General features: G+C 44.8%; 2 protein-coding genes and 2 long non-coding RNA genes across 8 annotated transcripts; 3 read left to right on the top strand and 1 right to left on the bottom strand.

Annotated features, from left to right (window-relative positions):
- The first annotated feature begins 58,017 nt into the window (after positions 1-58,017).
- Positions 58,018-148,428, top strand: B3GALT5 (beta-1,3-galactosyltransferase 5). 4 transcript variants are annotated; one of them, XM_040423081.1, is made up of 4 exons: positions 58,018-58,081; positions 58,187-58,308; positions 140,051-140,149; positions 147,176-148,428. In XM_040423081.1, the coding sequence occupies exon 4, from the start codon at positions 147,176-147,178 to the stop codon at positions 148,130-148,132; it is 957 nt and encodes a 318-aa protein (XP_040279015.1). In that variant the 5' UTR covers positions 58,018-58,081; positions 58,187-58,308; positions 140,051-140,149; the 3' UTR covers positions 148,133-148,428. The 4 variants fall into 4 exon arrangements, with proteins under 4 accessions (XP_040279015.1, XP_040279014.1, XP_040279013.1 ...); XM_040423080.1 differs by lacking the exon at positions 58,018-58,081 and having other exon boundaries at positions 58,109-58,308; XM_040423079.1 differs by lacking the exons at positions 58,018-58,081; positions 58,187-58,308 and adding an exon at positions 78,216-78,334.
- LOC120994476 lies at positions 131,143-152,393 on the top strand. The gene is made up of 3 exons (XR_005777420.1): positions 131,143-131,153; positions 134,767-134,770; positions 152,101-152,393. It is a non-coding gene; the product is annotated as an uncharacterized LOC120994476 (long non-coding RNA).
- LOC120994474 lies at positions 148,613-179,004 on the bottom strand. Its single transcript, XR_005777419.1, has 3 exons — positions 178,953-179,004; positions 172,630-172,631; positions 148,613-150,246 (listed from the first exon to the last, which is right to left on the bottom strand). It is a non-coding gene; the product is annotated as an uncharacterized LOC120994474 (long non-coding RNA).
- IGSF5 (immunoglobulin superfamily member 5) lies at positions 166,704-260,393 on the top strand. Of its 2 annotated transcripts, XM_040423077.1 has the most exons (9): positions 166,704-166,907; positions 194,121-194,201; positions 228,314-228,640; positions 231,060-231,368; positions 231,870-232,004; positions 241,735-241,759; positions 242,972-243,075; positions 243,426-243,499; positions 260,020-260,393. In XM_040423077.1, exons 2-9 carry the CDS (start codon positions 194,147-194,149, stop codon positions 260,080-260,082), a joined length of 1,092 nt encoding a protein of 363 aa, XP_040279011.1. In that variant the 5' UTR covers positions 166,704-166,907; positions 194,121-194,146; the 3' UTR covers positions 260,083-260,393. The 2 variants fall into 2 exon arrangements, with proteins under 2 accessions (XP_040279011.1, XP_040279012.1); XM_040423078.1 differs by lacking the exon at positions 228,314-228,640.
- The last annotated feature ends 27,965 nt before the right edge of the window (positions 260,394-288,358 follow it).

Raw genomic sequence — 288,358 nt, 5'->3', positions numbered from 1 at the left:
TTATGGTGGGTACTAGAGATGAGCGAATTTCATATTTTGAAATTCGTTCACACTTCATTTGGTGGTAAAAGGTGAATTGCGTTATGGATTCCGTTACCACGGACCATAACGCAATTCTATGACGGAATGCATAACGGAAACGGGACGGATCCGTTTTGCAGCCCATATTTATTTTTCCTATTTATTATTGCTATTGGTGGGACTTGGGAACATTATTACTGTGGGGGCACCTTGGCACAGTATCAGCTTACCACAGTTATTTTTGGGGAACGTTATGTTTACACCATTAGAGTCAGGGGCACTATTTGCTGGGCGCAGTTATTTTAGGGCAGTGTGTGCCAATAATTATTGATGGGCACTATCTGCATGGCACTAGTATTATCAGGGGGTTTATCTGTTTCTGCAGTATAGTATTGGGGAGCACAGCGGCACAGTATTGGGGGTGGTAGGAGGATGGGAGGATGATGGAAAAGTAGTAAACTAAGATTTTTTTTTGGTCAAAATGCAGAGACGAAAAATGGCTGAAAAATGTACTGAAGGTCTGAAAGGAGAAGATGAGGAAAGAGAACATCTACATCAAAGAGACGTCACTGGATGTAAGAGGTATGGGGCGCTGTATTACCCTGTATGTTCTGTAGTGATGGGAGGGTGGATATAGAATTGGGCCCACCCTGTAGCAGCCCGGCCCCAGACTTCAGGTCACATTGTGCGTGTTCTGAATTCTGGGGCCTCACACCCATCTACTACATTATCACTGTGTTATCTTTGGTTTTACATAGGACTGCAGGTGATATCTTCTACATTTTCTGTAAAAAGGGGCGTGGTCACAGGTCTGGGGGGGGGGGGGGCGCAATACTTGGCTTGCCCCGAGTGCTGGCAACCCACGCTACGCCACTGGGAACAGGGTATATGTCAGAGAACGGGCACAGTCCAGTTAGGACTGAACCTGGTTGTTCAGGTGGTGTGTAACCATTTGCTGATGTGCCAGGTTGGTGTGGCACTTGAAAAACTGTTTAATTATGTACAGCACTGTATTGGCTTCTGCTACTTGCCATAGCACAGACGGCCAGAGGTCGGTGACTCAGCGGGGGGGGGGGGGGGGGGGGGGCGTAGGGGCCTCCTAGTCAGACACGTAGGGCACTGTGGCAAGCTGTGGACACAATGCATCCTGGTAAAATAACAATTTTGCCTCCATTTCGGTATCAGAAAAGCATGGCTATCCAGAAGTCATCTCTTTGCTTGATGCTAAAGATACTCTTGTCAGCATGTAACCAACCAACCAAGCATGCAGTTTACCATGTTCACCAGCATGCACTAGGACCCAGTTCTTTCAGGTTCCACCCCACACTGTGATGGTTGGTCATGGTCAGTGTCATGGTCATCATCATCAGCAGGATGTCTGCCATAACAACTGTCAGCATCATGCCCTTGCTGTGCCTGGAAAAACGACATGTCCCCCTGCACCACCAACTCATTCTCCTCCAGTAGTAGCTCCTCATCCTCCACGTGACATTGTCCGTGTGGTTCCCCAACAGCCACAGGGCAATGAGCAAGCTGTTCTTCCACCATAACTTGTTGCATCAATATGTACATTAATATAAATATCCGGGGGATGACATCGCTGATGCTTCTGTTGTCCTTACTTTCAAATCTGGTGGCCTGAGTACACAACATGTGTCCCTGATGAGCTGCCACTGCCTGAGCTTAAAATAACACATGCCGCCTGCCTTAGTGGTCTGATGCGTGATTAAATTATTCACCACTTTATGCTCCAGAATGTGCAAGGTAGAATTCCAGCCAGTTTGAACCTCGCAGATCATCAAGTGGTGCAAAGGCAGACGATTCTGTCTCTGTCGCCAGGAATCTGTCTCTTAGCCTCAGAAAATTGTTGAAATGCAGAGACGTTTCCTGGAGGTGGGCAGCACCCTCTGCATGCAACAAAACTTTGATATGAGAGATGGGGAGTGAAAGCAACGCTCTGTCCTGCTTCTGTTTGGAGGATGACATGGAGGAGACGGAATACGTGAGTGCTGCAGGAACCAGACACAGAGGTATCAATGTAACCAGGCCTCGTTGCTGCGGTGCAGAGCAAAATATTGGTCCAGTGAGCCATGAAAGACATGAACTGTCCATCCCTTAACAGCTTCTCCATGTGTCGATAGTGGCATGCACATGGTTGCACAAGAACAATTCTAAGCAGTGGTCCACGTTCTCCACCACGTGAGAGTACAAATCCTCTTTTTTTGATAAATAATCTTCCCTTTAGGCGGAGCACATGCCATCAGTTCGTTAAAGGCAGTGGAATCCACTGAGGGCGGGTTTTTATTTGCGTTACGGAATTCCATTATAGGTTCCATTATAACAGAGTTATAACGGAATATAAGGGAATTTTAGGATGGAATGCAAAACGGAAGCCTATAGGAAGTTATACCCCTACTTGCGGCACATCCAGCAGTATTAAGAACAAAGTGCAATTTCTGGTACCTGGTGGTTATTCTAGATGATGGGTATCTGGGCCATAGTCCCTCACCTGCAGCAGGGTCTGTAAAGCTATGGTTTTTCTGATCACTCTGCTGGCTTTGCACACTGAAGTTCTTTTAAACCTGGTTCTTGCGTCTTTACTTTTCCAAGGTCTTACAGGTGAATTGATTATGGTCCCTTGGAGTAGGCGCTCTGAAATGTGTGTCCTTTCTCCACCCTGTCTGGACTCAAACTCTTCTTCCTGGTAGGAAGATGGACCAGCCCACTCCTACTAAGAGTGGAGGAACAGGATGGTTAGCCCTGTTCCAGCTAACCATTGCCAACCTCATCTCTCCTGCTGGAATGCTGGGCATAACATAACATTAGATAACATTAGATAATAAAACATTTGCAGATACCCCAGGTCTACTGGTGCAGCACATGCTGGTCCTTTAAAGGGGTTATCCCATCATAATGATCACTGTTAAATCTGTTAATGATTTGACAGTGATCATTTTTGTAAATATACTTTATTAACAAATTCCCACCGATTAGGAGAAAATTCATCCCCACTTACCTTATTGTTGTGACTCGGTCTCCCCTGGTTACGACCACCGCTCTTCCGCAAAATCCCGATGGTCGCGCTTGCCCAGAAGACTTCTTCTTTTCTCCCGGCCGGGCCACTCGCTGTCCTGAACGCGCACGCTGCCGCGCATGCGCGACGGTGACTTCTTCCTGGCCAGAATAGTACAGAGCTGCGAACGCGCACGCCGGCTCTGTACTATACTGGCCAGAAATAAGTCACATTGCGCATGCGCGGCAGCGTGCGCGTTCAGTCCAGCGAGCGGCCCGGCCAGGAGAAGACTTCAATCAAGATGAAGCCCGCCCCCAGCCAGAATCCAGGAAGTGAACGCGCGGTGGCAGCAGGTAAGTATGAAACTGCTAAGTGGGATAACCCCTTTAAGAGCCTGAGAGAGAGCATACGCAGCCTATGGGGAGGAGAAAGCCAGTCACTTAGGCTACATTCACACGACCACGCCGTGTTTTGTGGTCCCCAAATTGCAGAACAGAACGGGCCGCCCCTTTATAGAAATGCCTATTGTTGTCCGCAAAACAGATAAGAATAGGTCATGTTTTCTTTTATTTTTTGCGGGCCCACGGAACGGAGCAACAGGTGAATGGGTCTGCAACAAAGCCACAAAAAATGCGTACCCAAACAACGTTCGTGTGCATGAGCCCATAGAAGCAGGCATTAAGTGCCAACAGCAGGACCATCCCACTAGGTGGAGGGATGGAGACATTGGTGGGACTGCTGGCAAGGTGAATCAACAAGGTAAAAGAGGAGAGAATATTTAAAAGAAGAAAAACTGCTACAAGAGGACATAGTTTTAAATCAGAGGGGCAAAGGTTTAAAAGTAATATCAGGAAGTATTACTTTACTGAGAGAGTAGTGGATGCATGGAATAGCCTTCCTGCAGAAGTGGTAGCTGCAAATACAGTGAAGGAGGTTAACCACTTCCCATCTGGGCCCTTTGCCCCCTTCCTGACCAGGCCAAATTTTGCAAAACTGACATATCTCACTTTATGTGGTAATAACTTTGGAACGCCTTTATTTATCCAAGTCATTCAGAGATTGTTTTCTTGTGACACATTGTACTTCATGATAGTCATACATTTGAGTCAAAATATTTCACCTTTATTTATGAAAAAATCCCAAATTTACCCAAAAATTCGAAAAATTTGCAATTTTCTAAATTTCAATTTCTCTGCTTTTAAAACAGAAAGTGATACCTCATAAAATATTTATTATTTAACATTCCCCATATGTCTACTTTATGTTGGCATCATTTTGGAAATGTAATTTTATTTTTTTAGGACGTTAGAAGGCTTAGAAGTTTAGAAGCAATTCTTCAAATTTTTAAGAAAATTGCCAAAACCCACTTTATAAGGACCAGTTCAGGTCTGAAGTCACTTTGTGGGGCCTACATAGTGGATATGTAGTGTACGGGGACTGTAATGCCCGTCACTACAGAAGGGTCACTTGTGTGCTGTCGTCCCCCCCTTATTTATGGGGAAGTTGGTATAAGTCATCTTTATAAACTGTAATGCTATGTATTTCCCTGTTACTGTGAAACTTGCATGTACAGGCCTGCTAGGGGTGTCATTCCAGCTCTGAGTCACTAGAGGGAGCTAGGGAGCCCTAGGTTATATAAGGCCCAGTCAGGGAAGGGAAAGTCAGTCTAAGGTTGATAGTCTAGTCTAACCAGAGATTAGACCATGTCAGAGTCAAGTCCAGGCCTGAAGCCTGCAAACCAGGAGAGGGTATTGCAGTCCCTGTAACCGGGTTCCAGATTCAAAGAGAAGGTTCCCCTCCTGTGTTCAGAAATTTCTAGAGCCTGAGTAAGCTGAGAGAGAGACAGAGGCAAAGCTCAGAAAAGCAAGAGGTACTCAAGACAACAGAGGAGGTACTTGATAAAGATAAAACCAAGGATATACGCCAGAACTAGGGCATTGGGCCTTGGAGAAGATTTTCTATGTTCCAGGATCAGTCAGGAATAGAGTGCAAGCTGCCTGTACTGCAAGTCCTGTGTTTAACACTCTGAAGTCACCTTGCTATACATATATTGCCTGCTTCAACTGTATTGAAAATCAACTGTCTGCAAAGGAACTGCGTTTCCGTTAATGTCCCTATATGATGACTACTAAAGTTTGAGTTCTGCTTTAACATCACGTGGTTCCTCAGTTATTCCTGCTATCAGCAAACGGCGTGCCACCGTTTAATTGGCACTGGCGTCACGAACATTTCTCATCATCACCTGCCCTTGCAGAGAGTCAGCCGTCTCAGGTTAGTGTCTATTGCACTACAACACCCAGGAACATTTCTAAACCTAACTTGAGTACGCTGCAGATACCCCCATAAATGACCCCATTGTAGAAACTACACCCCTCAAGGTATTCAAAACCGATTTTACAAACTTTGTTAACCCTTTAGGCGTTCCACAAGAATTAAAGGAAAATGGAGATCAAATTTTTAAATTTCACTTTTTTGGCAGATTTTCCATTTGAATCAATTTTTTTCTTTAACACATCGATGGTTAACAGCCAAACAAAACTCAATATTTATTACCCAGATTCTGCGGTTTACAGAAACACCCCACATGTGGTCGTAAACTGCTGTATGGGCACACGGCAGGGCGCAGAAGGAAAGGAACTCCACATGGTTTTTAGATGCCATGTCCCATTTGAAGCCCCCTGATGCACCCTTACAGTAGAAACTCCCAAGAAGTGACCCCATTTTGGAAACTAGGGGATAAGGTGCCAGTTTTATTAGTACTATTTTTAGGTACATATTATTTTTTGATCATTCATTATAACACTTTATGGACAAGGTGACCAAAAAATTGGTTGTTTTAGCACAGTTTCTATTTATTTATTTTTACAGCGTTCACCTGAGGGGTTCAGTCAAGTGACATTTTTATAGAGCAGATTGTTACGGACGGGGCGATACCTAATATGTATACTTTTTCTCATTTATTAAAGTTTTTCACAATAATAGCATTTTTGAAACCAAAAAATTATGTTTTAATGTGTCCATGTTCTGAGAGCTATAGTTTTTTTATTTTTTGAGAGATTTTCTTATGTAGGGGCTCATTTTTTGCGGGAGGAGGTGACGGTTTTATTGGTACCATTTTGTGGGACATACGCGTTTTTGATCACTTGGTGTTGCACCTTTTGTGATGCAAGGTGACAAAAATTGCTTGTTTTGACACCGTTTTTTTTTTTTTTTTTACGGTGTTCACCCGAGAGGTTAGGTCATGTGATATTTTTATAGAGCTGGTTTTTACGGACGCGGCAATACCTAATATGTATACTTTTTTTGATTTGTTTCACTTTAACACAATAATAGCATTTTTGAAACCAAAAAAATGATGTTTTAGTGTCTCCATGTTCTAAGAGCTATAGTTTTTTTATTTTTTGAGAGATTTTCTTATGTAGGGGCTCATTTTTTGCGGGATGAGGTGACGGTTTTATTGGTACCATTTTGTGGGACATACGCGTTTTTGATCACTTGGTGTTGCACCTTTTGTGATGCAAGGTGACAAAAATTGCTTGTTTTGACACAGTTTTTTTAATTTATTTTTTACGGTGTTCACCCGAGGGGTTAGGTCATGTGATATTTTTATAGAGCTGGTTTTTACGGACGCGGCAATACTAAATATGTCTATTTTATTTTATTTTTTCTATTTTTAATTTTTTTTTTTATTCCTTACTTGGGATTTTTTTTTTTTTTACATGTGAAACTTTATTTTATTTTATTTTTTCAACCCTTTATTTTATTTTTATTTTATTTTACACTATTCGTCCCCTATAAGGTCATACAAGACCTCTGGGGGACATTTACTTCACTTTTTTTTTTTTTTTACACTGTTGATTTGCAGCGTACTCAAGTTGTGTGTAATAGAGTTTCTGGGCGTAGTAGTGCAATGACACTAACCTGAGACGGCTGACTCTCTGCATAGGCAGGTGATGATAGAAATTGTTCGTGACGCCAGTGCCAATTAAACGGTGGCACGCCGTTTGCGGATAGCAGGAATAAATTGAAGAACACGTGGTATTAAAACAGAACTCCAACTTTAGTAGTTTTCATGCAGAGACAATATTGGAATCGCAGTTCCTTGGCATACAGTCGATTTTGCAATACGGTTGATGCAGGCAATTACAGATTTAGCAAGGTGATTACAGAGTGTTGAACACAGGACTTGCAGTACAGGAGCTTGCACTCTATTTCTGTCTGATCCTGGAATATAGCAATTCTTCACCAAGGCCCAATAACCTAGTTCTGGCTTTATATCCTTGGCTATAGCTTTAGAAAGTACCTCCTCTGTTATTTTTAGTACCTCTTGCTTCTCTGCAGTTTGCCTCTGTCTCTCTCTGCTTCCTGAGGCTCTAGAAACTTCTGAGCTCTCCACTAGACTGACTTTCACTTCCCTGTCTGGGCCTTATATAAACTAGGGCTCTCTAGCTCCCTCTAGTGACTAGAAGCTGGAATGACACCCCTAGCAGGCCTGTACATGCAAGTGTCACAGCAACAGGGAAACACACAGCATTGCATTACATGACATTTTATAAAACTGACATATACCAACTTCTCCATAACTAAGGAGGGACGACAGCACACCAAGTGACACTTTGGTAGTGACGGGTATTACAGTCCCCGTACACTACATACCCTACTGCTTTAAGCTGAGTACGCCCTCGTACTCCATCAGGGGTCGCCCAACTGGAATCTCTACCTGAAATAGAAAATAGAGACATGCAGGCATACATACATGTAATTCATCTGCATTTACATTTACATCAGGTCCAATTGGCAAAGGTGAAGGGTAGTGACAAGGGGCGTCGTTCTCTTCTCTCAGGATAATGAATGGAACGGGGGCGCTGACCTGGCACAGCGTAACATTATAACCAGGATAGTCCATGACAATGAATAAGTCCATGATAGAACAGCAAAATAGATAAAACAGTATAACAACGGAACTACCCAGGAGTTTCCTGTGGGTGTATCACAGGCAAGGGCTCACGTGGAGGAGTCCATTCTTGCGCACAAATGTCAAGTAAGGTATTGCCAGTGGCAACTGTTTGGGAGGAGACACCACCAGAATAATCAAAGTCTCCTAAACGGACTGGCGGGCGTCCCCTGGTCATCCGGGTAGACCTTCTCAAAACAGGGGTCTCCTCTTCCCTTAGCAACGAGGTAGAAGAGAGAGGAGCAACAGGAGGGTCTCCATCAGGGAGATCTTGGTCAGGAACAACTGGAACAATTAGATCCACTAGAGGGGGAACTGAATCCGGGGCATCTTGAACCAGCTCTTCCGGAGGTGAAGTTACAATAGGTGCCGGAGCAGGCACCAGCAAGTTCAACCAAGGTGTCAGAAGCCAATGCATGGGATCAGCGTCATACCTCAGATTACTAACAGCTTGCATAGGATCCTCGGGCTGTATTGCTGATTCCGACACAGGATATTCAGGTCCAGAACTCTCGGCACTGGGTTCTGGTGTCAGGCAGAGCTTCAACCGATTTCGGTGTACAATTTGGGATCCCTTGTCTTCCCGGGTGATCTCATAAGTGTGAGTTCCAACATTTGGGATTGCAGTGATAACATAGGGACTTCGCTCCCATTTACTGTCCAGTTTACTGGTACGGCGGTTATTCTTTAACCATACCACGGCCCCTATTGTCAAGGGTTCTGCATGGGCTGCTTGATCATAGTCCCTCTGCTGTCGGTCCCTAGCATAGTCCATACGTTCCTGAACAATGGCGTTGGCTGTATTCAATCGCCTTTGATGTTCAGAAACCCAGTCGGTGTTAGGTAATGGGTTAATGCAATCAGGAACATGTATGTCCAATGAATGATCAGCAGGCAATGTCCCTTGGCGCCCAAACATTAAGTAAAAAGGGGTATACCCGGTGGAACAATGTATGGTATGATTGTATGTGAACATGAGCTGTGGCAACAGACTGGGCCAATCTCCTCTGTTCTCAGGAGGCACGGCCCTCAGCATCTCTATCAAGGTCTGATTCATTTTTTCACATAATCCATTACTTTGAGGATGGTAGGCCGTGGTCCGGATCTTCTTACAGTTGTGTAAGCAGCACAGTTCATGGAACGGATGGGACTCAAAAGCAGGTCCTTGATCGGTGAGGATCTTTTCTGGACATCCATAGGGCAGGAGGAAGTGCTTCCAGAACATTTCGGCTGTAGTCTTGGCTGTCTGGTCTCTCACAGGCACTGCTACAACAAACTTTGTGAAATGATCAATAATAGTCATGGCATAAGCATACCCTGAGCGACTAGGCTCCAGTTTTACATGGTCGATGGCGACAAGTTCAAGAGGACGGGTACTTACAATGGGTCTCAGTGGTGCCCTCTGATCATGGTGCTCACTTCGTTTCAAGGCACAGGCTACACACTCTCGACACCACTTCTCCATGTCTTCTCTCATGCCTACCCAGTAAAACCGCTGGCGGATAGTAGCCTCAGTTTTTTGGACCCCAAAGTGACCGGATTGATTGTGGTACATCTCCAACACCATACCTGCATCTCGTCGGGGTATGAGAATCTGGTGCACTCTCTCGTTGGACACTGGGTCTAGGCTTCTCCGTAGCAATAGGCCCTTTTGTATGAAGAGTTGATGGCGCTGTCTCCACAGTTTGATGAGCTCAGGATCTGCACTCTTACGCCGAATCCTCTCAGGGGCTCTGCCACTAGTAATGAAGTCCAACAACTCACCCAGCACTCTACTTTCAGACTGTAGTTTCACCCACCTCTCTTCTTTAGGATCAGGTCTACTGGAGGGTGAAGGAACTGCAGCTCTGTTATTGGTAGCTCGAGCCTGATCCTGTTGAGCAAATTTGTTATAGAAAGCCGGCATCTCTACATCTTCCCAAGCATCTCGCACATCATCAGGAGCTGTCTCTGTGGGAAGCCTGGATAAAGCATCAGCATTATCATTAGTGCGTCCAGCACGATACTTTACAGAGAAATTATAGTTGGCAAGGCGAGAAGCCCATCTCTGCTCCTAAGCCCCTAATTTAGCTGTATTTAGATGTGCTAGAGGGTTATTGTCCGTGAATGCAATGAACAGGGTGGCGGCTAGATAATCCTTGAATTTTTCTGTCACCGCCCACACTAATGCCAGGAACTCTAGTTTGAAGGAACTATAATTCTGGTCATTTTTCTCAGCTCCTTTCAGGGAGCGGCTTGCATATGCTATCACTCTCTCTTTTCCCTCTTGGATCTGGGCTAACACAGCTCCCAGGCCTCGCTTGCTAGCATCAGTATAGAGATGGAAGGGCTTGCTATAATCTGGATAACCTAACACTGGAGGCTCGGTCAGTTTCTTTTTTAGCAATTGGAACGCTATCTCTCTTTTCTCATTCCACTCAATGGGCACAGGAGTTCTAGGGCTTTTCTTGGGTTGCCCCCTCAAGAGTTCCTGGATAGGATCAGCTATTTGAGCAAAATGGGGGATAAAACGTCTATAGTAGCCGGCAAAACCAAGGAAACTCCTCACCTCTTTGACGGTAGTAGGAACCGGCCAATTACGGACAGCTGCTAATTTATCAGGGTCAGGTTGCACTCCCTCTCCGCTTACTACATGCCCCAGGTATCTTACTGCAGGTTTGAGCAGGTGACACTTAGATGGCTTTACCTTCAAGCCATATTTGATAAGGATTTCAAATACTTCTGCCAAATGTTTCAGATGGTCCTCATATGTTTTTGAGTACACAATGACGTCATCTAGATACAGCAGCACTGTTTCGAAGTTTTTGTGACCCAAACACCGCTCCATTAGTCTCTGGAAAGTTCCTGGGGCATTACATAGCCCGAACGGCATACAATTGAATTCGAACAGGCCCATGGGAGTAGTGAAAGCAGTCTTTTCTCTATCTGCAGGGGCCATGGGTACTTGCCAATAGCCACTGGTTAAGTCCAATGTGGAGAAATAGGCAGAGGAGCCCAGAGCGGTTAGTGACTCCTCAATGCGGGGCAGTGGGTATGCATCTTTGTGGGTTATTTGATTAATTTTCCTATAATCCACACAGAAACGGATACCACCATCCTTCTTCTTTACAAGGACCAGGGGTGCAGCCCACGGACTACGGCTGTCCCGGATTACATTAGAGTCCTTCATCTCTTGGATCATTTCCTTTACAGTCTGATATGAAGTAGGCGGTAAAGGTCTGTATCTCTCCTTGATAGGAGGATGAGAGCCAGTAGGTATGGTGTGTTGTATGGCACTCACCTCTCCATAATCAGTGGCATGCTTACTGAAGGCCTGGTGGTGCTCCTTGACAAGCTGTATAATCCCTTCTTGTTGCTGTTGGGGGGTAGTCTCGTCCCCGACATGGAGCTCCTCCCACCAGGGCACTTGTGGCTGGGTCACCGACGGACATCCGCTGACTGCAGCTGGCGGCTTTTCTGTCACTGGAAGACGAATGATGTCTTGGAAGGATACCTGAGAAAGCTGGGCAACACGGCTATGCTTATTAAGCGCCACAGGATGATCACTCAGGTTAATCAGACGGACAGGTACTTTACCTTGGGAGACATTCACCAGGGACTTGGCAGCTCTCACAAAAGGGTAATCCTCCATCTGGATTGGTTCCACCAGGGCTGGATAGTCTCGGCCTTGGACTCCCAGGACAGCACGACACCATAAGAGAGTTTGAGAATTAGGAGGCAAAGTCACAGGCTTAATATCACTAATCCTGGCAGTACAAATTTCTCCTTTCTCATTAGCAAACCTCTGCTGGGCACTTAACACAGTAATAGTCTTTTGAATCACCCTCCTGGATGCAGAGGAAGCTGTGGGCAAAGTCTGATGTAATACAGCAAGTATTTCTGAATAACAGTTTTTGAAGACATTGGTGCCTAGAATGACAGGATGTCCTCCTCTGTCACCGGCCTGTACTACTATCACTCCCTGTTGAGGCAGGGTTACTTCTCCCACCTGCAGGGTGGGTTCCCAGTATCCATGAACCTTTACTGGTTTGCCATTGCTGGCGATAATTTCCACCCAGGATTCAGGCGGTTGGGTCAACTGGTTGGTGTCCCAGAACTTTTCAAATGCAGGCAGCTGAATAGTAGTGACCTGAGACCCAGTATCTAATAGGGCTTCAAAGGGGACCCCGTTGATCTCTATATTGATTTTAGGATGGGATCCTACATAACGTGGCATCCAATTTGGATCCTCTGGACCTAGTGTTCTACCTCCCGAGGGGTGGTCCTCAGCCTCAGGGGTTGCCCGTTTTAACTGCCAGCACGTGGATTCTGTGTGTCCCAGCTTTTTGCAGTATGTACACACGGGCCGCTTGCGATCTCTATTACGCCTCCCAGGATCCCTGAGGTGAGTCTCTTGGTAAGGAGGTGGGAACGGCCTAGGAGATGACAGGAACTCTTCTTCTGTCATTATGGGTTTTTCCCATTCCTCTATTTTTCTGCACACTTTCTCTAGACTTTTAGTGAGGTGATTTACTTGCTCTGTCAGCATGGCAATAGTATCGGTAGCTGACACTTGAACAGCTTGGCCGGCCTCAGCTCGGTTAGTGATAAGCGGTTTTGGCCTGCAGGCTGATGACTCAGATAGGGCGCTCAACTCAGGAGATACTGTGGACCCCAGGATCTTTATAGCCAGTTCTTTAAAGTCTAGAAAGGCACTGTTAGGGTGCTGGGCAGACAGCATCTTTAACTGGGTCCTTATTTGTTCACTAGACACCCCGTTGATAAATTGTTCCCTCAGGGTCTGGTCTTGGTTATCAGCCTCTTTGGGATCTATCTGCATTACAGCCCCTAAAGCCTCCTGAAGTGATAGGGCAAAGTCACGGAGGGACTCACCGGACTTCTGTTTCTTGCCAAAGAAGTGCATCTTTATCTCTGAGGCAGTCCTAGTTTCAAAAGTGGCTCTAAGGCGGGTGAATATCTGCTCTAGAGTACTCCGCTCAGCAGCAGGCCAGGATAACACTTCTCTACGGGCAGCTCCCTCCAGTTGTGCCAGCAGGATTTCCATTTGCTGGTCGGCATTTATAGGGTACAATCGGAATAGTGCCAGCAACTTTTCTTTAAAGTCCCTTAGGGTATGGGTCTCTCCCCTGTAGCGAGGGAACCATGGGGCCCCGAAATAGTAAGGCATGGTAAAGGGCATCATGCTGGGGGCTGTAGGATGATTAGGAGCCGCAAGCTCTCCCGGGGCCGGCTGCTCAGGCACTCCTGGCTCTGACATGGTAGTCTATTTAGAGGTGGCCGCTGGCGACTAAAGGGGCCGGTACACTCCCCTTCCCTCCGGTTACAAGTGCTTACCGGTATCGCCGGGCTTGCGCAGGCCAAGTCTCGCGAGGTTCCAGACGTCCTGAGCACCCGATGACGCAGAAGAAGCAGGGCCGCGGCGGTGCGATGATGAAGAGGGGCGGGACTCTCTGTGTCTTTGCAGGGATCCGCCCACGAAGGTCCTCAGCGGCGCGGGAAACTTTACTCCAGGCAGCTGGTGGCCATCTTTAGCAAAAACGCTGTCCATTCACTGACAGCAAGCAGGAATGTAAAAAGTCCACAAAACCACACTCCAATGTGGCGATTTTCTTCCTCTTGGTAGCGCAACACTGCACAGCGCTTTTTAGAAGTTTTGGGTACACTTTGGGTACGATTTTCAGTCCACAAAGTCCACTTTCAATAAACAGGTAATTTGTCACTTTGGTCACAGGGCAACTGTATAAGGCACAAAGTTCACGCTTCTTGCACTGGAAAGCGTGCGTATCCTGTTCGTGACGCCAAAAGAGAGGTGCAGCGTACTCAAGTTGTGTGTAATAGAGTTTCTGGGCGTAGTAGTGCAATGACACTAACCTGAGACGGCTGACTCTCTGCATAGGCAGGTGATGATAGAAATTGTTCGTGACGCCAGTGCCAATTAAACGGTGGCACGCCGTTTGCGGATAGCAGGAATAAATTGAAGAACACGTGGTATTAAAACAGAACTCCAACTTTAGTAGTTTTCATGCAGAGACAATATTGGAATCGCAGTTCCTTGGCATACAGTCGATTTTGCAATACGGTTGATGCAGGCAATTACAGATTTAGCAAGGTGATTACAGAGTGTTGAACACAGGACTTGCAGTACAGGAGCTTGCACTCTATTTCTGTCTGATCCTGGAATATAGCAATTCTTCACCAAGGCCCAATAACCTAGTTCTGGCTTTATATCCTTGGCTATAGCTTTAGAAAGTACCTCCTCTGTTATTTTTAGTACCTCTTGCTTCTCTGCAGTTTGCCTCTTTCTCTCTCTGCTTCCTGAGGCTCTAGAAACTTCTGAGCTCTCCACTAGACTGACTTTCACTTCCCTGTCTGGGCCTTATATAAACTAGGGCTCTCTAGCTCCCTCTAGTGACTAGAAGCTGGAATGACACCCCTAGCAGGCCTGTACATGCAAGTGTCACAGCAACAGGGAAACACATAGCATTGCATTACATGACATTTTATAAAACTGACATATACCAACTTCTCCATAACTAAGGAGGGACGACAGCACACCAAGTGACACTTTGGTAGTGACGGGTATTACAGTCCCCGTACACTACAAATTTCTCCTGTAACTGGGGCTGACATAGTAGCCCCAGTTATAGGACAAATGCACCCCTATAGAGGCTGTACAGCAGCAATCCTGCGCTGTACAGCCTCACAGCAGGGCTGATCGAGGTCTCTGAGAGACCTCACACAGCTCCTGCACACTCCGGTCACGGCGGTCACATGACAGCGCTTCCTGCTCTGCAGACACAGCGCTCGGTGAGCGCTGTGTCTGCAGCGATCGTGAAGGCAGGGACACCTGGGAACTGTCCCTGCCTCCTCTCTGGGTTGCCCTGCTGTCACTGACAGCGGGCAACCCGATCAGCAGCTGCACGATTAGCGTGCAGCTGCTATTTCTGACAGGACGTTTTAAAACGTGCTGTCAGAAATAGACGTCCACCCATAGGACGTTTATATCCTATGGGCGGACGTGAGGCGGTTAAGCATGCATGGGATAGGCATAAGGCCATCCTTCATATAAGATAGGGCCAGGGGCTATCCATAGTACTCAGTATATTGGGCAGACTAGATGGGCCAAATGGTTCTTATCTGCCGACAGATTCTATGGGCCAGATTTATCATTAGCTCAAGTTAGAATAATGGAGTGAAAAAGTCGCAAATTTTTGTGCGACTTTTTTCTTCTCTGCACTATGCTCGCCATTTTTCTGAAAGTGGGCGTGTTTTCTTATGTAAATGAATCTCTAGACAGATTTACTATTGCGACTATTTAAAAAGTTGCAAAAAAGTTGCAAAAAAATTCGCAATTTCACTCCAGTGAGGACCATGCTTATCTTATGCGACTTTTTAATAGAACATGCGACTTTTTTGTAAAGACATGCGACTTTTGTAAAGCTGCTTACTGACGGATAAACTGCTCCCGTCAAACCACATAAATCTGACTTGGCTAAAACTGACTTTAGCCATATGTGAAAGTGAAGTGAGCTGTCAGAGTAATGATAAATCTGGCCCTATGTTTCTAAGGCAGGTGAGCAGAGTGGTACCTCTACTGCCTGGAGGAAGCGGAGCAGCATTGTCCATAGGATGCTGCCATAACATTTTTCTCATAGTATTGTCGAGAACATGGTGAAGCCTAGTAGGGCCTTTCTGTCACCATCCACCCAAACCTTCTAACTGAAGAAGTATCCCATATAGAATTGTATAGAATTGTACTGCGTAGTGTCTTTTATTGCCTGCAGATCTCTCATCTTCCACCTAACCCTACATAAAAGGTACAAAGTGGGAAAGTGCTGTTCTGACACCTTCAATGTATTATCCCCAAAGGCTAGACATGTGCAGAAAGGTCTGCAATAGAGTAACTTGAAGATCCCTCACCTCCCCTTCCGGCCCCAAACATGTTAAAGGAGTTGGCCACCTTCTGGTTATTGTTGACCAAGGTGTATGTGCGATGATTACATGACACTTACTAATATAGTCTTTGTGGTCATGGCTGCGGAGATGACGACCTGACCTGAAAGGTGAACAACAAACCTAAAAAGTCATGAACTAACTAAAGATGGCTAGCGGTGTGCCCATAGCCATGAGCGTGGGTAGGCCTATAAGGGGGCAAAAAAGCAAGAATAGGACGTTTGTTAATGATGATTTTTAATGTATATTGGTTTTTAATAAGCTAGATGGCGGAAGGCATTGGAGATCTCCACGTGAGGATTGGGAATGTAACGCACAAAGCAAGAGGAACGCCACCTACCCATCTTCTTGATGATATGCCCGGGTACTCCGTGATGGGAAGCTGAGGAAGCGGCTCCAATGTGAAAAGAATGTCCAGAAATGAGACTCGGGTCAAAACCTAGGTCGGAGATTAAAGTGTGGATATGCGAGATAAATTGGGACGAGGTGAGACAATGGTTGTTGAAGGGGAGCAAAGGACTATCCGAAGGAGCATCACCCAGTACTGACAAAAGCTTGTTTAAAACCTGAACCGGACACGTCATTGAAAGTCTGGTAGTATCGGATCACCACCGGAGGACCGGATTGGGAGGTTTTGGTGGATGGCAGTGATAGGGCGAAGTGCCCCTCGTGCCATGCTAGCTGGCCTTTGGTTAAGCCTCTATTCTTGCGTGAGGAACTGGTGAATTCCCCGGGCCTGAGAAAGCCGTAGAAGCTCAGGAACATGGCAGCTTTGATGGTGATGCTAATATAGGGCCCAAAAGGATTCCCGTCTAAAGAGCTGGATAGCTTTCTAAACAGGTCTCCTGAAACCGGCTGTCTGGTCGAGGTAGACTCTTTGCCACTCCTTTAAATGCCCCTGAGGGTTGCTTTGATCGTCTGGGAAGAGAAGAAAGATCCGCGATTGGGACTTGCAAGCATGAAAAAATGCTGGACCCCTGCTAGATACAACCTAATGGTGTTGTAGGACAGTTTGAGCTTCGTATGGCAGTAAGCTAGGAAAGCCGTCATGTATGTAGTTTTGTTGGTGTCATCTCTGGGATGCAAGTGCGTGAATTTATTGAAAGCGCTCCAGCCGGCTTTGTAGTTCCTGGCAGTGTTTGTGGACAAGGACTTACGAATGAGGGATTTGGCACCTGGAAGCGCACGTCAGTGGTGCAGGTACGCTGTGGGTTTTAAGGAGCCCTACGGCCCTCCAACAAATGCAGGCTGAGAATCTCAGCCTGCTGGATTTGTTGAAATTCTAGATTTAATAAGGTATTGCCACTTTGTTTACAATGTCTTTTGTACTGTCCACACAGAGGTCCTGTCCATAAGATGGCAGCTGATGGAGGGGTCATGTGACCAGACAAATCACCTCTATGTGATGTCTCCTCGATTCAAATACACTACACTTGTCATCTGCTCTTGTTCTGTTGGAGGTGATTTGCCTAGTCACATGACTGTCCATCAGCAGCCATTTTATGGACAGGACCTCTTTGTGGACAGCACAAAAGACTTTGTAAAAAAAAAAGGGAGAATACCTTATGAAATATAGAAAATACCACAGATTTTTAACTAAAACTATATTAGTAAGTGCCACATAATCATCTTACAAGCAGATTGGTCAACAATAAACAGAAAGTGGACAACCCCTTTAAGGCTGAGCTGACAGAAATGAGGAATTCCTAGGTGACCATCCATCTTGCTAGGCTTGAGAGTTTCCAATCTCATACGTGCAAAGCCCCTATGTCACATCAGCTCTCGAAAAAGTCTATAGAACTGATGAAAACATCTAAGAGGTGTCCACAATGGAGAGTTATGTAGCGGGTAAAGCAATTAAAGCATCTAAATCATCTTAATAAGATTGACACCTCCCACCATCGACAATGGCAGCTTAGACCAGGCGCTCGCTTTAAATCTACCAATAAAAGAAGACCGATTTAGCTTTTCGTAATCCGTAACGCTGGGTTCAGACCTGAGCGTACTGACCTGAGCGCTCTGTATGCGCGATTCTCCGGGCGTCACATACGCGTCTCCGGAAGTAAGCGAACGCCCATTGTCACGCGTTCCCGGAAGTCTATGTACGGGAACGCGCGACACTACGCCCCAAAGAAGCTCCTGTACTTCTTGGGGCGTAGGGCGTTTTACAGCGCGATCGTACGCGCTGTTAAACGCTCAGGTGAGAACCATTACCATAGGGAATCATTGGTTCTCGCCTGTTGAGCGTTTTACAGCGCGTAGGAACGCGCTGTAAAACGCTCAGGTGTGAACCCAGCGTAAAGTGACGAGACACTTTAGGCTACTTTCACACTGGCGTTTTGGCTTTCCATTTGTGAGATCAGTCATGGGCTCTCACAAGCGGTCCAAAACGGATCAGTTTTGCCCTAATGCATTCTAAAATGGAAAAGGATCCGGTCAGAATACATCAGTTTGCCTCCATTCAGTCACCATTACACTCTGGAGGCGGACACCAAAACGCTGCCTGCAGCATTCTGCTGTCCACCTGACAAAGCAGAGCCAAACGGATCCATCCTGACACACAGTGTAAGTCATGGCTATAGAAGACATAATACAACTGGATCCGTTCATTACTGATGCATGCAGTTGTATTATTGTAACGGAAGCGTTTTTGCAGATCCATGACGGATCCACAAAAAACGCTAATGTAAAAGTAGCCTAACTTCCAAGAAGGACCAAATCCACCTAAAGTTTGGTTCGTTTGGGAATCTAGTGTCCAATTTCCAAACCCAGTATGCTTCTCTATACCAAAGTTTTTTGCTCCAGCCCCCTCCTCTGACAGGTTGAGACAGGAGATAGCAAACACTACCTGCTTAGTATAACAATTCAGAAAGGTACTCATAGTGTGCATAGATTTCCCAAATGACCTAACCGTAACAGGGTATTTACAGATGTCTAGATATCTATTTTATGGGGGCAGTCCATGCCCACTGCCCCTCCTACTCTGCTCATGGGAAAAAACACTGCCTTGTTTACTTGCTCCACTGTCCCAGGGCTCTGGAAGTCTGGTGCTGCTGCAGTCTCCCTCTTCATGCCCGATCCCAGTGGCTGGAGTAGTGCTGCAAACCCTTTGACAGGCTAAGGCCTGCTTCTTGCCGGCATTGATTCTCACTGCCGGTAGAGTGCATGAGCTACCTCCAGCTCTTAAAGGCCAAGCGTGCATGCACCTTCTTCTTCTGTAACCTATGGTTGTCCATCTTAGGATATTTTAGGCATCTTCCCCTGTGAGAAGGTGCCTGAGCAATAGGTTCTAGTTCACTAATTTCCTGCTAAGGTGTGCCATGTGATTGTTTGGCAGTTCTGTGTACTGACTTCTGCCTGACTTCTGGATTTGGTCATACACTGCCTGTCCTGACTCTCCCCTGTTCTCCATTCTGACTCTGAGCATCTTCTTCTGTGGGAAAGTGCATGAGCAATAGGTTCTAGTTCACTAATTTCCTGCTACGGTGTGCCATATGATTGTTTGGCAGTTCTGTGTACTAGGGATAGACCGACATTGATTTTTCACTTTTAACTTATACCGATATTCTGTGCATTTTCATTTTTGAAAAAAATAATAATAAAAAATTCGGTTACGGCGTTCACCACATAGGAGATTTTTATTTTTATATTTAATTAGTTTGAACTTTTTCGGACGTGGCAATATGTGATATGTTTATTTATTTATTGTTTATATATTTTATATGTAAATTTGGGAAAGGGGGTGATTTATACTTAATATTTTGGTGTTTTTTTTAACTTTTATTTTATTTTATTTTATATTTTTAATAACTATTTTCCCCCTTAGGGGCTAGAACCTGGGATCTTTTAATCCCTTGTCCTATTCACCCTAATAGAGCTCTATCAGGGTGAATAGGACTTCACACTCTCCCTGCTGCCCTGTGCCTTGTGCACACAGCAGCAGGGAGATTACCATGGCAGCCAGGGATTCAGTAGCGTCCTGTCTGCCATGGTAACCGATTGGAGCCCCAGGATTACACTGCTGGGGCTCCGATCAGAAGCAGCCACTTCCACCAATGAAGAGGAGGGGACCCTGTGGCCACTGCCACCTATGGTTTTAATACTGGGGGGGAGGTTGGGGGGTGCACTATGCCACCAATGATTTTAATACTCGGGGGTGGGGGGGCACACTGCGCCACCAATGTTTTTAATACTGGGAGGTGGGGGGGGATCGCATACTGTGCCACCAATGTTTTTAATACTGGGGGTGGGGGGGATCGCGCACTGTGCCACCAATGGTTTTTGGTTTTAATACTGGGGGGGTGCACTACGCCACCAATGATATTAATACTCAGGGGTGGGGGGGCGCACTGCGCCACCAATATTTTTAATACTGGGGGGTGGGGGGGATCGCGCACTGCACTACCAATGTTTTTAATACTGGGGGTGGGGGGGATCGCGCACTGTGCCACCAATGTTTTTAATACTTGGTAGGGCGGACTGCACCAACAATGATAATTAACGTTTAATACAGAAGGCGGGTGTGTCGGCGCAGAATTACATAGCCAGCACACTGCCTCTGAGAGGGAGCTGTGCGATCAGCGGCAGCAGTTAACCCCCTCAGGTGCGGCAGCTTCCTGTCATATAGGCTGGGCACCGCCTCCTGTATTTATATTAGCCGTTAATTATCATTGGTGGCGCAGTGCGCCCGCCCCTCCTCCTCCCGTATCTCCTCATTGGCAGCGCGGCACAGGGGGTGGGAGAGAGTGACTCCTTCTCCCTTGTGCTGCTGAGGGAACATGAGCGCGCTGACAGCAGCGAGCTCATGTTCTGTGATAGCGCGCTGGACGCATTATCGGTGTTATCGGCAAGGTTAGATGAAAATCATGAATATCGGCCGATAATATCAGTATGCAGCGTACTCAAGTTAGGTGTAGAAATGTTCCTGGGTGTTGTAGTGCAATAGACACTAACCTGAGACGGCTGACTCTCTGCAAGGGCAGGTTATGAAGAAAAATGTTCGTGACGCCAGTGCCAATTAAACGGTGGCACGCCGTTTGCTGATAGCAGGAATAACTGAGGAACCACGTGATGTTAAAGCAGAACTCAAACTTTAGTAGTCATCATGCATGGACATAGATGGAAGCGCAGTTCCTTTGCAGACAGTTGGTTGCAGTACATTTGATGCAGGCAATATATATAGCAAGGTGACATTCAGAGTGTTAGACACAGGATTTGTAGTACAGGCGGCTTGCACTCTATTCCTGACTGATCCTGGAACATAGAAAATCTTCTCCAAGGCCCAATACCCTAGCTCTGGCGTATATCCTTGGTTTTATCCTTATCAAGTACCTCCTCTGTTGTCTTGAGTACCTCTTGCTTTTCTGAGCTTTACCTCTGTCTCTCTCTCAGCTTCCTCAGGCTCTTTAATTGAGGGGTTCCTGCTTCTGCATAGGTGAACTCAGGAGGGGAACCTTCTCTTGGAATCTGGAACCCGGTTACAGGGACTGCAAAACCCTCTCCTGGTTTGCAGGCTTCAGGCCTGGACTTGACTCTGACATGGTCTAATCTCTGGTTAGACTAGACTATCAACCTTAGACTGACTTTCCCTTCCCTGACTGGGCCTTATATAACCTAGGGCTCCCTAGCTCCCTCTAGTGACTAAGAGCTGGAATGACACCCCTAGCAGGCCTGTACATGCAAGTTTCACAGTAACAGGGAAATACATAGCATTACATTACATTACATTTTATAAAGATGACTTATACCAACTTCCCCATAAATAAGGGGGACGACAGCACACAAGTGACCCTTCTGTAGTGACGGGCATTACAGTCCCCGTACACTACATACCCCACTGCTTTAAGCTGAGTACGACCTCGTACTCCATCAGGGCTCGCCCAACTGGAATCTCTACCTGAAACAGAAAAAGAGACATGCAGGCATACATATATGTAATTCATCTGCATTTACATTCATATCAGGTCCAATTGGCAAAGGTGAAGGTTGGTGACAAGGGGCGTCGTTCTCTTCTTCTCAGGATAGTGAATGGAACTGGGGCGCTGACCTGGCACAGCGTAACATTATAACCAGGATAGTCCATGACAATGAATAAGTCCATAATAGAACAGCAAAATAGATAAAACAGTATAAAAGTTCTTGGAGGCTCAAAGAACAAACATGAGTCCGTACCCAGGTTATTTTCCTATTAAATCACAGAGGCTCTCGTGCGGTGGAGTCCATCTCTGGGCACATTTCCTTTAAAAAGAGTAAGAATCTCAGAGGCTCAGGTTCTTTTGAGTCTGTCTCCGGGCACGGTTCCTTAGTATCAAGTTGCACAATATAAAACAAGTGCTGTAATACCCCTGATCAACCTGAAAAGGGGGGTAAGGGTAAAAGGTGCAACAAAGGAACAGGCACAACTTGGCGTGGGATAGCAAAAGCAGGCAGGAGATCCTGGAAACAAACTTGGCTTTGTTGACCTTGTGATTTCAGTGGTTAACACCTTCCACTGAGCCGTGGATGAACTGGCAGCAGCAACAAACGACCAGGAAACATAGGACTCCTGTCCTGGAAGGGTTAATAACATCATTCTTTGGTGAAATAAATCAAAGGCCTAGCAGGCTGATTCACAGGGGTATGTCATCATTACCCGGCTCTGCTGGCAAATACGGCCTGTAGTAGTCCTCTACAGGAGGATGGGCCCACATAACGGTGTTAGGGGGCAGCTGCAAGGTAAAGGGGCCCCTAATAGGTATTGGCCCCATGGGCCTAGGGGTAAACCCTTGGGTGGACCGTACTGGTCCCGGCATGATAATTGTGGGATGTAAGACAGTTGGTACCGCCGCCGCAAGCGGTCCGGTGGGCTCGGTGTAGCAACTCACAGGAATAACGGGTCTTCCTTGGGGCCTTGACGGAGCAACATTAGCAGACGGTGGTTTACGGGTGGTGACAGGCACCCTTACCTCGTCCTTCTTTGGCGGCGTCTGGATCCTGGCGGTCGCGATCTTGCGCAGCTCCCGCAACTTCTCCTCCAGCCGGACAATCTGTTCACCGATGCTCTCCGTGTCAGAGTCGCTGTCATCTGCTGGCGCGGACTCGGCCTCTGCAGGTTCTGGTGATGCATCGGGTCTCCGACCCGTCCGGATGTTCTCAAAGGTATTGCGAAGTCCTTTTAAGTTTTCCATATCTTGTATGGTCTTCTCCCGACGAGGCAGCTCGGGGGAAGGATAGGGGCTCACCCATTTTTCCAACACGGTTGGCTGCCAGAAGACGTTAGGCCCAAAGAAGGAGCTCCGCTCCTGGAAGGCGTGATGGGCCGGCTCTGGAGAGCGTTCCGGTTCCCGCTCGCAGCCAGAGTAGTCTTCTTCTCCTGCCTCCCAGTCCTCAGGTTCTCGCTTGGGACGGGTCACAGCAGTTGCATAAGGGCCTCTCAGGCTCTCGGCAGGGGTGAACTCCACTTCCTCTCCCTCGCGGAGGCTGTGCTGATAGGAAGGGAGGTAGTCTCTCTTGACAGATCTTCTGTTAACATATAGGTCTCTGCCAGTCAGGTAATCTTGTATGAACCCGTAGCCACGCGCTTTGTCAAAGGACACCACCAACCCCTTTCTCCTTTCCAGGCGGGGTTGGGTGTTGGTGTGTCGTTCATGGATAGTCTTGGTCAATTCCTCATAATAGATTTTAGTCTTTGTATTCCGCTTTATAGCGGCCTCCCGGATCTCTGCCATTAGTGAAGACCACTTGAAAGAGGGCTGAAAGAAGTCTCTCCAGGAGCCATAGCAGGGCTCCGGTTCTTTCTCCCGTGGCGGGCAGGCGGGTTTCTCCGGTCCCGGAGAGTAGGCCGGTGGAGCCTCCTCTGGCTCGACACCAACATTATTCATTTTTGATATTTCAGGCGCGGACGTTGCAGCAACGCAGTGCTCACTCTCCAACATGCTCGATCCTTCTCCGGAGAGCGATAGGGTGGCGCCCACAAGTTCAGCCAGCTCCTCCCATTGCACTGGGAGGCCGCCCCCCAGGTATTCCAGTATATGGAAGGCGGAGTCCATGCTGGCAGACATGCAAATGTCCAGATAAGCGGTGGCGCCTAACCTTGAACTCCTTCCCGCTATTTCCTCAAAAAGGCGCCAATTTTTCCTGCCTTTTCGGGATGAAGATGACGCAGCAGCTATTTCAGTAGACTCAGCGGCCATCTTTAGTAGAAACGCTGTCTATTCACTGACAGCAAGCACGATGATGAAAAGTCCATAAAACCACACTCCGATGTGGCGATTTCTTTCCTCTGGATAGCGCAACACTGCACAGCGCTTTTTTGGAGGTTTTTGGCACACTTTGGGTATGTTTTTCAGTCCACAAAGTCCACTTTAATAAAACAGGCAATATGTCACTTTGGTCACAGGGCAACTGTATAAGGCACAAAGTTCACGCTTCTTGCACTAGAAAGCGTGCGTATCCTGTTCGTGACGCCAAAAGAGAGGTGCAGCGTACTCAAGTTAGGTGTAGAAATGTTCCTGGGTGTTGTAGTGCAATAGACACTAACCTGAGACGGCTGACTCTCTGCAAGGGCAGGTTATGAAGAAAAATGTTCGTGACGCCAGTGCCAATTAAACGGTGGCACGCCGTTTGCTGATAGCAGGAATAACTGAGGAACCACGTGATGTTAAAGCAGAACTCAAACTTTAGTAGTCATCATGCATGGACATAGATGGAAGCGCAGTTCCTTTGCAGACAGTTGGTTGCAGTACATTTGATGCAGGCAATATATATAGCAAGGTGACATTCAGAGTGTTAGACACAGGATTTGTAGTACAGGCGGCTTGCACTCTATTCCTGACTGATCCTGGAACATAGAAAATCTTCTCCAAGGCCCAATACCCTAGCTCTGGCGTATATCCTTGGTTTTATCCTTATCAAGTACCTCCTCTGTTGTCTTGAGTACCTCTTGCTTTTCTGAGCTTTACCTCTGTCTCTCTCTCAGCTTCCTCAGGCTCTTTAATTGAGGGGTTCCTGCTTCTGCATAGGTGAACTCAGGAGGGGAACCTTCTCTTGGAATCTGGAACCCGGTTACAGGGACTGCAAAACCCTCTCCTGGTTTGCAGGCTTCAGGCCTGGACTTGACTCTGACATGGTCTAATCTCTGGTTAGACTAGACTATCAACCTTAGACTGACTTTCCCTTCCCTGACTGGGCCTTATATAACCTAGGGCTCCCTAGCTCCCTCTAGTGACTAAGAGCTGGAATGACACCCCTAGCAGGCCTGTACATGCAAGTTTCACAGTAACAGGGAAATACATAGCATTACATTACATTACATTTTATAAAGATGACTTATACCAACTTCCCCATAAATAAGGGGGACGACAGCACACAAGTGACCCTTCTGTAGTGACGGGCATTACAGTCCCCGTACACTACAAGTAACTCCGATAATTGGTCGATCCCTACTGTCTACTGACTTCTTTCTGACTTCTGGATTTGGTCATTTACTGCCTGTCCTGACTTCCCCCTTTTCTCCATTCTGACTCTGATCTGCCTGCTCATGATCTTGGACTGTTTACCTGATGTCACATACTGTGCCTGCCCTGACCTCGGACTGTCCCTGACTACGCACCGCAGCGGTGTCTCCTGATCCTTGTAGTTCAGCAGTCAACTGTACAGAGACTATCCTAGGAGGCAGCGGCCTGGTGGTTCCTCTGCAGATCCCTTTTCAGAGGTTAAAGGGAGAAGACCAGGGGGCCACCTATATACCGAGTACCCCCAAATCTAATCTGTTCTAGTTGCACAGTGGATCCATTTCCACTTCATTATATTCTACCCCCCCCCCCCCCCACCATTTGTAGAAAGCTTTTTGAGAAAGTCTAGTGTGAAGCCTCATTCACACGTCCGTGTCCAACTCCGTGAGAAGGTGGTCAGTGATGCATCCATGAAGCTGTCCGTGAAGAATCCGTGGGTCCGTTTTTTGCTGTCCGTGTGCCTTCCGTGTTTCACTGACACTGAACAGCTGAAAAATAATTTTCAAAACATCTCTTCCTAATGATCCATGAAACACGGATGCAGCACGGATGGCATCCGTGTTTTTCACGGACTCATAGACTATAATAGGCGTGACGGATAAAATAGAGCATGCATCCGTTCTAAAAACACGGACCCACGGACCGTGCTAAAACACTGATGTCTGAATACACACATTAAAATGAATGGGGACGTGTTCTGTCTGTGGAGAACACGTACAGCACACGTCCGTGAAACACTGACGTTTGAATGAGGCTTTAGCATTAGACGTCCTTTGTTGGAATAAGCTAGGAGATTAAATGGGGAGGGAGGGATTGCCACCTCTTCGCAACACATCTGCACCCCGTTTTTAAAATGTCTGTATCCTCATTCTATATTGGTAAGTATTTTTGGATAATGTTTTAATTTGTATTATACATACTGATAGCTGTGTAACGCCCCGAGTGGCATTACCACTCCTATGCCCTGCTTCTATCTCTATATGCTAATATCATTTCATCTATGCATTTATTCCAAGTCCTCCACATTATGCATTTTCTATTTCTATGCAACGGTATATGTTCATGTAATGTATCTGGTTCACCAGTAGGTGGAAGCAAGCATGGCAGAGCTACCGTTAGAGAGAATGGAACCCTTCTTTCCATTCTAACCCTCTCTCTAAGGAAGGGAGGAGACTAGTTGTTAGAGGTCAGTCCTAGCTTACCCCAATCTAGGTGAAGGTGTGCAGGACCACGTCTCTTCGGGATGTACCCAAGCCAAAACCAAGCCACCCAGAGCAACCTAAGCTCAGCTGGACATGGAGGCAGAAGCTTGAAGCCTCAGAAGCCAGGAAGAAAGTTCCCTGGTATAACATAAGAGACAGACTACAGAAGGAAACTGCAGCATACAGAAAAAGCTGAGTTATATAGCCAGCCTGTCAGTACAGCAGAGCCAGAGAGCAACAGATGTAGCAGAGACGAGTTTGCCTGCCAGTTTTAATGCTAAAGCCTGCTGGAACCAAGACAAAGTTTGAAGACTGTTTCTGATGAACATTTATTCAAGTAAAGCTGCTGTTCAACTATATACAAGGTCTGGACTGAATTTATTCTTCATCCCACAATTCAGCTATCCCTTATGTCTTCTTCAGAGCCAACGCCTGGGGTTCCAGCATATCCAGGTAGGAACACCGTGACACGTGCACAAAACATTAAGGGACATTATAGGCCACCCTATAGCACTCGGCCATTCCTACACCTGGGTACCAACACCATTCCTTAAGGGGACTCTGTCCCATTGTTGCTTCATTGCAACTGGCATCACGAAACACTTATCTCATCTTAAAGGGACCCCAGTGCACACCGCGCCTCTGTTGCATTTGGCGTCATTCGAACAGGATTTATGTGTGTCCTTGTACCACAAAGCCTATAGGACAGGATCTACTTTTGCGCCTGGAAGGCCCCCTCTATCTTTAACCCCTTAGGGACACATGACATACCGGTACGGCATGTTTCCCGAGTCCTTAAGGACACATGACGTACCGGTACGTCATGTGTTGTTCCGATCACCGCCACCCGGCGGGCGGTGATCGGAACAAGGTGCCTGCTCAAATCATTGAGCAGGCACCTCGGCCAAATGCGCGGGGGGGTCCCGTGACCCCCCGTGTCGGCGATCGCCGCAAACCGCAGGTCAATTCAGACCTGCGGTTTGCGGCTTTTTATGGTGCGGCGGCGGTGCCATCGGGTCCCCATGGGGCTGTGGGGGGGACCCGATGGCATGGAAGGCAGCGCGATGCCTTCCTGAGGCATCTGCGCTGCCTTCCGGTGAAGAGCCTGTGAGATCCAGCCCCATGGATCTCACAGGCCCCGGAAGCTGTATGAGTAATACACACAGTATTACTCATACAGCCAATGCATTCCAATACAGAAGTATTGGAATGCATTGTAAAGGAATATACCCCCAAAAGTTCAAGTCCCAAAGTTTGTAAAATCAGTTTTGAATACCTTGAGGGGTGTAGTTTCTTAGATGGGGTCACTTTTATGGAGTTTCTACTCTAGGTTTGCATAAGGGGGGCTTCAAATGGGACATAGTGTCAAAAAAAAGTCTAGGAAAATCTGCCTTCCAAAAACCGTATGGCATTCCTTTCCTTCTGCGCCCTGCCGTGTGCCCGTACAGTAGTTTACAACCACATATGGGGTGTTTCTGTAAACTACAGAATCAGGGCCATAAATATTGAGTTTGGTTTGGCTGTTAACCCTTGCTTTGTAACTGGAAAAAAATTATTAAAATGGAAAATCTGTCAAAAAAGTGAAATTTTGAAATTGTATCTCTATTTTCCATTAATTCTTGTGGAACACCTAAAGGTTTAACAAAGTTAGTAAAATCCGTTTTGAATACCTTGAGGGGTGTAGTTTATAGAATGGGGTCATTTTTGGGTGGTTTCTATTATGTAAGCCTCGCAAAGTGACTTCAGACCTGAACTGGTCCCTAAAAATTGGGTTTTTGAAAATTTCTGAAAAATTTCAAGATTTGCTTCTAAACTTCTAAGCCTTGTAACATCCCCAAAAAATAAAATCATTCCCAAAATGATCCAAACATGAAGTAGACATATGGGGAATGTAAGGTAATAACTATTTTTGGAGGTATTACTATGTATTATCGAAGTAGAGAAATTGAAACTTGGAAATTTGCAAATTTTTCAAAATTTGGTATTTTTTTATGCAAAAAATTTTACATTTTTGACCCAATTTTAGCAGTTTCATGAAGTACAATATGTGACGAAAAAACAATCTCAGAACGGCCTGGTTAAGTAAAAGCGTTTTAAAGTTATCAGCACTTAAAGTGACACTGGTCAGATTTGCAAAAAATGGCCAAGTCCATAAGGTGAAATAGGGCTGAGTCCTTAAGGGGTTAAAGAAAAGCCTACTGACCGCACCCTGTGTAACTCAATGTGTCATAAACGAGACCATCCAGGTGCTAGCTGCCCAACAAAAATCAACCGGCAAGGTGAAATCTGCCATGTTTGCATCAAGGATGCTCTGCCTATTAGACTCCAGCCTGGAGCAGAGACCCTAATATGGAGGAAGGCTTGCATCGGTGTCCGAGGTCAGGATTACCCGGCCCTCATGGAACCCCTGCATCTACAAAATCATCCCCTTGTCCTAGTCGCTAGAAGCTTGGTCACTGTGTCGCATGGAAATGTACCCATTTGCTTGGTTAATCTAAGTGGCGAAGCAGTAGAATTAAAAAAGTACTATCCAGTGGCGAGTCTATATCACGTCTGTCAGCAGGATATCTTGGATCCCCCTACTGCTGCGGCCCAACAATTGCTCCAAACAGCGGATGCAGCCAAAGACCCGCCTGAGCAGCCCTGGTGAGCTGAACTACATATTGGAGATGCCACAACCTCTGCCAAACAAATCAAAGGTGTGCTGGACTTAGCCAAGGAACACCACCAAGTCTTCAGCAAGCACCCCTTGCACTATGGTTAAACTAGCCTAATAAAGCACACTATTCCAACCGGCACTCATCCTCCCATCAAAGAGAGATATAGGCCAGTGCCTCCAGCCCTATACCAGCAGGTGAATAAGATGGTTCACGATTAGGGATGAGCGAACCCGAACTGTATAGTTCGGGTTCGTACCGAATTTTGGGGTGTCCGTGACACGGACCCGAACCTGAACATTTTCGTAAAAGTCTGGGTTCGGGTTCGGTGTTCTGCGCTTTCTTGGCGCTTTTTGAAAGGCTGCAACAAGCGTCATACTACTTGCCCCAAGAGGCCATCACAGCCTTGCCTACTATTGGCATGGCTGTGATTGGCCAGTGCAGCATGTGACCCAGCCTCTATATAAGCTTGGGTCACGTAGCGCTGCACGTCACTCTGCTGATTCAAGCATAGGGAGAGGTTGCTGCTGCGACGTTAGGGCGAGATTAGGCAGATTAACTCCTCCAAAAGACTTAATTCAGTGATCGATCTCCAGCTGTGGATCATTGAAGTGCTAATATTGAATTGCTCACTTTTTTTAGGCTGCCCAGAGCGTTTTTATATCACTTTTTTCTGGGGTGATCGGCGGCCATTTTGTGGCTTGTGGTGCGCCAGCACAAGCTACCACCAAGTGCTTTTAACCATCAATAGTGTGGTTATTTTTTGCTATATCCTACATCAGCTGCAGGCTGAGCCTGTGTCACCCAAGTGCATTTAACCATCAACAGTCTGGTTATTTTTTGGCTATATCCTACATCAGCTGCAGGCTGAGCCTGTGTCACCCAAGTGCATTTAACCATCAACAGTGTGGTTATTTTTTGGCCATATACTACATCAGGTGCAGGCTGAGCCTGTGTCACCCAAGTGCATTTAACCATCAATAGTGTGGTTATTTTTTGGCCATATACTACATCAGGGGCAAGTTGAGCCTGTCACCCAGCACCTAAAAAATAGACCTGACATTTATATTCCTCCAAATCAGTACTGTTTTAGCTGGTCAAGTTATTTGTAGTGACCGTAAAAGCACAGTTTTTGTTCTGGGTTGAAAAAGTATTCCCAAATTTGCCATTCTCAAAATTAGTAGTTTCTGCTATATCAGGCCTACTTTAAATCTATCCCAAAAAGGATATCTTAGATTGAAGGTGCTGATAGTGTCATTCTGAAAAACTTAACACACACGCTACCGTGCAGATACAAGTCTAATTCTGTGATTAAAGGTATATCTGTCACACAGCGCGTAAAAAAATAGGCCTCACATTTCTATTCAACCAAATCTGTACTGTTTTAGCTGGTCAAATTATTTGTAGTGACCGTAAAAGCACAGTTTTTGTTCTGGGTTGAAAAACTATTCCCAAATTTGCCATTTTCAAAATTGTGGTGAACGGGAACAATGAGGAAAACATCTAATAAGGGACGCGGACGTGGACATGGTCGTGGTGGTGTTAGTGGACCCTCTGGTGCTGGGAGAGGACGTGGCCATTCTGCCACAGCCACACGTCCTAGTGTACCAACTACCTCAGGTCCCAGTAGCCGCCAGAATTTACAGGGATATTTGGTGGGGCCCAATGCCGTTCTAAGGATGGTAAGGCCTGAGCAGGTACAGGCATTAGTCAATTGGGTGGCCGACAGTGCATCCAGCACGTTCACATTATCTCCCACCCAGTCTTCTGCAGAAAGCGCACAGATGGCGCATGAAAACCAAGCCCATCAGTCTGTCACATCACCCCCATGCATATCAGGGAAACTGTCTGAGCCTCAAGTTATGCAGCAGTCTCTTATGCCGTTTGAAGACTCTGCTGCCAGGGTTTCCCAAGGGCATCCACCTAGCCCTTCCCCAGGGGTGGAAGAGATAGAATGCACTAACGCACAACCACTTATGTTTCCTGATGATGATGACATGGGAATACCACCTCAGCACGTCTCTGATGATGACGAAACACAGGTGCTAACTGCTGCGTCTTTCTGCAGTGTGCAGACTGAACAGGAGGTCAGGGATCAAGATTGGGTGGAAGACGATGCAGGGGACGATGAGGTCCTAGACCCCACATGGAATGAAGGTCGTGCCACTGACTTTCAGAATTCGGAGGAAGAGGCAGTGGTGAGACCGAGCCAACAGCGTAGCAAAAGACAAAGAGGGAGCAGTGGGCAAAATCAGAACACCCGCCGCCAAGAAACTCCGCCTGCTACTGACCGCCGCCATCTGGGATCGAGCACCCCAAAGGCAGCTTCAAGGAGTTCCCTGGAATGGCACTTCTTTAAACAATGTGCTGACGACAAGACCCGAGTGGTTTGCACGCTGTGCCATCAGAGCCTGAAGCGAAGCATTAACGTTCTGAACCTTAGCACAACCTGCATGACCAGGCACCTGCATGCAAAGCATGAACTGCAGTGGAGTAAACACCTTAAAAACAAAGAAGTCATTCAGGCTCCCCCTGCTACCTCTTCTGCTGCTGCCGCCTCGGCCTCTTCTGCTGCTGCCGCCGCCTCGGCCTCTTCCTCCGCCTCTGGAGGAACGTTGGCACCTGCCGCCCAGCAAACATGGGATGTACCACCAACACCACCACCTGCGTCACCAAGCATCTCAACCATGTCACACGGCAGCGTTCAGCTCTCCATCTCACAAACATTTGAGAGAAAGCGTAAATTCCCACCTAGCCACCCTCGATCCCTGGCCCTGAATGCCAGCATTTCTAAACTACTGGCCTATGAAATGCTGTCATTTAGGCTGGTGGACACAGACAGCTTCAAACAGCTCATGTCGCTTGCTGTCCCACAGTATGTTGTTCCCAGCCGCCACTACTTCTCCAAGAGAGCCGTGCCTTCCCTGCACAACCAAGTGTCTGATAAAATCAAGTGTGCACTGCGCAACGCCATCTGTGGCAAGGTCCACCTAACCACAAAAACGTGGACCAGTAAGCACGGCCAGGGACGCTATATCTCCCTAACTGCACACTGGGTAAATGTAGTGGCGGCTGGGCCCCAGGCGGAGAGCTGTTTGGCGCATGTCCTTCCGCCGCCAAGGATCGCAGGGCAACATTCTTTGCCTCCTGTCTCCTCCTCCTCCTACTCAGCTTCCTCCTCCTCTTCTTCCACCTGCTCATCCAGTCAGCCACACACCTTCACCACCAACTTCAGCACAGCCCGGGGTAAACGTCAGCAGGCCGTTCTGAAACTCATATGTTTGGGGGACAGGCCCCACCGCGCACAGGAGTTGTGGCGGGGTATAGAACAACAGACCGACGAGTGGTTGCTGCCGGTGAGCCTCAAGCCCGGCCTGGTGGTGTGCGATAATGGGCGAAATCTCGTTGCAGCTCTGGGACTAGCCGGTTTGACGCACATCCCTTGCCTGGCGCATGTGCTGAATTTGGTGGTGCAGAAGTTCATTCGCAACTACCCCGACATGTCAGAGCTGCTGCATAAAGTGCGGGCCGTCTGTTCGCGCTTCCGGCGTTCACACCCTGCCGCAGCTCGCCTGTCTGCGCTACAGCGTAACTTCGGCCTTCCCGCTCGCCGCCTCATATGCGATGTGCCCACCAGGTGGAACTCCACCTTGCACATGCTGGACAGACTGTGCGAGCAGCAGCAGGCCATAGTGGAGTTTCAGCTGCAGCACGCACGGGTCAGTCGCACTGCGGAACAGCACCACTTCACCACCAATGACTGGGCCTCCATGCGAGACCTGTGTGCCCTGTTGCGCTGTTTCGAGTACTCCACCAACATGGCCAGTGGCGATGACGCCGTTATCAGCGTTACAATACCACTTCTATGTCTCCTTGAGAAAACACTTAGGGCGATGATGGAAGAGGAGGTGGCCCAGGAGGAAGAGGAGGAAGAGGGGTCATTTTTAGCACTTTCAGGCCAGTCTCTTCGAAGTGACTCAGAGGGAGGTTTTTTGCAACACCAGAGGCCAGGTACAAATATGGCCAGACAGGGCCCACTACTGGAGGACGAGGATGAGGAGGAGGTGGAGGAGGATGAGGATGAAGCATGTTCACAGCGGGGTGGCACCCAAAGCAGCTCGGGTCCATCACTGGTGCGTGGCTGGGGGGAAACACAGGACGATGACGATACGCCTCCCACAGAGGACAGCTTGTCCTTACCTCTGAGCAGCCTGGCACACATGAGCGACTACATGCTGCAGTGCCTGCGCAACGACAGCAGAGTTGCCCACATTTTAACATGTGCGGACTACTGGGTTGCCACCCTGCTGGATCCCCGGTACAAAGACAATGTGCCCACCTTACTTCCTACACTGGAGCGTGATAGGAAGATGCCCGAGTACAAGTGCACGTTGGTAGACGCGCTACTGAGAGCATTCCCAAATGTCACAGGGGAACCAGTGGAAGCCCAAGGCGAAGGCAGAGGAGGAGCAAGAGGTCGCCAACGCAGCTGTGTCACGGCCAGCTCCTCTGAGGGCAGGGTTAGCATGGCAGAGATGTGGAAAAGTTTTGTCACCACGCCACAGCTAACTGCACCACCACCTGATACGGAACGTGTTAGCAGGAGGCAACATTTCACTAACATGGTGGAACAGTACCTGTGCACACCCCTCCACGTACTGACTGATAGTTCGGCCCCATTCAACTTCTGGGTCTCCAAATTGTCCACGTGGCCAGAGCTAGCCTTTTATGCCTTGGAGGTGCTGGCCTGCCCGGCGGCCAGCGTTTTGTCTGAACGTGTATTCAGCACGGCAGGGGGCGTCATTACAGACAAACGCAGCCGCCTGTCTACAGCCAATGTGGACAAGCTGACGTTCATAAAAATGAACCAGGCATGGATCCCACAGGACCTGTCCATCCCTTGTGCAGATTAGACATTAACTACCTCCCCTTAACAATATATTATTGTACTCCAGGGCACTTCCTCATTCAATCCTATTTTTATTTTCATTTTACCATTATATTGCGGGGCAACCCAAAGTTGAATGAACCTCTCCTCTGTCTGGGTGCCGGGGCCTAAATGTGTGACAGTGGCCTGTTCCAGTGGTGGGTGACGTGAAGCCTGATTCTCTGCTATGACATGAAGACTGATTCTCTGCTGACATGAAGCCTGAATCTCTGTTATGGGACCTCTCTCCTCTGCCTGGGTGCCTGGGCCTAAATATGTGACAGTGGCCTGTTCCAGTGGTGGGTGACGTGAAGCCTGATTCTCTGCTATGACATGAAGACTGATTCTCTGCTGACATGAAGCCTGAATCTCTGTTATGGGACCTCTCTTTTCTGCCTGGGTGCCTGGGCCTAAATATGTCACAGTGGCCTGTTACAGTGGTGGGTGACGTGAAGCCAGATTCTCTGCTATGGCATGAAGACTGATTCTCTGCTGACGTGAAGCCAGATTCTCTGCTATGGGACCTCTCTCCAATTGATATTGGTTTATTTTTATATATTTTATTTTAATTTTAATTAATTTCCCTATCCATATTTGTTTGCAAGGGATTTACCTACATGTTGCTGCCTTTTGCAGCCCTCTAGCTCTTTCCTGGGCTGTTTTACAGCCTTTTTAGTGCCGAAAAGTTCGGGTCCCCATTGACTTCAATGGGGTTCGGGTTCGGGACGAAGTTCGGGTCGGGTTCGGATCCCGAACCCGAACATTTCCGGGAAGTTCGGCCGAACTTCTCGAACCCGAACATCCAGGTGTTCGCTCAACTCTATTCACGATATGAAGACAGCTAACGTCATCCAGGATAGTCACAGCCCCTGGGCTGCCCCTCTGGTCCTGGTAAAAAAGAAGGATGGAACCATCTGTTTCTGTGTGGATTACCGCAAGATCAGCAACATTACGCACAAGGGCGCGTACCTCCTGCCACAAATTGAGGAGTCTCTAGCAGCCCTGGCATCTGCTGCTTTTTTCTCAACCCTACGTAGATCTAACCAGTGGCTATTGGCAAGTCCCCATGGCACTGGAAGATAAAGAGAAAACAGCTTTCACTACCCCAATGGGTCTGTTCAAGTTCAACTACATGCCATTCGGGCTGTGCAATGCCCCTGGGACATTTCAGAGACTCATGGAGAGATGTCTGGGACACAAAAACTTTGAAACCGTATTGCTGTACTTGGATGATGTAATTGTCTACTACAAGACCTATGAAGAGCATTTACAGCACTTGGAGGAAGTGTTCCAGACTCTGGCCCAATATGGATTAAAAGTAAGTGCCACTTACTGAAGCCCCAAGTCAAAAAGCTCGGACATGTGAGTGCGGAGGCCGATAAGATATCTGCAGTACAAAGCTGGCCAGCTCCTAAGAAGTCAAGAGCTTTCTTGGATTTGCAAGTTACTACCGGAGATTTATCCCACACTTGGCTCAAATTGCGGAGCCTATCCAGGAGCTTGTGAAAGGTCATCTCAAAGGCTGTCAGAATGCTAAGATACCAAAAGAGTGGGATGAAGAGCGAGAGACTGCTTTCCAACTGTTAAAATAAAAACTTACAAAACCACCGGTCCTGGGCTATCCTGACTATGGCCTGCCATTCTGCCTCTATACTGACGCAAGTAAGAAAGGTTTAGGAGCCGTACTATCTCAGACACAAGCCGGAACTGAAAGAGTCATCGCCTATGCCAGCAGGTCTTTACGAGAGCTGGAGTGAAATGACCATAATTATAGCTTGCTTTCTTTTTTTTTAAATCTTTTTTTTTTCATTTGCAATAGGAAAGACAGGTTAAACAGGTACATATGCAGGAAAACAGCAAAAAGATACAACTATATAAGCAGTTAACAGCAACTGGATCAATTATAAGCGGATAAGCATGCAAGAACAGGTGTACTGCGGATAGTCGATAAGAAATTAGATAATTACAGAATAATGAGAGAGGAGAATGGGTGGGGGAGGGAGGACAGACACAGGGAAGTATAGAGGGGGAAAAAAAGGGGGGACGGGGAGGTAAGGAGGGGGGGGGGGGGCAGGGGGGTGGCTCCGACAAGCTGCAAAGCAACAATTGCTAACAGTGTAGCGGTGATGGAAGGGGATGGGGGGGGGGGTTGCGGTCCACGATGGGGCAAATAATGTATCGCCATTTGGCATAAATTGGGTAGGTAGCTATGATTCCCTGTACAGTGAGTGTACACAAGTGGATTCATATGTGGGGGGAGGGCGGGCGGCAGTCGTATGGGAGACCATAATGAAATTTGGTAATCAAACCCTCACTTTTTTGCTGGCCCTCCATACCACTCAGGGTAACTAGATGTTACCGTACTTGTGGTGGGATCTCTTCTCCCAATGGGAGAGTTCCTACAGTCTGGAAAGAGATTCAGACTTGCCAATCCAGAGAGGAATGGAGGGACGGGTACTAGACTTCCAGTTGAGGGCTATTAATTTTGCTGCTGCCAAAAGGATTCTCAACAGGGATTTTTTCTGGTTTGTGAGAGAGCAATTTTTTGGCAAGTAGGTAACTGAGTGTTAGTTAGATTGAAGATGGCCTTGATATTTTCAAAAACCTCTCTCCAAAATGTGTTAAGCAGGGGGCATGACCACCATATGTGTAGAAAGGTGTCTCTGTCGGACTGGCATCTCCAGCATAATTCTGAAGTGGAGCCGTACATTATGCTTAACTTGTCTGCTGTCAAATACCACCTAGTTAGTACCTTATAAGCATTTCCTTGTATAGTGATGCATCTGGAGGTGAGTTTAGGTGACATTAAGATGTTGTGTAGATCTCTGTCTGATAATTTCACATCCAAGTCTCTCCCCCACTCTCGTATGAAGTAAAGAGAGGTTGGGGTCTCCAGTTCCAGTAGATTCTGGCATATGATAGAGATTAATCTGGTTGGATGTTGTGTCTGGGACAGGGGCCTCTCAAACCATGTAAGTGAGGGTATCTGTCTATCTGGTGATACAGCACTCCTAATGGAGGATCTAATGTAAGCATATTGCAGGTCATTCAGTCCCGTTAGTTGGAATTTTTATATTATGGTGGGTGAATCTATGATTGTTCCATCTTGATCTAAAAACTCTGTTATTAAAGCCTTTGAGTTATGGATTCGTGATGGTAGGGAAGAATAGCCACTCCTGGAGGAAAGTAGGCAGTCCCCTATGGTCAGTAAAGGGGAGGGAAACGTAGAGCATAGCTCCCTGGTTTCTGTGTTTTTCCATATCGTTAGTGTTGCTGAAACTAGAGTGTTACCTTTTGGGATTGGTGGGGTATCTGCAGGGTCGGAAAAAATCACGGCCCTTAGCAGATGGGCGACCAAACACTCTTCTAGTAAAATCCAGTGTTTGTGGGTTGGTCTCCTTATACAGTCAATCAGTCTATTAAGGTGGATAGCCTTGTGGTATCTTATTATAGAGGGCAAACCAATCCCACCCCTATGTAGTGGGAGTAGAAGGATCTTATTGGAAACCCTGGGTTTTTTATTACCCCACACATAAGAGGAGCAAAGTCTGCAGAAAGAGTCGAAGAAGCTGCAGGGAAGTTTTATAGGTAATACTTGTAGTAGGTATGGAACTTTTGGTACTATTTGTGCGTTAAATATGTTTCTTCGCCCCAGCCATGAAATAATTGTTGGAGATGTTGGAGCAAACCTTATGGGGGATGCAAAAAGGGGGACATGAACTCTCAATTTGCATGTGCAATTACTTATGTGTTGGATTACTTGATTACTTGTACTTGAGTTACAGATGCAGTTGGAGCAGTCTGCGATCCTCGAGGTGCTGAAGAGGATTTTGATTGGGGAATCTATCAACTGGCAGTGCGAGATGCCTGTAAAAAAAAAGTAGCGGTTACTTGCTGTGCATTCAAGTACGGCACAGTGAAGAATCCCCATCCCCCCCACCCCTTTGTATGTCACGGTGTTTGTATGGGGTAATAGTCGCTCTACGAGCGGACTAAGTATTGAATTATTAATTTGTTGTTGGTAAAGTGATGGGTAGTTGTGAAGTTAATGGTATACATTAAAAATTGTTGGATTGACATTAGTTTATGGTAACATAAAAACACTGTGGCCAAATATTACCAATAAATAATAAAAGATTTTAATGATTAAGGTGTGGTCTTCCTTTATTCAATTATTAAGGTATTTAAATATGGGTATTTATGACACCATGGATTTCAATAGAGGAAGGTAGTTGAGGTTCTGGGGAGATATTTATTCCTAGAAACTTAAGTGATGTGCAGTGGCGTAGCTAGAAATGTTGATGTGGTTGTCCATTCAAAAGGTGAATTCAATGGGATTTGTAGATATTAATCTTAAAGTTGGAAAGATATCCAAAGGAAATCAAAGATTTCAATAATGGCTGGGAAGGCTTGTGAAGGACTGGTCTCCAGTCTCCATTAGTAACAGGTCGTCAGCATAGGCAGCCTGTTTGAGCTCCAAAGCTCCACAAGCCAGGCCTTTTATCTCTGGGGATTGTCTGATATGCTGTAACATGAATAAAATTGGGGATAAGGGGCCCCCCTGTCTGGTCCCGTTGTTTATGTTTAAAGCCAGGGAAATTTGGTAATTTACCTTTAATGTAAGCTTTAGGGGATTCATACATAGTGAATGTTCCTTCAATAAAGGAAGGCGGGAAGCCCATTCTGGACAGAGTGCACGGAATGAAAGGCCAAGCCACTCTATCGAAGGCCTTTTCTGCATCTGTTCCTAACATAACAATAGATTGGTGTCTTCTTTTCATTAAAGGAATGGAGTTTAATACTTTGTATGTGTTGTCTTTACCTTCTCGGCCGAGTATAAATCCTGTCTGATCAGGATGTATCAAATCTTACATAGTTGCATAGTTAATACGGTTGAAAAAAGACAAACGTCCATCAAGTTGAACCAAGGGATAAGTGGGGACGCGAATCCCAGAAGGAAGTGAGACTCAGATTTCTACACGTTTTCATAAGCATTTATGTTTTTTACTTTTAAAGAATTTGTCTAAACCCTTTTTGAAACTGTCCACTGTTCGTTCTGCGACCACGTCCTGAGGAAGTCTATTCCACAGATTCACAGTTCTTACAGTAAAGAAGCTTTGACGCTTCTGGAGGCTGAACTTTTTCTTCTTCAGTCGGAGGCAGTGCCCCCTTGACTTTTGAGCACATTTTACATGGAACAGCTTTTTGCCGTATTTTTTGTATGGCCCATTTATATACTTGTATAGGTTAATCATGTGCCCCCTTAGACGTCTCTTCTCAAGACTAAATAAATTCAATTATTTTAATCTTTCTTCATAACTAAGACCCTCCATGCCCCTTATCATTTTAGTCGCTCTCCTCTGTACTTTTTCCAGCTGCAGTGGATCCTTTCTATGGACTGGTGCCCAGAACTGGACTGCGTATTCCAGATGAGGCCGCACCAGCGCTTTGTAAAGTGGTAGTATTACATCCCTGCCCCGCGAGTCCATGCCTCGTTTAATGCATGACAATATCCTGGTGGTCTTAGAAGCAGCTGATTGACATTGTATGCTGTCATTTAATCTACCATCTACAAGGACACCGAAATCCCTCTCTATAAGTGACTCTCCCAGTGCTACATCACCTAGGACATATGAAGCACAGAGATTATTACTACCAAGAAGCAGAACTTTACATTTGTCCACATTGAACCTCATTTGCCAAGTTGATGCCCAATCACTCAGTGTGTTCAAGTCAGTTTGTAGTTTGTGGACATCTTCCATAGACCGTACAGTTCTACACAGCTTAGTGTTATCTGCAAAAATAGAAATGGTGCTATTAATCCCGTCCTCGGTATCATTAATAAATAAATTAAATAATAAAGGACCCAGCACTGAACCTTGGGGTACACCACTTATAACCTGGGACCATTCTGAATAGAAATCATTGACCACAACTCTCTGGACACGGTCCTTCAGCCAGTTTTCAATCCAGTTACAAACTATACTTTCCAAGCCTATAGACCTTACTTTACTTATTAAGCGTCTCAAAAGCCTTTGCAAAATCCAATAACACTACATCCACAGCCGCCCCTCTGTCCAGGCTACTACTCACCTCCTCATAAAACCAAATCAGGTTAGACTGACAACTTCTGTCCTTGGTAAACCCATGCTGGTTATCACTTATAATATTATTTATAGTCACATACTCCTGTATATAGTCCCTTAAGATTCCTTCAAACATTTTTCCCACAACAGAAGTTAAACTAACTGGTCTATAGTTACCTGTGGAGGACTTTGATCCTTTTTTTGAATATGGGCACCACATTTGCCTTGCGCCAACCACTTGGCACTGTACCAGTCCCTAGAGAATCCTTAAAAATTATAAACAGCAGCACAGCAATGACTGAACAGAGCTCTTTAAGCACTCTTGGGTGTAATCCATCTGGACCCGGAGTTTTGTTCACATTTACCCTATTTAACTTCTCTTGGACCATATCTACAGTTAGCCAATTGAGTATATCATTGGATGTACGGTACTAACAACCCCGGCGCAACAGATATCAGCTCCTTTCTCTTCTTTTGTATATATAGAGCTAAAAGAAAAAAAATTGTAACTCTGCCTTTTTCTTATCTTCAGTGACTACCCCCCCATTTACAATTTTTTAGGGGTCCTACCTGCTCAGCATTTATATATTTAAAAAATGTTTTGGGATTTGTTTTGCTTTCTTTTGCTACCTGCTGTTCATTTTGTATCTTTGCTAATTTTATCTCCTTTGCAGATTTTATAAAGTGCTTTGTAATCTTCAAACGCTACAACTGACACCCTCAAATTTGCATTTTTTAAATGACCTCTTTTTGCCCTTTATTGCTCTTTTTACAGTAACTGTAAGCCATGGGGGTTTATTTTTAGCCGTTTATACCTGTTACCTAAAGGGATAAATTTTGGAGTGCAATTACTCAATGTGGATTTGAAGCTCTCCCATTTATCCTCTGTATTATTATGTGACAGTAGCTGCTCCCAGTCTATGCCCTGAAATGCTGCCCTCAACCCAGGGAAATTAGCCTTTTTGAAATTCAGTGTCTTTGCTCTGCCTGACAGAGTTTGCTTTTTATAGTTTAGGGGGAATATAATTATATTGTGGTCACTATTACCTAGTGTTTCTCGAACAGTAACATTACCAACAAGCTCTGCATCATTAGAAATTTCCAGATCCAACAGAGCATCGGCCCTAGTGGGAGCTTCTACAAACTGGCCCATAAAGTGGTCCTGCAGCAAGATGAGGAATTTTCTCCCCTTTGCAGTTGAGGCAGAACGTCTGGGAAGTTAAAATCTCCCATTATGACCACTGTACCAGCCTGTGCCGTCCGCTCTTTTTGGTTATACAGTTGCGTTTCTATCTCTTCTGTGATGTTAGGGGGTCTATAGATTACACCAAGTATTATTTTTTCAGTGTTTATATCCCTTTGAACTTCTACCCATAAGGTTTCCACATCCTTACCATCCTCACGCACAATTGCCTCTTTTTACACGTGTCTTCAGATCACTCCTCACATACAGGCACACACCACCACCTTTTCTATTGACCCGGTCTTTCCTAAATAGTGTAAAACCCTCGATATTAACAGCCCAGTCATGCGAAGAGTCCAACCATGTCTCAGCCACTCCAACTACATCTATGTATTCCTCTAGTACCATAGCCTCCAGCTCCCCCATTTTGCTAGCTAGACTTCTGGCATTTGTGAAAATACAGAAAATACATTTTAAATTACTATTACCTGTAAAGTGATTATCCAGGATTTTTGGTTACCTTGGTTAATTTTTGTATGTATAAGGTTCTTGTTACCAACAGTTCTATTTTTTATAAATGTAGAGGTATGCCCAGTCTTCTCCCTAAATCCCTACTCCCACTAAATCCCTACTGTCCCCTCCTATATCCCACTCTCTATCTACACTATCTACCCCCTTATTAGTATGCCCCCCCTCCCAGATCCTAGTTTAAAAGCTTCTCCAGCCGTCTAACTATTTTTCCCCCCAGGGCAGTTGCACTTTCCCCATTGAGGTGCAGCCCGTCCCTACTGTAGAGCCTGTAACCGACAGAGAAGTCGGCCCAGTTCTCCATGAACCCAAACCCTTCCTTCCTGCACCAGCTTCTGAGCCACTTATTTAACTCCCTAAGCTCCCGTTGTCTCTCTAGTGACGCTCGTGGCACTGGTAGTATTTCTGAAAACACTACCTTGGAGGTCCTGGACTTGAGCTTCTCACCTAGCTCCCTAAAATCATTTTTAAGGACCTTCCATCTCCCACTGACTTTGTCATTGATGCCAATGTGTACCATGACCGCCGGGTCTTCCCCAGCCCCACCCAGCAATCTGTCAATCGGATCCGCACTATGCCGAACACAAGCACCCGGCAGACAACACACTGTTCGGCATTCACTGTCTCGGCTACAGATGACCCTGTCTGTCCGCCTAATAATAGAGTCCCCTACCACCAGCATCTGTCTGACCTTTGCTGGTCTTCTTTTCCAATCCTTCCTGCAGCGGTCATCCTCCTAGTTGCTAGGAGAAACAACCTGCTGCAGTGTTGCTGGCCCTGGGCTTTCATCCCTAATATCAGCCAAACAGACATATTTACTAGGGCGTGCCAGCTTAGGACTAGCCTCCCTGGCACTTTTCCCTCTACCCCTTCTTTCTACATTAACCCAACTGCTGATCTGATAGTCCTGATCTTGCTCTCCTCCACCCCCACCCATTTCACTGACCCCAGTCAGCGCCTGCACAGTGAGGTCTAAGCCTCTCTCCGGTTTTGCAATGCCCCCAAGTATTTCAAGCTGCTTATTTAGATCCAAGATCTGGGCTTCCAAATATGCAACATGATTGCATCTAGTGCAAATGTATTCACCCTCGAACGGCTCTTCAAGGCATGCCTACATTGCACAGGACACACACTTGGTGGCATTGTCCATGGAGCACATGTTTAATGGGGATGAACAAAAAATCTTTTAAAAGGGGTTTTATTCTTGAGGACAGTATTCTGGCATAAAGTTTTAGGTCCAGATTTAGCAATGAAATAGGTCTATAGCTAGAACATAGGGTTAGATCCTTTTGAGGCTTATGAATCAAGGTGATATGGGCATTAAGAGTTTGTGGGGGAAAGGGGCTCCTAGATAGTGCTGCATTAAAGGTCTGGAGCATGAGGGTATCTTTGAAAGTGTTATAGTATAGCATAGGAAGGCCGTCCGGGCCTGGGGACTTCCCTTTAGCTATTTGTTTCAAGGTTTTAGATAATTCGTCTAAGGTGATGGGATCGCATAAGCTTTGAGCTTGTTCTGTGATTATAGTTTGCAGGTGCAATTTCTTTAGCTAGGCGTTTGTTAGCTCTAGTTTTTTAGACTTAATGGTCTCTGAATCTGTTGCATTGAAAATATAGAGATTGGAATGGAAGCTTTGATAAGCCGCTGCTATGCTAGTATCATCTTTCAGGAGCGATTTATGTTCTTTTTGGATGGTGTGGATTCTTGCTTTGTGCTTACTCAAGATTGCTAACATGAACTTTGTGGGTTTGTTCTCATGTGCATGTGCAAAGAAATTTAGTTTGATAGATAAGTGAGGTGAGGGAGCCAAAGTGAATTGTGAGGAGCTGGTTCAGTGACCCCAGTGTTCTCAAAGTGCAGGTCCGTGACCTTCTTGGCCCAGGGGCTTGTAATGTAAGTTGGTGAGCTATTCACTTATCTGGAGTATATTGCCGGCGGGTTCCCGTGTCTGGACGGCGGCCTTGTTGCGGAGCAGGTAAGTCACTGGGTCATGTCCACAGACATTCCGTTGCTCTTCTAAAAGTGGCCTGGGGGGTAGCGAGTCGGTCCGATGAGTGGTGAGTTGGTTTGGTCTGGCTCAGCGGGAAGGGCTGGCCTTATGTGTTCAGGCGCCCTGTGCGAACTAATCTTGTGCCCCCCCCCCCTTCCCCGGTTCACCTAAACTTAAACAAAGAGGAAAACAATCTTTGTAACAAACATTCTTTTTTAATTACAGATAATTTCCCCTGCCCCCCTTAATCATACCCTTTCACCTTTACCCAGTCCCCTGCCCTTCTTAATCATACCCAGTGTCACCCTTACCCAGTCCCCTGCCCCCTCAATTAGACCCTGCCCCCCTTAAATTAAGGATGACAGACACTGGGTATGATTAAGGGGGCAGCGGACTGGATAAGGATGACACTGGGTATGATTAAGGGGCAGGGGACTGGCTTTGGTTGACACTGGGTATGATTAAGGGGGGCAGGGGACTGGCTAAAGGTGACAGGGTATGATTAAGGGGGGCAGGGGACTGGCTCTGGGTGACACTGGGTATGATTAAGGGGGGCAGGGTCTAATTGAGCGTGCAGGGGACTGGGTAAGGGTGACAATGGGTATGATTAAGAAGGGCAGGGGACTGTGTAAAGGTGAAAGGGTATGATTAAGGGGGGGCAGGAGACTGGCTATGGGTGACACTGGATATGATTAAGGGCCTTATAATGTGCCAGTAAAAAAGGACCCCCATAATGCCCCCCAATAATGTGCCAGTAAGTGTCCCCATAGATGCCCCCCCATCATGTGTCTGTATCAAGTGCCTCTTCCTCCCCCCCACATGTCCCAGTATCATAGTGCCAAACCCCCCCATGTGCCAGTATCAAGCGCCTCTCTCCCCCCCATGTCCCAGTATCACAGTGCTGAGCTGGGTATGCTGGGGCAGCTATCATATATAGAGATATAGCATTGTTGAGTGTGCTGGGGAAGCTGTCATATAGAGATATAGCAGTGCTGGGTGTGTTGGGGCAGCTGTCACGTGTATAGATGTCTACAGTAGAAGTCTCATATTTTTTCAGTCAGTGGCTATGCTATGCAGCTCTTATAGCTGTGTGGGTAAGTGCTTTGCCTCTGATATAGAAGGTCGTGGGTTCAAATCCCAGCAGACACATCTCTCCCTCTCCTGAGGATGGCAATACAGATGACTATGTTGTTGGATTTGAATCTTGTAAATGAGAAGCGTGCAAGTTGTGACACAGGCAGGGCGTCTATAAAGTAGTAAGGGTGCTGCTGGGAGGTGAGAGACGGCTGCTGTCCTGCATGTTGTTACAGTGTGTGGTGTTTGTGGCAGTCACTAAACTGGCCTCCTCGCTGTTGGCACAGTCTGACCCCGGGTGCCCCTGTTTCCATGGGCTGCACATCTCGCACACCCCAAAGGCTGGCCGTGGGGAACATGCGGCACCTCAAGGCAAACGGCGCCTTCACTGTGTTTCGGAGCTTACTTCCTGCGGTAGCCCGGAGCTGCAGCTTGGCGCTTTCTCCTGTCCACCTCCCAGAGTGGTCCGTTGGGTCTTCTTACGGCTGTAGGGATATTTTGGGCTGGGCGCACGCCCCAACTGTAGAAAGATGGTGCTGCATTATTAGGGTATAGATGCCGATGGATTGAATGATCCTATACAAAGCTATGTTTAAGGATTATCTAGCGGCCACGCCTTTCACTGTCTACACTTGAACATTGCACGTCTGGGAGCTCTGGAGCAAAGATGGGCCTCTAGACTGGTGAACTTCGACTTACCGGACTGGTAAAACTAATGACAGTGTCCAGGCTACCTGCCTAGAAGGAACTAATTTCTAAAGATGATCAGTGGGAAGATGTGGAAATGCCAATTTTCTACTCCCGACTTGCCCGTCAGGAAGCTCTACACAGTAGGAATCAGGCCTCCAAAGCCCTGTGGTCCCTCACTGCCAGTTGAGAAAGAACTCTGGCTCAAACTACAAGCAGAGAGTAGAGTCATCGGAAAACTGTTGGATTATTTGTCCAATGGGCGCGTACCAGAGAGAATCTGGCAGCGGAAAGCCGACTTGGAGCTGGTTCGCCTCTGGCGATAATGAAAACAACTCTTCCTACAAAGAGATCTGCTCCTCAGAAGAACGCTCGATCCAGTCACCTGTGAGCGCCTCCATAAGATAGTAGTGTCCCGAAGAGATGCTAAGATGGTAACGAACATGTACCATAACAGGTCTGGTCATTTTGGAACCCCAAAAACGCAAGCCACCATCAGGCGGCGTTTCTACTGGACTGACATGAGAAGTGATATTGAAACCTGGTGCTGTGGCCAGGAGAGAAAGACATGATCAGCAAGCCCCCCTTCATCCAACAGTAAGTAGGAGTCCTCTAGAAATCGTGGCTGTGGACCACGTGAAACTGGAACCCAGCAGATACACCTATGCTATGACAATCATAGACTACTACACCAAGTTCGTCATGGCTGTACCTGTAAAGGACTTAACTGCTAAAACTAAAGCAGCTGCCATGTGTAAGAGCTTCATTTTGCCGTATGGGTGTCCTGGCAAGATACTCACTGATGAAGAATCTGCATTCTATTCTCAGTTGTTCTATGAACTTTGTGCACTGTACAACTGCAAAAAACTGAGGACCACCACATATCACCCTCAAGGGAATGGACTGTGCGAAAATATGAACCAAACACTGATCAATATGCTCAAGCCTGTGCCACCTCACAAGAGGGCCGAGTGGCCTTTGCTTCTCCCTGAATTAGTGTACCTGTACAATAACACCACTCATTGCTCCACCGGGTACACCCCATACTACCTCTTGTTTGGAAGACAGGGCCGTTTACCTGCAGACCACACCCTTGATGGCCCTGTGCCAGACTCTGAACCCCTCCTTCCCCAATCTGAATGGGTCAAATAGCATCAGAAGTGCCTAGAGGATGCCAGAAAAATAGTGGATTTCAAAATAGATGCTGGGATCACGAGCCATATACAGTAGTGGCTGTCCCCTCATCGGAGGTCTATGAGATCCCAAGTACACCGCAACCGGCTCAAGAAATGCCTGCAGGAACCTGTTCAGGAGCAGTCAAGAGAAGTGGATGAGTCACCTGAACTGCCATTGTCTTCAGAAAATGAGACTCCCACAGAGTTGCCGTCCATGCTTGACCCCCTTTAGTGTTTTTTTCAGCCTCAAATCCGAGTCTTGATGCCAGTTGCTGGGATTACTACGTCTACAGAATCAAGTCAGGCGGCTGATCCTCCTTCGCAAGTCCCGGACTCTACCTCCACCCACGGAGACTCTGAACTGTCCTTTTTGAGTATCAGCAAAGGTAATCCACCTGCCCATTATCGGGAATTCTTTGAAATTAAAATTTAGCTACAGAGAATATAGGAGCCAAGCCATGGACACATTTTGACTAGTGAGAAACATTACCCTCCCTTTTGTGGTTATATTTTGGCCTTTTTCATCCACCCCTTTTGTGCCTGGACTTCATAGACTCCAACCATCAGCCAGTAACAATCTCCAGGTGGCGCACGTTGGCGTACTACCTCTTGTTGATTATAGATTACATTTTTTTTCTTTTTGCATTATATGTTACAGTTTTGCAACGTTACAAGCCTGCACCTAAAGAAAGGACTCAAACGTGTACCTGAGCTCTTTGTGATTTCTATTATCATTTTTTTGCACTACTTTTGCCGTAAAGTTTTACAGGTTCTGCAACGTTTAAGCACGTTAGCCCATTGTCTGGACTCTTATATGGGTACAAAAATCTATACAGTGATCCATCCACTTTTTGTATGGACTTTGGACTTTATACCGTTAGCTATGTAGTTAGCATCCTTGCTTCTTTGCTCATATGGACTGCCTCTGAGGACTCAAAAATACTAATGGTCCTATTTTGCCTTGTATTAGTTTAGAAAACTTAGGTATTATATTGTCTAATTTGCATATGCCCTTAACCTTTTTCTCTCCACAGACTTGGGAGGGGAAGGAGCCAGTATGTCCTGTGTCTTTGGGTTCATGTGCTGTTGCTACACAGGGAGGACCAAGTGGTAAAGTCACAAGCAGTCTAAACATCTTTAAAGGGTAACCCCACTGCTAAACTGTGAGTTAAGAGGGGACCCTCATGGGAGCTATGGAAGGTAGGCTGGTTCCTCCTCCTAGTTCTAGGTGCCTTAAGGCACTGTGCACTGTCTTAGGAAAAATGTGTGAAAAGCTACCAGTTCAGACATCAAGGTGACAAAGCATAAAACATGATTAGACCTTGGTGCTGGAAGGGAATACAGGATGAAGCCACCCTTCTGTTTGCAGGATTTCATTGCATTGTGGTGGGATTACAGAGTGAAGACACCCGCATGCTTTCTTTGGTATTAGTGGCCACGATACTTAAAAGGAAGCCAGGAATGAGTGCTTGGTGCAGACTTTTTGGTTCTCTGGTTTATACCAAGAGGGAAAACTGTGAATAGACACCCTACTCATACGGCCAGAGACCTAGTGGTAGTCGTTGCTATATCAGTTAGAAATAGAAAAATAGTCTCATGCATCACTGTAACCCTCCTTGGGTACTCTTAGAGCACATCCTAAGCACAAGCTGAGGACAGCTTGGTTTTAAGTCCGGGGCAATGTAATGCCCCTGAGTGGCATTACCACTCCTACACCCTGCTTCAATCTGTGTATGCTAATATCATTTCATCTATGCATTTATTCCAAGTCCTATTTCTATGCAACGGTATATGTTCATGTAATGTACCCAGTTCACCAGTAGGTGGCAGCAAGCATGGCAGAACTACTGTTAGAGAGAATGGAACACTTCTTTCCATTCTGACCCTCTCTCTAAGGATGGGAGGAGTATAGTTAGTTAGAGGTCAGTCCTAGCTTACCCCAAGCTAGCTGAAGGTGTGCAGGGCCACTTCTCTTTGGGACGTACCCAAGCACAAACCAAGCCAGCCAGAGCACCCTAAGCTCAGCTGGACATGGAGGCAGAAACTTGAAGCCTCAGAAGCCAGGAAGAAAGTTCCCTGGTATAACTTAAGAGACAGACTAGAGAAGGAAAGTGCAGCATATAGCAAAAGCTGAGTTTTATAGCCAGCCTGTCAGTACAGCAGAGCCAGAGAGCAACAGATGTAGTAGAGACGAGTTTGCCTGCCAGTTTTAATGCTAAAGCCTGCTGGAACCAAGACAAAGTTTGAAGACTGTTTCTGATGAACGTTTATTCAGGTAAAGCTGCTGTTCAACTATATTCAAGGTCTGGACTCAATTTATTCTTCATCCCACAATTCAACTATCCCCTTTGTATGCTTCAGAGCCAACGCCTGGGGTTCCAGCATATCCAGGTAGGACCACTGTGACACATGCACAAAACATTAAGGGACATTATAGGCCACCCTATACCACTCGGCCATTCCTACACCTGGGTACCAACACCAGTCCTTAAAGGGACTCTGTCCCATTGTTGCTTCATTGCAACTGGCGTCACAAAACACTTATCTCATCTTAAAGGGACCCCAGTGCGCACCGCGCCTATGTTGTAGCTATAAGATTAAAACTCTGAGTCATATGTTAACGGATGCATTTTGCATTATTAGGAAAATTACTGACTGTTGCGGGCTGTTAACAAACATCCTGTCTGTGCAGTAATTTCTGACATTCAATTTGTAATTTATGGTGTTACATTACCACAATACATCAATTTCTTAAAGTTTTGTAAGGTGGATAAAAACGGTATTACTGGTTAAAAGAAACAGGAGTGCTATAAAGAGGTAAAACCGGAGGCGCAATGGTGTCCTTGATGTAACCACTGCTGTAGCTATTTTACTATACAAATGAATATCCTGCCGTATACCTGTACATGTAGGTATGTAAATAGAGATGAGCGAAGTTTTAAAAAATTTGATTTGGCCGATTCGCCGGACTTCAACAAGAAATTTGATTAGTGACGAATGAATTGGTCACGAATCACTATAAGTCAGATATTCCCAGGCCTCTCAGTGTGAAGGCTTGGAGGTCAACCCTTTCCCGACCGCCGACAGTATATTTACGTTGACGGCCGGGCATTTAATAATGGCCACCGGGTGTCTGCTGTTTTAAAGAGCAGACACCTGGCACCAATCTCCGTGACCAGTGGTAATGGCGGTCGCAGACTTTTAACCCTTCAGATGCCGTTACCCCAAATCAGCATCAGGAGAGACGCTATGTAACGCAACAGCTAACAGAAGCCATTCGCTATGGTAAATTTCGCTCTGCTGCACGAACAGGACTAAATATTTCACCATCCTGGAATAAGGACGCAACGTAACTGTTTCGCTAACAGAATGGATTAACTCTGAATCGGGGTGCCGTAGAACGTGCTGCACACAATTCCACCTTTCATTTTCTAAAGGAGCTTTGCAAAATGAAAATTAGAATCTGCTTGGTTTCTATGGGCAACTAAGCTGTTTTTCCTTTACACCAGTTTAGATAAATCTCCCCCACTAACTGTATGAGTAAAATAACAGATTAAGGCCTCATGCACACCACCATTCCGTTTTTTTGCAGATCCGCAAAAAACAGAAGCCGCCCATGTGCCTTCCGCAATTTGCGGAACGCAACGGGCGGCCTATTGTAGACATGCCTATTCTTGTCCGCAAAACGGACAGGAATAGGACATGTTATATGTTTTTTGCGGGGCCACGGAACGGAGAAATGGATGCGGACAGCACACGGAGTGCTGTCCTCATCTTTTGCGGCCCCATTGAAGTGAATGGGTCCGCACCCGAGCCGCAAAAACTGCGGCTCGGATGCGGACCCGAACAGTCGTGTGCATGAGGCCTAACTCAATGTGGGTGCAGTAGAACGTCGTGCACACAGCAATACACTCAACCTGTAGTTGTCACGACGGACGTGCGCTCAGACTAACAAATAAACCACCAACCAGGCTCTAGGCGAGAGGCAGGGGAAGGGTCACCTCCTAGCTAATCCCTGACCTCTCTCCCTGCACTGCTCAGCCCACATGCAGACCTTGGTGGTAGGTATGATGTGTCCCTGTGCCTGGGCTGAAACACCCTAAATTCCCTGAGATGGTGAAGAGGGGAAATAGGAGCAGCCTACTCGCACAGAACCTGGATGGGAGAGATGACACAAAACAATCAAACTAGAAACCACACTTATCTTTCTGAGCTGGAACAGCCAACCTTCCCTCCTAGCTTCCAAGACCAAAGTGATTCCTATAATCCGCTCAGAGCACTGGGCTGGAGTGCTATTTAAACTAATGACCCCACCCAGTGCACCTGATGGGAGGTGGATCCAGCACGGCTCCAAAACAAAACACTAAACTTGTGCTGCTATTCTGGCTGACCTCCGCACATAGTCAGGGCGGGGCATGACAGTACCCCCCCTTCTACGGGTGACCTCCGGACACCCCGGACCAACCTTATCCGGATGGGACCTATGAAAAGCCCTCACCAGTCGGCTGGCGTTGACATCTAGTCCTCTCCTCGGGGCCGTATCCCCTCCAGTGCACCAGGTACTGAAGGGAACCCCGAAGAATTCTAGAGTCGAGAATCCTGGAGATCTCGAACTCCAAGTTTCCCTCGACTAGAAGAGGAGGAGGAGGCAATGGCGATGGTTCCACCGGTTTCACGTATTTTTTTAGTAACGACCTGTGGAACACATCATGGATCCTCCAAGTCTGCGGAAGATCCAGCCGAAACGCTACAGGATTGATCACCGCAGAAATTTTATACGGACCAATAAATCTTGGACCCAGTTTCCAAGATGGCACTCTTAATTTGATATTTTTAGTGGACAACCACACCAGATCACCCACACACAGGTCCGGACCAGTCACACGTCTCCTGTCAGCCATTCGTTTATACCTCTCACATATCCTCTCCAAATTCCCTTGAATCCTCCGCCAGATGGAGGATAAGGCAGAAGAGAATCTCTCCTCCTCTGGCATCCCAGAAGAACCAGTCCCAGAAAAGGTACCAAACTGAGGATGGAAACCGTATGCGCCAAAAAATGGCGACTTACCCGTGGACTCCTGCCTACGGTTATTCAACGCAAATTCTGCTAAGGACAAGAATGAGGACCAGTCCTCCTGATTCTCAGCCACAAAGCACCTCAAGTAGGTCTCCAGGTTTTGATTAGTACGCTCCGTCTGTCCATTCGACTGCGGATGAAAAGCCGAAGAGAACGAAAGTTGAATGCCAAGCCGAGAGCAGAACGCCCTCCAAAACCTGGAAACAAACTGCGTGCCCCTATCAGAGACCACATCCGAAGGAATACCATGCAATTTCACAATATTATCCACAAAAATCTGCGCAAGAGTCTTAGCGTTAGGCAGACTAGTTAGCGATATAAAGTGAGCCGTTTTACTGAAACGGTCAACTACCACCAAAATCACTGTTCTCCCAGAGGAACTTGGCAGATCCGTAATAAAGTCCATAGACCAATGCGTCCAAGGACGAAATAGACAATGGAAGAAGTGAACCAGCCGGTCGAGTATGAGCAACCTTTGACCGAGCGCTGGTTTCACAGGCTGTCACGTAATTCTCAATGCTCTTACGTAACCCTGGCCACCAGAACCTCCGGGACACCAGATCACAGGTGGACTTACCACCAGGATGTCCAGCAAGGACAGTATCATGATGTTCCTTGAACACCTTGTATCGCAGGCCCTCAGGAACAAACAACCTCCCTGGGGGACAAGAACCAGGAGCCCCCTCCTGAGCTCCCAACACCTCCATCTCCAATTCAGGGTATAGAGCGGAGACCACAACCCCATCCGCTAAAATCGGCGCAGGGTCCTCTGAATCACCTCCCCCAGGAAAGCTGCGAGACAAGGCATCTGCCTTGACGTTCTTGACCCCTGGGCGAAAGGTAACCACAAAATTGAACCTGGTAAAAAACAGTGACCATCTGGCCTGCCTAGGGTTCAGACGCTTGGCAGATTGCAGGTAAGCCAAATTCTTATGGTCTGTATATACCGTAACGGGGTGGGACGCCCCCTCCAACCAGTGACGCCATTCCTCAAAGGCCAACTTGATAGCCAACAACTCTCTATCTCCAACATCATAATTCCTCTCGGCGACCGAGAGCTTCTTGGAGAAAAAGGCACACGGGACCCACTTGCCAGGGGATGAACCCTGTGACAACACCGCACCAAACCCCACCTCTGATGCATCAACCTCCACTACAAATGGCTGACACACATCCGGCTGCACCAGAATGGGAGCAGACGCAAAACGCTCCTTAATAGCCGAAGAGGCCTGCAATGCCTCATCCGACCAGACAGAGACGTCGGCGCCCTTCTTGGTCATATCAGTGAGAGGTTTTACTATGGTCGAGTAGTTCGAAATAAATTTTCTATAATAATTCGTAAACCCCAAGAACCGCATCAAGGCTTTCTGATTCTCTGGTCGGTCCCATTCCAGAACCGCCCGGACCTTCTCGGGGTCCATACGAAAACCAGAATCAGAAAGCAAGTATCCCAAGAACGGAAGCTCTTGCACCGCAAACAAACATTTCTCCAATTTAGCATATCATTTATTCTCCCGAAGGATCGTCAAAACCTGTCTCACATGATCCTGATGGGTCTTCAGATCAGGAGAATAAATTAAAATATCATCCAGGTAAACTACTACGAACCTCCCCACCAAATGATGAAAAATGTCATTGACGAATCGCTGAAATACTGCTGGCGCGTTCGTCAACCCAAAAGGCATAACCAGGTTCTCAAAATGACCCTCGTGCGTATTGAAGGCCGTTTTCCACTCATCCCCCTCCTTGATTCTGATCAGATTGTAGGCCCCTCTCAAATCCAACTTGGAGAACACCTTGGCTCCCACAATCTGATCAAAAAGATCAGAGATCAAAGGCAGGGGATATGGATCCCGGACTGTAATACGGTTCAATTCCCGGAAATCCAAACACGGTCTCAGTGATCCATCCTTTTTCTTCACAAAGAACAAACCCACTGCCACTGGAGACTTAGATGGCCTAATATGACCTTTTGCCAAACTCTCGGCGATATACTTTCGCATGACCTTTCTTTCGGGTTGAGAAAGGTTGTAAAGCCGAGACTTTGGCAACTTAGCCCCTGGGATGAGATTAACTGGACAATCATAGTCACAATGAAGGGGCAATTCCTGAGCCTCACCCTCTGAAAATACATCCACAAAATCTGAGAGATACTGAGGTAAAGCCGTAATGGACACACCAGAGATAGATGTGCCAAGACAATTATCCGAACAAAACTCACTCCATCCGATGATTTGTCTTGCTTGCCAGTCTATAATTGGGTTATGTTTAGTCAACCATGGCAACCCCAAAACTATAGGAGCTGGAAAATCCTTCAAGACAAAACAAGAAATAATTTCAACATGTGAATCACCCACCCTTAAGTGAATACCATGAACAATGTGAGTAAGGCTCTTTTGAGAAAGAGGGGAAGAATCAATTGCAAAAACACGAATCTCGTTCTCTAAAGTGCAAGTACTTAGTCCTAGATTTTGAAGGAAAAGAAAGTCAATTAGGTTTACCCCAGCACCACAATCAAGGAACACCTAAAAAAAAAACATTTCTTGACTCCAGCGCCACCATAGCTGGAAGGAGAAAACTGGAACTGCAGGGAGCTTGCATACCTGCCTGCTCCACCACACCATTCATGCTACCAAGTGTCAGGGAAGTTTTTTTTTTCTTTTTCTCTACCACCTGCGGTTTAACATAAGGACAAGCAAAAACAAAGTGACCACTCTTTCCACAATAGTAACATAGTTTGTGTAATTTCCTAAAGTCTCTACTATCAGAATGGCAAGAAATCTGACCCAATTGCATGGGTTCCTCCGCTACCCCCGCATTACCTGTAACTGTCACAGCTGAGGATGGGGGAAATCCTCAGCCGTGCGGTGTGGGAAGATGTCCAGTCGCTACTCGCCAGGAACACAGAATCAGGGAGCAGGTCACCTCCTGTTGCGTCCCTAACGCTGACCCTGTCTCCTACCTGCATGGGCCGACCTTGATGGTAGGAGGACCCATGTGCAGGAACCTCGGATCCCTGACTTACCCTCTGACCGGTCCCTGGGCTAAGGAGCAGGGTAAGACAACCCACTCCTCCTAGGCACGGAGGAGCAGGAGTCTCACTGGCCAAGCAGCATGAAGAAGGGGGTACATAAACAGGACTATGGATAAGACAGGTGAACCAAACAGTTCCACACAAACCTGTCTCAGCCTTGCTGACTGGAACCCATGCTAAGGAAAGGCTGTCCACACAGACAAAGGTAAACAGCACACACATGAAGACACACAAGGACCAGGACATCCATAGCTGCACAAAAACCAAAGACACAAGACATCAACAACACATCACGGTATTAGAACTTATGACCGGAAGGGTGGCCCTTACAAGAAGATGGAAATGACAGGAGGCTGCAACAGCAAAGCATGACTGAAGCAACCTACTGAGCCATGCCAAAGTGAGAGGCTTTATAGGCCTAAGAGGCCACGCCCAACGGTCAGACACACCCAGTGACATCACACACACTGGGAAGGGAGTTAACCCTTCCAGCACCACAGGAAAGGGAAAACACCAACTTAAAGGGAAAGTGTCCAACACAACAAACACACTGTGGTTGTTGCCGCAGGCAACGACATGGGTGGCAACCGTGTCCTGGGAGTCAGCCCCAAGGCCGGGACACTGCCACCACATGTACACAACGACAAACGTTGCCACGGGCAACCACAGTGCAGGAAAGGTGTCTATGCACACCACACACTACACAGAGTGCACACAGACAAACGACAGTGCATACATACATGCACACAAACTCCAAAGGGACCGCACACATACCTGTTGTCCGCGGCAACCGCACTTGAGGCAAACAACATCAAGCCTCAAGCTGCGGTTGAAACAACAACCCAAACCGCGGGCAACTGTATGCGGCTCCCAAGGAGTCACGGCCAAAACCGTGGCCGTGACACTAACATCACCCGGGGAGGCAGTAGAGATTAAACCACTCACAGAAGGGATACCTTGCGCAGGGGGAGCCCTATACCTCTCTCTGATACGTCTGTCTAGCCGTACTGCTAAAGACATGGCGTTCTCCAAAGAGTCTGGGTATTCATGAAAAGCAAGGGCATCCTTCAATCTTTCAGATTACCCCTGACAAAACTGGCTACGTAACGCGGGATCATTCCACTCTGATTCAGTAGCCCATCTCCTAAATTCAACACAGTAAGCCTCTGCAGTATGTTCCCCCTGAAACAAATTACGTAATCGCGACTCTGCCATTGAGACCCGATCTGGGTCATTGTAGATTAATCCCAGAGCCTTAAAAAATTCCTCCACCGACCAGAGCGCCCGAGAACCAGGTGGCAGAGAAAAGGCCCAGGATTGCGCGTCCCCTTTAAGCAGAGAAATAATTATACCTATCCTCTGACTCTCATCACCTGACGACGATGGACGCAGCCGAAAGTACAATTTGCAGGACTCTCTAAAATGGACAAAGTCATCCGTACCCCCCTGAAAATCGATCAGGAAGAGCCACTTTAGGCTCCACACAACCTTGACCTCCTCTGACACCGTGCGACCGAACCACGCAGCTCCGCAACCTCTAGGGATAGCCCATGCATGCGGTCAACTAATGCTTCAATTGCCGTCATCACAAATCCACTGAGTAATGACAGTCAAAGTTTTGGGCGGATTATAATGTCACGACGGACGTGCACTCAGACTAACAAATAAACCACCAACCAGGCTCTAGGCGAGAGGCAGGGGAAGGGTCACCTCCTAGCTAATCCCTGACCTCTCTCCCTGCACTGCTCAGCCCACATGCAGACCTTGGTGGTAGGTATGATTTGTCCCCATGCCTGGGCTGAAACACCCTAAATTCCCTGAGATAGTGAAGAGGGGAAATAGGAGCAGCCTACTCGCACAGAACCTGGATGGGAGAGATGACACAAAACAATCAAACTAGAAACCACACTTATCTTTCTGAGCTGGAACAGCCAACCTTCCCTCCTAGCTTCCAAGACCAAAGTGATTTCTATAATCCGCTCAGAGCACTGGGCTGGAGTGCTATTTAAACTAATGACCCCACCCATTGCACCTGATGGGAGGAACACTAAACTCGTGCTGCTATTCTGGCCGACCTCCGCACATAGTCAGGGCGGGGCATGACAGTAGTCTCCCTACTGTCTCAGTACAGTCTCCCTACTGTCTCAGTACAGTCTCCCTGCTGTCTCAGTACAGTCTCCCTGCTGTCTCAGTACAGTCTCCCTACTGTCTCAGTACAGTCTCCCTGCTGTCTCAGTACAGTCTCCCTGCTGTCTCAGTACAGTCTCCCTGCTGTCTCAGTACAGTCTCCCTACTTAATATATATATTATTTTTTAAACAGTTTTCAGCAACACTGTCCCTAGCGCGTGAGCGCTTGCCACGTCTCTCCCTTTGCTCAGCTGACAGGACAATGGCGGACACCGTGCGGGATGAGGGTTTTATAGGGCATGTGACATCACAGGGGATGGCTACCTGCATATTGGCTGGCTGCACGGCATTGTGGCAGATCTCTCATTCCCGGGCTTCTTACTTTCACCTTTTAACACATGCAGTCGCTATTTTAGGAAAAACTGATTCATTACCAGGAAGCGTGAGGAAATTCGGATTTGTGGCGAATCAAATTTTTCCTAAACTTTGGTTGCTTCGATTTGCTAAACAATATATATAATAATTGCACGTGAGGTTAGCTGCTGCACACATCAGATCCAAGAAGCCATTATGAATACAGTGACAAAAACATTTATAAATCCCAATTTTTGTAAAATTTCCTTTTCTCCAATCCAGATACTGTATTTGCTTTTGCAGCTGCAGCTTGGCATTGAGCAATATTGAGTAACATATCTTAGCAGGGAAAACTGGGTGATAATCTGTTCTCACGTCTGTATTGATGCAGGAAAGAACAGGTATCAAACTGTGCCCTCCAGCATTTCCACCTCTCTGAAACTGGGTTAATGGATGACGCCCCATAGACATTCAGGAAGGCTTTGTGAAGATATGTGGATAGGATTACGTTCTAGCTCATTGGTCCAATATAACAATGACTCATGATAGGTAAACCTAGGAGCCTACCGAGGGGATGCTCTGCACAATGTGAAGGCTGAGCACTTGTTTTGCAGGTTTTTTGCCCATTATTGTGTTCTTTTTTTCTTCTTAAAGGTATAGGCTGCGTCCTCCCTTTGATGCATCTACATGTTATAACCTGATAGAGCCGGAAGCTCAGTTTCAGAAGGCCTGCAGTGATTTCCTCTGCTGTTGGTGTTTCCCATCTTTATCAAAAGGTAAGTCGATGATTATAGATGTGGATTAGCTGCGGATATTAGGCATCTACTACCTACTGTCACACCTTGCCAAGGATCCCAGTGGTTGCCATGCAGCAGCCGGCAGTAGGTCCATGACCTTCAGGGAGAAGATGCCTGTAATTCCCTTGTTGTCGTCTTGCTTCCAAAGACTGAGATTCATATGCAATACACTACACTACATGGTATGTCTAGTTTTCAGGGGGTTTGGACCTCTGCATCAGAAAAAAAGAGTATTCTGCTTTTGAGTAGGAAAATTCTGGATGGAATCCTAAGGACTCATGCACACTAAGGGCTCATGCACACGACCGTGGTCGGCCAGTGCGGCCTGCAAACAGCGGGTCTGTAATATACCGTCCGCTAGTGCACCACATCACGGATTCACTTCAATGGGTCCACAATCCAGAAGGCGAGGCACGGAACCCCACGGAAGTATTCCTGTCCATGCACTACTTTTTTTTGCGGTGCGGACCGTCGGATGCGGATCGCGGACCCCATTCAAGTGAATGGATTCTATGTCTGCCTATGGTGGCCGTGCATTGCGGACCAAAATTTGTGGCCCGTAGCACGGGTCCGGCCGGCACATGTTCATGAGCCCTAAGAATGCGTTTGCTACAATTGTATCCGGCCTTGAGTGATACATTTTTACCTCTAGGTTACATTGTAACAAATGATTTAGCCGCTTGTCAGACAGTAGAAAGGTTGATGAACGAACGCATCCTCCATTTGCGACTGTCCGTTTATTAGTGAGATGTGTTTCTGGAAAAGCTGGGTGCTGTATCCAAAGGCAATTATAATTAGAGATGAGCGGAGTTACTTTGTAAGTAGTGGGTACAATGACAGGAAACTGCGATTACGCCGCCCCCCCCCACCCCCCCGTCATTGTACCCCTTAGATGCCGCATTCCTTGCTGATCGCAGCATCTGAGATCAACATTAAAGCATTTTAGTGTTTGCAATTTAAAAAACAAAAAGGAAATTGCACTTACCTCATCCATTTGAATGCGAAGAGGCCGCTGTGGCCATCTTGCTTGAAGATCCAAAATGACGCAAAAATGACGTCATCACGTCGGCCGCTGTGGTGACGTCAGACGTCACCACGAACGAGATTTTGCGTGGGATCTTCAAACAAGATGGCCGCGGCAGCTTCAGTGTGATCAAATGGTAAGTATGATTGATTTTTTTTTAATTTTTACCGAAATTCAGCTTTGCGGAGAATCAAATTTTTCCTGAAATACGGATCGAAGTCCACATTGTGAACTTCGATTCGCTCAACCCTAATTATAATATTAGGCTGCCACGGTTGCTCCATCTGGGATTTATACCCAGTTTTCCCAGACTCCTGAGTGGCATGGGTATAAACTATGGTGCCCAGTGGGTACGGGGGCTCATCTGCACTCTGGGTAATTGTGGATTATGAAAGGAGACAGTGGAAAAATTGAAAGTAGGTCTTCATAAAGTGATGGCATTTGGCTTGATGATAGCAGGAGATCTAACCTCTGGGACCTCACTGACCCTGAGAATGAAGGGGTCACAATGCTGCACAGCAGCCATGACATTTAAATAAACGGGGCTCCTTCTTTCTTAAGATCCTAGAGGACAGACCTCCACCAATCAAAAAGTGGTGTATACTAGCTTTTGTCCTCTATTCACATGGTGGCCATTGGTTCTGTGATGCTGTGCCTGTGGGTGGTGTGACCCAGATCCATGGGGGCTTAGCCCGACAGCAGGGGTGCTGTTGGGCTGCTTGGTGGCTGCGCCAAATTAGGGATGCAATAAAAGCGGTCAGCATGTGGGCCTGTACAGTTAAAGGGGTTGTCCGAGGATAGGTCATCAATATGTGATTGGAGGGGGTCCAACACCCGGCACCTCCGCCAGTCTGCTGTTTGAAGAGGCCTTGACGCTCTCCTCGCAAGTTTACCAAGCACAGCGCAGTCCATTGTACACTGGCTGTTGCTTGGTACTGCAGCTCAGACCCATTGACTTGAATGGGACTTAGCCGCGACCAGTCCATGTGACTGATGAAGGTGACGTAACATGGCCTGCAGTGCTCGATGAGCGCCGTGGTCACTTCAAACAATAGATCAGTGGAGGTGCCGGGATTTGGACCCCACCGATCAGATTTCTGATGACCTAACCTGAGGATAGGTCATCAGAACTAAACACTCGGAGAACCCCTTTAATGTAGACCTCATATTCATTTTTTACACTTTGTTTAGACGCACTAGATGACAGTACAATGTGGATGAGCATCCATGTCTCTTTGTCTACAATTTTGTATATCTTAGCAGCATCTCTTTCATAAGCCCTTTAATACCATATTTGCCATCAGTCTATTTCATCTCATGAGACGGAGCACAAACGATGCAAAAATAATACAAATTAGCATTTTACAGCACGAGAGAGACTTCAACCCCCGCCCCCAGATTAAAGCGGCTCTGTCACCCAGATCAGCCCTCTACAACCAGGGATATAGCCTGGGAGGGTTGCTGACACTGATTAAAACGATGCCTATCTATTATGTGTAGATAGTAGCGCTATGGAGAAATGTGAACTTTTATAAATATGTTAAGGAGCACCAGGAGGCAGGTTTTGCGGTTCAAGCACTGCTCCAGCAACCAGGGGTGGATTGGCCATAGACCCTACAAGAAAATTACCCGTTGGGTCGATGGGCCGCCTGAGCCCTCCTCACGGCCGGCCAATTGAAGTCGTTGGGGATGTATTTTGTGCTGCTGGCAGTATTTTGTGATGGACTGCGGTATTTGGCTGTTGGGGTGGTATAATGTGCCACAATATGGTATTTTTGCCCCTGCCTTCCATCATTTTGGATCCCGGGGCCACTTTTAGTAATTTTTCAAGGGCCACTTTAAGTTCCCAATCCGCCCCTGCCAGGGACACCCCTGGTGCTCCATACTGAAGCCCCTCTCCGTCAAATCACACCCCTCTCCCTTTATATTGACGGCACTAGACCTCTGGTCTAGCGCTGAGATCTCGCACCTGCACACCCGCTGTGTAGAATGACTTGAAGTCGACCGTGCCACCATTTCTGGGTTCAGTGACATTAACAGCGCATGCGCAGTGTACATCTTCGCTCATCAGGATGTGCGCACGCGCCGTTCTAGGCAGCGAGTGTGTAGGCTGTCAACCTAAAGGGGGCGGGGGGGGTGTGATTTGAAGCAAAGGGGCATCAGTATGGAGCACCAGGGGTGTCGCTGGAGTGGTGCTAGAACCGCATAAGCCCGCCTCCTGGTGCTCCAATAGCTCATTAGCATATTTTAAAAGTTCAAATTCCTCTACAACACTACTACCTACAGATAAAAGATAGGTATCGGTTTAATCAGCAACCCTACCAGGCTCTATGCCAGGTTGTATAGGGTTGATCCAGGTGACGGAGTCGCTTTAAGGATTAAACATGTCTCAAAGAGGCAAAACTCTTGTCTGGTATTTCCTTTAACAAAACTGTAATACCAGAGAGTGGCAACACACAAGACGTAATGCAGATCCCTTATTTGACCCCTTTGCACTGAGTTTTTAATTGTTCGTTGCCTACCCTTTTGCTTCTGCAGAGTTTGTGTAATTCCTTCACCTAGCTGCTGGTGCTGCAGAACCCATCGATCCATTAGAAGTCTGCTCCTGTTTCCAATGGACCTCTCTGCTTTCACCTTCCCTTGCCTCAGTGTTACAGATAGCAGCTGTGGAGGGGGAGGAGGTTGTGCGTAACAGATGTGTTTGGAGAGAGAAACCCTCAAGGAACTCACACAGGCTGTAGATGGGGAGGAAAGCCTACACAAGGCAGCATGGGGAGGTCAGAAGCATCCTGGACACACAGATACTGGGAGGGACATGGCCACATGCTTGAAACTAGGGTCTGAAAAGGAATGAAAGAATGAAAAATGCATCCTGAAACTTACTGCAACTTTTAAAATTTTTATTTAAAGTAACCATATAAAAATGATTTTTTTCATGGCCAAGGTGTCCACAGCTTTTAAAGGGAACCTCCTAAAAACATCCCAAGCTGGCAGCAGTACCTTGGAGTAGCCAGCAGCATGTTTGTAACGATCCTTATCTTCCTGCAGGTAGTTATGGTTCAATAAGATTTTATTATCTTTTTTAAACATAAAAGAAACATCACAAATGTCAAGAATCTTTAATCCCCTGCCCGGCGCGCTTCTCTAGTCAGGCTTGAAGTCACGGAGGCAGCGGCCTCCTTGCTTCAAGTCACGGTAACTACGCCCCGTCGCTGTGACTGACAGCCGGCAGTTCGGCAAAGCCAGCCGAACTGTCTTGCATAAGCGCTGTCAATCACAGCGAAGGGGACGTGGTTACCGTGACTTGAAGCAAGGAGGCCGCTGCCCCCGTGACTTCAAGCCTGACTAGAGAAGCGCGCCGGGCAGGGGATTAAAGATCTATCCAGATCCCTCTGTAGCAGTATACTGTCCTCTTCAGTGTTAATTACTTTACACAGTTTAGTGTCATCTGCGAAAATTGATATTTTACTATGCAAGCTTTGAATGACCAGCACAGTACCCATGGTGTAACGTAACACAGAAAGTTATTTCTACTTCCTGATCCAAATAAAATAATGACAATGTGGCAAATATACCGTATGTGTGGAATAATAAGAGAAGGGTTTTGTTTTTCTTTTCTTTTTTCGTGGCAGACGTGGAGCCAGAACAAAACCAGCATCTTGACATTTTTTTTACTTTTATATGGAGGAAAAATATTAAAATAGCAAATATCATTTTTTTTTTTTTTCAAATGCAAGTATGCACTTTGCCCAACATACATGGTTAATGTGCTGCCTGAGACCAAAGGTCTGCAAACTGGTTCTGTCAACATTAGCTGATATTTGTGGTATGTAAATGGGTGTCAAGTGCCTGTTTGCAAAAAAACTTTAAAATCGTTTGGTCACGCATAAAAAACTGACTTCGGGATAGACAGACAGAAACTCATTTTTATAATATAAGAGACCAGCAGAAGGACCCGGCATCGCACAGGTATATTTCATTTTTTGTTTGTGTAGTGGCCCTATAAGAATTGCCCAGTGTTGCACTGGTCTATTTTGTATGTCGTTTGTGTGTGTGTGGTTAAAAAATGTGCTACGGGTTTGAGGACATCATTTTCCTTAAAGTAAACCTTTTACTACAAAATAGAAGTAATTCTACTCCTATATATTTATTTAATCATACAGGAAACAAATGAAACATTTCAACAATGTCGATAAGTGTGTAACAGTGGGAAACAATTCTAATTAAGACTACTTTCACACTGGCGTTTTGGCTTTCCGTTTGTGAGATCCGTTCAGGGCTCTCACAAGCGGTCCAAAACGGATCAGATTTGCCCTAATGCATTCTGAATGGAAAAGGATCCGCTCAGAATACATCAGTTTGCCTCCGATCCATCTCCATTCCGCTCTGGAGGCGGACACAAACGCTGCCTTGACAAAACTGAGCCAAACGGATCCGTCCTGGCACACAATGTAAGTCAATGGGGACAAGTCAATCTGGCACAATAGTAAAACGGATCTGTCTCCCATTGACTTTCAATGGAGTTCATGACGGATCCGTCTTGGCTACGTTACAGATAATACAAACTGATCCGTTCATGACGGATGCATGCGGTTGTATTATTACAATGGATCCGTTTTTGCAGATCCATGACGGATCTGCCCAAAATGCGAGTGTGAAAGTAGCCTTAGTAGAAATCTAAGACAGCACTCTTGGCTAAACAACATTGGCTGTCTTGTTCTCCGGTGCAAGTATGTAAAGATTTATTGCACATCAGATAATAAAAATACTATAAACATAATAAAAAATATTGGCGGCAGTCAATAGCAATAAAACAATATTAATAAAACATTAAAACAAGAAGATAGGTTATATCACCAATTGATGATGTGCAGTGGCACAAGCAAATCATACATATACAGTACAGACCAAAAGTTTGGACACACCTTCTCATTCAAAGGGTTTTCTTTATTTTCATGACTATGAAGGCATCAAAACTATGAATTAACACATGTGGAATTATATACATAACAAACAAGTGTGAAACAACTGAAAATATGTCATATTCTAGGTTCTTCAAAGTAGCCACCTTTTGCTTTGATTACTGCTTTGCACACTCTTGGCATTCTCTTGATGAGCTTCAAGAGGTAGTCCCCTGAAATGGTCTTCCAACAGTCTTGAAGGAGTTCCCAGAGATGCTCAGCTCTTGTTGGCCCTTTTGCCTTCACTCTGCGGTCCAGCTCACCCCAAACCATCTCGATTGGGTTCAGGTCCGGTGACTGTGGAGGCCAGGTCATCTGGTGCAGCACCCCATCACTCTCCTTCATGGTCAAATAGCCCTTACTTTCAAAGTTTTCCCAATTTTTCGGCTGACTGACTGACTGACCTTCATTTCTTAAAGTAAAGATGGCCACTCGTTTTTCTTTACTTAGCTGCTTTTTTCTTGCCATAATACCAATTCTAACAGTCTATTCAGTAGGACTATCAGCTGTGTATCCACCTGACTTCTCCTCAACGCAACTGATGGTCCTAACCCCATTTATAAGGCAAGAAATCCCACTTATTAAACCTGACAGGGCACACCTGTGAAGTGAAAACCATTTCAGGGGACTACCTCTTAAAGCTCATCAAGAGAATGACAAGAGTGTGCAAAGCAGTAATCAAAGCAAAAGGTGGCTACTTTGAAGAACCTAAAATATGACATATTTTCAGTTGTTTCACACTTGTCTGTTATGTATATAATTCCATATGTGTTAATTCATAGTTTTGATGCCTTCAGTGTGAATCTACAATTTTCATAGTCATGAAAATAAAGAAAACTCTTTGAATTTGAAGGTGTGTCCAAACTTTTGGTCTGTACTGTATATGTATGATTTGCTTGTGCCACTGCACATCATCAATTGGTGATATAACCTATCTCCTTGTTTTAGTGTTTTATTAATATTCTTTTATTGCTATTGACTGCCGCAAATATTTTTTATTATGTTTATAGTATTTTTATTATCTGATGTGCAATAAATATATTGTTATTCCAAGTGAACCAAATATTCTGGTTGTGCCTATCTCCAATTGCTATACTTATTATTCATTGATAGGGGGGATCTATTGATAGTAGCACCCATACATCTTACCTATTGTGTAGAGCCACCCGTTTCCAATACCCATTTATCACTACATGTAAAGATTTCTGCCTGAGCCAACTCTAGAGCAGACGACACATAGTTGTCCATGAGAGAAGCATGGTAGTTCCAAGTTGACACCAGCAATTTTCAGGGACTGACCTTGTTACTTTTGTAATTGTCATTGCAAAAGAAAGTCGAACAGGAAACTGTAGTCACTTAAAATGCAATGGTGAATGCTTGTCATTGTGGATTAGAGGGATGCGAGGAATAAAGACCTCTTCGTTCTGAGAGCAGCCAGTCAGTATTGTAGCCTCAATCACATGACGGAGGGATTGTTTGACACAGAGTCGGGTTCCATTGCAAAGTCGTGGTGCATCAACATTTCTTAACAGTATTATTGGAGCTCCAACTTTCAATTCTAAGTGATATGGCGGCATTCCAGTCGGTTCTAAGGAATTCAAAAACTCAACAGGGTATTCTATGCTGTCCTCAAGATTTATAGTTGTGTCAACAGCAGTGTATGTGACAATTTGTCCCGGTATGTCTCTCAAAATTTCAGCATTAATCGCATTCACTGCATTGTTCCTCGGAGCCAAAATTGGCTGTTCACAAAGCCAAGGATAGTAAACCTCCCTCCCTTGTGCAAATATCTGAGCAATGCCAGGAAATGCATTGTTTTTTAAGTCAGCAAGTGATGGAACAACGTTGCAGAATTTTGTAGGAAAAGACACCACTTGCATCATTGAGTTGGCCGCTTCCAAGCTGTAGCAACATTTGCGCAAATTGCTGTGCAGTATTGTGGCCAGAAGTAAGGGCACGCATGTTTGCACTGAGTGTAAGCCTCTTAACAAAACGCCAAAGTGGTGAAGCTTTCAGGGAAGCATTCAGCTCATCAGCTACCGTGCCTTTTTGCACGATTGACAATGTCTGCCTAAAGTCTACAGCCAGTAAAAGCAATCCTCCTCCCATCAGTTTCTGGTTTTGTCTGCAGTCCTGAAGTGTTTTGTTGACTGTTTAGAAGCCATGCTCGTGTGCCATGGTGCATTCATCCCAGACAATAAATTTGCATCTTCTGAGAACATCGCCCATGGCTGATTCTGCATTCAAATTGCAAACAGGTCCTCCCTGGTCAAATCAAGTGGCAACTTAAAAGTGGAGTGGGCAGTCCTGCCACCATTCAGTACAGTGGCAGCTATGCCAGGTGAAGCAGTTGCAAGAGCAATGTCACCAGCACATCGTACTTTGGCAAGAAGCAGATTAATGAGAAACGTTTTTCCTGTTCCTCCAGGAGCATCCAGGAAGTAGATTCCTCCGGTGTTTCTTTGAATATCTTGAAGAAGAGTTTCATAAACGTTCTCTTGTTCTGGCACGTTGTCAAGCGTGGGCTCATTTGTAGCAACATATTGTGTTAGTTGGCTAATATCATAAGCGGTTTCTCTGATTAACTCATAGCTCACTTGTTGATGACCATGTCATTGTGGTGATTGCAAGTCAAACTGTGACAAACCTAAACCAGTCATTTGCAAGAAAGACTTTGTCTTCCAAAAAAAATCACCGCCTGATTCTCAATTAGAGGAGTCAACTGCAGCTAATTATAATTTTCTTGTTTCTGGGCAAGGTGCAGGACATCTTCAGCCATTTGTTGTTTGTATTGTTCGCAGAGCTCCTGAGGTTTGGAAGGATGGCAGCATATAAGAATGATCGCAAACAGCTCGCTGATTTTGACAGGTGATTTGCTTATCACTTCCTCCTGAAGGCAATCATGCCCTTGTTGGTCATTATCAAGTAAGCCTAATCTCAAACATGCTTCTTTGTATGAGTGACAAAGTGTATGAGTGACAAAGTGTACCGTTGACCGTCAGGATTGCTTCAAAGGATTTTGGACCTCGAACAACATAAAGCAACAGACGAAGATAAAAGCATTCTTGAAAGTTAGGATGAACAGTGTAGACTCTGCCAAGCGCATTAGTAACAACAACATCTTGACCTGAAATGCGAGTGCCTTGTTTACGAGATTGCCACGTCTTTGCAGAAGTCCACGTGTAGTAAGCAGGAACCTCAACATAAAGCAGCGTCCTTGCAAATTCGTCTCTCTGTAAAAGTTCAAAAAATGCCGTCAGAGATGTTCTAGGTGGATTCTGAGCTCTTTGAGGTGCATTGTCAGTAGTAAAATACACAGAGAGATGCTGAACCTTTGGATGTTTGGGTAACCTGCTCCACAGGGGCCATGGTGATCGTCTGAAAGAGTGCAGGATCCACTTCTTTGTTAGGTATTTCAGCACTAATTATTGAATCAATCTGGTTTGGCTGAATCTTTTCCTTAAGCCACAATAAAATGTGAGATTGTGGCAATCCTCACTTTTGCCATTCTATTGTGTAACACCAACACTGGGGTTCTCCAAAAATACAACCCTTGGTGAGAAAATCCATTAGCTTGTTCACTTTTAGCTGAAAGACTCGTGCAACCAAGTCATGTCGCACAATGTTGGCCTGGCTAGGGAATTGCATGGTCTTCATTTCTGGCCAATCTAGATTGCAGGTGAAAGTAATGAAGAGGTGTTTCCGACCATATTGGTGGACATATGTCATGCAATCTTGGGCATACTCATGCATGTGCCTCGGGCTGCCAATAAAGCAAGAAGGCAGAATGACCTGTCGTCCAACAATGTCAGGTCTCCTGTCAGTACGAATTGCATCCAAGAGGTTGATATATTCTGTTGCACGCAGTTAGCCTTTCGAATTCAACCTTGGCATAAACGTCGGCCAACAGTTGGTGAGTCAAGTCACCAAAGGCCAGTAGCCAGTTTGTAATGCCAGGATCACTGCTGCGAATCATAATCATGGAGGCATAAAAGTCCATGCACGATACAGTCTTATCCTGTGATGGTGACCCATTTATTATCTGAGGAATGTAAAAGTGATAGCCGTCCTGCCCATTCCAGAAAACCGATGGATACTGTAGGGCATCATAGGACCTGTGAAATTAATTTATCCTTTGTAACACATTGTCTCTCTTACGTAGGATGATATTCCGCCTATCAGAATTGTCCGTAATAATGATTATGGCAACTTCGTTGATTGTAGGTGAAATGAATGTTCCAGGATGTTGGCCTTGCGGTGCTTTGTCAGCTTGAATGGCCAATTTGTATGCGGGTGACGGCATTCTTTCAATGGCAGTCTTAAACAATCGTACATATGGATTGTGCTGGTGAAACATATTTTGCAACATACGGACTATAAGTGGCTTAGTGAGGGGATTGTTTCTGTGATGGGCATTTACTTCTGCAGAGCGGTCACCCATGAAAAAAAACTTGAAGACCTAAAGGCAATGCTTCTAAATTGTCTTCATTAAATGGTAGCAAAAGGGTATACAATTGTGTGATAGGCTTGCCCCCGGATCTTGAAGGTGGGCATGTATCCCTGCTCCAGCACACGTCTTCCACATCCAAATGAGGTTATTTGGAAGGCATTGTTGTATGTATACCCGGATATGTTTGAGAAACTCGGCAGAGTGAGGGGAGGAACCATCACACAAAGTTATAAGATCTTCTGGTGGATCAGATAAATCGGGTCATCTGACCTTTCCTCCAGAGCAGCACATCCCTGGTCCTTCGCCTTCGTACTTAAATGCACTGCAGTGTTTGCATTCTTTATTCATTTGGACAATCTGAAGCAACCCAGCATGATCATGTTGGGATAGGGAATTATAATGGAAAGCAGGATAACGCATATCAGCCCAGACAGTAGCTTGTCGATTAGAATATCACATCTGGTCATCCTGAAGACGGACTTGGGTCTGCTGGGGAGTTTCAGCAGCTCGTTGTAGACTGTGACATAGCTTGTCATCCTGGAGATGGACTTGGGTCTGCTGAGAGTTTTCATTAGCTCGAGCAGCAGCTATGCGTTTTGCTGCAGAAGTCTTGCATCCAACTGCAGTTTTCCTTTTTGGAGGCATGAGTAGTTAAAAAACGTTTCAATTTATAAGAATGCTGACATCCAGTATGGCAGTCCAGTATAGGTACAGTCTATTTATGGCTGTGTTGTTATGGAAACCTGGTAAATTAAATGTGAACCTATATTGGCTGATACACGTCATATGACTGAATATTTAAGGACCTGCGAACTGCTATTGACTATTACAGGTCATAAATAGCTTGGTTGCTACGGAAACCTGGTGTAAAACTGTGCGTATGTCAAGACTGAAGAACCTGCGAGTTTACATTGGTCCATAGGCATCATGTGTATCTCAGTTTGGATATCAGTGAAAAACCTGCAATCAGTTGTTATGAAAACCTGGAGTAAAACTGTGTGTATGTGGAGACTAAGGGCCTGCAAGCTTCTATTGGCTGATAAGGGACATGTGACCGTGTGTATGGCAGTTGGGTTATGAACGGAAAGGCTTGTATTGGTTAATGCAGGTCATTTTTTGGGAATATCTCAGGAACAGTACATCCTAGAGAGCTGAGACCCGGTCTAAAACTTTCTCGGTCACCTGATGTACCTGTGTGCCAAATTTGGTGAAGATCGGTCCAGTTGTTTGGTCGCGCATAAAGAACAGCCAGACAGCCAGAAACTCATCTTTATATATATACTATCAGTAGGACCCGGCTTCGCACGGGTATATTTTATCTATTTCATTTTATGTTTCCGTGTGTCGTAAAAAGATATCGACAGTTTCCCCCATAACAGTGACCTCTACAGTACCCACCCCTTTAACAATTTCCTCTCCAGTGCCCGCCCCTTTAACATTGACCTCCACAGTGGCTGCCCCTTTAACATTGACCTTCACAGTGCCCACCCCTTTAACAGTGCCTTCCCCTTTAACAGTGACCTCCACAGTGCTCGCCCCTTTAACAGTGACCGCCCCTTTAGCATTGACCACCCCTTTAACAGTGACCTTCATAGTGACTGCCCCTTTAACAATGATCTTCACAGTGCCTGCCCCTTTAACAGAGACCTCCACAGTGCACACCCCTTTAAAAGTGACTTTCACAGTGACCGCCCCTTTAACAGTGACCGCCCCTTTGACAGTGACTTTCACAGTGACCGCCCCTTTAACAATAACTTTCACAGTGACTGCCCCTTTAACAGTGGTCGACCCTTTCACAGTGACTGCCCCTTTAACAGTGCCTTTCACATTGACCGCCCCTTTAACAGTAACTTTCACAGTGACCGCCCCTTTAACAGTGACTTTCACAGTGACCGCCCCTTTAACAGTGACTTTCACAGTGACCGCCCCATTAACAGTGACTTTCACAGTGACTGCCCCTTTACCAGTTACTTTCACAGTGCCCGCCCCTTTAACAGGGACTTTCAAAGTGACCGCCCCTTTAACAGTGACATTCACAGTGGCCGCCCCTTTCAGAGTGACCGCCCCTTTAACAGTGACTTTCACAATGACTGCCCCTTTAACAGTGACTTTCACAGTGACCGCCCCTTTAACAGTGACTTTCACAGTGACCGCCCCTTTAACAGTTACTTTCACAGTGCCCGCCCCTTTAACAGGGACTTTCACAGTGACCGCCCCTTTAACAGTGACTTTCACAGTGACTGCTCCTTTAACTGTGAATTTCACAGTGACCGCCCCTTTAACAGTGACTTTCACAGTGACTGCCCCTTTAACAGTGGTCGACCCTTTAACAGTGACTGCCCCTTTAACAGTGACTTTCACAGTGACTGCCCCTTTAACAGTGACTTTCACAGTGACTGCCCCTTTAACAGTGACTTTCACAGTGACCGCCCCTTTAACAGTGACTGCCCCTTTAACAGTGACTTTCACAGTGACTGCCCCTTTAACAGTGGCTTTCACAGTGACCGCCCTTTTAACAGTGACTTTCACAGTGCCCACCCCTTTAACAGGGACCTTCATAGCGCCCGCCCCTTTAATAACAGTGACCTCCACTGTGCCCGCCTCTTGAAAAACAGTGACCTCCACAGTGCCAGCCCCTTTAAACAGTAAAGAAAAATGACTGGGTTGTTATGGAAACCTGGAGTAAAACTGTGTTTATAGCAGTTGGGATTTGAAGAGAAAGACTTGCAGGATTGTATTGGCTAATGCAGGTCATTTTTGGGGAATATCTCAGGAACAGTAAGTCCTAGAGAGCTGAGACCCGGTCTAAAACCTCCCCGGACACCTGATGTACCTGTGTGCCAAATTTGGTGAAGATCGGTCCAGTCGTTTGGTCGCGCATGAAGAACAGACAGACAGACGTCTAGAGTGACAGACAGACAGAAACTCATTTTTATGTATATAAGAGATATCTCTTATATTATAAAAATGAGTTTTTGTCTGGCTGTTCTTTATGCGCAACCAAACGACTGGACCGGTCGTCACCAAATTTGGCACACAGGTCGTGCGACACATGTCGTCCTGTAGCCCTAGCCTTAAAGGGGCAGCTGCTGTGGAGGTCACTGATAGGAATCTCAACGTCTCACTTGGTACCCCTGGCACCAAACTTCTAGTACCGGCTTGGTCTGAGTCCCTTTCTGACGTCAGGAGAGCGCTTCACTCAGTAGGTAACGAAAGACACAACAGTGATGTACTGAATGAACACTCTGAGGTTTATTTTTAATGCACACAGGTTATATAGAGGGGGCTTTACCCCCCTTATTAGCATATATATCAACCTATCATATTAACACGTTTCATTCTACAGACAGAAAAAGAGAAACAAAAACGGAACTTCCATATTAGGAATATTGTCCGGGAGTAGTGCCAACTGCCAAAGAGATAAAATCCAGGGTTACAGAGAATAGAAACTTAGCAGCAATTAGTTTCACAGCAATCAGAGTTAGTTCCTAACAGAGAAACGAAACTTAGGCAAAAAGCAGAATTGGTTTTGACATAAAAAAGAACATGGATTCCTTTCAGTCACTGTTAGGGGGGCGAGCCACTGAGGAGGTCACTGTCAAGGGGGTGGGGTGCTGTGAAACTCACTGTTAACAGAGCGGCTGCTGTGAAGGTCAAAGTTAAGGGGATAGGCAGCTGTGGAGGTCCTATTTTAAGAAGGCGGGGCACTGTGGGGGGGGTCAGTGTTAAGGGGTGGGGGCTGTGGAGGTCACTGTTAAGGGGGCGAGGTGCTGTAGAGGTCACTGTTATGGGGGATACTGTCGATATATTTTAACGACACACAGAAACATTAAATGAAATAGATGAAATATACCTGTGCGAAGCCGGGTCCTTCTGCTAGTGATATATATACAGGGCTTTTTTTCTGGCGGAACGCACCGGAACGGCGTTCCGCCACCTTTTGACATCGCAAGCTGCGATGTATCAGCGGGGAGGGACTGGGAGGAGGAGCTGGGGGCCGGTGCGTTCACTGTGCTCCGGCCCCCAGCTCCAGTAGAGACTTATAAAATGTTTAATTAAATGAATAATGATTCCTGCTGCCCCTCAGTAGTATAATGTATAACATTCAATGTATTGTACTCACAGCCGGCTACTGACATCGTAATCCAGGCCGGCCGGGCAGACGAGCGGCAGCGTCACTGACTGACGTCACGTGAGTGCGCCGCCTACTTTATGAATGAAGCAGGCGGCCCAGGCAGGTGACGTCAGTCAGTGATGCTGCCGCTCGTCTGCCCGGCCGGCTTGGATTACGATGTCAGTAGCCGGCTGTGAGTACAATACATTGAATGTTATACTACTGAGGGGCAGCAGGAATCATTATACATTTAATTACACATTGTATAACTGTACTGGAGCGGCAATGGGGGGTCGGTGGATGGCACTGTTATGGGGTGGGGGGGTCTGTGGATGACACTGTTATGGGGTGGGGGGGTCTGTGGATGGCACTGTTATGGGGTGGGGGGGTCTGTGGATGGCACTGTTATGGGGTGGGGGGGTCTGTGGATGACACTGTTATGGGGTGGGGGGGTCTATGGATGGCACTGTTATGGGGTGGGGGTGTCTGTGGATGGCACTGTTATGGGGTGGGGGGGTTTGTGGATGGCACTGTTATGGGGTGGGGGGGTCTCTGGATGGCACTGTTATGGGGTGGGGGGGTCTGTGGATGGCACTGTTATGGGGTGGGGGGGTTTGTGGATGGCACTGTTATGGGGTGGGGGGGTGTATGGATGGCACTGTTATGGGGTGGGGGGGGGTCTGTGGATGGCACTGTTATGGGGTGGGGGGGTCTGTGGATGGCACTGTTATGGGGTGGGGGGGTCTGTGGATTGCACTGTTATAGGATGGGGGGGGGTCTGTGGATGGCACTGTTATAGGATGCGGGATCTGTGGATGCCATCCCCAGATCCTCCACCCCATAACAGTGCCATCCTCAGATCCCCCCATTAACAGTGCCATCCCCAGATCCAGTGCCATCCCCATCTGGGGGGTTTCTTTGCTGGGCTGGACTTTTATAGCCCCCCCCCTCCCAAATTTTACTTGCGGTCCTAGGGTTGGGTAGAGGGGGCGGTCCTAGGGGTGGGTAGGGGGCGGTCTTAGGGGGCGGGTAGGGGGGGCGGTCCTAGGGTTGGGTAGGGGCGTGGCCAGGGGAGGGGGGGTGAGTTCCACCACCTTTTCTCTGAGAAAAAAAGCCCTGTATATATATAACAAGAAATGGCAGCACTGGCACTAAAACAAAACAAGCAGGTGAAAGCCCAAGAGGAATAAGCTATTACCCAAAATGCAAAAAAGAAAAGAGGGCAGCACTCTTAAAAAGAAAAGAAAGTCCTTTATTCACCCATGTGGTAACAGCAACGTTTCGCACAGGAGTCTCTGTCCCCGTGGATCAGATGCCAACCACACCGGGACTATTCTAAGAGGTAGTAGCCTGGTTGGTTTCCAGCAGAGAAGTCCACTGTTATGTGTCTATCCGGTCTGTATGTGTGAACAGGCGTATAGTTCAGTGTATTTCAAGTCAGGTTCAGCACAGTAGGAGTTATAGCCTTTCTCTCCTCAGCCAGGTGCTGAGTAAGGCTTCGTTCACATCAGCGTTCAGCCTTTCCATTCTCCTGCTCCATTTAGGAATAGGAGAACGGAAAGGACTGAACCTAAGGACCCTATAATGGGGTTCTTCCGTTTTCCGCTCAGAGGAAGATTTTTTGAAGCAGAGACAAAAGTCCTGCATGCACAACTTTTGTCTCTGCTCCAAAATCTTCTTCTGAGCGGAAACCTAACGGACCCCATTATAGTCTACGGGGTCCTGAGGTTCAGTTTGGCGTCAGTTATGTGCCAAATCTGTCCTTTCCGTTCTCCTACTCCTAAACGGAGCAGGAGAACGGAAAGGCTGAACGGTGATGTGAACGAAGTCTAACTCATTCTTCAGCTCCCCTATAAATACCTGCTTCTCTCTCTCACTCTTTGGCCTCATGCACACGACCGTATTTTGTTTCCGTGTCCGTTCCGTTTTTTTTGCGGATAGGATGCAGACCGATTCATTTCAATGGGTCCGCAAAAAACGCAGACAGCACACCGTGTGCTGTCCGCATCAGTATGTCCGTTCCATTGCTCCACAAAAAAAAAAAGTGCATGTCCTATTTTTTTCTAGTTTGCGGACAAGGATAGGCATTATTACAATGGATCCGCAAAAAAAACGGATCCTCAAAAAAAAAAAGGATGCCATACGGGTCGTCATCCGTTTTTTTGGCGGATCCGCAATTTGCGGAACGCAAAACACACACGGTCGTGTGCATGTAGCCTTACCTTGCTACCTGAGCTATAAGCCATTTACGTGTTAGTATACTGAGAGTTGCCTTTCTGGACTTTGACCTCAGCCTGTTCCTGACTACAAGTTAGGCCTCATGCACACGACAGTATTTTTTCACGGTCCGCAAAACGGGGTTCCGTTGTTTCGTGATCCGTTTCCGTTTTTGTTTCCCGTGTGTCTTCCTTGATTTTTGGAGGATCACCAGACATGAAAAGTGAAAAAAAAATCTATGTCAAGTTTGCCTTGCAAATGATAGGAAAAAAACGGACACGGATCACGGACGCGGATGACAATCTTGTGTGCCTCCGTGTTTTTTCACGGACCCATTGACTTGAATGGGTCCACGAACCGTTGTCCATGAAAAAAATAGGACAGGTCCTATTTTTTTGACGGACTGGAAACACGGATCACGGACGCGGATGACAAACGGTGCATTATCCGAGTTTTCAACGGACCCATTGAAAGTCAATGGGTCCGCAGAAAATCACGGAAAACGGAACAACGGACACGGAACACAACAACGGTCGTGTGCATGAGGCCTTAGCCTGATTCCTCTGGAATGCCACTCCGGTGTCCCTGCACCCCTGGGCGGTTGGCACAGTGGATCCAAATCCACAGAGCATAACATCTGCATCCCTGCACGGGGGTTAAAAGGTTAACACCAGGGGACTGTCAGGACATCATGCCATACAAGTGAATATAAATTGCCACCCAGTGACCCACAGGTGATGTCTTCTCTGATTGGAGTTCTTCTATTTTCTTCTCTTGATCTTGTTCAGACCATCATGATGGCTTCTCCTGCCCAGGACCTCTCTTTTGCTCTTCTCTTGTGCAGCGCATCATCACATAGGGAGTCATTTACTAACACTTGTTGGCGTATATCTGTTGTAGATTGTGGTGCAAATTAGCGGCTTTTCCTCACTCATGCCAGGTTTAAAAAAAGAGGACATGACACGGGCAGGGAAGGGGGCAGGCCGTCAGGCCCATCTCATTTATTATTTTCTATGCCTGTTTTAGGCATGGAAAATGGTCTAAATCTACCCCAGCAAGGGAGCCATTGTAGATTTAGGCCGGCGGTGGATACACTGAAGTTATGTAGAGGCTGGCGCCTCTACATAAATTTGGTGCATCCAACGCCAGCTAAAAGGGGTATTAAGACCGGCGTCTAAAATGCCGGTATTTCACATGTTGCTGTGGTGACTCATGGGTGGACAAATGGCACCATTGTGAATAAGTGATGTGGAAACTGTGGAGCACCACGTTTCATTGATGTGAGAGGTGAACATCAGTGGAGCAACTCACCCCCAAAATGAACAGGGGCGACCAGATGTGTGTCTAAAACAACAGTTCAGATGGGATGCCTTAGCAAAGCATTGTTTTCTGAGGACTTTGGTTAATGGTGTTGGGCCTACTGCGTATGGGTCTCCAAAGGAGACAGATGGTCACGGCACCTCTGCTACTGAAGTTGCATCAGCAGAAAAGGCTTCTATTTCCGCTTCAGTATCGGAATTGGACCTCAGTTGATTGGGAAAGGGTTGTCATATTTTCTACATCATGGAATGGACGTTGGTGTGTCAGGCGAGAAATATCAGAGAACAAACACCCTGCAGTCAAGCTGGTGGGGGCATCGTTATGGTCTGAGGAATGTTTTTGTGGCGTTCTCTGGGCCATTCATCCATGCGGAAGGCACCGATTTGCTTATGAATCCATCCTTGCATATCATGTACATCCGTGAATGCTGATTGTATTTCCTGGGGAGGATGGGATCTTCCAGCAAGACAATGAGACCCGTCACAACATGGGTTGGAAGAGCATGTGATTCAACTGTGTATATCTTCAATTACATCCACATCCTAAGGATATGAACCCAACAAATGCCTTTCCCTGGTTCTGCAAAGAGGCTGTTATCTTAACACCCGGATCGGGAGAATCATAATGAATCGGCGGTGATATTTATTCTACTTTTACAGTATATTGCTTCAGGAATGGATGTGCTCTGCAGCACTTAAAGGGGTTGTGCAGCCATACATATTGATGTCAGGATAGGTCATCAGTATCTGATCGGTGGGGGTCCGACACCTGAAGAAGAGGCAGTGCTCCATGTCAGCGTCGCTTCCTTTTCATTACACTGCGCTTCGTCTCGGAGCTTCAGTGTAATGACGAGTACTTTGTCCATTCACTTGAATGGTGCGAGTACTTGTAATTACTCTATGCCGCCGCTGCACAGGAGACAGCACAAAGTGTAAAGACCAGGAAGCGGCGAGCACATGGAGCGTCGCCTCCTCTACAAACAGCTGAAAGGCGTTGTCCTGCCATAACGACCTATAATCAGCATAGGTCATCAATATCTGATCAGCGGGGGTCCGAACCTGTCGATCAGATATTGATGGCCTATCCTGATAATAGGTTGTTAATATATGGCAGGACAACCCCTTTAAAGGGGTTCTCCAAGAGTATAAAATGTCCCCTCATGTGCCGACATGGAATATATATACCCTGGTCCCCGCGCCGCTCCTGGTTCCCGCACCGCCGCTGCTGCTTCTCCCTGCACACGGATGAAAACATCCGGTGTCGGAGGGGAGCAGCCAATGGCAGGCGGGGACGAGCCTCCCTAGCATCGCTGGTGACGCTACGGAGGCTCGTTCCCGCCTGCCATTGGCTGCTCTTCCCCCGACACCGGATGTTTTGCAGGGAGAAGCAGCAGCGGCGGTGCGGGAACCAGGAGCGGCGCGGGGACCGGTGTAAGTATATTACCTGTGGGGTGCCCGGCACATGAGGGGACATTTTATACTCTTGGAGAACCCCTTCAAGGAGAATTGGGTGACAACCCTTGTTGGACGTGTATTGGTGTCATCCATCTTTTCCAGTGACTGATATTGTAAGGGATCTCGAACAACATGAAAAGGGAATTTTTTTAAAATTGTAGTTAGGAACAATTACACAAGAACCTCTTGACTGTGTTATAATAGTCCCATCTTCTGTGCATCACAAGCCGAGCGTGATAACTTCTCCCTCCTCCTTGCAAAGCGTCTCTGTATTGTGTAACTTTACACACAGTCCCTTACCTCCTTCCCATGGTGTAAATGGACTGATCATTCTCTCCCTCTCCAGGGGAAGGACTGGCGGCGGCGCTTAGCTCTGTTTGCTTCCTTATTGTTAGTGACTGCACGCAAATTCAGAGGTGGCTTTTATCCTTCAGGATGGAGCAGAAGGGTTGATAAATCTGAAAGGTGAGTCCAGCTACTCATAACCAATGTAAGATAATAATAGCATCTACAGACAATGGACTTGTTGTAAGAGGGAAGGGATGCACAATGCAAGCATAAATCCTAAATACGTGTAAGCCCTAGATATCAATACAGGGAGTGCAAACCAGCATGAGACAGGTGCAGCAGAAATGGTATCTTCAGTGGAAATTTCTACATGGACTCTTTAACACGGTCAGTATTTGGCCAGTATTTGGTCAGTTTTTGAAAGCCAAAAGAACAGAGAAATATTTGTGCCTTTTCTGTGTTTTGGACCCATTTCTGGTTTTAGCTTACAAATACTGATGCAAAAATACTGACCACATGCTGACTATGTGAAAGTGGCCTTTATCTATATCAGTTTCAAATGATTATTTTATTATTTTTATATTTTTGTGTCATAAATGTATCCCTTTAAAAAAAAAAATATATTTTTTCATTGTTGGCATGACAATTTTAATGATTTCCTTACATTTGTTTTTTATTTCTACTTTTTTTGTATTTTTTTTGGTAAGATTTTCTTTACTACTTTTTTGGTTCCTACAATAATAATTACAATAATCATGTGATTATATGGTTTATCTTTTTTGTAATATTATCATTTTTATTTAATATTTTTATGAAAGCCTATTATTCTTAGCATATGATTACATTTATATGAGATTCTATGATTGGTATTCGGACCTTTATGTACTCTTTATGCATACACCGACATTTATGTCATCTCTATGTGTCCTCGTTTTCTCGGGTTTCTTTGTGGTTAGGAAGCTTTAGCTCAGAAGTAAAACTTATTTAGGAGGTTATAGTTGTTTCCTAGTTTAGAAAACCTGTTTTTAATAGACTCCGAGGCATTCTAAGTTACTATTTTGAGGTGTCACATACAGCGCCCCCCACCTGTTATCCAGAGCTCACACTGGGGTACATGGCCATGCATTATCCAGAGAGCCCATCAAGGCTGAAATGGGACCCCAAAACAGCCCCAGTACCCAAACCCCAACTACTCGCATAAAAAAATCACCACCATTCATATCAATGAAAAATAGTGGTGCTCAACATTTAGACCAGACCCCCAGATCACAGCAAATAAAAATATCCAATCACAGACCGCACTATATACCACTCACAGACACTACATACCGTACACTACATTAGACAGACACTACACAATCACAGACCGCACTATATACCACTCACAGACACTACATACCGTACACTACATTAGACAGACACTACACAATCACAGACCGCACTATATACCATTCACAGACACTACATACCGTACACTACATTAGACAGACACTACACAATCACAGACCGCACTATATACCACTCACAGACACTACATACCGTACACTACATTAGACAGACACTACACAATCACAGACCGCACTATATACCACTCACAGACACTACATACCGTACACGACATTAGACAGACACTACACAATCACAGACCGCACTATATACCATTCACAGACACTACATACCGTACACTACATTAGACAGACACTACACAATCGCAGACCGCACTATATACCATTCACAGACACTACATACCGTACACTACATTAGACAGACACTACACAATCACAGACCGCACTATATACCATTCACAGACACTACATACCGTACACTACATTAGACAGACACTACACAATCACAGACCGCACTATATACCATTCACAGACACTACATACCGTACACTACATTAGACAGACACTACACAATCGCAGACCGCACTATATACCACTCACAGACACTACATACCGTACACTACATTAGACAGACACTACACAATCACAGACCGCACTATATACCACTCACAGACACTACATACCGTACACGACATTAGACAGACACTACACAATCACAGACCGCACTATATACCACTCACAGACACTACATACCGTACACTACATTAGACAGACACTACACAATCGCAGACCGCACTATATACCATTCACAGACACTACATACCGTACACTACATTAGACAGACACTACACAATCACAGACCGCACTATATACCATTCACAGACACTACATACCGTACACTACATTAGACAGACACTACACAATCACAGCCAAATTGGAGCTTTAAAAAAGTTGTGTGACCACAAATTGCAGACTAATTGCACCAATGTTTTAGTTTGCACAATTATTCTGAGCCGTGCGGCTCCAGCTTTACCACTGCTTTCTGTACTTTTCTCTCAAGTTCCCTGCTCCCTATTCCTCCCCTCCCACAGACTGTGTTCCAACCCCCCTTTCCTCACAAATGTTCCCCATGGTTTCCCCCTTTTTCTCATGCTGCTTCCTATGGTGACCCCCTCTCTTACATACACAGAATAATGAAAGACAAGATTGTAGTGGCTATCCTGTTTTGGTTCCTGGACATAGGTGCACAGCGGCCGCACAGTCTGCAAAAGTAGGATAATGTTTCACCCTTGCGGCAGAGGATTCCGGCAGGCGGTTCCGTCACCGGAACTGCCTGCTGGATCCGTCAAAAACGTATGCAAACTGATGGCATTTGTCAGACGGATCGGGATCCTGATTTGTATGACAAATACATTGAAATGCCGGATCCGCCTCTCCGGTGTCATCCGGAAAAACGGTTCCGGCATTTATTTATTTTTTCACATTTTTGCGGTCTTAGCATGCGCAGACCGCAATGCCGGATCCATTTTGCCGCATTTCAATGGGAAAAAATGCCATGTGTTTCGGAATTTTGGACGGAGATAAAACCATAGCATGCTGCGGTATTATCTCCGTCCTGAAAAGTCAAAAAGACTGAACTGAAGACGTCCTGATGCATCCTGAATGGATTGCTCTCCATTCAGAATGCATTAGGATAAAACTGATCAGTTCTTTTCCGGTTTAGAGCCCCTAGGACGGAACTCAGTGCCGGAAAAGAATAACGCTAGTGTGAATGTACACTAAACAGGCACTTAATCGTCAAGAATTGTACCGAGAAAAAGTATTTATTGTATCAAAATATATCTACAAATACAATTAAAATGATCCCATCATTAAATAGTATGAAATAAGAAATGTAATAAGCATAATAAAAAATAAAGGATAAAAAAGCACAGAGATCAGTTGTATGTATTCCCGTCCATGGCCAACTCTCCAGTTACAGCAGCCAGCGACCGGGAAAGGTGTGTGTCCCAGAATTTGAACTTGCACTTATCGGACATTTGTGGCATATCCTGTGAATATACTATAAATGCTGAGATGTAAATAATGCTTTCCATGGAGAGAGTTGAATAAGCAGCCCGTCTCCTGCAGTAACAAAGGACCCCAATGCTCTATATCTTATTGGTGCGCTACACCTGCACAGCATAGTCTTCTTCCAACATGGTCTTTAAAGTGATTGCCATCAATACTAAGGGCCTGAACAGCCCATTTAAGAGGTCTATGCTGTGGAGGGAGACGAGAGCTTTGGGAGGGGATATCATCTGCGCAACTGAGACACACCTGTTGAAAGAGGATGCCCATAGACTCAAAAATACTCATTTCCCCCATATTTTCCATTCACATTTTAAGAAAAAACAGAGGGGTGTGATGGTTGCAATCAAGGATTCGGTTGTGTTTCAGTTGTCCAGATCTATAGAAGATCAGAATGGCCGATATATTATACTGATAGCATCTATAAATAATGTGACATACACGATGGTGTTTGTATATGTCCCTAACAAACACCAATTGCACTTTTTAAGTAAATTAATGAATAAGGTGAACGCAGTGAAGGAAGGCTTGGTCCTCTGGGGGGGAGACTTTAATTCCATTTCAGATCCTCACTTGGATTCAACATCCAAGACCAGAGCTCACCCACAGAGTCTCAACCAGATTTTACTGAGGGAAGATCTCTATGATATTTGGAGGTTACACCAGGATAGAGAAAGGGACTATTCGTTCTTCTTGAATGCCCACCAAACCTACTCCAGAATTGATATCTTCCTAGTTGATCGCCACCTCCTGCGAAATGCCACTCACTCCTCCATAGAATTAATCACATGGTCTGACCATGCGCCCATCACTTTGACTATTAGTGAAACCACCAATAGACCCCCCCTACTCCCCGTGGCTCAATAATACGTTCCTGTTGGAACATCCTAAATACAAACTAACACTGCTTGAAGGCCTGGAGGAATTCTTCCGCATTAACGATGGGTCTGTATCAAACCCATTCTCGTTGTGGAATGCCCACAAGGCATTCATGCGGGGACTATTTATAAAAGCTGGATACAGGGCAAAAAAAGATAGAGAGGAGCGAATTCATACGTTAACCCAACAGATCAGATCCTTAGAATCCTGCAATAAAACCAACCCTTCTGATACTGTTGGAACCCAACTGCAGAACCTGCGCCTCCAACTAAAAGAATGTCTCCTCTATAAATATGAGAAACACCTAAAAACAGTTCGTGCGACATATTACGCGCAAGACAACAAATCAGGAAAGTTACTAGCTCGTAGATTGAAGGAGAGATCCTTCAAAAGCCTTTATGAAGCTCTCTACAACTTGAAGCCACAGCAAGACACTCCCCCTCAAACAGCAGCAGCGGTTGACCAATTTTTAAGCTCTCTTGCTCTCCCTAGCCTCACCAAGACCCAACTAGAAGCCATAAACTCTCCCATTACACAACAGGAAATCCTTGGTGTCATTTCTAGGCTGCCTAATAACAAAGCTCCCGGCCCAGACGGGTTTTCGAATGCATATTACAAGAAATTTAAAAAGGAACTTTCCCCATACTTAGGCCAAATTTTCTGCCAAACTATGAACACAGGCAGTCTCCCCAAAGAGATGTTAGAAGCGACAATAGTCACTATACCTAAAACTGACCCCCCCGCGGATGACACAAAAAAATACCGTCCGATATCGCTCTTAAACACCGACACAAAAATATACGCGAAGATCCTAGCGAATCGCTTAGCACCCTATATGTCAATCCTTACCCACGCTGACCAGGTAGGTTTTGTAAGAGGCAGACAGCTACAAGATAACTCCAGACGTACCCTAAATATATTGGACTATGTACAGAGATCGAAACTTCCTACTCTGCTGGTCACATTAGATGCCGAGAAGGCATTTGATCGTATTAACTGGTCATTTGCCTTCGCAGTCTTATCGAAGATGGGATTCTCTGGGGCCATCCTTGCGGCTATCAAAGCATTATATACCCAACCTAGTGCTAGGGTGTAGGTCAATGGGGCACTTTCAGACCCATTTGACATTTCCAATGGTACCCGCCAGGGTTGCCCCCTATCCCCTTTGATATTCATTTTGACTATTGAGCCCCTAGCCCAGGCCTTGAGACAGTGCCAGGGAATAACAGGCATTAATATAGGAGACAAAGAACACACGGTCAGCCTATATGCTGACGACATTATTCTGACATTGACAAATCCCCAAACGTCTCTTACAGCAGCTATCAACATTATATCTCAATTTGGAGACCTCTCCTTTTATAAACTTAATGCTGCCAAGTCCCAGGCCCTCCCAATAAATATTTCCCCTGAACAGGTAAAAACGCTTAAAAATATTTTTGACCTGGATTGGCAAAATAGCCAGATTGACTATCTAGGGATAAAGCTGTCAACATCATTCAAGAAGCTATATGTCATAAACTATATCCCATTCTTAGAAATATTAGAGAAAGACCTCTCCAATCTCTCCAAATACGAAATGTCTTGGGTGGGTAGAATCGCCTCGTTCCAAATGTTTATCCTTCCCAAACTTTTGTTCCTATTTAAAACATTACCTATTACTCCACCTGATAGTTTCTTTAGGAAATGCACTTCGCTGATTAATAAACTAGTATGGAAGGGACACAGGCCTAGGATTGCAACTACGATAATGCAGCGAGACAGGCGTCGTGGGGGACTTGGCCTCCCTCATATATATGAGTACTTTTTGGCCTCACAAATCTCCCAGTTGAGAGAATGGTGGATAGACAACCAATCCAAACAGTGGGTACAAATGGAAGCAACTCTATCCTCGGTTGGTAGCCTTAAATCTCTCCTGTTGGCAGCTCTCCATCCATCATTCCACCGACCCTCCTCATCCTCGACACTAGTTTCCATGGCGTTAGGAAACTGGTCCCAATTCCACAAATTAAGCTCCCCGGTATCTGGACCCTTCCTACCCTTGACTCCAATAATGGTACTCAACCATCTAATCCGCAACATTTCAATCTCATCCTGGGCGACAAAGGGATTGGATCTCTTCTCAAAGCTATTTTCATCTGACACCCTATGTTCCTTTGAGTTACTGCACAAGGAATTCCAGATACCAAATACAGATTTCTATAAATACCTGTGTATTAGGCACTTCCTTACAGCCAATGCTCCCCTCACGCTTCTATGTAACCAGGAAGTATTCAAAATCTGGTCACTAGCTCCCCCATATTGCACACGCCTCCGGCCCCTATACAGTATGCTCAGAGATAAAGGGTCTTTTACTAAAACGTCCCCTCTGCACTCCTGGGAAAAAGAGCTGGGACTATCGTTTTCAGATGAGCAGTGGTCCTCAGCATTTGCCTTTATTTCCAAAAACCTTAGATGCACTTTACATTATGAATCTCTAATGAAAACAACGTTGAGATGGTATTACACCCCTGACCACCTATGCCATATCTTCCCAGGATCCTCACACCTTTGCTGGAGGGGTTGTGGCCAGAGAGGCACATTATATCATATTCTTTGGTCTTGTCCATTGCTGCAGGGTATTTGGTGATCCACTTTCTCCCTGGCTTCGGATCTATTGGGTAGCCAGCTCCCGCCGACTCCTGAACTTGCCCTCCTTTACATTGATTTGAATAAAATGCCATGTGGCGTCAGGGTGGTGCTGGGACATCTCTTCCTATCTACCAAATTGGCTATCACCCAAAACTGGAAAACCCAAACTATCCCCAGCTTAACAGATATCACCCGCAAACTTAACTCCACCTACATACACGAGAAGATGTGGGCGAGGGCTGGTTGCTCATTCGCAGCGTTTGAGAGAGAATGGATTTCATGGAGCTCTTCCCCGCTTGCATTGCAATCCTCTGACTGACCTTGCTTTGTCTGCTTGTTCAATCTAGACCTGATGTATAAGGCATTTCATAGGTACACGTTTACCCCATGGATGTACTGAGAACTTTTTGTTGTTCATTATTATCATTTATTATTTGTTTGTTTGTTTGTTTTATGATTATGCAATGATGTACCGCAATACGGTTCAGTGGGCGCTGCCAATGTGGCTATGTGAAGCGCCGACTCTGTAACTGTCCATTGTTGATCAGTAATATGTCTAAAAGTCAATAAAAACACATTGATTCAAAAAAAGGACCCCAATGGGCTCCAACAGCTGCTTTTAGGGTACAGTTGGCAAGACCCATACGCATTAGATCAATGGCTGATCATAAAGAAATTGATTGTTTCAGTTGACTTTTATCTCATTGTATAGCTAATTTTTTGGCCTATTTCACATCATGTTGCCCGTTTTTTAAATTTACTTTTTAAAAATCATATCGGGCCTCCTTTAATGAAAGTTGGTTTCATATAAATTTCTAATATTTGCGATATTTAAGATTTAAGGTCATAATTCTGACAAACATTTTGACTTTTGACCCACTATGAGCATCATTTAGCAAAACTGTCATAACTGGTTTTGCTGGGTCTTTTTTTTTTGCCAAAAAAGTCACCAAAAAGTTTGTCAGAAAAATGGCCTGAAATGGATATATTATGCCAGTTGTCGTTACAATAGAAGATAGCATCTCTATTATAAAGCTGGAGGCAGAAAACAGTATCCACCACTGAACATGATGTCCCAGCTTATCTACTCCACTCCCTGCACAGTGACCTCTGCACAGGTCGCATAGAATGCCTATGAAAGTCAGAGTCATTTCCAGACTATAGGTTCCTATTATGCAAACCTCTGAATGCTGTTCAGACAGTATGGCTTCCTCAGTAATAAACTCCAGAAAATAGAGCGAAATCCTGCAAATGTGTAAAGAAGCGACACATTTCCTTTAATAATTCATTAAAAATGAAATCTGATATGTGAATAATTTGTGTTCAAAGTGACTCTTCGGGAGTGAAATTCCACCATATTATATCAAGAAATCAGCTATCCTCTAATACCTGAGTGACTGCTTTAGGTCTGGTGACAGTGCTGCCTCCATCGTGAGGTCACCTCACGTGGCCATACCATTCAGTGACTGCCAATGGATGTGACATCTTTATAGACAAAAAGTCCCTTCATTCTACGACCATTGGATAACACGGCCAAGTGATATGATGCATTGTCGTTGCAGACAAGTCATTGCAGGTTCGCGGTGCTTTTAGTGGTCCCAGTGTATCCTTTTATCTTATACAGAATTCACTCAAGCAGGTACATCTGACTACATATGGATTTATACAGCTCCCACTGAACTCAGTACTAAAATTAGAAATCCGCATACAGTAAGCTCCCCCTGGTGGTGACTGCAGGCAGAAGTAATTTTATTATCTGAGGCTCTGTTCACATTGCTATAATGGCAGAAAAATTTAAATCATGACAGTACTGCCGGATCCATCGCATGCATAGTCGCCAACATATCCCAAGCCATTTAAGCCCCAGCACGAGATCTCTCTGAAACATCCTGGAAACTTCCATAAACCCCCACTTTTAAGTAAATTTGTATAAACCCCACCCATTTGCTGTAAGTCCCACCCCTTTACCAGGACAGTGTGCAACTATGTACACAATGGACACCAACAGCACACAACTGTTCCCAGTGACTTATACTGGGTTCTGAAACAAACAATTGGACGGCACTGCGCTTGTTAAGGTCCGGGTGCACGGTCAGTAGGTCGGATCCCTCGGTTCTGTCTCGGATACTGTGTTCTGTCTGGGTTCAATCATGGTATCCGTCATCTTTTTGCTGCGCTATCCTTCTCCCTAATCTGATGAGACTGTAATCTGACAGAAGCTCCAAACAGAGTCTCTGATTGCAGCCTAACTCTGTCATTGCAGCCTAACTCAATTATGGAAAGTCCAACCTGTATACAACTGTATAGAACTGTTTTTAAAGGGAATGTGTCATTAGAAGAATGAACTCATTTTAACAAGTCATTATGTAGTTGAGGTGCCCTTGATGTAACGTGTCTGGATACAAGGCAGGAGAGTGAAATTAGTGGCCGGTGGAGTCAAGAACCAGGCCAGTTGATTGCAATAAATGAAGTGCAAAATGGGAGTAGTAGTTCAACAATTAATAGCAAGGCACAATTCCAAAACATATAACAGTGCAATTCTTCCCCAATGGTTGCATAATGACAGCATCAATAATGAGGGTTATAGTACACCTTCTCCCGGTCTCTCTCTAAAGTCTCTCTGCAGAGCTTTGGGCATGCAATGAGGTTCTTGGTAAGCTTCTGCAGTTCTCGGCCTGAGGGTTGCAGATTTGAGATATGGCTGACCAAACCATATTCAAGTATGGAAAGGTGCATTAGCAATGTTCCCTCTCACAACAATAAATGTGCACAATATCTTGCTGACTGACTCCAATGCACGGCCTTGTGGGTTCTAGACCTTTTCTCAGGAGGACTTTGATGGTAAAGGTGCTTTCTTTGCTGTAGAAGCACTAGAGATGATGGTTCTCTGATCTTGAGCCTAGCTCTGAGGAGCTTGCACATGTAGATCTTCACTGTAGCACAGCTAGAGACACACTCCTCTGGCACAAAACTAATCAGGGGCGGACCCAGGTCAATCTTCTGGCAACCTAATACAATGAGCCAAGATATTAATCCTCAGTTATACATACAATGCCATTAGGTAAATAAACATAGCCTACATTTGACTCAGCAATGAAAAATGATAGCACCAGTACTTGATTTACTGCCTTCTGCACAGTAAGGTACATTTATGTCATGGACAGGTGGGCCTTAGCATGCTGTGGTGTACATTTAAGGCACAGGAACCAAGTCCATGTAATATACAGCTTATGGCTTGCTGAAATGGTGGGTATCCATCCATGGAGGATGGGGCTAGCAACTGCAGTGCTCCTCACACTGAAGTGAATGCTGCGGAATAGCTGATGGGTGAGGGTAAGCGGTGTAGGATCCCCGATGATCTGATATTGATAACCTATCCTAAGGACAATTCCTTTAAGTGCCCAAAAGAGCTGCATCATTATGGGGTAAATAGTGCCATGAAAGATTTCGGAAGAAGTTTTTCAGGTTCCTTGCAATTGGAAATGCGTTTGCCTCCCCTAACTTTTGAGTTTCTTCTGGAGAGGTCAACAGTTGTGGTGAATGTCTGGTCTAGCTGTGAACTTATGAAACAAACTGCAGTAGATAACAGCAGAGAACTGCAGAGCAAACAGAACGGTTCCCCAACTACATAGGAGTCCTAGATGACACATATTACCACTGCACTCAGGATGAGATCCAGACTCTACAATATAATTACAAGCAGTACCGTTTGGTAATAGTTGACCTTGGCTGCCAATAACTACTGGTTTATAATTGGACACCGGGTCCTAAGGAAGCACTACTGATTCGAGAATTTTCTGGGTTACTAGAATGGCTCAGTGGCTTCTCATCAACCAGTTGGGTCAGCATCCTACTAGGTAGAGGTGAATCTTTAAATGCAGACTCTCCAGGGCCCAAAGGTGCACACCGAGAGCTTTCATGAGTGCACTCCTGCTACATGTGGAAAACATGGACTCACACAGATTCTTGTAAGCATTTCTATGGTGAAAATCCGGACATTTAAGGCCTGGGAACACCTAGGAAGCCAAACCATCCAGGAGCACCAACAACCCACCCAGGAGCACCACTAGAGCGCCAAGAAGCATTACCTAACCACCCATGAACACTACTAAGCCAACCAGGGGCACCACCAAACCACCCAGGAACGCCTCCAAACAACCCAGGAATGCCACCACACCACCTAGCAGCACTATTTTTGGGTGGGGTTTTACATAAATTCCAACCCTTTTGCAGTTCAGTTTTTGGCAACTGTTGGTGTGTATGGGCTCAGTCATCAAAGCCCATGTCCTTCACCACAACTACATCCAGTCATGGATCTTGAGGGGAAGCAGACATACTCGATTGTCCAGATTGTGAGTGAGGATGTAGCATGCTGACAACCTCCTGACAGGCCTCAGTTCCAGGAGGAATATAACAGCCACATACCACAACAACAATGATTTTCTTTTGGGGGTTTTGGATATTAAAATAATTTCTCACTTTTGGAAGAATGAAATTTGTGGTCTATCAGGCACCAGGGTCCAAGAGCGATTGCTAAGTCTTCACCCCTTTGTCTTACTGTCCCCAGTGGGATCTATGACATATCAGAAGTTCACATCTGGATCTCCCCTCATGGACAGATGTGATATACAATAGCTGACAACCTGACAGCTTTCTTGGCTAGTGCTAAAATCTGTTAGTTGGGGATCGGTCTGTCCCATGTTTTGGGGAGAAATCTTATGTCTATAGCCAGCTGTACTTTGGCATATATAATGGGCCACGTATAAAAGTTTCAGGAGTAACATGCTAAACCTGGCGCCATATTCATGGAGGAACCGATGCCAAGTTCTCTCAGGGGACAATGTGCAGCTGTGGTCACATATTGGTTAATACCTATTACTGTATAAGTACCTTGGATATGAAATACTTGGTGACTCATTGCGCAAAATTGGGCAGCAGGCCCATAGAGCGATGCGGGTTGGAAAAGTCAAACAATCCTCCCCCGAAGAGAAGAGAATATTTCAAATACAATTCTGGGAAGTGTAGGCCGGACACATGAGGAGGTAAACACTGGGCCATTATGTATTTTGTTTCCATGTCCGTTCCGTTTTATTTGCGGATTTAATGAGGACCCATTCATTTCAATGGGTCCTCAAAAAATGCGGACAGCATACCGTGTTCTGTTCGCATCCGTATGTCCGTTCCGTAGCCCCACAAAAAATATAGAGCATGTCCTATTCTTGTCTATTTTACAAGGATAGGCATTGTTACAATGGATCCGCAAAAAAACAACTGATGCAATACAAATGCCAAAAGGACGTCATCCGTATTTTTTGCGGATCAGTGTTTTGAGGATCGCAAATCACATACGGTCGTGTGCATGTAGCCTTAATGACAGCAGTAAGGCCCTGTTCACATACAGTATGCATTACAGGATTCCGTCACACAGACGCTCACCCCGACAGTAACCAGCCGATTCCATTACAGTCAATGGGATCTGTTTGGCTCAGTTCCTATCATGTGCAGAATCTGTTATCTAACGAAGCAGAAGAACGGAAATAAAGAATGCTGATGTAAAAGAGCCCTAAGCACGTAATATATGACCAAGGGCGCATTCACACGACCGTGTGACAGCCGTGTCCACTTTGCGTACCGTGGATCTGCAAAGCACAGGTACCGGCCGTGTGCATCCCGATGCAGACCTATTGACTTCAATGGGTCCGCAATCCACAGGATGGTGACAAAGATTGGGCAGGTCCTTTCTTTTGCACGCGAAGGCACCGATCTGGAAGCACATGGACATACACAGAAGCCCTTCTTGTCCTATCTTTGGCTGCATCCTGTGGATTGCAGACAATTGAGGTCAGTAGGTCCACACCGCGATGCGAGGGTGGTGCCCGTGTTTTGTGGATCCGCAGTTTGCGGTCACATCGTCATGTGAACGCTCCCTAAAACAGATTATACATAATAGTCAAATCTGTAACAAACCTCTGAGCAATGGAGACAAACAAATGCCGTCCAACAATGGAGGAAAGGGGGTTATGCCGCCCCTCTAGGCTGCACTATGGCATGGACACCTTCGGAAAAGCCGCCCAAAAATAATCCAGTACACTAAACGGTCCCTTTAAAGATGGTTTTCTTAAAGGGGTTGGCTAAGTTTTAACAAGCCTCTACTTGCAGGATAAGTGTTTGCTTGGTAGGGGTCCAACCACTGAGAATCCAGTTCTGCAGACTCCAGACCAGAATACATTGGTGTTGGGAAGGACCTCCAGCCTTATTGTCTATCCACTGTCTCTAACGTTACGTTTCTCTCTGAAACAAAACCTTTCAAAAACGAAACTTCTTGCATTTTCTTCATCCACTGACCTACATAACCTGATATATCCAGCTCAGTGTGTTGTACTACCATAACTCCTGGGCAGGATGCCCACTAGGGTTATGTTCGAACTTTCATTCATTCTCTATATTTAATCATTTGCCTGCCCGTGCTACCTGCACTTCCGAAACATCTCCAGAATACACCTTTTTCTTACTCTAGAAACAGCAAAATTTCTCATTGTTGCCCTGATTAGGGAGGAGCGAACTTGTGTTTTACAAGTTCAAGTTCAGGGGTCCTCTCTTGCATAACGGAAACCAGACGGATCCGTTCTGCGGCCCATAGACTTATGACAGAAGGCAGACGGAATGCCTCTTAAAGCCATTCCGTCATAGAATTCCGTTATCGGAATTGTAATAAAACCTGAACTCGAACTTGTAAAATACAAGTTCACTCATCCCTAGCCCTGATCTATTCCCACCTTGACTACTGTAACTCATCAGTTATCATCTTTCCCTCAGGAAACTCTCTCATCTTCAGTCTGTCCTGAATGCAGCAGCCAGGCTCATCTATACGTCCAACATCTATTCCAGTGCCTCAGAAATACACACTGAGAGCGGCACTGCACCAGATAAAAAAAATAGCAAAAAATGCCAAGCAAAAAAAAGCAAAAAAAAAGGCTGAAAAAAGGGTGTACGCCTTCAAAGAGGCAGAATCCAAGTCCTCACCAAATCCTAGATGAACACAGAGAAGGCAGCACTCCAAAAAGAAGCAAAGTTTTATTCCAATGTCTCCACCCTGTGCCATTCACTGCACCAATACTTCCACCCTGTGTCGGTCACTGCACCAATGCCTAAACCCTGTGCCAGTCACTGCACTAATGTCTCCAATCTGTGCCAGTCACTGCACCAATGCTGCTTCCACCCTGTGCCGGTCACTGCACCAATACCTAAACCCTGTGCCAGTCACCGCACCAATGTCTCCACCCTATGCCAGTTACTGCACTGATTGCCTATACCAGGCATGCTTAACCTGCGGTCCTCCAGCTGTTGCAAAACTACAACTCCCATCATTCCCAGACAGCCTACAGCTATCGGCCTACAGAAGGGCATGGTGGGAGTTCTAGTTTTACAACAGCTGGAGGGCCACAGGTTGAGCTTCCCCGGCCTATACAGTATAGGTTTCAATTTAGCCCTCCCCAATCCTGCACCCCCTACATCTCCTCCCTCATCTCGGTCTACCACCTTAGCCGTGTTCTCTATTCGGCAATGATTTGCGACTCCCATCCCCATGACATCTTAGGAGCTGCACCAGTTCTCTGGAACGCCCTACTCTGGACAATGAGATAAATTCCCAACATCCACAGTTTTAGGCATTCCGTAAAAACACATCTCGGTAGGGTGGCCTATCACATCCCCAAGCTAACTCATCTCCATTCACTCCCCCACTGGACACCCCCTTTAAATATTTCTCAGTTCTTTTGCTGTAGTTGCTTCTGTGCACCACTACTGCTCTCATTAGCTTTGTGTCCACCAGATCTAAATCCCTGGCTAGTAAATAATTTAGAAAGAAAGAAGTATCTCTAGAATGAGGTAGACTTGCTGCAGGGTGATAGGCGACCTGGCATAGTCATGGCGACCATGCTGATTGTCACCCTGCTTTTCCATAACCAGAGATGACATCTGACAAGGACCAGGGTCTTCTGATGACATAACCACTTGCCTGGTTTATAGCGGCTGCGCAGCGCTGTCCCTGGCTCAGGCCCATAATCATCATGTGAATAGGGGTCGGTCATTCAGAACATGATTAGACTGGGAGAGGGGCCCGCTCTGACTTACAATGAGTTCATTTTTAATTACATGCTGATTAATTACTTGCCAAAAATCAGTTAACCACCATCCGGACAATGCAGCGGGCAGTATAGTGACAACACTGCCCCCTCTTGGATAAAGAAGGAAGCATCAGTAAATAAATTCATGTAATATTTAGGCAGCCCACAATTTAACCCTTCAAACCCCAACTGCTTTCTTCTTTTGCGGGGATCCCAATATTTTATCCTGTTGGGTAACTGAAACTAAGTATGGAAAAGTAGGTACATGTACGGGGGTGATTGTGCATAGCGCTGACGAGCACCCCTTACAAGATATGGAAGCGGTCATTAGCATTTTCACAATATGTTTTGGCACAGGGCCATTATCTACAGCATGGGTACTTAACTGGTGGACCGCTGTCCGGCTCTGGACCGCGGTTGCCAGCTGTCCAGACCCCTGCATGCAGTGGCCCCGGGTGCAAGCTCTCAGGGGGTGCCAGAGTCCAGAAGCAATGAGCACTTCCATCAATACAGATAGAAGCCAGTGGCGTTCCCAGGGTGTTTGGCACCCCCCCCCCCCCCCCAATACTTGACCACATACAGTACAGACCAAAAGTTTGGACACACCTTCTCATTCAAAGAGTTTTCTTTATTTTCATGACTATGAAGACATCAAAACTATGAATTAACACATGTGGAATTATATATATTACATAACAAACAAGTGTGAAACAACAGAAAATATGTCATATTATAGGTTCTTCAAAGTAGCCACCTTTTGCTTTGATTACTGCTTTGCACACTCTTGGCATTCTCTTGATGAGCTTCAAGAGGTAGTCCCCTGAAATGGTCTTCCAACAGTCTTGAAGGAGTTCCCAGAGATGCTTAGCACTTGTTGGCCCTTTTGCCTTCACTCTGCTGTCCAGCTCTTCCCAAACCATCTCGATCGGGTTCAGGTCCGGTGACTGTGGAGGCCAGGTCATCTGGCGCAGCACCCCATCACTCTCCTTCATGGTCAAATGGCCCTTACTTTCAAAGTTTTCCCAATTTTTCGGCTGACTGACTGACCTTCATTTCTTAAAGTAATGATGGCCACTCGTTTTTCTTTACTTAGCTGCTTTTTTTCTTGCCATAATACAAATTCTAACAGTCTATTCAGTAGGACTATCAGCTGATTATCCACCTGACTTCTCCTCAACGCCACTGATGGTCCCAACCCCATTTATAAGGCAAGAAATCCCACTTATTAAACCTGACAGAGCACACCTGTGAAGTGAAAACCATTTCAGGGGACTACCTCTTGAAGCTCATCAAGAGAATGCCAAGAGTGTGCAAAGCAATAATCAAAGCAAAAGGTGGCTACTTTGAAGAACCTAGAATATGACATATTTTCAGTTGTTTCACACTTGTCTGTTAAGTATATAATTCCACATGTGTTAATTCATAGTTTTGCTGCCTTCAGTGTGAATCTACAATTTTCATAGTCATGAAAATAAAGAAAACTCTTTGAATGAGAAGGTGTGTCCAAACTTTTGGTCTGTACTGTACTGCTTACATCCAGGGACATCTCCTGTCATGTAGACCTTCTCTTTCCTCTTCTCCTCCGTTAGGCCGCCATGAGAAATTCTTTCAGCCGCATCTCGTCTCTACAGAGTTTGTAACACAGACATGTTAGATTTCAAAATTTTTCCATCAACCTGGTGTCCCCACAGTGTCATCCTGCTACCACCCCCAATGCCTGTGCCTGTTGTGCCCCCCAATGCCCCAGGTACTATACTGCTGAAAAAATAATGACCCTAATAGACATAATTGGAGTCCTTTGACAAACTGGTGTAAAGTAGAACTGGATTTCCAAAGGAGCTGTCAAATATGAATGGTGGAACCTGATTGGTTGCTATGGGCAATTAAGCTAGTTCTACTTTACACCAGTTTGATAAATGACCCCAAATGTTCCTATAGTGTCTACAGCAGCTATAATGTCTCCTAGAGTGCCCCCAGTAATAACACCACCCTATATTGTGCTCCAGGTAATAATCCCTCTATAGTGTCCCCAGAAATAATAGACTGGTCTCTACAGTGTCTCCCCAATAGAAAGGCCCCCATGCTGCCCTCCACACAGTAATTTCCACCACACAGTAATTTCCCCCACGCTGCCCCCCACACAATAGTGTCGCCCACGCTGCCCACCACACAGTAGTGTCCCCCACGCTGCACCCCACATAGTAATTTCCCCCACACAGTAGTCCCCCCACACAGTAGTCCCCCCACACAGTAGTGTCCCCCACACAGTAGTGTCCCCCACGCTGCCCCCCACACAGTAGTGTCCCCCACGCTGCCCCCCACACAGTAGTGTCCCCCACGCTGCCCCCACACAGTAGTGTCCCCCACGCTGCCCCCCACACAGTAGTGTCCCCCACGCTGCCCCCCACACAGTAGTGTCCCCCACGCTGCCCCCCACACAGTAGTGTCCCCCACGCTGCCCCCCACACAGTAGTGTCCCCAACGCTGCCCCCCACACAGTAATTTCCCCCACGCTGCCCCTACACAGTAGTGCCCCCCACACAGTAGTGTCCCCCACACAGTAGTGTCCCCCACACTGCCCCCCACACAGTAGTGTCCCCCACGCTGCCCCCCACACAGTAGTGTCCCCCACATTGCCATCTCTCCCATAATAAATTGCCCCCCCACTGTGCCACACAGTATCCCACCATATTCCCCCCACGTTCCTCCTGTGCGCACCCCCCTCATGTCCCCCAAAGTTGCCACATTATAAAATAAAATAAAAGTTTGCCCGCACACGTCCTCTGTCCACCCCGGCCCCCCATGTCCCCCAAAGTTGCCACATTATAATATAAAATAAAAGTTTGCCCCCACACGTCCTCTGTGCACCCTGTCCCCCCATGTCCCCCAAAGTTGCCACATTATAATATAAAATAAAAGTTTGCCCCCACACGTCCTCTGTGCACCCCGGCCCCCTCATGTCCCCCAAAGTTGGCACATTTGGCAAAGATAAAAGAAAGAAGAAAACCCTAAAAGCAAAATACTTACCTGCGCTTGCTTGCAGAGTCCCGGCACAGGCGCGCGCGATGACGTCATCACGCGCACCTGCACCGGGATTTCACTACCGCATAGGTTTCAGGCCTATGGCGGTGATCGGCGGCGGGGCAGGGAACTATGCGCTCCGCTCCCTGCCCCGCCGCAGTATGTGGGACTGGGTCACGGGTGTCAGCGCTTCAGCAATGAGCGCTTCCATCTGTATTGATGGAAGCGCTCATTGCTTCTGGGCCTGCTGGCACCCCTGTCAGAGCCGTCACCCGGGGTGCACCGCCCCCCCGCCCCCCCCCCGCCCCCCCTGGGCACGCCACTGATGGAAGCTCTCTTTTCTGGAGCGCTGGGAGCTTATGTCCTATCACTCACCGCTCAGCTTCCCGCGTTCCTTCTCTCCTTCAGGCAGGAGACTTCTCCCTGCTCCACCATTCAGCCTGCAGGCACACATCGCACGGCCGGCTTGAGTGGGCAGAGCCTGAAGCCAGGTAATCTGCATAGGCTCCGCCCACATAGTGCTGCAGAGCGATTTTAGAAAATTGTGAATTTTTCTAAATTTTGGGTAAATTTTTATTATTTTATAAATAAAGGTGAAATATATCGACTCAAATTTACCACTGTCATGAAGTACAGTTTGTCATGAGAAAACAATCTTAGAACGGCTTGGATAAGTAAAAGCGTTCCAAAGTTATTACCACATAAAGTGACACATGTCAGATTTGCAAACAATGGCCTGGGATTTGAAGGGTAAAGCCTCATGCACATGACTGTTGTGTGTTTTGCGGTCCGCTAAACACGGATGGCGTCCGTGTGCGTTCCGCAATTTGCGGAACGGCACGGAAAGCCATTAATATAACTGACTATTCTTGTCCGCAAAACGGACAAGAATAGGACAGGTTATATTTTTTTTGCGGACCACGGAAGGGAGCGACGGATGTGGAAAGAAAACGGAGTGCTGTCCGCATCTTTTGCGGCCCCATTGAAGTGAAAGGGTCCGCATCCAAGCCGCAAATACTGCGGCTCGGATGCGGACCAAAACAACGGTCGTGTGCATGAGGCCTAACTGTCATGTTTTCATAAAAAAATCTATTTTAGCATGTGTTACTGCTGCTGCAGCATTATGCATAAAGCAATCTGTAGTTTCTTCACATACCACTGTTTTCCTTGAGTTTTTCCCCTTAGTTACGGCTGTTTAAACATTTACAATATGAGGACCTTCTCAAGATGGCTCCTCTGCCAGTTCTCTGAGGCCAAAACTGCTTTCCCTCACTTCACATACACACTTGCTGTTGCCAGCAGATTGGATTACTGAGAGACACGCCTCCTCACTCTGAAGCCTAATGCAGGCATGCAGTGTGAAGGACCGCCCCTCTGTCTTCTGTTTATACTAAAAGGAAGACAGACAAGCCCTAGCAACCACCTCTTTTAACCGCCTCCGGACCGCCTAACGCAGGATCGCGTTCCGGAGGCGGCTCACTCAGGCAGAGTCACGCATCTACGCGTCATCTCGCGAGACACGAGATTTCCTGTGAACGCGGGCACACAGGCGCGCGCGTTCACAGGAACTGCAGGTAAGCAAGTGGATCTACAGCCTGCCAGCGGGGATCGTTCGCTGGCAGACTGTAGATGCAATTTTTTTAACCCCTAACAGGTATATTAGACGCTGTTTTGATAACAGCGTCTAATATACCTGCTACCTGGTCCTCTGGTGGTCACTTTTGCTTGGATCGACCACCAGAGGACACAGGCAGCTCTGTAATAAGTAGCACCAAGCACCACACTACACTACACCCCCTACCCTGTCACTTATTAACCCCTTATTAACCCCCTGATCACCCCATATAGACTCCCTGATCACCCCCCTGTCATTGATCACCCCCCTGTAAGGCTCCATTCAGACGTCCGTATGTGTTTTACGGATCCATGGATCGGACACGCAAAACACATACGGACGTCTGAATGGAGCCTTACAGGGGGGTGATCAATGACAGGGGGGTGATCCCCCCATATAGACTCCCTGATCACCCCCCTGTCATTGATCACCCCCCTGTAAGGCTACATTCAGACATTTCTTTGGCACAAGTTAGTGGAAATTGATTTTTTTTTTGTTTGTTTTTTTGTTTTTTCTTACAAAGTCTCATATTCCACTAACTTGTGACAAAAAATAAAATCTCACATGAACTCACCATACCCCTCACGGAATCCAAATGCGTAAATTTTTTTTGACATTTATATTCCAGACTTCTGCTTTAGGGCCCCTAAAATGCCAGGGCAGTATAAATACCCCACATGTGACCCCATTTCGGAAAGAAGACACCCCAAGGTATTCGCTGAGGGGCATATTGAGTCCATGAAAGATTGAACTTTTTGTCCCAAGTTAGCGGAAAGGGAGACTTTGTGAGAAAAAAAATAAAAATAAATTTCTGCTAACTTGTGCCAAAAAAATAAAATCTTCTATGAACTCGCCATGCCCCTCATTGAATACCTTGGGGTGTCTTCTTTCCAAAATGGGGTCACATGTGGGGTATTTATACTGCCCTGGCATTTTAGGGTCCCTAAAGCGTGAGAAGAAGTCTGGGATCCAAATGTCTAAAAATGCCCTCATAAAAGGAATTTGGGCCCCTTTGCGCATCTAGGCTGCAAAAAAGTGTCACACATGTGGTATCGCCGTACTCAGGAGAAGTAGGGCAATGTGTTTTGTGGTGTCATTTTACATATACCCATGCTGGGTGAGATAAATATCTCAGTCAAATGCCAACTTTGTATAAAAAAAATGGGAAAAGTTGTCTTTTGCCGAGATATTTCTCTCACCCAGCATGGGTATATGTAAAAAGACACCCCAAAACACATTTCCCAACTTCTCTTGAGTACGGCGATACCACATGTGTGACACTTTTTTGCAGCCTAGGTGGGCAAAGGGGCCCAAATTCCAAAGAGCACCTTTAGGATTTGACAGGTCATTTTTTACACATTTTGATTTCAAACTACTTCTCACGCATTAGGGCCCCTAAAATGCCAGGGCAGTATAACTACCCCGCAAGTGACCCCATTTTGGAAAGAAGACACCCCAAGGTATTTCGTGAAAGGCATAGTGAGTTCATGGAAGTTTTTATTTGTTGTCACAAGTTAGTGAAATGTGAGACTTTGTAAGGAAAAAAAAAAATCATCATATTCCGCTAACTTGTGACAAAAAATAAAAAGTTCTATGAACTCACTATGCTCATCAGCGAATACCTAAGGGTGTCTACTTTCCGAAATGGGGTCATTTGTGGGGTGTTTGTACTGTCTGGGCATTGTAAAACCTCAGGAAACATGACAGGTTCTCAGAAAGTCAGAGCTGCTTCAAAAAGCGGAAATTCACATTTTTGTACCATAGTTTGTAAACGCTATAACTTTTACCCAAACCATTTTTTTTTTTACCCAAACATTTTTTTTATCAAAGACATGTAGAACAATAAATTTAGAGAAAAATTTATATAGAAATGTAGTTTTTTTTAAAAAAAATTTACAACTGAAAGTGAAAAATTTAATTTTTTTGCAAAAATTTCGGTAAATTTCGATTATTAACAAAAAATTTAAAAATGTCAGCAGCAATGAAATACCACCAAATGAAAGCTCTATTAGTGAGAAGAAAAGGAGGTAAAATTCATTTGGGTGGTAAGTTGCATGACCGAGCAATAAACGGTGAAAGTAGTGTAGGTCAGAAGTGTAAAAAGTGGTCTGGTCATTAAGGGGGTTTAAGCTAGGGGGGCTGAGGTGGTTAAGGGAGCAGTGGAAAGGGACAGAGGACATTAATTAAAGCTGTTATTATAAGGTAATTACAGATCTTTTGACAATCATTGACAGACTAACTCTGGTATACATGCCTAGCTCTATTAAACTAGCAAATAAAAAAAAATATGACAGTTACCCTGTAAGGTGAAAAGTGGCTCGGTACTGAAGGGGTTAACATGTCTTCCGGTACCACAACAAAAAACAGACAAAACATTTACCACAAGACGTTCAGAGCTCAGTCCCATCTTCAACGTGCTGCACAGAGTTATTTATTCCTGTAGTCTTCTCACACAGACTATGGACTCGCCTTGTCTCTTATCTAAAAGTATTTCTTGTCATATTTCACTCTAATATGAGAAAAATAGATGCAGTTCACACTTGGTGTTATTTGCGCTAAAAGCGTTTTTTGAAATATTTCTAGAGAAAAAGAGAAAAATAGACTGAGTTCATATTTGCTGTTATTTGCGCTAAAAGCGTTTCTTGTCATATTTCACTCCAATACGAGAAAAATAGACGCAGTTCACATTTGGTGTTATTTGCGCTGAAAGCGTTTATTGCCATATTTCAGTAGAAAAAGAGAAAAATATACGCAGTTCACTTTTTCTGTTATTTTTTATTTTATTTTTTTGGCACAGTTTTTATTTAATTTTTTACGGCATTTACCTTTTGGGGGTAGAGAGTGATATTTTTTTTATTTATTTTTTAAAACAACATTTTTTATTCAGATCTGGCATTGGGCAATGTTGTACAGAAAGCAATACATTACATACAGTGGTCGATTCAGTACAAAAAGAAATAACATGTACATTCAAGAAGATGCAGGTTTAAATTCAAGCACCGCATGTCAAAGAAAAATCTGCCTAGATCCCCCCAAGAAAAACAAGCCAAGACCCGAAGCATCTTGTAAATATTGGATTCCCACCAAGATAGCTCTGAAAGATCACAAATATAAAGAGAGGTATTTTTATTAATCTTGACATCCATTTCCCTTCTCCCATTAAACAATATCATCCGGTAAAACTGCATAGTAGCACTACAGACAATCTAAAGTATCCCAGGCTATATCAATAGGTCTCCTAAGCTACCTGCCACTCTCGCTTTCATGTACCATGTTGTGTCAACAAATGGTTTCATAACCTCTTTTTTCTCATATAAAGTGAGTGAATTTTCAATAAACGGTCTCCACTTGTGAATAAAGGATTGTATGGATACTTCCTTGTTGCGCTCCGCATCCAATCTATCCATATACATGAACACTTTCACTATGCCGATGACTTCATCCAGAGTGGGCTGTTGGGGCTGTAGCCACTTCCTCAGTATACATTTTTTTGCCGCGAGTAGTAGGACATGTGGCCCCTTGGTGCCCACTATGGGTGAGTCAGCGTCCTCCTGATCCCTGGGAATGAATTGGAACACGCATTGTTGGGGTACATCTTTGACTCTAATCTTCCAAGTATCATTGACATATGCACAAATTTGTTCCCAATACAATCTTAACTTACTGCAACCCAGTGGCGTACCTAGAGAAGTAAGGGCCCCATAGCAAGGATCAAACCAGGCCCCCCACACAGGACAGAAGGGTTTCTGCCTAAACCCTTTTTAATAACCCTTGGGCTATTTTGCCACTGCCTCATTTTCTAAAAGATGTTCCTTCAGAGAGTAGTGTCCTGACCAAGTTTTCACCTCCAGTAGAAGAGAAGATAATCCCAACTAAGACTGGGCCCCCTCTTGCCCTGGGCCCCATAGCAGTCGCATGGTCTGCCGCTATGGTAGTTACGCCCCTGCTGCAACCCCAAATCCCGTGCAGAAGGTTGGCTTTATGCAAATCACATTTGGGGCAGTGTCTCAGGTAATGCGCTGGCGCATTGTCATAAGATAAGTTATAAGCATAGGTTGCCCGGTGGATTATCCTGAATTGTGTTTCTCGCCAATGTTCACTGCTAATAGCACATCTTATTTTGTCCATCCCTTCTCGTATTTTAAAATTTAAGTTTGTCATCAGCTACCTGTTTCTCCCATTCTTTAAAGACCGTCTGCGCAACCCCTTCAAGTTTAACATTCATTAGTTTTCTATATAGTATGGAAATAGAGTCCATGCTGCTCGCTTGGTTCATCAAACTAGCGAACCTAGTTATGGTTGTCTCAGTGCCCAATATTTTTGATTGGGCTGCGCAGAATGCCCTTATCTGCAAAAACTGCAGATACTGGTTTGGGGGTATGGAGTATTTGGACTGTACTTCCTCCCAGGATAATAGCTTTAGTCCATTGACAGTCAATAGATCTCCTAGGGTCCTCACATTTTTTCCTACGCCAATCTTGAAACAGTCTGTTAGATCTCCCCTGTGGGAAAGATGGGAGGGACCACAACGGCATGTAAGTTGAGATATAAATTGGTAGCCTATACAATTTTCTGACATGTTTCCACGTCGCTATTGTGTCCCTTAGTATCAGAGCTTGTTTGGCCCTCTCTGGAAGTAATGATATTTTAGTGTGCAACAGAGCATGTAGGTCATGTGGCGCTACTAGTTCTTGCTCCAACGACCTATCAGCATAATGTGAGGTTCCCCACACCCAGTCTCGAATATACCGCCATAGTGCTGCCAAGTTATAGCCCCAGATATCAGGTAATTGCAAGCCCCCCTCCCATTTTAGAAGGCAAAGTTTCTTATATGCAATACGGGGTCTTTTTTTCTTCCAGAGGAAAGCTACAAACGCAGACTGTAGTTTATTAATGTCTGGTGTTTCAATAAAAGCGGTATCGTTTGCAACGGATATAAGAGCCTAGCAAAACTTGTCATCTTAATGAGACTTGCCCTTCCTAATAATGTCAGTGGGAGTTCTTGCCATCTCTGCAATTCTTGAATAATTTTAGCTATCAAGGGGTCATAATTTAATTTGTACATCATAGCTGGGGACTTGCCTATTTTAATTCCTAGGTAATTTATATAATCCTGCGCTACTGTAATCAGACCCCCGTCATATCTCACTCCTAATCCCTTCCCCACGTGCAGCAGCTGACATTTAGCTACATTGATCTTATAACCCATAAAAGTTCGCACTTTATTTAGGGTATCTAGGACTCTTGACAAATCCTTGGTGGGGTCATGCAGAAACAGCAACATATCGTCCGCGAAACATGTCAGTTTTCTCTATTCCCCACCTTTATTCCTTCATAAACATCTGAACTCAGCAGGTGCCTAGCAAGTGGTTCAAGAGCAATGTTGAATAAAAGTGGGGAAAGTGGGCATCCCTGTCTCGTACCTTTCCGGAGATGGAACTTGGCGGACAACAAACCTGGGAGACAGATCCTTGCCTGTGGGGGGCGGTATAAATTGCCTGGACAAACGCCCTGAAGGGGCCTTGAATTCCTATCTTATCTAATACTAGATCTAACCACTGCCAATTCACGTTGTCGAAGGCTTTTTCGGCATCTAAAGCCAAAAGAGCATCTCTTCCCATCTCATCCGTCTGCCGTCTCCTGAGGAGCCAATCCTGGACTGCCAAGACTGTTCGTATGTTAATTGTGGCTGACCGGCCCTTCACAAATCCAACTTGGTGTGAGCCAATAAGTTTGGGCAGAATGTTAGCAAGTCTGTTAGCCATTATCTTCGCTAGGATCTTTAGATCTTGATTTATCAAGGAAATAGGTCTATAAGACCCCGGAAGAGTGGGATCTTTATCTTGTTTGGGTATCAGTTTAATATGTGCCAAGTTACCTGAGGGCATCACCGTATGGGTTTGGATAATGGACTCAAATAACAATAGCAAGCTGGGAACTATTTCCGGGCCCAGGGATTTATAAAATTCCATTGGGAAACCATCGGGCCCCGGGGCTTTCCCGTTATGTAAGGATTTTATCACCAAGTGAATTTCTTGCTCCGTGATAGGAGCGTTAAGCATTAACAAATCCGGCTCCTCAACAGACGGCAGAGAGACTGAATCTAGAAAGGTACGGCCCTCTGTAATGTCACAAGGGTCCTGGGCATATAACTGTTCATAATAGCTTTTAAAAATCTCTAGTGTGATTTTTGGGTCACTAGACAGATCCCCCTTCCCTGTTTGAAGTTTGGGAGGTGGCAATTGTGTTCTCTTCCCTTGCGCAAGCCTGGCCAACAATCTACCCGACTTGTTGCCAAATTTAAAAAAATATGCTGAAGAGTGATCTGCATGGATCCTTTCCAATTTTTCTGTGTAGTGATCATAGTTATGTTTAGCTGTAACCCATTTAGTTTTGTGGGCTTCTGTGGGGTTCTGTTGAAACTCTGTGTAGAGCATTCTCAGATTATTTGTAGCTTCTAAAAATTTGGAACGTGTATCCTTTTTTTGAGCTATAGTGTAGGAAATGATATTTCCTCTTAATACAGCTTTTGCTGTGTCCCAAAAAAGGGACGGGTTATCCTGATGTTGCCCATTTGTATCTTTATATTCCCACCACCATCCTAGTAGCTTGGATTTAAAAGTTTCGTCCATGGCTAAGTATCCCGATAACCTCCATAGAATATCTTGACCTTTTGCGGTAACTTCTCTCAGTTTCAATGATACCGGTGAATGGTCAAAAATCACCATCTCCTCTATCTTCACCTCACTCACTTTGGTGGTCAATAAACTGGATCCTAAGAAGTAATCTATCCGGGACCAAGCACATTGAGAGTGAGAGAAGTGTGTATATTCCCGTTCCATGGGGTTGCAATGCCGCCAGATATCCGTTAATTTAGTAGCTTCCATCATACTGGGAAGTATGGACGATGTCTTCTGCTTATCTGCTCTACCAGTCCTAGTTCGTTTCCTATCTTCAAGGATCGAATGTACCATGTTAAGATCTCCTCCAATTAACACTAAGTTGTTGGAATCCTGCAAAATTAGCCTTTCTAGATTCCCAATGAAGGGACCTGCTTGCACATTTGGGGCATAGACATTATAAATTGATAGTGTCCCTGCAGGGGTTTCAATGGTTAGGGTGACCAACCTCCCACTATCATCCGCTTCCGTTGTCAGTATCTTATAATGTAGTATTTTATGCAACAATACAAGCACTCCTGCCTTCTTCCCGTCAGATGGGGACCCTATCACTTCTCCCACCCATAACTTCTGCATTCTCTTAAAATCTGCTGCCCCTAGATGCGTTTCTTGTAACAAGGCAATATCCGCATGTAATTTTTTCAAATGACGTAAAACCATCATTCTCTTATGTGGAGAGCGTAGACCTTTGATATTCCAGGTTACTATATTGACCATCTTAATATCGTGCTAATTTTACTTACAAAGTATGGATAGATTATCTGTAGTGCTATGAAAACCCGACCCCCTCCCTTCCCAACTTGAAAACAAAATAACCCCTTTATCACCAAGGGCGATTGCGAACTTATAACTTCCTGACTTCACTTTTTTCTCGTCTATCTAGAGACTTCGCTATCTCTCGTCCTCCTGTGCTCAAATCCAGCAGGACGTATATTATCACTATCCGCTATCCGGAAGAACCTTTGCTCAGTACACATAAAGAAGTCCTCAACTTAGTACCTAGGCAGGCAATCAATATGTAATTCCAGGTCAATCATCTGAAGGCGATTTCAGCTGAGTAGCTTACTAAAATCCGCCCATGAGAGTCATGGAAGTCGACTATAGCATAGATAAACATCAGATAGAACAGCTACAACATACTTGATAACTCACTGAAATTACTACCATATACATGTAGGTTCGAATATTCCCAGAACAGGTGCACAGTATTTTAGTCCCTCCTGGAACGTCGATCTTCAAAGTTTCGATTTCCCATGTCTCGCTGTGATGAAGGTGGCCTTCCTGATGGTGTGAGCGGGTCAGGGGACCGCTCTGCTGTGCCCTCTAGTGTTAGCATATTTATATTTTTCTCGGCCTCCTCTGGTGTCTCGAAAGTCTCAGAGGAGCCATCATCCTTAAACACTTTCAATATCGCCGGGTATATCAATGCGAACTTTCGCTTCTTCCTCACAAGATTTGAGCAGATCACTGAGAAAGCCCTTCTCCTTCTCTAGACCTCAGCGCTATAGTCCCCAAACAGCAGAACCTTATAGCCTCTGACGTCGATTGGCTTCCCTCTCTTCTTAAAATGTCCCAAAATATCAGCTTTTTCTGCATAATTCAAGTACTTAACAATGGTGGGACGGGGCCTTGCAATTTGATCACTGTTGTGCTCGCCATTTTGGTCCGACCGCATTGGGCCTACACGATGTGCCCTTTCCACAACACAGGGGCTGCGGATACCTAGGGCTTTAGGTATGTCCACCGCACAAATCGACGCAAGCTGGCTGGAAGGTATCGACTCAGGTAGTCCAATAATTCTTACATTACTGCGCCGGGACCGATTTTCCAGGTCCTCTAATTTGTCGCGGAGACCCGAGGTAGACTTCAGCACTGCCTGTAACTGCATCTGGGACTGGCCCAGGTCATTTTCGAGTGAGCTGACTTTGTCCTCCAGTTCAGAAATCTGGGACGAGTGCCTAGAGACGTCGGCTTGTATCTGTGACAGCGTGGTCTCCACCGCGGCCTCAAGCGCGGCTTTAATATTTGGGGCTAAAAGTTTAGCGACTTCCACTGCCAAGGCTTTGCATCCAACCCCTAACCCTTGTAGTACCTCAGGCTCCTGGTCAAAACTCTCCGTATCCACTACCGGTTCGATGGCCTTCGAGGTGATGGGGGGGGGGTTGGGATGAGGATCTGGCTGAGCGCATGAGGCGATCTGCAGCGCCCGCCATCTTGTCTTCCCCAGTTTCACCCTTCCCGTGCCTGTGGTATGCCGGGCTTCCCACACTTGCACCACTCCTGGTCAGGTATTTCTCCATCCACTCCGGAGGAGATATGAGGCAGGTGAGCGGGGATTACACCCCTCTGAAAAAAGCTTGTGGCCTTGTGATCGGTTCTCCAGCACGGAGCTCTCTTCTCCTGCTGCTTCACATACGAGCGCCGGAACCGGAAGACTTTTTCTGTTATTTACTCTGAAATCGTTTAGTGGCCTATTTTAGTCGAATACGAGAAATATATATACGCCAGTCACGTTTGCTTGTATTTGTTGAGAAATAATTTAGTGGCCTATTTCAGGCGTGAGCTCCCGGTGTCATTTAGCGGTCGTGTCTTGACCAGCAACCCAGCGGTTCTTGATTGGTTCACTCGGTCATCCACGTCATCCCAAGTGACATCAAACACCCCCAGCCAACAACGGTGGGTTCGTCAGACACAACATGGCCCAGGAGCAGGCCCTGTGCCCTCACCTGTCCTCAACCTGCCTGTGTCCTTTTCTGTTCCCTCATCACGAGAAGTAGTATATGCTGTAGGCTCTGCTCAGACAGAACAGCTAGCAAGTAGTGATAAGGAGAGTGGCATGGGAGCTTGTGCTGTGAGTGGTCAGGCTCCTGACCCAGAGGCAGTTGAGGAGGACATAAGTGATGTGCAGACACTAATCGATGATGATGAAGCCGATCGCACTTGGGAGTCGGGTGCAGAAGGTGCTTCATCATCATCAAGAGAAGAGGGTGGCAGCTTGCCCGTAAGGCAGCGGCAGAGCCAGCAAGGTGGTAGCATGGCTGGGAGTCAGCAGGGTGGCAGCAGTGGGAGGTCGGGAGCCAAACGTGCCTGGGGTAGACCACCTGCTTCGCAGCAGACTACCTGCCCGGGAAGTAGTGGTGCAGGGGTTCATGGAGGCAGCGGCGGTAGCAATCAGTCAGTGCGGACTGTTGGGGTGAAAATCACCTACTCGGTGGTGTGGCAGGTTTTTTTTAAGTGCCAGAGGTGAACGTGGCCATATGTCGCATCTGTGGGCAGAAGGTGAAGCATGGCCAGGGTGCCAATGTTGGCACTACAGCCCTGCGTCAACATATGCAGCGTTGCCATACAGTGGCCTGGGAGAACCGTGGCTCCAATGTGGTGGTCCAGCCTGCCGCAGCAACCACTACATCACTCAGTGGCACGCATCCAGTTTCAGCCAGTCAAGGCTCCACCACCTCAGCCGAAGGGAGCTGTCTGTCAATCCCATCTTCTGCTGGTCCAGATGCACCTGCTCCTACTCCTCATCAGTCATTCCGTCAGCAATTGATCACCGAAGCCATTGCCAAGAGACAACAGTATACGTGCACGCATCCAACGGCGCAGAAGCTGAACGTGCTCCTGTCCAAGTTGCTTGTGCTTCAGTCCCTCCCTTTCCAAGTGGTGGACTCTGCACCTTTCAGAGAACTGATGGCTTGTGCCGAGCTGAGGTGGAGAGTCACAAGCCGTCACAAGCCGTCACAAGCCAAAGGCAGTACCATCCCTGCACACACATGTAGAACAGAAGGTGGGCCAATCCTTGAGCCTGTCGGTGTCTGCCAAAGTGCACGGCAGCGCTTACGTGTGGAGCTGTAACTATGGTCAGGGACAATACATGTCCTTTACGGCCCACTGGGTGAATGTGGTTCCTGCACAGCCGCACCAGCAACTTGGACAGGTAACGCCGCTTCCTCCTCCACGTTGTCACGCCGTTGGTCCTGCGACAATGTCCACCTCTGCCTCCTCATCCTCCACCATGTCCTCAGCCTCCACTGCAGGGACAAGTTACAGTGCCCCTCCAGCATACCACATGTGCAGGGCTCGGCGGTGTCACGCTGTTCTGCACCTGGCTTGCCTTGGCAAACGGAGTCACACAGGGGAGCAACTGCTGCGTGTGATGCATCAAGAAATCGAATCCTGGCTTTCTCCCCAACAACTCAAAATTGGAACTATGGTAAACGACAACGGGAAGAACATTGTGTCGGCGCTGCGTCAAGGAGGGCTGAGCAATGCGCCCTACATGGCACACGTGTTCAATCTGGTTGTCAAGCGGTTCCTGAAGTCTTCCACCCATCTGCAAGACATCCTAAAAATGGCCAGGAAACTTTGCATGCACTTCAGCCACTCGTATACCGCAAAGCACACCCTCCTTGAGTTGCAGCGGCAGAACAGCATCACCCAACATAGGCTGATCTGCAACGTTTCCACCTGTTGGAATTCCACCCTCCATATGTTGGACCGACTATATGAACATAGAAAGGCCATCAACGATTTCTTGATGATGCAAGCGGATAGGAGTACTCCCCTGTGTAAATTTGATGTCAGCCACTGGCAGCTCATGCGTGACACCTGCCGTTTGCTCAGGCCCTTTGAGGACGCCACGTTATTTGTCAGTTGCCAGGACTAAGGGATGAACGTCGTCATTCCACTGCTTCATGTCCTGGAAGGTGGTAACAACGGCTGGTCAAGACAGGAGACGTGGCGCCTCGATCTCATGGCCACATGAGCCCTCTGGGGGCTGAACTGGAAGATGAGGGGAAGGAGGACATTGGAACACCGGCAATGTGTAGCCAAATGGGTGTTTTTTCTACTCAGCTGACAGGACAGGAGGAGCAGGAGTCACTTGCACAAATGGCCCACTGCATGCTCACTTGCTTTCGTAGTGACAGCCGAATTGTCAGGGATGACTTCTGGCTCTCCACCTTGTTGGACCCTCGCTACTGGTCCAGAATGGGGGCCTTTTTTTACACCCACTGAGAGGGAGGACAAATTAAACTACTACAGAAACATCCTATGTAGTCAGTTGACCGGGGGGCCCACTGCGCTCACGTTCCACTGCCATGGCTGCTGGGGAGGGGTGGGGTGGCAGGAGCAGTAACAGGTCCATCAGCAGCAGCCTGAGTCTAGAGTTGCTGATGAGTAGCTTTATTCACTCACGTAGTGAAGAAACTACTCACCAGCAGCAGCTAGACCTGGAGCAGGACCTGAACCAGCAGGTAGTGGCATACTTGGCCAGCACCCTGCCACCCTATATTGAACATTCCCTGTACTATTGGGTAGCCAAACTGGATTTGTGGCCGCAACTAGCAGAGTTTTCCCTGGAAAAGCTGTCCTGCCCGGCCAGTAGTGTGGTATCAGAGCGGGTGTTTAGTGCGGCGGGGGCCATAGTTTCCCCAAGGAAAACTCGCCTGTCCACCCAAAATGTGGAGAGACTGACCTTTGTCAAGATGAATCAGGCGTGGATCAGCCAGGATTTCCAACCACCAATTTCTGATGCATCAGACTACATCATCCATGGTGTCACACCAACACTTTGATACAAGAGACCGTTTTCTTCTGACTACCTGCCCCAGCTACTACTTTGATGCTGCAACCCGCCTGATGCCACATATCTGATGCCAAGTGCTCCTTATTTCACCCTTAGGGCACTGCTGTCTATGGGAGGTAGAAACACTAACAGTGACCACAGGCTGCACTGCTGTCTATGGAAGGTAAAAACACTAACAGTGACCACAGGCTGCACTACTGTCTATGGGAGGTAGATACACTAACAGTGACCACAGGCTGCACTGCTGTCTATGGGAGGTAGATACACTAACAGTGACCACAGGCTGCACTGCTGTCTATGGGAGGAAGAAACACTAACAGTGACCACAGGCTGCACTGCTGTCTATAGGGGGTAGAAACACTAACAGTGACCACAGGCTGCACTGCTGTCTATGGGAGGTAGATACACTAACAGTGACCACAGGCTGCACTGCTGTCTATGGGAGGTAGAAACACTAACAGTGACCACAGGCTGCACTGCTGTCTATGGGAGGTAGATACACTAACAGTGACCACAGGCTGCACTGCTGTCTATAGGAGGAAGAAACACTAACAGTGACCACAGGCTGCACTACTGTCTATAGGAGGAAGATACACTAACAGTGACCACAGGCTGCACTGCTGTCTATGGGAGGTAGATACACTAACAGTGACCACAGGCTGCACTGCTGTCTATAGGAGGTAGATACACTAACAGTGACCACAGGCTGCACTGCTGTCTATGGGAGGTAGATACACTAACAGTGACCACAGGCTGCACTGCTGTCTATAGGAGGTAGATACACTAACAGTGACCACAGGCTGCACTGCTGTCTATAGGAGGTAGAAACACTAACAGTGACCACAGGCTGCACTGCTGTCTATAGGAGGTAGAAACACTAACAGTGACCACAGGCTGCACTGCTGTCTATAGGAGGTAGAAACACTAACAGTGACCACAGGCTGCACTACTGTCTATAGGAGGTAAAAACACTATCAGTGACCACAGGCTGCACTGCTGTCTATGGGAGGTAGATACACTAACAGTGACCACAGGCTGCACTGCTGTCTATGGGAGGTAGATACACTAACAGTGACCACAGGCTGCACTGCTGTCTATAGGAGGTAGAAACACTAACAGTGACCACAGGCTGCACTGCTGTCTATAGGAGGTAGAAACACTAACAGTGACCACAGGCTGCACTGCTGTCTATAGGAGGTAGAAACACTAACAGTGACCACAGGCTGCACTACTGTCTATAGGAGGTAAAAACACTATCAGTGACCACAGGCTGCACTGCTGTCTATGGGAGGTAGAAACACTAACAGTGACCACAGGCTGCACTGCTGTCTATAGGAGGTAGAAACACTAACAGTGACCACAGGCTGCACTGCTGTCTATAGGAGGTAGAAACACTAACAGTGACCACAGGCTGCACTACTGTCTATAGGAGGTAAAAACACTAACAGTGACCACAGGCTGCACTGCTGTCTATAGGAGGTAGAAACACTAGCAGTGACCACAGGCTGCACTGCTGTCTATGGGAGGTAAATACACTAACAGTGACCACAGGCTGCACTGCTGTCTATGGGAGGTAGATACACTAACAGTGACCACAGGCTGCACTGCTGTCTATAGGGGGTAGATACACTAACAGTGACCACAGGCTGCACTGCTGTCTATAGGAGGTAGAAACACTAACAGTGACCACAGGCTGCACTGCTGTCTATAGGAGGTAGAAACACTAACAGTGACCACAGGCTGCACTGCTGTCTATAGGAGGTAGAAACCCTAACAGTGACCACAGGCTGCACTGCTGTCTATAGGAGGTAGATACACTAACAGTGACCACAGGCTGCACTGCTGTCTATGGGAGGTGGATACACTAACAGTGACCACAGGCTGCACTGCTGTCTATGGGAGGTAGAAACACTAACAGTGACCACAGGCTGCGCTGCTGTCTATGGGAGGTAGAAACACTAACAGTGACCACAGGCTGCACTGCTGTCTATGGGAGGTAGAAACACTAACAGTGACCACAGGCTGCACTGCTGTCTATGGGAGGAAGAAACACTAACAGTGACCACAGGCTGCACTGCTGTCTATAGGGGGTAGAAACACTAACAGTGACCACAGGCTGCACTACTGTCTATAGGAGGTAAAAACACTATCAGTGACCACAGGCTGCACTGCTGTCTATGGGAGGTAGATACACTAACAGTGACCACAGGCTGCACTGCTGTCTATGGGAGGTAGATACACTAACAGTGACCACAGGCTGCACTGCTATCTATGGGAGGTAGAAACACTAACAGTGACCACAGGCTGCACTGCTGTCTATGGGAGGTAGAAACACTAACAGTGACCACAGGCTGCACTGCTGTCTATAGGAGGTAGAAACACTAACAGTGACCACAGGCTGCACTGCTGTCTATAGGAGGTAGAAACACTAACAGTGACCACAGGCTGCACTTCTGTCTATGGGAGGTGGATACACTATCAGTGACCACAGGCTGCACTACTGTCTATAGGAGGTAGAAACACTAACAGTGACCACAGGCTGCACTACTGTCTATGGGAGGTGGATACACTAACAGTGACCACAGGCTGCACTGCTGTCTATAGGAGGTAGAAACACTAGCAGTGACCACAGGCTGCACTGCTGTCTATAGGAGGTAGAAACACTAACAGTGACCACAGGCTGCACTGCTGTCTATGGGAGGTAGAAACACTAACAGTGACCACAGGCTGCACTGCTGTCTATGGGAGGTAGATACACTAACAGTGACCACAGGCTGCACTGCTGTCTATGGGAGGTAGAAATGCAGCGTACTCAAGTTGTGTGCAGTAGGTGTTTCTGGGTGATGTAGTGCAATATACACTAACCTGGTACAGCTGACTCTCTGCAAGGGCAGGTATAGGTAGAAATAGTTTGTGACGCCAGTGCCAAGTAAACGGTGGCACGCCGTTTGCGGATGCAGGAATAAATTGAGGAAACGTAGTATTAAAACAGAACTCCAACTTTAGTAGTTTTCCAGCAGAGACAATAGTGGAATCGCAGTTCCTTGGCATACAGTCGATTTTGCAATTCGGTCGATGCAGGCAATTCAGTTACAGCAAGGTGATTACAGAGTGTTGAACACAGGACTTGCAGCACAGGAGCTTGCACTCTAATTCTGTCTGATCCTGGAATATAGCATATCTTCACCAAGGCCCATTAACCTAATTCTGGCTTTATATCCTTGGCTATGGCTTTTATAAGTACCTCCTCTGTCTTTCTGAGTACCTCTGGCTTTCCTGATCTTTGCCTCTGTCTCTCTCAGCTTCTGGAAACTTCCTCAGGCTCTTGAGCTAACATATTCCTGTTTCTGCATATGGGAATTCAGGAGGGAATCTTCTCCTGGACAGCAGGCTTCAGGCCTGGACTTGTCTCAGACATTGTCTAATCTCCAACTGTAGATTACAGACACTAGACTTCGTCTGCCTTGCACTTCCCTGACTGGGCCTTGTATAAACTAGGGCTCCCTAGCTCCCTCTCTAGACTAGAAGCTGGAATGACACCCCTAGCAGGCCTGTACATGCAAGTTTCAGTAACAGGAAAATACATAGCATTACATTACATGACATTTTATAAAACTGACATATAACAATTTCCCCATAATTAGGAGGGACGACAGCACACCAAGTGACACTTTGGTAGTGACGGGTATTACAGTTCCCGTACACTACATACCCCACTGCTTTAAGCTGAGTACGACCTCGTACTCCATCATGGGTCGCCCAACTGGGATCTCTACCTGAAATAGAAAAAGAGACATGCAGGCATACATACATGTAATTCATCTGCATTTACATTTACATCAGGTCCAATTGGCAAAGGTGAAGGATAGTGACAAGGGGCGTCGTTCTCTTCTCTCAGGATAGTGAATGGAACGGGGGCGCTGACCTGGCACAGCGTAACATTATAACCAGGATAGTCCATGACAATGAATAAGTCCATGATAGAACAGTAAGAAACGGTAAAACAGTATAAAAGTTCTTGGAGGCTCAAAGAACAAACATGAGTCCGTACCCAGGTTATTTTCATATTAAATCACAGAGGCTCTCATGCGGTGGAGTCCATCTCTGGGCATATTACCTTGGAAAAGAGCAAAAATCTCAGAGGCTCAGGTTCTTTTGAGTCTGTCTCCGGGCACGGTTCCTTAGTATGAAGTTGCACAATAAAAGGACAGCAAAGACAAGTGCTGTAATACCCCTGATCAACCTGAAAAGGGGGTGAAGGGTAAAAGGTGCTACAAAGGAACAGGCACAACTTGGCGTGGGGTAGCAAAAGCAGGCAGGAGGTCCTGGAAACAAACGTGGCCTTGTTAGCTTTGTTATATCAGTGGCCAACACCTACTACTGAGCCGTGGACAAACTGGCAGCCGCAACAAAGGACCAGAAACATAGGACTCCTGTCCTGGAAGGGTTAACATCAAACTTCTGCAGTGAAACAAATCAAAGGCCTAGCAGGCTGATTACAGTGGCATATCATAACCACTTGGCTCCGCTGGCAAGTATCGTCTGTAGTAGTCCTCTACAGGAGGATGGGTCCACATAACAGTGTCAGGGGGCAGCTGTAGAGTAAAGGGGCCCCTTAATAGGTATTGGCCCCATAGGCCTAGGGGTGAACCCTCTGGTGGACCGTGCCGGTCCTCGCATGATCACTGCAGGGTGTAACGGGCTTGGCACCGCCGCAGCAAGCGGTCCGGTGCTCTAGGTGCAGCAGTTTACGGCAATCGCGGGTCCGGTCTGGGGCACTGACGGAGCGGTGGCAACAGAAGGCGGTCTACGGGTGGTGACAGGCACCCTTACCTCATCCTTCCTCGGCGGTGTCTGGATCCTGGCGGTGTATGTCTTGCGCAACTCCCGCAACTTCTCCTCCAGCCGGACGATCTGCTCACCGATGCTCTCTGTGTCGGAGTCGCTGTCCTCTGCTGGCGCCGCCGGCGCAGGTACAGTCACCGATGGCGCGGACTCGGCCTCTGCAGGTTCTGGCGATGCGTCTGGTCTCCGTCCCATCCGGATGTTCTGAAAGGTAGCACTAAGTCCTTTTAACTGCTCCAGCTCCAATATTGTCTTCTCCCGACGAGGCAGCTCGGGGGAAGGATAGGGGCTCACCCATTTTTCCAACACGGTTGGCTGCCAGAAGACGTTTGGCCCAATGAAGGAGCTCCGCTCCTGAAAGGCGTGATGGGCCGGCTCTGGAGAGCGTTCCGGTTCCCGCTCGCAGCCAGAGTAGTCTTCTCCTTCTTCTGCCTCCCAGTCCTCAGATGCACGCTTGGGACGGGTCACAGCAGTCGCATAAGGGCCTCTTAGGCTCTCGGCAGGGGTGTACTCCACTTCCTCTCCCTCGCGGAGGCTGTGCTGGTACGAAGGGAGGTAGTCTCTTTTGACAGACCTTCGATTCACATAGAGGTCTCTGCCAGTTAGATAGTCCTGGATAAACCCGTAGCCACGGGGTTTGTCAAATGACAGCACCACTCCCTTTCTCCTTTCCAGGCGGGGTTGGTTGTGCGTATGCTTCTCATGTATTGTCTTAGTTAGTTCCTCATAGATGATTTTGGTCTTTGTATTCCGCTTTATAGCGGCCTCTCGGATCTCCGCCATCAGGGAGGACCATCTGAAAGATGGTTGGAAAAAGTCCCTCCACGAGCCATAGCAGGGCTCGGGTTCTTTCTCCCTTGGGCGGCAGGCGGGTTGCTCCGGTCCCGGAGAGTAGGCCGGTGGAGCCTCCTCTGGCTCTACACCGATATCAGTCATCTTTGCAATTGCAGGTGCGGACGCTGTAGCAACACTCTGCTCACAATCCAACATGCTCGATCCTTCTGAGGAGAGCGATAGGGTCGCGTCAATTACAGCAGCCAGCTCCTCCCACTGCACTGGGGAGCCGCCCCCCAGGTATTCCAGTATATGGAAGGCGGTGTCCATGCTGGCAGAAATGCAAATGTCCAGATAAGCCGTGGCGCCTGCCCTTGACCTATTTCCCGCTTTTTCCTCAGAAAGGCGCCAATTTTTCCCGCCTTTTTCGGGATGAAGGTGACGCAGCAGTAAATTCAGCAAGCTCAGCGGCCATTTTTAGCAAGAAACGCTGTCTATTCACTGACAGCAAGCAGGATTGTAAAAAGTCCACAAAACCACACTCCAATGCGGCGATTTTCTTCCTCTTGGTAGCGCAACACTGCACAGCGCTTTTTAGAGGTTTTTGGTACACTTTGGGTAGAATTTTCAGTCCACAAAGTCCACTTGAATAAAACAGGAAAATTGTCACTTTGGTCACAGGCAACTGTATAAGGCACAAAGTTCACGCTTCTTGCACTAGAAAGCGTGCGTATCCTGTTCGTGAAACGCCAAAAGAGAAGTGCAGCGTACTCAAGTTGTGTGCAGTAGGTGTTTCTGGGTGATGTAGTGCAATATACACTAACCTGGTACAGCTGACTCTCTGCAAGGGCAGGTATAGGTAGAAATAGTTCGTGACGCCAGTGCCAAGTAAACGGTGGCACGCCGTTTGCGGATGCAGGAATAAATTGAGGAAACGTAGTATTAAAACAGAACTCCAACTTTAGTAGTTTTCCAGCAGAGACAATAGTGGAATCGCAGTTCCTTGGCATACAGTCGATTTTGCAATTCGGTCGATGCAGGCAATTCAGTTACAGCAAGGTGATTACAGAGTGTTGAACACAGGACTTGCAGCACAGGAGCTTGCACTCTAATTCTGTCTGATCCTGGAATATAGCAATTCTTCACCAAGGCCCATTAACCTAGTTCTGGCTTTATATCCTTGGCTATAGCTTTAATAAGTACCTCCTCTGTCTTTCTGAGTACCTCTTGCTTTCCTGATCTTTGACTCTGTCTCTCTCAGCTTCTGGAAACTTCCTCAGGCTCTTGAGCTAACATATTCCTGTTTCTGCATATGGGAATTCAGGAGGGAATCTTCTCCTGGACAGCAGGTTTCAGGCCTGGACTTGTTCCAGACATTGTCTAATCTCCAACTGTAGATTACAGACACTAGACTCCGTCTGCCTTGCACTTCCCTGACTGGGCCTTATATAAACTAGGGCTCCCTAGCTCCCTCTCTAGACTAGAAGCTGGAATGACACCCCTAGCAGGCCTGTACATGCAAGTCTCACAGTAACAGGGAAACACATAGCATTGCATTACATGAGATTTTATAAAACTGACATATAACAATTTCCCCATAATTAGGAGGGACGACAGCACACCAAGTGACACTTTGGTAGTGACGGGTATTACAGTTCCCGTACACTACAGAAACACTAACAGTGACCACAGGCTGCACTGCTGTCTATGGGAGGTAGAAACACTAACAGTGACCACAGGCTGCACTGCTGTCTATAGGAGGTAGAAACACTAACAGTGACCACAGGCTGCACTGCTGTCTATGGGAGGAAGAAACACTAACAGTGACCACAGGCTGCACTGCTGTCTATGGGAGGTAGATACACTAACAGTGACCACAGGCTGCACTGCTGTCTATAGGAGGTAGAAACACTAACAGTGACCACAGGCTGCACTGCTGTCTATGGGAGGAAGAAACACTAACAGTGACCACAGGCTGCACTGCTGTCTATGGGAGGTAGATACACTAACAGTGACCACAGGCTGCACTGCTGTCTATAGGAGGTAGATACACTAACAGTGACCACAGGCTGCACTGCTGTCTATAGGAGGTAGAAACACTAACAGTGACCACAGGCTGCACTGCTGTCTATGGGAGGTAGAAACACTAACAGTGACCACAGGCTGCACTGCTGTCTATAGGAGGTAGAAACACTAACAGTGACCACAGGCTGCACTGCTGTCTATGGGAGGTAGAAACACTAACAGTGACCACAGGCTGCACTGCTGTCTATAGGAGGTAGATACACTAACAGTGACCACAGGCTGCACTGCTGTCTATAGGAGGAAGAAACACTAACAGTGACCACAGGCTGCACTGCTGTCTATGAGAGGAAGAAACACTAACAGTGACCACAGGCTGCACTGCTGTCTATAGGGGGTAGATACACTAACAGTGACCACAGGCTGCACTGCTGTCTATAGGAGGTAGATACACTAACAGTGACCACAGGCTGCACTACTGTCTATGGGAGGTAGATACACTAACAGTGACCACAGGCTGCACTGCTGTCTATGGGAGGTAGATACACTAACAGTGACCACAGGCTGCACTACTGTCTATGGGAGGTAGAAACACTAACAGTGACCACAGGCTGAACTGCTGTCTATGGGAGGTAGATACACTAACAGTGACCATAGGCTGCACTACTGTCTATGGGAGGTAGATACACTAACAGTGACCACAGGCTGCACTGCTGTCTATGGGAGGTAGAAACACTAACAGTGACCACAGGCTGCACTGCTGTCTATATGAGGTAGAAACACTAACAGTGACCACAGGCTGCACTGCTGTCTATGGGAGGTAGAAACACTAACAGTGACCACAGGCTGCACTGCTGTCTATAGGAGGTAGATACACTAACAGTGACCACAGGCTGCACTGCTGTCTATGGGAGGTAGATACACTAACAGTGACCACAGGCTGCACTGCTGTCTATGGGAGGTAGATACACTAACAGTGACCACAGGCTGCACCGCTGTCTATGGGAGGAAGAAACACTAACAGTGACCACAGGCTGCACTGCTGTCTATAGGAGGTAGATACACTAACAGTGACCACAGGCTGCACTGCTGTCTATGGGAGGTAGATACACTAACAGTGACCACAGGCTGCACTGCTGTCTATAGGAGGTAGATACACTAACAGTGACCACAGGATGCACTACTGTCTATAGGAGGTAGATACACTAACAGTGACCACAGGCTGCACTGCTGTCTATAGGAGGTAGATACACTAACAGTGACCACAGGATGCACTACTGTCTATAGGAGGTAGAAACACTAGCAGTGGCCACAGGCTGCACTGCTGTCTATGGGAGGAAGAAACACTAACAGTGACCACAGGCTGCACTGCTGTCTATGGGAGGAAGAAACACTAACAGTGACCACAGGCTGCACTACTGTCTATGGGAGGTAGAAACACTAACAGTGACCACAGGCTGCACTGCTGTCTATGGGAGGAAGAAACACTAACAGTGACCACAGGCTGCACTGCTGTCTATAGGAGGTAGAAACACTAACAGTGACCACAGGCTGCACTACTGTCTATGGGAGGTAGAAACACTAACAGTGATCACAGGCTGCACTGCTGTCTATGGGAGGAAGAAACACTAACAGTGACCACAGGCTGCACTGCTGTCTATAGGAGGTAGAAACACTAACAGTGACCACAGGCTGCACTGCTGTCTATGGGAGGTAGAAACACTAACAGTGACCACAGGCTGCACTGCTGTCTATAGGAGGTAGAAACACTAACAGTGACCACAGGCTGCACTACTGTCTATGGGAGGTAGAAACACTAACAGTGACCACAGGCTGCACTGCTGTCTATGGGAGGAAGAAACACTAACAGTGACCACAGGCTGCACTGCTGTCTATGGGAGGTAGATACACTAACAGTGACCACAGGCTGCACTGCTGTCTATAGGAGGTAGATACACTAACAGTGACCACAGGCTGCACTGCTGTCTATAGGAGGTAGAAACACTAACAGTGACAACAGGCTGCACTGCTGTCTATGGGAGGTAGAGACACTAACAGTGACCACAGGCTGCACTGCTGTCTATAGGAGGTAGATACACTAACAGTGACCACAGGCTGCACTGCTGTCTATAGGAGGTAGAAACACTAACAGTGACCACAGGCTGCACTGCTGTCTATAGGAGGTAGATACACTAACAGTGACAACAGGCTGCACTGCTGTCTATGGGAGGTAGAGACACTAACAGTGACCACAGGCTGCACTGCTGTCTATAGGAGGTAGATACACTAACAGTGACCACAGGCTGCACTGCTGTCTATAGGAGGTAGATACACTAACAGTGACCACAGGCTGCACTGCTGTCTATGGAAGGTAGAGACACTAACAGTGACCACAGGCTGCACTGCTGTCTATGGGAGGTAGATACACTAACAGTGACCACAGGCTGCACTGCTGTCTATAGGAGGTAGAAACACTAACAGTGACCACAGGCTGCACCGCTGTCTATGGGAGGTATAAACACTAACAGTGACCACAGGCTGCACTGCTGTCTATAGGAGGTAGAAACACTAACAGTGACCACAGGCTGCACTGCTGTCTATAGGAGGTAGATACACTAACAGTGACCACAGGCTGCACTGCTGTCTATGGGAGGAAGAAACACTAACAGTGACCACAGGCTGCACTGCTGTCTATGGGAGGTAGAAACACTAACAGTGACCACAGGCTGCACTGCTGTCTATGGGAGGTAGATACACTAACAGTGACCACAGGCTGCACTGCTGTCTATAGGAGGTAGAAACACTAACAGTGACCACAGGCTGCACTGCTGTCTATAGGAGGTAGATACACTAACAGTGACAACAGGCTGCACTGCTGTCTATGGGAGGTAGAGACACTAACAGTGACCACAGGCTGCACTGCTGTCTATAGGAGGTAGATACACTAACAGTGACCACAGGCTGCACTGCTGTCTATAGGAGGTAGATACACTAACAGTGACCACAGGCTGCACTGCTGTCTATGGAAGGTAGAGACACTAACAGTGACCACAGGCTGCACTGCTGTCTATGGGAGGTAGATACACTAACAGTGACCACAGGCTGCACTGCTGTCTATAGGAGGTAGAAACACTAACAGTGACCACAGGCTGAACTGCTGTCTATGGGAGGTATAAACACTAACAGTGACCACAGGCTGCACTGCTGTCTATAGGAGGTAGAAACACTAACAGTGACCACAGGCTGCACTGCTGTCTATAGGAGGTAGATACACTAACAGTGACCACAGGCTGCACTGCTGTCTATAGGAGGTAGATACACTAACAGTGACCACAGGCTGCACTACTGTCTATAGGAGGTAGAAAGACTAACAGTGACCACAGGCTGCACTACTGTCTATGGGAGGAAGAAACACTAACAGTGACCACAGGCTGCACTGCTGTCTATGGGAGGTAGAAACACTAACAGTGACCACAGGCTGCACTGCTGTCTATGGGAGGTAGATACACTAACAGTGACCACAGGCTGCACTACCTTCTATGGGAGGTAGAAACACTAACAGTGACCACAGGCTGAACTGCTGTCTATGGGAGGTAGAAACACTAACAGTGACCACAGGCTGCACTACTGTCTATAGGAGGTAGAAAGACTAACAGTGACCACAGGCTGCACTACTGTCTATGGGAGGAAGAAACACTAACAGTGACCACAGGCTGCACTGCTGTCTATGGGAGGTAGAAACACTAACAGTGACCACAGGCTGCACTGCTGTCTATGGGAGGTAGATACACTAACAGTGACCACAGGCTGCACTGCTGTCTATGGGAGGAAGAAACACTAACAGTGACCACAGGCTGCACTGCTGTCTATAGGAGGTAGAAACACTAACAGTGACCACAGGCTGCACTGCTGTCTATAGGAGGTAGATACACTAACAGTGACCACAGGCTGCACTGCTGTCTATGGGAGGTAGATACACTAACAGTGACCACAGGCTGCACTACTGTCTATGGGAGGTAGAAAGACTAACAGTGACCACAGGCTGCACTACTGTCTATGGGAGGAAGAAACACTAACAGTGACCACAGGCTGCACTGCTGTCTATGGGAGGTAGATACACTAACAGTGACCACAGGCTGCACTGCTGTCTATGGGAGGTAGAAACACTAACAGTGACCACAGGCTGCACTACTGTCTATGGGAGGTAGATACACTAACAGTGACCACAGGCTGCACTGCTGTCTATGGGAGGAAGAAACACTAACAGTGACCACAGGCTGCACTGCTGTCTATGGGAGGTAGATACACTAACAGTGACCACAGGCTGCACTTCTGTCTATGGGAGGTAGAAACACTAACAGTGACCACAGGCTGCACTGCTGTCTATGGGAGGAAGAAACACTAACAGTGACCACAGGCTGCACTGCTGTCTATAGGAGGTAGAAACACTAACAGTGACCACAAGCTGCACTGCTGTCTATATGAGGTAGAAACACTAACAGTGACCACAGGCTGCACTGCTGTCTATGGGAGGAAGAAACACTAACAGTGACCACAGGCTGCACTGCTGTCTATAGGAGGTAGAAACACTAACAGTGACCACAGGCTGCACTGCTGTCTATAGGAGGTAGAAACACTAACAGTGACCACAGGCTGCACTGCTGTCTATGGGAGGTAGAAACACTAACAGTGACCACAGGCTGCACTGCTGTCTATAGGAGGTAGATACACTAACAGTGACCACAGGCTGCACTGCTGTCTATAGGAGGTAGATACACTAACAGTGACCACAGGCTGCACTGCTGTCTATAGGGGGTAGATACACTAACAGTGACCACAGGCTGCACTGCTGTCTATAGGAGGTAGAAACACTAACAGTGACCACAGGCTGCACTACTGTCTATAGGAGGTAGATACACTAACAGTGATCACAGGCTGCACTGCTGTCTATGGGAGGAAGAAACACTAACAGTGACCACAGGCTGCACTGCTGTCTATGGGAGGTAGAAACACTAACAGTGACCACAGGCTGCACTGCTGTCTATGGGAGGAAGAAACACTAACAGTGACCACAGGCTGCACTGCTGTCTATGGGAGGTAGAAACACTAACAGTGACCACAGGCTGCACTGCTGTCTATGGGAGGTAGATACACTAACAGTGACCACAGGCTGCACTGCTGTCTATAGGAGGTAGAAACACTAACAGTGACCACAGGCTGCACTGCTGTCTATAGGAGGTAGATACACTAACAGTGACAACAGGCTGCACTGCTGTCTATGGGAGGTAGAGACACTAACAGTGACCACAGGCTGCACTGCTGTCTATAGGAGGTAGATACACTAACAGTGACCACAGGCTGCACTGCTGTCTATAGGAGGTAGATACACTAACAGTGACCACAGGCTGCACTGCTGTCTATGGAAGGTAGAGACACTAACAGTGACCACAGGCTGCACTGCTGTCTATGGGAGGTAGATACACTAACAGTGACCACAGGCTGCACTGCTGTCTATAGGAGGTAGAAACACTAACAGTGACCACAGGCTGAACTGCTGTCTATGGGAGGTATAAACACTAACAGTGACCACAGGCTGCACTGCTGTCTATAGGAGGTAGAAACACTAACAGTGACCACAGGCTGCACTGCTGTCTATAGGAGGTAGATACACTAACAGTGACCACAGGCTGCACTGCTGTCTATAGGAGGTAGATACACTAACAGTGACCACAGGCTGCACTACTGTCTATAGGAGGTAGAAAGACTAACAGTGACCACAGGCTGCACTACTGTCTATGGGAGGAAGAAACACTAACAGTGACCACAGGCTGCACTGCTGTCTATGGGAGGTAGAAACACTAACAGTGACCACAGGCTGCACTGCTGTCTATGGGAGGTAGATACACTAACAGTGACCACAGGCTGCACTACCTTCTATGGGAGGTAGAAACACTAACAGTGACCACAGGCTGAACTGCTGTCTATGGGAGGTAGAAACACTAACAGTGACCACAGGCTGCACTACTGTCTATAGGAGGTAGAAAGACTAACAGTGACCACAGGCTGCACTACTGTCTATGGGAGGAAGAAACACTAACAGTGACCACAGGCTGCACTGCTGTCTATGGGAGGTAGAAACACTAACAGTGACCACAGGCTGCACTGCTGTCTATGGGAGGTAGATACACTAACAGTGACCACAGGCTGCACTGCTGTCTATGGGAGGAAGAAACACTAACAGTGACCACAGGCTGCACTGCTGTCTATAGGAGGTAGAAACACTAACAGTGACCACAGGCTGCACTGCTGTCTATAGGAGGTAGATACACTAACAGTGACCACAGGCTGCACTGCTGTCTATGGGAGGTAGATACACTAACAGTGACCACAGGCTGCACTACTGTCTATGGGAGGTAGAAACACTAACAGTGACCACAGGCTGCACTACTGTCTATAGGAGGTAGAAAGACTAACAGTGACCACAGGCTGCACTACTGTCTATGGGAGGAAGAAACACTAACAGTGACCACAGGCTGCACTGCTGTCTATGGGAGGTAGATACACTAACAGTGACCACAGGCTGCACTGCTGTCTATGGGAGGTAGAAACACTAACAGTGACCACAGGCTGCACTACTGTCTATGGGAGGTAGATACACTAACAGTGACCACAGGCTGCACTGCTGTCTATGGGAGGAAGAAACACTAACAGTGACCACAGGCTGCACTGCTGTCTATGGGAGGTAGATACACTAACAGTGACCACAGGCTGCACTTCTGTCTATGGGAGGTAGAAACACTAACAGTGACCACAGGCTGCACTGCTGTCTATGGGAGGAAGAAACACTAACAGTGACCACAGGCTGCACTGCTGTCTATAGGAGGTAGAAACACTAACAGTGACCACAAGCTGCACTGCTGTCTATATGAGGTAGAAACACTAACAGTGACCACAGGCTGCACTGCTGTCTATGGGAGGAAGAAACACTAACAGTGACCACAGGCTGCACTGCTGTCTATAGGAGGTAGAAACACTAACAGTGACCACAGGCTGCACTGCTGTCTATAGGAGGTAGAAACACTAACAGTGACCACAGGCTGCACTGCTGTCTATAGGAGGTAGATACACTAACAGTGACCACAGGCTGCACTGCTGTCTATAGGGGGTAGATACACTAACAGTGACCACAGGCTGCACTGCTGTCTATAGGAGGTAGAAACACTAACAGTGACCACAGGCTGCACTACTGTCTATAGGAGGTAGATACACTAACAGTGATCACAGGCTGCACTGCTGTCTATGGGAGGAAGAAACACTAACAGTGACCACAGGCTGCACTGCTGTCTATGGGAGGTAGAAACACTAACAGTGACCACAGGCTGCACTGCTGTCTATGGGAGGAAGAAACACTAACAGTGACCACAGGCTGCACTGCTGTCTATGGGAGGAAGAAACACTAACAGTGACCACAGGCTGCACTGCTGTCTATAGGAGGTAGAAACACTAACAGTGACCACAGGCTGCACTGCTGTCCATGGTAGGTAGAAATACTAAGGCCCCTTTCACACGGGCGTTACGGATTGGGGCCGGATAGGATGCGGGTGCGTGGCGGGCAAATCGTGCGAGTGAGCACACAATTTCAGTCAGTTTTGACTGCGATTGCGTTGTTCAGTTTTTTCCGCGCGAGTGCAATGCGTTTTGCACGCGCTTGAGAAAAAATGAATGTGGTACCCTGACCCCGAACTTCTTCAATGAAGTTCGGGTTTGGGTTAGTTGTAGTGTAGATTTTGTTATTTTCCCTTATAACATGGTTATAAGGGAAAATAATAGCATTCTTTAATACAGAATGCTTAGTAGAAGGTCAATTGAGGGTTAAAATAAAATACTAATAATTAACTCACCTCCTCCATAGCTGCCGGTCTCTGCTCTTTCTTCAGGACAATGTGGGCATTACTACTGTGAAGGAGGCACAATTCGGGCATTACTATTGTGAGGGGCACAATGTGGGTATTACTACTGTTAGGGGGAAGATATGGGAATAACTACTGTTAAGAAGGCACATGTGGGCATTCCTACTGTGAAGGGGGCACAGATTGGGCATTATATTTACTTACTCTTACTACTACTTCTTCATACTCTTCTCTGTGGAGTCTTTTAGGCAGTTAGGCTGGGTACACACGGGCGTTGCGTTTTAGCTCAGGATGCGTCCTGGGTGCATTGCGGCAAACCCGCGCGAGTAGGTACCCAATTGCAGTCAGTTTTGACTGCAATTGCGTTCCGTTGTTCAGTTTTTATCGCGCAGGTGCAATGCGTTTTGCACATGCGTGATAAAAAACTGAATGTGGTACCCAGAACCGAAGTTCTTCACAGAAGTTCAGGTTTGGTTTAGGTGTTGTGTAGATGTAATTATTTTTCCTTATAACATGGTTATAAGGGAAAATAATAGCATTCTTTAATACAGAATGCTTAGTACAAGGTCAATTGAGGGTTAAAAATAAAATAAAAAATTAACTCACCTCCTCCATTTGATCGCGTAGCTGCCGGTCTCCTGTTCTTTCTTCAGGACCTCTCAAAGGACCTGTGGTGACGTCACTGATCTCATCACATGGTCCAATCACATGGTCCATCACCACGGGGATGGACCATGTGATTGGACCATGTGATGTGACGTCACCACAGGTTCTTTAGCCAGCAGCTCATGATTAAAGAAGTAAGAAGAGATTGGCAACTACGCGATCAAGAGGAGGAGGTGAGTTAATTTTTTTATTTTTTTTATTTTTTAACCCTCAATTGACCTTCTACTAAGCATTCTGTATTAAGAATGCTATTATTTTCCCTTATAACCATGTTATAAGGGAAAATAATACAGTGAATAGACTGTCATCTTAGCAACATGCGTGAAAATCGCACCGCATCCGCACTTGCTTGCGGATGCATGCGATTTTCACGCAGCCCCATTCACTTCTATGGGGCCTGCGTTGCGTGAAAAAAACACACAATATAAAGCATGCTGCGATTTTCACTCAACGCACAAGTGATGCGTGAAAATCACTGCTCATGTGCACAGCCTCATAGAAGTGAATGGGTCCGGATTCAGTGCGGGTGCAATGCGTTCACCTCACGCATTGCACCCGCGCGGAAATCTTGCCCGTGTGAACCCAGCCTTAACGACCTGTGTGGGGCTGGAGGCAAAATTACCCTCCAGCCTGTTTTAGCAGAGCACTGCCTGAGGCAAGAGGATCACTCCACCTCATAAATTATGTGCCCCTGGGTATGTTTTTTAGATTCAATGCTTCGACCTGCTTTAGGCTTAGCCCCATTGAATAGAGCTGACAACCGCCGCAGCTTCCAGCTTCATCCATCAGGACACCACACCAAGAATTAACATATCTCTTCTTGTCAGACAGTACACTGCCACTCAACGTGAAGCCCGCTGCAAAATTCCAGCGGCAAAATATGCCATGTGAATGGATCAGATGAGGGTACAAGTTTGTTTGTATTCTGGATACATTGAAAAAAAAAATGGCTGCATTTATCTTAGCTCAGACAACCTTTCTGGCATCAGGATGGACATCCTGGGAGAGTCTCTGTCATTGATAGAATTCTTCAATTTTGGCTTTCACTCCCTTTGGCACCAAAGTGGTTTTCAGCGTTTGTATAGTAGTGGTCTGGAGCACATCACCATGTGTCAGGATTTATTATATGGCTTTTACGATCGTAATTTAAACTTCATATATTTTATGAACACAAATTACAATTTCTTGGATCTATGTCAACAGCCAATGTCCCCGCACAACCTTCAGATCTCAGTATTATATGGGATAGATTTCCATTTCAAATGATGATAATGTGTCATGACTTTCTAAATAATCCACACGGGGATTACAGCAAGATTAGGATGAATCAGGACCAATATTGTGTTTTCTGCATTGAAACCTGGAAGATTATTGTATACAATTTAATAACCTTTGCAATTTCCCAATTTAACTGTTCTTTGCTTGTCATTATTTTTTATTATGTATCCTTTAATTTGCAACATTAATTAGATCTGGAGAAACCAGATGGTAGTAAAGGAGTATATATATATATATATATATATATATATATATATATATATAGCACTAATAGTAAGCAGTACGGTACATGTAGTACAAGTAGAGAGCAGTACAGTGCATGTACAGGTACAGAGCAGTATAGTACATGTAGGACAGGTAGAGAACATTACAGTATATGGAGTACATTTAGAGAGCAGTACAATACATGTAGTACAGGTAGAGAGCAGTACAATACATGTAGTAGAGGTAGAGAGCAGTACAGTACATGTAGTACAGGTAGAGAGCAGTACAATACATGTAGTATAGGTAGAGAGTAGTACAGTACATGTAGTACAGGTAGAGAGCAGTACAATACATGTAGTATAGATAGAGAGCTGTACAGTACATGTAGTATAGGTAGAGAGCAGTACAGTACATGTAGTACAGGTAAAGAGCAGTACAATACATGTAGTACAGGTAGAGAGCAGTACAGTACATGTAGTACAGGTAGAGAGCAGTACAATACATGTAGTACAGGTAAAGAGCAGTACAATACATGTAGTACAGGTAGAGAGAACTACAGTACATGTAGTATAGGTAGAGAGCAGTGCAGTACATGTAGTACAGGTAGAGAGCAGTACAATACATGTAGTACAGGTAGAGAGCAGTACAATACATGTAGTACAGGTAGAGAGAACTACAGTACATGTAGTATAGGTAGAGAGCAGTACAGTACATGTAGTACAGGTAGAGAGCAGTACAATACATGTAGTACAGGTAGAGAGAAGTACAGTACATGTAGTATAGATAGAGAGCTGTACAGTACATGTAGGACAGGTAGAGAGCAGTACAATACATGTAGTATAGATAGAGAGCAGTACAATACATGTAGTATATGTAGAGAGCAGTACAATACATGTAGTACAGGTAGAGAGCAGTACAGTACATGTAGTACAGGGAGAGAGCAGTACAATACATGTAGTATAGGTAGAGAGAAGTACAATACATGTAGTACAGGTAGAGAGAAGTACAATACATGTAGTATATGTAGAGAGCGGTACAATACATGTAGTACAGGTAGAGAGCAGCACAGTACGTGTAGTACAGGTAGAGAGCAGTACAATACATGTAGTATAGGTAGAGAGCAGTACAATACATGTAGTAAAGGTAGAGAGAAGAACAGTACATGTAGTATAGGTAGAGAGCAGTACAATACATGTAGTACAGGTAGAGAGCAGTACAATATTTGTAGTACAGGTAGAGAGCAGTACAATACATGTAGTATAGGTAGAGAGCGGTAAAATACATGTAGTACAGGTAGAGAGCAGCACAGTATGTGTAGTACAGGTAGAGAGAAGAACAGTACATATAATATAGGTAGAGAGAACTACAGTACATGTAGTATAGGTAGAGAGCAGTACAATACATGTAGTATAGGTAGAGAGCAGTACAATACATGTAGTACAGGTAGAGAGCAGTACAATACATGTAGTACAGGTAGAGAGAAGTACAGTACATGTAGTATAGATAGAAAGCTGTACAGTACATGTAGGACAGGTAGAGAGCAGTACAATACATGTAGTATAGATAGAGAGCAGTACAATACATGTAGTATATGTAGAGAGCAGTACAATACATGTAGTACAGGTAGCGAGCAGTAGAGTATATGTAGTACAGGTAGAGATCAGTACAATACATGTAGTACAGGTAGAGAGCAGTACAGTACATGTAGTACAGGGAGAGAGCAGTACAATACATGTAGTATAGGTAGAGATCAGTACAATACATGTAGTACAGGTAGAGAGAAGTACAATACATGTAGTATATGTAGAGAGCGGTACAATACATGTAGTACAGGTAGAGAGCAGCACAGTACGTGTAGTACAGGTAGAGAGCAGTACAATACATGTAGTATAGGTAGAGAGCAGTACAATACATGTAGTAAAGGTAGAGAGCAGTACAATACATGTAGTATAGGTAGAGAGCAGTACAATACATGTAGTATAGGTAGAGAGCAGTACAATACATGTAGTATAGGTAGAGAGAAGTACAATACATGTAGTACAGGTAGAGAGAAGTACAATACATGTAGTATATGTAGAGAGCGGTAAAATACATGTAGTACAGGTAGAGAGCAGCACAGTATGTGTAGTACAGGTAGAGAGCAGTACAATACATGTAGTATAGGTAGAGAGCAGTACAATACATGTAGTAAAGGTAGAGAGAACAGTACATATAATATAGGTAAAGAGAAGTACAGTACATGTAGTATAGGTAGAGAGCAGTACAATACATGTAGTACAGGTAGAGAGCATTACAGTACATGTAGTACAGGTAGAGAGCAGTACAATACATGTAGTATAGGTAGAGAGCAGTACAATACATGTAGTACAGGTAGAGAACAGTACAATACATGTAGTAAAGGTAGAGAGAAGAACAGTACATATAATATAGGTAGAGAGAAGTACAGTACATGTAGTATAGGTAGAGAGCAGTACAATACATGTAGTACAGGTAGAGAGCAGTATAGTAAATGTAGGACAGGTAGAGAGCAGTACAGTACAGGTACAGAGCAGTACAATACATACAGTACAGCTAGAGGGCAGTACAGTACAGGTAGAGAGCATTGCAGTACATGTAGTACAAGTAGAGGGTAGTACAGCACATGTAGTACAGGTAGAGAGCAGTACAATACATGTAGTACAGGTAGAGAGCAGTACAATACATGTAGTACAGGTAGAGAGCAGTACAATACATGTAGTACAGGTAGAGAGCAGTACAATACATGTAGTACAGGTAGAGAGCGGTACAATACATGTAGTACAGGTAGAGAGCAGTACAATACATGTAGTATAGGTAGAGAGCAGTACAATACATGTAGTACAGGTAGAGAGCAGTACAATACATGTAGTACAGGTAGAGAGCAGTACAATACATGTAGTACAGGTAGAGAGCAGTACAATACATGTAGTACAGGTAGAGAGCAGTACAATACATGTAGGACAGGTAGAGAGCAGTACAGTACAGGTACAGAGCAGTACAATACATACAGTACAGGTAGAGAGCATTGCAGTACATGTAGTACAAGTAGAGGGTAGTACAGCACATGTAGTACAGGTAGAGAGCAGTACAATACATGTAGTACAGGTAGAGAGCAGTACAGTACATGTAGTACAGGTAGAGAGCAGTACAATACATGTAGTACAGGTAGAGAGCAGTACAATACATGTAGTACAGGTAGAGAGCAGTACAATACATGTAGTACAGGTAGAGAGGAGTGCAATACATGTAGTACAGGTAGAGAGCAGTACAATACATGTAGTATAGGTAGAGAGCAGTACAGTACATGTAGAGAGCAGCACAATACATGTAGTATAGGTAGAGAGCAGTACAGTACATGTAGTACAGGTAGAGAGCAGTACAATACATGTAGTACAGGTAGAGAGCAGTACAATACATGTAGTACAGGTAGAGAGCGGTACAATACATGTAGTACAGGTAGAGAGCGGTACAATACATGTAGTACAGGTAGAGAGCAGTACAATACATGTAGTATAGGTAGAGAGCAGTACAATACATGTAGTACAGGTAGAGAGCAGTACAATACATGTAGTACAGGTAGAGAGCAGTACAATACATGTAGGACAGGTAGAGAGCAGTACAGTACAGGTACAGAGCAGTACAATACATACAGTACAGGTAGAGAGCAGTACAGCACATGTAGTACAGGTAGAGAGCAGTACAATACATGTAGTACAGGTAGAGAGCAGTACAATACATGTAGTACAGGTAGAGAGCAGTACAATACATGTAGTACAGGTAGAGAGCAGTACAATACATGTAGGACAGGTAGAGAGCAGTACAATACATGTAGTACAGGTAGAGAGCATTACAATACATGTAGTACAGGTAGAGAGGAGTACAATACATGTAGTACAGGTAGAGAGCAGTACAATACATGTAGTATAGGTAGAGAGCAGTACAGTACATGTAGAGAGCAGCACAATACATGTAGTATAGGTAGAGAGCAGTACAGTAGATGTAGTACAGGTAGAGAGCAGTACAATACAGGTAGTACAGGTAGAGAGCAGTACAATACATGTAGTACAGGTAGAGAGCAGTACAGTACATGTAGTACAGGTAGAGAGCAGTACAGTACATGTAGTACAGGTAGAGAGCAGTACAGTACATGTAGTACAGGTAGAGAGCAGTACAATACATGTAGTACAGGTAGAGAGCAGTACAGTACATGTAGTACAGGTAGAGAGCAGTACAGTACATGTAGTACAGGTAGAGAGCAGTACAGTATATGTAGTACAGGTAGAGAGCAGTACAATACATGTAGTACAGGTAGAGAGCAGTACAATACATGTAGTACAGGTAGAGAGCAGTACAGTACATGTAGTACAGGTAGAGAGCAGTACAGTATATGTAGTACAGGTAGAGAGCAGTACAATACATGTAGTACAGGTAGAGAGCAGTACAATACATGTAGTACAGGTAGAGAGCAGTACAGTACATGTAGTACAGGTAGAGAGCAGTACAGTACATGTAGTACAGGTAGAGAGCAGTACAATACATGTAGTACAGGTAGAGAGCAGTACAGTACATGTAGTACAGGTAGAGAGCAGTACAGTACATGTAGTACAGGTAGAGAGCAGTACAGTATATGTAGTACAGGTAGAGAGCAGTACAATACATGTAGTACAGGTAGAGAGCAGTACAATACATGTAGTACAGGTAGAGAGCAGTACAGTACATGTAGTACAGGTAGAGAGCAGTACAGTATATGTAGTACAGGTAGAGAGCAGTACAATACATGTAGTACAGGTAGAGAGCAGTACAATACATGTAGTACAGGTAGAGAGCAGTACAGTACATGTAGTGTTTTGGAACTGATCAATGGTCAGTAAATTTGATGTGCTGGTCCAAATGATAGAAGTAGGTTTACAGGTCTGGAGAGAAATGACACTGACACACGCAGGTGGGAATAAAGGTAATTGTAGAGCAGCACAAAGCGGACCTTCTGGCCTATATAGAATGCATCAGCCGTGGAGGGACAGCCAATCCAACGCCGTCCCATAGACGTAAATGGTTCAAAGAAGGTATCACAGCAGCATATCCAGTGTGACTTTTATTGGGGACCAGAGTGCACACACAAATACGACGTATTAGAAATACTTGAGAAATGCTACTGCGTAGCCGAAATGTCGTATTTGTGTGTGCACTCTGGTCCCCAATAAAAGTCACACTGGATATGGTGCTGTGATACCTTCTTTGAACCATACACACAGGTGGGAGTCAACGCATATCTCTGGTTTATTGCAGAACAGCAGACAGTCTATATGTTAACAGGAAATGTAGAACAGGAAAATGCGGGGGAGGCAGTGTGTCGTATGTCTTTACTATGTGCTATAAGCTATGTATTTTCTGTCAAATCTGTGTGAGAGAGTAGGTTCACCCCTCCCCCCCCCCCCTTCCAGGTGGGTGAAGTTACTTTCTGTTTCTTTGAAGCTGCTTGCTTGAGCTGAACGGAAACTGTCTTGAGGCACATAATAAAGCAGAAAGCAAGCTTCTTGTTATAGGTGTTGGCTGGGTACCTGGCTGCCATTTTAACTACAGTATAGTTCTCAACAAGCAAGTATCCATTTTGTATCAATAGTCCATAACAGTAGTACAGGTAGAGAGCAGTACAGTACATGTAGAGAGCAGTACATGTAGTACAGGTAGAGAGCAGCACAGTACATGTAGTACAGGTAGAGAGCAGCACAGTTAATGTAGTACAGGTAGAGAGAAGTACAGTACATGTAGTATAGATAGAGAGCTGTACAGTACATGTAGGACAGGTAGAGAGCAGTACAGTATATGTAATGTGGTTAGAGAGCAGTACAGTACAGGTAGAGAGAAGTACAGTACATGTAGTACAGGTAGAGAGCGGTACAGTACATGTAGTACAGGTAGAGAGTAGTACGGTACATGTAGTACAGGTAGAGAGTAGTACAGTACAGGTAGAGAGCAGTACAGTACATGTAGTACAGATAGAGAGCAGTATAGTACATGTAGTACAGATAGAGAGCAGTATAGTACATGTAGTACAGATAGAGAGCAGTATAGTACATGTAGTACAAGTAGAGATCAGTACAGTACATGTAGTATAGGTAGAGAGAAGTACCGTACATGTAGTACAGGTAGAGAGAAGTAAAGTACATGTTGTACAAGTAGAGAGAAGTACAGTACCTGTAGGACAAGTAGAGATCAGTGCAGTACATGTAGGACAGGTAGAGAGCAGTACAGTGCAGGTAGTACAGGTAGAGAGCAGTACAGTACATGTAGGACAAGTAGAGAGCAGTACAGTACATGTAGGACAAGTAGAGAGCAGTACAGTACATGTAGTACAGGGAGATAGCAGCACAGTAAATGTAGTACAGGTAGAGAGCAGTACAGTATATGTAATGTGGTTAGAGAGCAGTGCAGGTAGAGAGAAGTACAGTACATGTACAGGTAGAGAGCAGTACAGCACATGTAGGACAGGTAGAGAGCAGTACAGTGCAGGTAGTACAGGTAGAGAGCCGTACAGTACATGTAGTACAGGTAGAGAGCGGTACAGTACATGTAGTAAAGGTAGAGAGCAGTACAATACATGTAGTATAGGTAGAGAGCAGTACAGCACATGTAGGACAGGTAGAGAGCAGTACAGTGCAGGTAGTACAGGTAGAGAGCCGTACAGTACATGTAGTACAGGTAGAGAGCGGTACAGTACATGTAGTAAAGGTAGAGAGCAGTACAGTACACTTGTTCTAAATAAAAAAACGAGATGGCAATCGTCACCTCTCCACCTATCCAAAATACTTGCATCTCTCTTAAAATTGCATGTATTCCTGTAATAGAGCTGAATTTGTCATTGTTTCTTTCATGGGCATGAAATGGAGTTGCCTTACAAGATCTACCTGGGCTCGCTGTACTAAGTGGGCTTGTGAATAAGTGGAGTTTAAAGAACCGGAGTGCTGGTGCTAAGTGTGCTTGTGCTTGCATTTTGGTACTGACATTTAAACCCATTTTTTTTCGCTGCTGTGTACCTGGTCAAGGTGAGTGGTTTGTGCTCCCAGGAGCAATAAATTGCGCCACTGAGCTCACTCTACCAGGGCTTGCTGTACTACAGTAAGTGGCTTGTGAATAAGTGGAGTTTAAAGAACCGGAGTTTAAGACAAGGAGCAAGAAACTAAGGTTTGATAGCTTTTCCTTGTGTGTTGTTGGCTTGATTCTAGCTAGTCCTTCAACTACAGCTGACAGGGTCTAATTCTAATCATATTTACTGTTTTCCTTCTTTACTGTTTATCCCCATTTTAAACATGTGCTCCATAGACAATGCTACTAAGGCCTCTTGCACACGTCTGTATGTATTTTGCGGTCCGCAAAAAACGGATCCGCAAAAAATATGGATGACATCCGTGTGCATTCCGTATTTTGCGGAACGGAACAGCTGGCCCCTAATAGAACAGTACTATCCTTAATAGTAGGACGTTCTATTTTTTGTGGATCGGAAAAGCGGAAACGGAATGCACACGTATGCGGAATGAAAATACGCTTGTGTGCAAGAGGCCTAAGTGTGTGTCCTGTGCAATGTATGCGTGCCTTGAAGAGCCTTTCGAGGGTGAATACATTTGCACTAGATGCAATCATGTTGCATATTTGGAAGCCCGGATCTTGAATCTAAATAAGCAGCTTGAAATACTTAGGGGCATTGCAAAACCGGAGAGAGGCTTAGACCTCACTGTGCAGGCGCTGACTGGGGTCAGTGAAATGGAGGTGGGAGGAGGAGGTCAAGATCAGGACTATCAGGTCAGCAGTTGGGTTAATGTAGGAAGAAGGGGTAGAGGGAAAAGTACCAGTGAAGCTAGTCCTGAGCTGGCACGCCCTAGTAAATATGCCTGTTTGGCTGATATTAGGGATGAAAGCCCAGGGCCAGCAACACTGCAGCAGGGCGTTTCTCCTAGCAACCAGGAGGATGCCCCCTACAGGAAGGATGGTAAAAAGAGACCAGCAAAGGTCAGACAGATGCTAGTGGTAGGGGACTCTATTATTAAGAGGAGACAGACAGGGTCATCCGTCGTCGAGACCGTGAATGCCGAACAGTGTGTTGTCTTCTGGGTGTTTGGGTTCGGCATATTGCGCATCGGTTTGACAGATTGCTGGGTGGGGCTGGGGAAGACCCGGCGGTCATGGTACACATTGGCACCAATGACAAAGTCAGTGGGAGATGGAAGGTCCTTAAAAATAATTTTAGGGAACTAGGAGAGAAGCTCAAGTCCAGGACCTCCAAGGTAGTGTTTTCAGAAATACTACCAGTGCCACGAGTGTAACCAGAGAGACAACAGGAGCTTAGGGAGTTAAATAATTGGCTCAGAAGCTGGTGCAGGAAGGAAGGGTTTGGGTTCATGGAGAACTGGGCCGACTTCGCGGTCGGTTACAGGCTCTACAGTAGGGACGGGCTGCACCTCAATGGGGAAGGTGCAACTGCCCTGGGGGGAAAAATGGTTAGATGGCTGGAAGAGCTTTGAAACTAGGATCTGGGGGGAGGGTGGGGGGTCATACTAAAAAGAGGGTAGATAGTGTAGATAGAGAGTGGGTTATAGAAGGGGACAGTGGGGATTTAGTGGGGGCTGGGGTTAGTGAGGAAAATAGGGAGAAGACTGGGCAGAACTATACACCGATGAAAAATAGAACTGCTGGTAACAAGAACCTGTTATATACAAACATCAACCAAGGTAACCAGATATTCAATTTACAGGTAATAGTAATTTAAAATGTATTTTTACAAATGCCAGAAGTCTAGCTAGCAAAATGGGGGAGCTGGAGGCTATGGTACTAGAGGAACACATAGATGTAGTTGGTGTGGCTGAGACATGGTTGGACTCTTCACATGACTGGGCTGTAAATATTGAGGGATTTACACTATTTAGGAAAGACCGGGTCAATAGAAAAGATATGCCTGTATGTGAGGAGTGATCTGAAGACAAGTGTGAAAGAGGCAATTGTGGGTGAAGATGCTGAGGATGTGGAAACCTTATGGATGGAAGTTCAAAGGGATAAAAACACTGAAAAAATTATTCTTGGTATAATCTATAGACCCCCTAACATCACAGAGGAGATAGAAACGCAACTGTATAACCAAATAGAGAGGGCGGCACAGGCTGGTACAGTGGTCATAATGGGAGATTTTAACTTCCCAGACATTGACTGGGGTCATGGTTCTGCCTCAACCGCAAAGGGGAGAAGATTCCTCAAAGTTTGTAGAAGCTCCCACTAGGGGTGATGCTCTGTTGGATCTGGTAATTTCTAATGATGCAGAGCTTGTTGGAAATGTTACTGTTCGAGAAACACTAGGTAATAGTGACCACAATATAATTATTTTCCCCCTAAACAATAAGAAGCAAACTCTGCCAGGCAGAGCAAAGACACTGAATTTTAAAAAGGCTAATTTCCCTGGATTGATGGCAGCATTTCAGGGCATAGACTGGGAGCAGCTACTGTCACATAATAATACAGAGGATAAATGGGAGAGCTTTAAATCCACATTGAGTAATTGCACAATTTTTTTTATTCCTTTAGGTAACAAGTATAAACGGCTAAATTTACCCCCCCCCCCCCTTCCCCATGGCTTACAGCTACTGTAAAAAGGGCAATAAAAGACAAAAAAAGGCATTTAAAAAATACAAATCTGAGGGGTCAGCTGTAGCGTTTGAAGATTACAAAGGGCTTAATAAAATCTGTAAAAAGGAGATAAAATTAGCAAAAAAAATATAAAACAAACAGCGGGTAGCAAAAGAGAGCAAAACATCCCAAATATATAAATCTTTAAATATATAAATGCTAAAAAACCTAGGTCTGAGCAGGTAGGTAATGGTAAAGGGGGGGTAGTCACTAAAGATAAGGAAAAGGCAGAGTTAGTAAATACGTTTTTTAGCTCTATATATACAAAAGAAGAGAAAGGAGCTGATATCTGTGGCGCCGGGGCTGTTATTACATCCAGTGGTATACTCAATTGGCTAACTGTAGATATGGTCCAAGATAAGTTAAATAAGGTAAATGTGAACAAGGCTCCAGGTCCAGATGGATTACACCCAAGAGTGCTTAAAGAGCTCTGTTCAGTCATTGCTGTGCCCCTGTTTATAATTTTTAAGGATTCTCTAGGGACTGGTACAGTGCCAAGTGATTAGCGCAAGGCAAACATGGTGCCCATATTCAAAAAAGGATCTAGGTCCTTCACAGGTAATTATAGACCAGTTAGTTTAACTTCTGTTGTGGGAAAAAATGTTTGAAGGAATCTTAAGGGACTATATACAGGAGTATGTGACTATAAATAATAGTATAAGTGATAACCAGCTTGGGTTTACCAAGGACAGAAGTTGTCAGACTAACCTAATTTGTCTTTATGAGGAGGTGAGTAGTAGCCTGGGCAGAGGGGCGGCTGTGGATGTAGTGTTTCTGGATTTTGCAAAGGCTTTTGATACTGTCCCTCATAGACGTTTAATAGGTAAAGTAAGGTCTATAGGCTTGGAAAGTATAGTTTGTAATTGGATGGAAAACTGGCTGAAGGACCGTGTCCAGAGAGTTGTGGTCAATGATTCCTATTCACAATGGTCCCGGGTATAAGTGGTGACCCCAAGGTTCAGTGCTGGGTCCTCTATTATTTAATTTATTTATTAATGATATCGAGGACGAGATTAATAGCACCATATCTATTTTTGCAGATGACACTAAGCTATGTAGTACTGTACAGTCTAAGGAAGATGTCCACAAACTACAAACTGACTTGAACACTCTGAGTGATTGGGCATCGACTTGGCAAATGAGGTTCAATGTGGACAAATGTAAAGTTATGCATCTTGGTAGTAATAATCTCTGTGCTTCATATGTCCTAGGTGATGTAGCACTGGGAGAGTCACTTATAGAGAAGGATTTGGGTGTCCTTGTAGATGGTAGATTAAATAACAGCATACAATGTCAATCAGCTGCTTCTATGGCCACCAGGATATTGTCATGCATTAAACGAGGCATGGACTCGCGGGGCAGGGATGTGATATTACCACTTTACAAAGCGCTGGTGTGGCCTCATCTGGAATACGCAGTCCAGTTCTGGGCACCAGTCCATAGAAAGGATGCCCTGGAGCCGGAGAGAGTACAGAGGAGAGCGACTAAACTGATAAGTGGCATGGAGGGTCTTAGTTATGAAGACAGATTAAAAGAATTGAATTTATTTAGTCTTAAGAAGAGACCTCTAAGGGGGGACATGATTAACCTATACAAGTATATAAATGGGCCATACAAAAAATACAGTGAAAAACTGTTCCATGTAAAATGCCCTCAAAAGACAAGGGGGCGCTGCCTCCGACTGGAGAAGAAAAAGTTCAGTCTCCAGAAGCGTCAAAGCTTCTTTACTGTAAGAACTGTGAGTCTGTGGAATAGACTCCTCAGGACGTGGTCACAGCAGGAACAGTGGACAGTTTCAAAAAGGGTTTAGACGAATCCTTAAAAGTAAACAACATTAATACTTATGAAAACGTGTAGAAGTCTGAGTCTCACTTCCTTCTGGGATTCACATCGCCACCTATCTCTTGGTTGAACTTTTCAACCTTATACAACTATGTAACTATCACTGGGTCCCCATCTCATCACAGAGCACTTTTAGCATGGTTGCCTCTGCTTTATCACTGCGGCAATTTTCCTGGCTCATAACAATATAGGGGTCAGGAGAAGCATCACCACTATGAGGGGGAGCAGACATATACAGGAACTGGTTGCCGACTAATGATGATAATGTATGTCCTGGGTGGCTGTCATTTACCGCACCATGACATACATTTTCATCATGATGATCTGTAAAACACAACCCTGCTCCTTCTGCACTAGCCCTGATCATAAAAAACTCTGATCCCATCACTTAACCCCTTCAATGTTGCATTCAATCATGATCACAACAGTGTCGAAGTGAAGAAGCCCCACCTCAGCAGTAATCGTCAGTGCAACCACTGAGACAGCCAGAACCTGCCTTAATACCTACCTGAGCGTATTTCTGTTGAAAGTCCCAATCCACTGGAATTCAGAAAAATCTCAGCTTATTGTTAGTAAAAAAAAATACATTTTTTAAAATTACATTTTACTTATAATACAGAAAACATTAAGTGTCCCCACAGTCGGTATACTCAGGTGCCTCAAAGTCATGTATTTTTTTTTATTAGATATATAACACGGTTCATTTTTCCTAGGAATAAGATGGAAAAAACGTTCTTCGCCACCAACCATCAAATTCTTCCATTAAACACGGACAGATATTCTTCTTGATATTACCCCCTGTGGATGACCAGGTAGGAAATATTCGTTGTCTGTAGATGGTCACTTGTTTCCTACGAGATACAGTTAGGAAACATTGTATAATTCGTTACCAAACTGGAAATTATTCTTTACCATTTAAAAAAAATTTAAGCGAATTTCCTTAGGATCAGGAGTGCAGGAGTAGGAGTGTGTGTGGCGGTGCAACACGTCTGGTACTATTATTCAGGAGTCACAGTGTGGAGCTATTATATTCAGGGGGCACAGTGTGGAGCTATTATAGTTAGGGGCACAGTGTGGATCTATTATATTCAGGGGGCACAGTGTGGAGCTATTATATTCAGGGGGCACAGTGTGGATCTATTATATTCAGGGGGCACAGTGTGGATCTATTATATTCAGGGGGCACAGTGTGGAGCTATTATATTCAGGGGGTACAGTGTGGAGCTATTATAGTTAGGGGGCACAGTGTGGAACTATTATATTCAGTGGCACAGTGTGGCGCTATTATATTCAGTGGCACAGTGTGGAGGTATTATAGTTAGGGGGCACAGTGTGGAGGTATTATAGTTAGGGGGCACAGTGTGGAGGTATTATAGTTAGGGGGCACAGTGTGGAGCTATTATAGTTAGGGGGCACAGTGTGGAGGTATTATATTCAGGGGGCACAGTGTGTAGGTATTATATTCAGGGGGCACAGTGTGGAGCTATTATATTCAGGGGCACAGTGTGGAGCTATTATATTCAGGGGCACAGTGTGTATCAATTATATTCAGGGGCACAGTTTGGAGCTATTATAGTTAGGGGGCACAGTGTGGAGCTATTATATTCAGGGGCACAGTGTGTATCAATTATATTCAGGGGGCACAGTGTGGAGCTATTATATTCAGGGGCACAGTGTGGAGGTATTATATTCAGGGGCACGGTGTAGAGCTATTATAGTTAGGGGGCACAGTGTGGAGCTATTATATTCAGGGGCACAGTGTGGAGGTATTATATTCAGGGGCACAGTGTGGAGGTATTATATTCGGGGGCACAGTGTGGAGCTATTATAGTTAGGGGGCACAGAGTGGAGCTATTATATTCAGGGGCACAGTGTGGAGGTATTATATTCAGGGTCACAGTGTGGAGGTATTATATTCAGGAGTCACAGTGTGGAGGTATTATATTTAGGGTCAGAGTGTGAAGCTATTATATTCAGGAGTCACCGTGTGGAGGTATTATAGTTAGGGGCACAGTGTAGAGGTATTATATTCAGGAGTCACAATGTGGAGGTATTATATTTAGGGGCAGAGTGTGGAGGTATTATATTCAGGAGTCACAGTGTGGAGGTATTATAGTTAGGGGCAGAGTGTGGAGCTATTATATTCAGGAGTCACAGTGTGGAGGTATTATAGTTAGGGGGACAGTGTGGAGGTATTATATTCAGGGGCACAGTGTGGAGGTATTATATTCAGGGGCACAGTGTGGAGGTATTATATTCAGGGGCACATTGTAGAGGTATTATATTCAGGAGTCACAGTGTGGAGGTATTATATTTAGGGGCAGATTGTGGAGGTATTATATTCAGGGGCACAGTGTGGAGCTATTATAGTTAGGGGGCACAGTGTGGAGCTATTATATTCAGGGGCACAGTGTGGAGGTATTATATTCAGGGGCACAGTGTGGAGGTATTATATTCAGGAGTCACAGTGTGGAGGTATTATATTTAGGGGCAGAGTGTGGAGGTATTATATTCAGGAGTCACAGTGTGGAGGTTTTATAGTTAGGGGCAGAGTGTGAAGCTATTATATTCAGGGGCACAGTGTGGAGGTATTATAGTTAGGGGCACAGTGTGGAGCTATTATATTCAGGGGCACAGTGTGGAGCTATTATATTCAGGGGCACAGTGTGGAGCAATTAAATTCAGGGGCACAGTGTGGAGCTATTATATTCAGGGGCACAGTGTGGAGCAATTAAATTCAGGGGCACAGTGCGGAGCAATTAAATTCAGGGGCACAGTGTGGAGGTATTATATTCAGGGGCACAGTGTAGAGGTATTATATTCAGGAGTCACAGTGTGGAGGTATTATATTTAGGGGCAGAGTGTGGAGGTATTATATTCAGGGGCACAGTGTGGAGCTATTATAGTTAGGGGGCACAGTGTGGAGCTATTATATTCAGGGGCACAGTGTGGAGGTATTATATTCAGGGGCACAGTGTGGAGGTATTATATTCAGGGGCACAGTGTGGAGGTATTATATTCAGGGGCACAGTGTAGAGGTATTATATTCAGGAGTCACAGTGTGGAGGTATTATATTTAGGGGCAGATTGTGGAGGTATTATATTCAGGGGCACAGTGTGGAGCTATTATAGTTAGGGGGCACAGTGTGGAGCTATTTTATTCAGGGGCACAGTGTGGAGGTATTATATTCAGGGGCACAGTGTGGAGGTATTATATTCAGGAGTCACAGTGTGGAGGTATTATATTTAGGGGCAGAGTGTGGAGGTATTATATTCAGGAGTCACAGTGTGGAGGTTTTATAGTTAGGGGCAGAGTGTGAAGCTATTATATTCAGGGGCACAGTGTGGAGGTATTATAGTTAGGGGCACAGTGTGGAGCTATTATATTCAGGGGCACAGTGTGGAGCTATTATATTCAGGGGCACAGTGTGGAGCAATTCAATTCAGGGGCACAGTGTGGAGCTATTATATTCAGGGGCACAGTGTGGAGCAATTAAATTCAGGGGCACAGTGCGGAGCAATTAAATTCAGGGGCACAGTGTGGAGGTATTATATTCAGGGGCACAGTGTAGAGGTATTATATTCAGGAGTCACAGTGTGGAGGTATTATATTTATGGGCAGAGTGTGGAGGTATTATATTCAGGGGCACAGTGTGGAGCAATTAAATTCAGGGGCACAGTGCGGAGCAATTAAATTCAGGGGCACAGTGTGGAGGTATTATATTCAGGGGCACAGTGTAGAGGTATTATATTCAGGAGTCACAGTGTGGAGGTATTATATTTATGGGCAGAGTGTGGAGGTATTATATTCAGGGGCACAGTGTGGAGCTATTATAGTTAGGGGGCACAGTGTGGAGCTATTATATTCAGGGGCACAGTGTGGAGGTATTATATTCAGGGGCACAGTGTGGAGGTATTATATTCAGGAGTCACAGTGTGGAGGTATTATATTTAGGGGCAGAGTGTGGAGGTATTATATTCAGGAGTCACAGTGTGGAGGTTTTATAGTTAGGGGCAGAGTGTGAAGCTATTATATTCAGGGGCACAGTGTGGAGGTATTATAGTTAGGGGCACAGTGTGGAGCTATTATATTCAGGGGCACAGTGTGGAGCTATTATATTCAGGGGCACAGTGTGGAGCAATTCAATTCAGGGGCACAGTGTGGAGCTATTATATTCAGGGGCACAGTGTGGAGCTATTATATTCAGGGACACAGTGTGGAGCAATTAAATTCAGGGGCACAGTGCGGAGATGTATTCAGGGGGCACAGTGCGGAAATGTATTCAGGGGGCACAGTGCGGAAATGTATTCAGGGGGCACAGTGCGGAAATGTATTCAGGGGGCACAGTGCGGAAATGTATTCAGGGGGCACAGTGCGGAGATGAATTCAGGGGGCACAGTGTCGTTCTGTTTGTATTCAGGGGTACAGTGCGGAGATATATTCAGGGGGCACAGTGTGGAGATATATTCAGGGGGTACATTGTGGATCTGTTTGTATTCAGGGGACGCAGTGCGGAGATATATTTAGGGCACACAGTGTGGCGCTATTATAGTCAGATTGCTCTTTTCCATGGGTCTGTGTCTGGTGTTCAATTAAACAGGGCAGTGCCGCGGTACCAGCATGGATGAGAGTGGTCCGGTCTTTAGGGGGCTGAAGCAGATGACGGGCACCTTACAAGTCACAGAAGAGATCAGTCAGTTGTTTTCTGTTCAGGAAAGGTCTAATGGCTCCAAATCTTCCAGCCATAAACTTTTCGTTGTTGAGCAATAGAGAGCAAAGTTCGACCAAAGCTGATAAGTGATATATAACCACAGTGATCACATTGGGCAGATGGTCTGTATTATCTTCCCTCCTCTATGATAAGAAGCCACCGTTGTGATACAAATCACAGAAAAAAAGCTAAAAACAAAGATAAAAACATTCTGCATGATATGATAAATATGCGGAAGTGCACTATACACAACACAATAGATGCAAGCATTGTATATGCACCAAGCCCTTACTCTGATATAATACAATCTGAGACTCTCAGCCAATATATTTTGATCAAAACACATCTGTGCCCACCTACCCGCGCCAAGGTGGTCTTAGGTCAGGCAGGTCCTACGCTAAACCTACCTATGCCGTTGGGCATCTACATTCAGGAGAGCAGACCCTGCACATAGAGTGTGCTGCTCCTAGTCACCTGTATGTGCACCCAGCAACCAATGAGAGGAGGAGCACCCACAGGTATATGTACCACCTAATCAAGGCGGCCTGTTTGATATGAGGCACAGAAATGCAACTCCCAGGATAAAAATAGAAGCACATTCACACTTAAAGGTTCCACTCCCTCAAGTGTATAGTGCAAACTAAACAAAAATCACAGAAAAAAGATAAAAAACAAAGATAAAAACATCCTGCACAATATGATAAATACATTTATCAGTGATTTTTCTTCATAAATGTAGCTATGCACATCCGCATATTTATTTATCATATCGTTCAGGATGAATATAGATGCCCAACTGCATAGGTAGGTTTAGAGTAGGACCTGTCTGACCACCTTGGCGTGGGTAGATGGGCACATTTGTGTTTTGATCAAAATATATTGACTAAGAGTCTCAGATTTTGTAACACAGACTGAATGTAACGCGGGGGAAAACAAAGGCTGAATGGGGGACTTCATGAATTGGGGAGCATGGCCAAGGTGAAGACACAAAGCCAGCATCATGGGGTTGGGGGTTGTAGTGGTGTCCTGATCTTGGCTGAAAGCGCTTGTCCCAGTTGACCACCCATTATAGTAACACCCCCTTGTAGATGTGTAAATGGCAGATCATCCCTCTTGCTGGACGTACTTCTTCTTCTTGCCAATGTCCGGGCTCCAGATCTCCGACCATGACCTTCCTCACCCATGGGTGGAGGGTGACTGGACATCAAAGGGTGAAAATACCGGAAACATAAACCATTAAGATAAACGATAATTTATGGGCTTATTTTGCTGTATAATAAATGTGGTGATAATTGAGAAACACTCTTGCAATTTAGTAAATAATTAACTATTATATCTACCTTCATAGAAAACACTTTAAAGGTTTTCATTTTAGGGAGGATGACCTCAACTGACATATCTCCCCTCCCCATACATGTACAGCTGCAGTAATACGCTGCCCAAGCATCGCCAGATGGTGTCTTGTTTTGTTAGTGCTGCGTCACCTGGTGGCTGAAATGATAATAGCGTTAGGAAACAGTATAAAAAGAAGTGAATAATGGGGCAGATTCCTGTGATATGAAGAATTATTATGAGCAGGGAAAAAATACTGAATGAAGCTAGGTTGGATTAAGGTTGGTAGGGACCACCATGCAATCGCTGGAACCTAGGCTACCTGACCCCGTATATCAGCAATATATAGGAAATATGCCACATATGACATCTTACACTGAAGTCTATAGGAGTGGCAAACATGGAGACAGCATACAGCTGGTCAGCTTTGAACCCAGAACCCCGACACAGCAAGTCTCCAGTGCTAACCACTGAGCCACCATCCTGCCCAAGGGATAGGTATAAATGGCTGGCAGACAGACAGAAATAATGGATACATACCCGAACATAATGTATCAGTATAATGATAGTTAGATAGATATGAGATAGATAGATATGAGATAGATAGAGAGATAGATAGATAGATAATAGATAGATAGATATGAGATAGATAGATATGAGATAGATAGATAGATAGATAGATAGATAGATAGATAGATAGATAGATAGATAGATAGATATGAGATAGACAGACAGATAAATGGATTGATGAAAATGTCTGTACAGAGGTGCATATTGACGCTATATAAAGGGGTTGTGTCACTTCAGTAAGTGGCATTTATTATGTAGAGAAAGTTAATTCCAGGCAGTTACTAATGTATTGTGATTGTCCATATTGCCTCCTTTGCTGTCTGGATTCATTTTTCCATCACATTATACACTGATCGTATCCAGGGGTTTACGACCACCCTGCAATCCAGCAGCGGTGGTCGTGCTTGCACACGATAGGAAAAAGCGCCAGCCTCTCTGGTGGCCAAGACTGGGGGAGTGTGCATAGTCCAGCACTTTTTCCTATAGTGTGCAAGCACGGCCACCACTGCTGGATTGCAGGGTGGTCGTAACCCCTGGATACTATCAGTGTATAATGTGATGGAAAAATGAATCCAGCCAGCAAAGGAAGCAATATGGACAATCACAATACATTAGTAAGTGCCTGGTATTCACTTTCTCTACATGATAAATGCAATTTGCTGAAGGGAGAGAACCCCTTTAATGACCAAACCTTGCTGGGCAAGGTGGATGGGTGTCGAAGGCACCCTCTATCTCCAACCGCAGGGCACATGCCCTTTATGCCCCTTCTGGGAAGGATGCCATATTGGGCTCCGCTCCTACACACCCGATTGTGTGAATACTTACCCATTATTACACCTTAACATAAGATGATACCTGCTTCTTGTCAGGAGGTGCCTTCCACGGAAGTGTATTGAAACCGTAAGGGTACGGCCACACGGTCAGGTTTCCTGATGCAGTTTTGGAAGCCAAAACCAGGAGTGAATTCAAAAAAGAGAAGACGTTTCTGTCCTTTATATTCTCTCTCATTTTATGATCCACTACCAATTGACTTCCAAAACTGCATCGGGATACCTGACAGTCTGGCCGAACGCTAAGAGGAGTAGCTCCTAGATCTGATGGTGGCATGTGGGCTGTCATGCGGACATTCATATCTCAGCGTAGTCTTATTATCTCCTGATATATTAGTCTAAGTTTCCACGAAAGACGTCCTGAGGATAATTTTTTTTCCCCTTTTCATTTCAGATGGCTCGTAAAAGGGCGATCTTCATCACCTTGCTGATTTTTCCCGCTTTGCTCATGTTAGGGTTGTTCATCAAGATGCAGGGCTATGAAATATGGTACTATTGTCTTACCTGCACCGACAACTATATGGTCTATAGTTATGACTACAGTATTAAAACCTTCATGAAACTTCCCGAAGTAGACTGCAAAGAAACACCACCATTCTTGGTTCTTCTGGTCACCACCACACAAGACCAGAAAGAAGCTCGTGATGCCATTCGAAAAACGTGGGGCATGGAAAGACTGATCGATGGGAAGAGGGTGGTTAGTTATTTTCTTCTGGGCTCAAAGGAAAATGAAAGTGCAAAGGAGAAGGTCAACCTGGCCCAAGAAAGCGTCATGTACAATGACATCATCCAACGCAACTTCGTAGACACATATTACAACTTGACCATTAAAACCTTAACGGGCATCGACTGGATTTCGAACCATTGCCCTCAGGCTTCGTACATCATGAAGACGGACTCGGATATGTTCGTCAATACATTTTATCTAGTTGAACTTCTTCTGAGGAAAAATCAAACTTCTAACTTCTTCACGGGTTTTCTAAAGCCGGATGATGGTCCTATCCGCATGAGGTTCAGTAAATGGTACATAAGTAAAAATGAGTACGTGAAGGAGAAGTATCCACCGTTCTGTTCGGGGACAGGCTACGTGTTCTCCATGGATGTGGCACAGAAGATCTACATCATATCGACAAGAATGCCCTTCTTCAAACTTGAGGATGTGTATGTCGGCATGTGCCTGGAACAACTGAAGATCCAGTTGCAAGAACTTCATAGCGAGCCAACATTCTTTGCAACAAAACTCCCATTCTCGGTATGCACGTACAAAAGACTTGTGACTTCCCATGAGGTAACGCCTGAAGAAATGTTGACGTATTGGGAGGCATTACAGAGATCTGAAGTACTCTGCTAGTGAACAGTATTTTTTCTGATGAGAGTTTTTCCACCTCAGGGTAGACACAGGACAAAGAATTCAGGCTTTAGTGCCTTTACTGTTTAGTGCCTTTACTGGTTTCTTGAAGTTGCGCTTCAGTCATCTTACAATATTACATAGGTGACTCCCCTGAAGAAGATTAAAGAGGTTGTCTCATCTCAGACATTGGTAGCATATTGCCAGGAAATGTCACCAATGTCAGATAGGTTGGACTGGTCCACCAGAATATCCTTTGGTGGCCCGAAGTTTTGATACCATAGAGAGCCCCAAAGGTCCAGGAGAAAAAACAAAACATTTGGCTTCATTTGAAACCAATCAATTGCCACTATGGTCTAACTGACTTTATTGATGATATAGGTGTTGGGCCTCAAGAATAATTTCCTCTGATGGACCCAAGGAACCCCAGTCTGACACTGGATAGGAGCAGGTTCCACCTCTGGGACCCGCTCCTGGCTTTAGAATGGGCCTCCCAAAGTGAAGGAGAGCGCCCTGCTCATACATGGCCACCCTCCATTCACTTCTATGGGAGTTCTGAAAATAGCTAGCTGGGCTATATCCTGCAGTCCCATAGAGGTGAATGGAGAGATGGACATGAATGACTTCCAAGAATAACGGAGTGCGCTCACTCGGCTATTTTCTGATCTCTCATAGAAGAGAATGGAGAGCATTGCGCACATGCGTGGTGAATAGGGATGAGTGAACCCGAACTGCAAAGTTTGGGCTCGTACTGAACTTCGCGAGTTTTCACTTTTTCACTGAAGTCCTGTCTCGGTGTTCGGGTGATTTTGTTATTTTCTGTTATAACATGGTTATCTTGGAAAATACTAGCATTCTTAAGACAGAATGCAAAAGAATATGGCCATTTAGGGGTTAAAAAAAACCCTCACCTCATCCCATTGATCGCGCAGCAGCAGCTTCACTGAACAGGACCTGCCAAAGGACCTGCGATGTGCGCGATGACGTCACCGCTCTCACCACGCAGGTCCTGCTTCCACGGGTTCGCTCACCCCAAGTGGTAAACTCTCCTTCGCTTTGGGGGTCCTGTTCTGGAGACAGGAGCAGGTCCAAGAGGTGGGACCTGCACCTACCTGATACTTGTGGCCTATCCTAGAGATAGGCCACCAGTGTCTTGGAGTACACGGCCCCTTTAAGGAGAGTGGAGTGTGTAGAGCGACTGTGATAAAAGCCTCATTTTTTCTTTTAGCAATGTATCATAACGTCTAATTTCCAAATGCCAAGGCTGCCCAACCCTGGGTGGAGCTTAATTGTCACATGACTGTGTAGACTAACCAATTGACTCCCTTATAGGGAAAATAACCTAAGGGGGTGGAGCCTGACACATATTTCTAAGTAGTGCATTGTGGTGTCGTGGAAATGACAGCCGTGTGTTGCTACAATGTAGAACCCATACTATAACAGGAAACACAGGGTCCACAAAGCACACGTAAATGGGTTTTCCAAGATCCCAAAAATGTAGGTTACGGCAGATGATATGAAGTCACACCCATCTGTTTAATCTTCCATTGTTCCGGCGCTCCGTGACAGTCTTTATTTGCAGCAGTGACGCCCACGACTACTCCATGTTGCAGGCAATCACTGGCCTCAGCGGCCACACGTGGTTATCGGGGACATCAAGGCAGCAGAACAGGAAACAAAGACCGGCATGGAGCACTGGAGCGGCGTGCCATACTATAACCAGAAATACAGGGTCCACCAAGCACACTTAAAGGGGTTTTCCAAGACCCCAAAAATGTAGGTTATGTTAGAGAGTGTTATATGATAACAAAAAAGGCCACACCCATCTGTCTAGTCTTGTGCCGTTCCTGCGTTGCTGTTCCGGTGCTCCATGAGAGTCTTTATTTCCAGAGATACATAGATGATGCCCTGGAATTCAGGAACCGTTTTGTAATAGTCACGCTAAGCTTTGACAGAATATCTACACAAATTTTCTTCCAATTTAGACCCAATTCTAACTTTTTTCCTTTGGTTATAATCAAGTGTACATGACTATGAGGGCGGTATTATTTCATCCCGCCGCACAATGTCGGAGCATTTATCACCTCTCCTTACATGTCCGTTTTAGTATATACAGTCTTGTGAAAAAATTAGGACACCCTTTGAAAGCATGTGGTTTTTTGTAACATTTTTAATAAATGGTTATTTCATCTCCGTTTCAACAATACAGAGAGATTAAAGTAATCCGACTAAACAAAGAAAACTGAAGAAAAGTCTTTTCAAGATCTTCTGTAAATGTCATTCTACAAAAATGCCTATTCTAACTGAGGAAAAAGATAGGACACCCTTGCCCCTAATAGCGAGTGTTACCTCCTTTGGCTGAAATAACTGCAGTGAGACGGTTCTTGTAGCCATCTACCAGTCTTCGACATCGGTCTGAGGAAATTTTACCCCACTCCTCAATGCAGAACTTTTTCAGCTGTGAGATGTTTGAGGGGTTTCTTGCACGTACAGCCCTTTTCAAGTCACCCCACAGCATCTCAATGGGATTCAAATCTGGACTTTGACTTGTCCATTCCAGGACTCTCCATTTCTTCTTTTTCAGCCAATCTTTGGTTGATTTACTAGTATGTTTTGGGTCATTGTCATGTTGCATGGTCCAGTTCCGCTTCAGCTTTAATTTTCTAACTGATGGTCTCACATGTTCTTCAAGCACCTTCTGATACACAGTAGAATTCATCGTGGATTCTATGATGGTGAGCTGACCAGGTCCTGCTGCAGCAAAGCAGCCCCAAACCATGACACTTCCACCTCCATGCTTCACAGTTGGTATGAGGTTCTTTTCTTGGAATGCTGTGTTTGGTTTACGCCAAACATGTCCTCTGCTGTTGTGTCCAAATAATTCAATTTTGGACTCATCTGTCCAAAGAACATTATTCCAGAAGTCCTGGTCTTTGTCAACTTTATCGCTGGCAAATGTCAGTCTGGCCTCGATGTTTCTCTTGGAAAGCAAAGGTTTCCTCCTTGCACACCTCCCATGCAAGTTAAACTTGTACAGTCTCTTTCTGATTGTAGAGGCATGTACTTCTACATCAACAGTAGCCAGAGCCTGCTGTAGTTCTCGAGATGACACTTTAGGGTTTTTGGATACCTCTTTTAGCATCTTGCGGTCTGCTCTTGGGGTGAACTTGCTGGGGCGACCAGTCCTGGGCATGTTGGCAGTTGTTTTGAAAGCCCTCCACTTGTAGACTATCTTCCGGACAGTGGAATGGCTGATTTCAAAATCTTTTGAGATCTTTTTAAATCCCTTCCCAGACTCATAGGCTGCTACAATCTTTTTTCTGAAGTCCTCTGACAGCTCTTTTGCTCTCACCATGGTGCTCACTCTCACTTCAACAGTCAGGAGCACACCAAACTAAATGTCTGAGGTTTAAATAGGGCAAGCCTCATTCAACATGCAGAGTAACGATCTACTAATTATGTGCACCTGGTGTGATATACCTGTGTGAGATCTGAGCCAATTTAAGAGGGAATACATGTGAGGGTGTCCTATCTTTTTCCTCAGTTAGAATAGGCATTTTTGTAGAATGACATTTACAGAAGATCTTGAAAAGACTTTTCTTCAGTTTTCTTTGTTTAGTTGGATTACTTTAATCTCTCTGTATTGTTGAAACGGAGATGAAATAACCATTTATTAAAAATGTTACAAAAAACCACATGCTTTCAAAGGGTGTCCTAATTTTTTCACATGACTGTACATGTATTCCACATAATATAATAATTCTGAACTCTACGCTGTGTCATTCCCCTGTTGTTCCTACTGGAAATGTGAAATGTTACCATTCCTCTCGTCACTCTGATGGATAGTGTCATAGTGCATAGGGACACACCCCAAACTGGTAACACCCAATTGTCAAATGTATTCATCATTTTTTTTTAGGAGGAATAACAGAGGAAGAGTCCTGAATAAAGATGCTCTAGACTGCATACAGGTGTGGAGTGGATGGGAGTAGTAGTGGACAGGATGTAAGTGGTAGTCATAGTGTTCACAGTGGCCTGACCTCACTCCTAGGGCTGGTGCCGTAACGAGGGGGTTGCACTTGAGATGATTCGATTTCCCGTCGCATTATACACCTCTTGTCTCCAGGGGATATAACCACTGCTTCAGGACGTGAGCTGCTGCGCATGCGCGCTTATGTGCACTCCCACAGTCCCAGCCACCATTTTTTTTTCTATAGTGTGCAAGCACGACCACCACTGATGGATTCCAGGGTGGTCGTAAACCCTGTAAAACGAGCAGTGTATAATGTGATGGGAAACTGAATCCAGCCAGCAAAGGAGGCAATATGGACAATCACAATACATTAGTAAGTGCCTTGTATTAACTTTATCTACATGTGTTAAATAATATGTGATGGGAGGTCTGTATGAGGACGTCGAGACCTATATTTGAAGTCTCCATCTATGACAATGTGAAGCCCACACCTGTATCTATGGTATAAATGATTGACAGAGGGGGTGGTCTTCTTACATTCCCTCTGTTGGGGGTTGGTTGCGGCTGAACATGATTGAAGATGAAGACACACATGGCGCCTGAAGAAGGATTTCTCCCCTTCAGAAAGGATACTTTAAGGACATTCATTTTCACTCATGGACAATAGACTAAGACTTTTCCTAAACTTTTTTTGTAAGTATTCAACTTTTATCAAGACCGAAAATAAATCGCATTATTCATTTTTTTTATACAACTCTTGTTGAGTCCTGGTGATGAGTCCTCCGGGTGTCCATACACTAGATTTGGAGAGGATTACCAAATCAGTTTGATATTTTTCATATATAATTATATTACAACATGATAAATGCCATTTGCTGTAGTGAGCCCCTTTAAGGCTTAGTCCATGCCATGAGACCCGTCACTAAAGTGTTCTCCTCCCAGACTATGGCCTGCGCTCCTCCACTGGTCAGGTCTGTGACCTATGTCTTCCCCTCCTCACAGATACATCTTCCTCCTAAGGCCTCCTGCACACGAACGTGCTGCGGCCCGTGGTCGTGCTGCGGCCCGCAATGCACGAACACCGTCCGCGGGGCAGCTGCAGCGGATCGCGGACCCATTCACAAAAAGATAGGACATGTTTTATCTTTTTTATGCGGAACGGAAGTACGGGACGAAACCCCACGGAAGCACTCCGCAGCGCTCCCGTAGGGTTCCGTTCCGTGCTTCCGTCCCGCACCATTCCGCATCTCCGGATTTGCAGACCCATTGAAGTGAATGGGTCCCGCATCCATGATGCGGAATGCCCACGGAACGGCACCCGTGTATTGTGGGTCCGCAATACGGCAACGGGGCGCACACGTTCGTTCGCAGGAGGCCTTAGGGTACTTTCACACTAACGTTTTTCTTTTCCGGTGTTGAGTTCCGCCTCTCCGGCCAAAAATCCTGAACACTTGCCGGAATGCCGGATCCGGCATTAATTTCCATTGAAATGTATTAGTGCCGGATCCGGCATTAAGTGTTTCGGCAAAACGGATCCGGTTTTCCGGTCTGCGCATGTGCAGACCTTTAAAAATGCAAAAAAAAAAAAATACCAGATCCATTTTTCCGGATGACACCGGAGAGACGGATCCAGTATTTCAATGCATTTGTGGATCCGCATCCGGATTTGTCTGACAAATGCCATCCATTTGCGTCCGGATTGCGACAGAACTGCCTGCCGGAATCCTCTGCCGCAAGTGTGAAAGTACTCTAAGGGCTCATGCACACGGGGGCGGGTGATTTCCGGACGTTTCTGCACCCTGTTGTTTTTGGTGTGGATTTGATGCGCTATTGACGCAGTTCTCACAATCATTTGAAAAGGGTGAAATCCGCGGCTAAGGCCTCACGCACATGAATGTTGTTTGGTTCCGCATCCAAGCCGCTTTTTTTTTTTTTTTTTTGTGGCTCGGATGCGGACCCATTCACTTCAATGGGTCCACAAAAGATGCGGACAGTACTCCGTGTGCTGTCCGCATCCGTTGCGCCATTCCGTGGGGTCGCAAAAAAATAAAATAAATAGAACATGACCTATTTTGTCAGTTTTGCGAACAAGAATAGGCATTTCTATTCTATGCGCGACCCGTTCCGTAAATTTCGTAACGCACGTGGGAGGCATACGCAATTTGCCGACGCAACGCGGTCGTGTGCATAAGCCCTAAAACTGCAAACATTACGGACATGCTTCCGATTTGGAAATCCTACGACAGGTCCGCGTAGAACAAATCCTCAAAGTGCATACGAGATATGCGTAATCGCATACATTTTGCTGTACTACGTTGCGGTTTTTTCTGCACAGGGAGCCGCACGGAAAAACTGTGCATATCCTGCAACGTGTGCAGGTGGCCTAAGACCACTCCGGAGAAGTTATGAATGAATTATCAGCAGCTTGCAGTAAAGGTACAGATGGGTGTTACCAGTTGGGGGCGGGGTGTCCCTGCCCAGTCTGACACTAGCAGCACTGATTGGACAGAGTCAGACACAACATCTGCTGGTAACACCCAGCAGTACCTTTCCTGCAGACTGCTGGCAATTTATTTGTAAACTTCTAGCAGGAATAATAGAGGAATGGTGCAACACAGAGTCATAAGGATAGATGCTCGCGAATTGTTTTTACATGGGGAATGCAAGTCTGGAGAGGGGACAGGTCCTCTTTAAAGACACATTACAACTTGAATCCCTCCAGTACAGAAGCACACTGGTTTACTGCAAACCCTGACTTTCTGGCCTTATTTCCCATTGGGGTGCCCCACGCCTTACCAACCCTTTCCGGAGAGCAGCAACACAAGGTGACCCCTCGACAGTGTCCCGGGGGACCCAGAGTACAGTTGGGGCCACCCCAAACCTGTCCAACTCCTAAAAGTTACTAACCACCTACTCCAAATACATACTTAGCGCTTCTTCCTATGTAATAGGATCCAAGGCGCACATGCATATAACAGGGGAACTATAGGGTTAATGCACTGTAGGCTCCTGGAGCCTGATGTATATACTGTCTGTACGGAACATGAGAGTGTCTCTTTGATATGATTAAAATCATGAAGTTTTTTATATCTTATGTTATTGTCCTGTCGTTCTTGTATATAGGGTGGTGGGATAAGGGGGGAATGGTGGGGCAGATCAGCCATGCTTCTGGTGCTCCCAGGTTGTACCGTGCCTGCTGCGCCCACATGTACCGTGCCTGCTGTTCTCCTGCTATGTGTTATGCCAGCTGACCACCTACATCACTGCTCCAGCGCTATCCCTCTCCTCAGTGGTCCAGCAGTTCTTCATCACTCTCAGTTGCATGCAGCAGCAGAAGGAGGATCTCAACCACCTACTATATTATAGGAATTTTTTGAGTGGTATGGTCTTCCTCTACTGCAGGTTCACCGGAGGACCAGACACCTTTCGTTTCATTAAAACTATGCAATACTTCATTTATCCTGAGGAGGCGCTGCAGGGCAATAGAACACTAGAGACCAGATTCTTCCACATCACTACATGTCTACCTTGTGCTCAGCCTATCAGCAGGGCACCCATCGAACAAAAAGTATCGAAAGCAGAGAACCCCTTTAATGGCTTTTGTGTTTGCTTTTATACCTTTCTTGTAAGGAGGCGGCTGAAAATCTGCTCGAAATTTACATAAGTGAAGCTACCATGGAATAAAATATATTTGTTAGGCTGGTTTCACACGGGCGTTGCGGGAACATGCGCGATTTTTTTCGCGCGAGTGCAAAACATTGTAATGCGTTTTGCACGCGCGTGAGAAAAATCGGCATGTTTGGTACCCAAACCCGAACTTTTTCACAGAAGTTCGGGCTTGGGATCGGTGTTCTGTAGATTGTATTATTTCCCCTTATAACATGGTTATAAGGGGAAATAATAGCATTCTGAATACAGAATGCATAGTACAATAGCGCTGGAGGGGTTAAAAAATAAATAAAAAAATTGAACTCACTTGATCGCGCAGCCCGACTTCTCTTCTATCTTCATATGTGAGGAAAAGGACTTGTGGTGACATCACTGCGCTCATCACATGGTCCATCACATGATCCATCACCATGGTGACGTCACCACAGGTCCTTTTCCTCACAGATGAAGACAGAAGAGATGCCGGCTGCGCAAACAAGTGGATTACGGTGAGTTAAATTATTTTTTATTTTTTTTAACCCCTCCAGCCCTATTGTATTATGCATTCTGTATTCAGAATGCTATTATTTTCCCTTATAACCATGTTATAAGGGAAAATAATAATGATCGGGTCCCCATCCCTGGTGTCTCCTAGCAACCGTGCGTGAAAATTGCACCGCATCCGCACTTGCTTGCGGAAGCTTGCGATTTTTACGCAGCCACATTCACTTCTATGGGGCCTGCGTTGCGTGAAAAACGCACAATATAGAGAATGCTGTGATTTTTATGCAACACACAAGTGATGGGTGAAAATCACCGCTCATGTGAACAGCCCCATAGAAATGAATGGGTCAGGATTCAGTGCGGGTGCTAGGCGTTCACCTCACGCGCGGCAATCTCGCCCGTGTGAAAGGGGCCTTGAAAGATTTAATGCAGGACTGTAAAATACTAGAGAAAAAAAACTGAAGAAGAAGAAAAGCTCAATGCCAGGCGGCTGCCTCTGTAAAAATCAGCTCGTTCTCTTGTAGACACATCAAGGTGAAATCCATTTCTGACATTCTATTCATACAAGGAGTATTAGCGGAGTGAGCCCTGTCCAGCACATGACGGGCAAGATTCGTGTTGCGGCCGGGACAGATCGGATGCGGACCCAAACAACGGCCGTGTTGCATGAGGCCTAAAGGAAATGAATATGACTTTAAAGGACTCTGGGGAACATTTATTAAGACCGGCAATTTTATTAATTTTTTTACTTTCTTATTACGTTTTAAATAGGAAACTTTCTGATGTAGCAGAGCTGACTTGGGCCTCATGCACACGACTGTATTTTTCATGCGATTCACATTTTTTGAGGATTACACACAAAAACATTCATTTCTATGGGTCTGCAAAAAATTCAAAAATGGACAGCACACAGATGTCGCCCGTACTAAAGTGAATGGGTCCGCATCTGAGCCGCAAAAATTGCGTATCAGATGCGGACCAAAAATATGTTCATGTGCATGAGCCCTAAATATGATTTTACCATGGTGTTATGACTTCCATGGTACCACCCAAGTTTTGCCCACTTAATGAACTACCAGCTTCCCCCGCCGCCAGTCCTCTGCCATCCAGTGAATGCAATATTTTCTACTGGTTACACAGAATATTTTTGAATGTACCTCTAAGTTCAAAGAATCACAAGTTAAGGGCTCATGCACACAACCGTATGTATTTTGCGGTCCGCAAAAAATACGGATGACGTCTGTGTGCATTCCGTATTTTGCGGAATGGAACAGCTTGGCCATAATAGAACAGTCCTATTATTGTCCGCATTACGGACAAGGATAGGACTGTTCTATTAGGGGCCAGTTGCGCAAAATACGGAATGCACACGGACGTCATCCGTATTTTTTGCGGATCCGTTTTTTGCGGACCGCAAAATACATGCGGTCATGTGAACAAGCCCTTATGGTGTAAAATGCGCGTTTTGATTTGCGCCAAATATATTAACTGTTTTCCCCAGAATTTTCACCATAAAGAATGCATTGCGCCAAAAATGAGATATAAATGTCAAAGTGGGCGGGGCTATCAAATTGGTGCATATTACACCTCATTTATCATCCTCTTAGGCCTCATGCACGCGACCGCCGTTGTGTTCAGTTCCGCAAAATGGGGTTCCGTTGTTCCGTGATCCGTTTCCGTTTTTGTTTCCGTGTGTCTTCCTTTATTTTTGGAGGGTCACCAGACATGAAGGAAAGTAAAAAAAAAGTCTAAGACAGGTTTGCCATGCAAATGATAGGAATTAAACGGACGCGGATGACAATCTTGTGTGCTTCCGTGTTTTTTAGTGGTCCCATTGACTTGAATGGGTCCGCGAACCGTTTTCCGCGGAAATAATAGGACAGGTTATATTTTTTCGATGGACTGGAACCACGGATCACGGACGCGGATGGCAAACGGTGCACTATCCGCATTTTTAACGGCTCCATAGAAATTAATGGGTCCGCACCTGGAACGCTAAAATCGGCGGAACGGACGCGGAAGCAAACAACGGTCGTGTGCATGAGGCCTTATCGGCAGAAATGGCTCAAATTGTTACGGACAAATAAGCCGGCTTACGTGGTGGCGTTTTCTCAAAAGGTGTTTTATCGCATTTATGAAAAGAAAACCAACTCGTCGTGGGGAAAAAGTGATCGGTAAGAATTAAAAGAGGATGATATAAATGAGCTAAACAGCAGGTTTCAGTCAATAAACGGACATTCAACAAAAACGTCCCGAGTCTGAGACAAAAGTCGCAATTTACCATTGAAAAAGTCGCAAATAGGTTTCAAAAATAAGTCTCAAGTGCGGTCTGGCAGGGGTTTGGCTGAAATGGCTCATTTTGGTTTAAAAAAAAGTCACATTTTAGTGCCATTGGTGTTAAAATGTCGCAAATAGAGAGAAATAGGTGACAATGAAGTCTATATTTTAAAAAGTCACATTTTAAAAGTGGCGTGCGCCTTTTGATATATGAGGTGAAACAAATCACCACTTTTGATTTGTAATGTTAGTATTTTTTTGGCGCAAATTACTCCATTCTTGATAAATGTCCCCAGTATGTTTTTTTAAGACACCATACCTCCCAATGTTTTAAACTTAGGGTTTATTTTGTGAAAGATCCATCCCCCCCCCCTCCATATTTATACAGTTCAATCGTTTTCTCTTACGAAATGGCGCAAAATAATCTGAATATATAAATTTCTAAAATCCAAACTGTATAAAAAAAATAATGAAATAATATACCAGACGGGCTCAGCTATAGGCCTCATGCACACGGCCGTTGTTTCGGTCCGCATCCTAGCCGCAGGCTGGGATGCGGACCCTTTCACTTCAATGGGGACGCAAAAGACGCGGACAGCACTCTGTGTGCTGTCCGCATCCGTTGCTCCGTTCCGTGAAAAATAACCTGTCCTATTCTTCTCCGCGTTTTGCGGACAAGAATAGGCAGTTGTCTCAACTGGAGGACACAGAACTTTCCCTAATGCCTTTTAAAGGATTGGAGTGTCATTTTCTGTTAAACCACTAGGGGGAGCTCACTGGACAGAGATTTATTCAAACATCAACTTCAGCACAGTCTGCTGTGAGCTCCCCTAGTGGTGGCAGAGAGAATTTTTTTTTTTTCTAAATGGCTTAGAAAGGGGGTCCTGGATAATAGTAAGCTCCACTAAGTTCATGTCCATGAGTATTGCAATACCCTGACAGTGGCAGCATGACTTGTTAGTGCTTCCCTGGCACAAGGCACCTTCACCCTACATGGAGAACCTCTACAACCATATGAACGCTAGTATACTCAACTTCTGCTTTCAGCTTGAAAAACACATGAAAAACTGATGCTGAAATGAAAGCGTGCCCAAGGCAGGGAAGGTCTACGATGGCAATACCTCCTGTACTGCTTTGATGGTGGCCCTAATGAGGTCAATTCATAGCTGGAAAAAAGTGTACAACCTCCCGACTGCTATAAAGAGGGGGTGCAGTCTGGGGTCTGTATAAGAGCTGGTCTTGTCTGAGGGTTGTATAAATGGGGGATCTAGTTTGGTATCTGTATAAAGTAAGCCTGAGGTCTGTATTACCAGTTTCAGCCCCAGAGGTTCTTTTCGTTTTCATTTTTCACTCCCTGCTTTTCTCGGGCCGTAACTTTTTTATTTTTCCATTCCCATAGCCATATGAGAGCTTTGTTTTTTTTTGTGAGACAAGTTGCACTTTCTAATGCTTCCTTTTAATAATGCATACAATATATTGTAGGTAGGTGGAAAAAAAATTCCAAATGGGGTGAAATTGAAAAAACAAAAAACAACTCTACAACAGTTTTATAGGTTTTCTTTTTCAGTGTTCCCTATAAGGTAAAACTGACCTCTTACTTTCATTCTTCATGTCAGTACAATTACAGCGATACAACACTTGTATATTTTTTCTTGCACTTTAATACAGAAAAAATATATATAAAGACCTTAAAAAAAATCTTTTTCTTTTTCATTTTAACCCCTATAACTTTTTTGCAGATATGTGTATAGAGCTGTGTGAGGATTCATTTGTGGGGCAATCTGTACTTTTGATTGATACTATTTTGGGGCATGTATGACTTTTTATTAAATTTTTTGGGGAGATGAAGTGAGCAAAACAAACAGCAAATTGGCCATTTTGACTTTTTTGTGTTTCACTATTTGCGGTTTGGGATAAATATTTTTATATTTTAATAGTACGGGCGTTTTCCTATGCGCCGATGCCCATAATATGTATTTTTATATTGTTTATTCTAATGAAATCTGAGGTAGATAGATAGATTTTCCTAAACTTGCATTATCAATAGCTGATTGTATGTCAGTGTCTTTTGATTCATTAAGGACTTATGCAAATTGTGCCTCTAGATGCCAACCAGTCTGCAAAAAGGTGAGACACTCCACATTCTCAGAGGATGCCTCCATTTAGCACAGGCCTGCTACTTACAAGCCATATGGGCATACTAATGAAGACCTGGGAGGGGGATACCTAAAATGCACAGCCACCCTAGACATGTTGGCTGCTAGACCAGTGGGTGGTCTAACCCATTCCGTAGATGAATGAAATAATATCAGAAGCCATAACTCCAACCTCATGGCACCCACAGCCTCAGAACCCTAATAATTGTGTTCAGCCTGACATGGGCTTCGGGGCAGAGTCTATACACGCCATACTGAACATGAGGCATTTCTCGTTGTTCCGGATCTGGCCTTCTGGAAAGCATAACTCGATCATATATGGTGTCTGTATGACCGGGACGAGGCGACTCAGATTATGGGATCTTACCTGTACCCACAGTCCCTGTCATACAGCGAGGAATCGCCGTGATTCATATTGCCACATCGGTCAGCTGTTTGGGAAGGTGGGGCAAAAACCTGAATAATATCAGACGTCCCAGGCCGGACTGAACGGAGGGAGGTTCCCTCACAGCCCACCCCTCGGCTGAGGGGGGATAAAAATGGGTGGCTGGGAACAGTTAATTGTCAGCCATTTAGGGATCCACATTGTTTGGAGTGACTGCCCATATCTTCAGCCGTCCCCACAGCCGGAATATAACTGCTGTATCTCAGTAAGCCAATATTCTGTATTTTATCCCTTTTATTTTTTCTGTTTACTGCATTGTTATTGTGTGTATATTTTAATTTTTTTTTTTTTATCTGACACTTTCTTTTTGTATTGCACTTGCACTATCGTGTATTAAATTAAAAAATTGATAAGTCCCTTCCTTGTGGTCTTATAGAACTTGCTCTTTCGGAGGGAATAATGTTACCAGTAGTGTTTCAGAGGATTTTAGGTCCCATATAGATAACCTGTGTTACGGTGTTAATTTTGGGTTGAGAGAACATGTGAGTATAGGCCCCTATTGCCTTATAGTATAGGTGGTGGCAGCAATTGCGATAGAAAATATTGGTGTGTTAGAATCCAGGAGAGTAAGTTAGCATAATTCCGTCACCTAGAATAGGTGGGTGGGAATTTATGTGTAAATTGATGAGGTCACTAGTATAATTCACCCCCGTGACGTGTCCCGAGAGTAGGGATTTAGGGTCCATTCACACGTCAGTAAGTTTTGCGGATCCGCAAAACACGGACACCTGCAATGTGCGATCCGCAATTTGCGGAGCGCACATCACAAACACTATAAGGCCCCTTTCACACGGGCGAGATTTCCGCGCGGGTGCAATGCGTGAGGTGAACGCATTGCACCCGCACTAAATCCGGACCCATTCATTTCTATGGGGCTGTGCACATGAGCGGCGATTTTCACGCATCACATGTGCGTTGTGTGAAAATCGCAGCATGCTCTATTTTGTGCGTTTTTCACGCAACGCAGGCCCCATAGAAGTGAATGGGGCTGTGTGAAAATCGCAAGCAAGTGCGGATGCGGTGCGATTTTCACGCACGGTTGCTAGGAGACGATCGGGATGGGGACCCGATCATTATTATTTTCCCTTATAACATGGTTATAAGGGAAAATAATAGCATTCTTAATACAGAATGCTCAGTAAAATAGGGCTGGAGGGGTTAAAAAAAAAAAAAAAAAAAATTTAACTCACCTTAATCCACTTGCTCGCGCAGCCGGCATCTCTTCTGTCTTCATCTTTGCTGTGCACAGGAAAAGGACCTGTGGTGACGTCACTCCGGTCATCACATGATCCATCACCATGGTAAAAGATCATGTGATGGACCATGTGATGAGCGCAGTGACGTCATCAAAGGTCCTATTTCTGTGCACAGCAAAGAAGAAGACAGAAGAGAAGCCGGGCTGTGTGAACAAGTGGATTAAGGTGAGTTAAATTATTTTGAATTTTTTTTTAACCCCTCCAGTCCTATTGTACTCTGCATTCTGTATTAAGAATGCTATTATAAGGGAAAAAAATACAATCTACACAACACCTAACCCAAACCCGAACTTCTGTGAAGAAGTCCAGGTTCGGATTTGTGTACCAAACATGCCGATTTTTCTCACGCGCGTGCAAAACGCATTACAATGTTTTGCACTCGCGCGGAAAAATCGCGCATTTTCCCGCAACGCACCCGCATCTTATCCGGGCCAAAAACATGACGCCCGTGTGAAAGAGGTCTAATAGAAAATGCCTTTTCTGGTCCGGAATTGCAGACAAGATTAGGACGATCTATTTTTTTTCAGGAACGGAATTGCTGATCCCGGAAAAAGGGATCCTGAAAAAACGGATGCGGATCCCGAAAATGCGGATGCGGATCCGTTCCAGTCCCATTGAAAGTGAAAGTGAAAATTGCGGAACAAATGTGGACCTAAATTACGGACGTGTGAATGGACCCTTATATATTTTTATTTATACCTTGGGGAAAGGGGGGTGATTTGATTATTTTATTTTTTTTATATATTTTTTTTTAAAAAAAATTTACACTTTTTTATACCAAGCAATCATCAGATTTCTGGTGTCTACCATAGGACATTCTAGGGTAGTCTAGCGTAGGTAGGTCTAGGAGAAGGAAGCACTGAGAGAGTAGCCACCCCTGGACCAGGGACCAGCCAGGAGGAGGCCAGAAAGAACAAAAGGAAACATCCATTGAAGCAGGCCAGATGAAAGAAAAGCATAGAGAGGTGGTAAAGAACCAGCTCTGGAGAGGAAAACTGCATTACTGGAAGCTTCTAGACTTTGCAGCCCTTGCGTCCAGTCATATAAGATGAACACCTCCATACCCCTAAAAGGAGGGCATCACACCTGGGACAGTGGGTGACGATACAACACACAGAATGTAAATCTGTAATCTATATACTGCAATGTTACCGGAAGGAGGTATAAGAGGAGAGGACTACAACTCCCAGCATTCCCAGGCAGGTATTATGGGATATCAGATGATATTTCAGGGAATGGGTATAGGAGGAGAGGACTACATCTCCCAGCATGTCTAGTCTGATACAATGTGATATCAGAGGATATTTCAAGGAGGGGGTATAAGAGGAGAGGACTACAACTCCCAGAATATCTATGCAGGTATTATGGTATATCAGAGGGTATTTCATAGAGGGGCTATAAGAGGAGAGGACTACAACTCACAGCATGTCCAGGCGGTTATTATGGGATATCAGAGGAAAATTCAGAAAGGGAGTCATAGACATTTTTGGAAATTTATAAATCCCAGCTGGACAATGTTTTTAGGTCCCTGAAAGAAGAGATGTCTGGGAAAAAGAGGAAGTATGGTCATCCTAAAAAAAAGGCTTCTGGCCCTGGACACATCTGCTACAAACTGGTCACCTGCATGACTACTCTGTCCACATCCGACTGTGAACATGTGAACCCCAACCTGTTCAAAATAAGGAGCAGATGAGTTTTCTTGCCGTTGAGGGGACCACCCTGTGGTTGTGTTATATTACTTAACAAGAAAATGAGTGCTCCTCATGCCTGGATGAATATGCTAAAGTCAGCGAGTGAAGTGCGGAGTCAGGAGAACTACTTTTAAGAGATGCCTTCTGCCAGTCCATTGCGAGATAAGAACTGTCCTGATCTGTTTGCAGTTGAATTAGTCATTGAAGGAACTGTTTTGCTGCACAATTACCTCCTTATTGCTTCCCGTGCTGCTATTACACTGAGAAGTGTTGGTGCCAGGACAACCAGGACCATGACTTGTAACTCAAAACCTTCACCATCAAGAGCACCTCAACTTCCATCAGGCAGAAGAACCCCAGAGCTGGAGTGTGCCTCAAAGGGAAGAAAAGGTGCAACCTTCCCATCACTGCATGCCTGCCTAGGGAGTGTCAGAACAGTGAGTATTCCCACTACCCCATCTGGTCACCCACACACTCCCAGACACCCTTGCGGCCTGACAATCCAGTGAACAGTCGATATGTCAGGGTAGGCAGTACAGGGTCAGAATGAAGAACAGGCAGAGCTCAGGTCAAGCAGTGATAGGTCTAATTCAAAAACAGCGATGTTAGTCTTTTTCAATCTAGATGCGTCAAAAATAAGGCACACATGGAGAAACTCCTCCGCTTGCAAAAATACCATCAGATTGGTCAATTTCCAGTCTGATGGCAATGACTGACTAGGGTTCTGGTAAGTAACTACTCTACTCTAGAATTTTTTTGTGGGGCAACCCCTTCAAAGTAGTTTTCAAACCAGCACCTGGATCTGAATACTTTTGTAATTGCAAGTAATTAAAAATTTAGTGAGCTATTCAATAAAATGTATCTGTATAGCGCCACCTGCTGTTTGTTCTTTTTCTAATTTCTCTTTCCCTCACACTGAGGTAGACACACATGCTCAGTTCCATCCTTCAACTGCCACCATCTGCAGCAGAAGCAGGACTGCCAGCCTGAAGAAGATCTAGCAAATCGATTTGAGCAATGAATGGGGAGATCTCTAGATCCATGTGGGGTACAGGGTTGGTTGTACTACATGATGTCTGATTTACATTTTTTTTACATTGCTTTTAAGTATTACCTGCAGATCTTACTTCCAACATGGTTTCTTAAGGTTGTAACTTGGGGTGTTTTGGTGGCTAGCCCTGCAATCCAAGTCTTGTTTTAAAGCTTAGATTCTTCTTGGCTTATATCTCTAGCTGCTATACAGTCTGACATACACTGGGTTGAGAACATTTTATGGACGAAACACCCTGACAATTACCAGGGCCCAGATCACAGTGTCATATGCACATGCACACAAACATCAATAAAGTTTAAATTTCACGTTGTTGTTCCTATCCATAACCGATCTTTAGAATAAAACATGCAGGTGGCTTCTCTACCGACACCTGTTACACACTGCAGTAATATTGCTAACAATGATCACTAGAAAGAAATATCTAATATATTTCTGACAAATGCAAAAGGTTTCCATCAGTCAGAAAATACATTTTCAATCACCATAAACAATTGTTTTCAAATGCAAGACAAATAAGGGCAAACTTGGCTCCTGCATACAGCTGCATGGCTCAGGTGGCAGCACTGACATAGGTGTAGTTGATATATTTGAGGTTCTATGACACCTGTTCAATATTTCAAAAACACCTGTACACACACGTCCTTGAATCACTTTTTTGTTTAAAAAATGCCATTAAACTCAAAGTATGATCAAAGCATTGGTATAAAATGTCATCCCCCTAAAGCCATATCCCCTTTTTACCTTTGTAAACTTGTCCAGTATTTTTTGTTAGGAAACGTGGCAACCCTACCTGGTGTTAAACTCCTGCTTCTGGTCCTGACATAAACAGATGTATTTCTGCCACTAGGGGGAGTTCAGTGCAAAGTGACTTTTAGAGCTTCCATTAACTACAGTGTCAACTGTATACATTTCTTTAAAAGGAGCTCCCCCGAGTGGTGGCTGCAGGGAACCAATTTTTTCATGTACTGCAGAGAAGCAGGGAACATAGAGCTGTATGGTGGAGATTCGTCACTATAGTTATTCCAGTTGTCTGGTGTAAGTATACAGTTTTTTTTTATTATCTTTACTTCCTCCACTTAATAAAAAAATGTAAATTTGTCAGAAATGTAATGAGGACAGGGAAGGAGCATACTAAATTTTGATATGAGGCACTGTGAGATCTGTGTACACTCTGCATCAGAACCCCATCCCATAAACAGTCATAGACCCAGCTAGTTGATGGTTTCCAGGTACCATCAAAGCACAACCAAATTCAAGAATAAGTTTAAACAGCCAAAAGCTCATGACAATAAATAACAAAGCTGCTGGATTTGCTAAATAAATAGCTATTTTTTTTTTAATCAAAAGTGGTGATTGTCATGTCCCTTGAGGCCCAAAAATAGTTGTAAAAACAATACTGGAGGAGTCAGCAAGGGGTTTAATTGATGGGATAAGCATCTCAAGAACTGAAACTCCCAGCAGAGACTTGTGAGACGTCACCAGCAATCCCTGCTCACTGAAAGCAGCGTCTGGTTAATGATTGCTGGTGACTGCGTGGAAACATGTGGACTCTACCCCACTCTTATCAGCGAAACCGCCAGTCCTATTAGTCAGGGACACAGCCCTTTTCATTTCAAACTTGACATTAAGAAGCTTTCACTGGCTCATTGTCAAGACTCCTTCAGGAATTAATGGACCCCACAGACTAATGTGTCCAGACCTGAGCATGGCATGAGAGGGCTCCAGGATCCATCCGGCACACGTGTATTGATATCATGTAATAACAGATCCTAAGGTAATAAATGATTATTTTGTATATTGTTTTGATGTAATTGTTTATATTTTGTATAATAAATGTAGAAATGTTCAGCACAACAGAGGTTAAAAGGTGGGCCAGATATATGTATCACCTCCTGTACCAGCCTACACGACTAGGATGATTACCAGAAACCCTTCTCCATTTTACTTGGCAGGAATAGTAGGGGGCGCTAAACTCAATCATTGCCTGAGATAAGACTGGATTTGGCCAAGTGCACGGTTAGCAGCAGAAAATGGTTATTCTCATACATTAAAAGAGCAGTAAAAGGGGTCAATATAGTGAATTGATGGGAATATGGTCATGCATTTGCACCAGTGGTAATGTGTCCCACAAACAGCATGTTTCGAGCCTGCCAAAGCTGTACAACCCTTTTAAGCATTTTACTGCCCTAAACCACCAGGTATGTTATCATTTAACATTTCACATCACTAGACCCCCAGGTATGTTACCATTAACTGTCTCACTGCCGTAGACCACCAGGGATGTTACCATTAAATAATTCACTGCTCTCACCCACCGGGGTATGCTACCATTAAACATTTCCCTGCCCTAAACCAGTAGGTACGTTACCATGAACCATTTACCTGCCTTAGACCACCAAGGATGTTATCATTAAATATTCCATTGTTCTAGACTACCAGAGATGTTACCATTAACCACCTCATTGCCCTAGACCACCAGGGAAGCTATGAATGAACATTTCACTACTCCTAAATATTTCACTGCTCTAGACCACCAGAGATGTTACCATTAACCACCTTACTTCCCAAGACCACCAGGGATGTTACCATTAACCTCCTCAGTGCCTTAGACCACCAGGGATGTTACCATTAACCACCTTACTTCCCAAGACCACCAGAGATGTTACCATTAACCACCTTACTTCCCAAGACCACCAGAGATGTTACCATTAACCACCTTACTTCCCAAGACCACCAGGGATGTTACCATTAAACATTTCACAACCAGCTATTTTCCCCAAAGATAACAGTAAAAAAAAAAACTAGATGTTATTCATTTAAAATAAGAGAAGATGTAAGTTGGAGGTACAGTATACAGGGAGTGCAGAATTATTAGGCAAGTTGTATTTTTGAGGATTAATTTTATTATTGAACAACAACCATGTTCTCAATGAACCCAAAAAACTCATTAATATCAAAGCTGAATATTTTTGGAAGTAGTTTTTAGTTTGTTTTTAGTTTTAGCTATTTTAGGGGGATATCTGTGTGTGCAGGTGACTATTACTGTGCATAATTATTAGGCAACTTAACAAAAAACAAATATATACCCATTTCAATTATTTATTTTTACCAGTGAAACCAATATAACATCTCAACATTCACAAATATACATTTCTGACATTCAAAAACAAAACAAAAACAAATCAGTGACCAATATAGCCACCTTTCTTTGCAAGGACACTCTAAAGCCTGCCATCTATGGATTCTGTCAGTGTTTTGATCTGTTCACCATCAACATTGCGTGCAGCAGCAACCACAGCCTCCCAGACTCTGTTCAGAGAGGTGTACTGTTTTCCCTCCTTGTAAATCTCACATTTGATGATGGACCACAGGTTCTCAATAGGGTTCAGATCAGGTGAACAAGGAGGCCATGTCATTAGATTTTCTTCTTTTATACCCTTTCTTGCCAGCCACGCTGTGGAGTACTTGGACGCGTGTGATGGAGCATTGTCCTGCATGAAAATCATGTTTTTCTTGAAGGATGCAGACTTCTTCCTGTACCACTGCTTGAAGAAGGTGTCTTCCAGAAACTGGCAGTAGGACTGGGAGTTGAGCTTGACTCCATCCTCAACCCGAAAAGGCCCCACAAGCTCATCTTTGATGATACCAGCCCAAACCAGTACTCCACCTCCACCTTGCTGGCGTCTGAGTCGGACTGGAGCTCTCTGCCCTTTACCAATCCAGCCACGGGCCCATCCATCTGGCCCATCAAGACTCACTCTCATTTCATCAGTCCATAAAACCTTAGAAAAATCAGTCTTGAGATATTACTTGGCCCAGTCTTGACGTTTCAGCTTGTGTGTCTTGTTCAGTGGTGGTCGTCTTTCAGCCTTTCTTACCTTGGCCATGTCTCTGAGTATTGCACACCTTGTGCTTTTGGGCACTCCAGTGATGTTGCAGCTCTGAAATATGGCCAAACTGGTGGCAAGTGGCATCTTGGCAGCTGAACGCTTGACTTTTCTCAGTTCATGGGCAGTTATTTTGCGCCTTGGTTTTTCCACACGCTTCTTGCGACCCTGTTGACTATTTTGAATGAAACGCTTGATTGTTCGATGATCACGCTTCAGAAGCTTTGCAATTTTAAGAGTGCTGCATCCCTCTGCAAGATATCTCACTATTTTTGACTTTTCTGAGCCTGTCAAGTCCTTCTTTTGACCCATTTTGCCAAAGGAAAGGAAGTTGCCTAATAATTATGCACACCTAATATAGGGTGTTGATGTCATTAGACCACACCCCTTCTCATTACAGAGATGCACATCACCTAATATGCTTAATTGGTAGTAGGCTTTCGAGCCTATACAGCTTGGAGTAAGACAACATGCATAAAGAGGATGATGTGGTCAAAATACTCATTTGCCTAATAATTCTGCACGCAGTGTATTGATGTTCTTGCCCATGGCTTTCAGATGTCTATTTCCACTCCTGTAATAAATGAAGATAAAAATAGAAACAATAATAAGAAAAAATCCTTAATTCTTTGGGGAATACCCTAGTAAATTAAAAAGAATATAAAAACTTGTTTAGCAGCTTCAGTAGACATAACCCCCTAGATTTATCAGCTTTAAAGTTTTTTTTCCCACAATACAAATGTATCCCCTATCGCAAGTATCTGATAGGTGGGGGTCTGACCACTGGGACCTCCACTGATCTTGAGAACCTGGCTGTCTCCTGCAGTTCCAAAGAGAGTGGATGGGGCAGCAGTGTGCATTCTCGACCAACCGCTCCCTTCATATGACTTTCAAGGGACCCCTGTTCTTGTGATTGGTGTGTGCCCCTGCCGTTGGACCTCCACCGGACAGAAGCTTGTTACCTATCCGGTGGCTAGGGAGTAAGTTTGTATTTTGAGAAAACCCCTTTAAGCTGTCAGCAACTGTTCAAATTCCCTGCAGCACCACCACAGGTGAAATGAAATATTGCACAGTGCCTATTCACATCAATGGGCTGTCGTTGTTTCTTTAAAGATGACAAGGAGCAAGTCCCATAGCCAATGCGTGCCTACTGTTTCATACAGCAGACACCTGGGGATAATGTCTGCAAATGGTGATAACGTCGATCGCAGACATATAACCCTTTTTGATGCTGTGGTCAAATGTGACCATGACTTCTGAGCTCTAAAAACCTGGGAGCTCTGCGCTCCTGGCACTGGAATGGCTTCCCCTAGTATTTGATCGGGGAAGCTGTTCATTCCCTGTGGCAGGCTAGGTCCTGCCCTCATATGGCTATGAGAATTGAAAAATAAAAAAATTATGGCTCCCGGAAGGTCAGGAGTAAAAAATGGAAACGCGAAAAAACGTAAAAAAAACCCTAAAAAAACACCATGCCCGTAAAGGGTTAATAAGTCACAATAATATTATTCTGGTTTTAACAATTTGTTCTTCACGTGACATAATTCTGTGTCCTATATACCAGGCAGCGTGCTCCACTGAGTCATTACTTATCAGACGTCATATAGCAAACACTGCTACAGCAGCCACTCCTCATGAACCATCATCCGGACTATTATAGGGAGGTATCGAATGGATTGTATTTGTCGTTGTTTATTAGATAGTCCTTTCAAAAATTCCCAAAAATATCTGGGCCCTACTGCAGTTAGGAGCACAATCATACAGTTAAAGTGGAAGAACAGATGGTTAATGCAAAACAATAATAAAAGGACGCTCACCGCAGCTCCTCTCCTAACGCAAAAAGCTTCCGGCAACCGCAGACCAACGGTCAGAAGTCCAGTTTCAGAAAACCAAATCCGAAGCCTTTGTGAAAATCATCCAACTTTTATTTCATCTTCTGAATAAAATTAGGGGTACAGCAGTAGTTCACCCATAACCTACGCGTTTCGGACTCTTTCCTGAGCCCTTGTTGGCGGTATAGTACTTAATACATGTGCATACTATTTAAGAGCAAAACGGTTACACCCATGAACCTGAAGATAAAATAAAAGTTGGATAATTTTATCAAAGGCTCCAGATTTGGCTTTCTGAAACTGGTTAATAACGATACCCCTGGTGGGCTAGGTTGAGGTGGAGGTCAACAAGGGACCAGAAGGGCTAGAGCAGATAAAGGATGTGCAGAGAAATTAGGGGAGAAGAGTAATGGGGGAGACCAAGACAAATATTTATAGTTGCATTTAAAGGGGGTAAGGTAAGTATTCTCTGTATGAGTGGACTGGACATTGTGGGATTGGGTGGGGGTGGTGGTTACAGGTTTGGATAACCCATTTCATGTAAAAATGCCCCTGTTTAGGTCCCAGAATGTAATAGTGCCCCCCTTTAGATCCAGTACAGTAATAGTGCCCTACTTTAGGTCCAATACAATAAGTAATAGTGCCCCCCTTTAGGACCAACAAAGTAGCAATGTAATAGTGCCCCCCTTAGCTTCCACAATGTAATAGTGCCCCCCTTAGCTTCCACAATGTAATAGTGCCCCCCTTAGCTTCCACAATGTAATAGTGCCCCCCTTAGCTTCCACAATGTAATAGTGCCCCCCTTAGCTTCCACAATGTAATAGTGCCCCCTTTAGGTTCCACAATGTAATAGTGCCCCCCTTAGCTTCCACAATGTAATAGTGCCCCCCTTAGCTTCCACAATGTAATAGTGCCCCCCTTAGCTTCCACAATATAATAGTGCCCCCCTTTAGCTTCCACAATGTAATAGTGCCCCCCTTTAGGTTCCACAATGTAATAGTGCCCCCCTTAGCTTCCACAATGTAATAGTGCCCCCCTTTAGGTTCCACAATGTAATAGTGCCCCCCTTTAGGTTCCACAATGTAATAGTGCCCCCCTTTAGGTTCCACAATGTAATAGTGTCCCCCTTTAGGTTCCACAATGTAATAGTGCCCCCCTTTAGGTTCCACAATGTAATAGTGTCCCCCTTTAGGTTCCACAATGTAATAGTGCCCCCCTTTAGGTTCCACAATGTAATAGTGTCCCCCTTTAGGTTACACAATGTAATAGTGCCCCCCTTTAGGTTCCACAATGTAATAGTGCCCCCCTTTAGGTTCCACAATGTAATAGTGCCCCCCTTTAGGTCCAATACAGTAATAGTGCCATTTTTGCTCCAACAAAGTAATAGTTTCCACTTTAGGTTCCACAACAAAATAGAATAGTTCCACTTTTTGGTTCTACCAGCAATACTGGCCCCTAAGCCCTTAGACCGTGTTCCTGTTTTGTGCTCCCCAGTATCTTAAGTATTTTACATAACCCCATTTCCAGGCAACAGCTGTGCCTGTCTGTACGGGGCGCCGCCTGTTTCCTCTGCCCCCTTGGACTGTCCCCGCAGAGGGTAGTCCGTGGGCCCAGAATCTCATATCATAGCGGGCCCCAAAGTTCCAGGAAAAAACACACATTTGGAGCCAATCACTTCCCACTAGAATCTATTTAAATCAAAACCTATTAGACTTCATTCATAACACAGGGGCTGGGCTCTGAGAACAATATCTTCTGGTTTGCCCAAAGCCACCTTGACGCCTGCTAGATGGGCCCGACACACGTTTGATCAAAAATGTGCGCAAAGAGCTTCTATTTTTCCATTTATAGTAGGTATAACGCCACTTTAATTTGGATATGTACCTGTGACTATGAATATGAATGTGTTAGCCTAAATTTTCTTGTAGTATTCGTACAGATGAGCGAGATGTGATGGCAGCCATGTTGGTTGTCACCCAACTTTCACAGAATCCCACTATGTGTCTGGAATTTCTCATCATTGCTAATGCAGATTCCCAGTAGACAGCTTTATAGGAGGAATAGTAGAGGATTCTGTGTTCTCGGCTTCCTGTGATGTCCTGGTTCATTCCATTCAGCTTTATTCATGGTCTGATGTCCACCGACCGTTCTGTTGTTTCCATCTTTCCAGTCCTGAGACATTGCAGGCTGTGGTTGGCAATAAATGTCATCTTAGAAAGTTATGAGATCAATAAAGTGGAAGAATGCGTTCCTGCCAAAACCATCCAGATTTATTGCGGGCGGAAACATCTATGTAGTCGCGTGACCGGTTTATTGCCATATACAATATCTCCAATGGTTTTGACACAAACTGAGAAGTCAAGTGTATGTCAGTATACATAGTGGAGTCCCATCATTATGACCACCGACTAATATCCAGAGTAACTGCTGATAGATGGGCCCGGAGTGACTCCATAAGGTCCTGGTAGGTGGTCACAGGTATCTGGAGCCATGCTGACTGCAGTCCATCCCACAGCTGCTGGAATGGGAGGATCCATAGAGTGAACACGACCATCGAGGTGGTCTCACAGATGCTCAATTGGGTTCAAGTCTGGGGAATAAGTGCCAGGGTAGTACTTGGAAGTCTTGGTCATTCTCTTCCCACCAATGTTGGACATTTCTAGCCGTGTGACATGTCGTATTGTCTTGCTGGAAGATCCCATCCACCCCAGGGGAGACAATCAGCAAGGATAGGTGTACGTGATCTGCAAGGATGGGTTCATACCCAAATCGGTTAAGAGTCCCTTCCACATGGATGAGTGGGCCCAGAGAATGCCATGAAAACCTTCCCCAAACTATGATAATGCCACCACCAGCTTGTGTTCTTCCAGCAATGGTTGCAGGGTGTATGTTCTCTGATGTTTCTCTCCTGACATGCCAACGTCCATGGTGAGCCGATGGGGGTAGTAGTATTACTCACCGTTCTGTAGCTCCCCGGGCCAGTGTGCAGTGAAGGGAAGGACGGCACAATATCCCTTTGGCACTCTCTAATTGTCCAGGGATTCCCAGCCAGATGGAAGTTGAGGTGCCCTTCATGGTGTAGATGCTTTGGGTGCCTTGTTGGCAGGGTCCCTGGTGTTCGCGACGCCAGCACCCTTAGGTGCGTTAAGAGATGGTATGGAAGAAGGAGAGAGTCAGGAGTTGAACCAACAAGAACTTTACTTGAAATATTTGCCTTGAGGTAGATAACATCCACGCAAGTAATGCCTTGGTACATACGATGGAGGTAAGGCTACTTTCACACTGGCGTTTTGGCTTTCTGTTTCTGAGATCCGTTCAGGGCTCTCACAAGCGGTCCAAAACGGATCATTTTGTCTTAATGCATTCTGAATGGAAAAGGATCCGCTCAGAATGCATCAGCCTCCGTTCAGTCTCCATTCCGCTTTGGTGTCCGCCTGACAAAACTGAGCCAAACGGATCCGTCCTGGCACAGAATGTAAGTCAATGGGGACGGATCTGTTTTCACTGACAATAGAAAACGGATCCGTCCCCCATTGACTTTCAATGGTGTTCAAGACGGTTCCGTTTTGGCTATGTTACAGATAATACAAACGGATCCGTTCTGAGCGGATGCAGGCGGTTTTATTATCTGAACGGATCCGTCTGTGTAGATCCATGACGGATCCGCACCAAACAGTGAGAGAACATACCGGAGCCTATAGCGGGAGAACGGAGCGGCGCCCGGGGTAATAGTAAGTGCAGTGAGATCCCCGGGCGCCGCTCTCCGTGGCAGCATACTTAGTTCACAATGTTTTTCAAGGTGAAAGGTCCTCTTTAAGGTTCTCATTTTGAAGACTAGAATAGGACATGTTCTGTCTTTACTGGAACTGACATGATGACGTCCATGTGCTTTCCACATCCTTATGTCAGTTCTACAAAAGATAGAACATGTCCAATTCTGGTCCTCATAATGCAGATCTAGAACCCATAGAACTCAATAGGACTGCAAAAAAAAAAGTGAATCGCACATGGACAGTAACCTTATTTAGCAGAACGCAAAACCAAAACTGTTCTGTGCACGAGCCCTATCACTTAGGCCTCTTTCACACGGGCGAGTTTTCCGTGCAGGTGCAATGTGTGAGGTGAACGCATTGCACCCGCACTGAATCCGGACCCATTCATTTCTATGGGGCTGTGCACATGAGCGGTGATTTTCACCCATCACTTGTGCGTTGCGTGAAAATCGCAGCATGCTCTATATTGTGTGTTTTTCACACAACGCAGGCCCCATAGAAGTGAATGTGGCTGCGTGAAAATCGCAAGCATCCGCAAGCAAGTGCGGATGCGGTGCGATTTTCACGCACGGTTGCTAGGAGACGATCGGGATGGAGACCCGATCATTATTATTTTCCCTAATAACATGGTTATAAGGGAAAATAATAGCATTCTGAATACAGACTGCATAGTACAATAGGGCTGGAGGGGTTAAAAAAATATATATTAATTTAACTCGCCTTAATCCACTTGTTCGCGCAGCCGGCATCTCTTCTGTCTTGTTCTGTGAGGAATAAAACTTTTAATGACGTCACTACGTTCATCACATGGTCCGTCACATGATCTTTTACCATGGTGATGGACCATGTGATGAGCGCAGTGACGTCATCAAAGGTCCTATTCCTCACAGAACAAGACAGAAGAGATGCCGGCTGCGCGAACAAGTGGATTAAGGCGAGTTAAATTAATATATATTTTTTTTAACCCCTCCAGCGCTATTGTACTATGCATTCTGTATTCAGAATGCTATTATTTTCCCTTATAACCATGTTATAAGGGAAAATAATACAATCTACACAACACCGATCCCAAACCCGAACTTCTGTGAAGAAGTTCGGGTCTGGGTACCACATTCAGTTTTTTATCACGCACGTGCAAAACACAGTGCACCCGCGCGATAAAAACTGAACAACGGAACGCAAACGCAGTCAAAACAAACTGCAATTGCGTACCTACTCGCGCGGGTTTGCTGCAACGCATCCGGACCTTATCCGGACACGCTCGTGTGAAAGAGGCCTTATACTCAGCCCCCATAACAATGACATCCACAGTGTCCCCATAACAATGACATCCACAGTGCCCCTATAACAGTGACATCCACAGTGTTCCAATAACAATGACATCCACAGTGCCCCCATAACAGTGACATCCACAGTGCCCCCATAACAGTGACATCCACAGTGCCCCCATAACAGTGACATCCACAGTGCCCCATAACAGTGACATCCACAGTGCCCTAATAACAGTGACATCCACAGTGTCCCCATAACAGTGACATCCACAGTGCCCCCATAACAGTGACATCCACAGTGCCCCATAACAGTGACATCCACAGTGCCCCATAACAGTGACATCCACAGTGCCCTCCATAACAGTGACATCCACAGTGCCCCCATAACAGTGACATCCACAGTGCCCCCATAACAGTGACATCCACAGTGCCCCCATAACAGTGACATCCACAGTGCCCCCATAACAGTGACATCCACAGTGCCCCCATAACAGTGACATCCACAGTGCCCCCATAACAGTGACATCCACAGCGCCCCCATAACAGTGACATCCACAGTGCCCCCATAACAGTGACATCCATACTGTCCTTATAACAGTGACATCCACAGTGCCCCCATAACAGTGACATCCACAGTGCCCCCATAACAGTGACATCCACAGTGCCCCCATAACAGTGACATCCACAGTGCCCCCATAACAGTGACATCCACAGTGCCCCCATAACAGTGACATCCACAGTGTCCCCATAACAGTGACATCCACAGCGCCCCCATAACAGTGACATCCACAGCGCCCCTATAACAGTGACGTCCACAGTGTCCCCATAAGTGTCATCCACACTGCCCTCCATAACAGTGCCATACACAGTGTGTCCATAACAGTACCATCCACAGTACCCCCGTTCTGCCATCCATTGCCCCCCTGTGCCATCCAGTGCCCCTGGGACATGCACAGCAAAGCGATCAGCGTCTGTGGCTGATCGCTATGCTGTCACTCCTGCAAAGCGCTTACATTGCGCTGTGCAGGAGTCAGTACAGGCTTCACATAGAAGCATGTAAGATACAGACGGCAATCCTGCGCATGCGCACTAGCATTCAGCATAGTGAGATTGCGGTGTTGAGTGAGGACGGTCGGGCGGAGCTTTCTTTTGCAGGAGGCGGTGACGTCATTCATGACGTTCCGTCTCCTGCTCAAGGCAGGAAGAGAAGACCGGAAGACAAGGAGACGGACTTCGCCCGGAAGAACAGAAAACCCATCTGGAGGGACCACGTGACCAGGAGGGCAGATCTCAGGAACGGCTACACTGTGGAAGGTAAGTATGGCACCAATAATCTTTACTCCACAGGTTAGAAGTCATAAGCCAAAAAAAGGTTTAGGCCGGAGAACCCCTTTAAGTTACAGGCTTACCTCTCCTAGCTTCCTCCCCACTCACAACTCAACTCTCAACTAACTTCCTGTGACTGATCTGTCCTATATAAATGATGTAACAGCTACACCTAGTGGTGAAAGTGTGTAAATGCAGTAACCAGCCTGTTGTGAGAGACTTGCAGCTATACAAGGGAAAACATACATGTTTGAAGTGTCCCCTTTTCACACGTAGTGGGACACTGCACATCCGTTCCATGAAGCAGAAAATGTGACTGATTGGAGAAGACAACCCTTTGCCAATCAACAGAGGTCTAATTACAATACTTCTCGAAAATAGAAGCCTTTTCTGCTGATGCAGTCTCCATTCCGCTTTGAGGCGGACACCAAAACGTTGCTTGCAGCGTTTGGTGTCCGTCTGACGAAACTGAGCCAAACGGATCCGTCCTGAGACACAATGTAAGTCAATGGGGACGGATCTGTTTTCTCTGGCACAATAGAAAACGGATCCGTCCCCCACTGACTTTCAATGGTGTTCAAGACGGATCCGTTTTGGATATGTTAAAGATTATACAAACGGATCCGTTCTGAGTGGATGCATGCGGTTGTATTATCTGAACGGATCCGCACCAAACGCGAGTGTGAAAGTACAAAAACACACTTTTTTCCAGCTCACCTTTATACCCGTATTCAGAAGCCTTTGGGCGAGTCCCCAGGTACGGTAAAGTAGAAAATAGCAGAAAAGCGGCCCCAGGAAGCAATTTTTCGTCCTCTTGAAAACTTCTTTATTTCACAATTTTCAACAGCAGATACAGTCACTTCATGTGCAGTGTTTGTTTACGCGTTTCAGACAATACGTCCTTATTCGTAACATTGTATCGCGGTGGAGAGCATGGTTTAAATGTTAAACTTACCCCTCCTGCCCGCAGGGAGCGAAGGGAAGAAATGTATCATTGGTCACTCCATCGTGATAACACCTGTTACCTTTTTGCATATTAGATTTCATGTGTCCTTCACACTGGGATTTCAACCTACGCCCTATTAACTCTTGCCACTCTTGTGTCTCTAACTTTCACTTGGAGGGCTTGACATACGCACCGCGGTGCATAGCCAGGAAGAGAAAACGCACAGTGTGAACGGCTACGTGTTACATAGGTTAAAATCACAAATAGTAACAAACCACTTTTGGTTCATCTCCACGTTACATTTCTCTACATTAGGATATAGAATAAATATTTAGGCACTGGATCTATAGCAAGGATTACATTTATTGGTACATATGCATTAACTCTTTCTTCAGGTTCAGGCCCTTAGGGACCCTCGTGTTTAACCTAAAAATCCAGTATGTTTTGCGGAGGAGATCTCCTCCACGTAAGGGTGCGCTAACTATTTCCACCCCATAGGCACAAAAGGATCTAGTTCGGCGGACATGAACCTGAACAAAGTGTCTGGCCGCATGGGAAATATTTACCATGGCAGGGTTTGCAATATAATTGAGATGTTCAAGTACGGTACTCTATTTTTTTATTTTCGGGTGTGGTACTTCCCACATACATGAGAGTGAAAAATGTTAACATTGCTGATCCCAGAAGTGTATTGAATCTATCCAACATTGAACTAAGCAGTGAACAAAAATATGTATTATCGCTAGGCTTAAATTTTGCACCCACTATACAGTTCGATATACAGTACAGACCAAAAGTTTGGACACACCTTCTCATTCAAAGAGTTTTCTTTATTTTCATGACTATGAAAATTGTAGATTCACACTGAAGGCATCAAAACTATGAATTAACACATGTGGAATTATATACATAACAAACAAGTGTGAAACAACTGAAAATATGTCATATTCTAGGTTCTTCAAAGTAGCCACCTTTTGCTTTGATAACTGCTTTGCACACTCTTGGCATTCTCTTGATGAGCTTCAAGAGGTAGTCCCCTGAAATGGTTCTCACTTCACAGGTGTGCCCTGTCAGGTTTAATGAGTGGGATTTCTTGCCTTATAAATGGGGTTGGGACCATCAGTTGCGTTGAGGAGAAGTCAGGTGGATACACAGCTGATAGTCCTACTGAATAGACTGTTAGAATTTGTATTATGGCAAGAAAAAAGCAGCTAAGTAAAGAAAAACGAGTGGCCATCATTACTTTAATAAATGAAGGTCAGTCAGTCAGCCGAAAAATTGGGAAAACTTTGAAAGTAAGGGCTATTTGACCATGAAGGAGAGTGATGGGGTGCTGCGCCAGATGACCTGGCCTCCACAGTCACCGGACCTGAACCCAATCGAGATGGTTTGGGGTGAGCTGGACCGCAGAGTGAAGGCAAAAGGGCCAACAAGTGCTAAGCATCTCTGGGAACTCCTTCAAGACTGTTGGAAGACCATTTCAGGGGACTACCTCTTGAAGCTCATCAAGAGAATGCCAAGAGTGTGCAAAGCAGTAATCAAAGCAAAAGGTGGCTACTTTGAAGAACCTAGAATATGACATATATTCAGTTGTTTCACACTTGTTTGTTATGTATATAATTCCACATGAGTTAATTCATAGTTTTGATGCCTTCATAGTCATGAAAATAAAGAAAACTCTTTGAATGAGAAGGTGTGTCCAAACTTTTGGTCTGTACTGTATAACAATCAAATGTTGGATATATTGTCCGATGCATCCACGTACAGCAAACTATCTAAAGACCCTTTAATGGATTTTAGAAAACAATATTTGACATTATTACAAAAGGGTCTGGGTAGGAATGTCCTCACGGACACGGAATATAGGTATCTGTGCGTGGATGCACCGGTTACACCAATAATGCATGCCCTGCCCAAGGTCCACAAACAGGTCAACCCTCCCCCCCTGCGGCCAATAGTATCAGGAATAGGGTCCCTGACAGAACGTCTGGACAATATCTTACAGCCAATGGTCAGGCGTGTTCCAGGGTTCCTAAGGGACACATCAGATGTCCTAAGAGCCATGTACAATTTAAAATGGCAGCCAGAGTATAAGTGGATTACAGCGGATGTTGTGGCCTTATACCCATATCCCTCACAGGGTTGCTTGGCTGGCTATGGAGTTCCATCTACACAATTACACAAGACATAGTGACATCTTTATTGATTATGTGTGTGAGGTTACAGAATTACTACTGGTTCACAACTACTTCATGTTTGATGATGGTTATTATCTCTAGATACGTGGGGTGTCAATGGGGGCGAAGTTCTCGCCCTCATTGGCTAACCTAACAATGGCCTATTGGGAGGAGAAATATATCTACAGCCCAAACAATCCTTTTAGCCCTGGATTGGTCTGGTATGGCAGATACATCGATGACCTGCTCCTCATATGGGCGGGCGATGTGTCTGCCGTCCCGGACCTCCACGGGTATCTCAATAATAATGATTACAATCTGCGCTTCATGTGTAATATGGAAATTACAGACATTAAATTTTTGGATCTAACGTTAAGTGGCCATCTGGGTGAAGTAGTGAGTACACGAACCTTTAGGAAGGACACAGCTGGTAACTCCATTCTTAATGCCAAAAGTCACCACCCATTACATGTCATCAAAGCAATCCCTGTGGGGGAATACATCCGTGCCATGAGGAATTGTAGCTCTACATCCACATTTAAGAAGGAGTGTATGCTGATAGACAGTAGATTAAAAAGTAGGAATTATCCAGACTGGATGCTCTGCAGAGGCAAAAATATAGCAATGCAGAGAACAAGATTTAATATGCTGTTTGGAGGTGGCAATAATGACAAATATGGGAAGGGCTACATAAAGGGAAGGGAGAAACAGGGAAGTGTAAAGCAGGGTGGGATGCCTACCTTGGTACTAACATATAGCAAACAATTTAACAAAATACGCAATATATTGAACAAGTGTTTACCAATCCTGTATGACGACCAGATTTTGTAGGATGCATTAAAGTCCAGATGTCATGTGGTTCCAAGGAGGGCCCCCACCCTGTCAAACTCCCTGTCGCCATCTCTTTTCTCCTCAAGAAAAATTGCCAGAAATGGGGGGAGTAATTGGCTAAGTTTTATTGGCTTCACCAAATGTAGCCCATGTAAGACATGCAGTTATGCTGTCCCCAAAAAGAATTTTGACAACTCTGACCACTCCCTTACTTTCACTATAAAAAGTTATATCAACTGTAATACCAAGGGCGTGATTTACGTTATTGTGTGTACTGAGTGTGATCTCATGTATGTGGAAAGTACCACACACGAAAATAAAAAAAATAGAGTACCGTACTTGAACATCTCAATTATATTGCAAACCCTGCCATGGTAAATATTTCCCATGCGGCCAGACACTTTGTTCAGGTTCATGCCCGCCCAACCAGATCTTTTTGTGCCTATGGGGTGGAAATAGTTAGCACACCCTTACGTGGAGGAGATTACCGTCAAAAACTTCTCCTCCGCGAAGCATACTGGATTTTTAGGTTAAACACGAGGGTCCCTACGGGCCTGAACCTGAAGAAAGAGTTAATGCATACAGTGCATACAGTGGAGGATGCCCGCAGCGAACCACAAGTACCACAATAGACATCCTACACAAGATAGCAATTATGTGGATGTGGTAATCAATATAGCAATATAACAAAATAATAGCAAAGACAGGTGCACTCTGCGGTCTTACTAAACCCTCAAACTCATGTTAAAATTTAAAGATTAGCCAACATATCCTGAGGTGTAGAACATGTCTGAGCCCGAGCACCACGCCAAGGTTTCTCAAGTAGCTCGGGGACCTAACACTCACCTACCTGTGCCGTATGGGCAATACCAGGAGCCAGTGGGCAAATTACAGGAGCATGAGGCCGACTCACAAACAACTCACCAGTTACCTCCAGCATGTGGCCATGCTTGCAGTGGGAGGAGGGAGGAGTCTGCGAGTCCCACTCAAGACTGGCTGATAAGGCCCAGGCCTCACAGGTGCACCTAAATGTAGCCTGTGGATGGAGAACAGGCACATTTAAATTGGAGTTTATACACCTCCAGGAATCTCTATATATACAAACTGAAAAGAATGGTGTGGTATTTAACAAGCAGGAGGTGCTCAAACCCACATGCAGTTGTGCATATATATAGGGGAGCAAATCCTGCACTTGAGTGTTAGGTCCCGAGCTACTTGAGAAACCTTGGCGCGTTGCTCGGGCTTAGACATGTCCTACACCATAGGATATGTTGGCTAATCTCTCAATTTTAACATCAGTTTGAGGGTTTAGTAAGACCGCAGAGTGTACCTGTCTTTGCTATTATTTTGTTATATTGGCACCTTATATACCCACCAAGGCAGCTCAGCACACCTTATATACCCACCAAGGCAGCTCAGCACACCTTATATACCCACCAAGGCAGCTCAGCACGCCATATATACACACCAAGGCAGCTCAGCACACCTTATATACCCACCAAGGAAGCTCAGCACACCTTATATACCCACCAAGGCAGCTCAGCACACCTTATATACCCACCAAGGCAGCTCAGCACACCTTATATACCCACCAAGGCAGCTCAGCACGCCATATATACACACCAAGGCAGCTCAGCACACCTTATATACCCACCAAGGAAGCTCAGCACACCTTATATACCCACCAAGGCAGCTCAGCACGCCATATATACACACCAAGGCAGCTCAGCACACCTTATATACCCACCAAGGCAGCTCAGCACACCTTATATACCCACCAAGGCAGCTCAGCACGCCATATATACACACCAAGGCAGCTCAGCACACCTTATATACCCACCAAGGCAGTTCAGCACGCCATATATACACACCAAGGCAGCTCAGCACACCTTATATACCCACCAAGGCCGCTCAGTCAGGGCTGCACCATCAATTAGGCAAGGTGAGGCGATCGCCTCAGGCGGAGCTGCCCTGGTGAAAAGTGGGCGGCAGGGCACAGGGAGATGAGCGCTTCCATTGTGGAAGCGCTCATCTCTATAGTCATCTGTGTCGTCGTCCTCAGGACAGTGATACAGATGGATGATGCGGGGCAGGGGGAGAGGCTTCTCCCTTCCCAGTTCCTCTGATAGGCTGCAGGCACAAGGCCCGCAGCCTATCAGAGGTCAGTGCAGGCGGCGAGATGACGTCATCGCGCCGCCTGAGCCGTACAGCGCGGGACACAGGCCTGAAGAGGCCTGCATCGCATCGCTGCCAGCCTGATGGAGGTAAGTATAAGTGTTTATTTTTTTTATATGGCACAATACAGGAGAGGAGCGCTATGAGGGCACTGTGGGGGCACTTGTTACTGGCACATGATTGGGGGCATCTATGGGGGGCACTTCTTACTGGCACATTTTTGGGGGGCATCTATGGGGGCACTTCTTACCCGCACATTATTGGGGGCACTTTTTACTGGCACATTATTGGGTGGTACTATGGGGGCATCTACTGAGGCTACAAAGAAGGGGTATTTTATATGGGGGGCTCTGTATAGGGGCATTTTATACTGGGACACATTATGTTGGGTACTATGGGGAAGGGGGAGAGGAGTACTATGGGGTCAACTACGGGGGGCTCTAAGAAGGGGTATTTTATACTGGCACATTATGGGGGCATTCGCTCAACTGGTGGCATTAAAAGGGTGTATTTTTTGCACTGGCACACATTATAAGTGGGCATTTTTTTGTACTGTCACATTATAAGGAGAATTATTACTACTGCGGGGCATTATGGTGGGCTTTATTACTACTGGGGGTCTATGGGGAACACGATTACTAGTATGGGCACTATGGGAGCATTATTACTTCTGGGGCACAGTGGGGACATGTTGGGGACACTGTAGGAGCACTATTACTACCATGTGTGCTCTAGCAGAGAATTATTCCTATTGGTGGGACTTTTGGGAGCACTATTACCGTGGGGGCACCTTGGCACAGTATCAGCTTATCACAGTTATTTTTGGGGGGACATAATGTTTACACTATTAGTGTCAGGGGCACTATTTGCTGGGCGCAGTTATTTTAGGAAACTGCATGCCAATAATTATTAAAGGGCACTATCTGCATGGTACTAGTATTAGCCCTCATGCACACGGCCGTTCCGTGCATTGGGGACAGCAATTTGGGGTCCCCAATGCACGGGCAACATCCGTGTGGCAGCCGGAACGGATCGAGACCCATTCAACTTGAATTGGTCCATGATCCGTCCGCACCGTAAAAGAATGGAACATGTTCTATTTTTTGGCGGGGCGGAGGCATGGAGAGAAGCCCCACAGATGCACTGCGGAGTGCTTCCGTGGGCTTCCGATTGGTGCTTCTGTTCCGCACCGCATCTGTGATGCGGGGTGCACACGCCTGGTGCCCGCGTATTGCGGACCCACTGTATGCGGACCACAATACGTCCATGGCCGGGCAACAGCCGTGTGCATGAGACCTTATCAGGGGGTTTATCTGTTTCTGTAGTATAATATTGGGGAGCACAGCGGCATAGTATTGGGGATATATGTAATGAATTTGGTATAGGTGGGGGGGTGCTTTTTCAATTTTTGCCTCAGGCAGCAGAAAGGCTAGGTGCACCCCTGCGCTCAGCACACCTTATATACCCACCAAGCCCACTCAGCACACCTTATATACCCAGTAAGCCCGCTCAGCACACCTTATATACCCACCAAGCCCACTCAGCACACCTTATATAACCCAGTAAGCCCACTCAGCACACCTTATATACCCACCAAGCCCACTCAGCACATCTTATATACCCAGTAAGCCCACTCAGCACACCTTATATACCCACCAAGCCCACTCAGCACACCTTATATAACCCAGTAAGCCCACTCAGCACACCTTATATACCCACCAAGCCCACTCAGCACACCTTATATACCCACCAAGCCCACTCAGCACATCTTATATACCCAGTAAGCCCACTCAGCACACCTTATATACCCACCAAGCCCACTCAGCACACCTTATATAACCCAGTAAGCCCACTCAGCACACCTTATATACCACCAAGCCCACTCAGCACACCTTATATACCCACCAAGCCCACTCAGCACACCTTATATACCCAGTAAGCCCGCTCAGCACACCTTATATACCCACCAAGCCCACTCAGCACACCTTATATAACCCAGTAAGCTCACTCAGCACACCTTATATACCCACCAAGCCCACTCAGCACATCTTATATATCCAGTAAGCCCACTCAGCACACCTTATATACCCACCAAGCCCACTCAGCACACCTTATATACCCACCAAGCCCACTCAGCACACCTTATATACCCACCAAGCCCACTCAGCACACTTTATATACCCACGAAGCCCACTCAGCACACCTTATATACCCACCAAGCCCACTCAGCACATCTTATATACCCAGTAAGCCCACTCAGCACACCTTATATACCCACCAAGCCCACTCAGCACACCTTATATACCCACCAAGCCTACTCAGCACACCTTATGTACCCACCAAGCTCACTCAGCACACCTTATATACCCACCAAGCCCACTCAGCACACCTTATATACCCACGAAGCCCACTCAGCACACCTTATATACCCACCAAGCCCACTCAGCACACCTTATATACCCAGTAAGCCCGCTCAGCACACCTTATATACCCACCAAGCCCACTCAGGACACCTTATATAACCCAGTAAGCCCACTCAGCACACCTTATATACCCACCAAGCCCACTCAGCACACCTTATATACCCACCAAGCCTACTCAGCACACCTTATGTACCCACCAAGCTCACTCAGCACACCTTATATACCCAGTAAGCCCGCTCAGCACACCTTATATACCCACCAAGCCCACTCAGCACACCTTATATACCCACCAAGCCTACTCAGCACACCTTATGTACCCACCAAGCTCACTCAGCACACCTTATGTACCCACCAAGCCCACTCAGCACACCTTATATACCCACCAAGCCTACTCAGCACACCTTATATAGCCACCAAGCTCACTTGGCACACCTTATATACCCAGTAAGCCCACTCAGCACACCTTATGTACCCACCAAGCATACTCAGCACACCTTATATACCCACCAAGCATACTCAGCACACCTTATGTACCCACCGAGCCCACTCAGCACACCTTATATACCCACCAAGCCCACTCAGCACACCTTATGTACCCACTAAGTCGGCTCAGCACAGAGGACTTACTTCATGACTTACACGCTGCTGGCCGATGCCGAAAGTAGGAGGTGGTCAGAATAATGGGACTGGACCGTGTATTATGTATAAGAATAGATTGATTTATCATTCATTTTGGACTAAGGAAAGAGACTGTGCAGAGACGAGTTCAGCTTTTTCCCCTTATTGGATTACCCGGACCCATAAGCAGAGTCTCAGCCTGGTAGGTCAGTGTCAGTGTCACAGATGAGCTGAGCTTGTCATCTGACTTCAGTCACGCTGAGGCTATTATTATGAGAGGCGCTGTCAAGACCCCCACCTTTATTATTTGCCGGAAAACTTTAAGGTGTGACTCCCTTTACTATGTTTGTAAATTCATTACAATTTTGGTATGGACAACATGTACGGTATGCGCCGTGCACGGCTTTTAGTTATAAGGTTGACATAATAGATGTAGCTTATAATGATCTAGTATCAGGATCTACTCATATTATACACAAACTGTAATGGCAATTCAATTAAAATCATTTGGTAACACCTTATCCATATGGGCAAGGATGTCTTGTTGCTGTTCCACTTGATTGACACTAGGTGGCGCCCTAGTCCCACAATCTGCAAGTATCAGCGTCAAAAGACCTTCATATTCCCTGCACTATTGTATACAGTATGTGACTATGGACAGAATATGTGCACATTTCACCCACATGTTTATATGCAAATACTGCCATTCAACAGCAAATAATGCCTCCATACATGTCCACCCTTGGTAGGGTTAAAATGGTTAAAAAAATTAAAATATATCTAGAAATAATCCAGTACATGACAACCTCTTTCTAACAAAGCCAGAACCAGCCCTGTACCTCACATAGATCCAGAGATCTCACCAGTCATTGCTGGCAGCTTAGGGGATGTGTCCTTTCTCAGGGATGTGTCCTTTCTGCTGCAGCTGGTGGCAGCTGAAGGATGGAAATGAGTATGTGCTTCCATCTCAGTGAGCAGCACAGAGAAATAAAAAAACAAAAACAAACAGCAGGTGGCGCTATACAGATAATTTTTATTCAATAATCCAGCAGCTATAAAAAAAAATATATATATATATGTAATTACTTGCAATTCAAACGTATTCAGACCCTGGTGCTGGTTTGAAAACTGTAGAATATTTTTTGTGGGACAACCCTTTTAATGATTAAACCCTTGGCAATTTAAGACAGTAAATTTTATGTAACCTGGTAGTAGAGGGCAGTAAATGTGTCATGGTTTCTCCTGGAGGCCCGTTAGGAAATGGGGGCCCTAGGCAACTGCCCAGTGTGTCACCCTTTAAAACATGCTCTGCATGCATACAATGCAGCTGTTAAATGTTACAGTGCCGCTGGCCAATAACTAGAATGAATTCATTAGCTAATGGCAGTGGTGGGACTGGTCTGAGATCAACAAGCATGACATAATAGAAAGATTATTATCTGTAGGTGGTGAGGTGCATTCTAATGAAGAGCATCGGTAACAGAAGGGAACTTCATTTAAAGGGGTAAAAAAAACATTTGACCTACTCTTTGTATATAACAGAGAGTGGCTACAAAAGGATCCAACATGTACATGTATTACTCGGACAGCTCGTTGATGTGAATGGACACTGTGCAATGCTTAATTTCCCCTGAGGTGGCGCTGCAGAGAAACTGAACACTTCTTCCAGGTTCTGAAATAGATCGAAGCTGATCGCAGATGATTGGTCGGGAGACTCTTCTTACTAAAATGATTTGTCCAAAGAGCAGAAACCCTTTAGTTAAAGGGGTTGTCCCACAAAAAATATTCTACAGTTTTCAAACCAGCACCTGGATCTGAATCCTTTTGTAATTGCATGTACAATAATTAAAAATTTAGCAAAGCCACTGAGTTATTCAATAAAGTGTTTCTGTATAGCGCCACCTGCTGTTTGTTTTTTTCTTATTTCTTTGTCCTGCTCACTGAGATGGTCGCACATGCTCAGTTTCATCCTTCAACTGCCTCCTGAGCTGTGATAGGGAGAGCATGGACACGCCCCCTGAGCTGTGATAGTGAGAGCATGGACACGCCCCCTGAGCTGTAATAGGAAGAGCATGGACACGCCCCCTGAGTTGTAATAGGGAGAGCATGGACACGCCCCCTGAGCTGCAGCAGAAAAGACACGCCCCTTGAGCTGTCAGCTTGATATAAATCTAGCAGAGCAATGAATGGGGAGATCTCTGGATCCATGTGAGGTACAGGGCTGGTTATAGATTTGTTAGAAAGAGGTTGTCATGTCCTGTGTGATGTCTGATTTTCATTTTTTGCATTAGTCATGGGAGAACCCCTTTAATGCAGTTTTGCCATGTGTGTGATTGTAGTGCCCTGGAGCAAGGGTACTCTGGAGTATGGATGTTTGCAGACATTTCCCCCTATTAGTGTTATGCAAAGCCATCAACTCACCATGTTGTTTGCACTTATACTGCTTTAGGGCTCATGCACAAGGCAGCTCGCACTTTATTTGCACTGAATTATGGAAAGGGTTAATGCACAGCCAGTTCACACCAGTGGCGTAACTACCATAGCGGCAGACCATGCGACTGCTATGGGGCCCAGGGCAACAGGGGACCCAGTTGGGATCATCTGCTCTTCTACTGGAGCTGAAAACTTGGTCAGGACTCTACCCTCTAAAGGGAAAACTTTTAGCAAATGAGGCAGTGGAAGAATGGCCCAAGGGTTATTGAAAAGGGTTTATGCAGAAACCCTTCTGTCCTGTGTGGGGGGCCTGGTTTGATCCTTGCTATGGGGTCCTTACTTCTCTATGTACGCCACTGGTTCACACTAAGGGACTTTGAGAATTTCTAGCCCGTGCATTGAGAAGCTAGTCATTTTCCATTGCTGTCATAAGTGACTACGAGGAGTTTTGGAGGGAAAAGCCTTACAGAGTGAACCTTTGACCCAGGGGCGTCGTTAGGTCAAAACATTCGGGGCTTGAGCCCAGGATGTTTTGTCAGGTGCCCTGAATGTTATGCTGGTAGCATTTTTTTTATTTATTTTGCTATTCCAGGGCCCTTTATTATTGATTGGACCTGGGAAACCCACCACAGATCATCCCCCCACCCCTTGTACTTATTCCACTGATCCGCTACTTGCGGGCTGCGCGGGCATGAGTTCAGTCACTTTGGTGCGCAATCCCGTCCTGTGGCCCGTGATCCAGCGAGACCTGCCGTGGGAGGTCACGGATCTCGCGGGATCGCGCGCCGCAGGACGGGATTGCGCACCGAAGTGACTGAACTCATGCCCGCGCAGCCCACAAGTAGCGGAACAAGTACAAGGCGGGTGGGGGGATGATCTGTGGGGTTGCCCAAGGTCCACTCCCATCAATATTAAAGGGTCCAAGTAAAGATTTCTGCATTGGTGAGGAAATGAAACATAACAGATATTGGAAAGTTACCGAATGTTGTATTATATAATGACTGCAGTCTGCAGTACTGCACTTCATTTGCGTAAACCAGAACACCCCTTTAAGCATGCCTTTAATGTGCAATTTCAACACACTGGGCTTGTGCCCCGGATGTTTTCAGACCCTAGTAACGCCCCTGCTTTGACCATGTAGTTTAGCTTTGTTAGACTGTTGTGTATGAATTGTAAACTGCTTAGTCATTCCCATTGACTTGTATTCAGACACAATAGAAGTCTGCGGCAGCTGTGAACTGCAACATTGTTTCTGTTACACTGTGCTTCTCCAGCTTGACCCCTCCCACCAGAAGTTTCTAGTTCAGTTAGAAGCTATATAAAAGTCTGTGCCAGACAGCATGAGTGACCAGAAGAAGATACTGAGACGGGGATACTCTACCACAGACCCTGGTCACCAGACATTTTACCATTAAGTGAGCCGGATGACTAAGCCAAGGCCCTGGGCCACCCGCCCTTTGACAAAGGTACCAGCCTTCTAAGAAAGAGAGGGACAACTAGCTCAGGCCATTCCTTAGAACAGAACGTTCTGTTACCAGAGGGGAGACTGGAAAAGTCAGCTCAGTGCCTTGTCTGTATTGTTTTGCACTTGATTTCCTCCAGTAAAGTCTCTGGACTTATTTCCCGTTGAGGTGAACCACACCTCACCATCACCTCCAGAGAACAACATCACATGGTGGTCCCTCAACGGTGTCTAGAGGAACTAGAGTAAAAGGGCCACCTTAAACCAAAGGTTAAAGGGACATATGTAATCACTTTGTGATCAGAGGAGACCCTGTTCGATTCTGAGAATGAAGGAGCTGCAGTTTGATGGTGCCTACGTCTTCCTTATAGTGTGGGGGGTGTAGCAGCTGGCTTTCTACCTTATCCTGTGTGAGATGAGGATTCTACGAGAGGGAAGGTGGAACAGCAGCTTTCCAGCTCCACACCTGCAAAAACCTGCCCCCTCTGAAGCAATAATGTGTCTGGATATAGTGCAACAAACCCACTGTACTTTACTGAGGTTATTTTGTAGATGGTTCACACGGGCACTGTATACATCAAATGCAGTCTTTACAGCTGGCATATGCAATTCCTAAGGCTGTAGATGGGAGGCTGGTGTCTCTCCTAATCAGGCATTACAATCTCTCCTTTCCCGGCCTAAGGGGTGCACTTTCTCTGTCTCTGCAGATATATATATACAGTATCCTCACTGGAGTACAGTTTCTGAACAGAGGGCCCTTCTGTCCTTTTTGCTATAATAGGGAACCTGAAGCTTATTTGCTCCCTCCACATGCAGAGAAGTCTGTAGCCTCAATGTAGGTGTGTTACCTCCTCTGACAAATGCTGTCCGATCCTCCTTTGTGGCCGCCATACAGTCTGTATGATCCAGTATCTCTTTCCCTAAAGAACTGGCACATAATTTGTCACTTTAGCTTTTGCAATCCATAGGGGAAGATGATTTCTCTGTCAGTTCTGCTCCTTAGCCCTGTCGTCCGAAGCTGAATTCACTTCCTCTTAGAGAAGAAAGGGGGCGTGCCAGCCCAGCCTAGCAACTACGTAACCTCCCACTGCTTCTTCCATATGCAGCCTTTGGGACAAGTAGTACATGTGAGAAGCTGTGAGAGAGGAGGTGGAGCACCAGCTCTCCATCTCCTCAATGTCAAAAGCATGCCCACTCAGCAGTAATAATGGGAGAGCTATGGGCGTGTAGCTCTGGTCCTTTCATCTTATCCTGTGTGTGAGAAGGGGTATGCTGTGAGAGAGGAAGGGGAGCAGCAGCTCTCCATCTCCACAACACCAAAAGCATGCCCACTCAGAAGTAATGCAGAGAGGGCGATGGCCGTGTAGTTGCAGTCTTTCCTTAAGCCGTGTGAGATGGGAGCAGCAGCTCTCCAGCTCCATGCCTTCAAAAGCATGCCCGCTCGGCAGTAATAAAGAGAGGGCAATGAGGATGAAGCTGTGGTCTTTCCACCTTATCCTGTGTGGGATGGGGATGCTGCGAGAGGGGAGGGGGAGCAGCAGCTCTCCAGCTCCACACCAGGGAGATGCCGCCCAGTCAACAGGAATAAAGAGAAAATGAATAAAATCTGCAGGTAACACAATATTTCTGGCTGCACTACATGTAGTATAAGTGCTCCTAAATTTTTAGAACTTTAGAGCTCCAAGGCAAAATAGCAAAACACATAACTCTGCGTACTGTATCCTGTGTAAGTACTTTCAGCGGAAACTGCCTTGGGCCTGCAGCTCGTACTCCTAGCAGATGGACTAAGTGTCAGAAGTAGAGATACAGAATTTAATTGCCAGGCTCATGTTTTTTAAAGTTGTGGAGGGGAGTAGAGAACTTGCTCGAAAAGTATCATTTCCTTTGTTGCCAGCTGGAAGCATGGGTTCTCTGCGGAGTCACTGCCAAATTGCTGGTTCCCCATGTAAAACAATGACTGCTCCAGTCTGTCAGAATGGCCACCCATTCTGGTGAAATCCATGGATACTCTAATGTGTATGGCCTTAGCCCCGCTCACCTCAATGGTAGGAGCTTCTCTAGAAGAGGGTGGTAGCTGCGATGATGGATGGCGCAGGTCCACAGGAGCTACAGCTTGCAGCAGACAGGTGGTGGCTCGTATCTGCCGTAGACGTGGAGGGTGTGCTGGTTGAGTTTAGCCTACTTTTAGTGTATTTCTGCTTCTTTATTGTAAAAGAAAAATAATTTATAAAAAGAAAATATCAGCCGTAGATGTGGTTGGCTGGTCTGTGAGGCAGAAGTCTCAGGATAAATAGCGCCTCTCTTGTCCATGGGCAGTATCTGGTATTAGAGCTTAGTCTTAGTCCAGACACAACCCATGAACAAGAGTGGCACTACTTCTGGAAAAATAGCAGACTCTTTTTTTTCTAATCTTGTTGAGCCCCTTTAACATATAGTATTACCCCTAGTAAACCTACTACAGTAGCTCTGCAGCAATGATGGAGCAGGAGAGCAGCAGACAGATAACAATCCTAGTCCTTGCCCTAAGATGGTGTAATGCAGGGTCCCATGGGGGAGAATTTTGAGATTCAGGATCCTGCCGACTACGCCAAGTTGTAATATAACAGGGCAGGCTGGCGCTCTGCTGAAGAAAAGTTGCAGACACTGGAGTGGAGTTTATTAACTTTTCTCCGTTATGGAGAGGCACCATTTGCACCTGGCTAATGGCAGTAGATAAATCAGGTTTCTCGTTTTTCTCTGGCTTCCTTGGTCACAGCCTAAACCTTTTTATCAGGTGTCTAAAGGCGACTCCTATAGACAACGCCACCAAAACATTTCCATTCTGTCTGCTCAGGGTTACATAACAGGCAAAGAAATTTTCATACTAGATTGTCTCTTACATTAGATTCTCGTCAGAAGTGAGTGCCTCTTCCCTGCTGGGCCTCATTATCAGTAAGCTTGCATCCTCTGCAGACAAGTGACCACTATCAGCCACCACCATCTGTATTACCATTGCAATTTTAACACAAAATGACCAATTATTCTGAACTCTTCTATTCAGTGCTATAAACCTTGGATGTCGGCCCAGTTAGAGGGCTGTGAACTTGGGAAGGTCACTCCCTGCAGCCTTTGTGCTAGGTACAGCTGTAAATTGATGGGCAGATTTATCATGTACCTATTTCTTCTGTGATATCATTAAAATAGTTTTTAAATAATATGACAAAATCAGCTCTGCTACATTTTGTACCATTGTGTATTTAAAGGGGGTCTGTCAGCAGTTTTGACCATCCCAAAAAGCACTTGTTAGGGGTTGGGGATAGCAGGACAAACATAGGTTTTGTGGAGCTTTTACCATCAGGAGAAGTGTGAAAATTAAGTTTTGCTCTGCTAGATGCTTCTCCTGCAAGTGCCCAATGTGACGCACTCACTGCATTCAGCTGCCTTCCAGCCCCCCCCCCCCCTTCTCTGAGTGACAGCTGTAGTGGTCTCTTGGTTGGATGGCACTTCACAGTGAGCACTTGCAGGAGCAGAACCTGGCAGAATAAAACCTCATATTTACACTACTCCTGAAAATAAAACCTCAGAAAAGGTATGCCTGTACTGCTCCTAGTTTGCACAGTTTAACATGGTAAAAACTGCTGACTAGGGTCCAGTGACAATACACTTTCATGTATCCTGTGAATAGTTGGTAAATGTTTCTTCTAGGAAAACCCCTTTAAATAAAAAAAACACGACTGCCCTTTTGCGCAACCAGAGCCACTCATTGTTATGGACAGTGTCTATCGTTTTTATCTCATAACTATCTATCGATTCTTACCTGTAACATATTCATACCTATAATGGTATTCTTGTTTCAGGAAGTGAGAGAAAGTAAAACTGACTAATGGACGGATATCGGGCGATCTTTATATGGATTACCATTCTGTGCCTGATACAAGGTAAAACAGATTATTACTATTATTATTATTATGTCCTAGAAACAGTGTATCATGAATAGCTGGTATCCCCATGTACTGTACAAACAATGTTATATATAGTTATAGTGTTTGAGTTTTAAGGTGAATTTGAAGATTTGAGAATAAATATATTCTTGTACATAGGAGCAGTATTATAGTAGTTATATTCTTGTACGTAGGAGGCAGTATTATAGTAGTTATATTCTTGTACATAGGAGCAGTATTATAGTAGTTATATTCTTGTACATGGGAGCAGTATTATAGTAGTTATATTCTTGTACGTAGGAGGCAGTATTATAGTTGTTATATTCTTGTACATAGGAGCAGTATTATAGTAGTTATATTCTTGTACATAGGAGCAGTATTATAGTAGTTATATTCTTGTACATAGGAGGCAGTATTATAGTAGTTATAGTCTTGTACATAGGAGCAGTATTATAGTAGTTATATTCTTGTACATAGGAGGCAGTATTATAGTAGTTATATTCTTGTACATAGGAGCAGTATTATAGTAGTTATATTCTTGTACGTAGGAGGCAGTATTATAGTAGTTATATTCTTGTACATAGGAGGCAGTATTATAGTAGTTATATTCTTGTACATAGGAGCAGTATTATAGTAGTTATATTCTTGTACATGGGAGCAGTATTATAGTAGTTATATTCTTGTACGTAGGAGGCAGTATTATAGTTGTTATATTCTTGTACATAGGAGCAGTATTATAGTAGTTATATTCTTGTACATAGGAGCAGTATTATAGTAGTTATATTCTTGTACATAGGAGGCAGTATTATAGTAGTTATATTCTTGTACATAGGAGCAGTATTATAGTAGTTATATTCTTGTACATAGGAGGCAGTATTATAGTAGTTATATTCTTGTACATAGGAGCAGTATTATAGTAGTTATATTCTTGTACGTAGGAGGCAGTATTATAGTAGTTATATTCTTGTACATAGGAGGCAGTATTATAGTAGTTATATTCTTGTACATAGGAGGCAGTATTATAGTAGTTATATTCTTGTACATAGGATCAGTATTATAGTAGTTATATTCTTGTACATAGGAGCAGTATTATAGTAGTTATATTCTTGTACATAGGAGCAGTATTATAGTAGTTATATTCTTGTACATAGGAGGCAGTATTATAGTAGTTATATTCTTGTACATAGGAGGCAGTATTATAGTAGTTATATTCTTGTACATAGGAGGCAGTATTATAGTAATTATATTCTTGTACATAGGAGCAGTATTATAGTAGTTATATTCTTGTACATAGGAGGCAGTATTATAGTAGTTATATTCTTGTACATAGGAGCAGTATTATAGTAGTTATAGTCTTGTACATAGGAGCAGTATTATAGTAGTTATATTCTTGTACATAGGAGGCAGTATTATAGTAGTTATATTCTTGTACATAGGAGGCAGTATTATAGTAGTTATATTCTTGTACATAGGAGCAGTATTATAGTAGTTATATTCTTGTACATAGGAGGCAGTTTTATAGTAGTTATATTCTTGTACATAGGAGCAGTATTATAGTAGTTATATTCTTGTACATAGGAGGCAGTATTATAGTAGTTATATTCTTGTACATAGGAGCAGTATTATAGTAGTTATATTCTTGTACATAGGAGGCAGTATTATAGTAGTTATAGTCTTGTACATAGGAGCAGTATTATAGTAGTTATATTCTTGTACATAGGAGGCAGTATTATAGTAGTTATATTCTTGTACATAGGAGCAGTATTATAGTAGTTATATTCTTGTACGTAGGAGGCAGTATTATAGTAGTTATATTCTTGTACATAGGAGCAGTATTATAGTAGTTATATTCTTGTACATAGGAGCAGTATTATAGTAGTTATATTCTTGTACGTAGGAGGCAGTATTATAGTAGTTATATTCTTGTACATAGGAGCAGTATTATAGTAGTTATATTCTTGTACATAGGAGCAGTATTATAGTAGTTTTATTCTTGTACATAGGAGCAGTATTATAGTAGTTATATTCTTGTACATAGGAGCAGTATTATAGTAGTTATATTCTTGTACATAGGAGCAGTATTATAGTAGTTATATTTTTGTACATAGGAGCAGTATTATAGTAGTTATATTCTTGTACATAGGAGGCAGTATTATAGTAGTTATATTCTTGTACATAGGAGGCAGTATTATAGTAGTTCTATTCTTGTACATAGGAGCAGTATTATAGTAGTTATATTTTTGTACATAGGAGCAGTATTATAGTAGTTATATTCTTGTACATAGGAGGCAGTATTATAGTAGTTATATTCTTGTACATAGGAGGCAGTATTATAGAAGTTATATTCTTGTACTTAGGAGCAGTATTATAGAAGTTATATTCTTGTACTTAGGAGCAGTATTATAGTAGTTATATTTTTGTACATAGGAGCAGTATTATAGTAGCTATATTCTTATACATAGGAGCAGTATTATAGTAGTTATATTCTTGTACATAGGAGCAGTATTATAGTAGTTATATTCTTGTACATAGGAGCAGTATTATAGTGGTTATATTCTTGTACATAGGAGCAGTATTATAGTAGTTATATTCTTGTACATAGGAGGCAGTAATATAGTAGTTATATTCTTGTACTTAGGAGCAGTATTATAGTAGTTATATTCTTTGTCAAATTTCTTTTTATTGAAAAAAAAAGGTAGCAGAATAATAACAGTGTCGGAACATACCAACTTCACAGTTTGCCATACAAGACAAAGGCATCACTTATAATGTACTTAGTTAGTAGTAAAGCATACATTTCTTTATAATGTACATTGAATTATGTCGCAATAGGATTTAACATAGTGAGTGTTATATAAACAATTTCACGACAAACCTAGATCCTGTGAAGTGCCTTATTTCTATAGCATAATTGTTTCTTGCATAGGTAAGCTTTATTATAAAGGATATATGTCAGTGAGTATTGGGATAACTATGTTACCCGAGGTGAACTAATATTAATTCCTACCACCAGTACTTGTATGAGGAGGAAAAGTTCCAACCAGAAAAAAGGGATACAAGGGAGAGGGAAAAGGGACATTAGTCCTTCAACTTGGGATGGAAGGGAATTGGGGTGGTGAGGCCTCCTAGGGGGGACCCTCCTGAACACACATGTTCAATGCTTTTCATTCATGTTTTGTCTAAACACGCTCTACCGGGAGTTGTTGGGTTTTGGTGGTCATGGTTGAAATTATAATAAGGCGACTGTATAAGTTGCATCTCTACTATCTTAGCGCACCTGAGGGTCTGTTCCCTGGTTCCTGTATGTCAGCCATGGGGACCAAATTTTAAGATATTTCTCGTGCCGTCTGATCTCCCAGCCAGCCAGCTCCTCCATTCTACATATCTGGTCTACTTTCATTTCCCAATGTGGGAGTGCAGGTGGTTCTTCACTGAGCCACTTCTGTGGAATTAGAAGCCTCGCGGCTTGTATTAAATGTGTAGGCAAGCTTGATTTGGATGGAGACAGGCCTGGAGTAGGAAGCCAGAGGAGCACTAATTCTGGCGATAGCAGGACATGTCTATTCATAACTTTGTCTATTACTTCAGATACTCCTTCCCAATACTCGCGTATTTTTGGGCAAGACCAAAATATATGCGTTTGCGATCCACTTTCCTCCCCACACCTCCAGCACAGGTCAGAATTGCTAAGGCCTTTAGTAAATAGTTGTTTCGGTGTGTGATACCACTGAGTTAGTAACTTGTATGAATGCTCTTGTACTCTCACGCATCTTGAGAATCCATGCGAATGTGCGTGTATACGCAAAATATCAGTTTCTGAGAATTCCATATCTAGTTCTGTAGCCCAGGTTTTTAAATAATGTGGTATCCCTACAGGGTTTTGAACATTGAGTGCTAAGTATAATTTAGATATTAGCTTGTTAGGGGGCGACTCTAAATGCATCAGTTTCTCAAACCAAGTGGTTTCTGTTTTGCTCGGTCTGTCTTTTAGCAGTGGTTTGCTAACAGAATTAAATTCAATAGTGTCTAGAAAGTTGCAGGACGACAGGACCTTGTTTATGGGGTGTTGGTCATGAAGAGCACTGGATGCTCCGTCTAGGAATTCTTCTATTGTATAGGAGTGTAATTTGTTCCATGCTGGTGGTACACTATCTGCATTAGGTCTAACTAGGAATGGAGCAAGGTCGGCTGGCATCAAGGATGACGGAGCAAGGAGCAGACTATTTCCTTTGTTTAGCTGTTTAACAACAGCTACCGTGCCTTTAAGCAGCACATGTGAGTGTAGTGAAGAGGAGTTCAGGCCCCATAAGCTTGCTCTCTGCTTCCTATCAAGTTGTGCGATCTCTATTTCTTTGCTTAAGATATTGGACCAAGGAGCATGAATATGCAACCACCTCTTCAGGTGTATGGCTTTATAATATAGCTGCGCATCAGGTAAGGCCATACCTCCTTGAGCTTTTCTTAAAATCAGCGTGCGATGTGCCAGTCTCGCTCCCCTCCCCCTCCAAAGGAACGTGCTAAAGAGTCGTCTAATTTGCGTAAAGAAGGAAGAGGGGAGAAAGACAGGCAGCATCTGCATGGCATATAACAGTCTAGGCATAATAAATGCTTTCAGCATATTCTTCCGGCCCATCCACGATACATACGGAATCCGTAGGGTGTGTAACTGCTGTTGGATATCTTTCAGTAATGCAGCATAATTTAGTTGGAATATTTTATCCAGTTTATGAGGAATTTTTATACCCAGGTAGGACAGGTGAGACGTTTGCCAAATAAAGGGAGTAATAGATTTGAGTAGACTGATCTGATTGGCTGGTGCGGACACATTCATTGCCTCTGATTTTGTGTGATTCACTTTGAAGTTGGACACTTGTCCATATTGCTCGAACAGGGAAAGCAGACGCGGGAAGGCCTCAACCGGGTTGGACACCATGACCAAGAGGTCATCTGCATATGCTGCATTAAGATGTTCAGTGGGGCTATTCTCCAATGTAACACCCTTGATGTCTGGGTGCTCCCTAATTGCTTGTAGCAATGTTTCCATTACTAGAATGTACAAAGCAGGTGATAACGGGCAACCCTGCCTCGTCCCGTTCCTTATGGGGAAGGGAGGTGACAGGGTGCCATTAACTCTGATCCGGGCGCTAGGGTCGCCATACAGTGACATGATAGCATTCCTGAACTGCTGAGGAAAACCAAACTTTTGTAAAGTACTCATCATATAGGTCCAATTCACCCGGTCGAAGGCCTTCTCCGCGTCTATACCCAGCAAGACCAGGGGAATTTTCTTTTTAATAGCTAGCTGCATGATGGACAGGATTCTACACGAGTTGTGACTGCCTTCCCTGCCAGGTACAAAACCTGTCTGTTCAGGGTTTATGAGTTTAGGGAGAAGGGCACTAATTCTGGTTGCCAAAAGTTTTGCCCAGATCTTAACATCAACGTTTAACAACGAGATTGGCCTATAGCTGCCACACAATTTAGGGTTTTTCCCCGGTTTGGGGAGGATAGTAACTGTGGCTTCAAGAGACTGCTTATGTAACTGAGAGCCCTTCAGAAGCTCATTGCACCAGGCAGCCAGGCGGGGAGCTAGCTCTTTTGCGAATTTCTTGTAATAACCCGCTGGGAAGCCGTCTGGGCCCGGGCTTTTCCCCAGTGGCATGGAACCTAGAAGTTTGGTGACCTCTTCTTCTGTAACAGGGGATAGTAAAGCTTGACCTTCCACCTCGGTTAGAGTGGGTAGCTGCAGGTGGTTTAGAAAGCTATCTATCAGAGAATCTCTTGTTGCTGTGGATCCTACTACTTCCTCTGGAAGGCCGTATAGTTCTTTATAAAACTTTTGGAACTCTGTGGCAATATCTGACGTTTTGTGTAGGGTAGTGCCGTCTCTAGTGTCAATACCTGCTATATACATGGAGTCCTTCTTTTGTTTAAGCAAAGAGGACATGAGTTTGGTGCCCTTATCTCCATGGGAGTAAAAGCGGAACTGCGAGTACTGGTATGTCTTCGCATAGCTTATATTTAGGTGGTCTGTTAGCTGTTTACGTAAGGTATTTAGTTTATCTCTGGCGTCTATAGCCCTGGACCGTTTATGCAGCGATTCGATATCAGCAATTTGCTTGAGTAGGCTATTTAGGTGTTCCTGTCTGTCCCTTTTGACCCTGCTGCCCAGTGCAATGAGCTCCCCCCTCATGACTTGTTTGTGCGTCTCCCATACAGTTGTGAGCGGCATTCCTTCCGTGCAGTTCTCTTTAAAGAAAAGAGCCAATTTCTGACCCAAATTATTCAGGTCCGATTGCTTGTCTAGGAGTGTCTCATTTAACCGCCATTGTCTGGCATGAATTGGCAATGTTGGGAATCGGAGTGAGGTAGTCACTGGGGCATGGTCAGATACCGTGATGGATTCAATGATGGACCGCTCCAGCCTGTCCGCACAGCTGGCAGAGATCAGGACATAGTCCAGCCTCTTATAAGTGTTATGCGGGGCTGAGAAGAAAGAAAAATCCCTGTCGACAGGGTGAAGCAGTCTCCACGAATCCACCAGGTTGGCGTCTGCAAGGTAGTTATTTACTCTGCCTAAGACCGCCTGGGTTAATTGTGAAGTGCCATCAGATGCATCTACTAAGGGGTTCAGTGTCATATTTAGATCTCCACCTATTAGTCTTATCCCCTCCGCAAAGGAAGCAAATGTCTTCAGAGTGTTAATGAGCCATTTTGCTTGTCCCCTATTAGGGCAATACAAACTAGCAAGTGTCACTACCTGGGTACCAATTGAGCCCTTCACAAATATATAGCGCCCCTCTTGGTCCTCTTGTTTACAAATCAATTGAAAAGGGATTTTTTTAGATATGGCGATGCCTACTCCCCTAGCCGCCCTGCTCCACTCACTAGTAAACCAATGCTGAAAATATGTTCTGGGGAGGGTGGGCACACGCCCTGACTTAAGGTGCAGTTCTTGCAGAAAACAGATGTCAGTGTGCAACTTTTTCATCATCCTTATGACTTGTGACCTCTTCTGCGGGGTGTTAAACCCTCTAACATTAAATGATGTACATTTAATCAATGCCATGATATATTCTAGGTAGAATCTTTAGAGCGAGCAATGGTTTAGATTCACGTGTGTGGCCAGGGAAACGGAATAACAGGGGAAACAATAAAGGCAACTTAAAAGTGGAGTAAGTCTCCAACATGTGTGTCGGGTGGCTTGTGCCTAACGCGCAGCCCATCAGAAAAAGGCAAAGCGCGAATGGCCCAAGCCAGCCTGTTCTAAGGCGCTTGCACCAGGACTGCGCCAGTAATTCCCTGGTGAGTGCCATGTAGGACTGCGGCAGGTGGCGATACAGGGGGGGAAAGCCAACCCGCCACATGAGCCAAGGCAAACAAGGTAAAATAGTGTAAACAGCTTAACATCCTAGCCTGACCGGCCTAGTGCCACACTCTATCCTGACAATGCTATATTTTAGTGCAGATGTGAGGAAGCATGCTAGCATATCTCCTAACGTAGGGTTCTATTAACTGCCGCAAATATGTTTAAAGTGGTTATGTTCTCTAAACCTGACCTTGAGTGGTCAGACCACCACAGCAGCAGTGGTTCTGCCCATCTGCCATGGAGCGGCCCATCCGCGGCATCACAGCCAAGGCCCTTCTGGGTACTCGGCCGGAAGGCAGCGGCTGGGCGTCTCACATAAAGCTATACATAAAGCAGATATATATGGCATTGCAGTATACTTGCAGCATGAACCATTAGAAACGTCCATTGTGTGGCTTAGTCCGGCTCCGCTTCCAACAGATGTCATTGATGTGCAAAGAGGGTGTTATTAGGCAATGCTTGCAGCTTCAAGGCCTAATGTTAGATTTTCTTCTACTTGCTGCTTTGATCCACCTCTGCTCCACGGGTAGTTCAGGCAGTGGGATTCCTGTGTCGGCTGATGGTAGCCAAGATGGTATGTCCAATGGAGTCGTCTGGAGAAGGGACCATGCTGCTGGTAAGTCCGCTGGTGTGCGTATCGTACATCTCTTGCCCTCTGAGGAGAAAGTTAACCCAAACGGGAAAAGCCATTTATAAGGCATTTTGAGTGCCCTAAGGTGGTCCGTGAGCGGCCTCAGGATTCTCCGCTTGCTTAGGGTCGAGGGTGCCAGGTCTTGATATAGTAAAATCTTTGCTCCTTCATAGATCGGCTCCTTCTGTTCTCTGGCCGCTTTAAGGATGGCCGCTGTGTCAATATATCTCAGCAGCCCGCACACCACGTCTCTCGGTGGGTCTGTGTCTTTTGGTCTCGGCCTTAATGCTCTGTGGATACGCTCCACACAAATCTCTGCTGCACGCTCTGCTCCTAGTAGGCCCGAAAATATGGCGGCGGCTGCCTCAGGTAGTGCGTCATGAGGCACCAGCTCTGGAAGACCACGTAGCCTGATGTTCTTCCGACGGCTACGGTTTTCCTGGTCTTCTATGAGTGCATAAGCGTTGTCCAGCGACGAGGCAAGTGCTGCGCTGTTTCCTCCTAACGTGTGAGCAAAAGTCAGAATGGCCGCCTGGTTGTGCTCTAACTTTTCCACCCGGTGCCCAATGTGTTTGACATCACTCTTGATCTCCGTGAGATCCTGCATCACCGGAGCCAGTGCTGAGGTCAGAGCTTGCTGAATGAACTGGCGTGAAATGGGTGCCGATGAGTTTGTCTTGGACCGGGTGTTTGTGTCTGGTGAGACGCCGTCCGCTCCTTCCGCGTCCTGCGGCCAGTCATCTTGTTCAGGCGGCGCCATCTTGGCAGAACTTGCGGCTGGAGGTCTCTTGTTAAGAAATTTCTCCATTTCTTTTGGACTTTTGTCCAGTCTATTGGGTTCTGGTTTATCACTGGGGATAAATCTACCCACTTTGCCCATTCTCACAAGGCTAGGTAGCAAAATTAACTAGTTTGCTGACTCACATGGAGAGGAGCTCTCTCACATGCGTCTCTCCTGGTCGGCTGTCAGGCTCCGCCCCCATAGTAGTTATATTCTTGTACATAGGAGCAGTATTATAGTAGTTATATTCTTGTACATAGGAGGCAGTATTATATCAGTTATATTCTTGTACATAGGAGCAGTATTATAGTAGTAATATTCTTGTACATGGGAGCAGTATTATAGTAGTTATATTCTTGTACATAGGAGACAGTATTATAGTAGTTATATTCTTGTACATAGGGAGCAGTATTATAGTAGTTATATACCTGTACATAGGAGCAGTATTATAATAGATATATTCTTGTACATAGGAGCAGTATTATAGTAGTTATATTCTTGTACAGAGGAGCAGTATTATAGTAGTTATATCCTTGAATATAGGGGTAGTATTATAGTAGTTATATTCTTGTACATAGGAGCAGTATTATAGTAGTTATATTCTTGTACATAGGAGGCAGTATTATAGTAGTTATATTCTTGTACATAGGAGCAGTATTATAGTAGTTATATTCCTGTACATAGGAGCAGTATTATAGTAGTTATATTCTGGTACATAGGAGGCAGTATTATAGTAGTTATATTCTTGTACATAGGAGGCAGTATTATAGTAGTTATATTCCTGTACATAGGAGCAGTATTATAGTAGTTATATTCTTGTACATGGGAGCAGTATTATAGTAGTTATATTCTTCTACATAGGAGCAGTATTATAGTAGTTATATTCTTGTACATAGGAGCAGTATTATAGGAGTTATATTCCTGTACATAGGAGCAGTATTATAGTAGTTATATTCTTGTACATAGGAGGCAGTATTATAGTAGTTATATTCTTGTACATAGGGGCAGTATTATAGTAGTTATATTCTTGTACATAGGAGTAGTATTATAGTAGTTATATTCTTGTACATAGGATCAGTATTATAGTAGTTATATTCTTGTACATAGGAGGCAGTATTATAGTAGTTATATTCTTAACCATATTTCTTTTTATTGAGGTAAGAAAACAAGGCCACACGCCTACACAAGACAACTGTTTCATAACATTAAGAGTCACAATAATTATCCAGCATACAAGTCATGTGTAAGCAATACCAGCTATTATCATCTTCATCAGAAACATACATCAAAAGAAACGAAAAGAAGGAAGGAAAAAAGGGGGGGTAGGGGGGGAGAAGTGAGGGGATCCTGCTCTATCACGTGAAATTCCTGTGTGATTTCCACGGGGACCATAGCTTTAGGAAACAATGGCGAGAGTTTGTTTCCCAATGCGCCAGTTCCTCAAAGCGGTAGATTTGATCTACCTTGTCCGTCCACATATCAAGATTTGGAGGGGAATCGGTTTTCCACAAAAAGGGAACTAGTAGTCTAGCTGCTGTAATCAGCATTGTAGGGAGATTATTTTTGGCAGGGGTTATCGTGCTATTAGGGCACCATAGTAAGATAAGTTTAGCATCTAGTACGACTTTGGTTTTGCAAACACTAATAATCATTGATTCTACCAATTTCCAAAACGGTTGAATCTTATGGCAGAGCCACCAGATATGTGATAATGAACCGGTTTCTATGCCACATCTCCAGCACACCTCGGGTACCTCAGGATTAAGTTTGTGCAAGAATTCAGGAGTTTTGTACCATCTACTTAGTAGCTTAAAAGAATTCTCCTGAACTCTCACACAACGACCAAAGCCGTGAGAATGAGCCAAAACAAAGGCTCTCTCCGGTTCCGTCAGGGTCATAGAAAGCTCTCGCTCCCATGAAATCAAATACCCAAGTTCTGGAGGTAAGAAGGAAAGCATTTCTTTATACATCTGGGATAATGGCCTAAGAGGAGGCTTAGGAGCCAGGACTTTCTTCTCAAGCCAAGAGGGGGAGCTGCTACTGGCAAAGGTTCCAACACATAATTTGGTATCTCTCTTAAAATCTGCCAAGTGGAAAAAGGGAGCTGTCTTGATTTCGGGGCGATCCATTATTAAATCCCACTGCAAACTACCATCTGGGAGAAGGACATCCCGCAGGAACAAGCCAGCGAGCCTAGACCAAATCCCAGAGGGGTTTGACACAGAAGGATGAATATAGCTCTGTAACAATTTAAGAGGCATACAGGGATTAGGAAAGCTAAACTGCTGGGATTTGACCATTTTAGAGCATTCTACTAGCATTCCTTTCCAAACCGGGGATGAAGCGTAATGGTTAGCTGAAAAGGGCCTAACACCCCATAGAGTGAGTTGATCTTGGTTGGTGAGTAATACAGATTCAACCCGTGAGCAAAGGGAGCTAGATTTACATGTTAGGGTAGATACACATCTACATAACTGAACAGCAGTGTAATATGACTTTACATCAGGCATCCCAAAGCCTCCAAACTTCTTATCTCTTGTAAGGACAGAATAGGCAATGCGTGGAGACTTGCCATTCCAGAGAAAGCGCGTGAACACTCGGCGGACCTCTGAAAAGTATGAGTTTGGCAACCATATAGGGATGGCTTGTAGCAAATAAAGAAATTTGGGGAGAATGAAAGTTTTCAGATAGTTTTTCCTCCCTATCCATGAGACAAAAGGGAGTTTCAAATTTTGTAAGTGGGTGCGAACCTCTTGTAGGAGTGGGGCATAGTTAAGGGATGCTAGGTCTTGAATATTGGCCGAAACATGCGTTCCTAAAAATGTAATGTCTCTGGAGGCCCAGGTAAATGGAGTGGAACGTTTTAGACTGTTGACTACAGATTGGGGGCAAGAAATATTAAGTGCCATGGATTTCCCATAATTTATTTTGAAGTTGGATACAAATCCAAAGTCCTCAAAAGTATTCAACAACTTGGGCAAGGCTTCTGCAGGGTTGGAGGTCATGACTAAAAGGTCATCCGCGAATGCTGCAGTAACATGGGTTTGTGGGCCAATCTGAAGGCCTCTAATAACAGGGTCTGATCTAATTTTACACAGAAGGGTTTCCATGACCAGTACAAATAGTGCCGGGGAGAGGGGGCACCCCTGTCTTGTCCCGTTGGTGATGCGAAATGGTGGGGATAATGCTCCATTGACTTTGACCATGGCAGAGGGGGCCGAATAAAGGGTGTTGACAGCACTGATAAATTGGTCCGGGAGGCCAAACTTCGACAGGGTCCGCGACATAAAGAGCCAGCTGACCCTGTCGAAGGCTTTTTCCGCATCTGTGCTCACTAGGACTAAAGGCCTAGAGGATCTCTTGGCCCAATTCACAAGATGTAGAAGCCGCACCGTGTTCTCCGACCCCTGTCTGCCATGGACAAAACCTACTTGCTCCTCATGTACAATGTCGGGAAGAACATCTTGAAGCCTGGTAGCCAGAATTTTCGGCCACCACTTCACATCATTATTAAGTAAAGATATTGGCCTATAGTTACTGCAGCATGTTGGATCTTTGTTTTCCTTATGGAGGACAGTGATGTGTGCCAAAAAGGAATGAGGAGCGAGGGACCCCCCTGTCAGAAGGTAGTTGCACAAGTTCCTGAAACGTGGGATTAATACATCCTGAAAGGATTTATAGTATGTAATGGAAAATCCATCAGGGCCGGGGCTTTTACCCGATGGGATAGACATAAGGACCTTGCGAACCTCTGAATCAGAAATAGGCTTGGTCAGGAGGGAAGTTTTTGATGGGGAAACAGATGGAAGGTCTAGAGACTGCAAGAATTTATCTGTGGCCTCAGACAAATCTCCAGGGGTAGTCCCATTAGGGGGTGGCAAATTATATAAGGTCTCATAAAAGGCACAAAATGCCTTAGCGACATCTGGGGTAGACTTATGTACTTTGCCTTTGGAGTCTTTAATAGAGGAAACAAAGGAGTCAGAAAACTGCTTCTTGGCAATTGCCGACATCAGTCTGTTCCCTCTATCCCCATGAGCATAGGCCTTGAATCGGGAACGGAGGACCAGCTTTGCTGAGGAGACATTCAATACATTTTTTAGTTTTGTTCTGGCTTCAGTTAGTTCTGCTAGGATGCTTATAGCACGAGATTCCTTGTGGGAAGATTCTAGACGAGATATGGTCGCCAATAAGGCGTCCAGGGCTAGTGTCCTTTGTTTTTTCACAAAAGCTCCCAAAGCTATAAGTTCCCCCCTTAGGACCACCTTATGGGATTCCCATAGTATAGAAGGAGAAGGAGGTGAATCTGGGGTGTCATTAAGTGTGAAAAATTCAGATATTGAGGCCTTAAGTTTATCTGCATGTCTAGGGTCTAGAATTAGGGTATCATTGAGACGCCACAAGCGCTCCTTTCTCTGCGGGCCAGACAGGGAAAAATTTACAATGACAGGGGCATGGTCGGATAATGTTATATTACCTATCCGGGCTCCAGAGACATTACGTACATGTGAACTAGACAGGAAAATGTAATCCAATCTGTGGAAAGATAGTTTGGCATGTGAGTAAAAGGTATAATCTCGGCCATTGGGGTTTAGGGCCCGCCAGACATCCAATACTTTAAGTTTTTTCAGGGAAATTTTCAATCTTTTCAGGAGCCTATAAGATACAGAAGGTCTGCCCGCCGAGGTGTCCACCGCTGGCTCCAGAGCAACATTAAAGTCGCCCCCCAGTACTAATAAGCCCTCTGAGAAGGAGGATAACGCAGCAAGGGTCTGAACGAGCCATGGTACTTGGCCTTTATTGGGAGCGTACAAGTTGGCAAAGGTCACTGGAGATTCGTCCAGTAAACCCTTTTTAAAAATGTATCTGCCCTCTGGGTCTGCTGAGATAGCCGAGTGTTTAAAGGGGAGACATTTATGTATAGCTATACTAACCCCTCTACTGGCGGAATCATGAGTACTGTGAAACCACTGGACAAATTTCTTAGGGGGAAGCTTAGGAATCTTGCCCGTTCTGAAATGGGTCTCTTGCAAAAAGGCCACAGAGACCTTATCTTTCAGAAGGAGAGATAGTGTTTGAGACCTTTTACATGGCTCGTTCAGCCCGTGCGCGTTTAGTGAGGCGACCACTATAGAAGACATTTCTGAATACCTTCAGGTGAGTAAATGCATAATACAACCATGGAAGTATGAAAGAGCACACAGATGATATGAGCATGAGAAGGGAAGGAAGGTAAGGGAAGTACAAAAGAACAAAAAATGAACAAGAGAACATTAAACATATCAAGTTGACAAGTGAGTAACTCAGACATGACACCCGTCTGAGGAGGGGTTAGTACTCTACCTATCACCAGCCAAGACACAGCACCTGTGGTCTGAACAAAAGAGACCAAAACAAAAAATGTGTCCAGCATCTTAATCCGTCCGGACATCACCCTGCAATGAGGAGCAGGATGCGTTATCCTAGAGGTAGCGTCCCGTAGCAGCAATAATACGGTACAAAACCGTTTAAACATAACATTAAGCCCAATTAAGAGATAGGCCATAAAAATAAAAACTCTAAAAATGCAGAAAACCTTTAAAGTGTAGAGAGGCCAAGTCCGCCTTTAGTAACCTGTATAACAGAGGTGAGTAACAGTCATCTCCTATTCTGAGGAGGTAAAAATATCAGCAAGGTATGCTTACAAGCAACTCTAATCAGGTGGGATCTCTATCCATCCTGCCGCGTCCCGAACGATCCGATTTGCCTGTGGACGCCGTCTGCCATGCGGTCACACGAGGTGGTGTGGGAAGGGCGCCATCTTGGTCAGCTGGTAACCATGAGGGGATCTCCATCGGAGGAACGTCCAGGGACCGCCAGACAGAATCCAGGTCAGCAGGAGAGCGTACGGTGAGTAGCTTACCATTCCTGGAAATCGCCAACCCAAAGGGGTATAACCAGCGGAATGGGGTCGAGGTTTTCCTCAGGATATCCAGGAGAGGCCTGAGGAGGCGCCGCTTGGCCAGGGTGGATGGCGCGATGTCTTGGAACATTTGGATCGGGGTATTTTCGTACTCCAGTACCTCCATTTCTCTTTGGCTTTTAAGGATGGCTGCGGTATCAACGTAGCTCAACAAGCCACAGATTACATCACGTGGCGGTTCTTGCGGTTTAGGCCTAGGGCGCAGCGCCCTGTGTATGCGCTCCACCATGATTCCCGCCGCTCTGTCAGGGTCCAGCAGCTTAGAGAACAATTCACGTGCTACAGTCGGTAAGGCCTCCGCTGCAAACGACTCAGGTAGGCCGCGGATGCGGATATTGCGCCGGCGGCTGCGGTTTTCTTGGTCTTCCAATTTCAGGAAGGCATCGTTTAGCAAGGCCTTGTGAGACGCCAGCACCTCCGACGCTTTACTCTCATACGTCATTATGGCCTCCTGAGTGGCTTCTAACGCCACCACTCTCTGCCCCAGATGCTTCATGTCGTCCTTGATATCAGACAGGTCTTGTTTCAAGGGCGAGAGGGCCGATTCAAGGACCCGGCGCAGGGTTCGCTCTGAGAGAGGTGGGTCTCTGGGCCTCTTATCCGAGACATCGGAGCCGCTGCCTGCATCTGATAATTCCCCTGCGTCAGAGTCTTGTGCAGCAGACGTCGCCATATTGGGGCCTTTCTGCGCCGTGAACCTCGACGTTTTCCGGAGAAACTTCTCCATCTCTGGCTGTTTGGAGCGCAGTGGGGTAGACTCTGAGCTTCCTCTGTTCTTTTCTCTGCCAGGTTTCCCCATAATCAATCAAATTATAAGCTTATATAGGGCAAATGAGCCGGAATGCTGGAGGAGCTCAAGCTCGTGCGGCCATTCAGCAGCGTGGCTCGGCTCCGCCCCTATAGTAGTTATATCCTTGTACATAGGAGCAGTATTATAGTAGTTATATTCTTCTACAGAGAAGCAGTATTATAGTAGTTATATTCTTGTACAGAGAAGCAGTATTATAGTAGTTATATTCTTGTACATAGGAGCAGTATTATAGTAGTTATATTCTTGTACATAGGAGCAGTATTATAGTAGTTATATTCTTGTACATAGGAGCAGTATTATAGTAGTTATATTCTTGTACATGGGAGCAGTATTATAGTAGTTATATTCTTGTACATAGGAGACAGTATTATAGTAGTTATATCCTTGTACATAGGAGTAGTATTATAGTAGTTATATTCTTGTACATAGGAGCAGTATTATAGTAGTTATATTCTTGTACATAGGAGCAGTATTATAGTAGTTATATTCTTGTACATAGGAGGCAGTATTATAGTAGTTATATTCCTGTACATAGGAGCAGTATTATAGTAGTTATATTCTTGTACATGGGAGCAGTATTATAGTAGTTATATTCTTCTACATAGGAGCAGTATTATAGTAGTTATATTCTTGTACATAGGAGGCAGTATTATAGTAGTTATATTCTTGTACATAGGAGGCAGTATTATAGTAGTTATATTCTTGTACATAGGAGGCAGTATTATAGTAGTTATATTCTTGTACATAGGAGCAGTATTATAGTAGTTATATTCTTGTACATAGGAGCAGTATTATAGCAGTTATATTGTTGTACATAGGAGCAGTATTATAGTAGTTATATTCTTGTACATAGGAGGCAGTATTATAGTAGTTATATTCTTGTACATAGGGGCAGTATTATAGTAGTTATATTCTTGTACATAGGAGGCAGTATTATAGTAGTTCTATTATTGTACATAGGAGCAGTATTATAGTAGTTATATTCTTGTACATAGGAGCAGTATTATAGTAGTTATATTCTTGTACATAGGAGCAGTATTATAGTAGTTATATTCTTGTACATAGGAGGCAGTATTATAGTAGTTATACTCTTGTACATAGGAGCAGTATTATAGTAGTTATATTCTTGTACATAGGGGCAGTATTATAGTAGTTATATTCTTGTACATAGGAGCAGTATTATAGTAGATATATTCTTGTACATAGGGGCAGTATTATAGTAGTTATATTCTTGTACATAGGAGGCAGTATTATAGTAGTTATATTCTTGTACATAGGAGCAGTATTATAGTAGTTATATTCTTGTACATAGGAGCAGTATTATAGTAGTTATATTCTTGTACATAGGATCAGTATTATAGTAGTTATATTCTTGTACATAGGGGCAGTATTATAGTAGTTATATTCTTGTACATAGGAGCAGTATTATAGTAGATATATTCTTGTACATAGGGGCAGTATTATAGTAGTTATATTCTTGTACATAGGAGGCAGTATTATAGTAGTTATATTCTTGTACATAGGAGCAGTATTATAGTAGTTATATTCTTGTACATAGGAGCAGTATTATAGTAGTTATATTCTTGTACATAGGAGCAGTATTATAGTAGTTATATTCTTCTACAGAGAAGCAGTATTATAGTATTTATATTCTTGTACAGAGAAGCAGTATTATAGTAGTTATATTCTTGTACAGAGAAGCAGTATTATGGTAGTTACCTGTATATTCCTGTACATAGGAGGCAATTTTCATTGTAAAAAAACAAAACAAATACAATTAAATGAAACAAATGTTCTCCCTCAGTTCAAAACAGAAATCACATTCAGAGCTTATACAATGATTTCTCCATTATGGAAAACACAGTAAAACTATTTTTTACTTAAAGAGTCTACACCTGTTGAAGAAGGGAAAGAAATATATATATAAGGCAAACTGAAAAATGAGACACATTTCTCTCTAACGGTCTGTTTTAATGGTTACTTTTAATTTCTAATGATCTTACCCACCTGAGCTCAGACAGTATTTGGCTGACTGTGGTCGTGTGTTGGAAGGCCTCGCTGTGTAGGGACACCCGGGTTCTTGCATGCCAATGATAATAGTTAATGGTGGTTATTATCACATACATTGTTCCCCTGTCGATATTACCATTAGTAGATGGAACACCATATATAAGTTCAGGATATTTCAGGGACTGCAACCTTGAGATCATTAAGTTGTCAGACACTTCCCTCCATATTTTCCTCCCTCCCCAGCACTCCGTTATAAAAAGCTCCATTGTCTCCTCCTGTGGACAACCTAGGGGACACTTCCTATCTGACTGAGTCAAGTATTCTAGGTTTCCTCTGGCAAAGAGCCTCCCATGTAGTGACAACCAGGCAATGTCATACAGTTTAGCGGGAAGTCGTTTCCCATTGAGGAATCTAAGACTTTCCTGCATTGTGGTGGTCGGACAATCCCTCAGAGCAAGTGGAGAGCAAAATAAATCCTTACATATCTTAAAGGGACACTGACAGGCCGTTAGAGCATATAAAGTGACATATATTCTTCTATTGGTCTTAATATGCTTAATTAAACTATACCATTATCACCCCTCGCTGCCTTTCCGTTACTTATAAAAAGTGTTTTTATCAATATGCAAATTACCTTACTTTGTGCCCAAGGGGCTGTCCCTCATTCAGTTCTATGCCCAGCCGCGCCCCAACTGCCGTCTCCTAGTGCTGCCCAGCTCATTAGTATTCACTGCACTGGGCGGCTTTTTTTTTCTCCCGACGCGGCGAAATCCTGCGCATGCCCATTACTATCTTCCTGGCATCAGCCTCATCTTGTCGCTCCGTGCCTGCACCGGATAAGGTCCCCGGCACCCTCTAGCTCCAGTAGAAGATAGTACTGGGCATGCGCGGGATTTCATTGCATCGGGAGGAAAAAAAAGCCGCCCAGTACAGTGAATACTAATGGGCTGGGCGGCACTAGGAGACGGCACAAAGTAACGTAATTTGCATATTGATAAAAACACTTTTTATAAGTAACGGAAAGGCAGCGAGGGGCGATAATGGTATAGTTTAATTAAGCATATTAAGACCAATAGAAGAATATATGTCACTTTATATGCTCTAACGGATCAGGGATCAGGGATCTGACCTCATCCTTAACATTCTCCCACCAGTCAGCCATGTTTTCATAAAAATCCACTCTTTCTATCTAATCTTAAAGAAGGGAGTGGATGCAGTTCTGGACATAAGGATGGAGTTGAGTTTCTATAAGCCTCTCCCAACATCAGAGCGCTTGGTGGCTCCCAAACAGAAAGACAAGGCCACGTGGTCAGAATAAGGGACAACTTTTTCCCTCCTCTCACTAATATTTTCAGAAGGACTCACCAGAGCTAAGTCTATCCGACTGCTTCTGCCAGCACAAGAATAGGTAAACTTTGGCTTTCTACCACCACACGCAAACACATCAGACAGGCCAGCCTGAAGAATCATCCTGTTTAGGACCTTAGAGTTTCTAATAAGGGGTCTGCCAGTAGGTCTGTCACTTGGTGTCATAACAGCATTAAATTCCCCTGCCATAACCACAGGAACAGATATGGCTTTACCTCATTAAAAAGGTCAATCCTCTCAGTCACTGTCTATGGACCATAGATATTGATAGTAACCTCCAGGACTAGACATCTTCCCATCAAAACCTCTGTTAATCTATGTATGGTCACATCACTGGTGTTAAACAGTATGGAGCCCCCGGCATATGGTTCTACAGCCAGTGACCAGAAGGAAGGACCAGACCACCATTCTCTCTCTGCCTCTCGTACAAGTCCCAAAGTATTTAGATGGGTCTCCTGCAAGAAGAAGACATCGGCATCTACAAACCGGATTCCAAAAAAGTTGGGACACTAAACAAATTGTGAATAAAAACTGAATGCAATGATGTGGAGATGGCAAATGTCAATATTTTATTTGTAATAGAACGTAGATGACAGATCAAACGTTTAATCTGAGTAAATGTATCATTTTAAAGGAAAAATACGTTGATTCCAATTTTCACGGTGTCAACAAATCCCAAAAAAGTAGCAATAAGAGGCTGGAAAAAGTAAATTTGAGCATAACGAAGAGCTGGAAGACCAATTAACACTAATTAGGTCAATTGGCAACATGATTGGGTATAAAAAGAGCTTCTCAGAGTGGCAGTGTCTCTCAGAAGCCAAGATGGGTAGAGGATCACCAATTCCCACAATGTTGCGCAGAAAGATAGTGGAGCAATATCAGAAAGGCTTTGCATCTATCATCATCATCATTAACTGTGCATAACATCATCCGAAGATTCAGAGAATCTGGAACAATCTGGAACAATCTCTGTGCGTAAGGGTCAAGGCCGTAAAACCATACTGGATGCCCGTGATCTCCGGGCCCTTAAACGACACTGCACCACAAACAGGAATGCTACTGTAAAGGAAATCCCAGAATGGGCTCAGGAATACTTCCAGAAACCATTGTCAGTGAACACAATCCACCGTGCCATCCGCCGTTGCCAGCTGAAACTCTACAGTGCAAAGAAGAAGCCATTTCTAAGCATCCACAAGCTCAGGCGTTTTCACTGGGCCAGGGATCATTTAAAATGGAGTGTGGCAAAATGGAAGACTGTTCTGTGGTCAGACGAGTCACGATTCGAAGTTCTTTTTGGAAATCTGGGACGCCATGTCATCCGGACCAAAGAGGACAAGGACAACCCAAGTTGTTATCAACGCTCAGTTCAGAAGCCTGCATCTCTGATGGTATGGGGTTGCATGAGTGCGTGTGGCATGGGCAGCTTGCATGTCTGGAAAGGCACCATCAATGCAGAAAAATATATTTAGGTTCTAGAACAACATATGCTACCATCCAGACGTCATCTCTTTCAGGGAAGACCCTGCATTTTTCAACAAGATAATGCCAGACCACATTCTGCATAAATCACAACATCATGGTTGCGTAGGAGAAGGATCCGGGTACTGAAATGGCCAGTCTGCAGTCCAGATCTTTCACCTATAGAGAACATTTGTCGCATCATAAAGAGGAAGGTGCAACAAAGAAGGCCCAAGACGATTGAACAGTTAGAGGCCTGTATTAGACAAGAATGGGAGAGCATTCCTATTTCTAAACTTGAGAAACTGGTCTCCTCGGTCCCCAGACGTTGAGTGTTGATAGAAGAAGGGGAGATGACACACAGTGGTGAAAATGGCCTTGTCCCAACTTTTTGGGGATTTGTTGACACCATGAAATTCTGATTCAACATATTTTTCCCTTAAAATGGTACATTTTCTCAGTTTAAACTTTTGTTCCGTGATTTATGTTCTATTCTGAATAAAATATTAGAAGTTGGCACCTCCACATCATTGCATTCAGTTTTTATTCACAATTTGTATAGTGTCCCAACTTTTTTGGAATCCGGTTTGTAAATACTTCAGATGTTCGTACACAGCATGCCTTGTTCTCCTTACTTTCATGCTATTCACTATACTTGAGATGACTTCAAGGTAAAAATCTGCCATCAGAGTAAGACAAAGTACAAAAAAACAGAGAGACTGACCCCATCATCATAAATCAGAGTCTGAGCACTCCCGCTGACCACCACCAGTTTCCATGTCTGAATCATACTGTTGCTCAACTTGAATGGGTCTCTTATTTTAGGAGGATCATCATTTGGGTCCCCATCATACTCAGCCATCATACACTTTAACTCACTCTCCATTTCTGCCTCTGCGTCTGACTCAGACAAGACACTGAATCTATTGCCGGTCATTGTCCCATCTGGTCTACTGTCCACTTTCACCTTACTTGGCTTTTGGACAGTGGTCCACTCTCCTTCAGGCTTATGGCTGGACTTATCTTTCTTCTTTCTTTTAGACTGCTTATTCTCCCCAGTGGTGGACACTGGAGCAGAAGAAGAGACAGCCTCTGAGTCTACACCCTGTGTGACCACTTTCATGTTACCCTTATTGATTTCGGGTTGGGTTTGTGTTGAATCACTGTGTGGTACGTCCTGTTGAAACTGTGTCCCTGTCGGTACTGACCCTGATATCAATGTGTCCTCTTGTAGGTCATCTGTCCCTGCTAGTAAGTCATCGTCTGGAAAGTCTTTGCAGATGTTATGCCAGGCATCAGGACAGTCCTTGTGGGGATGACCAATCTTACCACACAAATTACATCTAATGACCTGGCAATTTGCACTTACATGACGAACTTCTCCACACAGGTTGCACTTCACCATAGTGCACACACTCGCCCAGTGACCAGTCTTCCCACACTTAAAGCACTTTCTAGGCTGACCTACATAGAAATACACACCCTTCTCCCGGCCAATGAAGAAAGAAAATTTTGGTGTTGATGAAGCTTCACCAAGACCCTCCACCCCCCAGTCCAGATACCGTCTTCATCCCTGGGCTTAGTGAGTTCTGACATAAAGTCACAATGTCTCTTCAGCCAAACTACAATGTCCTGGTGGGGAACAGATTCATTCCAGAAAATGATGGTGACATTAACGGTATCTGGCTTAGAAATAGGGATAAAACTGAACTTTTTCTAGCCCTCCTCTTCTCTGAACCTGGTGAAGCTAACCCAGAAGCGGTCCAAGTCAGACATGAGCTTGAAACTGATGTCATAGCCCTGCCTGTCCAGGAGGTTTATTACGGCCAGAATGTTGGATGGCAGGAAGCCCATTTGCTTACATAGCAGCTCTCTGATGACAAACCTCCTATCGGGCAGCTCTTCCTTGGCACCCCTATGCCTGAACCTGACCACGTTCCTCCTTTTGAAAGCCTAGCCGGAATAACTGGTGTTTGATGTAAATGATGGTGACATTGGTGAGCCACGGCTCCGAGCATTCCCAGAGGAGATGTGACCAGGTCCACTATCCTGCCATCCTTGTGGGCCCTGTGTAGACTGCTGGCCGCCTGTACTAGGGGGTTCTGGTACTGTCTGCACAACTAATGGGGGGAACACCTGTGCATTAGACTGGACTACCCCCTCCCCACCATCAGTGTCACCAGCATTCACAGAGGGAAACCCAGACTGGCCTGATTCCCCAGATGATCCCAGATCCCACACAGACTGTGGTGCACTCTCCCCTGACGCAGCATTATCACAAACAGAGTCAGCAGTATTATCACAGACTAAATCAGCAATATCATCAGACACATGAATGTCCTCACAGTCCTCGGCAGTACAGTCCTGCACAGCAGAGCCCTGACGGTCCAGCTTAGTAATGGCAGTCTCATGTGCTGCTGCACCGCTACCTTTTGATAGGAGTTGACTGAATGCTGGGACTTGTAGTGCCATGGTAGGGACTGCTGCAGGTGCTTGCTGGTGCTGGACGCTTGTTTCCCCTCTGTACAAACTTGCTGGCTGCAGTAATGGTCTTACATGGGACTGCCGGACGCCATTTTGGAAAGAGGCAAAATGCTGCTGGTTCCTGAATGTTTCTCCAACTGGTCCAAGTTGTTCCAACACAGAGTCCATCTCTGCACTGTTGGTGAAGAAACTTGTGACTTTGGACTTGCTGCAGCTGCCGTCACTGCGGTTGGGTGCACAATCTCCAGACTGTATCAGGACATTTTGTTGTAGATTTTGCTGTATGATCTGTCTCTCCAGAGAAGTTCTTCTCTGTCTGCATGTGGAAGGTTTGGGCTGCACACCTGCAGGCTGCAATGGAGTCTCCTTCACCTTCTGCAAACTCTGCTAGCATCTTGCTTCAGAACATTCCTCAACTTTGGTTTCTCCTTCAGGATGCTGCACATTTACACTGGTAGGTGGATTCATCACACTCTTACTTACTGCTGCTTCTTTCTTCTCTGCTGTTACTTTCTTCCCATCCTGTTTTCGTGCTGCACTGGGACTGCTGACACCATGACTGGGACTGCTGAAAACATGACTGCTGACATTCTGCACATTCACTTTCTTCAGAAGAACTTTGGGATTTAGAGAACTGGGAATTGTTTACCAGATTAGGCCTTGGAGCCTGGGCTTTGCCTGGGGAGCATCCCTGCCCAGGGTGGCCCCTCCCTGGGCTTGCTCCACACATAAGGAGATCTACTGAGACACAACCTCTCAGCTAGGAGGCAGTATTATAGGAGTTATATTCCTGTACATAGGAGGCAGTATTATAGTAGTTATATTCTTGTACATAGGAGGCAGTATTATAGTATTTATATTCCTGTACATAGGAGGCAGTATTATAGGAGTTATATTCCTGTACATAGGAGGCAGTATTATAGTACTTATATTCTTGTACATAGGAGGCAGTATTATAGTCGTTATATTCTTGTACATAGGAGGCAGTATTATAGTCGTTATATTCTTGTACATAGCAGTATTATAGGAGTTATATTCTTGTACATAGGAGGCAGTATTATATAAGTTATATTCTTGTACATAGGAGGCAGTATTATAGGAGATATATTCTTGTACATAGCAGTATTATAGGAGTTATATTCTTGTACATAGGAGGCAGTATTATATAAGTTATATTCTTGTACATAGGAGGCAGTATTATAGTCGTTATATTCTTGTACATAGCAGTATTATAGGAGTTATATTCTTGTACATAGGAGGCAGTATTATATAAGTTATATTCTTGTACATAGGAGGCAGTATTATAGGAGTTATATTCTTGTACATAGGAGCAGTATTATAGTAGTTATATTCTTGTACATAGGAGCAGTATTATAGTAGTTATATCCTTGTACATAGGAGCAGTATTATAGTAGTTATATTCTATTACATAGGAGGCAGTATTATAGTAGTTATATTCGTGTACATAGGAGACAGTATTATAGGAGTTATATTCTTGTACATAGGAGGCAGTATTATAGGAGTTATATTCTTGTACATAGCAGTATTATAGGAGTTATATTCTTGTACATAGGAGGCAGTATTATATAAGTTATATTCTTGTACATAAGAGGCAGTATTATAGTCGTTATATTCTTGTACATAGCAGTATTATAGGAGTTATATTCTTGTACATAGGAGGCAGTATTATATAAGTTATATTCTTGTACATAGGAGGCAGTATTATAGGAGTTATATTCTTGTACATAGGAGCAGTATTATAGTAGTTATATTCTTGTACATAGGAGCAGTATTATAGTAGTTATATTCTTGTACAAAGGAGCAGTATTATAATAGTTATATTCTTGTACATAGGAGCAGTATTATAGTAGTTATATTCTTGTACATAGGAGGCAGTATTATAGGAGTTATATTCTTGTACATAGTAGCAGTATTATAGTAGTTATATTCTTGTACAAAGGAGCAGTATTATAATAGTTATATTCTTGTACATAGGAGCAGTATTATAGTAGTTATATTCTTGTACAAAGGAGCAGTATTAAAATAGTTATATTCTTGTACATAGGAGCAGTATTATAGTAGTTATATTCTTGTACATAGGAGGCAGTATTATAGTAGTTATATTCTTGTATATAGGAGCAGTATTATAGGAGTTATATTCTTAACCAAATGTATTTTTATTCAAAGTAAGTAAGGCATATCAATCGATCACAAACCATCGTAGCATCACTGGTAAGGCAAAGTCACAAATCGGTCATGGAAGTGACCACAAATGCATGTCAGTGCAACACATGTTGTACAAAATGATACATCAAATGTGACAGACAATAAAAATCAAATATAACACAAATAAGAGGAAAAGAGAGGGAAAGGAAGGGAAAGGAAAGGGGGGGGGGTAGGGGAGTTTTCCCCAACTCCGTCAGGGGAACTTTCTATATGTCTTCCAGGGCGACCAGATTTTCAGAAAGCGGGAACGCGTGCAAGATTCCCAGTGGGCCAGCTCTTCAAACCTGTAGATCTGATCCACCTTATCCCTCCACATCGAAACAGTGGGAGGTTCAGTATCCTTCCAAAGCAGCGGGATGAGCAGTCTCGCCGCCGTGATGAGCATAGTAGGAAGATCAGATCTACAGGGGTAAAGCGAGTCATTAGGGCACCAAAGCAGAATCAGTTTAGGATCCAGCTTAACCTGCTTAGCACACACCTCATTTATCAGAGCTTCTATACTGGTCCAGAATGCTTTAATCTTTTCACAGTGCCACCAAATGTGTGACAGGGAGCCTACGTCTTTTCTACACCTCCAGCACTCACTTGGGAAATCTGCATTAAGCCTATGCAAGAACTCCGGGGACTTTTACCATCTCGTGAGCAGCTTATACGAGTTTTCTTGTACCTTAATACAGCGGCTAAAGCCGTGAGAGTGTGTAAGGACAAAAGCCCTTTCCGGGTCTGTAAGGTGGATGGACAATTCCCTTTCCCATGAAGAAAGGAAATGTAGCTCAGGAGGGGAGGCTGAGAGTAACTCCTTATAAAGGGTAGACAGCGGTTTAGGGATCCTACGGGCATCTGATAGTCTCTTAGACAGCCAAGAGGGGGTTCCAGAGGTGGTGGGGGGTGGTAGCTTAATCATCTTAATCTCCTTCTGCAGGGCAAAACTCTGTAGGAAGGAAGCTTTTTTGACTATAGGGTTATTCAAGACCGTGGACCAATCCAGGGACCCATCCAGGGACCTAATCTCACTTAAAGGGATCTCGGCCAAAAGAGGCCAGATACCTGAGGGCTTCTCGGCTTCCGGATGGACATAAAACTGTAAAGAGGAAAGCGGAGTACCCGGTATGGGAAACTCAAGTGTTCTATCCTTAAACTGCTTGGCCCACTCAACAAACATACCCTTCCATAGGAGTGGCAAAGAGGAACCACCCGGAGAACAAGGGGACAACCCCCAGAGAATCCGCTTCATTCTAGTGGAGAGCAGAGAGCGCTCAAGACACACATATGGAGCACTATAAGTGCTATTGAGGAGGGATAGACCTCTAAATAGTTGAAAGGCCACATAGTAGGAACGTATGTCGGGCAGACCAAAGCCGCCAAACCTCCTCTCTCTGGTCAGCACCGAATAAGCAATTCTGGAGGGTTTACTTCCCCACAAAAAGAGGGAAAAAACTCTGCGGATGTCTACAAAAAATGAGTGCGGCAGCCAGATAGGCAACACCTGCAGAAGGTACAAAAATTTAGGAGCTATAAAGGTCTTGAGGTAGTTCCTCTTGCCACACCAGGAAATAAACGGCAGTCTAATAGAGTGCAGCTGCTTCCTAACTGAGGACATAGGAGTTATATTCTTGTACATAGGAGGCAGTATTATAGGAGTTATATTCTTGTACATAGGAGGCAGTATTATAGGAGTTATATTCCTGTACATAGGAGGCAGTATTATAGTAGTTATATTCTTGTACCTAGCAGTATTATAGGAGTTATATTCTTGTACATAGGAGGCAGTATTATAGTAGTTATATTCTTGTACATAGGAGGCAGTATTATAGGAGTTATATTCTTGTACATAGCAGTATTATAGGAGTTATATTCTTGTACATAGGAGGCAGTATTATATAAGTTATATTCTTGTACATAGGAGGCAGTATTATAGTCGTTATATTCTTGTACATAGCAGTATTATAGGAGTTATATTCTTGTACATAGGAGGCAGTATTATAGGAGTTATATTCTTGTACATAGGAGCAGTATTATAGTAGTTATATTCTTGTACATAGGAGCAGTATTATAGTAGTTATATTCTTGTACAAAGGAGCAGTATTATAATAGTTATATTCTTGTACATTGGAGCAGTATTATAGTAGTTATATTCTTGTACATAGGAGGCAGTATTATAGGAGTTATATTCTTGTACATAGTAGCAGTATTATAGTAGTTATATTCTTGTACAAAGGAGCAGTATTATAATAGTTATATTCTTGTACATAGGAGCAGTATTATAGTAGTTATATTCTTGTACAAAGGAGCAGTATTAAAATAGTTATATTCTTGTACATAGGAGCAGTATTATAGTAGTTATATTCTTGTACATAGGAGGCAGTATTATAGTAGTTATATTCTTGTATATAGGAGCAGTATTATAGGCGTTATATTCTTGTACATAGGAGGCAGTATTATAGGAGTTATATTCTTGTACATAGGAGGCAGTATTATAGGAGTTATATTCCTGTACATAGGAGGCAGTATTATAGTAGTTATATTCTTGTACCTAGCAGTATTATAGGAGTTATATTCTTGTACATAGGAGGCAGTATTATACAAGTTATATTCTTGTACATAGGAGGCAGTATTATAGGAGTTATATTCTTGTACATAGGAGCAGTATTATAGGAGTTATATTCTTGTACATAGGAGCAGTATTATAGTAGTTATATTCTTGTACATAGGAGCAGTATTATAGTAGTTATATTCTTGTACAAAGGAGCAGTATTATAATAGTTATATTCTTGTACATAGGAGCAGTATTATAGTAGTTATATTCTTGTACATAGGAGGCAGTATTATAGTAGTTTTATTCTTGTACATAGGAGCAGTATTATAGGAGTTATATTCTTGTACATAGTAGCAGTATTATAGGAGTTATATTCTTGTACATAGGAGGCAGTATTATAGGAGTTATATTCTTGTACATAGGAGGCAGTATTATAGGAGTTATATTCCTGTACATAGGAGCAGTATTATAGTAGTTATATTCTTGTACATAGGAGCAGTATTATAGTAGTTATATTCTTGTACAAAGGAGCAGTATTATAATAGTTATATTCTTGTACATAGGAGGCATTATTATATAAGTTATATTCTTGTACATAGGAGGCAGTATTATATAAGTTATATTCTTGTACATAGGAGCAGTATTATAGTAGTTATATTCTTGTACATAGGAGGCAGTATTATAGTAGTTATATTCTTGTACATAGGAGCAGTATTATAGGAGTTATATTCTTGTACATAGGAGGCAGTATTATAGGAGTTATATTCTTGTACATAGGAGGCAGTATTATAGGAGTTTTATTCCTGTACATAGGAGCAGAATTATAGTAGTTAGATTCTTGTACAAAGGAGCAGTATTATAGTTGTTATATTCTTGTACATAGGAGCAGTATTATAGTAGTTATATTCTTATACATATGAGCAGTGTTATAGTAGATATATTCTTGTACATAGGAGCAGTATTATAGTAGTTATATTCTTGTACATAGAGGGCAGTATTATAGTAGTTATATTCTTATACATAGGAGCAGTATTATAGTAGTTATATTCTTGTACATAGTGGCAGTATTATAGTAGTTATATTCTTGTACATAGGAGCAGTATTATAGTAGTTATATTCTTGTACATAGGAGGCAGCATCCAAATCAGGTGAACGGTGTAGGAATTATAACAGTTTGCATATGTGCTTCCCACTTGTTAAGGGACCAAAAGTAATGGGACATAATAATAATAATAAATGAAACTTTCACTTTTTAATACTTGGTTGCAAATCCTTTGCAGTCAATTACAGCCTGAAGTCTGGAACGCATAGACATCACCAGACGCTGGGTTTCATCCCTGGTGATGCTCTGCCAGGCCTCTACTGCAACTGTCTTCAGTTCCTGCTAGTTCTTGGGGCATTTTCCCTTCTGTTTTGTCTTCAGCAAGTGAAATGCATGCTCAGTCGGATTCAGGTCCGGTGATTGACTTGGCCAAGGCATAACATTCCACTTCTTTCCCTTAAAAAACTCTTTGGCTGCTTTTGCAGTATGCTTTGGGTCATTGTCCATCTGCACTGTGAAGCGCCGTCCAATGAGTTCTGAAGCAGTGATGGCCAGTTCGCCGTGTTCGCCCGCGAACACATGCGAGCTGCCGTCTTAACTCACAAGTCCGGCGATGCACAGGTAAGTCCTTATGCAGTACGCCAGTCCTTCAGGGTGAGCGTGTGTGAGGTCACAGGGGTCAATTAACAGACCGAGGGTTACTCTTAGTACTCACAGTTTGTAGTATACCCTGGGCAGGCGTACAGTCAGTGATGAAGAGGCTGGCACGTAGATCCTCTGGGGCACTCTCTAGATATAGGGACCAGGCCGGGTGATAGGTGAGGTGCCCTGGGTGTTGAAGGTTTAGCGTGCCTGTGGCAAGATCCCTTACAGTTCGTGACGCCAGTGCCAGTAACGGTGGCACACCGATATTTAGGAGGAATAATGGAGGTACACACGATTGCAGTGAACTAGAATTCTTCTTTACTGAACAGTTCAAACTATGTACAAACTCTAAACAGTTCCATATGAAGAATATTTAGTAGCAGGCAGGCTTTACCCAGGTGGCAGGTCGAATCCTAGCAAGATAACTCAGGGGGGATTAAACTCACAGATCAGGCTGTACTTTCTGCAGAATCCTGTCTGGCTTTCTCCAAGGCCCGTATGCCTAATAGCTGGCTTTATCCTTGGGTAGGGAAACCTCCTCTGGTATCAATTCTCTTCCTGACAGTAAACCTCTGCCCCTCAGCTTTACACTTGGCTGTATAGGATTAGCACTGCTCTGTACTCTGCAGGGTGCAGGATAACTCAGGAGGATCTTCTTCTCCTGGAATCAGGTGGAGCACCTGGACTATCTAGCTGCATGTTCTTGGCTGACCCTTAGCTACTTCATGACTAGAGTCAACACTGGCCTCAAACACACACACCCCAGCTGGACTGGGCCTGTCTATATATACTAGGGGGTTCCCTAGCTCCCTCTACAGCGTAAGAGGAGAAACTACACCCCTAGCAGGCCTGGTACACAGGAAATGACAGTTAAATATGCATTACAATGCAATACAAAATACCATGACCATGCTCCACAGGAGGTGGGGAACAACATGACCCAATTGACCCTTAAGTAGTGCCCACTTTTACGTAGTGGGACACTACACTTACCTGTGCCTGTGTGCGAGCCGGTCTGAAATGAAATGCGGTCTCCGGGTGCAGGCAGTTCCGAGAACAGCCCGATGAAGGCCCCCGGTGGCTGTTCTTGGAACTGCCTCCTCCCGGAGACCGCATTTCATTTCAGACCGGCTCCGCACAGGCACAGGTAAGGACTTACCTGTGCATCGCCGGACTTGTGAGTTAAGATGGCAGCTCGCATGTGTTCGCGGGCGAACGCGGAGAACTGGTCATCACTGTTCTGAAGCATTTGGCTGAATATGAGCAGATATAATTGCCCGAAACACTTTAGAATTCATCCTGCTGCTTTTGTCAGCAGTCAAATCCTCAATAAATACAAGAGAACCAGTTCCATCGGCAGCCATACATGACCACGCCATGACACTACCACCACCATGCTTCACTGATGAGGTGGTATGCTTAGGATCATGAGCAGTTCCTTTCCTTCTCCATACTCTTCTCTTCCCATCACTCTGGTACAAGTTGATCTTGGTCGCATCTGTCCATAGGATGTTGTTCCAGAACTGTGAAGGCTTTTTTAGATGTCGTTTGGCAAACTGTTATCTGGCCTTCCTGTTTTTGAGGCTACATCTTGTGGTGAACCCTCTGTATTCACTCTGGTGAAGTCTTCTCTTGATTGTTGACTTTGACACACATACACCTACCTCCTGGAGAGTGTTCTTGATCTGGATAACTGTTGAGAAGGGTGTTTTCTTCACCAGGGAACTAATTCTTCGGTCATCCACCACAGTTATTTTCCGTGGCCTTCCGGGTCTTTTGGTGTTTGCTGAACTCACCGGTGCGTTACTTCTTTTTAAGAATGTTCCAAACAGTTGTTTTGGCCACGCTGATAGTGACAGCTCTTTGGATCTCATCTTGAGAGTTGAGAGCAACAGATTCCAAATGCAAATAGCAAACTTGAAATGAACTCTGGACCTTTTATCTGCTCATTGTAATTGGGATAACGAGGGAATAACACACACCTGGCCATGGAACAGCTAAGAAGCCAATTGTCCCATTACTTTTGGTCCCTTAACAAGTGGGAGGCACATATGCAAACTGTTGTAATTCCTGCACCGTTCACCTGATTTGGATGTAAATACCCTCAAATTAAAGCTGACAGTCTGCAGGTAAAGCATTGTGTCAATGTCCCAATATTTATGGACCTGACTGTATATTCTTGTACATAGGAGGCAGTATTATAGTAGTTATATTCCTGTACATAGGAGGCAGTATTATAGTAGTTATATTCTTGTACATAGGAGCAGTATTATAGTAGTTATATTCTTGCACATAGGAGCAGTATTATAGTAGTTATATTCTTGTACATAGGAGCAGTATTATAGTAGTTATATTCTTGTACATAGGAGGCAGTATTATAGTAGTTATATTCTTGTACATAGGAGCAGTATTATAGTAGTTATATTCTTGTACATAGGAGGGAGTATTATAGTAGTAATATTCTTGTATATAGGAACATTATTATAGAAGAGATAATATGGAAAAAAAAAGTTTGGTTTTATCCCAATGATTGTATTTGAAATATTGAAATGGCTTATACTCCTTGAGTCATAATATTTTTTTTTCCGAAAGTTACAAAAGTTTGTTTGCTGTCTATACAGTAAAAGGGCATGTATATTTTTGCAAAGATGTATATTGCTATATTTTCTTTTATGTCAAGGAGACACATAAAATTGCATAAAATCTGTATATGCAAAACAATACCGTTTTTGCTGATTAAGGTAATTGGCTCAGTTGCCTCATTTTTACACCTTTAGATGATTAACATTTCTCTATAGTCCGCAGCTGTAAAATCCAGTGTCTATGTAATATTACAGGACTGCTTTATCCAGTCCCTAAAAAGTACCAGTTTGTTGCATCAAAAAAGATGCATTATTGCTGTGTCCTAGTCATCATTGCACCATGTGGGGAGGGGGTTGTAAATAATGGATTGTTTTCATTTCTCGATTTTTGCCAGTTAAAATTCTCTGAATTCCAGACAAGCCCTTTAAGAGTCAGCTTACCTGTGACATGTAGTGACCCGGGAATACAATAACCATTGGTTTTCATGTCTTTTATTATTTTTGGACTTTGATATATTAGGATCATTCCGAGCTGTGCCCTCCTGTCCCTCTAGGAAATAGAAATTTGACAGCTTTGACATTGCGCTAAACGCTCTACCTTTGACAGTGAAAAATATTAACAGAAAAACACGGAAATGAGAATTTTATGGCTGAACAAAAATAGCAGAAATGTTGACATTTGTCACGGCAGAAATAAATCATTAAATGTAATAAAATCTAAATTGCAAAAGGTTTTCGCCAGGTAGATGTGTGAGGAGAAACAAATGCTGCCACACTGTCATACAGACTACCAGCAGGTGCCACTAGGGGGTGCTCACAGGATACAGATTTATACAGCTTCCATTGATTTTAATGTGTACCTTCATATGCAGTGAGCTCCCTTTAGTGGTGACTAATGCAGAGTCAAATAATTTACAAAGTCGGATAAACGGAATGTTTTCTATACAGACATTTTAGAAATATATTAAAACATACAATATTTCTGGCCCTGACCTGGATGTTAATTTCAATAAATGCGGTGTACACTGGGCAGTGATGAAGTTTGGCCCGTTCCGAGTCCTGCTAATGCACCTGACATTAAAGGGGTTGTCTGGGTTCAGAGCTGAAACCGTACATACCTCCATTTTCACCCAAAATATGTGGTAGGACTGAAGAGAAGGGTCTGGAGCAGTTGACCCCCTGATATGTTCTAATAGGAGATATGGACTAGGCTTCAAAGAACCTCCATCTATTTAAAAGGGGTTGTCCAGGTTCAGAGCTGAACCCGGACATACCTCCATTTTCACCCAGGCAGCCCCCCTGACTTGAGCATCGGAGCAGTTCATGCTCTGGTGCTCTCCTTTGCCCTGCGTTAGATCGCGCAGGGCAAGGGCTCTTTTGTTTACAATAACACACTGCCAGGCAGAGGCTTCCGCCCGGCAGTGTGTTTGGTGACGTCACCGGCTCTGTTGGGGGCGTGCTTTAGTGCTGCCCTAGCCGTTTTACTGGCTAGGGCAGCGCTAAAGCCCGCCCTTCAGTGCCGGTGATGTCATTGGGCTTCCTGGCATCCCCATGGAGAGCCCAGTTCGTCACTGGAACTCTTGAAAATGCCTTTGCCCTGCGCGATTTAGCACAGGGCAAAGGAGAGCATCAGAGCATGCACTGCTCCGATGCTCAAGTCAGGGGGGCTGCCTGGGTGAAAATGGAGGTATGTCCGGGTTCAGCTCTGAACCTGGACAACCCCTTTTAAATAGATGGAGGTTCTTTGAAGCCTAGTCCATATCTCCTATTAGAACATATCAGGGGGTCAACTGCTCCAGACCCTTCTCTTCAGTCCTACCACATATTTTAACTGATGGCCTGTCCTCTAAATAGTCCATCAGTTTCTGATCAGTGGGGGTCCGACACCTGAGACCCCTGCCGATCAGCTGTGTGAGAAGGCACCTGTACTCACATTAGTGCCACTGCCTTCTCACAGCTTTGCATAGGCCATGTGATGTCATGCTCATGTCACATGGTCTAGGCGCAGCTTAGGACCCATTGAAGGGAATAGGGCATCAGTTAAAAAATCTCAGAAAAAAACCCTTTAACTTTAGTAATAATTTTACTTGCTGTACCATTCCAGACCACATGGAGTGCAAAGCAAATTGACTCAGGTCTGTGATAGACTGCTCTAAGGTGACATCTAGTGGTAAAGTAACTGTTTTTATTTACTGTCTTCACAGATTTTGGATCATGTTCCGAAATTCTTGAAGGTCCTAAAAATGTCACTGTGCTCAGTGGTTCAAACGCAAGCTTCCTCTGCACAGTACAAGAGTTGAAAACTATCTCGTGGTACATACATGAAGTCTTTGCTGTCTCCATAAGCCCCAGTGGGGCCACAGTGGGCATCAATTTCAACATCATTCTCAAGAACAGCACAAACTCTGTCAGCGGAGCGTTTACCTCAGAGTTAACAATTGTCAACGTCGACAAATCTACCTCCGGAAGTGTAGGTTGCAGCAGCCTCTCCACATCATTAAAAGATGACATTGCCTACCTGTCTGTCCAGGGTGTGTATATCATATATATATAATACACTAATAAGCAGTACATAGAATACATGAACAAATGGAGCTAGCTATATAGGTTTCATAGGTCTGCATTTAACGTTGTATATACGTCCCGCAGAACTAGTGGCCACAACAGGAGGTGAAGGCTCGATGTCTGTGATTGCCAGGCTCAAGAGGAAGAAGCAGATGTCATAGGGGCCAACAGATGCATTGTGGACCCACGGGGTTGGAAATGGATTTTGCCAAACCGGGGAGCAGAGTCTAAGGGATTATTTGCACTTCATCTTGTAACCGTATATATATATATACAGTACAGACCAAAAGTTTGGACACACCTTCTCATTCAAAGAGTTTTCTTTATTTTCATGACTATGAAAATTGTAGATTCACACTGAAGGCATTAAAACTATGAATTAACACATGTGGAATTATATACATAACAAACAAGTGTTAAACAACTGAAAATATGTCATATTCTAGGTTCTTCAAAGTAGCCACCTTTTGCTTTGATTACTGCTTTGCACACTCTTGGCATTCTCTTGATCAGCTTCAAGAGGTAGTCCCCTGAAATGGTTTTCACTTCACAGGTGTGCCCTGTCAGGTTTAATAAGTGGGATTTCTTGCCTTATAAATGGGGTTGGGACCATCAGTTGCATTGAGGAGAAGTCAGGTGGATACACAGCTGATAGTCCTACTGAATAGACTGTTAGAATTTGTATTATGGCAAGAAAAAAGCAGCTAAGTAAAGAAAAACGAGTGGCCATCATTACTTTAAGAAATGAAGGTCAGTCAGTCAGCCGAAAAATTGGGAAAACTTTGAAAGTAAGGGCTATTTGACCATGAAGGAGAGTGATGGGGTGCTGCGCCAGATGACCTGGCCTCTACAGTCACCGGACCTGAACCCAATCGAGATGGTTTGGGGTGAGCTGGACCGCAGAGTGAAGGCAAAAGGGCCAACAACTGCTAAGCATCTCTGGGAACTCCTTCAAGATTGTTGGAAGACCATTTCAGGTGACTACCTCTTGAAGCTCATCAAGAGAATGGCAAGAGTGTGCAAAGCAGTAATCAAAGCAAAAGGTGGCTACTTTGAAGAACCTAGAATATGACATATTTTCAGTTGTTTCACACTTGTTTGTTATGTATATAATTCCACATGTGTTAATTCATAGTTTTGATGCCTTCATAGTCATGAAAATAAAGAAAACTCTTTGAATGAGAAGGTGTGTCCAAACTTTTGGTCTGTACTGTATATATATATATATATATATATATATATGAGTTTTTCTGGAGGGAAGCCCTAGGTCAGTAGTTCCAAAATGTGTAGGACACAGATACATAGAGCAGCAAAATCTGATCAGAGAATTGGTGCTCAGGGGTCACACAAGCAACATACTGATAGAATATGTAGTCAGGAGTAAAGTTACATCAAAACAAAAATATCTATCTATCTATCATCTATTAATCTACCTCATATTTATCTATCTATCATCTATTGATCTATCTCATATCTATCTATCTATTTATTATAAGGGATCGCTCTCTCTCAGGGGGTTGCAATCACAGACTTCTCCTCTGGCTCTGACAATGGGGATCAAGTCCAAAAGGTGATTTATTTTGGCACTTCAGCACCATCACACACTATAAACATCGAAAATAAACACCTGCCAGTCTGGGCTCTACCTAATACACGTGTTGTTTCTACCTCACCTATAGAGCGCCATCCACACACGGGATTAGTTCCGGCTTCCTCAGCCATATACGGTCCAGCAGCCTCCAGGCTGTGACCACACCAGCACCATTGGGGGTAGATGGTCCAGAAGTCCTCCCGACTCCCTGACTGTGCGACCCTCTTTCCGTAGGCATTTGCTGGGCCCCCCAAACTTCAGGCTTTACAAAGCCTCGTGGCCCCTTAGCCCTCCTGGCTGAGACCACACAGAGCCTCTCAGGCTTCCTCAGCCTTTCTTCCTCCAAGTCATACACAGAGGGTTGTTTTATCCCTCCTTGATTACAGCAGCAGGCCTCACCTGCAGTCACCTCCGGCAAAAGACAATACATGTAGTGGAAGGGTGTGGACTGGCGGATCCCACTACCAAACCTATCCCTCAGTCCACATGAAATCTAGCCCAGAACAACACCTCGACTAAACTGTCCTAGAAAAACTACACTTTCCTGAAACCACTGCAGCTTTCTGGATTTCAGTTATCTCACCCAGCTGAGGTATCTGGGTGGGATATACACGCCTCCCAGCACTTATACTGTGCACATCACCACACTATTTATCTCATATCTATCTATCTATCTATCTATCTATCTATCTATCTATCTATTATCTATCTATCTATTTATCTCATATCTATCTATCTATCTATTATATATCTACCATATGTAAATATTAATTATTGATCTTTTTCTTCCTCAGTGGAGGGCTCTGTTCGAATCACAAATGGAAGTGTCACCGTGACACCAAACTCCACAGTCAGCATGATCTGCCAAGCAGCCCAGTGGTATCCAGCTCCAACCATCACATGGCAGATAAATAATACCGCAGCAGATACTTTATATTACTCCACAATGTTCACCACAGACGCCAACGACTCTGTGACTGCTCAAAGTACCTTTAGAATAAACCCAGAAGAAGATCTCAGCTTGACCTGTCTGGCCACAGTACAGACTCTGACCCATCCACAGTCAGCGACAGTCAACATAACAGTAAGGGAACGCATCCCAGGTAAGTGTGGCACTTGTCTTCATTATTCTCCAGACAGGTCCCTTCAGGTTATGACACCCGTCACCCACCCATCTTAGACCAGAAATAGCTGGCATCTACTCATTGCCATTTTTTTGCCATGCATGGTAGTAGAAAAGCGTAGAATGATCTTTGGGTTGTCCTCCACTCTTGCTTATTACTTACATATGTTGGGCCCTACCTCAATGGTTATACTTAAATAATTACATTTTGGCTATATGCAGCCACCCCTAGGGGGAGCTCACTGCTAGAAGTGATCTCAATGGGAGCTGTATGAATTTGTAAGAAGTGAGCTCCTTCTAATGGCAGTTGCAGGCAAATATTATGAAAGTGGTACTGGGCCCTTTCTCACCAAGAGCCTGATGACAATAGGAAACTAGACAATCCCTTTAAGGGTTGCATATAAAAGAGCCAACCAATCAGATAATCAGAATAGGTGTTATCGAGTACATGACAATAGTATGGTATTAATGTTTATCTCAGGGGGCAGCTCTTCACTCAGTCAGACGGACATCATCCTCATTGCTGTCTTCGCATCTCTCGGGGGATTACTGATCCTCATCGTCATCATCGTAGTTATCATCTTTTGTTGCAAAAGGAGAAAACAGAAGAAAAAAGGTAAATTGAGAATCTGCAGTGACACTCAATGACACTAATTAAGACTTCTTTCTCCGGGAGCGGTATTAGTTTAGGAAAGTCATTATCTGGAATGAAACATTGGCGGCTCCCATGCAAAATGTATTTCATCAATGCGTTATTACAGCGCAGGAATCCGCATATGAGGCCGTACGGACGCAGGTCTGGTATAAACAAGGTCGTCCCTTGTTTAACTAGATTGATGTACTGTCATTATGGTGAGCAATCTACTAGTTTCGGTGGTGCTTGAACCTTTCAGAATTTTTTCTATATTTCTGCATCAATTTGACCTAAAACAACATCAAAGTCCTAAAAATAGATAAAGATTACCAAATCAATTGAAAGAGTAAAAAATATTAGACTTGGTCATTCATTTATCGAGGAAAATTATCCAAAATTACGTAAAAGTCTGTGAACCTCATTGTGCAGCAAAGACTGCAACTAAACTTTTCTGGTAGTTGTTGATTAGTCCTGCACATCGGCTTGGAGGAATTTGATCCCATTTTTCCGTACAAAACAGCTTCAGCTCTGCTATGTTGGTTTCCTTCCATGAACTGCTTGCTTCAGGACCTTCCACAACATTTCTGTTAGATTAAGGTCAGAACTTTGACTTGACCATTCCAAAACTGCAACTTTCTTCTTTAACCATTCTTTGGTACAACGACTTGTGTGCTTGGGGTCATTGTCTTGCTGCATGACCCAGGTTCTCCTGAGATTCAGCTCATGGACAGGTGTCCTGACATTTTCATTCAGAATTTGCTGGTATAATTCAGAATGCATTGTTCCATCAACGATGGCAAGCCATCCTGGCCCAGATGCAGCAAAACAGGGCCAAACTATGATACTACCACCACCATGTCTCACAGACAGAATGATGTTTTTATGCTGGAATGCGGGGTTTTCCTTTCTCCAAACATGGTTCTTATTTAAACCAAAAATTTCTATTTTGGTCTTTTCTGTCCACAAAACATTGTTCCAACAGCCTTTTAGCTTGTCTAGGTGATCTTTAGCAAACTGCAGATGGACAGCAATGTTTATTTTGGAGAGCAGAGGTATTCACCTTGCGATCCTGCCATGCACACCATTGTGGTTCAGTGTCATCCTGATGGTGGATTCATTAACATTAATATTAACTAGTGCAAAAAAGGTAATTCGTTGCGTAGAGTTTACTTTAGGTTCCTTAGTGACCTCGTGGACTATTACACTCCTTGCTCTTGGGATCATCTTTATTGATGGTATTAATGGTCTTGAATTCCCTCCATTTTTACACTATGAGGGACATTTATCAAGGCCTATACATCACAATTATGGCGTAAAAAAAGTTGCACATTTTAGCGCACGACATGTGTGCACCATAATTTGCGACTTTTTGAGCTTCTCTGCACTTTTTAGAAGTGCTTAGAAAAAGGTTGTGGCTTAGCGGAAGACGGCATGGCTTTGTGTTGCCACTGCATTTAACATAACTTTCGCCAGAAGTGGAGGAAGTCATAGCTGAAGTCTATGCCAGCCTGTAGCTGGCGAGGACTTCTGTTTCTGGCTCACAGCAGGGCAGAGATGCACCTGATTTGTTAGAAGGCTTCTGCCTCTTAACAAATCAGGCACATCTCACCCCAGCGCAGCGAGATCAAAACTGGCGGATGGATCCGCCAGTCTTGATATATCTCCCCCAATATGTCTGACTGAATTGGTGCTCAAATGATTTTGAGATTTTCTTTTTACATTTACCAGTCTGATCATCAACAACTCCTCTTCTGAGGTCCTCAGAGATCTTCTTTGTCCATGTCATGATACACGTCCACCAAAATGTGTTGCGAAGATCACACTCCGATAGAACCCTGTTCTTTAAAGGGATTCTGTCATCAGGATTTAGGCCTATAACCTAAACATATGGCGAGGTCCCTACTAATACACTGAATCCTAAAGTGACTTTATGAAATGCGCCTGTGGCTCTATAATCATATAAAACAGGTTTATATCACCTGTCACTCACGTCACAAATGTGTCCAAGGGGTCGTCTCATGGTGCAGGGGGCCCGGCTGCAGCCATATCGTTTTGGTGCCCAGCTCCGCCTTCTGAATTGAAATTGTCGCCCTCCCTTTCATTAGAGCTGCCTACCTCAGTTCATCGCCGCCTCTCTAACCTCAGCGCCGCCTCTCTAACGTCCGCTCTCCCAATCCCGCGCGTGCGCACTAGGTATAACCTGATGCGCCCGTGCGGACTCCTGGCAGCGGCCTCGTTAAGCGAAGTGCGCATGCGCCGGCGGACGATTTCGGAGGCGGCGCTGAGGTTAGAGAGGCAGCGATGACGTGAGGTAGGCGGCTCTAATGAAAGGGAGGGCGGCGATTTCAATTCAGAAGGCGGCGCTGGGCACCAAAACGAGATGGCTGCAGCCGGGCCCCCTGCACCATGAGACGACCCCTTGGACACATTTGTGACGTGAGTGACAGGTGATATAAACCTGTTTTATATGATTATAGAGCCACAGGCGCATTTGATAAAGTCACTTTAGGATTCAGTGTATTACTAGGGACATCGCCATATGTTTAGGTTATAGGCCTAAATTCTGATGACAGAATCCCTTTAAATAAAACAGGTAGCCAGGGCCGGACTGGGGATAAAAACCAGCCCTGGAAAAAGTTGCACACCAGCCCCACAGCATTGCGTCATTATTTACTTGTTTATAATAGGAGAAAGCATTCATTTTAAAACACGTGTGTAAACACGAATATGAACTTTGCCCCACGATAGCTCTTTTGTAGAACCCCCATTGTTCATATTATCACAGTGTTTATCCAACCAGGATGCCTCCAACTGTTGCAAAACTACAACTCTCAGCATGCTCAGACAGTGTTTTACCACGCTCTTTGACCCGCCCCTTTTTTGTTGGCCACCTATTTAATGATTGCCACCCAATTATCCCCGGAAGAAGCCAGGTTACTGGCGAAACGGCATTGGGTCAGGAGGTGACTGAGAGATCGACACACCATTCAGGGTATGCTTATTCCTTCTAATCACCAAGTCTTTTTATCCTCATATCTGCCTCCATTGCAGTCTGTTTGGGGCTTATTGTCCAGAGGTGCCTTGGTGTTTTTCATCTTACATTCTTTTCCCTGCTCTTTGGTGTGCTGACCTCTCAGTCCCTCCTTGGGTCCTGTGGTCTTTGTGCTGCCTTTTATTATTATGTATGTATTTATTATATATTATCAATAAAGCTTAACGATTTTCACTTTGTGAAGATTATGGTCCAATTTTTTGGCGCTATTTAATGATTGTTGCATGCAACATTTTACTTGACCAGCTATTTTAGATATTCTACGGCAGTCCTGTTACAATCCCCCCCAATGAGCGTTTCGACCAAATAATAAAAATATTTATAAAATCGCACCCATATGCTGCAAAAAAATAAATAAATCTGCAATGTAAAATCAATAATAAAGATCAACTACAAACATGAACATATTTCACATAAAAACTTACAATTACTTGGCTTGGCCCTTGGGGATCTCGGACGCCACTTCAACACTTTGGCCGGGGGCTCGACGGAGCTGATGTGTTTTATCCTAATGAGAAAGATTTCATAATAAGGATTTGGAGAAGGGGCAGAGGAATAGCAGAGCAGAGAGAGGCTGGTGCTGCTACTAGGGGGTCATACCATGGGGGAGTAATAAAGCCCACCATAGTGCCCCCCCAGTAGAAATAATTCTCCTTATAATGTGCAAAACATACCCCTTTGTAATGCCCCCAGTTGAGCTAATGTTCCCATAATGTGCCAATATAAAATACACCTTCTCAGTGCCCCCGTAGATGACCCCCATAGTGCTCCCCCCCCTTCTCCATAGTACCCACCATAATGTGTCCCAGTATAAAATGCCCCTATACAGAGCCCCCCATATAAAATACCCCTTCTTTTTAGCCTCAGTAGATGCCCCTATAGTGCCCCCCAATAATCTGCCAGTAAGATCTGCCCCCATAGATGCCCCCAATCATGTGCCAGTAATAAGAGCCCCCCCACCATCATGTGCCAGTAGCCAGAGCCCCCCCATATCATGTGCCAGTAGCCAGAGCCCCCATATCATGTGCCAGTAGCCAGAGTGCCCCCCCTATCATGTGCCAGTAGCCCCCCCTATCATGTGCCAGTAGCCCCCCCTTATCATGTGCCAGTAGCTGCCCCTTATGTGCCAGTAGCTGCCCTTATGTGCCAGTAGCCCCCCTTATGTGCCAGTAGCCCCCCTTATGTGCCAGTAGCCCCCTTATCATGTGCCAGCCCAGTAGTCCCCCCTTATCATGTGCCAGCCCCGTAGTCCCCCCTTATCATGTGCCAGCCCAGTATTGTACCTATATAATAAAATAAAAAAAACACTTATACTTACCTCCAGCGATGCGATGCAGGCCTCTTCCGGCCTGTGTCCCTCGCTATACGGCTCAGGCGGCACGATGACTATAGAGATGAGCGCTTCCACAATGGAAGCGCTCATCTCCTGCTCTGCCCTGCCGCCGGCCGCGGCCGCCCCCACTTGTCACCATAGCCGCGGCCTTGCGGCACTCAGGCCTGCCGGCCTAGAGGGAAATTTCCCGGTATCCCGGCAGGCCAGTCCAGCCCTGCAGGTAGCCAGCTCACACCTGATTGTCATCCCATTGACTAAAAACTCCTGACTGATTTCATCTTCACATTCTCTGCTAATCTTAAAGGTTCACATACTGCTGCTACTGTACTCACAGACATGTGATATTGGATCATTTTCCTCAATAAATAAATGGGCAAGTCTAATATTTTGACTTATTTGTTTGATTTGGTTATGCTTATCTACTTCTAGGACTTGAGTGAAAATTTGATGTAGTTTTAGGTCAAATTTATGCAGGAATATAGAACATTCTAGAAAATCTATCTATCTATCTATCTATCTATCTATCTATCTATCTATCTATCTATCTATCTATCTATCTATCTATCATCCGGCTCTTCCTTCCCAAGACTTTAGCACTTGCACTAGGGATAAGTGTATCAATTCTGCTCAGAGTTTAGTATAAAAGTGCCAAAGTTAGGCTGTACTTATGAGAGATGCAGCTAAAGAGTTTTACCCCACTTCCCATTGAAATTATTGAGCTGATCATATGATACATTGATTTAATTTCCTGTCCTAATCCGGTATCTAATTACCCAGGCTCAGGCAGAACCTATGCTCATCAGTCCCTAACTCTAGCTACAAACCTTAAGTGATCTGATCAAGGACACAATTACTACCTCTGAGGCTTCCTGAAAAGCTGTAAAGTTTTTCGGGGTGCTGCGTCCTGACAAGAAACTCATCTGTCCTTAGTCCTATAATCCTCTTCACACCAGACCATGCCCTGACACTGGTCCAAGCATCAGGATATTGCCTGAACCCGTGAGTGAGGTAGAATGAAATTTTACTAGTATTGTTTTGCATCGTTGCTATGGAACTGCCTTAAACTTAATCTATTAGTGTGGGTCAGCTTGGTTAGTTTAGGTCGAGACTCCTGATTGTTTAGCCTTCCATAAATATTCCTGCTTTCTGCATTGAAGGTGTGGTGTATAGCGTAAGCTCTGTGCATTGCTTACATAATTCTTGTTAATCGTCTTGTTCCTAGCGTAGATTTTGTGTAGTTTGGTTATTGTAGTCCTTCTAGTTCTTATCTTGTTTTTAGCATGTTTGAAAGCAGCTGTTTGTTGTTTTTCTGTGGAATCTGTTAATGATTTGCTGAATTTATCTTTAGATTTTTCTTGTTTCTGGGTCCTAGATCCTTTTTCATGTTTACCGCGTTAGCATTGTAGATTAGGGTCAGTTTTCTAGTCGGTGTCATTTAGTTTCTTTCATACGCTTCTAATCTGAATACAATCACCATCTTCCTTCTGCACCATTACCTGACTGATACTTCCTCAATTCGTCTGCTTCCTTACCTGACTATCATCATCATCATTATCTGTCTTCTTCATCATTACCTGACTGACGTAACCTTTATCCATTTGTGGTGTTATTCTTTACCACCATTCCTGTAATCTATTGATGAGCTTCATTTCCACATATTTGTTACCTGCCCATGTTGATACAGGCTTCATAATATTTTTCTCACGACTATCTGGTCTTTATACATTTAGACCCTATTGTAAGATCTGGGGATATCTAAGTACAGGGAGACAGTATTAGTACCTGGGAAAGGGGAAAAACCTCATTACCTGAAGGAGTGACGAGCCGTAAGGAACTGTGGAAGGGGAACAACCTCATTACCTGAAGAAGTGAGGAGCAGTAAGGACCTGTGGAGTCAGGTTGTGGTTTTCAGTTTGGGGGACTCTATTTATATAGACAATGTAAAGAAGAGGACCGGCACTCGCAAATGGAATTATATAATTCCATTTGCGAGTGCCGGTCCTCTTCTTTACATTGTTTGCTGGGACGCCGACCTATTGACACGTGCACCGCAACCATCACAAGGCAGTGCCGACCCTTATCTTCAATATTTATATAGACAGTCAGGTCTAGGGTCTAGAGTCTGTATTACTTTAGGAGGTTTGAACTGGGATGTGTATTAAGGGTGTCTTGTCTGGAGTTTATATTAGTTTATGGGGTCTGGTCTGGGGTCTGTATTGGTTTACGGGGTATAATCTAGGTCTGCATTAGTTTAGAGGGTCTAGATATATATTACTTCAGAGGGGCTGATCTGTGGTCTTTATTACTTTAGGGGATCTGGTCTGGGATGTGTATTATGTAAGGGGGTCGGCTCTGAGGTCTGTATTAGTTTATGGGATATGATCTAGATCTGTATAAATTTTCAGGGTTTTGTCTGTGGTCTGTATTACTTTATAGGATCTGATCTAGGTTCTGTATTGCTCATGGTGGATCTCGTCTTTACTGTTTTAGGGGATCTAGTTGGGGGTCTGTATTAGTTTAGGGGGTCTGGTCTAGTGTCTGTATAAGTTTACAGGATCTTGTCTGGGGTCTACGTTACTTTGAGGGGACCCATGGTTTTTATTTCTTTAGGGGTTCTGGCCTGGGTGGGGTCATTATTGCTTTAGGAGATCTAGTCTGTGGTCTGTATTAGTTTAGGGGATCTAGTCTGGTGTCTTTATTAGTTTACAAGGTATAATCTGGGTCTGTATTAGTTAAGAGGGTCTAGTCTGGGGTCTGTATTACTTAGGGGATCTGATCTGGGGTCTGGACTACTTTAGAGGGTCTGGTTTGTGGTCTTTATTATTTTACGGGTCCTGGTCTGTGGTTTTTATTACTTTAGGGGTTTTGGTCTGGGGGAGGGGGTCTTTATTACTTTGCATTGCATTTGTTTACGGGGTATGATCTGGGTCTATCTTTATTTAGGGCAGCTGGTCTGGGTTCTGTATTTATTTTGTAGAATTATGGCAGTGGGGTCATATGCATTGCTTGTGATCCAAATGTCTTCGTTTGGGGGCATGTCCTATATAAATGGGGCATATGTTAAAATTTAAAGCAAATCACAACTCCTTAAATTGCTTCTTAAAGCCATTCATTCCATAGTGCTGTACACTGGCGTAACTATAGGAGTCACAGCGGTCGCAGTTGCGACCAGGCCCCTAAGCCAGGGGGGCCCAGAGGGCCAGTGGTGCTGCATATTTCCCTTTTATAAGATGCAGTGCATCTTATAAAGGGATTACTAGTGAGCGCTTCCATAATGAAAGCTCTCACTAGTCTGCAGGAGGAGGGAAAGAGAAGCTCTGTGGGCGCTGTACAGCACTTACCCCTCCTCCTTGCTCTTCCCGGGGCCTGCACTGCTGTGTCCTGGCTGCCTGCAGTGTCAGGACGTACATAGCGCACTCTGACCTGACGCTGCAGGAGGTCAGATGACTGCAGGGCGGGACCTAAGAAAAGATGAGAGCCCAGGAGAAAGCCTGACCGGAAGAGGAGAGGCACAGCAGGAGAGGTAAGTTTGTTTATTTATTTTATAGTCTGATCTGAGGTCTAATATGGGGGTCTGAAGAGTCTGATTGGAGGTCTGAAGAGTCTGATTAGGGGCCTGAAGTGTTTGATTGGGGGTCTGAAGGATCTGATTGGGGGTCTAAAGGGTCTGATTGGGGGTCTGATTAGGGGTCTGATTGGGGGTCTGATTAGGGGTCTGAAGAGTCTGATTAGGGGTCTGAAGGGTCTGATTATGAGCCTAAAGGGTCTGATTGGGGGTCTGAAGGGTCTGGTTGGGGGTCTAAAGGGTCTGATTGGGGGTCTAGAGAAGTCTAATGGGGGTCCGATTGGGGGTCTGGAGGTCTAATGGGTGTCTGAATGAGTGTCTGGAAGTCTAATGGGGGTCTGATTGGGGGTCTAGAGGTCTAATAGGGGTCAGATATGGGAGTTTGTAGGTCAAATGGGGGTCTTATATGGGGGTCTGGAGGTTTAATTGGGGTCTTATCTGAGGTCTGATATTGGGGAGGGGTCTGACATTGAGGTATAATGGGAGTCTGATATTAGGTCTGACAGAGGTCTAAAGGGGGTCTGGTCTGAGATAGGGGGGTCTCATCTGGGGTTTGATATGAAGTCTGATCTGAAAGGTAAGGGGTATTTTTTGTACTGGCACACTATCTGTGCGGAACTAGTATTTTCAGGGGGACTGTTTCTACAGTATAGTATTGGGGATTGAGGGGGGGGGCAGAATGGGGTGTTGAAAAGGTGAGGAGGAGGATGGAAAAGTAGGAAAGTAAGATGTCTGTTTGTTAAACTCTGCAGAGACGAGACGCGGCTGAAAGAAGTCACCATGGAGGTCTGGTCTGAAGGAGAAGATGAGGAAAGAGAATATCTACATCAGAGGAGACATCGTTGGATGTAAGAGGTACATATGTGGCGCTGTATGACCCTATATGTTCTGTATCGCTGTATATAATGTTTTCCAAGTATGTCATTAAAGAGGTTGTCCACTTTATTTTTCGTAAAGAGGACAACCCCTTTAACAGTAGGACTGGAGGGAAGGGGTTAGGTTGAGAATTTGGCATTGGGGGGTGGGGGGGGGATGTTTAAATTTTTGCCTCAGGCACCAGAAAGGCAAGCTGCACCCCTGCCCCCTGCCATAAAGCACTGAGAGAAGGTGGTGGTGGGGGGGCCCAAGCTGAACTCCTGCACCAGGGCCCATGAGCCTTTAGCTACGCCCCTGGCGCTGTACATATGAGAAGAGGTATACATACATAATACAGACAATTGCACTAAGCATGAACAAGACGAGTTACAGACTGGTACAGAAGGAAAGAATGTTTTCACTTTGGTTGAGGAGTATGCATACATAGTAGATATTATGCTCAAATTCAACCAATTTAATCATCACCCTCATGTCACACAAGGGTCCGGGAAGCTGAGCCGTGAGGGGCTGTTTGATGAAGTCCTCCGACTGCAGAGCTGCCGGTGATTTTCTTTCCCAGAATAATAAAGTAGCGGCTCTGCAGGATCGGCGAGCCAAAAATAGATTTTTTTTTTATAGATCCTGCGGAGCTGCAGTTTTATTCCTGAACATCTAACATTTGGAGGAAACGCGTCGTGTAAATATTTGGTTGCACCTAATTTATGACTTTTGGCTTCACAGAGACTAATCAGCCTCCGACGTTATACGCGCATCTATTATTATCATACTGCGATTTCTGTCCTTTATCCATTGTCTTTTGTAACGCTCCGCTCCGTCTATTTAGCAAACATTATTATTTCCATACATTTTACTGCTCTCCTGACACTTTCTTCCCTCCTCTTCACAGAGAGCGGCTATCAGAGTGATGCATGGTAAGTCATCTATCACGTTCCAGCCGAGAGCGGTAAATCTCACTGGTGTAATTTACCGGGAGAATGTGCTCAGTATAAAATATTAGGCGATGTTACTCATGATGCATCAGGCAATTTGGGGGTTCATGTTTATTATAGTGTAGACATTTCTCAGCCGGCAGTGAAGATACATGTTATATGGAAAGTTCTGCTCAAGCTGTATATTGGCACGTCCACATGGGATAGGCAACGTGTCGGCAAAGTCGATGAGATTTTACAAAATCTTACCAACATGGTTTGAAACAAGTCCATTTGTCGAAATTCACCTGCAGTGTGGATTTTACCTCCACAGTGGGTCTGTTTATGCCTTGGATCTCCACCACAGACTTCACCCTTTGCAACACATAGGGTGAAACCCGACACAAATCCTCATGGTTCTTACCAATTAATTTTTTACGCTGAATTTACACTCCAATATGAGCATAGCCTATGTGCGGAGAGCCCAGGAGAACAGGGTGGAGGATGGGAGTGGTAGTAACTTGGGCAATGGTAGCTGTACGCACGGATCCCAGTGGCAACCCTCAAACTGATGCTTCTAGGGCTGTGCAGGAGGGAGCACCCTTTCTTCCCACGGGGCAAACCCTGAGACCACATCTCGCCTGATGGTAGTTGGCAGTGGGGTTCTTCGTAGATGTTTCTGTAATTCCCTGGCTGATGAGTACAGAAATAATATGTGGAAGGATTCTTTGCAATGTTCCCTCTCACAGCAGTAAGGCCTCTCTATCTGCCATAGATTAGTATGATACCTTGCTAACTGACTCCAGTGCATGCCCTTGTTGGTTCTGAACCTTCTAACTTCTCACTTTGGAGCATGTTAATGCAGCAGATATTCATTAGATGTAGGAACCTCAGAGCACATGTAGGGCTTCTCTCTTCCTCAGCTAGCACAGAACAACTCTCTCCATAAGCAGGGGGTGGACCTAGGTCCATCTCCTAGCAATCTAAGGGGGATGAGTTAAGGTGTTAGCCATGACTTATCCATACAATACAATCATAACATTTCACTTAACAGTAGAATAATTAATCCTTTAACAGTTACCTTATTCTGGAGTACTGTACATGTAACCTGCATGGTTTTATAGTGTTAGAAAACCATCCAGTAGAATCTCTAAAATTGAAAGGGGTGCTCGCTGACCCTTTCCTTTGTAGAATGACTCCTTTCTTCTTTACTAGGAAAGCCCCAGAGCGGAACGACAACAATCTGAGGACCATCCAAGGAGACAGTCTTGGAGAGCGTAACTTTGCATATACACCCGACCCTGTACCAGTAAGGCGAAGTAAGTTGAACTGGTTATGGATGTAAAAGTAGACATGACAGCATGGTGTCTTGATAGCAAGCACTATTGTTTTGAGAAGAATTGAGTTTCTGGGCTCATCTCAGACCATGTACAACATCTGCAAGAAGGTTCTCCCAAATGCTTGTGTGGGTTCTGGACCCTTGATCTGTACACAAATTCAGACACCCCTACCCCTTTTTGACACCCTATCAGTGTCCAGACTACAGAGATCGGCAGTGCCACTGGGTTGCATTCTAGAGTCCTGGAGCTAAATTGGGGGTGCCGGTGAAGGCTGTGTCCAGTTGGTGGTGTGTCAGTGAAGTAATGAGTGCCCTATGTATCATTCACAGGTTTTGGTTCCATTAATGGTAGCAGCTCACCTTACTATGATGATTCATCTACCTCAACAGCCTCAAGTGTAAAGGTATGACTATGCTTAACATGCAACATGCCACCCCATGTTAGGTGGATAATATATGAGATAGAGAAAAGTTTGAGAAAGGCCTCATTGTGTAGGGCTAAAATGTTGCAGTTGGGGTGAATAAAGCGGGTCCACCACCATTTCACCTTATTTGGAGTGGTGTCTCATTCTTAATTTCTAGTATTCATTGGCTTTGAACCCACAGCACAGAGGGATTGCACCCAGTCTGTCTGCTTTTTGTCTTATGCTGCTGTGTTTGGTGTTTGATAGATAGATTTGAAATAGATTATCTAGAAAGGAGATAGAAAGATATAAAAATTAATAGATAGATTTTAGATAGATATACAGAAAGAAAGATTGCATTATATGAGATAGATATTAGATATAAAGATCGATTGATCTTAGAAAGATAGATATTAGATAGATAGATAGATAGATAGATAGATAATGTAATATAGATAGATAGATAAGTGAATCCAAATTGACAAAGTGGAATTCGATCCGAATTTCAGGAAAAATTAGATTTGCATCGAATCCGAATTTCCTCACGCTTTGTGGTAACGAATCGCATTTTTTCCTAAAATGGCTGCTGCACGTGTGAGGACATGGAGCAAAGAACTCTGGGAAGGCGGGATCACCCACAATGCCATGCATGCAGCCAATCAGCAGCCAGCCAGCCCTGTGATGTCACAGCCCTATAAATAGCCTCAGCCATCTTGGATTCTGCCATTTTCCAGTGTACTTAGTGCAGGGAGAGACGTCAGCAGGCGCTAGGGACAGTGCTAGGAAAGACTTCATTGTGCTAAAAAAAATTATTTGCAAGTTCAGGGAAAGGATAGGGAGGAATCATTCCACAGTATTGAAGCAGAATAGGGTCTAATAGGGAAGGTTACAGCCTGGGTAATAGGAACAATCCTATTACACCTTGCTGCACTGACTGGGGATCCAAATTGCCATTGTACAGCTGTGTAATTCCAGCAAACCGTTCTTGTTATTGGGGTGCAAGTGCTGTTTGATACAGCCATTAACAGGGTTTATTACAAGGAAATATTTCTACCTTTCATTTGCCGTTCAGCGGTGCAGTTATATGTTCTAAAGTCTTCTTTGGCTTGTATTAGTGGGGAAAAAGGCTTGTTAGCCGTTGTGTGGTGAAGTGAGAAAATTACAGCCTTTTTTGGGGTGTATTAATTTCCTTTTTATTAACTTATTTGATCTAACAGTATGTCAGACAGCGAAGTGCCAGGCCCTGCACAGGGGAGGGGCAGAGGCCTAAATGTTTCTGGCGCAGGCACAGGTCGCAGCAGAGTAAGGGGCCGTGGCAGCAGGAGTCGCAGCGAGAGCTCAACCCCACTATACAACGAGGACTAGCTACTAGAGGACAGTCAGAAGCTACTGCCCAGCCAAGATCTGGAGGAGACATCCGCCACTTCCTCCGGTAGGCTGGAAAGTAGTGATGAGGAAATTGGTGTGGGAGCTGGTGTTGCGAGCGGTCAGGCTCCTGGCTCAGAGACCGTTGAGGAGAACATCAATGATGTGCAGACAGTACTCGATGATGATGATGTAGCCGATCGCAATTGGGAACCTGATGACGAAGGGCCTTCATCTGGTTGTCAAGCGGTTCCTAAAGTCTTCCACCCATCTGCAAGACATCCTAAAAATGGCCAGGAAACTTTGCATGCACTTCAGCCACTCGTACACCGCAAAGCACACCCTCCTTGAGCTGCAGCTGCAGAAGGGCGTCCCCTAACATAGGCTTATATGCGACGTTTCCACGCGTTGGAATTCCACCCTCCATATGTTGGACCAACTATACGAACATAGAAAGGCCATAAACGATTTCTTGATGATTCAAGCGGACAGGAGTACTCCCCTGTGTAACTTCGATGTCAGCCAGTGGCAGCTCTTGAGTGACACCTGCCGTTTGCTCAGGCCCTTTGAGGATGACACGTTATTTGTCATTCGCCAGGACTACGGGATGAAAGGTCGCCAGGAGCCTACCTGCCCAGAAAATAGTGGTGCAGGGTTTTACGGAGGCAGTGGCCATAGCAGTCAGTCAGTGCGGAGTGTTGGGGGTAAAAATCACCTACTCGGCGGTGTGGCAGTTTTTTGTTAAGCTGCCGGAGGAGGTGAACATGGCCATTTGTAGAATCTGTAGGCAGAAGGTGAAGCGTGGCCAGGGTGCCAATTTTGGCACCATGGCCCTGCATCAACATATGCAGCGACACTATAAAGTGGCCTGGGAGAACCGTGGCTCCGATGTGGTGGTCCAGCCTGCCGCAGCAACCGCTCAATCACCTAGTGGCACTCACCCAATTTCAGGCAGTCAAGGCTCCACCGCCTCAGCCGAAGGGAGCGGTCTGTCCTTCCCATCGTCTACCGGTCCTGATGCTCCTGCTCCTCGCCCTCCTACTCCCTGTCACTCATTTCGTCAGCAGTCGATCACTGAAGCAATTGCCAAGTTGCTGGTATTGCAGTCCTTCCCTTTTCAAGTGGTGGACTCTGCACCTTTCAGAGAAATGATGGCTTGTGCCGAGCCGAGGTAAAGAGTCCCAAGCCATCATTTCTTAGCAAAAAAGGCATTACCAGCCCTGCACAAATATGTAGAACAGAAGGTGGGCCAGTCCTTGAGCCTGTCGATGTCTGCCAAAGTGCACGGCAGTGCCGACGTGTGGAGCTGTAACTACAGTCAGGGACAATACATGTCCTTTACAGCCCACTGAGTGAATGTGGTTCCTGCCCAGCCGCACCAGCAACTTGGCCAGATGACGCTGCTTCCACCTCCACATTTTCACGCCGTTGGTCCTGCCACAATGTCCGCCTCTGCCTCCTCATCCACCACCGTGTCCTCAACCTCCACTGCAGGGACAATTCACAGTGCTCCTCTAGCATACCACATGTGCAGGGCACGGCAGTGTCACGTTGTTCTACACCTCGTTTAGGCTACTTTCACACTTGCGTTCGGAGCGGATCCGTCTGGTGTCTGCACAGACGGATCCGCTCCTAAAATGCAAACGCTAGCATCCGTTCAGAACGGATCCGTCTGCATAACTGGTTTTTACAGATCTGATTTTTCACTTTGTGAAAACTCAGATCCGACAGTATATTCTAACACAGAGGCGTTCCCATGGTGATGGGGACGCTTCAAGTTAGAATATACTAAAAGAACTGTGTACATGACTGCCCCCTGCTGCCTGGCAGCACCCGATCTCTTACAGGGGGCTGTGATCCGCACAATTATTGTGCGAATCATAGCCCCCTTTAAGAGATCAGGTGCTGCCAGGCAGGAGGGGGCAGACCCCCTCCCTCCCCTGTATTAAATGTGACCAGTGCGGCCCCCCTCCATTTATATTCATTGGTGGCCAGTGCGCCTACATCTCATGGCCATATGAGACCTGTGGGGGCTGAACTGGAGGAGGAGGAGGACATTGGAGCACAAGCAATGTGTAGCGAAATGGGTGTTTTTTCTACACAGGTGTCACGGACCAGCGGGTGTGAACCCATTGTGCCATGTGTGCTACCTCCTCTAAGTGAACCCCTCGATCTTCACAGTACCCCTGATGGTGAGGATAGACTTTCCCGAGGGGAACACCAGGTCACTACCTCTTGAGGAGGATAGGCACACGAGGCAGCTGGTCCAGGTGGACCAGGAGGTACTTGAGCGAGGTACCAGAGCTACAGGCGTTGTTAGCAGGCTGAGTCGTAACAAGGAGCAACAGTGCAGGACCGAAGGATGAGGCAGAGGCGAAGTCAAACAGGCAATAGGTCAGGGCAAGCGGCACAGGTACAGGTCATCCAGAATAAATCAAAAATAAAACTGCAGCACTCACCGATCTTCAATTCATGTTAGTTTATTCACCAAAAATTGTGACGTTTCAACCTCCCGGTCTTTCTCAAGCAGGTACAGGTCAGGCAATCTGGGTCGGCAATAGGAGAGTTAAGACAAGCAGGCAGGGATCAAACAGGTAGCAGAGTCCAGCAATACAAGTATGAGTCAGGAACACAAACAGATATCAGGAAACTTAGCAGGAAACAAGGGGCTTGACACTGAGGCCTCTGGGAAGGGGACTAAGCCACTTATATATGTGCAGAAGGGCTAGGATTGATCGGCGATGTCACATGACCTAACCCATAAAGCACAGGAAGTGATGCGTGCCAGCCATTAAGGAAGCAGGGAACAAGCAATACCTACACAGACAGAGCCCAAGACTGCAGCGGTGAATGGGAAGCACTGGCAGCAGATCACCGCTGAACAGGGTGTCCAGGACCGCAACGCACCCTGGAAGTATGCCGTGGAGATGGAGGCAGGGAGTCCCTCCAAGTCACTTGCGCAAATGGCCCGCTGCATGCTCATTTGCTTGGGTAGTGACAGCCGAATTGTCACCATTCGGCAGAGGGATGACTTCTGGCTCTCCACCTTGTTGGACCCTCACTACCGGTCCAAAATGGGGGCCTTTTTTACACCCGCTGAGAGGTAGGACAAACTGAACTACTATAGAGACATCCTATGTAGTCAGTTGGCCGCTGCCTATCTGAACCAGCGTCCATCCTCTTTCAGGTCTGACCGGGGGGGGCCTTCTGCGCTCTCATTCCACTGAAATGGCTGCTGTGGCAGGGTGGGGGGTAGGAGCAATACCAGCTCCATCAGCAGCAGCTTGAGCCTAGTGAAGAAACTATTCACCAGCAGCAGCAGCTAGACCTGGAGCAGAACCTGAACTAGCAAGTGGTGGCATACTTGGACAGCACCCTGCCACCCCACATTGAAGATCCGCTGGACTACTGGGCAGCCAAACTGTATTTGTGGCCGCAACTGGCTGAGTTTGCCCTGGAAAAGCTGTCCTGCCCGGCCAGTAGTGTGGCATCAGAGCGGGTGTTTAGTGTGGCAGGGGCCATAGTTACCCCAAGGAGAACTGGCCTGTCCACCCAAAATGTGGAGAGACTGACCTATGTCAAGATGAATCAGGCATGGATCAGCCAGGATTTCCATCCACCAATGCCATGCATCAGATTAGATCATCCATGCTTCCTCACCCAAACCTTGATAAAAGAGACTGGTTTCTTCTGGCTACCTGCCTCAGCTACTATTCTGATGCTGCCACCCGCCTGATGCCACACATATGATGCCAAGTGCTCCTTTTTACACCCATCATCATCAGCGGGTACTGTTGTTGCCACCCACCTCCCCACTCTGTCACCGGGTCACTTTGTGGTCTCCTGATGCTACTGCCACATCACCACTCAGGTCTCCTCATGCCGCTGTTGCCACCTCCACACTATGTCATTGTGCCACTCTGTGGCCTACTCATGCTCCTGCTGCTGCCACCTCCACACTATGTTACCTTGCCACTCTGTGGCCTCCTCATGCAGCTGCCAACTCACAACTGTGTCTCTGGGCCACTCTGTGGCCTCCTCATGCTGCTGCCACCTCCACACTATGTCATTGTGCCACTATGTGGTCTCCTCATGCTGCTGCCACCTCCACACTATGTCACCTTGTCACTCTGTGGTCTTCTCATGCTGCTGTCAACTCACAACTCTGTCTATGGGCCACTCTGTGGTCTCCTCATGCTGCTGCCACCTCCACACTCTGTCATTGTGCCACTCTGTGGCCTCCTCATGCTGCTGCCACCTCCACACTATGTCACCTGGCCAGTCTGTGGCCTCCTCATGCTGCTCCTGCCACCTCCACACTTTGTCATTGTGCCACTCTGTAGTTTCCTCATGCTGCGGCCAAATCACCACTCTGTGGTTTCCTCATGCTGCTGCCACTTCAGCACTCTGTGGTCTTCTCATGCTGCTGCCACATCACCACTCTGTGGTCTCCTCATGCTGCTGCAACATCACTACTCTGTGGTCTCCTCATGCTGCTGCTACCTCAACACTATGTCACTGGGCTACACTGTGGTCTCCTCATGCTGCTGATACCTCAACACTATGTCACTGGGCCACTCTGTGGCCTCCTCATGCTGCTGCCACCTCCACACTATGTCACCTGGCCAGTCTTAGGCCTCCTCATGCAGCTCCTGCCAGCTCCACACTTTGTCATTGTGCCACTCTGTGGTCTCCTCATGCTGCTGCCACTTCACCACTCTGTAGTTTCCTCATGCTGCGGCCAAATCACCACTCTGTGGTTTCCTCATGCTGCTGCCACTTCAGCACTCTGTGGTCTTCTCATGCTGCTGCCACATCACCACTCTGTGGTCTCCTCATGCTGCTGCAACATCACTACTCTGTGGTCTCCTCATGCTGCTGCTACCTCAACACTATGTCACTGGGCTACTCTGTGGTCTCCTCATGCTGCTGATACCTCAACACTATGTCACTGGGCCACTCTGTGGTCTCCTCATGCTGCTACCACATCACCATTATTTTACTGGGCCACTCTGTGGTCTCCTCATGCTGCTACCACCTCACCACTATGTCACTGGGCCACTCTGTGGTCTCCTCATGCTGCTTCCACCTCACCACTATGTAATTGTGTCACTCTGTGGACTTCTCATGCTGTTACCACCCTCCCCACTCCATGAATGGGCTACTATTTTGCCTTTTTGGCCTGGTTGACATCATCATTTATTTGACCTTTCTTCTGATCTGTCAGAAAGAAGGAAAAATGAGACTCAAAATGGATCCTGTCTCTGTAGCAGCTGTAAGGTCCCATCAAAATTGGCTTATGATTTGGTAGCCAAAAGCAGAAGTGGGTACAAAACACAGAAGACATGCAAATATCCCATTCACGTGTCATCTCTGTTTTGGATCCACTCCTGTTTTTTTGGCTTTAGCAATACTGATGGATTACTGACCAAATGCTGATCAAGTGAAGTGAATGCTCAACAGACAGGATCCGTTTTTTGGGGGTTATTGTTCTGACAGATCAGAGGAAGGGCAAAATAATCAATGACGTCAACACAAGCTTACTGCTGACACACTTTCCACTCTGTCAGGGGGCTCTACTTGTATAAGCGTTTAATAGAACAGGTTCTGTAGACATCTATGTAAAATCAGCTGACGGTGTAAAAGGAGTGCGCTCTTTCTTGCTACAGTAGGATCTTGGGTCTTTCCACGGTTCTTTTTACCTGGCGCTAACATCGACCTGTAAGGTTGAGTTCACACTTGAGTTATTTGGTCAGTTTTAGCCCCGTGACCGCCCGAATAAGTGAAGTGTGCAGTGATTCTAAGAGTGACGCCTGTCATGTGCGTGTCATACTGACTTACAGTATTGTTTCACTACCACAGCAGACTCCCTATGCGTGTTACTGCAAGGCACCACTATACAGGCTCTCTGCAGCGAGGAAATAGCTGTTTTTTATCGTGATTCGCCGCTAATAAATTCTGATTAAATCAAATCTTTTTGGAAAGTTTGGCGAGCCGGCCGAAAGAAATTTTTCTGAAATTCGCTCATCTCTGATAGTAAGCAGCTGTTGGTGGGCGATTCCATCATAAGAGGTGTGAAGTTTGAGGAAAATGGTGTTGTGAGATGTCTACCTGGTGCTACCGCTTGCAGGGATAGACGGCGGATCCTTAATATTGTTAGGCAAGCAAAGCAGGAAAGGGAGGTGGATGTTATTGTCCATCTTGGGACAAATGATCTGGCTTGCAATGAGGTTTCAAAGGTGAAGGAAGCTTTTCACACACTTGGAAATGATATACGGGAGGTTGCATCAACTGTTTCAATCTCTGCAGTTTTGCCTGTGCATAACCTTCAGCATGACAGGAAGATGCGTATTAAGGAATTCAATGTATGGCTTGGTGAATGGTATCTGAACCAAGGGTTTGGCTTTGTGTCTCATGTTAGCTCTTGTTGGAATGGAAAAGAACTGTACAAGAAAGATGGTTTGCATCTTTCTCTCAAGGGAACGAATGTCCTCGGTGAACAGTTCCAAGTATTTGCTAAGGAGCATTTAAACTAGGAAATGGGGGCAAAAGTGATAATCCAGCAGTCCAACTGCCCCCCTGAACAATGCCAGAAGATGCCAGTAGCGCATAGGTTAAGAAATGACAAGCTCAGATTCTTGTCTACAAATGCTCGCAGTTTAGGGAATAAGATCAATGAACTTGAGGCTATAATGGCATTTGAGAATATAGATTTAGTGGCTGTTACTGAGACGTGGTTCATTGGGAGTAATGACTGGGATATAACAATACCAAGGTTCTCTCTATACAGGAAAGACAGAGAAGGCAAGAAGGGGGGAGGGGTGGCCCTGTATGTGAAAGATAGCATGAAATCTATTTTGATACAAGTTAGCGAGACAAATTGCGAGTTAGAGAGTCCGTTTGGGTTACCTTGCAGCTTGATAATCATAAGGTAACTCGTGTAGGTGTGATATATAGACCACCTAGCCAAGTCACAGAATTAGATTATCTACTAGTTGAGGAAATAGCTAAAATGACATTGAAGGGGGAAGTTATCATTATGGGAGACTTTAATCTTCCTGATTCCTTTGGAAAACCAAAATAGCTAGTTCTGCCAGGAGTACAGATATTCTAAATTTACTACTGGGATTATCTCTACAGCAAGTAGTTGAGGAGCCAACCCGGAAGGAGGCCATTTTAGATTTAGTATTCACAAATGGGAATTTGGTATCTGATATTACTGTAGGGGAAAGCTTGGGATCTAGTGATCACCAGTCAGTGTGGTTTACTATAAGTACAGTGACTGAGTCACACCACACAAAAACAAAAGTTTTAGATTTTAGAAAAACGGACTTTTCTAAAATTAGATTAGTGGTATACGAGTCCCTATCAGATTGGAACAGTTTCAATGGAGTCCAGGAGAAATGGGACTACTTAAAAATGACACTATTGAAGGCAACAGAAAATTGCATTAGGCTTGTCAGTAAAAGCAAAAAAAGGAAGAGACCACTGTGGTACTCAGCAGAAAATCATTAAAAACAAAAAGATAGCATTTAGTAATTATAAAAAAAAAAAACGAGGATGACAGGCAAATTTATAAGATTAGGCAGAGAGAGGCCAAACAAGTTATAAGAGCTTCTAAAGCACAGGTAGAAGAGAAATTAGCTCAGTCAGTGAAAAAAGGCGATAAGACATTCTTCAGATACATAAATGGAAAAATGGAAACTAAAACAAGGAATTACCAAATTAAAAACAAAAGAAGGAAGGTATATGGAAGAAGATAAAGAACTAGCTGACTGCCTCAATGAATACTTCTGTTCAGTTTTTACAAAGGAAAATGAAGGAAAAGGACCTCAGTTAGGGAAGAAGACTAATGAATCTAATGATGCATGTGTCTTTACAGCGGAAGAGGTTCTAAGTCAGCTGTCTAAAATTAATACAAATAAGTCACAGGGGCCTGATGGGATACACCCAAAGCTATTAACCCCTTAGGGACGCATGACGTATCGGTACGGCATGTTTCCCGAGTCCTTAAGGACCCATGACGTACCGGTACGTCATGTGTTTTTCCGATCACTGCCGTGCGGCTGGCAGTGATCGGAACCCGGTGCCTGCTCAAATCATTGAGCAGGCACCTCGGCTAAATGCGCGGGGGGGTCCCGTGACCCCCCCATGTCGGCGATCGCAACAAACCTCAGGTCAATTCAGACCTGCGGTTTGTTGCGCTTTCTGCAGTTTCTGATCGCTGCGGTCCCTGACCGCAGCGATCAGAAACTTTAGTGTGGCAAAAATATATATTTATCACCCCCCCCTGCACCTCTGAATGATTTTAGCCCGGTGGGAGGTGCAGGGGGGGGGTTGCGGGCGGTGGGGGCGGTGCGGGAGGCGGGCGGTGCGGCAGGCGGGATCGCGATCCCCCGCCCGCCTCCCATTGAATAATCGTTGGTGTACAGTGGATATACCAGGGTGCCAGCACATTGCTGGCACCCTGGTATAAACGGCTGACATCGGTGATGCAATGTCAGCCGTTTAACCCTTTCCATACAGTGGTCCGTACGGACCGCTGTATGGAAAAGGTTAACAGCTCAGGGAGCTCCCTCCCTCTCCGATCGGGGGGCTGCTGTGCCTTTGCAGCCCCCCGATGGAGAGGGAGAGAGCCCCCAGACAGCCCCCCGCAGCCCCGTGCTCACCCTTCCCCGTCTGCGAAGTTCTGAGCAGACGGGGAAGGTTCCCATGGCAACAGGACGCCTGCTCAGGCATCCTGCTGTCCATGGTGCTGAACAGATCTGTGCTGAAGGCAGAGATCTGTTCAGTGTAAGTAAAATACAGTGCAGTACCCTATATAGAGTACAGTACTGTATTATACAGACATCAGACCCACTGGATCTTCAAGAACCAAGTGGGTCTGGGTAAAAAAAAAAAGTAAAAAAAGTGAAAAAAAAAGTAAAAATCAAAAAACACATTTATCACTGATTAAAAATGAAAAAAATTAAATTCCCTACACATGTTTGGTATCGCCGCGTCCGTAACGACCTGATCTATAAAACGGTCATGTTACTTTACCCGAACGGTGAACGCCATAAAAATAAAAAATAAAAAACTATGATGAAATTGAAATTTTGCCCACCTTACTTCCCAAAAAAAGGTAATAAAAGTGATCAAAAAAGTCGCATGTACGCCAAAATTGTAACAATCAAATCGTCATCTCATCCCGCAAAAAATGAGACCCTACTTAAGATAATCGCCCAAAAACTGAAAAAATTATGGCTCTTAGACTATGGAAACACTAAAACATGATTTTTTTGGTTTCAAAAATGCAATCATTGTGTAGAACTTACATAAATTAAAAAAAAGTATACATATTAGGTATCGCCGCGTCCGTATCGACCGGCTCTATAAAAATATCACATGACCTAACCCCTCAGGTGACCACCGTAAAAAAATTAAAATAAAAACGGTGTAAAAAAAGCAATTTTTTGTCATCTTATGTCACAAAAAGTGTAATAGCAAGCGATCAAAAAGTCATATGCACCCCAAAATAGTGCAACTCAAACCATCATCTCATCCCGCAAAAAATGAGACCCTACTTAAGATAATCGCCCAAAAACTGAAAAAACTATGGCTCTTAGACTATGGAGACACTAAAACTTTTTTTTTGTTTTAAAAATGAAATCATTGGGTAAAACTTACATAAATTAAAAAAATTGTATACATATTAGGTATCGCCGCGTCCGTGACAACCTGCTCTATGAAATTACCACATGATCTAACCTGTCAGATGAATGTTGTAAATAACAAAAAAAAAAAAAAGTGCCAAAAAAGCTAATTCTTGTTACCTTGCCGCACAAAAAGTGTAATATAGAGCGACCAAAAATCATATGTACCCTAAACTAGTACCAACAATACTGCCACCCTATCCCGTAGTTTCTAAAATGGGGTCACTTTTCTGGAGTTTCTACTCTAGGGGTGCATCAGGGGGGCTTCAAATGGGACAAAAACAGTCCAGCAAAACCTGCCTTCCAAAAACCGTATGGCATTCCTTTCCTTCTGCGCCCTGCCGTGTGCCCGTACAGCGGTTTAAGACCACATATGGAGTGTTTCTGTAAACTACAGAATCAGGGCCATAAATAATGAGTTTTGTTTGGCTGTTAACCCTTGCTTTGTAACTGGAAAAAAAATATTAAAATGGAAAATCTGCCAAAAATGTGAAATTTTGAAATTGTATCTCTATTTTCCATTAAATCTTGTGCAACACCTAAAGGGTTAACAAAGTTTGTAAAATCAGTTTTGAATACCTTGAGGGGTGTAGTTTCTTAGATGGGGTCACTTTTATGGAGTTTCTACTCTAGGGGTGCATCAGGGGGGCTTCAAATGGGACATGGTGTCAAAAAACCAGTCCAGCAAAATCTGTCTTCCAAAAACCAAACGGCGCACCTTTCACTGTACGCCCCGCTGTGTGGCCGTACAGTAGTTTACGGCCACATATGGGGTGTTTCTGTAAACGACAGAGTCAGGGCAATAAAGATACAGTCTTGTTTGGCTGTTAACCCTTGCTTTGTTAGTGGAAAAAATGGGTTAAAATGGAAAATTAGGCAAAAAAATGAAATTCTCAAATTTCATCCCCATTTGCCAATAACTCTTGTGCAACACCTAAAGGGTTAACGAAGTTTGTAAAATCAGTTTTGAATACCTTGAGGGGTGTAGTTTCTTAGATGGGGTCATTTTTGGGTGGTTTCTATTATGTAAGCCTCGCAAAGTGACTTCAGACCTGAACTGGTCCCTAAAAATTTAGTTTTTGTAAATTTCTGAAAAATTTCAAGATTTGCTTCTAAACTTCTAAGCCTTATAACATCCCCAAAAAATAAAATATCATTCCCAAAACAATTCAAACATGAAGTAGACATATGGGGAATGTAAAGTCATCACAATTTTTGGGGGTATTACTATGTATTACAGAAGTAGAGAAACTGAAACTTTGAAATTTGCAAATTTTTCAAATTTTTTGGTAAATTAGGTATTATTTTGAGCAAAAAAAAAATTTTTTTTGACTTCATTTTACCAGTGTCATGAAGTACAATATGTGACGAAAAAACAATCTCAGAACAGCCTGGATAAGTCAAAGCGTTTTAAAGTTATCAGCACTTAAAGTGACACTGGTCAGATTTGCAAAAAATGGCCAAGTCCTTAAGGTGAAATAGGGCTGAGTCCTTAAGGGGTTAAAAGAGCTCAGCGGCGAACTAGCAAAACCATTAACAGATTTATTTAACCAATCACTGGCAACAGGAGTCGTCCCAGAAGATTGGAATTTGGCAAATGTTGTGCCTATTCACAAGAAAGGTAGTAGGGAGGAATCGGGCAACTATAGGCCAGTAAACCTGACATCAATAGTGGGGAAATTAATGGAAACCATACTTAAGGAGAGGATTGTGGACCATCTAAAATCCCATGGATTGAAATATGAAAAACAGCATGGATTTACTTCAGGGAGATAATGTCAAACTAATCGTATTGATTTTTTTGATTGGGTGACTAAAATAATAGATGGCGGAGGTGCAGTAGACATCGCTTATCTGGACTTTAGTAAGGCATTTGATACTGTCCCACTTAGAAGGCTTATCAATAAATTGCAGTCTTTGGGCTTGGACTCCCATATTGTTGAATGGATTAGGCAGTGGCTGAAGGACAGGCAACAGAGGGTTGTAGTCAATGGAGTATATTCAGACCAAGGTCTTGTTACCAGTGGGGTACCTCAGGGATCTGTTCTGGGACCCATATTGTTTAATATCTTTATCAGAAAAATTGCAGAAGGCCTCGATGGTAAGGTGTGTCTTTTTGCTGATGACACAAAGATGTGTAACAGGGTTGATGTTCCTGGAGGGATACATCAAATGGAAAAGGATTTAGGAAAACTAAAGGAATGGTTAAAAATCTGGCAACTAAAATTTAATGTTGATAAGTGCAAGATAATGCACTTGGGGCGTAAAAACCCAAGAGCAGAATATAAAATCAGTGATACAGTCCTAACCTCAGTATCTGAGGAAAGGGATTTAGGGGTCATTATTTCAGAAGACTTAAAGGTAGGCAGACAATGTCATAGAGCAGCAGGAAATGCTAGCAGAATGCTTGGGTGTATAGGGAGAGGAATTACCAGTAGAAAGAGGGAGGTGCTCATGCCGCTCTACAGAGCACTAGTGAGACCTCATTTGGAGTATTGTGCTCAGTACTGGAGACCATATCTCCAGAAGGATATTGATACTTTGGAGAGAGTTCAGAGAAGAGCTACTAAACTAGTACATGGATTGCAGGATAAAACTTACCAGGAAAGATTAAAGGGCCTTAACATGTATACAGTTGCAAGAAAAAGTATGTGAACCCTTTGAAATGATATGGATTTCTGCACAAATTGGTCATAAAATGTGATCTGATCTTCATCTAAGTCACAACAATAGACAATCACAGTCTGCTTAAACTAATAACACACAAGAATTAAATGTTACCATGTTTTTATTGAACACACCATGTAAACATTCACAGTGCAGGTGGAAAAAGTATGTGAACCCTTGGATTAAATAACTGGTTGAACCTCCTTTGGCAGCAATAACTTCAACCAAAGGTTTCCTGTAGTTGCAGACCAGATGTGCACAACGGTCATGAGTAATTCTTGACCATTCCTCTTTTCAGAACTGTTTCAGTTCAGTAATATTCTTGGGATATCTGGTGTGAATCGCTTTCTTGAGGTCATGCCACAGCATCTCAATCGGGTTGAGGTCAGGACTCTGACTGGGCAACTCCAGAAGGCGTATTTTCTTCTGTTTAAGCCATTCTGTTGTTGATTTACTTCTATGCTTTGGGTCGTTGTCCTGTTGCAACACCCATCTTCTGCTGAGCTTCAGCTGGTGGACAGATGGCCTTAAGTTCTCCTGCAAAATGTCTTGATAAACTTGAGAATTCATTTTTCCTTCGATGATAGCAATCCGTCTAGGCCCTGATGCAGCAAAGCAGCCCCAAACCATGATGCCCCCACCACCATACTTCACAGTTGGGATGAGGTTTTGATGTTGGTGTGCTGTGCCTCTTTTTCTCCACACATAGTGTAGTGTGTTTCTTCCAAACAACTCAACTTTGTTTTCATCTGTCCACAGAATATGTTGCCAGTACTGCTGTGGAACATCCAGGTGCTCTTGTGCAAACTCTAAACGTGCAGCAATGTTTTTTTGGACAGCAGTGGCTTCCTCTGTGGTATCCTCCCATGAAATCCATTCTTGTTTAGTGTTTTGCGTATCGTAGATTCGCTAACAGGGATGTTAGCATATGCCAGAGACTTTTGTAAGTCTTTAGCTGACACTCACCTCATTGAGCAGTCTGCGCTGTGCTCTTGCAGTCATCTTTACAGGACAGCCACTCCTAGGGAGAGTAGCAGCAGTGATGAACTTTCTCCATTTATAGACAATTTGTCTAACCGTGGACTGATGAACAGCAAGGCTTTTGGAGATACTTTTATAACCCTTTCCTGCTTTATGCAAGTCAACAATTCTTAATCGTAGGGCTCCTGAGAGCTCTTTTGTGCGAGGCATCATTCACATCAGGCAATGCTTGTTGTGAAAAGCAAACCCAGAACTGGTGTGTGTTTTTTATAGGGCAGGATAGCTGTAACCAACACCTCCAATCTCATCTCATTGATTGGACTCCAGTTGGCTGACACCTCACTCCAATTAGCTCTTGGAGATGTCATTATTCTAGGGTTTCACATACTTTTTCCACCTGCACTGTGAATGTTTACATGGTGTGTTCAATAAGAACATGGTAACATTTAATTCTTTGTGTGTTATTAGTTTGAGCAGACTGTGATTGTCTATTGTTGTGACTTAGATGAAGATCAGATCACATTTTATGACCAATTTGTGCAGAAATCCAAATCATTCCAAAGGGTTCACATACTTTTTCTTGCAACTGTAGCTTGGAAGAAAGACGAGACAGAGGGGATATGATAGAAACTTTTAAATACATAAAGGGAATCAACAAGGTAAAAGAGGAGAGAATATTTAAAAGAAGAAAAACTTCTACAAGAGGACATAGTTTTAAATTAGAGGGGCAAAGGTTTAAAAGTAATATCAGGAAGTATTACTTTACTGAGAGAGTAGTGGATGCATGGAATAGCCTTCCTGCAGAAGTGGTAGCTGCAAATACAGTGAAGGAGTTTAAGCATGCATGGGATAGGCATAAGGCCATCCTTGATATAAGATAGGGCCAGGGGCTATCCATAGTATTCAGTATATTGGGTAGACTAGATGGGCCAAATGGTTCTTATCTGCTGACACATTCCTTGGTTCTATGTTTCTAATAGATAGATATGAGATAGATAGATAGATAGATAGATAGATAGATAGATAGATATGAGATAGATAGATAGATAGATAGATAGATAGATAGATAGATAAATAGATATGAGATAGATAGATCTATGATTGATCCCTCTCAAGTAATCACAAAACAATTTGTTCTGTAATTACAGTACTTCCTTATGTGACATCTATTGACTTCCTTGGTTTCCTTTGTTCCTTTCCGGCTTCTATTCTCATCTGCCTGACTGCAGTCATTTTAGGAAGAGCTTCAAGAACAGAACAATTGTCAGTTTATGCCAAAAAGATATAAAAATAATTCAGTGCGTTCTGGGAGAACTCCTTCCATCCTCAGCTCCAAAATAAACAGAGGCAGCTTCCAAATCCTACTGAAATCCTCGCTGCTAATTATATGAAAAGTGAACAAATGTTCTGCCTTGCATCCAAGGAGCAGAATAGCTGTAAGCCGCAGTGCTAGACTACAGAATGTGACTTCTATTAAACTGAATGGAAATCCTAGTGGGAGGAGTGTGTGTGGGCTGTCATGTGGAGGGTCCAACCTTAGTTTTTGGCAGAGTGGACATGGTTTGAAGGGGAAGTATAAACTGACAAGAGCCCCTTTAAATGCAAGTTGAGTGACCCAATGACCAAAAACAGCCCCCCATGGTCTATAATATGGCTGGCTCCAGCTAGTAAGAGTAGGTAGAGCAGCTTAGGAGCACCAAGTGCTAATCTAACCAGCGAAAGACTTTGCACACTCAAAGGAAAGGTATGCTTTGTGACTTCGTTGGATGAAAAATGCAATTTTTTATTTTTCTATTGTTATTTTGCATGCAGGTTCCTTCTCAGGAATGGACTGATGACCATCTGAAAAAAATAAGACATGTCACGCACGTGTGATCTACATACAACATTACAAACACACCGGATTACTTTGTCACGCCAAACTGTCTCCGCTGACCCCAACTCATTTTTGAACATCATATATTATAACTTCAGGATGAATTATTCCATAGCGGAACAAACCAGGGGTCATGTGTGGAGCTGAAGATCTTCTGAGAAGTCTTAGGTGAGGAGGGTAAACAAAAATGGAACAAAAAGTGGTGCAGATCTCCTCCATGTTCAAAGAGAAAAAAGTCTGTGACTTTGCTGTGTGACTATAAAATGAAAAGAAACAACATAGCAGCAGTAACATGAGATGTTACAAAAAATTGTTTTATACAGTTTTTCTTTTTTTTTCTTTTCTTTTTTTTTTTTACTTTTTTGAGCAGTTATAACATTTATTGCCAAAGACAACAAAAAGGTAATGGATTAAATTTAGAACTGATTCATGTATAATAAATAAAAGGGTGGTCTGGGCAGCTATTATTAAAAAAAAAAGAGGCTAGAATAACATAAATTAAAGAAGTAGTACTCTGTGTCTATCTCCTGCTGCTCCTGATTCAAAGGTTCCCAAGTCTCGACTGGTCTATCTGGTTCTAGTCCTTCTTGACAAAAAGGAAAACACTGTTCAGGATCTTACTGTCAATGTGTCATTGTCCCAGGTCTCCCATTGTCAGTGCCTCATTGTTCCAGGTCTTCTGTTGTCAGTGTGTCATTGTTCCAGTGTCACAGGTAATGGGGAAGGGGAAAACACCAGATACTCACAAAATAAATAGACAACAGTCTAGGCCTCAAAAGCTAAGAAAGAGGGATGGTGACCTCCTAGTAATCCCTAGGCCTTTCCTTAACTACTGCCAGTATGAGCAGATCCTGATGGTGGAAATGCTCATACGCCGGATACCTATGCCCTGCTAAAACTGACGAGCCCTATGATAGGTAGCAGGAGACGAGACAGCTGGTTCCTTCCCAGATGAAGAAACCCGCGTCTCCCTGAGGCCTAGAAACAAACCGCACCAGAGAACAACAAACAGAACAGGCAACTTGTACTTAGCTTTGAGATGAATGGAGAAGCAGGAGATCCAAGACAAACAAGCTCTAGCAACCCCAAGAGGAAATATCAACCGCATGGTCAGCAGTGTGAGGCGGACCTAAATAGAGCCTCATCACTGATAACAAGCAGAACCTGAGGAGAGGTGAGATCCTGCCAAACAACAACATACAAAGAGGAAAACAGAGAGACCTGTCAGATAGCCTTATGTGCAGCAAGTCTAACCAATCTTCTCACCTCTGTCACGGGAGGAACCGTGACATCCAGGTCTTCTGTTGTCAGTGTGTCATTGTTCCAGGTCTTCTGTTGTCAGTGTGTCATTGTTCCTGGAGTCCCAGTGTCAGTGTGTTATTGTTACAGGTCTTCTGTTGTCAGTGTGTCATTGTTCTAGGTCTCCCATTGTCAGTGCCTCATTGTTCCAGGTGTCCGAATGTCAGTTTGTTATTATTCCAGGTCTTCCATTGTCAGTTTGTCATTGTTCCAGGTCTTCTGTTGTCAGTGTCATTGTCCCATGTCTTCTGTTGTCAGTGTGTCATTGTTCCAGGTCTCCCATTGTCAGTATATCATTGTTCCAGGTCTTCTGGTATCAGTGTGTCATTGTTCTAGGTCTCCCATTGTCAGTGTGTCATTGTTCCAGGTCTTCTGTTGTCAGCGTGTCATTGTTCTAGGTCTCCCATTGTCAATAACTCATTGTTTCTGGTCTCCCAATGTCAGGGTGTCATTTTCCTGTGTCTATATGTAAAAACAAACAAAAGGATGATTTCATCTCACCAAATCCACCAAAGCAGTTAGACAATTTCCTTGTTTCTGTGGAACTGTGCACTGCTTTTCCGGGTTAGAGTCTTAAAAATAAATGTTTATCCAGCACTCTTCTCCATACAAATAATCAATCCTTTATTTAGAACAAAGTTTTTTAAAAAATTCACAACCACATGAGTGATGAATAAAAAGAACACACAGTTCAGATGACTACAGTTATGCATTCTTGCTTAAGAGTAAGAACGCATATTTTGTCATCTGAAACGCACAGTTTTTTTTTTTACTTCATCACTCGTGGTTGTGGATTTTTTTAAACTATGTTCTAAATAAAGCATGCACTATTTTTATAGAGAGGAGTGCTGGATAAACATTTATTTTTAAATTGTTCTGTATCTCCCCATGTCAGTGTGTAATCATTCCAGATCTCACTGTTCCAGGTCTCTAGGTGTCAGTGTAGAACTGATAATGCTTTCTAGGGTTCTAGGTCTCCTATTGTAAGCATGTCATCGTTCCATCTCTCCAAGGTCGTTGTGTTATTGTTTCAGGTTTTCATTGTCAGTGTGTAATTGTTCCATGCCAATGTGCAATCATTCCAGATCTCTTAATATGAATGGATTAGGGGTCAGTATAACATTGTTCTAGACCTTAAAGTTCCTGGAAACCTTTCTTTCTGGAATACCAAATCTCAGTGTGACATTCTTCTGGAAGTAATGTATCCTTATACAGGGCACACAATTTGTGAGCGGAGAGTGCTATTCCAATGTACCATTCTTCTAGGACCTCAATGTCTATGTTCCTAACAATCTTTTTTTTTATATTATGTGTCATTATGGAATTTCTCAAGACATTTTATTGGGGCCCCAAGGATTTTGTTGATATACCATTGTTCTATTGCACTGTGTCATTGGTCACAGTTCTATCGATGTGCAATTGTTCTAGGGGCCTAAGGCCAATATGCCATTCCTCTACAACCGGGCCAATATATGGAGGCAACCAGTGTGTCAGCTGTCATTGTTCTAGGACCCCAGAAGTCACTTGTTCTAGAATAGCCAATATCACTGCAACAGTGCTCTAGAACTGACATTATCCTTGGACAAATCTGTAGACCTCAAGTTGTCAACATGCGGGGGTATTATACTTGTCCCCCCCCCCCCCCCATGCAATTGTCATTATTCTTCTAACCCATGACCATTAATCTAGGACCCCACAGAAATCCTTGGTTCTGGAATAATGTATGCCATGTCACCAGAGGAAGACGTAAGAAGGTCAAGCATTTGGCAGGCTGTGGGCACAAATACCCTTTGTTCATTGCCCCCCACAGACCATGTACCACTCATTTCTGTGTAGTAATATAACAATATAATGAGAGTAATAACTGTGTAGTAATATAATAATATAATGAGAGTAATAACGGTCCGTTCTGGAGTATTACACCTCGTTCACATGCTCTGCATTTTTCATCCAGCAGTGAGATACTAATGATGTTATCAATGTCATTACTTGAATGCTATGACAGATATCTGTATTTATGTTCTCATAGATCACATCTGCCCAGAGCAAAGCTCTCCTCTATCTGATGATCATTTCTAGACTATTCACCAATCTAATGAAAATGTCAAAACCTCAATAATAATGAGGTAATAAAAACCAAATATCCTACTTTATGTGTCTTCTTAATAACCAGACACCCACCTCTCACAGAGGGACGGATATCAGTGTGTGTGTTAATGAGAATATTAAGTACCAGCATGTAACAATACAAAGGTAAGTATCAGGTAGATGTGAAACACAAATACAGTCTAAAAATTGAAGATATATAGATAGATAGATAGATAGATATGAGCTAGCTAGATAGATAGATATGAGGTAGATAGATAGATAGATAGATAGATAGATAGATAGATAGATAGATAGATAGATAGATAGATATGAGGTAGATAGATAGATAGAATCCTTTATAATCAGCAGCTGGAAGATCCAAGGTCTGAACGCGTCAGCCTTTGGATATAAAGTAAATGATCCAGACTTCACCGAGAGTTTGAGAAACATCGACTTTCAAATCCTTCTAGAAACATGGACTAAGGCAGAGAGCGAGTCCCTGGCACCCACTGGATACAGGGAAATCTCTATCCCGGCCCTAAAAAATAAAACCACTAAACTTGGCCGCTGTTCGGGAGGAATAATAGTGTGGTATAAAGTGGAGCTCCATTAGCAGATCAGACCAGTGAAACGAGGAAACAGTCATATCTGGATCAGAATAGACCGCTCCATCCTCACCTCCCAGTCCGACATCTACCTCTGTGCGGTCTACATACCACCACCTGAGTCCCCCTACTACAACCCAGAATGCTTTGAGATCCTGCAAAGGGAAGCTGCTCACTATCAAACCCTGGGCAAAGTCCTTATCATGGGAGACCTCAATGCCAGAACAGGCAGGGAACGAGACTACCTGACCACAGATGGAAACATCTATATATATGGAGCACAGACCGACAGCTACAGCTCAGTACAGACAGAGAGGAACAGTTACGACAGCACGGTAAATAAAAGTGGCAAATCTTTGCCGAAGCCTAGGACTCCACATCCTCAACGGTCGCACCAAGGGAGACTCTCTAGGAAGGACTACATTAAACTCCCATGTGGGTAGCAGCGTAGTGGACTACGCCATCACAGACATGGACCCCGCAAACATTGGGGCCTTCATAGTCAGCCCACAATCGCACTTGTCTGATCACAACTAAACATCCCTATATATTAAGTCCACAAACAAACCACCAAGACAAATACCTCAGCAGGCGGGGCTCTTCACACTACCTCCATCTTATAAGTGGTCCAAGACATCGGCTCAGAAATATAAAGAGGTGCACAATAAACCAAAAATCCAAGGGATGCTCTACTACTTGAACAACAATGTGTTTGAAATAAAGCCAGAAGGAGTCAATTAGGCTGTAAGAGATCTTAATAATATATTTTACACCATGGCAGAAATGGCTGACCTGAAAAAGTATAGCCACCTGAAGCAAAAAGAAGATACCCCCAACACTTGGTTTGATGAGGAGTGCAGAGCTGTACGGAAAACCTTAAGATCGGCCTCAAATAAAAAGCATAGAGATCCCAACACCAACCTTCGGGAAATCTACGACACAATGCAGAGGCAATACAAAACCCTTCTCAGAAGGAAAAAGCAAGAATATACCTCAACCAAACTTACACAGCTTCAAGATACCCTCCAAGATAACTCCTTCTGGGAACTATGGAACCACCTGGGCACAAATGAGAAGACAAACAACCTCCATATTCAGAACGGCAACATCTGGCTCCAGTATTTCAGAGACCTCTACAGAGACATCCCAAAAGAAGAACGTAACCCAGACCAAGAACAAATGAGGTCAAAACTGAATAGCATGGAAGAAATACTTAAAGACTTCCAAAACCCACTAGACTCACCCATAACCCTGCAGGAGATAGAGAGAATATAAACCATAAGAGGTAAGAAAGCCAGCGGCACAGATGGCATCCCACCCGAAATGATTAAGTACAGCCAACCAGCAATACAGGCAGCCAAAACTGTACAACATTGTGCTAAGCGCTGGCTACTTCCCCCAAGCTTGGAACCAAGGTGTCATAACCCAAATATACAAGAGCGGGGACAGGTATGACCCGGCCAACTACCGAGGGATATGTGTCAACAGCAATCTGGGGAAACTATTTAACAGTATGCTGAACCAGAGAATCCTCAGCTTTTTCACCCAGCACAATGTACTCAGTAAAATTTCGTGGACTTAAAAAAGGCCTTTGACTCGGTGTGGCACCCAGGATTGCTCCTGAAGCTATTGGAGAGTGGAATAGGAGGAAAGACATACGACGTCATCAAAAGCTCCTACACTGAGAACCAATGCAGCGTGAAGGTAAACGGGAAAAGAACGGCTTACTTCCAGCAGAGCCAAGGAGTCAGACAGGGCTGCAGCCTCAGTCCAACTCTCTTTAACATTTACATCAACGAGCTGGTAGAAGCTCTGGAGTTTTCCTCAACACCAGGTCTCATTCTCCATGACACAGGTGAAATTTGAGGATGACCTTCTCCTACTATCACCAACTGAGAAAGGTCTCCAAGACCATCTAGTCATTCTGGAGAAATTCAGCACCATATGGGCGCTTCCCATCAATTTAAAAAAGACCAACACTATGGTGTTCCAGAAAAAGAAAACAAAGTCAGCCAAGCCCCCTACCTTCACGCTACACAACCGCCCTCTTATAGCCACCAACAGGTACACCTACCTGGGCCTGATAATTGACCAAACTGGGAGCTTCAAATCAGTCATTGAGGAGCTGAAAGACAAAGCATGCAAGACCTTCTACAACATCAGAAGACGACTGTACCACCTCAAAGCACCTCTTAAGCAGTAAGGGTCTGGCTTAAAATCTTTGACTTCATAATTGCACCAATCCTCTTGTATGGCAGTGAAGTCTGGGGCCCTCACACGTACCCTGACTGGTCAAGATGGGATTCCAGCCCAACAGAAATATTCCACCTGGAATTCTGTAAGCATCTCCTCGAGGTCCATCGGAGCACCTCTAACAGTGCCTGTCGAGGGGAGCTGGGCAGATTCCCTCTAAATTTTACAATCCAGAAGAGGGCGCTATCATTCTGGGGCCATCTACATGGTAGTAGTGAAGGCTCCCATCACCATAAAGCCTTACTACACCAAGGTATCCCAGGCAAGGCAAAGCCCCAAAATCAACTTACTGAAACCCAGCCTGACCAGATAATCACCCCACACCACCTCACAAAAGCTGGGATCAGGAACACAGTAAACCAGAGACAAAAGGAATACATCATTGAATGGAGGAAGGAGGTCAGAGCATCCCAGAAGCTGATGGTGTACCAGAGCCTGCAGAGAGACTTCAAACTGGTCCCATATCTGGAGAAACTAGGGAAGCCCAGAGACCGGAAAATCCTGACCGGCTACAGACTGAGCACCCACAGCCTGGCCGTCGAATCCAGACGGCATCGACAGAGCTACATGCCTAGAGAAAGCAGACTGTGCCAGCAGTGCCACCTGGAGGCGGTGGAGGATGAGGAGCAATTCCTGATATACTGTCCCAAATACTCAGCAGTGAGGGACATCCACTTTAGGAGACTTTCTGATCTACTCCCAGACTTTAGCTCCATGGAGGAGGAAGAGAAGCTGCCCATCCTGCTGGGGGAGGAAGAAAACACTGTGGACACAGCAGCACAATATATCAGTGCCTGCCACAGACTGAGAGGAGCCTGATATGCCATGGACTCCGATACCCTGATCCGGGGTGTGTCCGCACTCCTTCCCCCCCTGCCATGATATGCCACAGACTCCTATACACTGACCCCGGGTGTGTCCCCATTTCTCAACCCCCTATTTCCCACATGCTTTGGCAATACTAATGTATAATTTTAGACCTGCCAATAAAGCTTTATTTATTGATTGATTGATAAATAGATATGAGATAGATAGGAGATAGATAGATAGATAGATAGATAGATAGATATGAGATAGATAGATAGATAGATAGATAGATAGATAGATAGATAGATAGATAGATAGTGTAAGGGATCACCTTTCTTTCAGGGGGTAGCAACCACATACCTCTTCAGGACACCAGGATTAAGGTCCAAACAACGCTTTTATTTGGCACCAGCACAAACATAAATGATACAAAATAAACACCTGCCCGTCTAGGCACTACCTAGTATATAAATGGAACCCCTGACTCACCTACAGAACACAGTTTAGGGTCAGGGTCTCAGGCTCCAAGCCTGCAGTTGGTTCGCTCATCCTCCATCCTGGGAAGAGATTCGGCTACACAGCCTCGTGGCCCCTCAGCCCTGCTAGCTGAGACCACACAGAGCCTCTGTTCCAGGATCACTCTCTCCACGAGACTGACATACTGGGAGGTGCTTTATGCCGGCCTGATTACAGCAGGCCTCACCTGCGATCACCTCAGGTAGAATGGAATACCCGTCCTGGAAGGGTGTGCATTGGCAGATCCCACTTCCAGTTCTATCTGCCAATCCAACTAAAATCCAGCCCAAAATTAATAAACAAAACTGTCTCAGAAAACTATGCTTTGCTGAGACGACTGCCGCTCTCTGGATTTTAGCTGTCTCCCCCAGCTGAGGTACCTGAGTGGGACATACACTCCTTCCAGCACTGTTCACATTACCACAATATATATGAGATAGACAGGGGCATAGCTAGTGGTGTAGAGGTAACAGTTGCTATAGGGCCCAGGAGACTGAGGGGGCCCAAAGACCCTTGTGCCACATAAGAAGACACTGGTATTATAGAAAGTGCACACTGGTCAAGTTACACCTCTGGCTGGAGGGAAGGGGTTAGGTCCACAATTTGGCATTGGGGGGAGGACATTTCAATTTTAGGAGATAAATACAGAAAAAGATAGAGAAATAGATAGATACGCACCAGACCAGCCCACATGTCTGTAGCGTAAAACACCATTGACCTACGCACTGGATACATGTCTCTCTTTTGCCAATATCTTAATTAAATTGATCAGATTTTTCTCTTAACCAGGCTCTTCTTCATTATTAGGAGATGGCAGGTCACTGATTCATATCATTGATGGGACAATAATGTCCTTCAGAACCTTAAAAAAAAAACAGGAGAAATAGATTGCGAGAGCTGCTCTTTTAACCACTTAAGGACCACAGGTTTATACCCACCTAAAGACCAGGCCCTTTTTTACAAATCGGCACTCCACAACTTTAGCGGTTTATTGCTCGGTCATGCAACTTACCACCCAAATGAATTTTACCTCCTTTTCTTCTCACTAATAGAGCTTTCATTTGGTGGTATTTCATTGCTGCTGACATTTTTACTTTTTTTGTTATTAATCGAAATTTAACGATTTTTTTGCAAAAAAATGACATTTTTCACTTTCAGTTGTAAAATTTTGCAAAAAAAACGAGATCCATATATAAATTTTGCTCTAAATTTATTGTTCTACATGTCTTTGATTAAAAAAAAATGTTTGGGTAAAAAAAAAATGGTTTGGGTAAAAGTTATAGCGTTTACAAACTATGGTACAAAAATGTGAATTTCCGCTTTTTGAAGCAGCTCTGACTTTCTGAGCACCTGTCATGTTTCCTGAGGTTCTACAATGGCCAGACAGTACAAACACCCCACAAATGACCCCATTTCGGAAAGTAGACACCCTAAGGTATTCGCTGATGGGCATAGTGAGTTCATATAACTTTTTATTTTTTGTCACAAGTTAGCGGAAAATGATGATTTTTTTTTTTTTTTTTTTTCTTACAAAGTCTCATATTCCACTAACTTCTGACAAAAAATAAAAGCTTCCATGAACTCACTATGCCCATCAGCGAATACCTTGGAAAGTCTTCTTTCCAAAATGGGGTCACTTGTGGGGTAGTTATACTGCCCTGGCATTCTAGGGGCCCAAATGTGTGGTAAGGAGTTTGAAATCAAATTCTGTAAAAAATGGCTGGTGAAATCCGAAAGGTGCTCTTTGGAATATGGGCCCCTTTGCCCACCTAGGCTGCAAAAAAGTGTCACACATGTGGTATCTCCGTATTCAGGAGAAGTTGGGGAATGTGTTTTGGGGTGTCATTTTACATATACCCATGCTGGGTGAGAGAAATATCTTGGCAGAAGACAACTTTGTATAAAAAAATGGTAAAAGTTGTCTTTTGCCAAGATATTTCTCTCACCCAGCATGGGAATATGTAAAATGACACCCCAAAACACATTCCCCAACTTCTCCTGAATACGGAGATACCACATGTGTGACACTTTTTTGCAGCCTAGGTGGGCAAAGGGGCCCATATTCCAAAGAGCACCTTTCGGATTTCACTGGTCATTTTTTACAGAATTTGATTTCAAACTCCTTACCACACATTTGGGCCCCTAGAATGCCAGGGCAGTATAACTACCCCACAAGTGACCCCATTTTGGAAAGAAGACACCCCAAGGTATTCGCTGATGGGCATAGTGAGATCATGGAAGTTTTTATTTTTTGTCACAAGTTAGTGGAATATGAGACTTTGTAAGAAAAAAAACAAAAAAAACAAATCATCATTTTCCACTAACTTGTGACAAAAAATAAAAACTTCCATGAACTCACTATGCCCATCAGCGAATACCTTGGGATGTCTTCTTTCCAAAATGGGGTCACTTGTGGGGTAGTTATACTGCCCTGGCATTCTAGGGTCCCAAATGTGTGGTAAGGAGTTTGAAATCAAATTCTGTAAAAAATGGCCAGTGAAATCCGAAAGGTGCTCTTTGGAATATGGGCCCCTTTGCCCACCTAGGCTGCAAAAAAGTGTCACACATGTGGTATCTCCGTATTCAGGAGAAGTTGGGGAATGTGTTTTGGGGTGTCATTTTACATATACCCATGCTGGGTGAGAGAAATATCTTGGCAAAAGACAACTTTGTATAAAAAAAATGGTAAAAGTTGTCTTTTGCCAAGATATTTCTCTCACCCAGCATGGGTATATGTAAAATGACACCCCAAAACACATTCCCCAACTTCTCCTGAATACCGAGATACCACATGTGTGACACTTTTTTGCAGCCTAGGTGGGCAAAGGGGCCCATATTCCAAAGAGCACCTTTCGGATTTCACTGGTCATTTTTTACAGAATTTGATTTCAAACTCCTTACCACACATTTGGGCCCCTAGAATGCCAGGGCAGTATAACTACCCCACAAGTGACCCCATTTTGGAAAGAAGACACCCCAAGGTATTCGCTGATGGGCATAGTGAGTTCGTGGAAGTTTTTATTTTTTGTCACAAGTTAGTGGAATATGAGACTTTGTAAGAAAAAAATAAAATAAAAAAATCATCATTTTCCACTAACTTGTGACAAAAAATAAAAAATTCTAGGAACTCGCCATGCCCCTCACGGAATACCTTGGGGTGTCTTCTTTCCAAAATGGGGTCACTTGTGGGGTAGTTATACTGCCCTGGCATTTTCCAGGGGCCCTAATGTGTGGTAAGTAGGTAAATGACCTGTGAAATCCTAAAGGTGCTCTTTGGAATATGGGCCCCTTTGCCCACCTAGGCTGCAAAAAAGTGTCACACATGTGGTATCTCGGTATTCAGGAGAAGTTGGGGAATGTGTTTTGAGGTGTCATTTTACATATACCCATGCTGGGTGAGAGAAATATCTTGGCAACAGACAACTTTTCCCTTTTTTTTATACAAAGTTGGCATTTGACCAAGATATTTCTCTCACCCAGCATGGGTATATGTAAAATGACACCCCAAAACACATTCCCCAACTTCTCCTGAGTACGGCGATACCAGATGTGTGACACTTTTTTTGCAGCCTAGATGCGCAAAGGTGCCCAAATTCCTTTTAGGAGGGCATTTTTAGACATTTGGATACCAGACTTCTTCACACGCTTTGGGGCCCCTAGAATGCCAGGGCAGTATAAATACCCCACATGTGACCCCATTTTGGAAAGAAGACACCCCAAGGTATTCAATGAGGGGCATGGCGAGTTCATAGAAATTTTTTTTTTTTGGCACAAGTTAGCGGAAATTGATATTTTTTATTTTTTTCTCACAAAGTCTCCCTTTCCGCTAACTTGGGACAAAAATTTCAATCTTTCATGGACTCAATATGCCCCTCACGGAATACCTGGGGGTGTCTTCTTTCCGAAATGGGGTCACATGTGGGGTATTTATACTGCCCTGGCATTCTAGGGGCCCTAAAGCGTGAGAAGAAGTCTGGAATATAAATGTCTAAAAAATTTTACGCATTTGGATTCCGTGAGGGGTATGGTGAGTTCATGTGAGATTTAATTTTTTGACACAAGTTAGTGGAATATGAGACTTTGTAAGAAAAAAATAATAATTTCCGCTAACTTGGGCCAAAAAAATGTCTGAATGGAGCCTGACAGGGGGGTGATCAATGACAGGGGGGTGATCAATGACAGGGGGGGTGATCAATGACAGGGGGGTGATCAGGGAGTCTATATGGGGTGATCACCCCCCTGTCATTGATCACCCCCCTATAAGGCTCCATTCAGATGTCCGTATGTGTTTTGCGGATCCGATCCATGTATCCGTGGATCCGTAAAAATCATACGGACATCTGAATGCAGCCTGACAGGGGGGTAATCAATGACAGGGGGGTGATCAGGGAGTCTATATGGGGTGATCACCACTGTCATTGATCATGCCCCTGTAAGGCTCCATTCAGACGTCCGTATGCGTTTTGCGGATCCGATCCATCTATCAGTGGATCCGTAAAAATCATGCGGACGTCTGAATGGAGCTTTACAGGGGGTTATCAATGACAGGGGGGTAATCAATGACAGGGGGGTGATCAGGGAGTCTATATGGGGTGATCACCCCCCTGTCATTGATCACCCCCCTATAAGGCTCCATTCAGACGTCCGTATGCGTTTTGCGGATCCGATCCATCTATCAGTGGATCCGTAAAAATCATGCGGACGTCTAAATGGAGCTTTACAGGGGTGTGATCAATGACAGGGGGGTAATCAATGACAGGGGGGTGATCAGGGAGTCTATATGGGGTGATCACCACAGTCATTGATCACGCCCCTGTAAGGCTCCATTCAGACGTCCGTGTGCGTTTTGCGGATCCGATCCATCTATCAGTGGATCCGTAAAAATCATGCGGACGTCTGAATGGAGCTTTACAGCGGTGTGATCAATGACAGGGGGGTAATCAATGACAGGGGGGTGATCAGGGAGTCTATATGGGGTGATCAGGGGTGATCAGGGGCTAATAAGTGGTTAATAAGTGACGGGGGGGGGTGTAGTGTAGTGTAGTGTAGTGTAGTGGTGCTTGGTGCTACTTTGCTGAGCTACCTGTGTCCTCTGGTGGTCGATCCAAACAAAGGGGACCACCAGAGGACCAGGTAGCAGGTATATTAGACGCTGTTATCAAAACAGCGTCTAATATACCTGTTAGGGGTTAAAAAAAACACATCTCCAGCCTGCCAGCGAACGATCGCCGCTGGCAGGCTGGAGATCAACTCTCTTACCTTCCGTTCCTGTGAACGCGCGCGCCTGTGTGCGCGCGTTCACAGGAAATCTCGGCTCACGCGAGATGACGCCAATTGGCGTTAGCGTAGCCTGGGGGAGCCGCCGCAATGACGCCTTTCGGCGTTAGCGCGGCGGCAAGTGGTTAAATCTAACATATAAAGCTGAGTGTATGTATGTGTGTGCATATGTATGTACGCTAAAGGTATCCGCACTGTTGCATTTACAATCTCGAAATTTGGCACACAGGTACATCAGGTGACCTGGGCTCAGCTCTCTAGCAAGTACCGTTCCTGAGATATTCCCAAAAAATGCATTAGCCAATAGAAGCCTGGTCACATGACCCTTATCATCCAGTAGAAGTTCACAGGCCCTTGGTCTCCACATACAGTTTTAAACCAGGTTTCCATAACAACCCAGCCATTTTTTTTCACTGCTGTAGGTTAGCTTTAAATGGGCAAAGCACTCTGGATGAAACTGTTAAAGGGGTTATCCCACTTTGCGTTTTCATACTTACCTGCTGCCACCGCGCGTTCACTTCCTGGATTCTGGCTGGGGGCGGGCTTCATCTTGATTGAAGTCTTCTCCCGGCCGGGCCGCGCGCTGGACTGAACGCGCACGCTGCCGCGCATGCGCAATGTGACTTATTTCTGGCCAGTATAGTACAGAGCCGGCGTGCGCGTTCGCATCTCTGTACTATTCTGGCCGGGAAGAAGTCACAGTCGCGCATGCGCGGCAGCGTGCGCGTTCAGGACAGCGAGTGGCCCGTCCGGGAGAAAAGAAGAAGTCTTCTGGGCAAGCGCGACCATCGGGATTTTGCGGAAGAGCGGTGGTCGTAACCAGGGGAGACCGAGTCACAACAATGAGGTAAGTGGGGATGAATTTTCTCCTAATCGGTGGGAATTTGTTAATAAAGTATATTTACAAAAATGATCACTGTCAAATCATTAACAGATTTAACAGTGATCATTATGATGGGATAACCCCTTTAAGGGAGCGGAGTGCTGTGGAGGTCACAGTTCAGGGACAGGTAGGAAGGCCATTCAGGCCACCTTCAAAAGATGGACTTAAAAACCCTGCCTTTGGTCCAGCTAAGCCACTCCCTGACCTGGTTAGGCCACAACCCTCCCTCTCTGCAGCCAACGGGGATTCAAAAAATGAAGGTAAAAATCAACTTCTGGTAAAAATGATAGGTTTTAGTACCAGTGGCTCACCAATATGCACTTCTCCCAAATAAAATGGCTTAATATAAAATAAAAGATTGGAGGGCACTCAGTTATCTGGAGACCACAATGAGCATCAATCTAGTATGGTAAAAACAATTCTTTAATTATAAAAAAACTAATATTCAAAAAACATATAAGACCTATAAAAATCACATGTGGAAAGAGGTAAGTACCATGACAAAATTCATATTCCTGCAGTATTTATCCAATCATAATTCTATGCTCACTCCTATTTGAGATCCGATAAAAGGCAGTGATCAACACATTGAGATAATGTTGTTGCAACGTGCACTCAAACTGTTACTATACTGTGCAGATCAATGGTTTGTATCAGTTGCTGAATATATCAAGGCAAAATAAAAACAGGAAAAGTAAAAATACAACAGAGTTCTGTGTATATAACTGCACTTTGATAAGCAGTGTTCAAAGTGCGTGGAAATAATATTAAGAAAATATGTAGAAACAATGAGGCACGAGTATCAGATGAAGATCAAATGAGAGTATAATCCTCTTCACTTTATGCGATAAATTGCCATATGCTCCTCGTGTATTGACATAGCTCAACTTGAAGATCTAGTGATTGCCACTTTAAATGTCACTTGGGCTATTGCCTCCAAGTCAGCTATAAGTTCAAAGTCCCTTTGTACAGTAATGTAGTTAATGGTTGTTAGTCTATAGGTATGGTTATATTACCATTGTTTTTTCATTAATTTTTAATTAATGTTAATAGACATGTGCGTTAGTGGCTACATTACCCATCCTTCGACCCGGGGTTTGTATACAAGATGTTTAGATGTATCGCAGCAATCCCTGATAGTTGGGCTATGTCAGCGTCTCACGTGGCACCGGGGTTTGTGTACGGGATGTGTAGATGTATCGCAGCAATCCCTGGTAGTTGCGCTATGTCTGCGTCCCACGTGGTATGAAGTCCGCCGGTCTGTTCTGCACTTGAATACAGATAGTTTGTCAGGGTAGTGGAGCGCTCCTATTCACCAATATGGGAATTATATTCAGTCCCGTTTATGGTGCTCTTGAGTACAATATTTTTGGTCTGTCCTTGTCACCAAATGCGTTTTGGAGCTGGCTGCTCCTTCATCAGTGGTGGACAGTATACTACTGCTTAACTCCTTATAAAGGCAAGCATCAATTGGGGAAGGTAAAACTTAAGTGAAAGGTAACATATGAAATGGAATTGGATTCTTTTTATCCATGTCCCGATCACAAACAATAAATTTATTGGTCAGTTTGCAATTTGTACATAGTTTACATGGAAAAAATCCTTTCTTCATGCTACATTTATTTGTGAGTGATGTTTTTGTTGTAGCGGAGGGTGCCACCAGGTTAGAGAGGTTGGGGGCCTTCTTAAATATAAATTTTGGGTAGGCTGTCATCATTTCGCCGATTTGTTTATCTTGTTTTAGTATTTCCCAATGCCGTTTGATGATCTTTTTAAAAGTGGATGTGCCTTCACTATAGTTACTGATTATAGGGATGTCAATTATTTGTGAGGTGTCATCACTAGTTTGTTTCGTCTTATCAGCTTGATTTGTCTGTAATAGCGCGCATTGGTCCAAGCTGTTGATTTGATCTGAGATTGGTGTCAGTCTTTTTAGGTCATAGCCCTTATCCAAAAATTTCTCATTCAGTTTCTGTACTTCTACGGACACATTGCCTGTCCAAGAAGGTAATCACTTTGTACATCACTGTGAATATCACCTTCTTTCATCACACTTACCCACCACTCCTAACCCCTGCTTGTATCAGAACCAGCGCAGGTTCCTATTCTGATTTATATTTAAATCAGACCTTGGTGCAGGGCCGTCTTTTCGAATGGGCACGCTGGGCAGTTGCCCGGGGGCCCCACTTGCCTGGGGGCCCGCCTGCCCAGTGAACCCACCAGCCCACCCCCCAGTTGAATACTAATGAGCGCTTCCATTATGGAAGCGCTCATTAGAACCGAGAGACCAGGAAGTGGTGAACGCTCTGTACTCACCACTTCCTGGTCCTCGGCTGTCGGCTGTGCAGGGCTGCGCACAGCGTGAGGGCGCTCTGTGACCTCACGCTGTGCGCGCCAGTTCAGAGCACAGAGTCGACTGAGGAGAGGCAGGCGGCGTCCAGGAGCAGGAGAGGTAAGTGATTTTTTATTTTATAAGAAAATGTGGCTGCTGGGGGCATAAGGGGGCTAATGGAGAGGCATATGGGGGCTAATGGAGAGGCATATGGGGGGCTAATGGAGAGGCATATGGGGGGCTAATGGAGAGAGGCATATGGGGGGCTAATGGAGAGAGGCATATGGGGGGCTAATGGAGAGGCATATGGGGGGCTAATGGAGAGGCATATGGGGGGCTAATGGAGAGGCATATGGGGGCTAATGGAGAGGCATATGGGGGGCTAATGGAGAGGCATATGGGGGGCTAATGGAGAGAGGCATATGGGGGGCTAATGGAGAGAGGCATATGGGGGGCTAATGGAGAGGCATATGGGGGGCTAATGGAGAGGCATATGGGGGCTAATGAGGCATATGGGGGCTAATGGAGAGGCATATGGGGGCTAATGGAGAGGCATATGGGGGCTAATGGAGAGGCATATGGGGGCTAATGGAGAGGCATATGGGGGCTAATGAGGCATATGGGGGCTAATGGAGAGGCATATGGGGGCTAATGAGGCATATGGGGGCTAATGGAGAGGCATATGGGGGCTAATGGAGAGGCATATGGGGGCTAATGGAGAGGCATATGGGGGCTAATGGAGAGGCATATGGGGGCTAATGAGGCATATGGGGGCTAATGGAGAGGCATATGGGGGCTAATGGAGAGGCATATGGGGGCTAATGAGGCATATGGGGGCTAATGAGGCATATGGGGGCTAATGGAGAGGCATATGGGGGCTAATGGAGAGGCATATGGGGGCTAATGAGGCATATGGGGGCTAATGAGGCATATGGGGGCTAATGGAGAGGCATATGGGGGCTAATGAGGCATATGGGGGCTAATGGAGAGGCATATGGGGGCTAATGGAGAGGCATATGGGGGCTAATGGAGAGGCATATGGGGGGCTAATGATGAGAGGCAGCATATGGGGGCTAATGATGAGAGGCAGCATATGGGGGCTAATGATGAGAGGCAGCATATGGGGGCTAATGAGAGGCATAATAACACTGTCATCCACAGATGCCCCCATAACAGTGTGTCTTCCACAGAGCCACCATAACAGTACGCCTGCGCACTGACGAGAGACAGAAAGAAGGGGAAAGAATCCGCGGAAGCAAGCAGAGGACGGCACAGCAGACGATTGAACAGCTTCTTTTGTAAGTAAATAGTTTTATTATAAATGTATCCCTGCAGACCGCAATTCTCTGGTATTTTGTAATCTTATTTATATATACTTATTTTGTTTTTGCCCCCCCATTTTTGACTGTGGTATCTTTGTGCCCCCCCTATATATTATTCCTATATTAAACACTGATTTTGTTGAAAGTACCAATAAATATCGCCTTATTGATAATTTGCATTTTTATTCTAGTGCGTGATTGTGTAGACAGGGCCCCAGTGCACTGTATTGCCCGGGGGCCTATAATGCTCTTAAGATGGCACTGCCTTGGTGTTATCTTATTTTTACGGTCACAGCAGCAGACCGTGGCAAGGAAACCTAGCAGCGATTCCCTGATTGATACACAGTGTTGAGTGAGTTCGGGAGCGCGGGTGGGCTTGTACATATTCTACAAACACTTTCACTGTGCTGCGCGCACACCCTGCAGCAAACCGACAAGACCACTTGACCTTACTTTAATAAACTAATAAACAATAAGTAATAAAGGAACCAATATAATAACTATAAACATTAAAATCAAACTAACAATAAAATACAAAAAATATAATTTTAAATAACACAAAATAAATATACTATATTCATACTTGGACTACCGGACCATGACTGAACTATGGGGTGACCGGAGACTGAGGATTCAATTGGTACAGACCTTTTTCCATCCCCACAAGGACCGGACTATAGAGGATGACCCCCCACCTGATATGATTATAGAAGCAGTACAGCATGCCAAACATCTGGAGAGATTACTGATTAAAGAAATGAGGGATCTCTGGGAGGTAGCCTCCCTGGAAAACTACCTGAGACATGACACTGTACCGAAAGGCCTGAAAATCACTGAGGCACTTAATGGTGACTTAGGAGATAGTGACAATTTGAAGGAATGGGATGACCTCTTCCATGAATTCTCTAAAAAAGCCGTACTTTTCATCATAACCAAAAGGAAAAACTCCCTAAGAAGAAAAAAACAGGAAATCATGGGACTATTCGACAGAATAAGACCATATAAAGACCACCCAGAAATCAAAAGAATCTCCAAATCAATAAATATGAGAATTAAAACTAAAGAGGAGGAAATCATACAACAAAAAAAAACAGAAAACACAATAGGGATCTACCAAGCAAGGAGAATATCAACATCAACGACTTGCCAAGCAATGACAACATAAGCAATAAGAAAGATCAAATAAAGAATACCATAGGAGGAACATCAAATAGAAGCGGCTCAGAGTATAACACCATTGATGACACAATATGCGACTGCACAATAGCAAATATCTCCACCACTGAAAATAGTTCCGAGGAGGACAACCCTCAGGAACAAATAACAATAAATCAAATCCACCCTTCCCCCACTCAGAGGGTGCACACACAAAGACCAACTGATAATGATACTGGTACCCACATAAATGGTTGCATTGTAGTGGAAAACAGATTTGAAATCCTACCCATCGATGAGGAGATAAATGTGGAAATAATAAGTGAGGCCACAGAGGCACACACTATAATTAGGGACCTACAAACACACAAAAAAATCCCTGACCCACATTTAGGGGGGGGACAAGTGCAAAAAATCACAGGGAATAGGAGAAAAAGCTATACAAAGACTAATACTAACGATGATGCCGCCAATAAAAAGGATTATAATAAGAAAATAACAAAGAAAACTGTGAACAAGGATTTTTTTCACGCAAAGGTACCAGCAAAAAGAAAAAAACTCAAAGAGGGAGAAGAGGGAAAGGACTGACAAGAAAAACACAATTACAGGACCCAACAGGCCAGAACATCTGTAACCTAAGTTCATATACACTAAATAGGGTAGAAATCAAACTATTAGGAAAAGGCCTGAAATTCGCCCCATCATCAAAATTCTGCCCGTTTGATGCCTTCATTGGCATAAGAAAATTTACCCGCAAACTGGCGCTTAAAAAAATATTTCCTAAAAAATGATTCCATGAAAGAAGATGGAACCCTGAAAGAGAGAAACAATATAAAAACCAAATACAACAAGGAAAGAATACCATCCAAAAATAAAAATAATAATAATAAAAATAAGGCGGAAAATGGTGGTAATGAACAGAAAAAACAAATAACCAATGAGAATGACAATGATAAAGATGAGGGCAAGAAACATGCAGAATATGACAACCAGAAACTAACGGATACTGACCACTTCATTCACACGGCACTAAAACAAAAATCTAATTTTAACCCCATCAGCGAATATTCTGACGCCATAAGAACCTTTCAAACCCTAGTGACCAGGGACCTAAGTAGAATCAACCCACATAGGAGGAGAGGCCCAGGGAATCTCTGCAAGGGTGAATTGAAAGCCATACCAACACTACAAAACAACAACGGAATAATTATTAAGCCGGCTGACAAAGGGGGTAGCATAGTAATACTGGAACAAGAGGCATATCACAGAGAATGTGTGCGCCTACTATCTGACAAAAAAAACATACAGGAGACTTCAAATGAACCCGACAGACCCCTATAAGATGAAACTAAACAATCTAGTGAAAAACGGCAAATTAAAAAGAATCTTAACAACGGAAGAAGCGATCTACAGGCTGGGCCATTTATATGGATACACCTTAATAAAATGGGAATGGTTGGTGATATTAACTTCCTGTTTGTGGCACATTAGTATATGTGAGGGGGGAAACTTTTCAAGATGGGTGGTGACCATGGTGGCCATTTTGAAGTTGGCCATTTTGAATCCAACTTTTGTTTTTTCAATAGGAAGAGGGTCATGTGACACATCAAACTTATTGGGAATTTCACAAGAAAAACAATGGTGTGCTTGGTTTTAACGTAACTTTATTCTTTCATGAGTTATTTACAAGTTTCTGACCACTTATAAAATGTGTTCAATGTGCTGCCCATTGTGTTGGATTGTCAATGCAACCCTCTTCTGCCACTCTTCACACACTGATAGCAACACCGCAGGAGAAATGCTAGCACAGGCTTCCAGTATCCGTAGTTTCAGGTGCTGCACATCTCGTATCTTCACAGCATAGACGATTGCCTTCAGATGATACGAGATGTGCAGCACCTGAAACTACGGATACTGGAAGCCTGTGCTAGCATTTCTCCTGCGGTGTTGCTATCAGTGTGTGAAGAGTGGGAGAAAAGGGTTGCATTGACAATCCAACACAATGGGCAGCACATTGAACACATTTTGTAAGTGTCAGAAACTTGTAAATAACTCATGAAAGAATAAAGTTACGTTAAAACCAAGCACACCATTGTTTTTCTTGTGAAATTCCCAATAATTTTGATGTGTCAAATGACCCTCTTCCTATTGAAAAAACAAAAGTTGGATTCAAAATGGCCGACTTCAAAATGGCCGCCATGGTCACCACCCATCTTGAAAAGTTTCCCCCCTCACATATACTAATGTGCCACAAACAGGAAGTTAATATCACCAACCATTCCCATTTTATTAAGGTGTATCCATATAAATGGCCCACCCTGTACATTAACAATCAAAACCCTAGGATCCCAATTTTTATTATCTGCCCAAGATTCACAAAAGCAAAACCAACCCCCCCGGAAGGCCTATAATCTCAGGAATTGATGGGCTGACATCCAATTTATCAAAATATGTTGATGTCCTACTACAGCCTTACGTACAAAAGCTACCTGCCTATCTCAAAGACACTAAACATATCCTACAGATCTTGAAGGAGATAGATTGGAAAGATAACTATATCTTAGGAACCCTGGATGTGACCTCACTTTATACTGTAATTGAGTACGAAAAGGGAAGAGAAGCAACAGAACACTTTCTGAGGAAAGATGGCGTTATGCCAGAAAATCAAATTAACTTTATCGGAGACTGTATCACTTTTATTCTGAAGCACAATTATTTTAAATACGGATCCGATTTTTATTTGCAGACGTGGGGGACCGTGATGGGGACCAGATTCGCACCGAGTTTCGCAAACCTATATATGGGTCGATGGGAGGAGCTTACCTACCAGACCTCGGGCGGGATCGGTGCGAATCTGGTCCTATGGAAACGTTTTATTGATGACGTGATTTTTATATGGAAGGGAGACAAATTTTTATTGGAGAAATTTTTAACGGATTTGAATAAAAACGATTTTTACCTTAATTTTAGTCCCACCTGGAGCAGGACGCAGATTAACTTCTTGGACCTAACCATCTCCATCTCAGAGGGCTCCATCCTAACAAAAACTTACCATAAACCTACTGACACTAACAGCTTCATACCCCTGAGCAGTTGCCACATACCCATCTGGCTGAACAATATTCCACGCAGCCAATACATACGTGCTAGGAGAAATTGCACTGATGATAGGGACTATGAAGATGAAGTACAGAAACTGAATGAGAAATTTTTGGATAAGGGCTATGACCTAAAAAGACTGACCCCAATCTCAGATCAAATCAACAGCTTGGACCAATGCGCGCTATTACAGACAAATCAAGCTGATAAGACGAAACAAACTAGTGATGACACCTCACAAATAATTGACATCCCTATAATCAGTAACTATAGTGAAGGCACATCCACTTTTAAAAAGATCATCAAACGGCATTGGGAAATACTAAAACAAGATAAACAAATCGGCGAAATGATGACAGCCTACCCAAAATTTATATTTAAGAAGGCCCCCAACCTCTCTAACCTGGTGGCACCCTCCGCTACAACAAAAACATCACTCACAAATAAATGTAGCATGAAGAAAGGATTTTTTCCATGTAAACTATGTACAAATTGCAAACTGACCAATAAATTTATAAAAGGACCAATACTAGAAATAAAAGTAAAAGACTCCGTCTTTAAATTTAATCACTATATGACCTGCAACAGGGCAGGAGTCATATACTACATAAAATGCCCATGTCAGAAAATCTATGTGGGAAGGACAAAAAGACCACTCAAAATAAGAATTAGAGAACATGTGAGAAACATCCATAAAAAATTTGAGGGACATCCACTATCCCGTCACTATGCCCAATACGATGCGAGTAAATTTATGGGATCCACTTTTGGAGGGATTGAAAAGATACCCATCAACAAGAGAGGAGGCAACTACATGTTTACCATGGGACTCTCTGTGGAAGAGCCGCAGGCGGGGGATCCACCTGTTTAAAGCAATGTTTCCAAGTGTGCGCCCACCACAAGGACTCTAAGGCCCCCTTCACACGGGCGTCGCAGGTGAGGGCCGGATGCGTTCAGGGTGCATTGCGGTAAAACCCGCGCGAGTAGGCACGCAATTGCAGTCAGTTTTGGCTGCGATTGCGTTCGGATGTTCAGTTTCTTCCGCGCAAGTGCAATGCGTTTTGCACACACGTGAGAAAAAACTGAATGTGGTACCCAGACCTGAACCTGGACTTCTTCACTGAAGTTCGGGTTTGGGTTCAGTGTTCTGTAAGTTTTATTATTTTCCATTATAACAGGGTTATAATAGAAAATAATAGCATTCTTTAATACAGAATGCTAAGTATAATATCAATTGAGAGTTAAAAAATACTAAAAACATAACTCACCTCATCCACTTGATGGCGCAGCCGGCATCATCTTCTTTCTTCTCCTTTTAGGACCTGCAAAAGGACCTTTGATGAAGTCATTGAGCTCACCACGTGTTGAGCGCGATTACGCCATCAAAGGTCCTTTTGCAGGTCCTAAAAGAAGAAGAAGAAAGAAGACGATGCCGGCTGCGCCATCAAGTGGATGAGGTCATTTTTATATATTTTTTTTAACCCCTCAAGGCACATTTTACTAAGCATTCTGTATTAAGAATGCTATTATTTTCCCTTATAACAATGTTATAAGGGAAAATAATACAGTGAATAGACTTTAATGGGGTCCGGGGTTGCTCATCCCTATCATCTCCTGGGAACCATGCATGAAAATCGCACCGCATCCGCACTTGCTTGCGGATTTCACGCAGCCCCATTCACTTCTATGGGGCTTGTGTTGCGTGAAAAACGCAGAATATAAAACATGCTGAGATTTTCATGCAACGCACAAGTGATGCGTGAAAATCACCGCTCATCTGCACAGCCCCATAGAAATGAATGGGTCCGGATAAAGTGCGGGTGCAATGCGTTCACCTCACGCATCGCACCCGCGCGGAATTCTCGCCCGTGTGAAAGGGGCCTAACAGATCTGCGCAGTGGCATTCCTGAGGTCTGTGTTTTTGGGACCCTTGTAAAAGCCATAGACCCAGGAGAAGTTGAATCCCTGCTGCACATACCTGGACTCCAACTGAGCTGAGCCCTGCATCCAGGCCTTTAGTTAGATATATTAGATAGACTATCCTCCTTGTTACCATCAAGGACTGCTCCTTGGGACTCTGGCCATTTCATTTTCCCTTGGTAGCTAGAATTGTAGCCTAGGCCTTGTATTGTATATATGTATACACTTATTCTCTTTTCTCTGAGCAGTATTGGGCGGGAGGTAGTCAGCTTGATCTGCGTCTTTGGGCATCTGTTGCCAGGCTACCAAAGGCCGACCTGCCTTTCATCAAACGGTTGTGCAGTACCACAGACCTGAGGACAAATGCAACTGTTGTGTTTTATATATATTATATTATGTAATGTAGTGTATTGCATGTTTTGGTCGTTCCATCTAGAAGAGGTATGGTTGGCAATGGTTGGCAGAAACAGGGATAACCACTCTGTTCCTCCCCTCTTGGTAGGAGTGGATTGGTCCTGCTTCCTGCCAGGAGGGGAAGTTCCAATTCAGACAGAGAAGGCAGAGGAAGCACATGTCAGAGCTCCTACCCCTAGAAACCGTATCCAGTTCTCCTGTGAGACCGTCATTGTGACAAGACAGGAGAGAAATCAGCGAAATTACAGCTTTAGGGTCCATTCACACGTCCGCAAAATGGGTCCGCACCCGTTCCGCAATTTTGCGGAACAGGTGCGGACCCTTTCTTTTTCAATGGGGCTGGAATGTGCTGTCCGCATCCGCATTTGCGGATCCGCACTTCCGTTCCGCAAAAAAATAGAACATGTCCTATTCTTGTCCGCAACTGCGGACAAGAAAAGGCATTTTCTATGAGAGTGCCGGCGATGTGCAGTCCGCAAAATGCGGAACGCACATTGCCAGTGTCCGTGTTTTGTGGATCCGCAATTTGCAAAACACACACGACATGTGAATGGACCCTTAGAGACACTGCTGTGAGGTGAGGGACTATGGCTCAGACACCTATCACCCAAACGACCTACAGACAAACATCAAGCCTGAATATCACAGTGGACACTTATATTCACAAGTGCTATCGAATTGCCATCCAACCAGCCTCCATACCTCCTCATCTGGTGCCAGAAACTGCACTTTGTACTTAATACTGCTGGATGTCCCACAAGTTATATTTTGCACTAAGTAGAGAGAGTGTTAGGCCTGGGCCTTCTGCCATACCTCCCACTGTCTCACCTATCATATCCCCAGCATCTCCAGCCTCGCTGCCCGCTGCTGTCTCCACCAGGATGCAGACGCATCCTCCATCCCATGCAGGTGTCCTATAGGGGCGAGTGCAGTGCTTCCTGCCATTTATGCCTCCAGGAGCGCCTACTTTCTGTCTACCAGCACGGCCCCTGGGCGGGTTACAAGGTCAAATAACAGCTTCCTTTTCCAGGAGGTTGCCTGAGCGTTTAGTTACTAACAGTAAAGCAAAGGTGTTCTGTCCTGATCTTCTGTGTTTGACCATTCTGTTTGCCGGCCTCCTACATCAACTTCTCCACATGTCTGACCCGGAGCCTGCCTTATCCTCTGTACCACGCTGCTACCTGATACCGGCTTCAGACCTCTGGCTTGTCTCTGACCACACTTCTGCCTCTGACAATCATCATCATCAGCTGCTGCCTTTACTCCAGTCTTCTCTGCAATACCACTTCTCACCACTATGACTGCTATAAAACTCTGTTCACACTAACTGCGGTTCTTACGGCAACTTGAGCTGTTGGAGCATTCATTACCTGTTGTCTGACTCAGTGAGTAAGCTGTCAACCATATTAGCTGATCCTGTAGGTAGTGATTCAGTTTTCTTGCTGTGTTCTGTTCTGTCTCCTGTGAAAGTGCTGAATAACACCCTAGGGGTCGGTGGCTGCCATCCCTTGGTTGACACAGAGAATCCACACTCTCCGCTTGACCAGTGGGTCCCACCCTCTGGTCGTAACAGAGAGGCTGTTATACGTTCATTTATGGCCTCACTCTTCAAACTACCTTTCCATTGCACTGATCCCCAGGGAACAACAGCCTAAGGGAGTACACCATTACGCAACACCTCCTCAGGGCCACTACCACTCCCCTCCGCTGCACCGGCTCCTCAGGGGGCTTGCTGCATGTGCTCTTCGGGATCTATACTGTCCAGAAAAAGAGAGTCTGTCCTACCTTGGGTAATGTTGCCTCGAGGACCTGCGGTAGTGCCTGTCAGCCCCATAGTGTAAATTGCAGTTTAGTGGTTATAACTATTACAGCCAATAGAGGGAGCTACTGAGCCCAGTTCAGTTCATTGCTTTGCAGGTTTCTTTTAGGCTAGGTTCACACCTGAGCGTTTTACAGCGCGTTCCTACGCGCTGTAAAACGCTCAACAGGCAAAAACCAATGTTTCCCTATGGGCATGGTTCTCACCTGAGCGTTTTACAGCGCGTACGAACGCGCTGTAAAACGCCCTACGCCCCAAGAAGTACAGGAGCTTCTCTGGGGCGTATTGTCGCGCGTAACACCTCTGATTTTCATTGTACGCCTCTGTGGTCAATAGCAAGAACGCGCGTACGACGCTCATTTCCAAAATACAAAAACGCCCCAAAATATGCCTCAAAAACGCCCGATAAAAACGCCTGGAAACAGCGCTTATTGAATACGCTCAGGTGTGAACCCAGCCTAAGGCTATCCTGCAGGGGATTATTTGTCTCACAGATTGGTATTTCAGAATTGGCAATTTGGATGAAAGTTATAAGAAAATAAAGTGAAACGTCATCCTAGAGCAATATTAACATATCTCACTGCTAAAAATCTACAAAGGTTCTTAAAAATTCTATTACTGCGCTCGTAAAAGCCACCACCAGGAAGATAATTAGCCTCAGGATTTGACAGAATGCCACACAGGGCTATAATTGTTTCGGGTGACATTTTTGGAAATTTGTACAATAGAAGTTTTCTTTTCCCTTTAATATTTTATAAAGCAATAACCTCCTTCAAATATTAGAGTCGCGGCTCAGGGAGGGCGATCAGATCTAGCATATGCCACGGCTTCAGGGTCTGTGTTTTTTATAAATGGCCGTAATGCATTTTAATATCTTTTTTTCCAGTGAGTTGGGCTATTCATCAGCGTAATAAAGTCCTCCACAATGTTCAACACCATGCAGAAGAATGAAAAGAACAAGTTTTTGCGGTCTAATCGCTGACCTTTCTATACCGTATATTAAACTCAGATTAAAGGGGAGGTCCACCCTTGCTGCTAAATAGGTCTAAACTGCTGTACTGATTAATTCCATAATTCCATAGGGGTCTGAGCATTTTTTGTTTTATAATACACCAGAAATGTTGACATGTTGAAAAAAAGTCTCACCTTCAGCTACCACTAGAGGGAGCCTAGGAGCTTTCTGCATACTGTGTTTAAATCGAGCTCAGTAGTTAAACTCCCCCTGGTGGTGTCTGCTGGTAGTTTGAATTTTATCATTTAAAGCGGGGACGACATAAAAAATATTAACCATAAATAGGGGAACAGCTCCCTTACTAGTATAATGACTCTCATTATCAATTCTTTTCTGAATGAGGGACTGAAAACACGGTTCTACAGTGCTAGATGCTCTGTAGTTTTCACCTACGGCCTACTATGATGGAGGGCCTGCTCCCCCTCCTGTTTATGTCAGCCACTGGTTTCCACTGTCTGCTCTATTTCTAAGTCATTCCCTGTCCTGGGCAACCACCAAAATGTTATCTGCCATGTCAGGTGGGTTGAGAGAGAATGCGATCACTGATCGTTCATGCAGGACACCTTTTGGTTCCTAAACCAGTGGTTTTAGAATGTGGCCCATATTTGAAGAAAAACCTTCATAAATTGCCCCCACCTCTTAATGGTGCCCTAGGCGATGACATACTCTAACCACCCCTCTCACTGCCCTGAGATTTGACATACTTTATGTCGGTGGGTAATAATTCAATTAAGAATTATTAATTATGGTCATAAAAATTATTAATCATAAAAAAATTAAATTTATAAAATTTGTCATAAATTCTTAAAATCATGACCTGGTGAATTGTAGACAACCTAATTGATACAATTCATATCTGAGTCCGACTATTTCCTCAGATAAATAAGTTCTTTTTTGACGTGAGATGACGTTAATGATAAAATGTAGTTCTACATTATACAATAATACACAGGTATTATAAAAATATGCAGATTTATTGGTTACAAGGTTATAAACCTATATAAGTAAATAAACACAATGATACATGCAAATGAATATATATGGCGTTAATATAAAGCATTACAAGCTTAACAATACATGTGAGTGGAAATAACTCGTCACATTATACACAAGCTATTATAAGGTTAGGATATCAAAATATGAACATAAGTTATATACATTACTTCTGTTCAGAGACAACCCCATGATATCAGGATGGGCATGTCTAATCCTAGACATCATTATAGAATGCTAAATACATTCTGCCCCCCCTAACCAACTACACATCACATGGCTTCAAGATGGGCAAATCCATCCAAGGATATAACTTAGAAGAGACAACTGTATCCTTCCGCCCCATCCTGGACTATTTTCAAATATATGTGACTTTGGTAAGACTTTTAAGACAAATAACAGGGATCTAGGATCTTAAATGGGAAGGATTTGGAACGAATCCTTCCTGTGGGAATCCATCACTTAGCTTGGCGAAGAATGT

This window comes from Bufo bufo, chromosome 3 (assembly GCF_905171765.1).
Source record: "Bufo bufo chromosome 3, aBufBuf1.1, whole genome shotgun sequence".
NCBI classification, from domain to species: Eukaryota; Metazoa; Chordata; class Amphibia; order Anura; family Bufonidae; genus Bufo; species Bufo bufo.
The sequence above is the reverse complement of the archived record's forward strand: the minus strand, read 5'-3'. Positions and strand labels throughout refer to the sequence as shown.

What these genes read in the sequence shown, in the direction of transcription:
- IGSF5 (XM_040423077.1), top strand. Translation starts at nt 194,147, where the DNA reads ATGGACGGATATCGGGCGATCTTTATATGGATTACCATTCTGTGCCTG. An exon ending in CATTCTGTGCCTGATACAAG is followed by an intron (nt 194,202 to 228,313) that starts GTAAAACAGATT and finishes CTGTCTTCACAG; the next exon opens with ATTTTGGATCATGTTCCGAA. An exon ending in CAACAGCCTCAAGTGTAAAG is followed by an intron (nt 243,500 to 260,019) that starts GTATGACTATGC and finishes TTTTGCATGCAG; the next exon opens with GTTCCTTCTCAGGAATGGAC.
- B3GALT5 (XM_040423081.1), top strand. Translation starts at nt 147,176, where the DNA reads ATGGCTCGTAAAAGGGCGATCTTCATCACCTTGCTGATTTTTCCCGCT.